General features: G+C 49.7%; 16 protein-coding genes, 3 long non-coding RNA genes and 3 other non-coding genes across 28 annotated transcripts; 14 read left to right on the top strand and 8 right to left on the bottom strand.

Annotated features, from left to right (window-relative positions):
* Positions 1–50,417: 50,417 nt before the first annotated feature.
* Positions 50,418–74,432, bottom strand: TMEM132E (transmembrane protein 132E). Of its 2 annotated transcripts, none has more exons than XM_033078424.2 (9): positions 73,331–74,432; positions 62,202–63,093; positions 61,289–61,429; positions 58,223–58,415; positions 57,814–57,957; positions 53,963–54,168; positions 53,286–53,565; positions 53,017–53,208; positions 50,418–52,610 (listed from the first exon to the last, which is right to left on the bottom strand). In XM_033078424.2, the coding sequence occupies exons 1-9, from the start codon at positions 73,401–73,403 to the stop codon at positions 51,582–51,584; spliced, it is 3,150 nt and encodes a 1,049-aa protein (XP_032934315.1). In that variant the 5' UTR covers positions 73,404–74,432; the 3' UTR covers positions 50,418–51,581. The 2 variants fall into 2 exon arrangements, with proteins under 2 accessions (XP_032934315.1, XP_032934316.1); XM_033078425.1 differs by having other exon boundaries at positions 51,851–52,578.
* A 17,977-nt stretch (positions 74,433–92,409) lies between these two features.
* On the top strand, positions 92,410–93,582 carry LOC117006157 (C-C motif chemokine 4-like). The gene is made up of 3 exons (XM_033078493.1): positions 92,410–92,482; positions 93,049–93,163; positions 93,303–93,582. Exons 1-3 carry the CDS (start codon positions 92,410–92,412, stop codon positions 93,406–93,408), a joined length of 294 nt encoding a protein of 97 aa, XP_032934384.1. The 3' UTR covers positions 93,409–93,582.
* An 8,502-nt stretch (positions 93,583–102,084) lies between these two features.
* On the top strand, positions 102,085–102,991 carry LOC117006116 (C-C motif chemokine 5-like). The gene is made up of 3 exons (XM_033078423.1): positions 102,085–102,212; positions 102,421–102,529; positions 102,661–102,991. Exons 1-3 carry the CDS (start codon positions 102,140–102,142, stop codon positions 102,752–102,754), a joined length of 276 nt encoding a protein of 91 aa, XP_032934314.1. The 5' UTR covers positions 102,085–102,139; the 3' UTR covers positions 102,755–102,991.
* Positions 102,992–108,539: 5,548 nt separating this feature from the next.
* Positions 108,540–129,240, bottom strand: LOC117005862 (merlin-like). The gene is made up of 19 exons (XM_033077923.1): positions 129,058–129,240; positions 126,307–126,531; positions 125,050–125,167; positions 123,356–123,481; positions 122,881–123,003; positions 120,427–120,510; positions 118,663–118,731; positions 118,383–118,465; positions 117,664–117,739; positions 117,100–117,237; positions 115,438–115,512; positions 114,997–115,110; positions 114,492–114,614; positions 113,774–113,991; positions 112,852–112,954; positions 112,095–112,222; positions 111,429–111,579; positions 110,530–110,739; positions 108,540–109,606 (listed from the first exon to the last, which is right to left on the bottom strand). The coding sequence occupies exons 2-19, from the start codon at positions 126,312–126,314 to the stop codon at positions 109,571–109,573; spliced, it is 1,983 nt and encodes a 660-aa protein (XP_032933814.1). The 5' UTR covers positions 126,315–126,531; positions 129,058–129,240; the 3' UTR covers positions 108,540–109,570.
* Positions 129,241–130,929: 1,689 nt separating this feature from the next.
* On the top strand, positions 130,930–133,968 carry MRPS17 (mitochondrial ribosomal protein S17). Of its 2 annotated transcripts, none has more exons than XM_033078028.1 (3): positions 130,930–131,018; positions 132,109–132,255; positions 133,232–133,968. In XM_033078028.1, exons 2-3 carry the CDS (start codon positions 132,133–132,135, stop codon positions 133,520–133,522), a joined length of 414 nt encoding a protein of 137 aa, XP_032933919.1. In that variant the 5' UTR covers positions 130,930–131,018; positions 132,109–132,132; the 3' UTR covers positions 133,523–133,968. The 2 variants fall into 2 exon arrangements, with proteins under 2 accessions (XP_032933919.1, XP_032933920.1); XM_033078029.2 differs by lacking the exon at positions 130,930–131,018 and adding an exon at positions 131,588–131,808.
* A 2,600-nt stretch (positions 133,969–136,568) lies between these two features.
* On the top strand, positions 136,569–150,756 carry NIPSNAP2 (nipsnap homolog 2). The gene is made up of 10 exons (XM_033078027.1): positions 136,569–136,717; positions 140,993–141,132; positions 141,210–141,255; positions 144,111–144,205; positions 145,965–146,035; positions 146,324–146,464; positions 146,865–146,896; positions 147,972–148,066; positions 148,868–148,951; positions 149,647–150,756. The coding sequence occupies exons 1-10, from the start codon at positions 136,632–136,634 to the stop codon at positions 149,709–149,711; spliced, it is 855 nt and encodes a 284-aa protein (XP_032933918.1). The 5' UTR covers positions 136,569–136,631; the 3' UTR covers positions 149,712–150,756.
* LOC117005917 lies at positions 141,262–143,732 on the top strand. The gene is made up of 2 exons (XR_004419923.1): positions 141,262–143,401; positions 143,607–143,732. It is a non-coding gene; the product is annotated as an uncharacterized LOC117005917 (long non-coding RNA).
* A 3,612-nt stretch (positions 150,757–154,368) lies between the features above and the next one.
* Positions 154,369–168,117, bottom strand: PSPH (phosphoserine phosphatase). Of its 3 annotated transcripts, none has more exons than XM_033078537.2 (6): positions 168,039–168,117; positions 158,733–158,891; positions 157,704–157,838; positions 156,034–156,179; positions 155,257–155,405; positions 154,369–154,555 (listed from the first exon to the last, which is right to left on the bottom strand). In XM_033078537.2, exons 2-6 carry the CDS (start codon positions 158,870–158,872, stop codon positions 154,445–154,447), a joined length of 681 nt encoding a protein of 226 aa, XP_032934428.1. In that variant the 5' UTR covers positions 158,873–158,891; positions 168,039–168,117; the 3' UTR covers positions 154,369–154,444. The 3 variants fall into 3 exon arrangements, with proteins under 3 accessions (XP_032934428.1, XP_032934426.1, XP_032934427.1); XM_033078535.2 differs by lacking the exon at positions 168,039–168,117 and adding an exon at positions 163,086–163,394; XM_033078536.2 differs by lacking the exon at positions 168,039–168,117 and adding an exon at positions 163,161–163,394.
* On the top strand, positions 167,576–173,242 carry LOC117006177 (T-complex protein 1 subunit zeta). Its single transcript, XM_033078530.2, has 14 exons — positions 167,576–167,775; positions 168,058–168,121; positions 168,476–168,610; positions 169,152–169,325; positions 169,471–169,574; positions 170,136–170,246; positions 170,702–170,861; positions 171,070–171,152; positions 171,447–171,543; positions 171,748–171,895; positions 172,116–172,249; positions 172,352–172,454; positions 172,712–172,784; positions 172,933–173,242. Exons 1-14 carry the CDS (start codon positions 167,642–167,644, stop codon positions 173,003–173,005), a joined length of 1,593 nt encoding a protein of 530 aa, XP_032934421.1. The 5' UTR covers positions 167,576–167,641; the 3' UTR covers positions 173,006–173,242.
* On the top strand, positions 168,917–169,048 carry LOC117006231. Its single transcript, XR_004419969.1, has one exon. It is a non-coding gene; the product is annotated as a small nucleolar RNA SNORA22 (small nucleolar RNA).
* Positions 169,887–170,024, top strand: LOC117006230. Its single transcript, XR_004419968.1, has one exon. It is a non-coding gene; the product is annotated as a small nucleolar RNA SNORA15 (small nucleolar RNA).
* An 83-nt stretch (positions 173,243–173,325) lies between the features above and the next one.
* On the top strand, positions 173,326–177,878 carry SUMF2 (sulfatase modifying factor 2). 2 transcript variants are annotated; one of them, XM_033078533.1, is made up of 9 exons: positions 173,733–173,839; positions 174,004–174,160; positions 174,797–174,911; positions 175,364–175,408; positions 175,834–175,984; positions 176,256–176,311; positions 176,660–176,744; positions 177,161–177,320; positions 177,662–177,878. In XM_033078533.1, the coding sequence occupies exons 1-9, from the start codon at positions 173,794–173,796 to the stop codon at positions 177,765–177,767; spliced, it is 921 nt and encodes a 306-aa protein (XP_032934424.1). In that variant the 5' UTR covers positions 173,733–173,793; the 3' UTR covers positions 177,768–177,878. The 2 variants fall into 2 exon arrangements, with proteins under 2 accessions (XP_032934423.1, XP_032934424.1); XM_033078532.1 differs by lacking the exon at positions 174,797–174,911 and having other exon boundaries at positions 173,326–173,839.
* A 730-nt stretch (positions 177,879–178,608) lies between these two features.
* On the bottom strand, positions 178,609–185,883 carry PHKG1 (phosphorylase kinase catalytic subunit gamma 1). The gene is made up of 10 exons (XM_033078531.2): positions 185,682–185,883; positions 183,891–184,024; positions 183,433–183,608; positions 182,610–182,664; positions 181,862–181,927; positions 181,519–181,682; positions 180,997–181,087; positions 180,127–180,280; positions 179,918–180,043; positions 178,609–178,920 (listed from the first exon to the last, which is right to left on the bottom strand). The coding sequence occupies exons 2-10, from the start codon at positions 183,971–183,973 to the stop codon at positions 178,669–178,671; spliced, it is 1,167 nt and encodes a 388-aa protein (XP_032934422.1). The 5' UTR covers positions 183,974–184,024; positions 185,682–185,883; the 3' UTR covers positions 178,609–178,668.
* A 1,054-nt stretch (positions 185,884–186,937) lies between these two features.
* CHCHD2 (coiled-coil-helix-coiled-coil-helix domain containing 2) lies at positions 186,938–189,408 on the bottom strand. The gene is made up of 4 exons (XM_033078538.1): positions 189,209–189,408; positions 188,401–188,647; positions 187,751–187,904; positions 186,938–187,260 (listed from the first exon to the last, which is right to left on the bottom strand). The coding sequence occupies exons 1-4, from the start codon at positions 189,256–189,258 to the stop codon at positions 187,250–187,252; spliced, it is 462 nt and encodes a 153-aa protein (XP_032934429.1). The 5' UTR covers positions 189,259–189,408; the 3' UTR covers positions 186,938–187,249.
* A 74-nt stretch (positions 189,409–189,482) lies between these two features.
* LOC117006082 lies at positions 189,483–191,341 on the top strand. The gene is made up of 2 exons (XR_004419949.1): positions 189,483–189,577; positions 190,944–191,341. It is a non-coding gene; the product is annotated as an uncharacterized LOC117006082 (long non-coding RNA).
* An 809-nt stretch (positions 191,342–192,150) lies between these two features.
* Positions 192,151–204,813, top strand: VKORC1L1 (vitamin K epoxide reductase complex subunit 1 like 1). Its single transcript, XM_033077948.1, has 3 exons — positions 192,151–192,362; positions 201,827–201,936; positions 202,591–204,813. The coding sequence occupies exons 1-3, from the start codon at positions 192,169–192,171 to the stop codon at positions 202,815–202,817; spliced, it is 531 nt and encodes a 176-aa protein (XP_032933839.1). The 5' UTR covers positions 192,151–192,168; the 3' UTR covers positions 202,818–204,813.
* Positions 204,814–208,509: 3,696 nt separating this feature from the next.
* On the bottom strand, positions 208,510–219,832 carry GUSB (glucuronidase beta). Of its 2 annotated transcripts, none has more exons than XM_033077944.2 (12): positions 219,812–219,832; positions 216,737–216,925; positions 216,146–216,327; positions 215,548–215,690; positions 215,196–215,383; positions 214,414–214,566; positions 213,507–213,685; positions 213,019–213,165; positions 211,963–212,047; positions 210,337–210,513; positions 209,738–209,873; positions 208,510–208,731 (listed from the first exon to the last, which is right to left on the bottom strand). In XM_033077944.2, the coding sequence occupies exons 2-12, from the start codon at positions 216,905–216,907 to the stop codon at positions 208,574–208,576; spliced, it is 1,719 nt and encodes a 572-aa protein (XP_032933835.1). In that variant the 5' UTR covers positions 216,908–216,925; positions 219,812–219,832; the 3' UTR covers positions 208,510–208,573. The 2 variants fall into 2 exon arrangements, with proteins under 2 accessions (XP_032933835.1, XP_032933834.1); XM_033077943.2 differs by lacking the exon at positions 219,812–219,832 and adding an exon at positions 218,429–218,673.
* On the bottom strand, positions 219,411–226,590 carry LOC117005879 (argininosuccinate lyase). Its single transcript, XM_033077946.1, has 16 exons — positions 226,039–226,590; positions 224,203–224,397; positions 224,009–224,092; positions 223,659–223,715; positions 223,024–223,121; positions 222,790–222,867; positions 222,467–222,544; positions 222,030–222,082; positions 221,746–221,808; positions 221,470–221,584; positions 220,775–220,859; positions 220,562–220,621; positions 220,345–220,428; positions 220,011–220,091; positions 219,812–219,918; positions 219,411–219,631 (listed from the first exon to the last, which is right to left on the bottom strand). Exons 1-16 carry the CDS (start codon positions 226,051–226,053, stop codon positions 219,481–219,483), a joined length of 1,404 nt encoding a protein of 467 aa, XP_032933837.1. The 5' UTR covers positions 226,054–226,590; the 3' UTR covers positions 219,411–219,480.
* A 410-nt stretch (positions 226,591–227,000) lies between these two features.
* LOC117005882 lies at positions 227,001–233,354 on the top strand. The gene is made up of 3 exons (XR_004419899.1): positions 227,001–227,181; positions 227,759–227,884; positions 233,286–233,354. It is a non-coding gene; the product is annotated as an uncharacterized LOC117005882 (long non-coding RNA).
* LOC117005880 (argininosuccinate lyase) lies at positions 228,400–236,776 on the bottom strand. Its single transcript, XM_033077947.2, has 17 exons — positions 236,756–236,776; positions 235,799–235,861; positions 234,386–234,580; positions 233,733–233,816; positions 233,375–233,431; positions 233,035–233,132; positions 232,360–232,437; positions 232,032–232,109; positions 231,836–231,888; positions 231,442–231,504; positions 231,159–231,273; positions 230,449–230,533; positions 230,238–230,297; positions 229,929–230,012; positions 229,651–229,731; positions 229,198–229,304; positions 228,400–228,640 (listed from the first exon to the last, which is right to left on the bottom strand). The coding sequence occupies exons 2-17, from the start codon at positions 235,808–235,810 to the stop codon at positions 228,490–228,492; spliced, it is 1,401 nt and encodes a 466-aa protein (XP_032933838.1). The 5' UTR covers positions 235,811–235,861; positions 236,756–236,776; the 3' UTR covers positions 228,400–228,489.
* A 4,348-nt stretch (positions 236,777–241,124) lies between these two features.
* TRNAG-GCC lies at positions 241,125–241,195 on the top strand. Its single transcript has one exon. It is a non-coding gene; the product is annotated as a tRNA-Gly (tRNA).
* Positions 241,196–241,329: 134 nt separating this feature from the next.
* Positions 241,330–265,392, top strand: LOC117006081 (CGRP receptor component). The gene is made up of 6 exons (XM_033078356.2): positions 241,330–241,422; positions 245,360–245,396; positions 246,634–246,732; positions 248,814–248,908; positions 256,796–256,853; positions 264,350–265,392. The coding sequence occupies exons 1-6, from the start codon at positions 241,415–241,417 to the stop codon at positions 264,491–264,493; spliced, it is 441 nt and encodes a 146-aa protein (XP_032934247.1). The 5' UTR covers positions 241,330–241,414; the 3' UTR covers positions 264,494–265,392.
* The last annotated feature ends 8,931 nt before the right edge of the window (positions 265,393–274,323 follow it).

Below are 274,323 nucleotides of genomic sequence, written 5' to 3'. Positions count from 1 at the left end.
GATGCAAACAGAGAAGCAGCAGCAGGGTCACTTAAAAGGGGCTGTGGAGTCATTGTTGGTGCAGCCACATCCTCAGTGCCTGGGCAGGGAGCAGGGCTGCTCCAGGGTGGATGGGGCATCCCTGGAGAGATGGCACTGCAGCACCAGTGCAAGTGCATTATCCCATCCCAACATCCCATCCCAACATCCCATCCCATCCCAACATCCCATCCCAACATCCCATCCCAACATCCCATCCCATCCCATCCCATCCTATCCCATGCCATCCCATCCCATCCCATCCCATCCCAACATCCCATCCCATCCCATCCCATTATCCCAATCCCATCCCATCCCAACATCCCATCCCATCCCATCCCAATCCCATCCCAACATCCCATCCCATCCCATTCCATTATCCCAATCCCATCCCATCCCATCCCAACATCCCATCCCATCCCAACATCCCATCCCAACATCCCATCCCATCCCATCCCATCCCAACATCCCATCCCATCCCATCCCATCATCCCATCATCCCATTATCCCATTATCCCATTATCCCATCCCCTTCCCAGGACTGCAAACACCAAGCCCCTTCAGGGTGTCCTTGCCAGGGTGTCCTGTTTTCACTTCCAAGGACCATCCCTGACTTTTCTCCTCCCAGCTGGCTGGAATTCCCATGGCACCACGGAATTCAAAGCCCTAAACTGGTCTGGCCCTGTGCCTGAGGAAGATCAAGGTAATTTTATTTGAATTATCAAATCAAAGGAGGATCCTGACGTGGGGCAGTGCTTCCCTGGTGCTGCCCATGGAGTGGTTCCCATCTGGAGATGTCCTGAGGGGATCTTTGGAAATTTTCCATTTTCCTGCCTCTCTGTCCCTCTGTCCCAGCCCTCCCTCCTCCCCAGGTGGATGGGGAGAGCTGATCCCACACACCAAAGGGGATGAGGCAAATCCATTTATTGTGGCCTGATGTCCCCTTGCTAAGCCCTGGTAATGTTGTTTGCTCACTTTCAATTAGCCCCGTGTTGGAATCTGCTGCGAGCCTCGTCCTCTACGAGATCAGATTAATGGGTTTGTGTCTCGTGTTTAAACACAGCCCCCACGTGTGCTGTGCTCCAAACCAATAATACTTTATCTTGATGTAATAAAAATAATTGCAGGCACAAATGCTCTCCCTCGTGCCTGTTCCTCACCACTCCAGGGAATTGCTGGCTCTTCTCTCCCGTTTCCCTGCTAAATTCTGGGTTGGAATCCGTGAAAAAACAGCGCTGGGATGTGCCCCAAGTTCTCCTTTCATGTTTTCCCTGCTCTCCTCACCTCCCACCCCTTGTTCTGTGAGCCACAGAGGTTCTGAGGCTCTGTTTGAGCTCTATAAACAGCTTTTTGCTCCAGTACCTTTTCTGAGAGGTTCAGCCTTGACCTGATGCAATTTGTTCAGAACTTGGTGGCCTCTGTGACCTCCCACCCCAGGGCTCCTCTCTCCCAGCCTGGGCTTCTCCCCAACACCTTCCTTCAGCTGCTGCTCATCCCATTACCTCACAAGCTCTTCTCTGGGCGCTTTTATTTTTAGTTTCTCTTCCTCCTGCTTGGGATTTCTTGCAGCTCCAACACCCTTTCACTTGATGCCATTCCAGGTATCCTGCACATTTGTGTCCTTGACCTCTCTCCAGCTGAACTCACTAAAAATTCCTTTTGTTTCTTGGTGTCCACTCTCCCTGAAACCCAGATCCACAGCTGCAGCCTAATTCTCTTTTGTTCCTTCTCTAATCACTTGTGGATTTAGGTCGAAGTCTTCCATTCAGGGCTCAATTCTGCAATCAGCCCTTCCACAATATCTCCATTTCTCACCAAAATAATCTAAATAACCATTGCCTCATGGGTTCAGGTGAAACTCATCTTGCCAAGGCTTTTTCCAGACTCCCTGCAGACCAGAGTCACTGAATTGGTTTTCACAACAACGAAAGAATTTTCCTCCCCAAGGGGAGGGAGCTTTGGTGCACAGAGAGGTCACAGCTTCATTCCCAGTGATTCCCATGAGGAGGATTTACCCAACCTGGGTGTCCAAACCCCTTTTTCCTTCCTCTCACTGCTTTGAGTTGCCCAGTGGGTGTTTGGGGAAGACCCAGAGCATCCAGCATCCAACAGGGCCCGTTCTGAGCCTTGTCCTGGGCTGAGCTTCCCCAGACTTTGGGTTTGGGTTGGAAGGGACCTCAAAGCTCATTTTGTTCCACCCCTGCCATGAGGCACCTTCCCCTCACCCCATCTCCCCATCCATCCAGGCCTGATGGTGCCAGAGCTGAGCCTGCCCTCTGGAGGGAGGAAAGATTCATTCCTCAGCTTCCAGGGCAGATCCTGGGATTTGCCAGAGCTCACTGTCCTAGGTTACAAGGCACAGATGTGCCCAAAGGTGTGTGTTCTAGCAACATCTGTTAAACCACATAGGGCAGTGATCCTTATCTCTGTGGGAGATCTCCTCTGCTAATGGGCCAGCTGTTAAAAACCAGGTGGGGCAGAGTTCTTTATCTTTTCCACAACTCATCCTTCCTCCAGGAGATCTCTCCTGTTAATGGTCGCTGAATCCCGCTGCATGGCTGATAAAATTCCATCATCCCATTGGGAGATGCTCCACCCAAGGGGAGGAGCCAAGCCTTTCCTACCCTGATAAAAACTGAGATTTGGAACACCAAAGCAGCATTTACTCACTGGTTTCCAGGGGACAAAAGCTACCAGACCCTCTAGAGGATCATCACTTCAGCAAGATCTCTTCATCTGCACTGCTACCACCACCCTGACCAGAGGGGTGTCAGGTTGTGTTCTGACTCTGTGCTATTGCATGTTTTTATTTTTCTCTCCTTTTTTCCCTATTCAATTGTATTTCTGACTCAGATTCTCTCCCTGGTTTTGCTTTCAAACCCACTGCACTCATGAATCCCACGGAGGTGGCCGGGCTGGGCTCTGCAGGTGGGGGCTCTGCTCTGCTGGCTCAGAGGACACTTGGTGATCTCCTGACATTGATTTTCTTCCCCCTCCCTGCCCCAGGAGCGCTGGGATGATGGAATCCATATCTGAGGGAGCTCATCCAGCTGCTCTCCCTCACCATTGGCTGCCTGGGTCACTTTGACCTCCTGGGTCACTGAGACACGACAGAAACGGCCAAAAGAGCAAAACCAAGCAGGGAAGGTTGTCAAGAAGACTAGGAAGGAAATCTCCTTGTGCCCAGCTTTGGGGCCCTTTGGAGATAAGGCTGAACTTCCAGCAGCTCAGGGCAACATTTAATTTACTGCTTGGCTTTCCCTGCACTCCACCTGACTGCTCCTTCCCCCCTTGCTGCTCTGTGGCCAAACCAGCCACATCCTCCCTCCAGCTGCCATCCCAAGCCCCTGGAGGGTCAGAGCTGAGCCTGACAAGCACCCCACTATCCCACTACCCCCCATTCCAGCTGGGACTGAGCCCCCAGAGCCACCAGGGCCAGGCTGGGATGTGTGGGGGTGCCAGGTGAGGAGGAGGGGTGAGGAAATCATGGCAAATAGGAGCTGACTGCCCAATAATTGTGGACAACCAGGCTTTTCAGCAGGGCCATAAATCAATGGCAGATGGAGCCACGCTGGGTGGTGCTTATTGATTTCTTTTTTTTTTGTATATATTTTTTTATTGGTTCTTCTTCCCCCTGTTTGCTGCCCACCAGAGTGGAAAGGATCTGCAGGCAGCTCTGAGGGTCTCTGCCTGGCACCTTCCCTCTCCTCTCCATCCTGCCAGGGAGGGAGGGCAGCACTCCCAGCACCCATCCCTGGAGCCAGGTGCTGGATCTGGGCCTGGCTTGGAGCCCAGCACCAGCTTTGGGGGAAATCGAGGCTGGAGACAGAGGTAGGGTGGGGTTTACAGCAGGAACATCTCAGCTCAGCCAAAACCCCTTTTTAGCATTTCCAGGACCACCCATCTCAGTGCTGCTCATCCCTGACCCAGCCCCTCCTGTCCCTGCTTCTCCTCCTCTCTTGCAGCTCCCAAAATGGGATTTTAGGGACCTGCCAGGTCCCTCTGTGAGGGGACACCGGGGGTGTGTGGGGTCTGTCCTGACCTCCACCCAAGAATAACCCTGCCAAAGAAAATCCAGCCACAGGAATGGGCAAAACCGCAGGGGTTTGGTTGGAGCAGTGCTAAAAATAGGATTTTTCTCCTTGTTGATGGCTTTTAAAAGCCCTTTCCTCCACTTGCTCTGCTCTGGGGGTCTCAGCCCTTCAAGGAGATCTCTGTGCAGGATTTTGGATCATGAGGGGCTCCATCCCCTGGTCCCTGCAGTGGCACTGGGGGTGTTGCTGTCCCCTGGCTGCTGCAGGCTCTGTTATCCATGTGGGATATTCCTTTAGGAATTCCAGCATGAAAAGCTCTGCTGTTACAGCTGGTCCAGGCTGTAGGGTTTGGAGTTTTTTTGGATTTTTTTTTTTCCCCTTCTCTTTTGTTCAGGGCTGCACAGAGCACTTATGGATTCATAAAGTGGTAATTTATTGAACAAGTCTTTGGAGAAGGGAAGTAATGAAAGCTGCCGGATAAATGACGGGAACATTCGGGATCCGATCGCTGCCAGGAGCTTGGTGGCTCCAGGGGCTCCCGTGGGGGAGCAGGAGCCTCACAAAGCCACACAGAAACGGGAGTTGGGCCAAAATCAAAGCAGGAACACGCCAAGGCACAGGTGGGGGATGTGCTGTCCCAAATCCAGCAGCCCCTGGCATGGAGAGGCTGGGAGGGCGTTTTTGGCCGCCTGGAAATTCCAGCTGTTGGAAATTCCTGTCTGCCCAAAGTGCTCTGTGAGGACCAAGGAGATCCTCAGGGAGAGTGAGCCAAAATAATTAACACAGAATCCTGGTGTTTTCCTGGTGTTGTGCAAAGGGAAAAGCCAATTTTTGGGGATTGGGAAGGAATCTGGGTGGATGAGGGTTTTTTCTGGTGTTGGAAGTGGCCAACACTGAGCCCCTTTTACATCTCCAGCTGCCTCAGGTCCTGGAAGTGAGGGAGGTTTGGTCCAGCACTCTGGAAAACTCTGCCAGGGAAATGCTCCTTCAGCTCCACGTGGGAGCTGCTGTGGGGTTAAAAACCACGTCTGGGTGAATCCTGGAGTGAGCTTCCTACCTGAGCAGCCTCAACAAATGAATTAATGCAAGGATGAAATGTAAATTGTGGCAGCTTTAAAATGAAAGTCAGAGTTTCCAAAAGTGCTTTTAACCAGCACTTATTTCTGCAGCAATATAACTGTCAGCAAGGGCTTAATTCATTAGCACCCGAACAAAATGAAGACCCTGTAAATTTGAAGTCCAATTTAATTTCTCACAGAAAGAGCCCTTTTTTCATCTTTGTTTCTCTCTGCTCTCTTTCCCTGCCCAAGGAAGGAGGATTTCCACCACTTAGAGCTGCTCTGGGCCTCCAGCAAATGGGATTTTCTCAGCCTGGTGGGAGAGGAGGTGGCCCTGAGAAAGGCCAGGATTGCTTGGAGAGTTCAGGATGCAAATCCACTGGGATCAGCGGGGTGGGGAGGGACACGAAGGGGACACACACAAACCTGGGGGAATTCCACTCAGCTGGGACCAACAGGCACTACAAACCCTTTTGGGACATCACTGCTTACCCCAGGTTGGGTTCATGGCAAGGACCTGAGTGCTCAGCTCCTCTGGCTGGCCCCAGGGGTGCTCAGGTCACAGCTGAGTTAAACTCCCAGGTTTAATTCAGTTAAAATCCCCTCAGATTTAATTCAGTTAAAATCCCCCTTGCTCCAGGATGAGGAGCCCAGGGAAGGCAGGTCCTGGCAGGGAGATGGAGGTGGCCACAGATGGAGCTCCTGGGGACCCCCAGCTCGGGGAGCTCTGCCCATGAACCAGCCCCTGAGCCCGTGCCCCAATCTCTGCCCCTCACCAGGGAGGGGGAGCAGGGGCACAGCCCAGCCCTGGGTGTGGATGGGCCTCTCCCAGAGCTACAGAAACCCAGCACAGCATCTTCCTGCCCTAAAATGTGAGACAGAGATGGGGGAAGGGACCTGATGCAGCTGGAGGAGCTGAAGCCCGTGGTCTCCATGGAGCCTTTGTTTATACTCCTCTCATTTCCCTGTCTTCATTTTTTCCCTTTTTTTTCTTTTTTTCTTTTTTGTGTGTGTTGGGTTTTTTGTTTCATGTTGGTTTTTTGTATTTTTTTAATGGGAATATTTTTAGCACGGAGGGAAGAGAGCAGTGCTGGTTCTGGGGATGCTCAGGAGCAGATGGTGCAGGAGCTTCTCACGCTGCAAATTTAAAGTCCAGTGTGGATAAACACCCCTGAGCCCTCCATCCACAGCCCAGCCCCTCCCTGGCTCTCCAGCCCCATCCTCAGCTCCTGGCTCAGCTCTCAGACCTTGTCCAGGTGGCTCAGGGAGGTGGGAGGTGTCCCCTCCCTGTGCCCAGAATTTCATGGGATATTTTACACCCCACCAAAACCTCCTTCCCCAAATTCCCGGCAGCACAGGGAATCCTTCCAGAGCAGCATTCCCAGCTCAGGGGATCCCCCACCATCCCCCCATGGAATCACAGAGCCCAAATTCCTGCCAGGAGCTCCCGGGGTTCATCTGGAACACGGAATTGCTGGCAGAGGGCTGCGGGTAATTAGCGAGTGGGTAATTAATTAATTAGCGGCCACAATTGGAGCGTTCCCCACGGAGCCTGAGCGTGGCCTTGGGGACATCGTGTGGAGGGGACAGGTGTGCAGGGCTTGGGGGTTTGGGCAGCTTGGAAATGTGGGGAAAAGGGGAAAAAAAAGGAGGAAAGGGGAGAAAGGGGGAAGAGGGGAAAAAAGGGGGGAAAAAGTGGGGGGAAAGGAGGAAAAAGGGGAGAAAGGGCGAAAAAAGGAGAAAAGGAGGGAAAAGGAGGAAAAAAGGAGGAAAAGGGGGGGAAGGGGGAAATGGGAAAAGGAGGAAATGGAGGGAAAGGGGAAAAAGGGGGGGAAAAGGAGGAAAAGGGGGGGAAAAGGGGAAAAATGAGGAAAAGGGGGGAAAAAGGGGGAAAGGGGAAAAGGAGAAAAAAGGGGGAGAAAGAGGAAAAGGAGAAAAAAGAGGGGAAAGGAGGAAAAGGGGGGAAAGGAGGAAAAGGGAAAAAAAGGGGGGAACAGAGAAAAGGGGAACAAAGGGGGAAAACGAGGAAAAAAGGGGGCTGCACTTTGTGATTGTGTTTGCTGGGATCTGCCCAGCCCAACCAAAACATTCCCTTCAACCTCCAGCTCTTCCACCCCGGCAGCCAAACATCCAGTAGAATATTTAGGTGCAATTAATTCACGTAATTTCAGCTTTTATACTCTAGTAAAATATTCATTTTCACATGGCATAAAGGTTGAGACTACATCCATCAAGAGCTGAGGGATAAAGTGTGAAATAAAGCATTCCCTCCCCTGCATGACTCTGGGTGGGGGAGAGGTGAAATGAGGGATTTGTCACAGGGAAGGAGGATCCTTGGGAGCACCTGGGTGGTCCCAGTGCCAGGAGAGGATGGGAACTCACTGGAGAATTCTTTTCCTTAAGTACAACCAGCTCGTGGGCAGGGGGAGCCAGAAACAATCCAGCTCTTACAAAAGAAAAAAAGCTTCAAACAACACTCCTTGCAAACAGCCTGGAGGAGAAATCCCTCATATTCCAGGAGCTCCAGGCTGGGAAATCCTCTGGCTGGATTTTGGGGTCCTTCTGGATGAAGCAGGGCTGCTCCAGTGGCAGAAGTTTCTCCTGTTCCCCAAAAATCTGGGTCCTGGAGGAAGGGTTTGGTCTCCTTGCCAGGCAGCAGAGCCAGGGGTGTTGGAGCCCAGATTTCCCCTTTTCCCAGGGGTGGCTGCACTCTGGGGTACAGAAAATCCAGGAAAAGGCCAAGCTGGATCTCTGCTGCCTCACCTGGAACCTGCCACTGCTGCTCTCCCCCAGCTCCCCCATCCCAGTGCTGTACTGGGGTCACTGGGAGCGCCTGGCCCGTGGGCAGTGCAGGCTCCCAGGGCTGGACTGACCCCCAGACCTGTCCTGGAGCTGCCCCAGTGACCAACCCAGCCTGGACAGTGCTGGGGTCAGCTGGGTGAGCTCTGACCCCTCTGGCAGCCAGGGGATTTTTGTTGTTCTCCAAAAATCACCGTGTGGAGAGGGAAGAGGATGATTGCAGAGATCTCTGGGCTGAGCCTGGGACAGCGAATTCCTCCAAGATGGGCTTAATGGATTGTTGGGGATCTGGGTGTGGAGTAGAATCAAAAGCTGAGTGTTTTGAGTGTTGTTCTAATTACAACCAAGCTCCTTTGAAGGAACAGAGAGGCCTCAGCCATCAATAACATCACTGGAGGAGAAAATTGAAGGGATATCTGCCCAATTAAATAACCTGCGGGGCTGGAATTGAGAATCAATGTGCCATGAACGATGAGGGATGGGCTGCTGGCACCGAGTGCTCCATCCTCATCCACAGCCTCTCCCCAAGGACAGGGGGAATTCTGCCACCCTCACTGGGTGGACATGGACAGAGAAGGGCCTGGATTTGTCCTGGGGGCTGGGACACTCTGGATCTTTGAGCCTTGGGCTGCTCAGGTGGGGGATGTGGAGCAGGGATGGATCCAGGGATGGAGCACCCAGGAGCTGCCTGTGGGGGCTGAACTCCCGGTGCTTTTCTGGATATTTTCCTTTTTGGGAGGTCTGGAGAAGTGGAAGGGGATTTGCTGAGTGTTTGAAGGGTTGGGCTTGTTGGACATGAGAGGGATGAGCAGGGGGGAGGTGAGTGGGACATGAGGACACAGGGCTGCAGCTGGAGAACATCAGATCTGCCATAAAGAGGTGGGGAGCTGGAGCAGGATTTGGGGGAAGAACTGTGGATCTGGTTTTCCCTCCTTGAGGAAAACCAAGGCTTGGTCCCTGGTGTTTGTGTGGGGTTTGCAGCACCCAAGGCAGAACAGCCCTCTGTCTCTGTGGAAGTGTTTTCCCATCACCTGGGCACTTTTCCAGGGCAAGAAACCCCTGCTCTGTGTTCCTCCTCCCTCCTCCTCCTCCCACCTTGCCCAAGGTGAGCCCAGGGGCCACAAAGCCAAGCCCAGCCCGTGCTGGGACAGCAGCAGAGGGGCACGGCCAAATCCTGCTCTGCCACTTTAATTTTTTATAAAGGAGAAATTAATTTCATCTCTGCCTAAGTACCTGTCACGTTCAATTACTGAGGCTGATAGTGGAAATGACGAAGCAGCCAGGTCATTAGGCAAATTTTAATTAGAGACTCAGCTGCCCTTTACTAATAAGATGCTACAACTCTTTCCTGGTGTTCCTGCTCTCCATCCACGGGGTTTTTCCAAGCCTGCCCAGGGATGTTGTTCCTTGGGGGTTTCCCACATTGAGGAAGAGCTTGGGATGAGATGAGGGGGCAGGTGGCCAATGGCTCAGTGTCCAGGTGGGGACTGGTGACAATCTGGGACTCTGGGACCAGTGATGTGGGATGGACTCAGCAGTGTCCCACACTGGGACAGGTTTGGAGGTGGCAGCAGGTTCCACGTGCCTCAGGGGTGGGATGCCATCCACAGGGACTGGGACAAACCCAAAACTGGGTCCTCATGAGGGCCAGCAAGGCCAAGAGAGGAGAAATCCAGGAGTCCTGGTTGTGGAGAGGGGGAAACAGGATGGAGAAGAACAGACCCAACCTCCCCACCATGTCCCCAGGGCTCTGTGCCTGCAGGGATCTGTTTTCATGTGGGATCCATCACGGGGCTGCCCATCCATCCCACCCCAAACACCACCCTGACCCTTTCCTGTTCCTGTTCCCTGCCCATGGGACGTGCCTGGGGCTGGGCAGGGGTGCAGGAGGGGATCTGTGATCCTGATTTTTGGGGGAGTTAGGAACAGCATCCTGTGGTCCAGGCTGTCAGGAAGATTAATCCACAAACACCTGAGGTTTGTGTCCAAAAAGGAGACAGAGGAGTCCTGGAACTTTATTTGAATAAAAGGAGAGGCCATGGGGCATTCCCTGGGGTCTCTCAGATTTTTGGAGGACCCAGCCTCCTTTTTATCCCAATTTCCCATCCACATTCCCCTCTCTCTTTCCCCATTGCTGAGGTACTTGAGAGGCACAGACTTCCCAAACACTGATACCTGAGATTCCCCTCTAATGTACAACCCTCCCTTTGCATTTTTAATTCTTATACAATTCATGGTTTTACCTCATTGTTTCTTTCACCTTCCAATACCCAATTTCATTTATCAGCAAACCCACAGTTTGTTTGTAAAGGCAAATATTTTTTTCCCATTCATCCATCAGTGGAATCCATCCCATTGTTTCTTTTCTCTCTCAGTGCTGGTTTGATCTACCAGCAGACCCACAGCTTGTTTGTAAAAACAAATCCAACATTCCTCTCAAGCCCAAATATTTTCCGTGGAGCCTCCACCACGCCGAATTTATCCCATTTTTCATTCCCACACTCTCCATCCCCGTGGATCCCCACCCAGCAGGAGCAGCTTTATTGACAGGAAAGGCGTTTTGCTCATCATGAAAACTTCCTGCAGAACGTGGTGCTTTCAATCAAATCCCGCTCGGGAGGGGCAGGGAAGGGATGAATTCTGTCAGGGAGCTTTTTGGCAGAGTGGAAACCTCCCTGTTTCCACACATCTGCAAGGGAAAGCTTCAATTTCGCACCTTGAAGTGATTTTCACGCTGACATTTCTTTTATTCCATATAATCAGGCAGCTCTAAATATTGGAGTTTCTCTGCCAGGAGGAAACATTTTGAGCGGCATTTCCCCACCTTTCCCACCTTCCCTTCCCGTGCTTTTCCTCCCTTCAGCTCTTTGGGAAAAGTGGAATTTTTTTTCTCAGGCACTACAAATTTCCCTGCCTCTTTGCCCCCTAAAAAAGCCACAAAAATCTCGTATTTTGCCTTTTTCATCCCAGCTTTCTGCCCTCCACAGCTGGAATTTCTCCAGCCTTTCCCTCTTTGGATGTTCAACCCAACACTCGGTGGTTTTGACCAGCAACCAGGAGAGAGGAGATTTAGGAAGAAGATTATGCAAAGAAGTAGTAGCCCTTTTTTCTCCCCCCTTTCTCCTCATCTTGTGCAAATTACCCTATTATTCTGCTCCCTTAGGATGCCTGAGTGTCCTTATTTCTTCTTTTGAGCTAAAGTCATCCATGCATTAAATTAGTTCTCTGCCTAGAAATAGCTTGATTACTTTCTCCAAGCCGCACTTAATGGGAGGCTCCCGGAGAGTTTTAAAAATAAAAACTGGGCAAAAAAAAAAAAAAAAATGGGGAAAGGGGAGGGGAAAAGGAGGAGCAGGGGTAGGAGGAGGGATTTGCCTGGTTTGGGAGGTGTCCTGGGGCTGGATTTGGAGCTCTGTGAAGTCCTGGCCATCATCCCTCCTGCAGCTCTGGGTCAATAATGTGATTTTTGCTCATGGTTTGGTTGCATTTTGCTGCAGATTTCTGATTTTTCCATGTGGTTGCTGTGATGGGAGACCTTGGTGGGACAGCTGCAGACACTGGCAGAGCTTGGGAAGAACCAGGATCCCTCAGAATTCCTGGTTTTTCTTCCCCACAATCAGTGCAAGGCTCCCGGGGTGCAGAGAGGAGCAGATTTGGATAACAAACCTCAATTCTCCCACGGTTTTGCTGTAATAACACAACAGCAGCCGGCACAAATCCCATTCTGGGAAGGCTGTGGGAGCACAGAACTCCCTACCAGCTTCCCAAATTCCTCCCCTCTTCCTGCAGCACCTTTGAGCCCATTCCCTCCTTTCTGGGGCAGCCAAAACCCTCATCCCTGCTCCACCCACCAACCTCATTATTTCCCTCACATCCCTCATTATTTCCCCCACTTTTCTCATTCTCTCCCTCATACCCATCATTATCTATTTCATGCCCCTCCTTTTCTCCCTCCCATCCCTCCTTTCAGTCCAGGACCAGCAGGAAGGTGAAGCTCAGCATCCCTGGAGCCTCCAGCACAATTCCAGCTGTTCCAGGCTCCCAGCTGGGCATTGGGATTGTTAGAAGTGCATGATATATTGTTATATTGTTGGCTTTTCACAACCATTGGGATAAATGCTATATGTGTAATGTTAAAATAGCTTTTCTGTATGAATATAGGTTCTTTTTTTCTAATAGCAAAAGTTAGACATAAGTTTTTTAGAAATAGAATATTTAAACTACCCACCTAGTTAAAATAACAGCCTGTGAATATATAATAAAAACCCTGCAGCTGACACAACAATTATCAACACTCACCAACTACAAAAAACCAAAACCACCACCCAAATTAAAAAATAATGCTAAAAAAAATTAAAACCACAAGCCAAAAAACACACATGCTCTAATATAACAAAACCAAAAATAACTATGCTAAACAGTTCCCAAAAATTTTTACTGTACAAAAAAACCTATAAATATAAAACAAGTTAATGTATTATAAAGTGTATTTTATGTGCTCTTGGCAGCTTGCCAAGCACCTGACTGTTTTAACCCTTTGCTTTATGTGTGTCTCCTATTGTCTTTTTATTAAACCTTTTAAATTTTACCAAAACAGTAAAACATGTTTCACAGGATTGTCCCTGCTGGAACTCTCTGTTCTCCCATGAACCGTGCTTTTTCTCCTCACCCTTCCTCTCTGGGAATCTTTTCTGAGCAGAAAGATGAGGCTGAGCCCTGAGAGGGGCAGTGAATGTCAGATAACGGCTCAGAAAATGTCCTGAGCAGTTCTGCCCCCGTCCCCATGTGCAGCCTTGACATTTGGGCTGCTTTGGGGAGTGTTTGGTTATTTCCCCTGTCCTGGTTTGGAGGACAGCTGTCTGCTGAGAAAGGCAGGAGCTTCTCTTTGAAATGGAGAATGTAAACCCCCTCCCTCCAAATTATTGTAATTTTGAAATCAAGGGGCTCTCAGGCAAAGATATGGGAATTAGGAATAACAGTTCTTTACTAGGGAAATTAAAATAGAAATACAGCACTACAAAGAACAAACCCCAAACCCTGACACAGTCAGAGTACAACCTGACACCCGTCAGGCAGGGTGTTGGCAGCAGTCCCATCCCATGGTGGCTGCATCCTCCTGCAGTGACAGATGTGGCTCAGTTGGAGCAGTGCTCCTGTACAAGGTGCAGTTTCCCTCCGGAGCTCCAGTGGGGATGTGGAGAAATCCGGTTTTCCTCTGGAGTCCAGTGGAGAAAGGGGCTCCCTTAGTGTCCCAAACCCTCTGTTTTTATCTTGGTAAGGAATGTTGGGCTCTTCCCCCTGGCTGGAGCAACTCCCAATGGGATGCAGTAATTTTATCAGTGCCACAGTGGGACTCAATGGCCATGAGCAGAAAATGACTGGCTGGAGGAAGGATGGGTTGTGAAAAGATAAAGAACAATGCCCTGCCTGGTTTCAGTGGATGGCCCATTAGCAGAATATCTCCCAGGAAGATCAGGATCACTGCCCCCACCCTGTGATGGTGATAGAACAGATACCTTTTATCACACTCTGGATTGTAACCCCAGACAACCCCCCTTATTTCCCTGCCTGTCAGGCAGGGCTATTCCCTGTTTGCAGGGGCACCAGGAGCTGTTCCCTGCTAATTCAGGGCCAATTATGCCTCCTTCCCCACTGAGTTTTGCTCTATCCTCCCCAGAATTGCATCTTTCCCCTCCTTCCCAGCTTTTCCCCTCACTGGCTCCTCCAAAATCCCTCTCACCGAGTGCTGGAAGCAATTTGAGTAGCACCAGCAGATCTGCAGGGATGGTGTGAGGCTGCTGCCCTGTCCCAGGACATTCCCTGTACCCATTCCCTGCACCCAGTGATGCTCCTCCTCCTCCTCTCTGGGACCAAACCAGATCTCCCAGCAGCTGGAGCCATCCCTCCTGCCCCAGTGCAGCTGCTGAAGGAATCATTTGTGACTGGGATCATCCAGCAATGAGTTCCTGTTCTGGGGAGTCCCTTCCCTGCTCCCCCAGACGGAGCAGGGGCTGCACCTGGAGGAGATGGAGCAGCAAGGGATGCTCTGGCTGTGCCCAAACAGCACTGGGGACAAGTCTTGCTCTGCCTCCACTTCCAGGCTCTCCCTGCCTTTTCCTGGGCAGGGGGAAATTTCATTTCCCCCTCTGTGAAACTTTTGGAGGGACCAGCTGAGCCTGAGGCCTTTTCCATCCCCTCCACATCTGGAGGGGGTTTGCACCTCCCAGGCTGCTTCTCCATGGAATTCCCACTCTGAGCATCCCTCCTGGAGCTGAAGTTGCCCAGCTCACTTTTCCCAAGGCACAGAGGAGCTCCTGGCCGTGGGTGGGGAGGTGGGAGGGTGAGATCCCCAAACTGGGGGACACCAGCACACAAAACATCCCCAGGCCTTTCCCAGCCCCTGCCCTGACTGCTGGAGGAGAGAGAAAAACACTCCAGGAAAATCCTGTCTGTGCTGAGAGGCCTTTTCTTCCTTTAATTAAACAGAAAATGTCTCCCTCCAAAGTCATTAATTACTAATGACACAATTAGAGCCAGTGGAGAGGGGAAGGAGGGGTGCCATGGAAAAGAAAAGAGAGACAAAACAAACACAACTCCCCCCAAAAATCCCACTGGCAACTGGAGATGTTTGAGGCTTGAGAGGAATTAAGGAAATAATTGCTTGATTTGAGGTTAATTCTCATTCCTGCAGGGCCCACACAGGATGGGATGGGATGGGATGGGATGGGATGGGATGGGATGGGATGGGATGGGATGGGATGGGATGGGATGGGATGGGATGGGATGGGATGGGATGGGATGGGATGGGATGGGAACCACCTTCCCAGTGCCTCCCAGAGCAAGGGGAGGGGTCTCTGCCTCCTGGAATCTGATTTTCCTGCTTGGAGCATACCCTGGCGCGTGTCAGGGTCCTGAAAACCTGGATGTGGCTCCATAATCCCAATATTCACCCTTCCCACACCTCCCTTTCCATCTCTCACCCCTGCTTTTCTCTCCACATTCCCAGAGAAGGAATGAACTCTTCCCAACGAGCTCTGCTGCTGCCAGGGATGGAGCAGAGCCGAGGACAAGCAGGGACAGAAAATCCATTCCTGAGTCTGAAGCTCCTTGGCTTGCAAAGGCCAGCTGGAATTGTTTGGGGACTCTCTGGAATATAAATGAAGGGTGTGGGAAGGGGGAGCCCAGCAGAGCTTCTTATTCCTCTGGAATCTCCCCCTGGAATGGCTTTGGGAGAGGAGGGAGGAGAGGCTGCATTAGGCAGAAAGAACAAACTCCAGCCTCTGTTTGGGGTGAAAACCTCTGAGCTGGAGGTGGGGTGGGCACGGGGATGGGTGAAGGTCACCTCGTGGGGGATCTCCAGGATTTCTACCTTCATTCCCATACAGGGCATCCCTTGGGAAGTGAAGGTGCCAAAGCTGGGCTGGAGGGGGTGAGGCTGTGCCTGAGCTCGGGGTCACAGGGGACAGCAGGGTTCTGGGTCCTGTTTAAACCCCCAAAAACTGACAGGAATGAGGGATTTGTCTTTACAAACAGGAGATCTGCTGGTAGATCAAACCAGCACTGAGAGAGAAAAGAAACAATGGGATGGATTCCACTGATTGATAAATCGGGGAAAAAAATATTTGCCTTTACAAACTGTGGGTTTGCTGATAAATGAAATTGGGTATTGGAAGGTGAAAGAAACAATGGGGGAAAACCATGAATTCTGTAAGAATTAAAAATGAAAAGGGAGGGTTGTACATTAGAGGGGAATCTCAGGTATCAGTGTTTGGGAAGTCTGTGCCTCTCAAGTACCTCAGCAATGGGGAAAGAGAGAGGGGAATGTGGATGGGAAATTGGGATAAAAAGGAGGCTGGGTCCTCCAAAAATCTGAGAGACCCCAGGGAATGCCCCATGGCCTCTCCCTTTATTGGAATAAAGTCACAGGACTCCTCTGTCTCCTTTTTGGACACAAACCTCAGGTGTTTGTGGATTCATTTTCCTGACACACTGATGATTTCACACAGGGAAATCTCTGTGCCCTGTCCTCTACTGGGACATCCTCTCACATCACTTCCCACCAACTTCTTATGCTGGATGTGCAAAAAATAAAAGCAAGGAAAGGCAAAAAAATGGGAAGAAAAATCCTTTTTTTTTTTTTTTTTTTGGACTGTTCAGTCCCCCCAGAGGTGGGGAGGGAGAAAATCTCCTAATCCATGGTTTTGCCGTGCAGCAATTATGTGCAAATGAGTTAATCACAGGGTCACAGGAGCCAGAAGCGTTAATTAATCCCCAGCATGAGCAGGAAAAATGAATTCTTTGCTGCAGTAAACAAATGTGAGGAAGGTGGTGAGGAGCCAGCTCCCTCTGGGTGATCCCAGAGCTCCATGGAATGTTTGATTTGTCCCCCCTCACCCCAGAGCTGCCCTTGGCATCCCTGCCAAAGCTCAGGAGCAGCTGTCCTGGGAAATCCCTGAGTTTGAGCAAGGGGAGCAGGGAATGAACACAAATCCAGATGTTTGGTCACCCCTGGAAAAGCTCAGAGGGAAAGGGGGCTGCTCCCTCCTGGTGTTCCCAGAGTTTGGAGCAGGGATAGGATATTAAATCCCAGATGGATCCAGCACATCTCCAATAAAAGGGCTCTGAACCCAGCCCACAACAAAGCAAACTTTATTGTAAATCCTAGAAAAAGATCCTATTTTCTCTTTTTTCATCTTTTTTTCCCATTTTATTGGTACTTCCCCTCATTTCCCCACGTGAACCAGTTGGAAAGGGAGAAACCTGCTGAAATTCTCGTGGCAAATTCTTCCTCTAAACCCAAACCACCCCAATTCCAACACAAATCCTGGTTTGCTTTAGGTTGTGTGAGCTGACTGCACTCAAGGAAATGAGTTTAAACCCTCTATTTATTCAGCTAAATGGAATAGGAATAATGGAAATTATCCCAAATTCCTCCTGGATTGGGCAGGGCAGGATGAAACTCCCGTGGCTGGGTCTCAGCACCTCCCTGTCTGCATCCCTTTGTCATTCCTTTGTCATCCCTTTGTCATTCCCCTGCTCCCCCTGATCTGTGTGCTCATCCCGAGGGTGAAATCCCCAAATCCCGATGGGGATGCTCAGCATGGAGACTGCAATCCCAAAAAAAACCAACTGAGGGAAGCTGGGAAGGACATTCCCTTCCAGATTAGTGGGAAGGGTGAGGGGTGTTACACACTTTCCCCAAAACCCCATAATTTTAGGGCTCTCCACCCTTTTTTTTTTGAATCTCAGACAATTAAAACTCATAAATCCATTTAAAAGGAAGTCAAAATTTCTCACTTCGAAGTGAAACTCCTTGGTTTGAAAGCAATGAAGCATCCCAGCTCCTCCCAGACACATTCCTGGCTGTCCTTTGCTGGGTGTCACCAGTGATGGGTTTGATATTGGAACAGGGGCAGTGAAACGCTGGCACTGCTGAATTCCACAATTCCACATCGCTGCTGCTGCTGCATCCAGGATAAACCACACAGGGAGCCCAAAAATCCACCCTGGGTGCTCAAGGGGTGACACTGAAATCCCGTCCACGTGTTCATCCTCAACCCAAATAAATTCCTGGGAGCAGCAGAAATCTTTCTTAGGGATAGGGAGCAAAGATTAACTCCAGACACCCACCAGTGACAGACCATCAGTGCTCAACCCATTCCCAGGAGATCCCAGGGGTTTTCCTGCCATTTCTGCTCTCATTTATGGCATCTCTGACCTTTACAGAATTGGCCAAGTCTGTTTGTTCTCCCTCTCCTGCCTCCCTGTCCCTACTGATCCCTCTCTTCCCAGCCCTGATAACTTTTGGGAAGAGCATTTTGGGAGCCTTGCCAGCCCCAGGGAGAGGTGTCCCATGGCCCTGGAGGTGAAGGGAGGGATCAGGATGAGGAGTGCCTGTGAAATGGGATGTTTTACCTGCGGGATCAGATGGGAACAGCTGGGAAATGTGGGCTGGGTGACATTTTTGGGGACAAGTGAATCATGGCCCCAACCCCAGAGGTCAGAGAGCAAAAACTGCTGGGGAACAAAATTCCTGCTTAGCTTAGGTGAGGATGGGAATGCTGAAATACACTCTGGGGATATCTCTTCCCCAGGAATCCTGGAATCCAGCCCTGATCCACCCCAGCAAAATCCTAAAAACCCCACAGAGGCTCAGGAATGGTTCTGGGGCTGCAGCAGCCAGGAACAGCAGAATGGAAAAATCCTTGGACCATGGGGAGACTGTGGGGCTGTGAGGAAATCACCCTGCACTGAGCCATAATCCTCTACTGGAAAAGAGGGGAAAAGGTTGGGATGTCTAAACCCTGCCAGCAGCAGAGCAGGAGGGAGGCCAGGCAGCTCCCTGTGTTGGAGGAGAGAGAAAATGAGTCCTTTTTGGTCTCCTCACCCATTTACACACATCAAACTTCCCAAATGCTAAGCCAAATAAAGTCGTCTTATCGGTGTATTACCACTTAAGGCTCTTTCAGGCAGATTTAGGATGAATTAGTGCTTTTTTTAACCACAAAAAAAGAGCAAAGTGACATTTCTCACTGCATCAGCCCATGCAGCCTCTGCCTTAACCCTTGCAGGGGAGAAGGGTTCAAGGCTGGGCCAAGGTCCTGGTGCCAGGCTTTGGTGGGGAAGGATCCTGGAGATTCTGGGAGAGGTTTGGGGCTGGCTCCAGAGCACACTGGTATTCCTTTGGTGAGTGATGCAGCTTTTGGGAGTGCTCCAAAGTGCCAGCTCAGCTCCAGCCATGGGAAAATGCCATTGTGGCTGGTGAGGAAGGTAAAGTGGCCACTGTGATGGGGATGGTGCTGGGGGTTGTGCCTATCCTGAGAGCCCCAGTCCCTGCCCAGGGACCTCTGGCTGTGTCTGGAAGGACAAATTTGGGATCCACAGCAGATCCAGGCCTTGTCCTCCTTCCCACCCTGCTGGATTTGGGAACAGCAGCACGAGTGCTGTTGTGCAGGGAGGCAAAATCCAGGAGGAGCTCGAGCACAGAGCCTCTCTGAGCTGGGAAAACAGGAATGGGGAGCCTGGAAGTGCTGGGGGATGCACCCCTGTCCCAGTGCCATGGCCAGGAGCACAAAGATCCACTTGATGTGAGTTCACACGGGTGGAATTGTCCCCCCAGAGGAGCCACCAAGCTACTTCACCCATCAGAGAACCACCACTCGTTAGCAATTAACTGCTTGACTTAATTGCTCTCCATCCCTCCCACTGTTTGCTGTTTCAGGAATGCTGATGCTTTCCAAAGCTTTTTTTTTTTTTTTTCCCCTGTGTGTGTTTAGCAGGGAGCAGCCGTTGGAGGCTTTGTGGCTAAAATTATTCCTGGGGATGAATGGCTGTGGTTTTTGGAGCCTCCAGGAATGGAGTCACCATCTGCTGGTGAGACACCTCTTCACCACACACCCCCACACAGCTCTGCTCCTCCTGGGCAGCCACAGAGGGCCCAGCCTGGCTGGAAATGATTCCAGGGGGGAAAAAGCAGCTCCAGAGGGGAGCACAGCACTTGGGAAGCTGCCAGGAGGATGAGGGCTCTCCAAAGGATGCTCCAGCTGCTCTGGGTCCAGCCTGACCGAGGCTGGTGGTGCAGGGGGTTTGAGAGGGGTGGTTGAGTCCCTGGGGTTGGTGTAGCCACCATCCCTTCTCCTCTAGCCACCATCCCTTCTTCTCCAGCCACCTTCACTCCTCCATCCTTTCTCCAGCCACCATCCCTTCTTTTCCAGCCACCATCCCTTCTTCTCCAGCCACCTTCACTCCTCCATCCTTTCTCCTCCATCCCCCATCCCCTCTCCAGCCACTATCCCTTCTCCTCCAGCCATCATCCCTTCTTCTCCAGCCACCTTCACTCCTCCATCACTTCTTCTGCCACCATGCCTTCTCCTCCATCCACCATTCCTTCTCCATCCACCATTCCTTCTCCTCTAGCCACCATCCCTTCTTCTCCAGCCACCATCCCTCCTCCATCCCTTCTCTTCTAGCCACCATCCCCTCTCCTCCAGCCACCATCCCCTGTCCAGCCACCATCCCTCCTCCATCCTTTCTCCGCTAGCCACCATCCCTTCTCCATCCATTATCCCTTCTCCATCCATTATCCCTTCTCCAGCCACCATCCCTTCCCCAAGCCACCATCCCTTCTCACCAGGCAGTCCTGTGAGCCTCAGGAATGTGCCCCTATCCATGTTCCAGAAAAACTTCCTCTGTGTCCCCAAAATTCCAGGCTGAACTGCCAGTGCTGGAGATGCTGCACAAACCATCCCTTGGCAGTAAAGCTGGGCTTTTTTAGGACTTGGCAATGTTCTTCCCTATCCTCAGCTGCTCCAGGGCTGAGCCAGGATGGGAACAGGTCACTCCAGGCTGGCTTCCAGCACCTCCTTCCCAATATTCACAGGGCTGCTGTGGGCACAGCGCTTTGGGCTTTTCACTTGGGATCTTCCAGGGTCAGCCACGATCCACAGCTTTGGGATTGGGGCTTTTGGCCACTCTGTGGTGGTTCCTCTCTGCCCTGTCCTGGACACTGCTCCCGTTGGGATGCACCATCAAGAACAGCAATTCCCCATCTCCCAGAAGAAGAAGCTGCTGAGATGCTGCTCCTCTTGGACACCAGCCTTCAGCAGGCTCTGTGGGGAGTTGGCACCCAGGGTATGGAGACCCAAAAAACCTTGGGAGTGACCCAGCCAGTGGCCACCAACCCCCACAAAGCCTCCCAGGGGTGTGGAGCTGAGCTGGGCCCTTCGGGGAGGTGAAGATCCAAACCTTGGCAGGTTCATATTTGTCCTGGTTTGGAGGACAGGTGTCTGCTGAGAAAGGCAGGAGCCTCTCTTTGAAATGGAGAATGTAAACCCCCTCCCTCCAAATTATTATAATTTTGAAATCAAGGGGCTCTCAGGCAAAGATATGGGAATTAGGAATAACAGTTCTTTACTAGGGAAATTAAAATAGAAATACAGCACTACAAAGAACAAACCCCAAACCCTGACACAGTCAGAGTACAACCTGACACCCGTCAGGCAGGGTGTTGGTAGCAGTCCCATTCCATGGTGGCTGCATCCTCCTGCAGTGACAGATGTGGCTCAGTTGGAGCAGTGCTCCTGTACAAGGTGCAGTTTCCCTCTGAAGATCCAGTGATGATGTAGAAAGGTCTGACTTTCCTCTGGAATCCAGGGGAAAACGCTGCATTGGTGTCCAAAATCTCAGATTTTACCTAGGTGGGGAATGTTTGGCTCCTCCCCCTGGGTGGAGCATCTCCCCATGGGATGATGGAATTTTATCAGTCAATGGCCATGAACAGGAGATATTTCCCTGGAGGAAAGATAAAGAACTCTGCCCCACCTGGTTTTTAACAGCTGGCCCATTAACAGGAGATATCTCCTACAAAATCAGGATCCCTGCCCCACCAGGTTTAACAGATACCGACAGAACACACACTGCTTCACATCCTGCACTGCAACCCAAGACAACCTCCAAGAGGGGCAGCCCTGGTGCCCTTCCCAAGCCCTGCCATGGAAAAGGAGCCACCAGGAGCCAGGGTGTGCAGGAGGGATGGTGGAGGAGCAGTGCTGGCATCTCCCAGCGTGGGAGGCACCTCCTGCCCCATGCCAGGGGCTGGGTGGTGCCAGGAGCAGCTCCAGGGGCTCCTGTTCCCAGTGTCACTCCTGGAGATCTCCGTGCCCACGAGGTTCTGCCACACGTGGCCGCTCTGGTGGCTCGTGGGAAGTTGGCTGGGAAACCATCCAGGGTTTTCTGGTGGCTCCTCAGCACTTTGTGACATCCCCCACTCCTCCAGCAGACTCCAGTTCCCAGCTCTGGATGGAAAGAGAGTTTTCCCCCTCAGCTCCTTTCTGATTCCTTTTCAGGGCCCGCCAGGATGAGAGGAAAAATGAAAATATGCTAAAGCTCCAGCTGGGTCTGAGAGACCCTCCTCGACCCCTCTCTGCAGTCTGTTAGCACCAACTCCACTCTCTTATTCTCATTGATTTTCGAGAGCTCCTGGGCCATCCTACTGAATTCTGAAGCTGTCCTGGCCTCTTTTTTTTTTATTTTAATTTTTTTTAAAAAAAGAACACTTTCTTCCCAAAGCAAAAGCCGACTCTTTGTTTCCTTTTCACACGAGGCAAGTGGAGCTCACTTTGAAAAAAACACCACAAAGGCAGGAGTGATCCCACATCCCCCCATCCCAGCTTTCCTCCATGCACCAAAGCAAATTAAAAGTGAATTTTCGAGTCCTCAGCCACAATGGGGAAAGTGCAAGGGCTGAGTTTGGATCCAGGTGGGAGGAAGTGATCCTTGATCCTTTCCCAGCATCCCCACCCTAATATTAGGTTAGATGTGGTTGGGGAAAACTGCCCCAAAAAGCTCCATTTTCTCCCAGGAAAAACAAACTCCAAAAAAAAATATTCAAAAAACGATCCTTTTCTCCCCTCCCAGCTGCAGCCACAAACTTATCATTTATTGGTGAATTTAGAGAGGCTTTTTTGGGGGAAAGATGTGCTGGGAGACCTTTGCTTACCTCCCACTTCCAGCCCTGTTTTTCTGATTTTGGAAAAGAAAAAAAATCTGATCTCCATGCAAACCTCACATGGCAGCTGTGGGAGAATCCAGGGATTTTTTGTTGTTTTGCCGTGGGATGGCTTCATGGGCTCAATGTCCTGAGAAATGAGGGGTGGAGGATGGAAAATTAACAAATATCCAACCCCACTGAGTCCCTCCACTGAGGCTTGGGGGCACAGTGGGGCTGGAGCTGCCTCCCCAGGAGCTGGAAATGCCCGGGTTGTGCAAATTAAGATCGTAATTAGGTGCATCAGTCATTAATGCAACCCAGAGAGACTCGGGCTGCTCTGTCCATGGATGTGGCTTTGTCCATTATCCCCCAAATCCTGGGATGGTGATGCCTGGGGATGGATCCAGCTCGCAGATCGCAGTGCCCAGCAGTGTCCCAGATCCCAGATCCCTTTGGGAACTCTCCCAGCAGAGCTCTCAGCTGCTCCCAGCCCAGCCTGGGCACACTGGGAGCTGCAGGGGACAATTCCCACCCCGCAGTGACACTTTCTCCATGGATCACCGCTGTGAGAGCCAAGCTGGACTCCAGACGGGCTCTTTCAATGCTGTTTATTGTATCCAGACACACAGCAATTCACGGGTCGTGGGTGACAAAAGCTCAGCCCAAAGCTTGTCAGCCACAGCTGCGGGTTCTGAAACCACTCTAGCTCCATTTTCAGTGCATTATGTGCTTTTCTTTGCAGAACATTGTCATACATGACAACCAATCAATACCTTTACTATCACCTAGAGCCTGTCCTAACTACTGACATTACCATATTCATGTGACTATTTTCCAGTCACTAAAAGTTTATGTTTAAGCTAGAAGTTTTTTTTTCAGTTTTCTTGCAGCGGAAAATTCTGAGATCTTTTTTTTCTACTTGCAACGTGGCATTTTTGTTTGCCTATGAAAATCTTTTTGCTTGGTAAAAACACATCTTTTGTTTGAGGTGGATTTATCCTTTGCTCAGAGCCATAAAACCCCTTCCAACTCTCCTTCCAACCCTTAGCTGGAAGTAAAACTGTAAGACTGGCTCAGCAATTCTTTTCTTCTTTATCAAAACTTGCTCTCATTTCTATTCCTTCTTCACATTCTGCATTCAAAGATCTTTCTGCTGTACACACATCTGTGAGACCTTGCTGTCAAACCCCTCTCCATCCCAACACACCATTTCTCTGCGTTCCCTTTGCACATCTGGAAGGCAAAAGGGATGAGGAGCCAGGGCTGTGCATCCAAAATGTTGCAGGGAAAAGCTGGAACTGTGAGAGATGAGAAGCAGGGAAGGAGCAGGGTTAATTAACAGGAGCAAAATGAGGATCTGAGGGAGCTGATGGATCAAGGGCTGCTCACAAACTCACCAACACCTCCTGTGTGCCACAGCACTGCAGGAAATGTGGCTTTGTTGCCCAAACTTCTGGCAGAGCCAGCTTTTCTTGGGGGAAAAAAATGCCTTTTTCACAGCTCAGAGAAAACAGGAGGTTCACATCACTCTGACCTCTGCTTTATTCCCATCCCCACTGCATTATTCCTCCTGAAAAGTCATCATTTTCCACTTGATCCCCCCCAAGCTCTTTGTACAGGGAGATGGAACATCCAAGGGCCATTTACAGCATCGCTCTGACCCCAGGGCTCTGTGTCTGGGAGGTTTTGGGAGGCTCTGGGGAGCTTTCCTGAGCTAAAAGCCTGCTCCACTCCTGTCCACAGACACCTCTTCCTTTGGTCTCTCCCTCTCCATGGCACTTCCAGCAAATAAATGCCCCAAGTTTTTCCCTGGGATGAGGCTGGGCAGCTTTTTCCTTGAACAAAACCCACACCAGGAGTTGGCTGAGCCCCTCTGGATCTCTGGAGGGGCAGCACAGAGCTGAGCTCTCCAAGGGCACACAGGGGGTTGGACAGGCAGAATGTTGATAATTGTGATTTTTGGCTCTGTTAACCTGGGGAGTTTTCCCTCAGAGCTGCTCCCAGCATCCACATCCCCAGGATCCAGCCCTCTCTCAGGCCCAGGTTTAAGCAGGAAGCATTTTTGGCTCCTTTGGATGTCAAACCTCCAGCTCAGCATCTCCAAGTGATGCTAAAACAGGACAAGGACCCTCCCAGGCCAATCCTGTTGTTGTGCCCTCTCAATTCCAACACTTTACTTGCAGAATCCTTTCATTTTTGCTTTTTTTAGCCAAATTTGGTCCTGTTCAACTTGAAGAGAAAGTTTTTACTTCCTGGAGCAATGGCATTTGGTGCCAGGCACCCATCTGACTGCATGGCTGGGGGCCAGCAGCTCCCTGCCTCGCCAAGGATCCCAGGAATTTCACCCCCAGATGCCAGCTCCAGATCCTGTTTGCTTCCCATGGACTGGTGCTGGCAGCGAGCTGGAACAGGAACAGCACCCCCAGAAGTTGTTCTGGGAGATGAAAAGGGTTTTTTTTATCTCTTTGCTGCAGATGGGCTCGGCTCAGAGAAGGGATGGACTCAGCTCAGTGCCAGGACTAACATGAGCCCAGACATTCCAGAAAATTTCCCTCTCCAAATTTTTCCCTTTCTGGAGGTGCCACAGCCCAGACTGTCCTTCCTGGGTCACCCCTCACACCTTCCATGTCCCAAACCTGCACCCTCACATGATGCACAGGGGCAGATCCCTGAATCCCTGGGAGCTGGATCCCGTGGGAAATCAGCACTTTCCTGGCCCAAACCCCACCAACCTCACAAATCTTTTCAGAAATTAGCCCACATTCACCTTCCTGATGGATTTTCAGGCCTGCCCAGCAGCAGCCTGGAGGCTGAGCTCAGAGTCCTCCTCTGCTTCCCTCCATGCCCATCCCTGGGGAGTGACTTTGCTTTTCTGGCAGGAATGGGATGCTCCAGCCTGGAGCCTGGAGCAAGGGAATGAGGGGATGAGGTCCCAGGGTGCACTTTTTCTCAATTTTCTTTCCCTAAAACCCAGGCTGGAGCATCCCAGGGTTTATCAGTGAGCTTCTCTGGCTTTTTGGGGCTGAGCAGGAGGGACTGGAGCAGCTGCTCTGGAGCTGGGGATATTCCTGTCTCATCCTGGAAAGCCCTGCAGGATCTCTTTCCCTGCTTTATTGTCCTGTTGTCACCTCCTGTCCTCACTCCTCAGGGAGCAAATCAAAGCCTGGAGCTGGAGATCACCAGCTCCTCTCTGAGCAGGGATTCACTTTCCCCAAACAAAGGAGTTTCTCCTCTCCCAAACCCAGGAAATCCAGGAATATACCATAATTTAGAGCAAAACACAAAACTTCCTGTTTAAATCACTGAATTAAAATGAAAAATCGATCCTTTAGGTGTGGGGCTGGGCTGAGCCTCACCCAGGGATGGGCTGGGATCAGAGGTCTTGGGGATTTTGGGGGGAATTTTGGGTGGCTGTGACTCCATTTGGCAGTGCAGCAGCAGGGATCTATTTCTGTCATCCTTCTGGCTTTTTTAGGGGCTGTGGGTGCTGCTTGGCTCCCGTTTCCCACGGAGGGGGAGCTGCCAATTCCATGACTCAGGGTGCTTTAAGGAAAAGCAGGATGAAAACACCAGGGCTCCTGGCTCCCACCTCCTGCCTGAGTTCATACAGCTGTTTCCTCCTGCTCCAAACTCGCTGCTAAAAATACTTTGGAAAACTCGAGGATGCTGGCATTCCAAATCGCCTCATTCCGAGGTTTTTCTATGCTTTTTTCCCCCTCTTTAGTTGCTTTTCCCTGTACAGAGGAGCTGCCCAGGTGCTTCCTGTGCTGTCCCAGGGTTTGGGATGGGTCATGAGCAGGAGGAGGAGGGACAGCGATGAGCTGAGCCCAGCTGAGTCAGAGCTGCGAATGTGACCCCTGGGAACGGCCAGATTTACACCAGCCCCAGGCTGTTCTCAGTCCAGCAGGGAAATATTCCCGCTCTCCCACTCCCCACCTCCTCCCCGCTGCCTGTGGCACAGGAGCCATCCTGCTCTCCAGCCTGGAGCTGCCCACAAGGCGAGGTTTGGGCAGCTGGAGCATCCCACACCATCCCTAAAATCCCGATCCCGGGAGCTGGGCAGGGCAGCAGGATGCTCCCGTGCTTCATTTTTCCTTTTTGCTGCTGGGCACAGTCAGATTTTGGGGGGAAAACTGGATTTGGGGCAGTTTTGCTTTGCCAGCCTCTGCACAGCACCAGGGAAGAGAGGCAGGAATGTGGTGGCTTTTTGTCCACATCATCCCTGGGGGGTTGGATTCAGCAGCTCCTGTCCATCAATTCTCCCAGGATCCCCAATTATCTCCTGCTCCCAGCCTGAAAGGAGAGAGTCCAGGAGCTGTAATTCCGAGAAAAAACAGGAAAAATCACTCTGCCGGGAAATCCACTCACACCAGGAAAATCCAAGCGTTTTGATCTCTTTTTTCCCCTCCTCTGCTGTTCCTCATCCCTGAACCATCCTTGGACAGGGTGCAGCCCCAATCCCTGTCCCTTGGAGCAGCCCCAAAATTGGAATTGAGATTGGAATTGGGATTGGGATTGGAAGTGGAATTGGGGTTGGGGTTGGGATTGGGATTGGAATTGGAATTGGGATTGGAATTCTCCCTGAATTCCACTGGAATTCTCCCTGGGTGCCCCTGGAATTCTCCATGGATTCCTTTGGAATTCTCCCTGGATGCCCCTGGAATTCTCCCTGGATTCCTTTGGAATTCTCCCTGGGTGCCACTGGAATTCTCCCTGAATTCCTTTGAAATTCTCCCTGAGTGCCACTGGAATTCTCCCTGAATTCCTTTGAAATTCTCCCTGGGTGCCACTGGAATTCTCCCTAAATTCCACTGGGATTCTCCCTGGATGCTCTTGGAATTCTCCCTAAATTCCATTGGAATTCTCCCTGGGTGCCACTGGAATTCTCCCTGAATTCCACTGGGATTCTCCCTGGATGCCAAGGTCCAGATGCTCTCGGACTTTTCTGTGCCCTCGGGGCTGCCGATCCCCAGCCGAGCAGGGAATTCCTGCGAGGAGCAGTTTCCCTTCAGATATTCCATCCGAACTCCCTTAATTTAATCGCACCACTCCCTCCCACCCCCGGGGGAAGCGAGAGCACATCCTGACACCCGGGGAGAATTCGCCTCGCTTGTCTTTAATTCGGTTCCCCTGTCTAAAGGAGGAGGAAAAGAAGAAATCACGATTTTTCTGATGGGATCTTTATTTCCCTCTCATCCCGTGCTCCCCAAAGCTGGGTCCGTGCTGGGCTCCGGCCCAGTCCCTCCCAGTTGCTCCCACCACTCCACCAGTTAATCCCTTAATGCTCTCCATCCCCCGAGTGTTTCTCTCCTCCCCGGAGCTATTTTTACGAGGCTTTTTGTCACTTCCTAATTGTCCAAACCACTTTTCCGCATTTCTCTCGATAAAGGCAGATTTCTAAAAGCAGTTCGGCATCTCAGCCATTTTAGCCTCATCATCTGTCTCATCCTTTTTATTGTTTAGCAAATGCCCTACTTTTGTGGAGCGTTTTTATTCCCCCCCAAGAGAGGGTTTATTTCCCCCCTCCTCCTTTTTTTTTAACAGCTTTTTTCTACCTCTTAAATAATTCCTCTTACACTGATTCCTCCTGCCTTTATTTCCCTATTTTATTCCCACCCACTCCTCTGCTGGGCCAGCCTCCATGGGCTCTCCCAGTGCTGAGACTTGGGTTTATTTCTTTTATTCCCTTTTCTTCACAAACATTTTGGGGTTTTTTGGGGGGAGTTCAATGCATTTATCAAAGTGCTGGTGCCGGGTTCCACCCACCCACAGTGATGTGCTGGGGGTTGGTTGGCATCTCAGTGGGCAAACAGAGCAAGTTATTGAGATTTTGGAATTTTCCAGACTTTTCTTGGCCAAAAAAAAAAATCACATTTCAACATTTCTCTGGTGCTTCCAGTTGTTAGAGGAAAATCCCAACAGACCCTTGCTCCCTCACCCCAGTAAAGAGGAATTTGGTCCCTAAATGGAGTTTTTGGAGCTGCCTGGGGACCACTTGAGCAAATTATTTCCTCTCAGGGGGAAGGAAATGGAGAGGAGACAAAACTTTGCTGCAGGAGGATGTTGTTTTCAAATATTGGATTAGGAAATCTTGGAGGCAAACAAAGCTTTTCCCTCCAGCTGAGGGAGGGGAGGAGAAAATCCTTCAGGGAGAGGATCCTGAATCCCACCCTGGATGGTTTGTACCGGGCTCACTTTGCTCTGAGCTCGACAGAATCAGCTTTTTGCTGTTTAAGACATTTTTCTTACGAGGGAAACAAAAGATGTCAAGAAGATTCAAGCCTAGGTTTGGAACAAACCTTTCTGTGAAACCTCCTGAGGATCCAAACTGGTGTTTCCTCAGCTCAGAGCAGACATTCTGTGGGATTCTGGGGGGAACAAGGGACATTTTAAGATGAAAGGGATGTTCAGCACATCCCTGTGGCTGCCCAGAGCTGAGTGGGAATGGCAGGACAAGCACAGGGAGATGGTGCCTGGGCCTGGGAAAATTAGGGCAGCACATCCTGAGCGCCTTGGTGGAGGCTGAGGGTGGAGGAAGGATCCAGACTGGGAGGATTGGGGTGTCCTGGGTCTGGGGAAGCTCCTAATTCCTCCCATGAGTTTGGGACAGGGAGGGTGAGGATGGAGGAAGGATCCAGACAGGAAGGATCCATGAATTCCTCAGGTCAGGCTGCAGCTCCTGCTTTCTTCTATGAGTGTGGGACAGGGAGGGTGAGGATGGAGGGAAGGATCCAGACTGGAAGGATTGGGGTGTCCTGGGTCTGGTGAAGTTCCTGCTTCCTCCCATGAGTTTGGGACAAGGAGGGTGAGGATGGAGGGAAGGATCCAGCCAGGGAGGATCCATGAATTCCCCATATCTGGCTGCAGCTCCTGCTTCCTCCTATGAGTGTGGGACAGGGAGGATGAGGATGGAGGGAAGGATTTAGCCATGGAGGATCCATGAATTCCCCATATCTGGCTGCAGCTCCTGCTTCATTTCCTGCCACAGGAAGGGACAGGAAAGATGAGGGTGGAGGAAGGATCCAGACTGGGAGGATTGGGGTGTCCTGGGTCTGGGGAAGCTTCTGCTTCTTCCCATGAGTGTGGGACAGGGAGGGTGAAGATGGAAGGAGGGATCCAGACAGGGAGGATCCATGAATTTCGTGGGTCTGGCTGCAGCTCCTTGTTCCACTTGTGCCACAGGAGGGGACAGGGAAGGTGAGGATGGAGGGAAGGATCCAGACAGGAAGGATCCATTAATTCCTCAGGTCAGGCTGCAGCTCCTGCTTCTTCCCATGAGTGTGGGACAGGGAGGGTGAGGATGGAGGGAAGGATCCAGACTGGAAGGATTGGGGTGTCCTGGGTTTGGGGAAGCTCCTGCTTCCTGCCATGAGTTTGGGACAGGGAAGGTGAGGATGGAGGAGGGATCCAGACTGGGAGGATCCATGAATTCCCCATATCTGGCTGCAGCTCCTGCTTCCTTTCCTGCCACAGGAAGGGACAGGAAAGATGAGGGTGGAGGAAGGATCCAGACTGAGAGGATTGGGGTGTCCATGAGTTCCTGGGTCTGGTGAATCTCCTGCTTCCTGCCATGAGTTTGGGACAGGGAGGGTGAGGATAAAAGGAGGGACCCAGCCATGGAGGATCCATGAATTCCCCATATCTGGCTGCAGCTCCTGCTTCCTCCCATGAGTTTGGGACAGTGAGGGTGAGGATGGAGGGAGGGATCCAGCCAGGGAGGATCCATGAGTCCCTCAGGTGCATCTCCTTGTTCCTCTCGTGCCACAGGAGGGGACAGGGAGGGTGGAGTGAAGGGAAAGGGAACTTTCCATCCTGGAGGCAAACAAAACCTTTCCAAACACATGGAGCAGACACCAGGGAATCCACACAGGAATCAAACAGGAAACACTTCCCTGAGGCAGGATTGCCCCAAAACCAGCCCAAAGTACCCACAGCCAGCCGTGGTTTTCTTGCTGGTGCTGGATAATGCTCCAGGAATTTCCCCAGGGACTGCTCCTAATTGCCTGGAGAGTCCCTGATGTCTGGTGGAAAAAAGGATGACATTCCCAGCAGGCCCTTTCCTCAGCAGGGCCATTAATTATGTCCTTCACTCCTCTGGCAGGCAGGGGATCCTCACCAAGCTGTCAGAACATAATTCTCCTCAGATTCCCATTATTGCTGTCAAATCCTGTTCCAATTGCTTCCTGAAGTCGAAAATGAGGAGGGCAGACACTCGGCTGTCTCGGGCACAGGAGGGACACCCCATAAACCTCTTTTCCTCAGGAAATCAGGCTTGCAGAAACCAAAACACTCAATTTCTCTGTTTCTCTGGAGCTCAGCACATCCATCCTGGCACTGCTGTGCAGCCCTCAGCAGAATCCAGAGATCCCTCCCTCCTTGGAGCACCCCTGGAAAGCAGAGCCCACAAGGAATGACCTGGAAAAGCTCCTGGAGCAAATCCAGCCCTGGGAGCAGCTGCCTTGGGGTCTCACCCTGGGAATTCCCATGGGCTTTAGCTATAGGATAATTCCTTCTTTTTCTTCCCTCTGTGGGGTGCAGAGCTCAGTGCTCTCAGGGATTGGGAGCAGCTCTATTTTGAGGGTTCCAAAACCAGTTAATCCCTTCCCTGGGATGCACCAATGTCCCTGCTCATGGACAGCTGGGCACTTGCCATGTGCAGGATAAAAATAAAATAGAAATGTCTTTTCAAGGTGGAATATTGTCCATCCTTTATCACCCTTCTGTGTGTGAGTGCCAGGGAAAGCAGGAGCCAGCTGGGGCTGGAGGAGGGATCCTGAGATCCGGATCCATCTCAGCTCTGGAACAAACCAGAACAGAAATTAAATATTTTCTCTCCCTTTTTAGTGTGCCTGATGCCTTTTTTAGGATTCTCATGGGAGGCTGGGAGAGTGCAGGGATGTGGGCAGAATAAAGCACTGGCTAAAGGTGGGGGAAAGCAATTCCAGGTGGGAATAACTCCTTGGGGAGTGACACAGGGACAGGGACAGGGACAGGGACAGGGACAGGGACCTATGCTGGGTGGGGACATCCGGGCAGGGAGCAAAACACAGCTCAGGAGCTGGAATATAAAAGGTGAGAAGAGAAAATGGACCCAGCAGGGGATGAGGGTTGGGAACAGGACAGGGCAGGACCCCAGGGGCAGCTGAGCCAATGTCACCTCGGCCAGGCTGTGCTGGGGACAAGGATTTGGGCTGGGGCAGGTACAGGGCACTCAGTGGAAGGTGAAGCATCAGGATTGATCCTTCCTGTCTGGCAGGAGAATTTTTAGGGGCTGCTCTGCCCCTGTGACAAAGAAACTGTGAGGAAAACTGTCCCTGAGTGCTCGGGGACTTTGTTCCCTCAGCTGCAGGGTGGGGTTGGAGCGATTGGAGCAGGGATCTGCTCGGGATGAAGGTGCTGAGCTCCCCCCTGCTGCCCCAGGATCCAGCCCTGAGCACAGCCTGCAACTCCCAGAGCTCCAGAATGGGAAACCAGGAGAGTCTCTTCTTTCCTAGAACTCCAGAAAGAGAAACCAGGACAATCTCTCCTTTTCCCAGAACTCCAGAAGGAAAACCAGGAGAGTCTCTCCCTTTCCCAGCACTTCACAGCTCCCAGAAGTTGGTGCTGGGAGCCTTTGGATTCCTGGTGGGAAGGAACCAGGGAAGGAAGGAAATGAAACCATCCCCCTGCACAAGGCACAGGATGCCAAACTCAGCCAGGATCCAGCTCAAAGCACCCCAGAGTGTTTGGGGCTCAGTACCAGGGTGTGACACAGAGAGGGGCTCCGTGTGCCAGGGCTGGATGTGGCAACGCTGGTGAGCGCTGGGAAGGGGAGGATGGAACATCCCAAGGAGCTGGAAATGAATACTGGGAATACTGGGAATGCTGGGAATGATGGGAATGATGGGAATGATGGGAATGCTGGGAATGCTGGGAGTGCTGGAAGTGCTGGAAATGCTGGGAATACTGGGAATGATGGAAATGATGGAGATGGTGGGAATGCTGGAAATGCTGGAAGTGCTGGAAATGCTGGAAGTGCTGGAAATGCTGGGAGTGCTGGGAATGCTGGGAGTGCTGGGAATGATGGAAATGCTGGGAATACTGGGAATGATGGAGATGATGGAAACATTGGGAATGATGGAAATGATGGAGATGCTGGAAGTGCTGGGAATGCTGAAATTCTGGAAATCCTGGAGATGCTGGGAATACTGGAAATACTGGCAATGCTGGAAATGCTGGGAATGCTCAAAATGTTGGAAATGCTGAGAATGCTGGAAATGTTGGAGATGTTGGGAATGCTGGAAATGCTGAAAATAGTGGGAATACTGGAAATGCTGGGATGCTGGGAATACTGGGAACGCTGGAAATGCTGAGAATGCTGGAAATGCTGGGAAAACTGGAAATGCTGGAAATGCTGGGAATGCTGGAAATATTTGGAATGCTGGGGATGCTGGAAATATTGGGAATGCTGGGAATAGTGGGAATTCTGAAAATACTGGGAGTGCTGGGTGTGCTGGAAATGCTGAGAATGCTGGAAATGTTGGGAATGCTGGAAATGCTGGAAGTGCTGGAAATATTGGAAATGCTGGGAATGCTGGAAATGCTGGAAGTGCTGGAAATGCTGGGAATGCTGGGAATGCTGGAAATGCCGGGAATGCAGGAAATGTTGGCAATGCTGGAAATGCTGGAAATACTGGGAATGTGGTTGCCAAGGCGCAGCAGCCCCGCTGCAGCCCCGTGCCCCCAGCAGATGCTGCTCCTCCCGCTCCACCAGCACTCCCTGCTACCCAGATGTCCCTGACTAATGAGCAGCTACTTCGTGCTCCTTCCCTTGTTCCAGGGGTCATCCCAGGTCTGAGGCATTTAAAAATATCCATTTTTTATGGATCAAAAATGCAGCTCAGCACAGCCAAAGTGTTTTGCTGCGCATTGGGAAGTGCCGGTCCAGTGACTGACCAGGGTTTGGGGAGCATTTAAAACTCCTTTTTAAACCTGGAATGAAGCAGAAGTGTTGATGCATGATGCATCCCTCACTTTTCCTCCAGCAAACTCCAAGGATGCTGCAGCCACGAGATTCACCCTGGTGGAGGTGGGCTGAGTTTCCAAATCATCTCAGGCAGGAGGTGGAGAGAGAGACCCCAAATCATCCCATGAAGGAGATGATGGAGAGACCCCAAATCATCCCATGCAGGAGGTGGAATTTGAGCCCCAAATCATCCCATGCAGGAGGTGGATGGAGAATCCCCAATGCAGGATGTGGTTGGAGAGACTCCAAATCATCCCATAAATGAGGTGAAGGAGAATTCCCAAATCATCCCATGCAGGAAGTGATGGAGAGACTCCAAGTCATCCCATAAAGGAGATGGAATCAGAGCCCCAAATCATCCCATGTAGGAGGTGATGGAAAATCCCCAATGCAGGAGGTGGATGGAGAGACTCCAAATCATCCCATAAAGGAAGTGATGGAGAGATCCCAAATCATCCCATAAAGGAGGTGATGGAGAGATCCCAAATCATCCCATAAAAGAGATGGAGTCAGAGCCCCCCAAATCTTCCCATGTAGGAGATGATGGAGAATCCCCAAAGCAGGAGGTGGATGGAGAGACCCCAAATCATTCCCTGCAGGAAGTGAGCTCAAAGTCCCCCCAAATTATCAGAAGGTGGAATTTGAGCCCCAGATCTCCCCATGCAGGATGCCCCATCTTTTTCCAAGGGATTTTGGAAGGGGATGAGTGTCCTGCCCCTGCCATCTCCAGAGCCATATTTTTGGGTTGGGATTAAACAGAAACCCCTTTGCAGGTGGCAAATCTGTAAAAATAAATCCTGGTCCTGGAGCCAGCGTGGTGAGAAGGAGGCAGGAGCCCTCAGCTCCAGCAGCACTCGTAATCCATGGGGAAATGAGTGTGTGAATAAAGAATGGGCACTGGGAAAATCAAAGCCATTATTGTGGGGGAGATAAGTCTGTTAAAGCCTTGCTGCAGAGCCTGCCTGATGGATCAGAGAGCTCTCTGCCTCCGGCTGCAGCTCTTCCCCACGCTGGGAGGGTGAGCTCCCACCCAGAGCAGGCTCTCTGTGCATCCAGCTCACCTCACCGACATCCCTGGCCTCTTTTCCTGCTCCAAAAGTGCCCTGCAGTGGCTTTTAGTGAGCTCAGGGGTTACCTAAGAACAGGGGGCAGAATTAAAGGAATAAAAATCAGTTTATTTGTATTTATTGAATATTCAGGTACATTTTGGGCAGATGAACCCCAAAAATGCACCACAGGTCATGGGGGTTTCACACTTTGATAAGTTTGGTCCATTTGCATTTTGGGGTTAATTTTCCAATTAAAGCTCCAGGTGATGAAGTCATTCACCCCAAGTTTGCTCCCCCCAATTAATTTTTTTTCCATCTCTCAGGGCTGAGGCAGTGAGGGGTCCTTGATTGCCAGGCCCAGACAGGAATTGTTGTGTGTGCCCAAAATGGGAACAGCAGCTCACACTGGGTGTGGAGCTCAGAGTTATCCACTGAAGAACTGCAGGGTTACAAATGTATGGAAAATATAAAAGCTAAAATCCTAAGGGATCAGTGGGAGCTGGGTGAATTGGGGTGCACAGCATCTCCATCCCCCAGTCCTGGTGGGGTTTGTCCCCACCCCTGCATGGGGACAGCATTGCACCAGGGTTATCCTGGAGGGAAAATCTGCTTGCCAAACCCTGAGTTTCCATGCTCAGCTGCAGGAGGGGATGGGCTGCCAAAGCCTGGCTTCATCCCAGCACCTCTGGGTGCTGACACTCTCTTTTTCCATTTTTTGCACTACCTGAAGCAGCCTGAGATGAGTGGAACCCAGCAAGAGTGGGTGATGAGGGGCTCATCAGGCAGGGAATCCCCCACTCCAGGTCCTGTGTCCTGCTGTCATTTTGACATCTCTGTCCCTGCCCCATCACCCTGGGAGTGCTGGCAAGGAGGGAAAACAGCCCTGGCCATCCCTCCTGGGTGCTGCTCCAGAGGATGAAGGCAGCTCCTGCACAGCCCCACCTGAGCACAGCAAAAGCTGCTTCTCCACTCCCTCAACCCCAAAGCAGCAGCACCAAGGTCCCCATGGCCAGGAGCTGGTGGGACAGGGGTGTGGGCACGGCTGGGGTCACACCGAGCTCAGCCCCACAGCTCTGAGCTGTGCTGCCCTAATTAGAAACAGCCCAATTAACCAGTGCACTGCAGCTCTGAGAAGAGCCTGTGTTGTTCTGCACTGACCTGAAAGGATTTGTCAGCTGGGGCAGGGGATGGTGTCTGCTCCCATTCCAGCTTTCCCTTCTGATCTGGTGATCTGGGCTTGGCTTCCCTGGCTTTTTTCTCAAAGAAAAAGGGGTTTTGTTTGTGTTTCCAAAGGAACAGTCACTCCCAGCCCAAGTCTGTCCTTTCTGAATGGGCTGGTGAGGTTTTTTCCTGTTTCTGTTTGAACCTCTCTGGGATGAGACCCAGGCAAGGTGGAAATGGGGTGTGGGGTCACACCCTCAGCTCCGTGCAGGGACAGGTGGGAGGGACAAGCTGCAGTGTGAGAAGTGCCCCAGAGCCCAGTGACAGATCCAGGGCAGTGGTTTGGGGTGTCCCTGCCTCCCCTTCACTCTGGAGCTGTGACAGCTCAGGCTGTGCTGAGTTTGTCACCCCAAACAGGGCAGGGGGTTCTTGTTTCCAGCTGAGTGCTGGGCTTTGATGGGGACACAGGGAGGACAGGTGAGGATTGGTTTTTCTCCCAGCTGACAAGAGGAAATGGCCTCAGGGTTTAGGTTGGGAATTAGGGGAAATGTCTCCATGAAAGGGAGTCACCACCCCTGCAGGGATCTCAAAGCAGCGTGGATGTGGCACCTGGGGACATGTCAGTGCTGGCCTTGGCAGTGCTGACATTGAACTCGATGACCTGGGAGGGCTTTTCCAGCCTAAATAACCCTGCAATTCCATTCCCACAGCGCCAATGCTCCCATGGGAAAAAACCCATCTCCATTTCTGCTTCCTGCACTTCTCCAGACACACACCAACCCCCAGCCCATCTGTCACTGCCCGGGAATGGTGAGCAGGTACAGACCCTGAGCAGAGGTGGGACCTCAGCTGGGTTGTCCCATCCTGCAGTGGGAAATTGCCCCACTGTCACTGTTGAAAAGCAATAAAGAAGGAAGGATTTACTTTGGGATGGTCGTGGAACCTTCAGCCACCAAATGGGTTCTCCAAAAATGTGAGAGACCCCAGGGGATGCCCCATGGCCTCTCCCTTTATTGGAATGAAGCAAAAAGGACTCCTCTGCTTCCTTTTTGGACACAAACCTCTGGTGTTTGTGGATTAATTTTCCTGACACTTCAAAGCTGTTCCCAGAGGGATGTGCCAGGTGGCATTTTGGGGTGTGTGGGAGCTGCTGGGCATCATTTCCTCACTCAGATCTGCCCCAAAGGAGCTCGGGGGGGGCTCATTTAAAGCAGTCTGAGGTGTCACAGCCGAGCCCAGAGTGATGCTCACGGACCCGAGGGCAAAGCTGCAGCTTCTGCTTCTCCTCCCTGGGCTTCCATCCTGGGGGAATGGGCTTCTTGAGCTTCCATCCTGGGGCAATGGGCTCCCTGGGCTTCCTGAGCTTCCATTCCTGCAGTTCCAGCCCGGGACTGGTGTTTGAAGAAGGAGCTGGATGAGCCTTGTGCGATTTGGGGAATTGCAGAGCGGGGAGGCAGCTGGGAATATTGGGGGTAAAATAACATCAATAAGGGATGGAGCACGAAGGGAGCCAGCCGGGGCTGGCCGGCTGTGGCTGATTTAGGATTCACTTTGAAAGCAGATTCCCCTTCAGGGGAAACACGTGCGGCAGGAGGAGCTCGGGAAGGGGAGGATTGAGGGAGAAAAGCGGAGTTTTGTGGGGCCAAACCCCTTCGGGCCGGTAATTCCCACTCGATAACTGGAATGTGAGTGGGGAGTGTGAGCGGCCAGGATTCAGCTCGGGGTGGGCACTGGGGAGGGGAGAGGCTGGTCCTGAGCGCAGGAATCCAGCACATCCCTCTGGGAACAGCTTCAAAGTGTCAGGAAAATTAATTAATCCACAAACACCAGAGGTTTGTGTCCAAAAAGGAGACAGAGGAGTCCTGGAACTTTATTCCAATAAAGGGAGAGGCCATGGGGCATTCCCTGGGGTCTCTCAGATTTTTGGAGGACCCAGCCTCCTTTTTATCCCAATTTCCCATCCACATTCCCCTCTCTCTTTCCCCATTGCTGAGGTACTTGAGAGGCACAGACTTCCCAAACACTGATACCTGAGATTCCCCTCTAATGTACAACCCTCCCTTTTCATTTTTAATTTTTATAGAATTCATGGTTTTCCCCATTGTTTCTTTCACCTTCCAATACCCAATTTCATTATCAGTTTGTTTGTAAAGACAAATATCTTTTCCATCCATCAATCAGTGGAATCCATCCCATTGTTTCTTTTCTCTCTACCAGCAGACCCACAGCTTGTTTGTAAAAACAAATCCAACATTCCTCTCAAAAGGCTCTCTCACCTCAAACACCTTTCCTGCTTGTAGACTCTGCTCTGCTTTCTCTTTTTTTTTTTCAAACACTGCCTAATCACACTAATTAATACATTCTGGTCTAATTCTTCCCGGCTTCCATCAAGTTGAAATCAGCTTTTATCAGCGTTTTGCCGTGGCTGTGGTGGTTGGACAGGTCCGAGTGCTCCTTCCCCAGCTGCTTTCTCCTCCCCTAAGGATGATTGGAGTTGCCCTTTAGAGCCAAAATTGATCATTTTGCCCTTTGATCCTGCTCTCTTCTTGCTCCCCCCTTGCCTTGTGCCAGCAGGAGCGATGAGGGGCACTGGGGATGGGTCAGGACAGACACACAGGTGGTTTTTTCTGCCCAGAAAAAGCTTTTTTTTTCTCTTGGAGCACACAGGAGCGATGAGGGGCACTGGGGATGGGTCAGGACAAGCACACGTGGTTTTTTTCTGCCTATAAATTTTTTTTTCTCTCTTGGAGCACACAGGAGCTCATCCCTGTGGAGCCTGGGGGAGAAGGAGGGTCTCAGGTCCATCAGATATGGGGTGGGAGCTGCATCCCTTCCCCTTATCTCTCCAGAGGGAAGGGGATATTTAATCCCAGATATTTAATCTCAGACTGGGGAGCTGAGAAGGTTTGGGGGATCCTACACGAATCACCCCAGCTTGTGGCCCCCAAAAATGCCCCATCCCTGCCCCCAGCACACACGGACAAAGCAGGGGCAGTAATGGAAGAGGCTTCAGGATGCTTTGGGCACATTTGCTGATATTTCCCGGGGGAAATCCCTGCTGTAGAGCCGAGCCACCCCTCCCTCGCTGCTGTCCCCGCTGTCCCTTGGCTGCTGATCGATCCCCGGTGTCACCCGGGGCCAGGTCAGAGCCGGGCTGGGGGCAGGAGTCACCCCCATCAGCTCACGGTCATTAATCCCAATTATCACACGTGCCAGGGCGGCTCGGAGCGCATCAGCCCCGGCTCGGCTCGGCTCGGCTGCCAAACCCAGGTCCCGCCGGGCTGAGCCCTCCGTGGGCAGTAAAAAGGGAAAAGGGTGGAAATTTAGGAATAGGAGGAGCACAGACCCCTAGTTTTTAAAGAGCACAGACATCAGAGTGTGCCCTTGCTGTCCCCTCTCCCTTCCCATCCAATCTCCCCAAAAGGACCAGAGGCAGCAGCACCACACCAGGACTCACACTATAATTTTTTGGTTTTTTTCCCCAGCAATTATTTGCATTGTAAATCTCAAGAAAATTTTGCCTCTGGCTAACACTCCCCTCCATCTCTGCGCTTCTGAAAGCATTCCCAAAATATTCGGGGTGGTTTCCCAGCTGTCCGACCATTTAGAAGGACCAAAAAATGATCAAATTCCAGCGGCTGCTCAGTGCAGGGGACTTTGCTGCTGCATTAGCTGGATCGGCTCGGAAAATGTATCCTTCAATCAGTTTGAGCCCCTAGGCTTGATGTAATTTTACTGCTGCCTTCTCTCTGAGGTGCTTTTAGGGCTGCTATCTCTGAGTATTTACAGCAAAGCGAGGAGAGGCTGGGCTCAGGGTGGCAGCCCCTGCTTGGCACAGGGAGTTTTTCCAGGGTTTCATCCTGCTCTGACACGATCGAGGAGCATTTTTCAGCACCAGCAAAACCCCCAGCCTGGGCAGGAGCTGCTCCTTAAATCCTCCCATCCCAGGTTTTTTCCCCTCCGGGGGTTGAATTTGCTGTGGGTGCAGCTCCTCCTGGATTTGCGAGGGAGATCTCTGATTTTTGGCAGCTCTTCCATCCAGGTTTTCAGGAGGAAAAGCGTCCCTGGAGGTGAGGAAAGCTGCGAGTGATGCTGCACCGAGAGCTCCAGGCTTTTCCTCAGCCTAGAACCGAGCTCAGCGTTAAGCCGGGCTCAGAACAAGCACCGGGGTTGGGCGTGCGTTTAATCCCAGCTCAACCGGACAAAAGGACAAAGCTTAAAGTTCAGCACGAGTTTAAACCGCTCTGCGAGGTGGAGCCAAAATCGCTGAATCCAGCCCCGCAGGAGCGCTTCAAACGGAGCTAATTGCGCATTGTGTGCAGCCCTCGCCTCCAAAATCACCGCGATTAATTCTTGGGAAGGTTCTGCAGCAGCTGCACCATCCACACCAGCGCTGCTCCAGCTGGGCTTGCTGGAATTTTGCTAGAAAAAGGGATTTATTAGAGCGGCCTGTGGTTGTGTTTTAGGTAGTTGTGGTGAATCTGAGTAAATGCACTGCCCAAAAAACCCACAGGGGAGCAGAGCAGGGAGAGGAGAAATGATGGGAGCCTTCAGTGTGGCCTGCAGCGCTCCCTGCTTGTCCTGCACCCTGAAATTTGGGAGATTTCTGCATCATTTCTGCTTCCCTGGATTCTCCCAGGGGATCCCTGCTGTCCTGATCCTACAGGAGGATCCTCACTGCCTCCTCCATCACCTCTGGGGCTCCTGGGCTTGCTTGTGTCCCAGTGCTGTGGGATGTGACAGAGCCAGTGTCCCCAGCAGGGGCTGCAGTGACAGCCCGAGTTGTGGCTGCTGGGAATTCATCCCCACTGAACCCCACAAAACAGCTGATCCCACACCAAGGGCCTTCAACCTCATCCTGCTTCTCTTTCCTCAGGTGAAACCCATCCTAAACCCACCCTGTGCCCATGCAAAACCCATCCTAAACCCACCCTATGCCCATGCAAGACCCTGTAAATGATTTTTATCCCCTATTTTTTATCCCACCCTGCAGATAATCCAAGTTAATTCACCCTTGGCCTTTGACATGTCCCCTTCCAATCATTTTGAAACATCCTGGATGGATGGAAATGCTCCAGATTTTGGTGACAGGGACAAAAAACTTGTCCTGGGATTTTGTAGCTGCCCTTAGGTCTCATCCATGCAAGGCACCACAAGGGATGCACCCCAAACTGATTTTGTTTTCTGCCCATCCCTCTGTCCATCCCTCTGTCCATCCCTCTGCCCATCCCTCTGTCACATCTCAATCCAGCCAAGGCTGAGCCAGGGCCGTTTGCTGCCCTGGCCATGCAGATGAGGGTGAAGTTGTTAGTGTGGTAAATGGAATTCATTCATCAAGGGGAAGAGAAGATCCCGAAGGGAAGGGCTCTCATCCATCCACTCCCTGCCACCTCCAATGGGCATTTTGTTGCCTGCATCTTCATCTCACAGATGCAGAAATTCCAGCACTGAGCCGAGTTGGCAATTCCAGCAGGAGGAAGCCCAGAATCGCCCTGCCCAGCTCCCTTTGCATGCTCCAGGCTGGGGAGGTTGCTAAGTGACAGCGTTTGTGCTCTCACCAACTCAGGGCGAGAACCTGAGCGCTTAAAAGCAAGAAAAAGGCGATTTAAGGACCTGATAACCCTGAGCTTGGGGGGCTCTTTGTTCTGGGAGGAACGGGGGAATTTCGCTCAGGGAATGGCTGGGAATTCCACCTTGCCTGCAGAGCTGGAGGTGCCCAGGAGAAAACCCCTGAGTGGTTTCAGCCCAGATTGAGCCCTAGGGATGCCGTGCCTCAGTTTCCCTGCTGTGTGCAAGGCAGCTCAGGTGTGCGGGGACAGCCAGGTGCCACACAGACACGCAGGCTGTGACAAAGGCTCAGTCTCATCTCTCTTCCCCCAGGCAAATTCCCGAATGGGTTGGGTGGACCCCTAGAGCCCAGAGCAGCAGCAGAGCTGGGTGCAGCCAGCCCAGCCCTTCCCCTCTTGGGCTGCCAGGCGGCTCCATTTACAGTAATTTCACAATTATGAGCCACGCCTTACAACACAGAGTGTGATAAAAGGGATCTGTTCTATCACCATCTGTTCAGGGTGGGGGCAGTGATCCTGATCTCCACGGCAGATATTCTGCTAATGGGCCATCCACTGAAACCAGGCAGGGCATTGTTCTTTATCTTTTCACAACCCATCCTTCCTCCAGCCAGTCATTTTCTGCTCATGGCCATTGAGTCCCACTGTGGCACTGATAAAATTACTGCATCCCATTGGGAGTTGCTCCAGCCAGGGGGAAGAGCCCAACATTTCTTACCAAGATAAAACCAGAGGTTTTGGGACACTAAGGGAGCCCCTTTCTCCACTGGACTCCAGAGGAAAACCGGATTTCTCCACATCACCACTGGAGCTCCGGAGGGAAACTGCACCTTGTACAGGAGCACTGCTCCAACTGAGCCACATCTGTCACTGCAGGAGGATGCAGCCACCATGGAATGGGACTGCTGCCAACACCCTGCCTGACGGGTGTCAGGTTGTACTCTGACTGTGTCAGGGTTTGGGGTTTGTTTCTTTGTAGTACTGTATTTCTATTTTAATTTCCCTAGTAAAGAACTGTTATTCCTAATTCCCATATCTTTGCCTGAGAGCCCCTTGACTTCAAAATTATAATAATTTGGAGGGAGGGGGTTTACATTCTCCATTTCAAAGAGAAGCTCCTGCCTTTCTCAGCAGACACCTGTCCTCCAAACTAAAACAGCAACTTTTCATTCTTTGTCCATATATGAGCCACACCTGATTATAAGCTGCACTTCGGGTTCCCACCAAAATTTTAGTCAAAATGGTGCAGCTTATAATGGTGAAATTACTGTATTTTTTTTTTATCCCGCTGTTGTTGGGATTGCTGTTCTGTGATCCCATTTACAATCATTGATTTACCACCGAGGCCTCGATAACCAATTTGGAGCAATTGGAGCTGTTACCTCGCTGCAGATCACTTGCTGCTGGTAGAGAGAGGAGGAAAAGGGGGAAAAGAGAGGGAAAAGAAGGAAGAGAAATGGCTGGAGCTCCCCACAGCCAGCCTGGATCCATCCCTCTCTCCATTGCACATCCCTGCGAGGCTGGGAGGGTGTGTGAGTCCTGTGGTAGGAGCAGGGAGATGGTCCTGGCTCCCTTTATTGGGATTTATCTTGGATTTGCCAGCACAAAGGGCCTGCAGGGGAGGGAAGATCCCAAGGAGGGTCCTGAGGGTCAGAACTTGGGAATAAACTGGATTTTTCCACCACTGACTGGACAGCTATGGGCACTCGTGGGCAGTGCACCCAGCTCCAGCAGCAGTGCTGGGAGCTCTTTTTCACCTTGGATTCAAAAGTTTCTCCTCTCTCTGCTCAGCTTTGAGGCCCTGGATGATCCTTCCCTCCAGGCTGGTTTTGCCTCTTCTTCTGTACCTTTGGGAAACACCTTTTTGGAGAAGGGGGGTGAAGGAAAAGGAAATCCCAACCCCTAGAGGGAAATCAATGAGCTCAGAAACAAAAGCTTCCCCAGCTCCATCGGGCAAAACACAATTTACAGGATGGAGGGGCAGGATAAAACATTCCAGCACTGTCATTTTTAGCAATAAATTTCCAGTTCCTTCACAGCCCATCTGGAAAAGAGTTCAGGTGTTCAGAGTGCCTCGAAAAGCACGGCTGGGGTGGGTTTGGGGTGTCTGTGTTTTCAGTCAGAATGAGCTCAGAGGTGGGAGGGTGTCCCAGAGAGGCTTTGCCTCCCTGCTGATGGATGGAGAACTCTCTGCTGGCCATAGCCTCCAAGATAAACCCAAAATCCAAAATCTCGTGGAGAGAGTGAGAGGATCTGGTGAGTGTGAGCACTGCAGGGATTGAAAACATTGTGAGAGTTCTTAGAGTGGAGAGAAGATAAATCAGCAGTGAAGCAGCTACCTGAGAGCTGTGCTAATGGCAGCTTAAAAAACACCCTCATGAAGTGATCCAGATGTGTGGGAATTGCTTTTGGGGACAGGGGTGTGCCCTGCTTGCGTTCCCAGTGTGCCAAGGATGCTGTTTGGTGGCAGGGAATCACCCCAGGAAGGAGCTGTTGTGGTGAAATGAGCTGAGTTTGCTGCTGCTGCTCCCAGAGATCCCTGGTTTGTGTTTGTCCCCCCTCCAGTGCTCCCTGCTGGAGTGGAGATCACCCTCAGAGCTTTCCATGTGCTCCCATGCTCACCAGGACACCCAGTTTGGGAACCACACCCAGCACCCAGGGTGACCCCAGCCACTGGAACCAGCAAAAACCACCCAAGGAAACACCTCAGAAAAACAAACAAATAAACAAAAAACCTTCCAAGTTGCAAAGGTCCCCAAATTCCCAGTTTTTCTGTGGGGAAGAGGAAGATTTTTACACAATGTGTGGAGCAGGAGGCTCTCCCACAGAGCAGGACCCAGTCAGCATCTCCTTCCCAGCTGTGCCAGCCACAGATTTATTTGGGCTGTCTGGGCTTTCTTCTTCTTTCTGGTTCTGGAGTAATTCAGAAAAGAAAAAATAAATCACTTTCCAGAGGCATCATCTGTGCTCTGTCTCGGTTCCAGTCAAAATCAAAAGGGCTGGGTTTGATTTCCAGCTTTTTAAGGTAAAAAATAAATAAATGCAATCAAAGGATGTGTCAGGGGGGAAGAAACTCCAGATCAAAAGATTGAGGCGGCTCATTGTGAGCCAAGGAAACATGTCAAGAGGAAATATTTTTATTTCTGATTGTGGGGGATTTTTTTTTCCCTGTCCTTTTTCTCCATCAGGTGCAGCAGGGATAAATCCAAGGGGCTTAGCCCAGCAGGGATGAATCCAACCTGGGATAGTGAGAGGGGTTTAAGATGTCCAGGAGGGCTGGAATGAGATGATTTTTAAGGTTCCTTCCAACCTAAACCATTCCATGATGCTGTGGGAATCTGGGGTGGGGAGAGGGCAGGGATTCCCCATGGAGCTGCCTCCAGAGGGACTGGGGTGAATGCAGAGGGTTGGGATCACCAGGATGGGGGTCAGTGGGTGGGCACAGCCCTTTGCAGGCACTAGAGATCAAAGGTGGGACTCAGAGATGCTCATGGATCTCTCCCAGTGCTTCTCCAGCTCGTGTCCCCTCTCTCCAGCTCCAGAAATCCCTGAGTGGGTTACACCAACCCCAGAAATCCCTGAGTGGGTTACACCAACCCCAGAAATCCCTGAGTGGATTACACCAACCCCAGAAATCCCTGTCTGGGTTACACCAGCCCCAGAAATCCCTGAGTGGATTACACCAACCCCAGAAATCTCTGGGTTACACCAACCCCAGAAATCCCTGTCTGGGTTACACCAGCCCCAAAACTGCAGATTTTTCCACTTCCACTGTGGATACAACTCAGAGAATCCTCTCCTTTCTCTAAGTAATCCCAGAACCATCTGAGCAGCAATTTTTCCTCATTTTTTTCCAGTGGTAAAAGCAGGAACTGAGCCCCCTCCATGTCCCCCCCAGCCCCAAAGCTGTTTATTAACCTGCTCAGCGGGGTCCTGCCAGCTGAAATGGATTTCAGTGCTGGGACAGACAGGGATGGGCTCCCAGGAAGCAGCAGGATCATTTCCATGGCATTGATCGGGGCAGGGCTGCTGCTGCCTCAGCACTTTGGACCCCTGGATTTCATCAGTGGAGTGCTCAACCCCTGCTAATTGGATTTGCCATCGTTAGGGTGATCTATGCCTCCTCCAAGTGCTCTGGGCACGGGGCTGGCTGGGATTTTAGCAAGGACAGGGAGCCAAAAAGGCCTGAACCTGCAAGGTCAGGCAGGCAAAGCACCCTGGGCTGTTGGGACATCAAATGTTGGACAGCAAACACTGGGACATCAAACACTGGGACATCACTCCCTGGTGGAGGCAGGGACAGAGCTGGAGCTGGACTTTGGGCTGAAGGAGGATTTCATTTCTAAGGGCAGAATCAGACCCTGCAAATCCAGGGTCAGAGAGGGTGTGAAAACAGGCTGGGATTAATTCCTGAGCAGTGAATTAATGCAGCATGAATTAGGCTGCACCCCAAACTGCAGCCCTGAGCCTGTCATGGATTGAGGCTGTGCCAGTGCAGGGTAAACTGAGGCATGGCTGGGTGAAGCTTTGTCACAGGGGGCGTTGGGGGACTCTGCTCCTTGTCCCTGTCATACTGGACCATGACAAAGATGCTGTTTCCATCCCCAGTTTGGTTTTTTCCCCAGATGTGTCTTAGTTTAAGCCACTTTTTCCTCAATCTGGTTTCTCCTCATCCTGTAGAGCAGCTCTTTAGATTTCCAAAGAAGGCAGAGAGCTAAGACCAAAACCAGCTGTAAACACACTAATTTGCAGGGAATTAAAATCCTTTTTTTTTTCCTCCTGGCCAAAAGGCTTTGTTTTAACCAGACTGGAAAAAAGAAATAAAATAAAAGTTTTGGCTGCAAGCATGAGGAGAGCCCAGGAGCCTCAAAAATCAGGTATTTGGGGGGTGTTTGCCCTCAGAGGCTGGTTTTCAATCATGTCCAAGAGGAGCCCTTTGCAGGAGGGAGCAGAGCTGGCAGACGGATAATTGGGAGCCGTGTCACGGCGGGTCAGACAAGCGGCTCTGCCCTGACCTTTAAATCCAGCAACTCCCAACTCCTGGCTTTTCTGCAGCCAGGCTGCTGGGACAGCATCTGCTGCCTGCCCTGCCTGCCTGGGCCGTGGAGCCAGGAATAACTGGATTGATTTATCCCAATTGGCCCTCTGGACTGATCCCAGCCATGCCTGTGGATTTACCACAATGATCCCTCTGGATTGATCCCAATTGTCTCTCTGGATTTACCCCAACCATCCCTCTAGATTGATCCAAATTGTCCCTCTAGATTGATCCCAATTGTCCCTCTGGATTTACCCTAGACATCCCTGTGGATTGATCCCAGCCATCCCTCTGGATTTACCCCAGACATCCCTCTGGATTGATCCCAATTGTCTCTCTGGATTTACCCCAACCATCCCTGTGAATTTATCCCAAACATCCCTCTGGATTTATCCCAACAATCTCTCTGGATTTGTCACAACCACCCCCTGGATTTATCTCAATTGTCCCTCTGGATTTACCCCAACCATCCCTCTAGATTGATCCAAATTGTCCCTCTGGATTGATCCCAATTGTCCCTCTGGACTGATCCCAGCCATCCCTCTGTATTTACCCCAGACATCCCTCTGGACTGATCCCAACCACTCCTCTGGATTTATCCCAATTGTCCCTCTGGATTTACCCCAACCATCCCTCTGGAATTACCCCAGATATCCCTCTGGATTTACCCCAACCATCCCTCTGGATTGATCCCAGTTGTCTCTCTGGATTGACCCCAACCATCCCTGTGGAATTACCCCAACCATCCCTGTGAGTTTACCCCAACCATCCCTCTGGACTGATCTCAACAATCCCTGTGGATTTATCCCAATTGTCCCTCTGGAGTGGTCCCAACCATCCCTCTGGATTTACTCTAACCATCCCTCTGGATTTACCCCAACCATCCCTCTGGATTTACCCCAGCCACCCCTCGGTGTGTGAGTGCTCCCCAGAGCAGAGCTGGACAGGGACAGGGACAGGGAATGCTGGCATGGGACCCCAGGGACAGCTGGGTCAGCCCCAGCAGTGCCAGGATGATCCCGGCAGGGGCAGGAGCGAGCTCCGGGAAATGATTCCCGGCGGTGCTGAGTCGGGGGAATGGAAACGAGTCCGGGGAATAAAAACGAGTCCGCTCCTTTACGGGAAGCTGGAGGGGGGAGCTCAATGAAAATGCAGCCGTGGTTAAAGGATCTCCTCTCCCAAAGCCATCCTCATCCTTTGCTGAAACGCTGCAGTGAAAGCCCAGGGGTCTGGAGGAGCAGCCTCTGTCCCAAATCAGAGAATTCCTGAATGATTCGGGTTGGAAAGGACCTTAAAGCCATTCTAATCCCAATGATACGAGCATAGACACCTTGCCCCACACCAAAGAAACCCAGAAAGGCCCCAAAATTCCTGGCAAGCCCTGGAGAGCAGCAAAACTTCCTGAAAAGCATTTCAGAGGGGTGCAGTCCTGCCGTCCTTGGGAAGTGCTGGGGGATTCCTGAAAAAAGGGGAGAATTCCCAGCAGGATCCTTGAGGGGTTTGGGAACCTGCAGCCAGGAAATTCGGGCAGCACAGAACCATCCTGAGCTGGGAGGAAGGGAACGACATCCTCATGCAGCGGGGAGCCCCAAAATTTGGTATTTGGTGGATTTTCCTATTGCCGGTCCCTGGAGCCTCTCAGGAGCCGGTGCTGAGCTCCAGCTGGTGCGGAGACAGGAGCATCCATCCCTCCTCCCTCCCTGGGGAGGGATCTGCGCCGAGCCAGGCAGGAAAAACAGCCGCGAGCCCCCAGAAATGATGGCACAATTACCAAAGTAATTAAATCGCGGCTGCCGCGCAAATCCTGCCCCGCTAATGTCAACAGAGCCGGGTCCTGATGGATTCAACTTCCCCCGGACACTCAGGGATGTTCTTATCCCGGGAATATCCCTCCATCCGCTGGGATGTGGGGCAGGTTTTTGGGGGTACCCTATTCCTGGATAAATCCCACCCTGGGGACACGGCTGGATGTGGCTGGAGGCATCTCCAGGAGAGCACAGGGGGGTGGGATTGGGGGAAAAGAGCCTACAAGGTGAGGAAATGATGGAGGGGATGAAGGAAAAGGGAAGGGGTGACCTCAGCACGGGATAATCCCGATTTTTCACCCCTCTTTGATCCCTCCTCTCTCTGAGCATCGATGCTCTGGGGAATTTGTGGGGTTTTGTAGGAGTTTAAAGGATTTTAAAGCCCGGCTTGGGGAGGTTGGGGACATCAGGGTGCAGGTCCCCAGCTCTGCCTCCTCCTCACAGGTGGCTCCTGCAGCCTCACAAGGCCAAATTAAAATGCAAATATGTCCCTGCCTGCTGGGAGCAGATAGTGAGCACTAAACAGGGAAAGGCAGCAGGAATAAACACAGGGAGCTGAGGGGAGCTGGGAGCAAGCTGCTCTTTCATTATTTTACCCGTTTTTTTTTTCTTTCTGTGACACTCTGCTGTTTGTTTGGGGATTGTTGAATGGGACCTGAGGCAATCAGGGGGAAGGTGCTGGGTTTGGGGTAGCACAGGTGGGTTTGGGGTTTGTCCCCATGGGTGCCACCAGCCCCCAGCTGCAACCTCCATCTCCACATCTCCAACCACTCTGGGGTCTTTTTTTTTAATTATTTTTATGTCCCAATTGGGTCATTCCTATGGGAAAAAATTAAACTGACAGTGGCAGAAGTGAAGAGGACCAGACACCATCAGAGCCTTCAGAGAGTTCACATTTTCTTAGGGTTTGTCCCTGGGTGTTTTGCATTTGCTGAAGGACTTTCAGGGCATCAGCACCCTGCAAAAATTGGTGGGGAGCTGCCTTCCTGGTATTCTGAATTCCCAGAGGGACTGGGGCACTCAGGGGACTGTCTGTGAGTGCACCCTTGTACCTGAGTAAAGTCTTTACATGTATATATATATATATGTATATATATATAAAGCCTTTTTATATATATATATTTTAATTCTTTATCTATCTATCTATATATATAAATAGCAATATATAAATAAATATATATGCACCCTCCCATTAGAGATGCATATATATGTATGAAGCCTAAATACATCCATATGTATGAAGTATAAATACCCACATCTAAAGGCACCAGTGGATAGATGGAGCCTCACAGAAGGGTTTGCTCTCCTCACCCTGAGCAGGGCTCTGCTCCCTCACCCAGGGGTGACTGGAATCAGGATCCTGATGCTGGGAACTGCCTGGAGGGGATGCTGGGGGTGCAGGACACGAACTGGGGGATCCTGCAAACGCTGTGGGGCTGTGGGTGCTGCTCCCCAGGGGTTCTGGGTCTGAGCTCCATCCATCAGCTGCAATGGGAGGTGATGGGCTGGAAAACCGCTGCTGATGCTCAGTGTCAGACCTTGGCCTTGGATACAGCTGGGAGAGCAGCCAGGAGAAGTGGGAAAACCTGGCAGTGGGGACACCCCGTGCCAGGGCTGGCCAAGCTCCCTGATTCCCGTGGATCTGTGCCTGTTGTCTCCATCTTCCACCTGCACAGCCCCAGGATGCGCTCATGGACCGGAGTCAGGCGCTGCTAGATCTTATTACAACTATAAAATTTTATTCCATCTTTTCTGACTTTCCCTACTCTTTTTTCTTCCCTTTTAAATTTTATTTTTCATTTATGTTAATTGAGTGAAGAGGTTGGGCAGTTGCAGGCAGGGGAGGCAGCTGTGTCCATTTTCCTGCTCAGAGCCACAATCAGCTCCGTGGCTGGTTCAGATAAGGGGGCAGAGTCAAACCAACTCCCTGCACGTCCTGCCTGCCCTCTGAGCACATCTCAGCCCCTGTGTTCATATTGGTATGGATATATATGGATATAGAAAACCAGCATAGAGCTCTCAGGTAAATTTTAAGGCCACCCAAGAGAGAAACTTTCACAGACCCCAAACTGATAAACTCCTTAAAGAGGCTTTAGAAGCACCACACACCAACCCAGACCACAGCTCACCTGCTAGGGAAACTGAGGCACAGGTGGGACTGCTCTCTGCCCACCCAGGCTGCCCAACAGGGGAGGATTTTGGAGGGGGAACCCTCTCAGTCAAAGCTGAGCCATCCCCCAGCAGACCCCTCAGCCACCAGGGCTCACCCCCAAAGGCACTGGGAACCCCCACCCCAGGCACCAGAGCAGAAACAGGGCCCATGACAGTGCTGCCACTTGCTTTTTGTTTCATTTTTTTCCTTTTCTGATCTTTTATTTAAGAAAAAAAAAAAAAAAGAAAAGAAAAAAAAAAAAAGAAAAAAAAAAAAAAGAGACACAGTGGTGGGTAACTCTCGATCCAGAAATAATCTGCTGCCAGCCTCCACTGGGTGATGCTGGGGTGGTCCCTGTCCCCTCCTGCTCGGTGCCCATGGGGACAATGGCACAGCCCAGCGTCCCCAGCCTGCCCTGGTACCCTGTGTCCCCCCCAGGCTGGGGGTGCTGCACACTGGGCTGGGAGATGGGGTGGCCCTGGGCTGGGGGAGCCCCTCGGGTGAGCCAGAGGGGCTGGAGGTGCCACCAGCATGGGGGGACCGGGAGGCATCGGGTTATGGCAGTCAGAAGGCACCACACAGGCTGAGCCTGGCCCCGGGCGTCCCTGCTGGGCTGGCACTGGGACACGCAGGCCAGGTGCCACTGAAGGTGTCCCCACAGCACATTCCCATCCCAGAGCCACATCCCAGCACTGGGAGGGGGCACAAAGCGGTGGCTGGCCCTGGAGGCCCCCACAGGGCTGTGGGGCAGGGGGGAGCCCAGCAGTGACCCCATGGCTGGGACAGAGGGACAGCAAATGTCCCCAGTGGGCAGCCCCAAACTGCCTGAGCAGCCAGGGAGGGGGCACACCGGGAATTTGGGACACAGCAGGTGATGGGGACAGGGATGCCCCGTGGCCACTGTGCCCCCACTGCATCACCCAGTGTGGGCCAGCACCCCAAAAACCACGGGGTGACCCAGCACTCACCTCCAAAATTGTGCAACTGAGCGCAGCAAAGGCTGGGGGAGGCCCTTGGGAAGCTCTCACCCACCACCTCCCTGCTGGGGTCGGGGGGAAATGGGATCTCTGCCCTCTCCTACCCCTTCCCAGCAGGACCCAGAGCCCCTCCTGCCAGCAGGGCCACACGCACGCCCTGAGCTGTGACCCCGTCCCCTCTGCCAGCGGCTGGGGCCACGCCAGTGCTGCTGCCTCCCCTGGGAGAACCAGTGGGGAAAGGGCGAGAACTGAAAAGAGGCGCCCCCGGAGGAGCCTCTGGCCGGGGTGAGGACGTGAGATGTGCGGAAGAAGGAGCCGAGCGCGGGTGCCCGGCCCCGGGGAAGCGTGGTGGCGCGGCGTGGCACGGCGTGGCACGGCGTGGCACAGCGTGGCAGCCCCTCCCTCCCGCCCCGTCCCCGCTGCCCCTGCGTTAAGCGATCTCCTTGATCCTGCGGATGTAGTTGTGGAGCTCCTCGGGGTCCTGCAGCCCCATGTCCTGGCACACCCACTCCAAGTCCTCCTCATCGGCGATGGGGATGGAGTTGTAGGCCAGCTCGTCCGAGGGCATGGTGGCGAAGGTGGTGAACTTCACCCGCTTCCGTTTGGAGGTGGGCGAGTTGAGCGGGTCCTCGCTCTGGTCCCGCGTGGAGCCCCCCGAGGAGCCGTCCCCGCGCCCGTGCACCTGGCTCTGCACGCTGGTCTGCGAGCTCCCGCTGCTGTGGTGGTCCCCGTGGCAGCAGGTCTGCACGTTTTCCAGCGGGTTCCCCGGGCTCTCGGGCTGCGGGGAGAGGTCATTGTGAGCCCTCAGGGGCTGCCCGTTGCCCAGGAAGACCCAGTGGTGGGAATGGTCCATGTTGGTCTGGCCTTCGGGCGGGATGCGCTTGTGCCGGTACTTCAGCACAAAGACGATGCAGTTGATGAGGAAGACCAAGATGGCCAGGCAGAAGACGCCCAGCAGGGCGTACATGCCGATCTCCAGGTCCGTCAGCCCCCGCGTCACCTGCACGAAGCCGGTGGGGATGGTGGGGAAGTCCTCGGTGGGGTGAGACGCGCTGGACATCCGGCTGTCCTCGCTCGGCTCCGCTTTCCTGTCCACCTCTGCCCGCAGGGTGGTGCTGGCCCCGGCCTCGCCCAGCCCCGGCCTGCTGGACACGTGGTCGTAGTCGTAGGTGGGGTCCTCCTCGGAGCCGAAGTGGACGCGCACGGTGGCCAGGGCGGTGAAGAGGACGCTCTTGCGCTTGGTTTTCTGGCAGCTCTCGCAGATGACCAGCTCCGCCCGCAGCAGCTCCCCCGCGCCCTCGCTCTCCGCCACCACCAAGGGGAACGCCCGGTCCTGGGTCACCGTCACCACCTTCTCGTCCAGGCTGCTCACCACCAGGTTGTAGTCCTTGGGGTCGTACAGGGACAGGGGGGCCGTGGTGCCGTCGCTGTAGGAAATCCACAGGCTCAGCAGCGCTTCCTGCGGGACCAACACAGGCACCGGTTGCCCAGCAGGAGGCCAGTCCCACCTTTGTCCATCCCCCATGCACCTCTCCATGCAATTCACCCTTTATCCCTCCAGAATCCATCTTGTTCCAGCCATTCCCTGGTCTTTCTCCTCCGCCTATTCTCTCCACATTCCCTGTGCTTGCCCAGGCTCAACTCAAATCCCAGCAGTGCCAGATGTGGCTACCAGAGCTGGCCAGTATAGAATTCCATCCTTCCCCCTTTGTCCCCACAGTGTGTCCTGTCCCCAGGCCCCTGTGAAGGTTTCTGGGGTGTCATGAGGACAGTGGGTGCTGTGAGGGCTGGAGTGTGGGCAGGATTTGGGAGGAGGGGGTTGCACCCCAAATTCCCCCCAAGCCTGGATGCCCCCCTGGCCTCACCTGCTTGAAGAAGCTCAGGGTTTGCTGCACGGACGTGCGGGCGATGATGGTGTGGCTGTTGCCAGGGCTGGGGTGGAGGGACAGCGAGAGGCTGGAGACCACCTGGGCCTTCAGGTCCGTGATGCTGACCTTCTCCTCCGCCACCGTCACCAGCGTCTCGCCCAGCACCGCCTCCACCAGCGGGGACACCACCTGCAGGGGACGAGGTTCCTGTCACCTCCTGCCACCCCAGCCAGGCTGGCACAGCGGGGAAAGGTGGCCAGGGGTACCTTGAAGAGGGTGGTGCCCGGTTCCCGCCCGGCCAGCGTGGAGCTGTCCACCAAGTGGGCCACCCGCGGGTCGTCCACGCGCATGAAGTCGCTGACCAGGTCGGTGACCTCCACCAGCCAGTCCGGCCCCAGCATGGTGACCACCTGGCCCGTGCCCTCGGCCGCTGTGGTGTGGAACTGGGTGAAGACCTGCAGCGTGGAGTGCTGGTACTGCAGGGCACAGCCCCGGCTCTGCTTCCGCTCCTCCTCATCCTCCTCGTGCTCGCTGTCCCGCACCGACCTGCGGGATTCGAGGGATTTAGGATGTGGTAAGAGCAGGACACAGCATCTCTGCCACTAAACAAATGAGAGGACAAGGTGTCTCTGCTTGGGATGGACACCTGGAGGTCTCTAGACCTCAAAAAAGGGGCTGGGAATCTTGGCAGTTCCCACTTCATCCAGGGAGCTTTTGACCACCGCCAAGGAGGGATGTTCTCCACCAAGACACTGTGAAATTTTTTTTTTCCCTGTAATTGTGTCCATGACCTCTCCCCTTTCCACCAAAGACCCTTTAGAAGCCTCTGTCTCCACCACCTTTAAAACCTCCTCATGAAGTAGCTGAGCAAGACAATAAACCCATGACCACCACCCCCACCTCGCCCTCTCCAGCCCAGCCAGTGCAGCTCCTCAGCACCCACCTCCTGTCCGGCAGGATGGGCACCCTCCAGCCCTTGACCTGGCTCAGGCGGGCATCCGAGAGCTCGATGTGCAGGGGCAGCTTGGGCACCCACACCGTCATCTCCAGCGGGGCCGACAGGTGCTCGTAGGTGAAGGTGACGCGCGCGCTCATGGAGCCCCGCGACTCCTTCCCGCTGACGAACACGTAGTCACAGCTGCTGGAAACCTGTGGGACAGGAGAGGAGGGGAATGGTTCTGTAGGCACAGCAGAGATCCTGGCAGGAGGATGGAAGAGCAGAATGTCACCTGGCATGAAAACAGTACATGCCAGCCCTTGGGGCAGGGATGCTCCACTCTCCTGGAGATCTTGCTCAGAGGGAGTCCATACCCCGTGTCCATCTTGCAAAGTCCATTCTGCAAAGTGTCCATCCTGCAAAGTGTCCATCCTACAAAGTGTCCATCCTGGAGAGTCCATCCTGCAAAGTGTCCCCTGACCCACGTCCTCCTGAGGCAGACATCCACACCCCATGTCCATCCTGCAAAGTCCATCTTGCAAAGTGTCAATTCTGCAAAGTGTCCACCCTGCAAAGTGTCCCCTCACCCAGATCCTCCTGAGGCAGACATCCACACCCCATGTCCATCCTACAAAATATCCATCCTGCAAAGTGTCCATCCTGCCAAGTGTCCATCCTACAAAGTAACCATCTTACAAAGAGTCCATCCCGCAAAGATTCCGTCCTGCAAAGTGTCCCCTGACCCACATCCTCCTGAGGTACACATCCACACCCTGTGTCCATCCAGCAAAGTGTCCATCCTGCAAAGTGTCCCCTGACCCATGTCCTCCTGAGGCACACATCCACACCCTGTGTCCATCCTGCAAAGCGTCCCCTGACCCAGCCAGCCCTCACTCCCTCTCACCTCACCAAGAACCTCCCCTTGGTGCCTCAGTTTCTCTTTTGCCCCCACACTGAATTGTCCCTGCGCTAGAGGCACCCATGAGTGCTTCACAAAGGTTGCAAATTGCTCAACCTGGAAATTTGCCCCAAAATCTCCTCCAGACCCCTCTCGTGCCTGTCCCCACCGGTGCCTTGTCCTTGTCCCTCCTGCTCACCCCAGAGCAGGATTCCTGTGATCTGAATGGATCCTCCTGTTCCTCTTCTCACTTGTTTTTTAATTCCCACTTATAGAAATGCCATTAGTGAAATTTGCTATAAAACAAACCCATCCTGTGGGGGTCACTCATCACCACCCACCTGAGCCAATCAAGGAGCTCAGGGGACACCAGGGCAGCATGTCCCAGGGTGTGAGCTCAGGTCACCAGTCACACAACCAGAAAGGGACTCCAGCCTCTCACCTGCAGCGACCCCATGGCCCAACCCCGATCGCCTGGGATTGCATCCCATTTGTTGGGTGCTGGAGAAGAGCAGAACTCGTTTGCTCAGCAGCACTGAGCATCTCAACAGCACACAGGAGCTGATTTCCAGCAGTGGAGATTCTCTGATAAAGGATTGAGGCCAGGCTGCAGGTGGCTGACTGCCGAGGTGACAGCATCCCTGTCTGTCTCCCAGCCTATTCCTTGAGCACCTGTGGGCAACCACAAGCAGCAATTTTGCATTTCTGAGCCCACAGCAGGGTCTGACTTCTACAACAGTTCCAGGAGCCCGATGCAGTGTCCGTGGTCCCCTGGGGCTGGTGGAGGAGGCAGAGCCCTGCTCTGGGCTCCTGGGGACATCCCTGAGCACAGGAGGGGAGGGCCATGCAGGAGGATTTGTTCCTTGTCTTCCTATCAGAGGTACCAGCTCAGCAAGTCTGACAAGACAATCTCATCTGTGCCGAGGCAGCGCCTGAATAAAGATGAGCTCCCAGGTGAATCCTGCAGCAGAGGATCTCTGGATATTGTGCCATTTATCACAATAAACACGATGGGCTCTGCTTGCATTACCTTGGCTAATAAACCCCCCGGCACCTCCTTCTGGGCACCACTTGCTTTGCAGCCGGGAGCGCGTTGAAACTGTGACAACAAAAAAATCCCTGCACACCAGGCCTGTCCCGAAGATGGAGTGACTGCAGATTAGCTCGGAAATGAAGCTTGTTCGGGGAAACTTCCCGGATTTACGGCGAGGTGTCAGCAGCACAGAGGCTGAGGGCTGCCTGGGCTCCCAGCCAAGGCACCGCTGCCTCCGCTGCTGTGGCCAGGAGTTCCCAGCCTGGCACGGGGACAGGAGTGGGACCAAGGGGACACGTGTTCTGCAAGGCCCCCGTGGTCCTGGTGGTGGCTGTGGGTGAGCAGGGTCCCTGAGGATCAGTCCCTTTGAGGTTCTCCAGGTGAGGCTGAACATCTCCCACTCCCTGTGTGTCCCCCCACACACCCCAAGGTCACCAAAAAAGAGGGGGTGGTTTCTGCACTGCCCTGAGTGCTGATGTCCTCCTGCACACCTTGGTGTCACCACAGAAGGGATGAGCATGACAACTCCCACTCGTGCTCTCCCACCACATCCACACATTCCCAGGACAAATTCCACGTTAGACAGCAGAGCAACCGCCAGGGAGCCACACCAGAGCGGGGAGAGGCAGCTCCCCAGCCCGCCCTCACGTTAAATTATTTACAGTAACAGATAGCACATCCCACTCCGTAAGCTGTGATTTATGGAGCAGGTTTAGAGCCCTGACACCGCAATCATACTCCCCGATCTCAGCAGGTAACTGAGAGCTCCCTCGGAAATGAAGCTCCAACAAAAACACCAAATAACTCAGGAAGAAATTGCGCAGGGCTCCAGGCGGGATGGGAGCCGGGGCTGGAGGGCTGCTCCCTGCATTATTCATCCCTGCTCCTGGGCATGTGCCTGCTCCCCCCAGGTCTGGGGACAGAGTGTCAAAAGATTTATGAGCAGAAAGGCAGCACATTAAACAGTTTAAGTGTCTTGGAGTCCATCCTGAAGTGTATTATTGCTCCAGTGTTTTATCACGCTGGGGAGGATTGGGCTCCATAAATTAGAGCCGGTCCTGTAAATCCCACAGATCTGAGTTTTAGTCAAGAATTTGGGTAAGGACTTTGTGGCAGTGGATGTCCCCCATGGTGGGTGACACAGCCCCATGGACAGCAAATCCCAGCAGGGACAGGGATCTGCCATCACCCCAAAGGGGAGAAGGGGCTCCAAGAGAATCCAGCCCCCTTCCCTGCCTCTGCCCAGCCAGGAACATGGAAAGGGAGAGCTGGGTGCATGCAGGGAGAGGGGTGGGAGGCGTTCAGGAGAAGGGAATGATGTCTGGGGGCGGATGGACGGATGGAAATGGTGGCAGAGTGACATGGGCAGGTGGGCAGATGGATTTATTCAGGGATGGAAAAATGTATATGGATGAACGGGGCTGGTGATGGAAAACTGGAGGGTTCGAGGATTGGGGCTGTATCAGTGGCTGGGGCAGGAGCCTTTGGCCTCATCAACACCTCTCCCACCTGGATCTTCCCCCTCAGCTCCTCTTTGCTCTGCATCATTCCTGTCTCACCGGTCCCCAATCAGGACACCAGTGTCACTCCAGGCACCGATGGGAGCGAGCAGCTCAGCCCACAGTGATGATATTTCCCCTTCTCAGCACTGAGTGTAGTGATAACCCACAGTTACTGCTGCTGCCAGTGTGGGAGCACTGGGGCCTTTCTGGGGACAGTGACAAAGTGTCTTGTCCTTCTCCCAGCTGACCCCACAGAGAAGCTTGTATAGACTGGAGCCACAGAGGGGATGATGCTTGGTTTGGGTGAGGTTGTGAGTCGCATCAGCTCAGTCACAGCCCCAGCCCAGGGCACTGTTGGGGTCAGCACTCCTGGAAGAACGCCAGCCACTCATGAGGGTCACAGGATCCCCCTCCCCACACCCACCTTGATGATGTCCTCGTTGTTGGACTTGCACTCCACCGTGGCCGAGACATCCACGATGGCGCCGCTCAGCTCGATGGCAATGACCTTGACGGGAATGGCCACGGTGCGCCCTGTCAGGATGGCGGTGTTGATGATCTCCGTGTCCTGGGGGGGCATGGAAAGGACACCATCGTGTTAGAGAGCAGCCTGTCCCTGGGTGGGATGGATGGATGGATGGATGGATGGATGGATGGATGGATGGATGGATGGATGATGGATGGATGGATGATGGATGGATGGATGGATGGATGATGGATGGATGATGGATGGATGGATGGATGGATGATGGAGAGGTGCTATAGGGCAGGTGGCCAATCCCTCAGGGGATCCCCCTCAAAACAGGTAACAACTGGGGGCAGAACCTGCTCACCATGGCCAGGGGCACGATGGCCCTGATGTCCCTCTGGATGACCGTCAGCTCGGTCACCACCTTCTCCAGGTCGGGCGGGGGGTTGCGGCCCCGGTAGTCGATGTGCCACATGATGCGGCGCGTCACCGACTGGCTCGTGAAGTTCTCCATCTCGAAATCCAGCTGCATGATCTCAGATGAGGAGTCCCCATCCCTGGGCAGGGGCACAGGAGGAGGGGACACGGTGAGGGGGCTGTCCCAGGTCCCATAGACACCCTGGGATGAGCACCAGGCCATCAGAGTCCCCAGCAGGTCTCCTTGGTGTCCCCAGGGGGGCTGTGCAGGGGGTGCCACCCAAACCCAGCAGCCTGACCCCACCTCTGCAGAGGCTGCTCCCACAGGATCCTGCAGATTCCCATGGGAATCTCCCCAGTGGGAGAAAGAAATGTTTTTCGCAGTAGGACAAAAAACCCTCCCCAGCTCTGCCAGGGCTGTTGGGTGACATCACAGGGTGGGCATGTGACCATGGCTTCAGGGGACACTGGGTGGCTGCAGGTGCTGGCCTTGTCTCCCTGAATCCATCTTCCCAGCAGGGTGGATGGATTTACTGCTCCTGCCTGGACACCATGTTCCACAGGTCAGATCCCGAGTGTCCCACACCCAGAGCACTCAGGAATGACCAAGAAGTGTCAGCACAGGAGCTCAGCCCACGCTGGTGACTTTACAGCCCCTTCCAAGGGGATCCCATGGGGAAACTGAGTCATGGGAGGAAGAGTCTCATCCCAGGCAGCAGGTGGGACAGCACTGAGCTGGGACAGGGGACAGGGCTGTCCCCATCCTGTGAGGGAGGATGGCAGGGGACAGGGAGGTGGACAGGACCAGCAGGGGAGAACAGCCCTGGAGCATCAGCTCAGCACACACACAAACGAATGGCAGGGCTGAGGACAGCAGGACACGGAGCTGAAGGACAGGGAGTGACCTCTGGGGTGTCCCTGAGGCAGGACAGGGTGGAGAGGATGCCACACCCAGCCAGACTAAGGGGACAGGTTGGTGTCCACCTGTGGCATGGCTTGGACACAACCTCACAGCAGCAGCATAAATTACCCCCACACCCCATCCCTACAACCAAACCAGACCTGATCCTGCCCTCAGCTCTGCAAATCCTTGGAGTGACTCAAGGTTCAACCCTGCCCTGAGTCAAACTTCACTTCTGCCCAAAAACTGAACAACCCTGCTGAGCCCCCACAAAACACAGCACTGGTAAAAGCTCCCCAGAGCCAGCGAGGAGGGGAGGAAAAGTGAAATTCCAGTGGAAGGGAAGCCAGGACTGCCTCCTGTTTCATCTCAGTGCAGCAACTGAGAAGATCCCATCGACCTGGGGATGCAGGGCACAGCCCATTTCTCTCTAATCAATATCTGATGAGTGACAGGGAGCAGGGAGAGGGGAGAGCAAGAAACTGGAGCTGCTCCAGGCCATGGCAAGCCCTGATCCCTGCTCCCACAGCAGCCATGGTGGAGCTGACCCACAGGGACTGGTGGATCTTGCTCTGCTCCAAGGCAGCTCTGGGGCTCAAGGGGAATCACTGAAGGCCACAGGGTCTGAAAAGCAGATTTGGCTGCTCTCCCAATGCCAGGAGTATCAAACCCAGCAGGGAAGAGGCAAGAGCAGAGCCACAGGTGGTGTGCCAATGGGACTCCTTGCCATGGGATGCCCAAGGTGTCCCAGGAGCGCTGCCAGCCCCAGCCACCACCCCCTGCCCTCCCCCAGCTCTGAGCAGAGACAAGAGCCAGGCTGCCCACACTGGGGGAACAATTCAGGATGCAGCTGCTGGGGTGCCAAACACCCCAAATTGGCCATTCTGACCCCAAAGCTCAGGGCTCTCAGCCCCTCCCTGCACAGCCAGAGCTGCCAAAAGCCCCCAGAGCCCCAGCACAGCAACTCCTCTGTTTGCACAGCCCGGAGGGCAACACGGCTTGGAGTCATTCATCCTCTCCATTCCGTTAATATTTGATGGAGTTGTTTGTCTAAAAGGTGATTGTAATCACTTTAAATTCCTCCCCCGTCTCTAACCTTTGCAGGCTGATTGGAAGCGGTGCTGGCAGCGGGAGAGGGGGAAGGGGGAGAGGATCCTGCTGCTGGCAGCTCTGCTCTGTGTGCTGCGGTGTGGGTGTGCAGGGGACAGGGGCTGGTGGCCCTGGGGACACTCCTGGACCAGCCATAGGGCCGTGGGTTTGGGTGCTGTGGGTGTATTTTGGAAGCAGTGAGGTGGGGTGAAGGAAAACCTGCTCTCCTGGACGGAAATTGGTTCTGCAGAGCTTTGGAGCTCACACCAGAGTGGCAGAGCTGAGGATTGCTTTTTTCCAAGAGTGTGAGCTCTGCTCAGTTTTGGGGTGGGGACAGAGATGTGAGGAGATTCCACCACAGAGGACAGGAACAGCTTGAGCACATCAAGGTGCTTTAGGGCAGCTCCTGGTGACACTTGTGTCCCTTTTCCCAAGGCACAGTGACAGATATCACTGTTGTTTTCCAGCACTTCAGGATCTTCCCTGCTGCTGTTTCTGACCCCATGCCCATCCCCTGCCCTCACCTGCCATGTCCTGCCAGTCTCACATCTCCCCTTCTCCAGGCTGAGAACCCTCTGAGGTCTCAACTTGGCTTTGTGGGTCCTTTCTCCTTCAGAACATTCCCAATTCCATGTCTAGGGCTCTCCTCAACTGACCTGAGCCTTTCCCAGAGTCCCAGGGATGTGTGAGCTGCCTGTCTCAGGTGCTGACTCAGATTCTGCTCCCCATCCAACACTCATCCATCACTTTAGGGTTCAGGTGGGACCTTGCCTTGCTCCCCTTCCTTCCCAGAGGAGACCCCCAGGACAGACAGCAAAGAGCTGCTGCTTCTCACACCATCAAAACTTAATAAAAAATTAAAATCCTTCCACCCCACACTAAGGAATCCTCCATGGCTTCACAACTCAGCCCTAAACTCCTCAGTTTCCCCTGCCAGCACCCATGTGGCCCTGCAGCCCCCCAGACCCTGCTCCAGGCCAAATCCCAGCAGTTCCCTGGCATTCCCAGAGCTGCAGCCCTTACCTGGGCCCGGCCCCGTCCACCCTGGACACATCAACAGTGGCAGTGGAGTGTTTGCCACCCGTCAGCAGCTCCGAGCTCACCAGCCACTGCCCGCTCCTGGACTTGGTGCTGAGCAGGTTCACACCTTTCTTGGCCTTCACCCTGCAGAGAGTGACAGTCAGGGCTGGATCCTCGCCCTCCTGGATCCCCTGCCATGGCACAGGAGGAGCTTTTCCCTTGATCCCTTCAGGCTGTGGGAAGCATCATCCAGGCTGGCAGCAGCCCACTCCAGGTACCCCTTTTGTGGAATTTTGTCCCTTCAATCTCTGCTCCAGCAGGATTTTGGACCCTCAGCCCCAGTGCTGACCCCAGGGCAGTGACACCCCTGTGGCATTGGGCATCCCTGGGGTGAAGGACAGGAGAGCCTGGAGCTCCACATCCCCCATTCCAGGGCTCCCAGCTGGTCCAGAGGCCGCAGGGACACTGGCAAGCGCCCTTTGAAGAGGTGTGGCCAGGTCTGGTGTCCCCATCTTTAGGGACACACAGCAATGGGGTCCCCACAGCCCTCACTGGGGTTCTCAGCACCTCCAGCCCATCACCCCACTCTGCTCCCACCTGGTTCTGGGTCAGCAGGAGGGGATATGGGGGTCCCCCTCTGTCCACAGCAGCCCCAAGGCTGTACCACACCTTGTCCCCAAAGCTGTCCCCACAGCTGCTGGCAGAATCCCAGTGCAACTGGGAGCACTGGGAGAGCAAACACAGCAGTGCTAGGACAGAGATGTCCTTTTCTGCAGGAAGTTCCCACTGCTAAACCACTCTAGCCCTGCTTCCAGACCTGCTCCAACCTCCAGCACATCCTACAACACCCTCCCAACCCACTCCCTCTGCCCACAGCCGCTTGGCAAAGGCAGCGGGAGCAGCCCCAGCGCCTCACCTGAGGGTGAAATGCTCCACCGTGGAGTTGGACATCAGGTAGAGAAGGATGCTCAGCACCTCCCCCGGTTTCAGGGGCTTGTCGGGCAGGCGGATGAAGACGTTTCCGTCCAGGTGATGCTCCTGCAGGGCGGGCCCGGCCGGGGGCTGCAGGAGGCTGACGCTGCCGATGCGCAGCAGCGGGTGCTGCGTGGGACCCTCGGTGCGAGCCCCGCCAGCCCCGCGGCGAGCGCCCGCGTCCCCAAGGCACTGCCCGGCCCCGTCGGGGGCGTGCAGGGTGTAATAGAGCTCAGCCTGCTGGCTCTCCAGCTCCAGGCTCTCGGGGCTCTTCCTCCTGCCCAGCGGCACCGCCGAGGGGCCGAACCAGGCGTGGGGCAGCTCGGCCTGCACCAGGCACATGGCCAGGCTGCCCCGCAGCCGGCACGAACTCTTGAGCTCTCGGGCGTCGCGGAACGCGTGGAGCCGCACGCAGGGCAGCCTGTCCGTCACGTCAAAGTCATCCCAGTCCCGGCCGGCCACGTAGAAGAGCACTTGGACCACGGGCTGGCTGGCCACCAGCCGCGGCTGCACGATGAAGGCGCGCACCTTCCAGTTGACGGTGAGGCGGTCGGGCACCTCCAGCGTGCTGGAGGGCTGCAGGTGCTCCTTGGGCAGCACCAGCCCCGTGCTGAAGGGCCCCAGGGTGACGTTGAGGACGGGCAGCTCCTTGGTCTGGAACACCACGAAGGGCTCGGAGCGCTGCAGAGGGGCGCTGCCGTTGCCCGCCGGGCTGGCTCGCAGCTCCTTGAGGAAGAAGGCCAGGCGGGTGTTGGACAGGCGGTAGCTCACGGGCAGCAGGATGGCACCGGGGGGCTCGGCGGGGTCGGGGCTGGGGGCTGGGCCCTTGGCGTGGGCTGTAGGGGATGGAGAGTGCAGGTTAGCATGGACATCCCACTCTGCAGCAGCTCCTGAGCAGGGAATGCTGATCCAGCATCTGGAAAAAATTGGTCTGGGCCAGCTCTGTCACATGTGTGGGTGACACTCCTGGGTGTGTGGGGACACAGCAGGTCTGGGCCTGGCTTAGCCACCTTCCCTCGGAGCTGGAAGCAGAAGGAAAGCCCTGATGATAACAAATACATGGTGGGGTCTGCCAGCCAAAAATTAACCTGGATGGAACTATTGGTGGTGAGCCTCTGGAGAAGCTCAGCAGGGATGAAGCCAGCCCTATTTCTGTTAAAGTGGAGTTGGAGATTCAGGCCCCAAACCTCTGAGAAGGGCAGCAAGGACCTGGCTGTCTGTCCCACAAACAGGACCTCAAGCAAGATTTTTCCTCCTGACGGGTGGCAGCAGCCTCACCAAAGCCATCCTGAGCGTGGGATGGGGCGTCCAGGGTGTGCTAAAGCCACATCCAGCCTCGTGTTGTCCCTGGGTCACCCACCCCAGCACTGCCAGAACCAGCACAAACCCTTCTATAGAAACAGGGCTGGCTTCATCCCTGCTGAGCTTCTCCAGAGGCTCATCACCAAAAGTTCCATCCAGGTTAATTTTTGGCTGGCAGATCCCACCATGTATTTATTATCATCAGGGCTTTCCTTCTGCTTCCAGCTCCCAGGAAAGGTGGCTAAACCCGGCCCAGACCTGCTCTGTCCTCACACCTGGCTTAAGGGTGGTGTCACAGCCCCTCTGTCACCTGTCACCCACCCAGGAGTGTCACCCACACTGTGCTGTCCCCAGTTTTTCCCAGACCTGGTGGAAAGGTGACACAGATGGTGTCGGTGCCACCTTGTGCAAACCCAGCAGCGCCCAGCGCTTCAGAATTCCCCTTTCACCTTTCATTTTGATCATTTTTCCCTTAAAAAAATCACTCCAGGACTGGCAGAGAGGGAACCCCTGCCAGCCGAGGGTCAGAGCTGTCTGATCCCCTGGGAAGGACCCGGTTACCCCACTGCAAACAGAGGGAAAACCCATGGAAATCTTCCTGGGAGCCGGCGCCCGGCCGGGTTGTGCCGGCAGCTGCGGGAGCCTGGAAGACATCTCAAGGTCTTTGCCTTCTCCAGCGGCTGCCAGGAATTCCCAGGAGGGGCTGGATCCCCCTCGCTCCCCGCATCCCCGGCTCGCAGTGCTGATTGCAGCCGCTCCAAGCGGCAGAGCCCAAATTATCGGTGTCAAAGCCGAGGTGTGGATGTGACGGCTCCGCTCCCGGCAATGACTCAGTCCCCTACTCCCGCTGGATTTTTCCAGCCCTAAAAGTCACCCCGGTCACTTTTCTGGGGGCTGAAGGGATGCAGGAAGCCCGGGCCGGCCGGGGAGCTCTGTGCTGCGGGCACGGGGCATTAAGCAGCTTAGAGGGCTCATAAAAGGATTAGCGCTGCATACGGGACAGAATTCCTTCCATCCTTCCTTCCACCCCGGGATGGGACTGTCCCGGAGCCGGGCAGAGAATTCCCCAGGGATGTGGCACAGCTCCAGCCCCTGCCCCATCATCTCATTTTTCCCACCTCCCAGGGAGCCAGGAGCTGCAGGAGAGGTGCTAAACCCTGGGCAGCACCCATGGGTGCCTCTCTGCTCAGCAGCACCAGCACTGAGGGGCTTCCTGCTCTTGGAAATTGTGTTCTGCTAAGAAAAGTGAAGGTTTGCATCCTCCTGCCATCCCCAACAAGTGGAAAAGGAGATTTTTTTTTCCAAGATATGAGATTATTTGAGGAGAAGGATCCAGCAGCTGGAGCAGTGTGAGCTGGACCCACCTGGGTGAGGTCCAGGGAAAGGAACTTTGCTCAACCTGGTCAATGGAACAGCATCAGACCTAATCCCCTCAAAACCTCCAGGATCTGGAGCAGCATCAGGAACAGGGAAAACCCACCCAAAACTCACCCAAAACTCACCCAAAACTCACCCAAAACACACCCAAAATCCACCCAAAACACACCCTAAACCCACCCAGCTCAGTGCCCAGCACAGCCCCAAGTAAAATCCATCCTCGAGGTGCTGCAAAGTCTCTGTGTCCCCTTGAGTGGGTGACAGAAGCTCTGTGCCACCCTGGCGAGCACCCAGTGCCTGTGGTGAGGGACACCCGCTGTCACCCGCTGGGAGGGGTGACACCAGCAGGGTTGGGGACAATTGGGCCCCTCCAGCACCCAGCTCCTTCCTCCTTGGAAGGATTCTCTGATGGATAACGAGGGTTGGGTGTAGCAGGGCGAGGAAAGCCCTTCCCAAACTCGGCTTGTCGCTGCCATGGGGACACCAGGGTGGCCCTGTCCCCGAGCCGGCCACCCCGGCCGTGCCAGCTGGGGCGGGGACAGCGCCAGCCTGGGCTGGGGATTAATGCCATGGCCATGATTAGTTGAGCCCCGGCGGATTGGCGGCACCCAGGGAAGTGATTTCCTTCCCAGAGCAAATGCATTTAAATGATGCTCTAATCTGGGGACGGGAGCGGCGCCTCCCTTCCCCAGCCATGGACTGACGGTGCCAGGAGAGGATCTGACCCAGCCACATCCAGCCTGGGGACAGCCACGGGGACAGCACGGGAGGAGGAGGGAGGCTGGAGGGGTGTGGAGCTGTGGGTGAAGCTGCTGGGTGGGGAAAAGGGGGAATGAAGCAGGAGGGGGAGTGGATGGGGGTCAAAAATGGCTGGACAGCAAGAGAACAGCTCCAGGATGAGGGGGGAGGAAAGAGGAAAAGGAGAAGGAAAGGAGAAGGAAAGGAGAAGGAAAGGAGAAGGAAAGGCCCAACAGCTCAAGAGATGGAAGAGAGGTGCCTGGAAGGAGACTGGAAGGACGGACAGACACAGCCCAGGACACTGCTGTCCCCACAGCACTGTCCCCAGCCCCTTCCTTGTCACCCCCAGGAGGGGAGGTGCCCCATGTCTGGCTCTGGGGGGACAGAAGGGTTAAGCCCTGCCTGCTGGCTGTGCTCTGCAGCCCTGCTGCCGCTGTGGCCAGCGGGATTTGCAGCACCTGACCTGCATTCCGGGTTTATCAGGCCAGCACACAGGGGCCCATATGGCCCTTCCACCCCGGCAGCCCAAACACAGCTCCCCGTGCCTGGACAGACCCCAGCGGCCTGGGGGAGCCCCCCAGCCCCCCAGTGGGACAGGGCAGCACTCCTGTGTCTCCTGGGGTGACCTGCAGCCAGGGCAGGGAGAGGAGATGTAAACACACAACTGGTGACCCCTTTGTGCAGCCCCACATCTGCCCCGCCAGATGTGCCCCGTGCCAGCCACAGCCACGGGGCCAGATGGGCCAGAGCTGCTCTGCCCGCCCAGGAGGGCACCTGGGGACAGGGACAGCGCCCTCCAGCCTGCCTGACATCACACACCTAGGCCAGGGGGTCTCACTGCTGGAGAAAACAGCACCACAACACCCCAGCATTGGGTTTGGGTCATCACCACCATCAACATCATCACTCCCAGTCTCAAGGCAGGGGTTGCTGGGCTTGGACAGCCTGGGCACTGGGAGAGGAGGCTGATGGACAGCCTGGGCTGAGCCAGCAGCTCAACCATCCTCCCCTTTCCTGCCCTGAACACCCAGATAACAGGGCCCAGGCAGAGCCTCTCCACCATCCCCACTCCCACTGCAATCCCGAGGCTGGACACCCTCCTTGTCCTGCTCCCCTGCTCCAGAACCCACGGCAGAGCTGAGCCCCAGCTTAGCCCAGCCCAGCCCAGCCCAGCTGTCAGCCCCAGGATCACTGCTCCAGGGGGAGCTTTATCCTGGCTTATCCCGAGGGGCACAGCAGGGGCTCCGGGGCTATAGCCCCACTTATGGGGGAAGCACACAGGGAGAGGGGGAGGTGAGGTTTGAGATCAGCCCAGCAGGGCTCAAAGCTCTCTGGATGTTAATGGGTGGCACTGGGGGCTCGGTGGATCCATCCCAGCTCCAAGGAATGTGGGACACCAGCCTCAGCTCTCCCAGCTCCTGCCAGGCTGCTGTGGCAGTCCTTGTCCCCAAAGCAGTGACCTGAGCTGATAAACCCAGCCCAAACACCCAGGGAGGGATGGAGGGGGTGTCACTGTCCCTCCCAGCTCCCAGCCTGGCTCAGGGCTCCTGTGCAGGGGTTTTGGTGCCCCCCAGGACCACCAGAGCTCCCTGATCCCCAGACCCAGTGCCATTCCAGGTGATGATTTCAGGGTGATGATGACAGGACATGACCAGAGCAGTCAGTGGAGGGATGGATCCCCCCTCAAAACCCCAAGGGGACCCCAAAGAGAACATCCAGCCTGGCTATTCCACTTCTGGGGATCTCACTTCTCTTTGCTTCCACCCCACTCCTCTGAGCATCCTGTGGATCCCAGGCCAAGCCCCAAAATCTGCTGGTTCAGCCTTTGTCACCTCATCCCTCAGGGGGAACAGGGGTGGCAGCAGCCCCAAACACCTGGGATGTGCCACATCTGGAGCTCCTAGAGATGCCCACAGCTGGAGCTCCCACAGCTGGATGTTCCCACAGCTGGAGGTGGTGCCAGGGAAGGGTCAGGCTCAGACATGTCCCTGCCTCTCCTGGGAATCCCTTCCCTCCTCATCCTGCACCGACCCTGCCACCCAACACTCCCACCCCAGTGGGGTCAGCAGCTCCAAACACCCTAAAACCCAACAAAAAGGGAGCAAAGAAGCCTCCAGGCCACCACCCAAAACTCAGCCAGCCCCTCTCTGCTCCACACTCCCAGAGTAAAAAAAAAAAAAAAATTTAAAAAAATTTAAAAGCCAGGAATTAAATTAAAAAAAAAATACAAGGAGACCCCTCATGGAAACCTCCAAAATGTTCCCTGTAGGCAGAGCCTTGGAAATTGGTTTTGGTGCCATAAATGCCAACAAGCTCCCCCTTCCCTCTGATGCATCCAGAGCCTCCATCTCCAGTCCCAGCTAATTGGAACTCAATTAAGTGAATAATTGTTACAAATGTGGAATCACCTTCCCCTGTGTGCGGAGGGGAGAGCGTGGGAAGAGCAGGAGGCTCCTGGATCTGTCCAGGATGGGCTGGGAATTCCCACAGCACTGAGGTTCAACTGCTCCCAGCTTCCCCAAATCAGCCTGGGCAGGGATTGAGGGGGAGATTTGGAGTCCTGGGAGCAGCAAGAAGGGATTCTCTAACACAGGGTTGTGCCTGGTGGATCCTTTTGTGTACATCCCTGAGTTTTCCCAAAAGTCCAGCCTGACTTTTCCATCATCAGGAGCAATAAAATCCAGTAACACTGGTGGGATTTTTTTGTGGGGGAGAAGCAGCACCAAGCAAAGAGGAACCATCCCAGCAGTGCTGAGGGCTGTGCTTCCCCCAGGAAATTAATAAGAGGGAATAAACAAAACAGGGAGGGGAAAAAAAAATAACCAGGGAGCTAAAGGAATAAATAAATATGGCCTAAATGGGATGTGCCGTGCAGAGGCACAGCCTGCCATAAATTCCTGGAGCCAGCCAGGCTTTTACACAGCAGCTACTTTAGAGCAATTTCCACAAATCACAGCAAGGGACAGGCTGGGGGACAGGGAGGAGAAGGCCTTTCCAGAGGAGGGAGAGAAATGAAGAAATTAATTAAAAAGGGGGGATAAAAAAAGGACAGGGAAGCGGCTGATTATGGGTGTCCAAAAAGAGATGGGAGGGGAGATACCCTGAGGTAAACAGGGCAGCCCCAGAACGTTCTGGCTCCTCCAAAAACCACCTTGGGGAGCCAGAAATGGGAATTAAGGACAGGGACAGCAGCTCCTGAGGGACAAACCCCCAGCAGCCCAGGGTGGGGACAGAGGCAACGCAGGGACACCCCCATAGTGTCACCCCATCCCCTCCCAGCATGGGCAGGAGCAGGAACACCCTCCCAGCACCCCCTGAACGCTGAATTTGCCCCCAGGTTCCCCTCCCCAACACCTCCAGGCTGTGCCCAGCAACACCTTCCAAAATGATTCGATGCCAACGAATTCCTTTCCCTCTGGTGGGGCTGGATTCCATTCTGGATGCACCCGAGGGAAATCCAGCCCCAGATCTCAGGTTTGGGGTCCAACATCAGCCCCAGACCCCCAGAAGCAGGGCTGGGAACTGGCAGCAGCTCAAACACAGCTGGAATTCCTCCCCTTCCCCTGCTCCTGGAGCTGATCCTGCAGCCACACCGAGCTGGCAGCAGCAGGGATTGCATTTGCAACCTGATTTATCCTCCAGAGCGAAAACACAGCTTTACCTTAAAGGAAAATAAATGAAAAATGAATTCACTCTCAAGTTTTGCCAGTGCTGGGGAAGAGCTCAGGGCAAACCCGAACTCCTGCAGGTGACAGGAGGTGACAGCACCACGTGAGGTGGCAAAGCCACCCCAGCAGCACCTGCTTGGGCTTTTAGGGGACAAAAATTATCCAGGGGGTGGGAAAATGCTCACCAGAAGGTGACAGTGGCTTCATCAGAAGATTGAACTGGCCTTGGTGGTGGTGTTCAACAAGGGCACCAAGGGGGAATGAGGGACATGAGACAGGCCAGGAGCAGCAACAGGTCAGGGACAGCTCAAGGAAAAGGAAGGGAGAGGCACATCCTGAGGATCAAGCTCTGCATCCCAGCCCTGCAGTGCTGGTGGCACAGGTGACAGCCCAGAAATCCTCCAGGGTGGGGATGGGGCTCCCAATTTCCAGCTAGGTGAGCTCCAGCCTCCTCTTCCCTTTTCCCTCACTCTGAACCACTTCTCCTCCTGCCACCACAACTCCCAGGGGACATCTCACCCCCACAGCCACCACTGGGGTCCCAGCCCAGGAGCAGCCACCTCCCTCCCTGCCTGCCTGCAGCCTGGGGAGCTGCTCGTTAGCAGGGACACACATTTAATAATAAAAGATGGTGATTAGATTAGAAGAGTGACCTTTTCCAGACGGATGGGACGCTCCTGCCGCGGCAGTGACAGGCGCCACGCGGGAGGGGACACCCAGCAGCTCCCACACACCCAAAGCTATTTTGGCCAAAATGCAGGAGCCAAATCAATCAGGTGGTGCTGTCTGAGCAGCCCTTCCCTCACTCCCCTCCCACCCATCCCCCTGACTCCCTCCACAGGAGGGACTGGAGCTGGGATGTGCTGATGGAACATTGGGGATGCTCTGCTGGGATCCTCAGTTTCGCCTTTTTTTGTCTTTTATAGGATGCAGAGGAGATGGGAGAGGGATCTCAGCAGCTGGAGGGATTTAAATAGTAGCACTTCAAACAAAAAATTCTCAAGGAAATAGCCAGGTTTCCAAAAATTCCTGAGCAATCCCCAGCCAGGGGGTGCTGCCACCCCCATCCTCTGCCTCAGTTTCCCCTAAAAGGACAAACCCTGTGGCTTGTGCTCCCCAAAATCATCATTTAGAGGATCTTCCTCGGCCTTTTCCCTTCCCTCAAAAACACCAAGAGGGCAAAAAGTGGTAGAAGAAAAGACAATTTCCCAACTTCACACCCACACACAGCACTGGGCTGGGATTTAAGGTTTTGGGGTTTGGGGCAGGTGGAGCAGGCCTTGGTGACACACTCCAGAGCCCAAATCCAAAAGGAATATCCCTGCACATCCCATTTCCTGTGGCACCAAAGGTAAAAGCTGTGCCAGGTTTAACCCAGCTCAGAGGCTGGGTCCTGTCCCCTCACCTGCTGCCAAAAATCCTCCAGTCCCTTCCCTGCTCCCGGGAGTGCTCAGCCGTCCCCATCCCGATAAAAACGGGGCTGGAAACTCGGCACACACCGGCAGCGATCCAGGGGCTGCAGGTTCCCATTCCCGGCAAGTTATGGCACATCTCCACCTGCTGGTGCGAACAGCCCGGAGCTGGGAATCGCTGAGGGGACGGGCAGGGGGCTGGGGTGTGTCCCCTCTGCTTTTGGGGTGTCCAGGATGGAAATCCCAGCAGGGATGGAGCCCTGGAGCACCATCCTCACCCCCAGCCCCGTTTGCTGGGGTGTGGTGGGAGGGTGGGATACACGGGGAGATGGGATCCAGCAGGGGGATGGGGATCCAGCACAGGAGCCCAAACCTGTCTGGAATGCTGGGACAGGATAATCTGGAGGGCTGCAGAGCCTCTTTGCAGGGAAACTGAGGCACGCTGCAGGGAGCTGTGGAGGATGCAGAGTGCAGGTTCAACCCTACAGACAGCTCCACACATCCCATAAACCCATAAATCCATAAATCCACCCCGTGCTGCATCCCAACAGGTCCCAACACAACTGCACCGAGCAGACACCACCAGCATCCCCACCCTCCACCTGTCCATCTGTCCATCTGTCCATCCTCGAGCCCTCGGGGCCACCCTGGGGCCATCCCACCCCGGAGATACCAAAATACCAAAATAAAAAATCCCCATTTGTGGAAGCAGCTGATCTGGGGCCTCGGCCAAGCGGCTCCCGGGGAGCGCAGCAGGAGCAGGGCTGGCACGGAGAGCTGCTCCTCAATAAAAAACAAACAAGGGGAAAGGGAATGAGATGTGAAATCCTGCGAGCAGGAGAGCAGGGCACTGCTTCACCACGGGCTGACCCCGCCGTTCGTGCGGGGCGCTGGGATCCGGGAGCTCTCGGCCGCTTTTTGCGGCTCGCTCCGAGACCTTTATTTGTCCACGAAAGGCCAGCGAGGGCAGCTGAGCGTCCTGAAAGGAGCCTGGAAACTCCTGGCAGAGGTTTTCCCTTCCCCTGGGCACAGGGAGCACGGCCAGATCTGGCTCACCAACCTCACGGTGTCACCGGGACCCCCCCCCAGTCACGGTGACATCGCATCCCCCGGCCCAGGGCACAGATCCTGCCCTGGCCTAAAGCCCGGGCCTGGCCCACCGGGTTTTTGGGGGGGTCAGAAAGCCCTTGGGAAGCAGGGAGCCACATCCAGCCCTGCAGTAGAGGCCGATCCCGATGGATCCTCATTCCCACAGGGATGCTCCCCTCCGCCGCCAGCCGCCCCCGGCAGCACAGCCCAGCCAGACAGCTGGAACTGATCCAGGGAAAGCGGGCAGGGGGACAGCCTGCTGCCCTCCAGGCTGCCAGACCCCCGAGCTGCTGCTCCCAAAGAGCTCTGCCAGCAATCCCTGCCCGGGGAGCACCCCAGGAAACATCTGGGGGTGGAACGGGGGCACCCCTGAGGGTGACACACAAAGTTGTGGCTCCACAGCCTGGAGCATCCCTGCTCCTCCACTGGGGTCTGAATTTCCAGGGTGGAAAACCCCTTCCAATGCTCCCAAAATGCCCCCTCCTCTTTATGTCACCCCTCCTCGAGCTCCTCCGAGCCCCTGGGGTGCTGCAGATGCTGAGAGAGCCCTGCTGGACCCCCGAAGTGCCTTGGCTGTGGCTGCTGGTGTGACACAGAGCCAGGCACGGTCCAGGGATCCCTCCAGCTCCTGGAGGGACCATTTGAGCCAGGCAATGTCCCCAGGACACCCCGAGCCCAAGGCCAGAGGTGGGTGCCCCCCCCAGACCACAAACAGCCCCCACTTTGTGCTTGGCCAGGCCAGGAACAGCAGCTTCGGCCGGGGCTTGATTTCAAATGGAAAACATCCACAAAAATCATTACTGGGCACCACCCCGTGTCCCTCGGGCTGTGTGACCCCTCTGTGGCCTCGCTGGCCAGGAACAGCCCCCAGCAGCAGGTGCTGGTGGCCCCAGGGCTGTCCCCAGGCCAGGCCAGGATGTCACCACAGCGACTGGGATGAGATCAGGGCAAGGGGGTGCAGCCCCCCAGAGCCCAGGGCGTGACAAACAGGGGAGAGGCACGGCAGGGGCTGCACCCCCAGCCCAAAATGCTGCCTGCCACCTGGGCACAGCTTGCCCAGCAACTCGGGAAAGTGTCTGGGTGCGGGTCTGGGGGATCAGCGAGTGGATAATAGCGGATCAAGCCCTGATCCTGCCGCTAAAGCAGCTCTGCATTAAGGAGACAAGAGTCGGGGGGGCCGGGGGACACCCCCTGGTGCCGTGTGTCCCCCTGCCACCCTGCCACAGCCCAGGCTCAGCCCAGCCCGCTGCCAGCGCTCGCAAGCACAAGCTGTCATTTTATTAAGCCAGGAATAAACTCTAATCTTCACCCATTTCGCTTTGGGGGGGGCACGGAGAGAGCCAGGGAGGGGATGCCCGTGGGAGGGGGGTCCCAGGCGGTGCCCCCGGGGGTGCAGGTGGTGCAGAGCCCCGTATTGCAGGTGTATATAATACAGAGATATATTTATAAATATTGCCCCCTCCATCTCCCCCGGTGGCTGCACTTACCGGGGAGCAGCAGGGAGCAGAGGCAGCAGAGCAGCGCGGCCGGTCCGGGCAGCATCTTCTCCAGAGAGGCCATTGCGAGGTGGGGGACAGCCAGAAAAATCGAAGGGGGGGTGGGGGAGTGAAAATCGAGGCACCCCCGAGGCGGAAAAAAAATTAATTAAAAAATTAAAAAATAATAAATAATAATAATAAAAGGAATCCAAACAAGCACCAAAAAAAAATAAACCCGCAGAAATCCCCCTAAATCCAACCACGTGCGAGCCGGGAGCGGCAGCCAACGGCGGAATTTGGGGAGGGGGGGGAACCGGGTCAGGTTAAGGGGGGGCTCGGCTTTGCCCCCCCCAGCTCAGCGAGCAGAGCTCCCCATCTCCGGTCCCCCACCCCTCCCCAAAGCTGCCGCAACCCCCCCCAGTGCCTGCAGGGCGGCCGGGGGAGCGCCCAGCCGGCGGGGGAGGGTCCCCCTCCTCTTCCTCCTCCTCCTCTTCCTCCTCAGGAGCGGCGAGCGGGGGGAGCAGAGCACGTGGAACCCCCTCCCGGAGGCAGGAGCAGCCCCGATGTGCCGATGGAGGATGATGATGCTGCAGGGTGCGGGTCGCCAGCCCCCCCCCCCCCCACCACGTACGAGAAGAAAAATCAGAATTCCAAGCGCTGTTCTTCCAAGGGGGAAAGAAAAAATGGGGGGGTGGGCGAGAAGCAAAAAAAAAATTTTAAAAATGGGGAAAAACGGAATTAACGCGCTCCCCCGAGGAAAAGGATAAACAGGCGGAAAAAAAAAAAAAAGGAAACAACAAGAACGTAACAAAAAAACCACAAGCCAGAGCCGGGTGAATAATTAATCCCAAGCAGATGCGATTAATCGGCGGCAGGAGCAGCTCGGCGGCGGAGTCCCCGCATCCGAAGGCAAAGTTTGGGGGGGGGACACCCCGGGCTCAGCGCTGGCAGCGCGGGGACCCCGCCAGGAGCGCTCCGAGAGGGGGTCCCCGCCTCCTCCGCGTTCCAGATGGATGGGCACAGGGGGTGCCGGAGGATCGGGCATTTGAGGGGGGCTCTGCCGCTGCCCCCCCCGCCGGTGCCGGGCCGGGCTGGGCGCTCCGGTGCCCGCTCGCCCGGCCCGAGCCGCATCGGGCTCCGCTGGGTGCCAGCGAGGGGAGGGCGGCAGGGGGAGGCGCCTTCCTCCTCCTCCTCCTCCTCCTCTTCTTCCTCCTCCTCCTTCCCCTCGCAGCCCCCACCTCCCGCTTCCCGAGCCCCCCGGAGAATTCCCGGCCGCCCCCCACCCCAACACCCCCGGCTGCGGAGGGGCTGCCCTGGGGAAAAGCAAAGCGGGGGAAGTTGGGGGGTTCCGAGCACCCTGCTGGGCAAGGGTGGGTGCGGAGAGGAGCAGGGTTTGGTCACTGCTGGACACCCTGGGGATGTCCCCTGTGTCCCCTCTGTGCCACCCGCGGGGATCAGCCTTGTCACCCCCTCTCTGCAGGCTGTGCACACTGTTGGGATACTGGGGACTCCCTGGTATGGGGTTTCAGCCTTGTCACCCCCTCTCTGCAGGCTGTGCATTCAGGGTGGGGATATTGGGGACCCTCTGGAATGGGGGATCAGCCTTGTCACCCCCTCTCTGCGGGCTGTGCACACTGTTGGGATATTGGGGACCTCCTGGAATGGGGGATCAGCCTTGTCATCCCTCTCTGAGGGCTGTGCACTCAGGATGGGGGTATTGGGGACCCCTTGGAATGGGGGATCAGCCTTGTCATCCCTCTCTGAGGGCTGTGCCCTCAGGATGGGGGTATTGGGGACCCCCTGTTCCCCCCTGAGGTGGGGGATCAGTCACCCCTTCCCTCTCTGATCCCCTGCACCCCTCAACAGATCCCGAAATTTCTACTACAGGGCCTGGAGATGCTTCCAGCACGGCTGGGGAGGGATTCCCTTATCCCAGAGCCATGGGAGAGTTGGATTTTGGGGCAGCAGCGCTCCTGGGAATGCCACACTCCCCTCAAGTACCCAATGTGAGATCATTTTGGGGGGCTGAGACCCCATTCCCAGCCATTCCCAGCCCGGCTGGCTGGGTTTTCCTGCCCACACCAAGCGCGGGTGCCTCCCCTCGCCCTGCTCTGCTTCCATCCGTTCCCCCGTGCGCCTTTCCCAGGAAAGCTCGGCCAGCACGTTCCTCCTGGCAGCCTCATTCGCAGTGGAAGCGAACAAGACATCTCCATTAACGCCAAAATAATTCACGGCAATTAATGGATTGACCTTGAGCGGTGACAGGAGCTGAAGATGTCCCCAGGAAAAGGCGGCCCCGCAGTGTGGGGGGGAGGATGGATCCCCCCGAGGGTCCCCAGCACCTCGGGGTGCGGCAGCTTTGGGAACAACGCAGGAGCAGGGTGGGGAAGAGGAAGGAGAGGGGATGTGCCCCAAACCCCTGCACCTGGAATTCTGCAGGAATGGCTGAGCATCGCTTTGGAGCGGCCCCGCCACCTCCCAGGCGCTCGCTGCTCGTTTCCATAAAAACCCCCATGATTTATCTCCCATCTCCCAACTGCTCCAGGAGGGGAGGGCTGACTCCCGGCCTCATCCCCAGGGCTGGCACCGCGATCCACAGAACCCAGCCCTCGATTTCCTCCTCCCCAGCCTGCCCAGGTGGGACCAAGGCTCAGTTTCCCCACCCCAGAAGGGCCCTGGCACTGGGGATGCTGGCAGGACCACGCCCGTCCTTCCCCTCCTTGGGATCCTTTCCCACTGATGGATGAGGGCTTTTAAAGAGGGATGTTTGGGTGCAATCCCTCCTGCGGTCCCGCGGCGCTTCTGGCAGGTTCTTGGCAGCACCGCTGGGAGATTTTTCAGCCCTTCCAGAAAGGAGTATTTTTACCCCAGCTGGATTTTATTGATGACTCCGGCGCTGGCGGGCGGAGGGGGCTGGAGCGGGCAGGAGCTGGGCTGGGATCTCTTTCCCGAGCGAGGAGCAAATCCAGGGGAGATGTGGAGATAAATCCCGTTATTCCAGCAGGAGCTGAGGCAGAAAAGGGCAAAATTTCACCCCAGAACAAGACCCCACGTGTGTTTGTGGGGACCCAGCTGAGCGGCTGCTGGATGGATTTCCCAAGGATTTATCCCAAACAGCACTGAGGGATGTCCAGGCAGGATTGGGGGCTGTCCCAAATGGGTGACAGCAGCTCCATCCCACTCACCCCATTGGTTCAGTGCCCAAAAAACCACCAGGAGCAGCCCGCGGGGTGGATTTATCCCCGGGGATAAACGCCGCAGAGTCGGTGCCAGGTCGGGCAGGGAGCAGCGCCCGGCGCTCCCGGTAATCCCCGGCGCCGTTTCACCTGCCCTAATCCCGGGCAGCACTAATCGCCGGGATTACAGGGCGCTAATCGCCCTAATCCCTGTGGGAGCCGCTCCGGAGCTGTCGCTGCTGCCAGGGGACCCCCGGAGGTGGCACCGGGACGGAGCCACTTTGGCTTTTCCTGGGGAAACTGAGGCACGCAGCCACACCCATCTCCGGCTCTGCCGTCCCAAGGCTTCGCTGGGATGATCAGGTGGATCCATGACGAGCAGAGGGAGCTCCTGGTGTGCAAACCCCATCCCAAACCCCATCCCAAATCCTAACCCAAACCCCATCCCAAACCCCATCCCAAACCCCATCCCAAACCCCAACCCAAACCCCATCCCAAACCCCATTTTTGGGAGGTTTCACCAACAGCTTTGCACCTGGAGTTGTTTTCACCCCCAAAGAAGATAAATCCCCTATAAATCAGAAAGAATTAATCCAAACCAGCCCTGAGATCCTCACTCCAAGGCTCTGGTTTTCCCATTATTCCCATTATTATTTGTTCCCTGGAGCAGCCCAGCTCAGCCCCACAGTTAATCCTGGGTGGGAGCTGAGTGGCTGATCCTGAAATGTGAATAAAAATACATCTCAGAGCACTGCCCCAAATCCATTTGTATCCTCAGCCCTTCCTTCTAGAGTTCTGATAACGACAGAAATAGAGAAATCCCGTAATTGCCATAAATTCATTTTATGTGATTATTTCTAAGGAGATGGGGAGGGTAAAAAAAGCTTTTATTGGAATTAATTGTCCAGCTGGATTAATGTTTTTTCAGTGGATCCATGGCTCTATCACTGGCCCCAGAGGCCATCCCAAGGTTCTCCATCCTCCCAGGAAAACGGGTGGGGAAAACAAAGAAAAAAAGGCAGAAATATTTCAGTCCTGAGCTGCTGCAGGTCCTGAGCACACCCCAGTAAATTGGTCTGACTTCTGGGTGCCCCAAAGAGTGCAAAAAGGCACATTAGGCGTAGAATGCAATATTTATAATATTAAAATGAATATTTTACTAGCCCCATAAAAGGAGCGGAAGGAAGAAGCAAAGCAGTGGCGCCAAAGCCGCTCCTTCCTGCGAGATAAAAATGTTTCATTTCAGTTTTACTGCTTGGATTCGTCCCTGCCTCGACTTTTACGTTCTATTAAAATATTCATTTCGGCGTAGAACGTAGGAATTTAACATTTTAGCTGATTTAACAAGTCAATATTATCAAAGTTGGGGGGTTGGGGAGGTCTCAGAGAACATCTCCATAGACCAGCAGTGACATTATTTCCAAAAATCTTTATTTCTCCATTTCTGCTTTTACCTCTACTTTTGAGAGGAAAAAAAAACCACCAAGGATGGGTTCCCCAATGTTGAAATTGCTGTGTTTTGTGTGCATCCAGAACCCCCTGATGGAAACAGAGCATCCCAACATCCTCAGAATCCAGGGAATTGATGAGCACCCCCTTCCTCCAGCACCAGGGAATCAAAAAACCTAATTACAACAGCTCGTTAGGAGGGGTGGTTATCTTGGCAGCCAGAGAGGCCAACAAGAGAGTTTCTTTTCTTGGCTTGCTGTTTGTTTTGGGTTTTTCCAAAAAAATGAATTTTAAAAAAAATTGTGGAGGTTTGGAGCTGGACTTAAGCACTGGATGAGTTCCAAACCAGCTCCTCTGAAATCAGGGCTGGGCTGGACCAGGACATTATTTATCCTCGTTTTGAAAGGGTTGGGAGAGTTTGCAGCACGGTGAGGACCAGCCCCTCATTTTGTTCTCATTTTTGAGGTGTTGAGGGAGAATTTGCAGCACAGTGAGGACCAGCCCCTCATTTTATCCTCATTTTGGAGGGGCTGAGGGGATTTGCAGCACAGTGAGGACCAGCCCATCATTTTATCCTCGTTTTGGAGGGGCTGAGGGGATTTGCAGCACCTAAATCAGCTCTTGAATTCAGCAAGACCTCAGCAGATGCTGACAGAACCCAAAGCAGCAGGTCCTGCCTTGAACAAAGCCCATTTTGCCTCCTGAGTTTTCCTGAGGGCAGGATCCCAAATATACAAACAGATTAAATGGAAGCATCTCTTGTTTTCCAGCCCTGCCAGGCTGGGAGCAGGAGGTGTCCCCAGCAGCTCAAGGGACACCCTGACTGTCCCCACTCCCCTTCCCCACCCCTTCCCTGCCCCTCTGGGAGCACACAGAGGGAAAAGCACTTCAGAGCTGCCTCCTTTTCCTTTGTTTTCCCAGTTTCCCCCTCCCTTGGCTTTTCCAGGCAGATTTTCCAGAGGTTTTTAGGATGGAGGGTCCCTAATGGTGCTTTGGGGCTGAGGTCACCAGGGAGCACAGCCCTGGTGGCCCCTCAGGACACCAAAGAGCTCCTGGCCAGTCCCTCCCTGTGAGAGCTCCAAGCCACTTTCTCCACCTCTCTCCAGCTCCCTGGGACTGAGCAGATTCCCGGGAATTCTGAGCAGGGGAGAGGTGGAGCTGGACATTTGCAGGGAGAGGGGAAGGACACAGGAATGTCCTGGCAGGGAATGCTCAGGGGTTTGCACCAAGCTCAGCATCCTGGAGCTCCTTCCCAGGGAAGGGCTGGGCATCTCCAGGTGGATTCACCTGGGAATTGCATCAAAATTTTGGTTTGGCTGCTGGGTGTGCTCACTGCATCCCAATCCATCCATCCATCCATCCATCCATCCATCCATCCATCCATCCATCATCCATCCATCCATCATCCATCCCAATCCATCCCAATCCATCCCAATCCATCCATCCATCCATCCATCCATCCATCCATCCATCCATCCATCCCAATCCATTCCTGTCCCCCTCTCCCAAAGTCACAGTCACCTTTCCAGCTGGGGACCCCCATTCCAGGGGTTCCAGAGCCCCTTTTCCCCTGCCCTGGCACCTCCTGGCTGGGGCTGAGTCCATCCCCAAGAGCCTCCTCTTCCCCTCCCTGAACCTGTCCCAGCAGGAGTTTTCCATCTGGGACAGACACAGCTGAGCATCCCACAGCCTGATTTGGTTTTGGGCTGCCTTGGGATCAGTTTGTTCTATCCCAAAGCCTGATTTGGTTTTGGGCTGCTTTGGGATCAGTTTGTTCTATCCCACAGCCTGATTTGGTTTTGGGGTGCCTTGGGATTGGTTTGTTCCATCCCACAGCCTGATTTGGTTTTGGGGGGGGTGCCTTGGGATCAGTTTGTTCCATCCCACAGCCTGATTTGGTTTGGGGGGGGTGCCTTGGGATCAGTTTGTTCCATCCCACAGCCTGATTTGGTTTTGGGGAGCTCTGGAATCAGTTTGTTCTATCCCACAGCTTGATTTGGTTTTGGGGAGCCTTGGGATCAGTTTGCTCCATCCCACAGCCTGATTTGGTTTTGGTGAGCTTTGGGATCAGTTTGTTCCATCCCACAGCCTGATTTGGTTTTGCAGAGCTCTGGGATCAGTTTGCTCCTGGCCATGGGGTGGTGGCAGCTCTCATCCCTACAGGATGTCACCCACAGGACACACACTGTGCACTCTGCTGCACCCCAAACCCCACCCCAGCACCCCAAAACCCCAAACACAGCAGGAGGGGAGCTCCATTCTCCCTCGGTGCCTCCTCCCAGTGGATTTTCCCGAGGGAATCTCTGCCCCCAGGGCTGGCAGAGCGGGCAAGGAGGGATCAAACCCACCCCAAACCCCCCCCGGATCTCTGCTGTGGGCACTGGGGGCACAAACAGAGCCTGGCTTTGATCCCGGAGCTCCAGCCCAGCGGGATAACAATGGAGCAGCTGCCAGACCAGCTGGGGCAGCCTAATGGGCATCCTATAACGGCCATCCCATAATGCCCATCCCATAACGGCCATCCCATAATGGCCAGGGGGTCCTGGGATCCCAGCTGGAGCAGGATCCTGTAAAATCCTTCCCCTCCTGCCATTAGCAATCCCGCTGGGACTCGGGCTGCCCCGTCCCTCCTGCAGGGCAGGACCCCTCTGCCAGGACCATTCAGGAACATGAATTTTTCAGGAGCTCGTTTAGCAGCGAGCATCTCCCCAGCTGGCTCCGGACAGAGCGGATTAACCCCTTGGGGTGGGGATGGAGGGGGAACATCCCCGGTGTGAGCGGGGCTGCTGGGATTTAGGGGGTGGGAAAAGCAGAATTAGGAGCGAGGGATGGGTTTGGCTCCTTGTTTTCCTCTCCAAGGAATAGCAGTAGGAACTGAGTCTCACCCAAAATATCCCTGAAACGAGCAGGAAAACCCCTCACGGTGCACCTGGGAGGCAAAACCTGCCGGGAAATGAGTGCAGAGAGCTTTGCCTGCATCCCCCATCACTTCTGGGCGAGCCGGGATCCGACGGGAAGGAGCCACCAGCAGGACTGGGAGGCGTCGGGGAAAATTGCATTTGAAGCACAGCCAGCGCTGGAGTCTGGAATAATTATAGCAGCGGGTCAAAAGAGACTGCAACATCGTTTCCCTGCTCAATAGGCAGCAGATGTTTAAAATAAAATTTAAAAGCCCCCAGAAAGTCCATGCAAGGGAAGGGTGGAGAAAGGCCAGGAGAGAGGGAGGATTCTTCAGTGGGATGATGGCTGGGGTGTCTTGGGGAAAAAATCAGGATTTTCTGGCCAGCTCTGCTGTTTGAGCGTCCTAGCAATGATTTCTCTCAGAGTTCAGAGGTTTTTCAACAGAACTGCCCTGCCCTTGGTGGTGTCTGGCCAAAAATGACCCAGGGTTGGCTACAGGTGGGCACAGCTCAATTAAAGGCCCCAGTGCCCCGTGAGTGTCTGATTGATCCTTTACATCGACCTGCTAATGGCTATGGGGAGGGAATTCCTGATGTCTGCAGCCCTTTTAGACCCTCTGGGAGCAGGGGGAGCATCTGCTGGGTTATCCCATCCTTCCTCAGCCTCATCTTCCTCCCCCAGAGCTGGGAGAGCAGAGTCCCCATAGCTGCATTTCTGGGATTAGGATTTGTAAAATCCAACAGCCTTGGAGGGCTCTGCCTCTGGGACTGGGGTGGGTGCATCCTACAGGGGCAGGGATTATGCTGAGAACAATCCCTGAATTCCCTTTCCTCTGCACAGAATTCCTGGTTCTGTGCCTCACAGGAGATGTTTGTCCCTCTTTTCAGGAGTAAACTGTGGGAAATTCCCGAGGGATCCTCAGTCCTTCCTCATCCTGGAGATGGAGAGGGGAACAGGAGTGGGGAAATGGCCAAAATTCCAGGAAAAAGGGTCAGGAAATCCAGGAGAGGGCTGAGGCAGAGCTGTGGGAGGCAGGGAGGGGTGGCAGCTCCTGGTGACTGCAGCTGGATTCTGACCCCAGCTTTGGGCAGAGGCAGGAAAGAAAATTCCCCCTCTGGGACTGCTCTGAACCACCCAAATGGGGTCATTTTCCTGCTTTTTGGCCAAAGCTGCTGGAGCTCGACCTTGAACCAGTGTCTGGTTCCCTCCTGCCAGCCCTGAACTGCAAAGCAAACCCAGAGCTGGGCGAGCTCTGCTCGTGTCTCACATCCAGGGAGCTTGGCTGGCACCCCAAACATCCTGAATCACACCAGGGTGACACCCAGGATGGGGGGATTGCAGGGGAATTTGGGACACCCAGGTTTGGGGGGATTGCAGGGGAATTTGGGACACCCAGGATGGGGGGATTACAGGTGAATTTGGGACACCCAGGTTTGAGGGGATTGCAGGTGAATTTTGGGGACACCCAGCAGCAGTGAAAGAGAAGCCTGGAGAAGAAAGAGGAGCAAACACCCCCTTCCCATCCCCACTGCCCTCCCAAACCTCCCCATTTTTATTTTTTTTCCCATTTTGCAGGCTGGTCCTGGTGCTGATGGAATCAAGGATCCCTCTGGAGGCTCCCTGCCCCACGGTCCGAGGCTGACTCCGGCACGGCGGCACGGCAGGGAGGATATTGAATTATTTCCCTGCCTTTTGCTGGGAATTGCCAGTTAAGGCTCTTAGGCAGGGCTCACTCCCAGCCCCTAATCTCATTCACCTGCCATTTACCCCGGAGCAGAGCCTTGCCTTCCCAGGATGCACAGATATGGGGGATCACGTTGCTAATTGGAGAAAATCAGCAATATTTAGCGATGGGATCACATTGCTTGTGAGAGGGAATAATCAATATTTACCAAATTGCACAGCAGTAATTCCAGGTGAATGGAGTTGGGGTGCAGCAAAGGGAATAATGGGTCCTGGTGCTCCGAAATCCCTCAAGAAGGGAAATGGAAAAGCAGAATTTGGGGATTATTGTGTGTGTGTGGGTTAATCAGATTAATAAAAATTAAAATCATTCCCCACTTACCCAGCTAAGCACCCAAAGCACCAGCCTGGCACCTGAGAGTCTCCAGTTCTCCCAATCCCCAGGATTTCTGGGCCTTAAAACCAGATTTGGGGACACCAAAACCACCTCCAATCCCCATGGAGTTGCTCATGAAATAAGGAGAGAGGAAAGCTGACAGTTTGGGTTTCACAGGGGCAGAGGGAGAGGCTTTGTCCTGAAATCCCTTCTCCACTTCCAGGTTCCCTTCAGGGATGCTGGAAACACCCGAAACCCAAGCAGCCCCCTCAAACCCCTTCCTTTCAGCCCTTAAAGTTATAATTTCATTAAATACAACCCAAAATGCTTTCATTAGAGCCCGAGACAGAAATGTCTCTCTTTTCAAACCCAATAACAAAATCTAAAATCCCCAAAAGCCGTGGGGTGGAAGTTCCCATCGGTTTTGAGGCAGAGCAGCCTCAGGAATGGATGTGGTGCCACAGAGGCAGATGGAGGAGAGCTCTGTATGAGAAATCCTCTTCACCCCATTTATATTTTGCTAAATTTTGATTATTTTTTGCTGGAAAGTTTTTTTAAAAACCCATTTTTTTAACACCTTCCCGGAGGGCTGCAGCTCCCTGCCGAAAATAGGGAGGGTGCTGACACCCACTCCACGACTCCTCCCGTCCTCAGTTCCATTTTTTTTTTTTTGTGCTATTGATATGATTTTTTTTTTTCTTCTCCTGGCTCATTTCAAGCCTGAGCTCCCCAGACTCTCTCTGACATCTGTTAATATCCCTGAAACCCGAGCCTGAAGGGTTTCAAACCTCCACTGATTCTATTTTCAGGATCAGGAGTGGTTTTCCCTTTTCCCCACCTTGGGCTCGCTGGTAGCCCCGGGCGATCCAGGACTTCAACCCACTGGATTTATTCTTCAGGGACAGCACAGGTTGCAGAGAAGCTGCTGGAAGAGGGTGAAACCCGAATTGTCCCCAATAGTGGGGACAGAAAAAATAAAAGATCCTTCACATCCCTCCGTGCCCAGCCCACCTCGTCCTGCTAATTCCAATCAAGGAAAACTCCACTTGGGAAAAAGAGAAAAATTAATAATTTTTTAGTAATTTAATAATTTTTTAAATATTTTTTTTAATTTTTTTTTTGGGTGCATATTGAGTGTGCTGCTCTCACTGCCTGAGCCCAGCCTCTGTTTTACTGTACTAATGACTTTTTACACTCCAGGTAAAATCAGAACAAGACAAGAAGGCTTTCGAAAGCTCGTTCTGACAAATTCCTCACTGTAATTACTGGAGCAGAAAGAACTCATCAGCAGAACACGCCGTTGCTCGGGGCGCTAAAAGTCTCGAGTGGTGGGGAATGGCCCAGATCTGGGAGAGCCGGGCAGGGCTCGGCAGGTCCCAGCCCCGCTCCCCTCCCCAGCCAGGATTTTATACCCCAGTGACCCCAGAAATGCCCGTCCCCGGGGGGCTGGGTGATGCTTGCAGGAGGTTTGGGGTTGGTTTGATTCTCAGGGTGCCCCTGTGAAGGGTGGCAGAAAAAAAATTAAAATTCCATTTTCATCAAAATCCTGGAAAGCAAGAGGGGGAAATAAAGCCCAGCGGTTTTTGCAGGGTTGGGAGGCCCCTTTTGGCTGCACCCACAGCTCGGGGGATGCTGGAGGAGCAGGGGATGGTGTCCCCGGGATGTCAGAGGAGCAGGACAGCAGGGGATGGTGTCCCCGGGATGTCAGAGGAGCAGGACAGCAGGGGATGGTGTCCCTGGGATGTCGGAGGAGCAGGACAGCAGGGGATGGTGTCCCAGGGATGTTGGAGGAGCAGGACAGCAGGGGATGGTGTCCCCGGGATGTCAGAGGAGCAGGACAGCAGGGGATGGTGTCCCAGGGAGGCTGGAGGAGCAGGACAGCAGGGGATGGTGTCCCCGGGATGTCCCACTGCCGGGAGGTGGCACCGTGGCTCAGCAGGGCTGGAGGGAGGGGACAGCACAGGGGGTCCCCAGGACCATCCCAACCCCAAATCCACATCTCCAAACCCTCATGAAGTGTTTCTCTTCCACCAGCAGCGGCTTGGCTGGGGAGGGGTTGGGGAAGAGCCTTTGAGGCATTTTGAGGGAACTGTAGATGTGACATTGCTGTCCCTCATCCCTCATGTCCTGGCCCCAGAACAGGGAAAATCCATCCCAGCTCGGCTCTCAGTGCCCTCTCCAGTCCCAATCCAGCTCTCAAAGAGGGAAATCCCCTAAAATATGGGAGAGAGGGGCTCGAAATCCGGGCTGAGCGGGTGAGAGATACGGGAGAGGAGAAATCCCTCCATCCCTGATGCTGCTGTGGGGGCTGCAGGGATGTCCCCCGGCCCAGGGGACAACGAGGACACAGCCCAGGAGGGCCCACAGCGGCACACGGAGTGTCTGTCCCCGCCCCTGCCACCACCCCGCAGCCGCCGCTGCCACCTAAAAGGATTAGTCATTAGGGATTAATGGTGGATTAGACACTCAGCCCCATATGGCTCAAACACCGCGGGCGAAGCATTAGCGGGAAGCTCCCCGGGGAGGGACGGGCTGGGGGCAGCTGGGGGACACTTGGGGACAGGCTGGCACCTCCCTGTCCCGCTGGAGACAGCTGGGGGACACTTGGGGACAGGCTGGCACCTCCCTGTCCCACTGGAGACAGCTGGGGGACACTTGGGGACAGGCTGGCACCTCCCTGTCCCACTGATTGTGCCAAGAGCTGGAGGGGTTCCCAGGCACTGGGGTAGGAAGGGGATTTGTAGCCCAAAAAGGGACAAACATGGATTTGGATAGACCCAGGATGGAGCTGGATGGATCCAGAGCAGGATGGATCCATGAGACTGGATGGATCCAGAGGATGATGAGTCCAGGATGGGCCTGGATCCAGGATGGACCTGGATGGATCCAGAACTTGGATGGATCCTGGATGGACCTGGATGGATCCAGAGCAGGATGAACCCAGGATGGACCTGGATGGATCCACAATGGATCTGGATGGATCCAGAATTTGGATGTATCCTGGATGGACCTGGATGGATCCAGAGCAGGATGGATCCATGGATCTGAATGGATCCAGAGGGTGATGAGTCCAGGATGGGCCTGGATGGATCCATGATGGACCTGGATGGATCCAGAGCATGGATGGACCCAGGATGGGCCTGGATGGATCCAGAGCAGGATGAGTCCAGGATAGACCTGGATGGATCCATGAGACTGGATGGATCCAGAGGGTGATGAGTCCAGGATGGACCTGGATCCAGGATGGACCTGGATGGATCCACAATGGATCTGGATGGATCCAGAATTTGGATGGATCCATGATGGACCTGGATGGGTCCAGAGCAGGATGGATCCATGAACCTTGAGGGATCCAGAGGGTGATAAATGCAGGATGGGCCTGGATGGATCCAGAGCAGGATGAGTCCAGGATGGACCTGGATGGATCCTGGATGGACCTGGATGGATCCAGAGTAGGATGAATCCAGGATGATCTGGATGGATCCATGGACCTGGATGGACCCTGAGCAAGAGGAGAAGTCACCTCCAGCTCACCCCCACTGAGGTCAGCCCCAAGCTGAGCACTTCCAGCAGTGCCTCGATCCCACAAAGCTTTCCCTGCCCCTGGAAAAGTTGGCGCTTGGATCCTGAGCCACCCCCTGCATTCTCCAGCTCTGCTGCTCTCAGCAGCCAAATCATTGAAATGTGGGGGATCCCGTGGTGCTGATGGGCACAGCTGCCTTTTTGGAGCATCCTGAATCTCCAAAAAGACTTTGAGTCGTTTCCTGGGATGGCTGGTTTGGATTTGCAACACCCAGGTCATGCAAGAGTTCTCTGTCCTCTCCCAGAGTGGGGCTTGGAAAACAAAACCTTCCCTTTTGGGGGCTTCTTCCCTTCCTTGGGGTCCCTGCACCCCGATTTTGGCTCTGAGTGTGGCTCCACCAGCACCAAGAGCCCCCCAGCACCCCAAGAGCAGGGCTGGAGCAAACACAGAGAACAGATCCCTCTGCTCTTAATCTCCCTCTATCTGCTAATTAAATATTGATGGTGGTTAAATATTCATAGAACATTTGGCTCAGAGTTTTTATCTGTCTTCAGGCGGCCGTGGGGTCTTTGATGTGTTATTTTCCTGGTCACCCAAGGTCCCAGAAGCCTCCAGACTTGTCAACACTCTTTTGAGGGTTGTTTTTTCCCCTCTTTCGCCACGTGTTGCCGGAGAGGGTTTGGGTTCTTTCACGCTCAGCTTCTTTTCCCTCTGTATCCCCTTTCCTCGAGGGTCTCTCCCCAGATGATTCCCGTGGATTTGGAGGAGTCTGGGAGCCTCGTGGTGCCTCCGAAGGGGAGCTCGAGCATCACCCGCTGCTCTGGGTGCGTCTCCATCAGCGCCGGGGGGTCCCCGCGGGTTCGGGGGGCACGTCCGGACCCCGGGGTGCTGCCCCCGCTTTGGGGACCCCCGAGGAGCTCCGGGGACCGGCCGGGCCGTGCGAGAGCAGCACCGAGAGCCGTTCGTGGGGCAGCACTGACACCTTGTGCCAAACGCAGGGAAAACAGCATCCAGGGGTTGCTGGGATGCAGGAATTCCTGCAGTGCTGCTGCGCCCCAAAGCCCGCCCGTGCCAGTCTGGGGCACCTCATCCAGCCCAGGGTTTGGCCCCACCACGAACCCCGAGATCATAAAAATGAGGGAGGAATATCGGCCTTACCGCAGCGCTGTATGGATGGTGCTCATCCCCTTTATCATCCCCACCTTCATCCCCTTCATCATCCCCACCTTCATCCCCATCTTCTTCCCCATCACCCCATCATCATTCTCTTCTTCATCCTCACCTTCATCCCCTTCATCATCCCCATCTTCACCCCCATCATTCCCACCATCCCCACCTTCATCCCCTTCATCTTCTCCATCCTCATCCCCATCTTCATCCCCATCACCTTCATCCTCATCTTCATCCCCACCTTCATCCTCTTCATTATCCCCTTCATTATCCCCTTCATCATCCCCTTCATCATCCCCATCATCCTCATTTTCATCCCATCTTCTTCACCCTATCATCATTCTCTTCATTATTACCACCTTCATCCCCTTCGTCATCCTCACCTTCATCCCCTTCATCATCCTCATCTTCATCCTCATCTTCATTCCATCTTCATCCCCAGTCTCATCCTCCTCATTATCCCCTTCACCATTCCTTTAATCATCTCCATCTTCATCCCCTTCATCATCCCCATCATCCCCATCTTCATCCCCATCATTCCCATCTTCATCCCCACCTTCATCCCAATCATCACCCCCATCATCTCCCTGATCTCCTTTGAGCTGTCCCATTCCTACACTTCCCACCTGGAATTTCCCCTGAAGCAAACTCCTGGGGACATCAGGAATCTTCTTCCCACAGCCAGCCCAGGAAATATTTGTGAGAGGATTTTGGGGAATTTCCTAAATTCCTAAACGGGGGAAGGAGAGTCCACATGGGACTCTGCACAGCTCCACCTGCTCTCAGAGTGACAGGGGGAAAGATTCTCAAGGAAAACTCCCCGGGGTGGGTCTGGAGGAAATGAATTCATCTCCCCTGGGTGTCTTTTCCTCCCCGGTCAGGCGGTGGCAGAAAATACGTGTGAAAAAGGAAAAAGGTCACCGAGGCCACAAAGGGAGATCTGCGCTGCTGATAGCTGGGAAAACACCCAGAGAACCCAGGGCCAGCTCGGGGAGGGGGGTTCAGGTGGGGGGAAACAGAATTCCCCAAATCCTGGTGACCCCTGTTACCCATCAGCACATCCCTGCATCCCATGGGCACTGTGCAGCCTTGGGGCTGGAGCCTGGAGAAAATCCAGAGAGCCCAGCAAGTCCCCAGTGTGGATTTTTTGGAATAATTTTGATCCCAGCACCTGGGTGCTGAGGACTTTATGAGCATCTTCCTTGCTGGTTTTGGGATTTATCCTTTTTTTTTTCTTCTTTTGTGCCTTTCAGGGAAATCATGAGGAAAGTGGGAACTGCAGGAATGGGGGTGCAGGTCAGGAGCCAGAGGAGGCTTTGGGTTTATCTGAGTTCTAAACTGGGGGTTTTCAAAGGCCAGGGCTGGGAAGGGCTGGCTCAGCTCGAGCAGCCCAGCCCCGATCGCGATCTCAGGCGGAGGAGCTGGCTGTGAAATCAGCGCGGGAGCCGGGGCCGTCCCCGTGCGGGGGCAGCCGAGATGGCCAAAGGACACGGGAAATGAGTCAGTGAGCACCCGGGGACGGGGAGGAAGGGGAGAGTTCAGATCGGGACAGCCGAGAGAGGATGGGATGGCCGGGGACAACGGGACAACCATTCCTTGTGCCCAGAGACAAGGGGACATCCACAACCCCCATTCCCTGTGCCCAAGCACAATGGGACAACCACAAACCCCATTCCTTGTGCCCAGAGACAAGGGGACAACCACAAACCCCATTCCTTGTGCCCAAGCACAATGGGACAACCACAAAACCCATTCCTTGTGCCCAGGAGCAATGGGACCACCACAGAATCCCTGCCCTCAGGAGATGGGGACAGGGATTGTCATCCCAAATGGGAACTTTTCACCTCTCTGAGCTCCCCACTTTGGGCTCAAACCCCTTCCCTTTGGGGCTGCTCTCCCTCTGGGCCAGCAGGATGTGAGGACCCAGCTCCAAAATCAAGAGAGGAGCCCAAACCCCAGAGATTTACACCAAAGCCACACAGTGCCGTGTTTTTTACGGTGTTTCCACTTCCCCAGGTGGGTGCATCACTCCCAACCTTCCCCTGAGCCTGAATTAGGAAGGTGAGGGCAACATGGGCTGGTCCAAGCCTGGACCAGCTTCTTCCAGCAACACCTGTGGCATGCTCAGCATTCCTCCCACAGGTCTGAAATTGGATTTAGCCGTGATTTTCCTGGTGAAATCTCCCCTGGAAAAGGATGGCAGCACTCAATCCATCTTAATTCCATAGGAGGAAGGAGTCTCAGGGCAGCTAGGTGCCAGGCAATGTCCTGGACAAAAAAAAACCCCAAAACATCTCCACTGGTTTTTGGGAGCAGAACTCAGCTGGGCTTGCAGGGGTGTGGATGGCAAAGCGGACTCTATGAGCCACCTTTTTTTGGGGACCTTTTTTTGGTGACCCACCCTGACAGAAATCATCTCTGCCGCAGCTGGGGAAGTCCTGCGTGGCTGGGGCCGGACACGGACTTTAAAAAAAGGAAGCGGTACGAACGAGGTGTGAATTCTGTGAATTCAGTGGTTGCTTCAGCGTCAGCCCCGGCGAGGACGGAAAAGCTGACCCGGCCATGCTAGAAAGGGGAGGAAAAGAAATCAAAGGGAGAAGAATAAATCAAACAAAAGGAGAAAAAGGAATCAAACAAATCCTTGTTAGAAAGAGCCCTGAGCTGGCAGAGCAGCTCCGCTCCCGGGTGTGATTTTGGGGGGAGCTGCCACCCCCGGGGGATTTATTGATGGGCTGGGAGGGAAATGCCGCAGCATCGATAGAGCATCGGCTGGAAAAACAGCTGTGCCCCGGGGCTGGGCGGCATTCCCGGGCTGTCCCGGGCTGTCCCGGGCTGTCCCGGTGTGTCCCGGGCTGTGTCCCAGTTTGTCCCTCTTTGTCGCTGTTTGTCCCGGGCCATCCCGAGCTGGCTCAGATCACGGACTCGGATCCAGCAGCACCACTCCCGGTCGGGATTCCCCCGGGAATTCTCCGTTTCCTCTCAGGAATGGCTGTGTGGGGCTGCAGCATCCACCAGGACACCCCAATCCCACCAGGGCACCCCAATCCCACCAGCAGGGCGAGGTTCGGGAGCTTTGAGAGGTTCAGGAGGTTTGGAAGGTTCGGGGCTCCTGTAAATATTTTGGATATTTGTAATATTTTGGATATTTGTAATATTTTGGGTCGGGCACACAAAGCTGAGCCCCGGGGTGGCCCCGGTGGCCTCTGCAGTGCCCAGGTTTGTCACTTCCCCCTGTGCAGGAGCAGGATCTGCCCCATTTGTCCCAGCCTGGGAGTGCAGGCACAGAACCCCCCTTGAAAATGGAGAAAAAAGGGAGGATAAAGGTGTTTTCCAGCCCAGATAACCAGTGGGATCAGAGGGGTTGTGGGGACACCCCAGACTCTGCCCATGTTCCCTTCTCTGTATCCACCGCTGGCTTGGTGAGCTGGGAATGTCATTCCAGGCCTTCCTTCCCTGCTGCATCCCACTATTTCACCTCAAGTCTTTAAAAGGGTTTTTTCCCAGACCTGTTTTGGTTTTGTTCCTTTTTGTTTTCCGGGAAATATTTTCCACCCTCAGAGGGCCGTGTTTGCCCCAGCTGCAGCAGTGTGCGTGGGGACAGGAAAAGGGAGAAGATGGATCCAGACAGGGACTGAGCCAGAGCAGAGGCAGAGCAGAGGCAGAGCAGAGGCAGAGCAGAGGCAGAGCAGAGGCAGAGCCATCTCTGCTGCCGGGAGGGATAAATCGGGAATTCGGTGATGACACAAGGTGCTCGGCTCTGCCAGACAAACACAAACCCTTTAAGCGCTCCCGCCACCCCTGGGGCAGTTCAGCGTCATCCCAAACAAACCCAGGCTGATTTCTGGGAAACGCCTTTGGAGAAGAGCAAAGGAGGCGCCCCCCATTCCCCCCAGGGCAGGTCCGTCCCAGGAGCAGCTCCCCGAGGCAGGGCTGTGTCCCAAATGTCGCAGGGTGCCCTTGGTGGCTCCAGCCCTGCAGTGGTTCCAGCCCAGCCCAGCCTCTGCTTCCCACCATCCACAGCTGCCTGCAGCTGGAGAGCCCCTGGGGTTTGCAGGGGCTGGGGGGAGAAGGGGTTTTTTCAACAGCTGCAGCCAGGCAAAACCCGGAGGGAAGCCCCTCGCTGGCCCCTGCCTTTCCCAGCCCAGCACGGCCAAGAACATGAGCTGCAGCTTTGGCACTGAGTGCAGGGAAGTGGAGCCACCTGCCCAGCCCCCGCTGGCCCCCCGGGCCCCAAACACCCCCAAAAGCTGCCCAGAGGGGTTTATGGGCCTGATGCAACCGAGCAGGAGCTGTTCTCTGTGTTTGGGGTTTTTCTCTATGGCTGGTTTTTTGGGGGTGGGGTAAAGGGGTTTTTGGCTGATGGTCCCCAGGGCCAGGATGCAAAACTGCAGGAGGACATGGGAGACCCTGCAGGATGCTGTGCCTGTCCCTTGGGCCACCCAAAGGACATCCCAAACCCTCTCACCTCCCCTGGGGGTCCTTCCAGGAGGGCTGGACACAGCCTGCCCAGGGAATGAGGGTGCAGAGCCAAGCTTTGGGAACAGCCTGTCCATCAGCCCTAATGCTGGAGGCTCAGGAAAAACCCCAAGCCTGTCAGTGCCAGAAGCACGGCCTGGGAGCACATTTTTTCTTTCCCAGGGCTGGGGAGGGGATGAGGGGATGAGTATCACTTACCCTCTGTGCTTTGGGACGTGGCAGGGGACCAGGCCCTCCCCCTGCCCTGGGGGAAGCTCCCCCATAAAAGCAGCCGGGGCAGCCTGGCCCCAGCACAGACAGCTCTGCCACTGCCACTGCCACTGCCACAGCCAGCATGGGGACAGCAGCCAGGGTGGCCTGTGCCCTCCTCATCCTCTCCACGCTGTGCTGGCACAGCCTGGCTCAGAGTGAGCATTGCCCCGACCCCAGGGGCTGGGGATGGGGACAGAAACCAGGGATGGAGATAGAAACCAGGGATGGGGATGGGGACAGAACCCTGGGATGGGTTTGGGGACAGAAAACAGGGCTGGGGATGGGGGGGGACAGAACCCAGGGATGGGTTTGGGGACAGAGACAGAACTCAAGGCTGGGGAATGGGGGGAGGGACAGAACCCAGGGCTGGGGACAGAAACCAGGGATGGGGACAGAATCCAGGGGTGGGGACAGAGATAAAACCCAGGGCTGGGGAATGGAGACAGAACCCAGGGATGAGGATTGGGACAGAACCCAGGGATGGGGACAGAACCTAGGAATGGGGACAGGGACAGAACCCAGGGATGGGGACAGAACCCAGGGATGGGACAGGGACAGAACCCAGGGATGGGACAGGGACAGAACCCAGGGTTGTGGGCTCGGGTTTGCTTCATGCACAGGGTGCAGGGGGATCCCCCCAAAGAGCTGCCATTGCCATGGTAGGAGGGCTGGGGAGGCACTGGGGGTGTCCAGGCTCAGCCAGGCTCGTGCTGTCCCCCAGGAGCTCCAGCCATGCCAGACAAGTGCTGCTTCAACTTCCAGACCAGAAGGATCAAGAGGGACAACGTGGTGGCCTGTTACCCCACCAGCCCCGAGTGCCCACACCAGGCTGTGATGTGAGTACCCAAAATCCCTCCCTGGATCCTGCCACACCCCCTGCCTTTCTCTGCTGGGTCCAATCCCCATCCCCTGTGCCCCTGAACCCCCAGAAGCTCAGTGTTGGGGTCCCCACTGACCCCACTTCTCTGTGCCCAGCTTCAGGGTGAGGAATGGGAAGGAGATCTGCACCCAGGCCAGCAGGCCCTGGGTCAAGAGGTACCAGCAGAGCTTCCAAGTCAGCTCCTTCTCCATCCCCAGCTAGCCAGGGGCTAGCTCCATCTCCACCCCTGGGGACAGCAGGGACACCAGAGGGGACACTTCTGGATGGAGCAGCTCACCAGGGACACCCTCCCCACCGTGGTGACCCTCCCTGAAGGCAAAGGGAGCCCAGCAGGATGGAGTGACCAGACCCTGTGGTCCATGGAGAGGCTGCACAGGCAGGGGTGAGGGGGGAGCAGCTCCACGGTTGTTTTCTGTACAGAATTAAATGTGATTAAATGCAAACATCTGTCTGTGTGAGTCTCTTGGGGCTGGGCAGATCCTGCTGCCGGCTTTCCTGCCCAGGTGTTGGGATCAGCAAGGAGCCAGGAAGAGCTGGAGCCTCAGCCAGGTCTGTGAGCATGTCCAGGGGTGAATGGGGCCAAAGCAACCCCATGAGGGCTGTGGGGAAGCACCAGAGGGACAAGAATGCTGGGAGGAGAGGCTTCCATCCTAACTAACAGCCCACACTTTGTCAGAAGGGGACCTCAGGGATGCCTGACAAAATCCCAGGATGCCACCAGGGCGCTGTGACAGTGGCACAGCCACCACGGGGAGCAGCAATGCGTGGTGGAGAAACACCCAGGGACAAACCTGGCCACCAGCAAGGCACCCACCCCAGAGCAAGGCGAGGCCTCAGCCAGTGTGAGCCCCAATCAAGGGCTGATCTTTGCACAGGAACTGGCAAGTGTGAGCATCATCCTGTTCTGTCTGCTAGTGGCCACAACCCAGCCCAAAATAGACTCCCAGCCCCAGCATCACTGCTGCTCCCACACTTTCCAGCAGCCCTGAGGTGTCACGGTGGCCCAGGGGGTACCAGAAGGAATTTCCCTTCACCTCTCACCCTCAGGGGGAGATCCAAGCGGTTCTTTCCACGGGGAAGGCGTGGAGCTGTCATGGAAAGGCTGGCAGGGGTTGTTATAAATCACACGGGGCTGCAGGCAGGAGGGCACACAGGTCTTGGTGGCCTCGGTGGAATCAGAGCTGCTGGTGCTGGCAGAGCCTCAGATGGACATGAAGGTCTCAGTCCTGCTCCTCCTGCTGCTGGCAGCTGCCTGGACGGGAAGCCAGGGGATGTCCTGTAAGTACCAACAGGGAGATTTCCCCTCTGAGCTCTCCCAGCTCCTCCTCTGATGGGATTTGGGATTGGGGAAGGGGAGGAGAGTGCAGCTCCTGATGGGGTTGTGGGGCATCACCAGCTGCCTGAGCATGGGGCTGTCCTGGATTGTTCAAAATGAGTAAAAACAGGGCTGGTTCAGCCCCAGAGTCACAGCTGGGCAGCTCTAGGCGCTCCTACCCTGGGGCAGAACACCACCCCTGGGCTGCAGGTGTTCCCTGTGTGGGATGAGGGAGCAGGAGCAGAGCTCCTACCCTGGGGTAGAACATCACCCCTGGGCTGCAGGTGTTCCTTTTGTGGGATGAGGGAGCAGGAGCAGAGCCCACACCCCCGTGCTCAGCACTGAACTCCCTCCTGCTCTCAGTACGCTCTGGGTCCCAGTGCTGCTCCAAGGAAATGTTCAAATACCGGAGAATCCCGGAGAAAAAGATCCAGGGCTACGAGGAAACAGACCCCAGCTGCAACCTCAAGGCTGTTCTGTGAGTAACCCCAGCCTTCCTCCCCCAGCCCATCCTCACCTCGCTCATCCTCCTTCCCCACCAGCTGCTCTGCTTGTGGGGAGCCCCCAAACACGAGTCCCCCTGCCCAGGGTGCTGTGGGTGGGGCTGTCCCCAGCTGGTTCCTCACCCTCCCCTCCCTCCCCAAACCCCGTTCTGCTGCCAGCAGCCCCCCTGCAGGAATCCCTGTGGGATCCTCACTCCCAGGCTCACTCGGGATATCCTTTCCTCCTAAGTGTGAAGATTCCAAAAGGGAAGGTCTGTGTGGACCCAGAGGAGAAATGGTTCCAGGACCACCTGAGGACGCAGAAGAAGCCAAACAGCACCTCCACATGAAGCTGCCTTCCCCAAACTCTATTTATTTATGTCTCAGAATTCTCTGTGTGCTTTCCTGTCACTCAATGTACGGAGCTGGCTCCGTCCCCTGCCCTGCCCTGCACATGGACTCAATAAACCCTCCTGTGATCACCTGGAGTGAGCTGTTCATCCTGGGGAGCCCATCCAGCCCCTTCCCAGTGAGAGGAATGATGGATTTGAGGGTCTGCTGGTAGATAAATCCAGCACTGAGAGAGAAAAGAAACAATGGGAAGGGTTCCACTGATTGATGAATGGGAAAAGATATTTGTCTTTACAAACAAGCTGATAATGAAATTGAGTATTGGAAGGTGAAAGAAACAATGGGGTAAAACCATGAATTCTATAAGAATTAAAAATGAAAAGGGAGGGTTGTACATTAGAGGGGAATCTCAGGTATCAGTGTTTGGGAAGTCTGTGCCTCTCAAGTACCTCAGCAATGGGGAAAGAGAGAGGGGAATGTGGATGGGAAATTGGGATAAAAAGGAGGCTGGGTCCTCCAAAAATCTGAGAGACCCCAGGGAATGCCCCATGGCCTCTCCCTTTATTGGAATAAAGTTACAGGGACTCCTCTGTCTCCTTTTAGGACACAAACCTCTGGTGTTTGTGGATTCATTTTTCTGACACCAGGAACAGTCCAGGAGCCCCTGGGAGCACAGGGAAAGCCAAAGGGCCCAGGGACCCCCAGGGTGAAGCAGCCCCTGCCCAGCTGTGGGGTTAAGGATGCCCTGGGATGGGGGTGAGGCAATGGGACAAAGATTCCTTTGGGGGTTTGAGGGGATTTAGGGGCTGGGTTGGCTCTGGGGGACACCACTGGTGACAGCCCCAGCTGGGTGTCACCCCCTCCCCACCACTCCCTGGTCCATCAGCCAGTTTGTCACCCAAACTGGGCACCCATCCAAGCCATGGGCAGCCAGTTTCTGCAGAAAACACTGCATTGTCCACTTCTCTGTTAGTTTGTGACTCATCTGAATCATCTTTTTGATGAGCTAGGACATGCCTCGCTCTTAAAGACAATTTTATTTTATTTTATTTTATTTTATTTTATTTTATTTTATTTTAACTTTATTTTGTATTTAATTGTCAGATTTGTTGCCATTTATCTGCCCCCATTTAGGGCATTTTTTGTACAAATCAATCACCTTGGGCTAATGAATCTGCCACAATGCCCACAGGACTGCATCACCTGGAACTGGAAGGAATAGTCTTGCCTAGGACTGTGTAAGTGCAATTCTCCATCAGAGCATTTTTGCAGAGAAAATGAGACTTAACAAGACTTTTTAGTGCTGGAAATCCCAGGGTCCAGCAGAATATTGGGATGTGTGAAGGAATTGGTTCTCTAAATGACAGAATCACTCAGGAAAAGCCCTTGAAGGTCAAATCCAACAGCAGCAAACCACATCCCCAGGTGACACATTTTTGGAACTCCTCCAGGGTGGGGATCCCACTCCAAAGGCCACGCTCACCCCCAGAATTGTGACTCAGAGATGGAGCCCACACAGAGCTGCCAGATGATGAAAGCATTGAATGACTGGGAGGTGAAAGATTGCCAAGGGTGGGCTGAGGCCAGCTCAGTGTCCCTGTGGCTCTGGGTGGCAGCAGGGTGGCAGCAGGGCCAAATCACCCCCCTGCTGCTGGACATCATCCCCCACTGATCCCTTTGGGATTGTCTGGGTTGCTGCAGCCTCCTGCCTGGGAGAGGTTGTTATTCTCCTTCCCATCCTTCCTCTCAGTCTGGTGCAAAAGCCACTCTGGTGCAGAACCACAGAAAAGCCTGAGCTGGGTTGGGGGGTTTTACCACAGGATCCTCAGGGAGGGAAGCAATACTGGGAAATCTGAATTACAAATCCATCAGCAGGGCCTGGTGTAGGAACTCTGCTCTGAATTACTCCCCAAAAAACCACACACACAGGGTCAGGGACAGCTCACGAGCTGCCCTGTGCTCTCCTCAGAACCTCATTCATCATTTTTATCAATGAGTGTCACTTCCCAGAGGGGTGTTGCATAACCCCAGCAGCTTCCTCTGCACTTGCAGGGTCGAGGTGCTGGCAGTGGCTTTCATTTCTTCCTGCTCTGGGTTCCTGTTTGATCCCTTTGGTGCTGCAAAGTGTGGGGTCCCTCTCCTGAGAGGGGTGCCCAGAGCATCCCTGTGCCTCAGGGTCAGGATTATCCTTGTGGATCCCCTCCAGCTCAAGAATATTCTGTGATTCTCCTTCTACCCATTATTTTTGGGATAAGAGCCCTAAGGGAGAGGTTCCTCACCCTGGGACTGAGCAAATTTGGGGTCTGCTCTGGCCCCACACTGCTCCTGGCTGCTGCTCCTTGTCCTGCCCTCAGTCAGGGATGGTTCCTCTGCTCAGCCCCAGGGGTGAGGGGGTTTTAGATTTAATTCCCTCCTTTTCTTTGGCATACTTGTGCCAAAGTCACCAGATTCTGTGAGGCCAGTGCCACCTTGGCTCTCCCACTCCTTGTGAGTTTGTCCTGTCGCCACAGCCTGGCTCAGGAGGAATTTCTGGGAATCTTTGTAGCCTTTTTGTTTTGGCTGCACCTGCCTCAAATGTCTCTTCCTTCTGTATTCATTCTCTTTTCCTTTTTCTCTCCTGGGTGCACAAAATTTTGGTGGTATTCAGCACTCCACCATAACCAGATAAGCCAAAAAGAAGCATCTTTACTCCCCTCTCTATCTAAGAGGTTTTTCTTTCTTTAGATTTTCAAATTTACTTTTGTAAAGCCGGTTTCTCTTTCCCTGTGTTTCCTCCCCGCCAAATTCGTGTTCCTCTGCTGGACTCAAATGTCACTTGCTCACAGAGACCTTCCATGGCAGGAGAAATAAAACCACAAGTCATTGCTTCACTCTCCCTTTATATCAGTTCCTTCTATCGAATTCTTTAAACAGAATTAAACACAAACTCCCAGCTTTTGCTGAGCTGCACTTTGTGCAATTCGCCGTAATATCCTCGATTCCAGTCACAATGGAAAGTGTTTCATCAGCATCCAGTAAGAAGTCCCATCCGGCCCTCAGCTGAATGGAGAACTGAAAGCTTGCCCAGTCACCTCTGCAGCAAAGAGGAAATCTTTTTGCCTTTTCTCTCAGAAATCAGCTATTAATGACAAGTCATCCTCTTGCAGAGCCCCTGGTCTCCAGGTTTTTCTGGCTCTGGGATATTCCTCACTGTGTTCCTGGTGTTTGTTGTCCCCCAGTGCTGCTCTCTTGCCCATCCTGCCCCTTTTCCCTCTGTTTGGGCACCCACAGAGCCAAGCTCAGCTCACCATAAAAAATGCCAGCCCAGGGTTTGGACAGCTCAGGGTCTCATTCCTGTGGGGGAGCCAGACAGTAATTCCTGGTGTCCTTCATCCTGTCCTGCCCACTGCCACTTCTCCCCCATGCACAAACAAAGCTGGCCCTGGTGAGGGCAGGGGAGGTGCCAGAATTCCAGGGGTGTGGGGAAATCTCTGTGGGATTTACAGGCAGAGAGGGTCAGGAAAACACAAAAAAACTTCCACTGGCTGGCCCTGAACTTGGGATTCCTCTGCACACAGAGGCTGCTTTGAGCTCTAGAGAAACCTCTGCAATCAGCAGGGCAGAAAAACAGAATAAACTCATGCATATCTGCATTGCTCTGGGGAATTGAGTCCCTTTGTGTAGGCAGGGACATGTGACAAGCAGCAGCATTTACAGCAGGTGAATTTTCCAAGCCTTCCTGAACCACCACAGATGGGGACCCTGGCTATTGTTAAATCCAAAGGATTTATTTATTCCTTTGTAGCTCCATGCACAGAGTGGCTGAAACACAAAGAGCTGGAAATTGGGAGTTGGAGAAAGAGCTGGAACAGCTGGAGCTGTTCTTCCACCACCCCAAGGGCAGATCAGCACTGCCCAGCTCCTCCTGACCAAGTGCAGGAGATGATTTCCCATTCCCAGCTCTGTCCCACAGCTGCTCACACCAGACAGGACCTGGTGGCTGGGGAAGCTTTGCTGAATAGGAGATGGGGCTGCCACAGGCTGTGCCATGGCTCAGCGTTTTGGGCAGTTGGACTTTTCTTTGAATCAGCCAGGAATTAGTCACAGCCGAGGCAGGGTCAGCAGCAAGGCCAGGGGAAGCTGGGGTTTGCATGGTAACTGCAAACTGTCTGTGGCAGCATCAGGAAAAGGCTGGAAAAAGCAAAAAAAAATTGGAGGAAAGAGTGATTTTGGCAACTCATCTGTCTGGGTGTGCAGCAGAGTGGGGGAGTTGGGGAATTACCCTCTGGCATTGCAAATGCTGCCCTTTTTCAGTCACTCTGCAGTTTACTGGAGATTCTCTCTGCAATGAGCTGATCCCAGTGGGCACCAGCAGGATCCTCTCCTCCCACTGCATCCAACCCTTAACACAGTGTCCTGACATGGGAGTCTCTGCTTTTGGGGCTAAATCGGGAGGGATTACAGTAGTTTCACGAATACAAGCCGCACGGATTATAAGCCGCACCCCCGGTGCCTCGACAATGTTGCTGTCTTTGTCAATAGATAAGCCGCACCCCGAATATTAGCCGCACTTTCGTTCGTCGCGAGAATCCGTGCGCAGCTTTCACAAATTGGCCAATTAGTAAGAGGATCGCGGCATAGCGGGCTTTACTGGCTCGGGGCGGGGCCAGGCAGGCTCGGCCCGCTCATGGTTGCCGACGGGGCCGGGTGGCCCAGCTCAGCGCCACGGCTCGGCGGGGCTGGCCGGGTGGTGCTGCCGCCGCCGCCGGGCTCGCTGGCCCCCCTCTCCCGTCAGCACCGCCCCGCTGCCGCGTTCGCTCGCCCGGCTGGCAGGGCTGCCGCCGCCGGGCTCGCCGTCCGCCCCGCTGCCGCTTTCGCTCGCCCCGCGCCGCGCCTCGCGAGCGCCGCGCCCGCCCCGCGCCGCGCCCGCCCCGCGGCGCTTTCGCGGCTCGCGGCTCGCGGTTCGCGGCTCGCGGTTCGCGGCTCGCGGCTCGCGGTTCGCGGCGGCGCTTTCGCGGCTCGCGGTTCGCGGCGGCGCTTTCGCGGCTCGCGGTTCGCGGCTCGCGGTTCGCGGCTCGCGGTTCGCGGCTCGCGGCTCGCGGCTCGCGGTTCGCGGCTCGCGGTTCGCGGCTCGCGGCTCGCGGCTCGCGGCTCGCGGTTCGCGGCGGCGCTTTCGCGGCTCGCGGCTCGCGGCTCGCGGCTCGCGGCTCGCGGCTCGCGGCTCGCGGCGGCACTTTCGCGGCTCGCGGTTCGCGGCTCGCGGCGGCGCTTTCGCGGCTCGCGGTTCGCGGCTCGCGGTTCGCGGCTCGCGGTTCGCGGCTCGCGGCTCGCGGCTCGCGGTTCGCGGCTCGCGGCTCGCGGCTCGCGGCTCGCGGCTCGCGGTTCGCGGCTCGCGGTTCGCGGCTCGCGGCGGCGCTTTCGCGAGCGCCGCTTTCGCGAGCGCCGCTTTCGCTCGCCCCGCCGGCAGGGCTGCCGCCGCCGCCACCAGGCTCGCCGGCCGCCCCCTCCCGTCTGCACCGCCGCCGCGTTTCCTCGCCCTGGCCGGCACTGCAGGCCCCCGCACCGCCGGGCTCCCCCACGCTGCTGGCCCCGATTATGCTGGGCTTCCCCCGCTGCCAGGCAGCCCCACCCGCCGGCCTTCCTGCTTCTGCCATGCTCCCCTGCACTGCTAGCCCCAGTTCTCCCGGGCTCCCCCGCCCTGCTGGCTCAGGCTCTGCCGCCCGCCCCCGACACTGCTGGCCCCGCCTCTGCCAGGCTTTCCCACCTCTGCCGGGGCCGGCCGGGCTCCAGCTTGGCTTGGGGCTGCCGCGGGCTCTCACTTCCGTGTTGGCAGCTTTTAGAATTTTGTTAATAGATTAGCCACCCCGGAATATTAGCCGCACTTCCGGGTTTTCACCAAAATTTTGGTCAAATTGGTGCGGCTTGTATTCGTGAAATTACTGTAAATTGGATTAAATTGTCCTGCTTGGGAAGAAGTGGGCAAGCAGTTATTGCAACAACTGGAGCGTTGAGAGGCTGCAAAACTGAAACTCTTGGGTGTGAATTCAGCCAGGGGTGAGAGAAGGAAGCAGGGCTGGCTGCAGCCAAAAAGTAAATCCTTAGAGAGATGTAAATTCAGCCAGGGGACAGGGAGGGTGGCAGGGCAGGATCAGGGCACCAGAGTCCAGGCCCTGCACCTGCACTCCTCTCCAGTAAGGAAATCAATCTTTTGACCCATCACCAGCAAAAATGTGAGACCTACAGTGACTTCCAGCTCAACACAACCTCATTCCTTCATGATTTGCTCTATCCAAGCAGGGTTGGTGTTATCAGTGGAGATGAACATGTGTGCAGTAGCTGTGGATGTCACTCTGGCTCCTGGTGCTGGAGCAGGGGGAGAAGTGGCGTTTGTGGTAAACCCAGGGAGAAGTTGCCATCTGTCCCTGGCAGTGATTTTCTGCCAGCAGCAGTGGCTGGGGGTGCCCTTGCCAGGGCAGCTGAGCTGGGTTATTCCATCCCCAGAGCTCCAGAGCCCTGACAGAGTTTGGGAGCTCCAGCACCCAGAGAGCCTCTGGCAAACCGCAGCCTCGTGTCCGGCGCTTCCCCTTCTGCGGTTTCCTCGCCTTTTCCAGCTCAGCGGAAACTGGGCGATCCTGACATAATTTCCATGCTATGATGCCCTCACTTTCTTTCTTTGAAACCCTGCACCCACCCCTCGGGGTGGGGGATAAAAGGGGAGCACAGCCCCAAGCACCACAGAGAATCCTCCAGCTCCAGCTCCAGCTCCAGCTCCTGCTCCTGCTCCTCTCCCAGAGCTCACAGCACCATGAAGGTCCTGGCAGCCACCCTGGTCACTCTGCTCCTCCTGGCCACCTGCTCCCCATCTGAAGGTCACCTCGGTGAGTCCAGCATGGCTGTGTCCCTCCTGGAGAGCCCCAGGCCTGGCAGGGGGTGGCTGGGGGGAGGGTTAGGGCTGTGTCACACTGCGGGATGCAGGCTTGGCTTCTGCCAGGGGATGTGGCATGAGAAGACAAATCCCCGGAGGGGGCAGAGGCTGTGCTGCAGCTGGGGTCTCACCAGGGCTGTGTCTGTCCCCTGCCCTCACAGATGGTGTCCCCAACACCTGCTGCTTCAGCTACCACAAGCAGCCCATCCCTCGGCACCGTGTCAGCTCCGTCTTCGTCACCAGCAGCTCCTGCAGCCTGCCGGCCGTGATGTGAGTACCCAGCACTGCCAGCAGTGCCAGGGGAGCTGGGGACACACTGGGACACACTTGGGGTGCTACTGGTGGCACTCACATCCCACTGCCCCAGCCCAGCAGCTCAAGGCAGGTTTTTTTCCCTGCAGTGTGATCACCAAGAAGGAGAACAAGGCGTGTGCAGATCCAAAGGCACCGTGGGTGAAGGAGCTCCTGAAGCACTTCCAGAACCAGGAAAACTGAGCCTGCCCTGCTGACAGCCACAATGCCACCCTGCACTTCCAGAGCCTGGAAAACTGAGCCTGCCCTGCTGACAGCCACCATGCCACCCTGCACTTCCAGAGCCTGGAAAACTGAGCCTTCCCTGCTGACAGCCACAGTGCCACCCCTGCACAGCTTCCAGCTCTGGGCACAACAGAGAGGATTTGACCCCCAGCCTCCTTCAACAGAGAAAATTATTTTATTTAACTTATTTAAGTTAAACTATATATTCTTTTTCTAAGCAAAATTATTTAAACTGTGTCAGAATAATACACTAAATAAAGATAATTTCTATTGTATCCATGTGTCTGTTAATGATGGGTCAGTTTTGGTGCCTCCTTGCACCAAGGTGGGAGAAGGGACCCCTGGGTTTGCTGTTCCCCAGCCTGGGTCCAGCTCTGGTGCCACCCAGTTTGTCCCCCAGGTGCCACCAGTGTCTCACCTGTGGCTGCCAGTGGTGGCTCTTGTTTGGGGAATGTCCTGGGAGTTCCTGTGGTGCCACAGCAGAGTTGGAGTGTGATGTTCTGTGGGATGGAACATCCTTTGGTCAGCTTGGATCACCTGTCCTGACTCTGCCCCCTCACAGCAGCCCCTGAGTCCCTGATGAAGGAAAACATCATTTAAAACTTCAGTGTGTTATCAGCATTATTCTCATGCTGAATCCATCAGTAAATATAAAAAAAAAATAATAAAATTGAGCTGCAGATCCTTCCCCACCTCTGTTGTCCCACAGCACTGGTGCCACCAGCAGCCAGTTTGTCACCCAGGGCACAGAACATGAGGACAGCAGACCCAAATTTCTGTGTCACCCAACTCTTCCTGAACAGCCACGTTGATATAATTGAAACTATTTTTTGTTTGAACTTATTATCCTGACATATTTGAAATACCACACCTAATAGCTGCCTTTTGTAAGTTCAGAGATATTTTTGGTGAAGGAAATGCAGTAGATTGCACTCATCTGGGCTTCAGGAAGACACTTGAATTAAGGCCAGATAGTAAATTAAGAGCAAAGGCAGAGAAGATGTGACTGGCATATGAAAAGTAAATTTGGTCAAGAGCTGCCTGAAAGGGGCATGGTAATTGCTTCAGCTGAAAGGGGCTGTGTCACACTGAGAGGGGCTTACCCACACAGTTCCTTGAGTTTCTGCCTCAAAAAATATCCTGCTTGACATTTGCATTAATGACCTTGGCACACAAAGCAGGAGAAGGCAGAGGAAATGTGCTGATGAGGCAAAACGAGATGGGATCATCAATCTAGAGCAGGCCAGGACATCACACAAAAGGATTCCAACGACCTTGAGGGGTGGAGGAGGATCCAAGGCAGCAGAGTGGGATCCTGCTGGTGGGGACAGGGATAACAGGAACAGCCACTCCAGTTTGGGAGCTGGGAATGTCTGGGGCAGGGAAAATCCTATCAGAGACTGATGGTAAACAGCAGGAAAAGGGTTAAATGCAAAAGGTTTGGGGTGAAAAATGAGGGACTGAGCCATGTGAAGGCACCAGAGGTTGGAAGGGGGTGCAGGGTGTGAGGACAGGCTGGAAACTGCCTGGGAATTCCAACAGAGGGGAAATCAGCTTTGCATGGGGATGTTGTAAGGTTCTTCTGACCCAAGATAAAAACCAAGCACTGCTCCCAGGGACACCAGTGCCACCTTCCACTGGTGCTGAGCCATCCAGACTGGAGCTGAGATTCCTTCCCAGTGTGGATTCCCATTGCTGTGGAATCCATCACTCTCCAAGGCTGCCCAAACACCACCAAACTGCTTTTCTTCCCAGGGAAAGCCCCAGATTCATTCCCCTCCAGGCCTGGGTTTGGTATGAGCTGCCTCACCCTGGAACTGGCTCAGTTCAGGCTCAGCCCTGCAGTCTGGAACCACAGAATAACAGCAGATTTCCTCCAGAATATAATTTTTCCACCTCTAGCACCTCTCTTTCTGTGCCCTGAAGCAGCAGAGCTGAGGCAGCCTCTGGTGGTGCACTCACCCCCATTTCCTAAGCTGACCCCTTGCTGTTTCAGCTCCCCAGGACTGATTTAATTTTGTGGTTCCAACCTTTTTCTCTCCACATTCCCTGTGAGTGCCCATCCCAGCTCTCTGGCCTTGCTGCCACATCCCCAGGGACGTGTCACCATCACTGCAGCCCTTCAGCACACCAAATCTCCTTTGGGATCACCAGGGGTTTCTATTTCTTTCTCTCCTTTCAGTTTCCTCCACATCCTCATCTCTGATCAAGTCCCTCAGAGCTTCCTGAGCCACCTCACTGCTGAACTGAAATATTTTTACAGCACTATTTTAAATTTTCAGGCTTTTTCTATCGACTTCCTCTTTCTCTGGAATTTCTCTTTCGAATTTAGTGGGACAAGACTAATCCTGGGGTCTGCTTGGATCCCTTTCCTTTGCAACCACAGGATGTGGGTCTGACTCACATTTTAGGGAGAATTACTTCTATCCCCCCTGCTCTGTGCATCCCCCCACTCCCAAATCCCACTCAAAGCTGTCTCTCTGGACACTCTCTGCTGCTTTTCTCCTGAATTTTCCTTCTGTGAATTCCCCAGCAGGACACACTGTCAAACCTTTGCTTTGCTTTTAGGACCAAGCCAGGAGTAATGGCACCCATCAGCCCTTTCCATCCTTTTCAGAGCCACTTTTTCCCTGCAGCCTCCATGCCCAGACCCTGCTGGGTGTAATTCAGCATGACAAAGCCTTCTCCTCCCAGGAGAGGCATCACTCCTGATTCCAAGTGCTTTTTGGTGTGAAAACTGCTTTTTACCCTGGGCTAAATGCCTCAGTGCAGTGCCAGGGTGGGCTCCCCTGTGTGCCCACAGCCCCTCCAAAGAGCTGACCCTGCTACCCCCAAAAATGCCTTGCAGGAAAAGGTGGGAAAGAGTCCACACAGTGCAGAGAACCAGAAATAACAAAGCACAGCCATGCTGTGCATCTGGGCCTGCCTTCTGCCCATAGATCTGAGTGAAAAATCTGATTTTGCAGCATGACAGCTGTCCCCACACCAGGATTGTGTCCCCATCAGCAAGAGCTGGGAGCTCAGGTGACAATGACAAGTTACAGGTGCCAGCCTGGAGCTCCATGCACACTCCTGCCAGGGATGCTCTGGGAAGAACACAGCCTCCAGCAAATACCTTGGGCACCAGAGGCAGCAGATCTTGGTGGCTCAGAGGGCACAAGGCTGGGGAGAAGCAGAGGAGCACCCCAGACCCAGGGATGTGTGCAAGGAGAAAGAGGAAGGAGTTTGCTCTGGTGTGATTCTGCAACAGGGGAGATGTGAGCTCACCCTGCTGCTGGGAAATGGGCCCAGAGCAGCAGCATGGGCAGGGAAGGGTCAGCATGACTCAGGCACAGGTGTGGGGTGCCCAAAATGCAGGGTCAGGTCACTCCTGGATCCTCCAGGAGGTGAAAATAATCTGGGTTTTGAGAGATAGGTGTCAGCAGAGGATGTGCTGTCTGCAAGGACTGAACAGCATTGGCTGCTTCCCATGGCTCAGGAGCGGCCTGAGGAGTTTCTCATCTGCACAGTTCCCATCTCAGGGGCTGGGAGGGAAGGGAGAGGCCCTTGGGGTTAGAGCACGTGGTTTCCCACAGAAACTGAGAAAGCAGGGCTGAGGAAACTCAACTTCCACTCTGTCACTCTAGGAACAGACTTCCCCTCTCTCCAGGTGATCTCCCACCATCTCCTCATTGCTGCAGGAGTTTTTTTCTCCCATTTTTTGCTGTTTTAGATCAGAACACGGTGTCCCTTCCAGCAGGAAAACAAAGGATGAAATTGTTCAGTGGCCCCTGTGACCTGTTCTCAGGGCTCCCTCACCCTCTTTGCACTGCACACCACAATTCCTCCATGCTCTGCAAATTTAACAAATCCGTGCTTGTTTCAAGCAGCATTAATAAAAATATCACATAGCACCAGAGCTGTGGGGTCCCACATGCTCCTGGCAGTCAGGGGTGAAATCCACCCAGGCCATGACAGTGACAATGAGGTGTCAGAAGCATTAGGGGATTTTTTTTTTTGCAATTTGGGGAGCTGGCTCATCCCCACGGGACCGAGCTGCTCATGCAATAATCCCTTCCCAGAGCACATTGCTCAGAGATTTTGAATCCCTGTCAAAAATGATGTCAGGTTAAACTCCAGGAGAAGAACAGGAGCGAGTGCCTGTTAGTGTGGGAACTCAGGACTTGGCAGAGATTCCCAAGGATTTCCCAGCCAGGTCTTCCCGAGCTGGTGCAGAGCAGCACTGCAGCACCATCTGCTGCCTGCTGCTCCCCAGCTCCTCCCCAGGCAGCTGAGCAATCCTCAGGGTGACAAATCCTGCAGCCACCCATTAGAAAGTGGATCTGTCTTCTCTTCCTGGGGGAAATCAGGGCTCAGGCTCCTCTCACTTCCCTCAGCTGAAGCACAGTCTCATCCTGTGGCCAATACTGTGAGCAGCAGAAGCACCAACCTACAAAATTTAATTGCTGCAAATATTTACTCAGGGTTTAAGCAAATTAACACCCTGCTGCCACTTCTCTTTGCAGTGGCCTCCCTGCAAGGGCACAGCACATCTGACTCCATGTGGGTTTCTCAAGCTGATTGATCCCAGCTCCTCCTGCCCCATCTGAAAGGTTCACAGGAGATTTCAGCTCATCCTGACCCTTCTGAAAGGTTCACAGGAGATTTTAGCTCATCCTGATCCTTCTGAAAGGTTCACAGGAGTTCCCAGCTCCTCCTTCTCCATCTAAAAGGTTCACAGCAGATCCCAGTTCTTTTTTCTCCATCTGAAAGGTTCACAGCAGATCCCAGCTCCTCCTGCCCTATCTCAAAGATTCCCAGCAGATCTCAGCTCCTTTATCCATGTGAAATGCTCCCAGCAGATCCCAGCTCTTTTTTCTCCATTTAAAAGGCTCCCAGCAGATCTCAGCTCCTCCTGCCCCATCTCAGAGCCTCCCACACCCACCCCAGCCTGCAGGAGTGTGGTGCTGCACAGGAGCAATGCCCAGCAAGGACACAGCAGGCTGAGAACAGCTTGTAAAAGCAGGTTTTGCATTTGAGCTGGCAGGAGTGTGACCCTGTCCTTTTCTTCACTGGGATTTACAGGACTAAGTCCAAAGAAATAAATCAAAGGTGCACATGGAGCTGGGCTTCTCTGGGCCCTGCTCCTGGTGCAGCTCAGACCCAGGAGCAGGAGGAAGGCTCAGCACGTGTGAAGGATGAGGGCACAAGCTCAGCTGGATGTGGTAAACACATGCCAGAAGAAAAGAGGGAACAGGAAAAGAAGAACCAGGGGAATTCCAGTATTTCTCCTCACCCCCAAATCCGAGAATGCCACATTCAAAGCTGCTGCAGCATTTCCTGGCTAATACAGGAGATGGTTCAATGTCCCAAATCCTGGCCAGTGCCCCCTCCCCAGCCTTGGGACCATGACAAAACCTGCCTCATCATTCTGGCATCTCTGACAGCTTCTCACACACCTGCTTCTGCAGACAGCTCAGAAATTGTGTGTAACAGCCAATACTCTGCAAACATCTTGTGCCAGATTGAGCTGGGAGAGAACCAACACAGCCCAAGCCACCCAGGCAGGGCAGCAAGGGCTCCCAGGGCTGGGAGCAGGCAGGGCAGCCCTGCAGAGCACTCCTGTCCTCCCCACAGGCAGCTGCCATCCCCTCTGTGCTCAGCCTGCACAGATGTGTACAGAGGAGATTTGGGTGTTTGTTCTCCAAGCCTGCCTTGATAATGCTGGAGGAATATTGACACAATATTCCCTTCAAAGCAAATGGAAACTGAAGCTTTTTATTGAACCTGTTTTTTTCTTTAATCTCAGCTTTTAGAACAAGACATTCAACGTTACCATTCATTTTTTCACCACATGTCACAAGTTCAGCTGGGCTCCTGCAGCTTTAGCTGCAGCTGAATGTTGTCTGCTTCCCTAGAAGTCCTCAAAGTGAAGATTTCTGGAGAAGCAGACACTTAAACACACACAAAACCAGAAAATGCAATTGGGTTTTACTAATGAGGCAGGCTCTTTGCTGCATGCACCTCTCCACCAGAAACAAGTCCCACTTTAGCAGACACCAACAGCAGCTTTTGTCTTTGTCTAACTTGAGAGCTGTGCTGCACAGAAGTGGGAAGGCAGTTAATGTATGCAAAGTTTGCTCGAGCAGAAAATGCTTGATCTGGTCAGGGACTGGAAGAACAGAAGCTTTGCATTCCAAACAAAAGATTCCCCCAGGAATGGGAGGTACTTGAAGATGTCCACTTCTGCATCTGGAATTAAAAGCTGAGATTTCTCACAGAGAAATGCAAATCAATTAAGTGAACCAAGAAATGTTTGGGGAGGAGAAGAAAAATATTTGGCAGGCAAACACTAAAACGTCGAGCAGCTCTGTGGGAGTCGTGTCCCAGGGACTGGACCAAAAACATAATTAGTCTGTTGTGGAGATAAACACCAAGCTTGTGTTCTGTTTTCTCATCCCAAACACCTCCTGGGCACTTGCTGCCTCACATCCTCCCTCCAGCAGCAGTGCTCCAGGTGTGTGAAACACCGGGGGGAGGAAGGGCTTTAGCAAAGTGTGAAATGTTCCTTCCAAAGTGCACAAGTAGTAAACAACATTTCCTCTGGGTTTGCACTGCTCCCAGCCACACTGGGGGCATGTGTGGTATTCCCAGCTGCTGTCACCTGCCTGGGAGCTGGATAGCAGCTCTGGATCCACAGTCTCTCACACCTGGCAGCAGCCAGAGCTGCCCAAGTGTCCCCACAGAGGTAAAGAGGCCACCAGTCCCACCAGGCTGGCAAGGAAACGAGGGGCTTCAAATGTAGATCACATCTGAGTCATGCTGCTGAACCTGCAGGCAAATCAAAGAGGGGAATCAGTGCTGCCTTAAAGTAACTCCCTTTGTCTGGGTCTTTCCTCCAACTCTGGAGCCTTTTGCAAGATGTTCTGCAACAGCTGTTTCTTGCTTCTTTAAACAAATGTATTTGCCTCACCCCTGAGTTTAGTCTTAAAAGTTGCTCTGTTGCCTCAGAAAGAGCTGCTCAGCTGTGTCCTTTAGCTCTAAGCACACCAGCCCTGAAGGAGGCATTGAATGTTATATTCAGGAGCTTTTAATTGATGCTCAACCCCTCCAGTTGTGTTCAGATAAACCACAGCAAATCCATCAGGCTTTGCCCCATTCCCAATGCCTTGCCCAATTAGCATTGCCCACAGAGAGCTGATTTCCTCCCCACTGCTCCAGACCACATTTCCTCTCAGCTCCTCTTCACTCTCCAGCCCAGTGACATTTCAAAGCAGGTGTTTTTCTCCTGACACCCAGCTCATTGCTCTTCAAGCCTCTTTGACAGGGAGCACATGGAAGAGAATCTGTTGGGAGCCTGGGTATTTTATTGGTCTCTTCCTCTCTGCCTTTTAAAAGCAGAAGACAGGCACAGTATGTTTTAAGCTCTCTATACCTGGGAGCACATTTCTCATTTCCAAGTCTGGCTGGTACAAATAAAATTTAACACAGATCCTCCTACTGTGTACAGACATCTCTGCTTCATTTACCAAGGCTTACAGCTTTGCACTCCAGCTTAGATCAGAAGTGAGAAAAAACAGGCAGCCTCTAGTTATAAACATTCCCAAATGATGTGCCAGCACCAGGGGCTCCAAAATCCTGCAAAAGCCTTCTCAGCTGTGAGGCAGGGACAGAGCAGGACAAACCAGGCACCACCCTCTCTGAACTCTCAACTTTTAGGCAACATTTAGGAATTTACTTAAGAATCTGATCACCTTTAGAATCTGTTTTCTGGTTCCTGTGCCCACACTGTTGGCAGCCAAGGAATTGGCTTGGGAAGATGACTTTTCCACTGGCACTGTGTGCTGAATTTTGTTGGTGCAGGGCCAGCTGCTTGCAGTGTTTAACAAGTAAGCAGGGAAAGGTCTTTGGAGATTTACATCCAATGAATCCCCACTTTCAGAGGTTTTCATCCATGATGGGGCCTTTAAAAGAAAAGAGCACATGGAAATTTAATGTCCTTTCTATATCAACACTTATTAAGCCAAAAAGAACATCAGATGAGCAGTCAGAAAATAAAGGCCATCTTTCCTCATCATTTTTCAAGCCTCCCTTGAAAAAACCATTGACTCAGAGCCATTTTTGCTACATGAGGGACAACCTGCAGCCAAAGCCAGCCCTATTCCTGCCCTGCTTCAGGAAGAAGCTGAAGAATTTATTTAAATAACAAATAACTTATGACAAAAATCTGGGTCTAGTTCCTCATTGCCTTCAAAAAAAAAAATACACCAAGGATTTTATGACTTTCAGCAACCACAGAGCACATGAATGCAAATGTGATGCAAACTGTAAGAAACCACATTTAAATGTGTTAGTCACAACAATTTCATTTGCTCCAAGACCTTAAACCCTGACTGTGATTTCATAATCATAAAATGATTATTTTTTGCTGATGGTCCTGGTATTCAGCACATGAAAAAGGCCTTCAGATTTTGTTTTTGCCATGAATTTTCCTCTAAAAATGTTCATGCTTTTAATAATTCATCAGGGGTGCTAAAGGCTTGGGCTGGAAAACAGCAGCTCCTTTTGGCACACCCACACAGTTCCATTTTAGGGTTCATGCTGGAGAAAGGAGCAGGGATTTTGGAAAGGAGCAGGGATTTTGGGTTCTTACACTTCCTAAGGAGCGATGCAAGGAGCCCAGGACTTCATTCCAATGACTGCAAAGCCCAGCCTGTTTTTCCTCCAGTTTCAGAGCATGAATTTCAGACTTCAGTTCTTTCAGTCGATCTTCGAATTTCCTGCTCTTTTCTAAGTAGTCCAGCCTGGATATATTGGAGACAAAAAGTTTAGAGTGGCACAGTTTAACTCAAGACCAGGGGTTTGTAGAAGGAGGAGAGTTGGTTTTTGTTTCATTTCATGTTTTACAAGTAAAATGAACTCTGGCAATGCCAGCCTGGTTCCCCTGACCTTGTGACAAGAGATTTCATTTCTTTCCTTTTTGCTTCCTTTTTACCAAGCATTTCCTTCCAGACTAAGGGAAGTCTGATGGATCAGCCCCCAGCAATTTCACACTTTAGCACTAGAGGGAAACTTCTGTCCTCTCACGTGCTGTTAGTTCAGCAAAGTGCTTTGTCCCTCCCCAAGACAGAAGGTTCTGGATTTATCATGGCTTGATGCCACCAAAAAACCCTTCCCCTGTGTGAAAAGCCAGTCTGACACAGACATCACCCACATCAGTAAAAGCCATATGGACATCCCAAATGATTAGAAGATGAACTGTGATTCCCAAAGATTTCAGTGCCTTTCTCACACATCTGCAGCACAAGCAAGCTGCTACCTCTCTCTCTCGATCTCAAAGGAGAGTCTCTTGAGGTCGATGTCCTTCAAATCCAGCTTGATGGAGCCCTTGTCAAAGGTGGCATCTCTGCTGTCACCTGGGGAGTACTGGGGGTACTTGGCCATGTGCTGCAAGAGGAAACACGAGCACTGTCAGTCAGATCTGATGGACTGATTTGGGATTTATCTCCTCAGCTCTGCAAGAATGCCATGTTGAGCTATTTCCTGAGACACACAGATGCTCCTGCAGCCCTTCCCCTGCACCCAGCTGAAGTCCACAGCCCACAGATCCAAGAGCAGGGATTTATCCTGGCTGCAGTGTTTCTATTTCAGTAGAGAATGGAAGTCCAGCCTCAGCAGGGCTGGGGCAGAAGAGGGAGTTGGGGCACAGAACTTGAGCAGTGCTTTCTTGCTGGGGACAGCTTCACCTGCTTTGCCTAAATTCAAATGGATGTGCCAGGATGACACAGCTGGCTCAGCACAACCACATCCACAAAAACTGCCTGGCTGAAATGGTACCAGGAGTTAGGCATGAAGGCAAGACAGCCTCTGCTCCCCAAGTCCATCACCAGTTCTGGTTTTAACTTTTGCCTTGCCTTTCCTGAACAAACCCAACTTCCATCCTCGCTACACTGCCATTCCACACCAGTTTGTTCCCCAGTTGGATGCCACTACTCAGCTTGATGGGGGCTATAAAAATGTCATCAACACCTGAATATCCCTGAAGATGAAGTGGTGCCCAGTGGAGCAGAACTTACAGGGTAATTAAGCCTGGTTATGTCTAAGAGCTTCTGCTTGGCTTTGCGTTCGGCCTCGCGGGCTTCGTGCAGGTCTTGTTTCAGGTGCTCTGCTTCCTTGGCTCTGCAAGAAAAACATCCTGAGGGGAATGGCTGATGCTTTCCAGCCACACATGGACTTCAGAGCTCACCAACTTCCAGAGAACAAGGCCAGTACTGTGCTGTCTTTACACCAAGGCACTTGTGGGAGGATGCTCACATGGAGAGTTGAATAGGCACAGCAGGACAGACACTCCTGCACAAAGTGGCTGAATTAACATGATTTCCCTACTCCTCATTTCCATGGGCTCACTTACAGCCTGCTGATAAAGATTCTCTCCAGGCCATCAGAGATCTTCCCTGAGGTGGGGAGAGGTTGCCCTTTATTTTGGCAAGCTTCTTGGCAGTGTCCTAAAACAAGCAGAAGGATTTCTTAACAAGTTAAAAATCCTCTGTCAACACTGGCCTGCTCTGCATGCTCAGGGAATATGCAAACACTCAGAGTGGTTTATGTTCCACATGAGTTTACCTGGTTTTACACTTCTTAAAGATCTGAAAGGGAAACAAGAGACCATTCCCTCGGTACTGATGAGTGAAAACAGCCTCATATCACACAGAGTATAAAGAGTAAATTTAGACAGGTAGTCAGCACTCAAATAATAACACTAAACAGAAGATGTTCCTGCATTCTGGATCCTTCTGTTAAAGATCTCTACAGCTTTGCAGCTGATCCTCTGTAAACCTGACCTGCAATACAACAGCAGCATCCATGAGGAACAAGCAGGCACAAGGAGGTTCAGTCCCTCTGAAGTGTCACTTTAGGAGTAATTCCCCCCTCCTGAGCTTGGCTCTGAGGACAGCAGCACTCCCTGAGAGCACAGGGTGCCAGGGAAGGAGCCCCCACCTCCTGTCAGACTCCTTCACCAGCTTCACCGCGATCAGCTCCGCCTCCCGCATCTTCTGCTCCATCAGCCGCTTCTCCTCCTTGCTTTTCAGGGCTGTGATCTCCAGCCTCTGGCGTTCCTGCTCAGCCTCTGCAGCATTCTGGGCCAGCAGCTTGGCCTCTTCTTCTGCAATCTGGGCTTTCTCAGCCAGCAGCTCTGCTGCTTCCTGGGATCGGAGCTGGGGACAAAGAATATTTTTTAGTTCCTTGTCTAGAACCTACAAAATCACCCCTGCTGGCAGGCAGGCAGGAGACAACTTCTACCAAGAGACCAAGTGATAAAATATTATTTCTTAAATAAAAACCAGACACAATTTCAGGGTCTAATGTTCCTCCTCTGCTCCAGAATTTCCTGTGTTTCACCTCTACAAAGCAAGGAGAAAAATCTTAGAGCTGGACAAAGCTGAAGTCAGCCCCTTCAGTTGCCTCTTTCTCCCAATTTCAGCTCCAAGATCGTTTCCTTTCCATCCCTCTCAGCCTGAAGAGAGCACTGGGAGCCAAATCCAGGGAGGGAATGGCTCACAGATCATGGCAGATCAGGGTTTTCCCAGTGATTCCTGCATGCCCTTCCTACCAGGGATCAGAAACCCTTCCAGCCTTGTCTGAGCTACAATTCCTGGTGTCAAAAAAAAATCCTGCTTCCAAACCAAGAAAGCCCATCAAGCACAAGAATATTCACCAGGGCCTCATTGGCCTGCCTGGCCTCATCTTCCAGCTGGAAAAGGCGCCTCTCAAGGTCTTCTTTGGCTCTCTCAGCTTCTTCTCGGAGCTGCTTCTCCCTGGCCAGCCTCTGGTTCTCCATCTGGAAGAAGGATGAGCAAGAGTTGGTGGGATTGCAGTAGAATCTCACCTGGGCCTGAGTGAAATGTTTCAAATGGAGAAGGGGATGCTCTCCAGCTGGGATGCTCACAGAGATCTGACTGAACTTTGCAGCACTGAACTGCTCAGGCTGGTTATGTCAGACTGCTGGGAGAGCCCTTGGATTGATCTGGTTTGTGCCCCAAATCTTTGGGATCTCCTCTCAAACACCTCTGACCTCCTCAGATGGCACAGAGCTGCTCCCACATTCAGTCCTGCTGCACTCCCTCACCTCCCACACACCCTGCTGGAATACAGGAGCAGCAAGGGCACCAGCTGCAATAATGATCACTGTCTTCTACAACACAGGAGCAGGAAGAATTTACCTTTTTTCTGGCTTTTTCCTCCCTGGCTTGTGCTTTCATTTGCTGGATCTCTATGGAGTCCACTTTTCTCCTCCTCATAAATAGGTCATGGTTTCCAATGCACAACTGGAAAATCTGGGTAGGAAAGGCAAAGCAAATGGGATTTTGATGGATTTGTGCCCCTGCCAGAGGGACAAAGAGGCCCACCCTGGCCTCACAGGACAATTCTGACTTCAGCACAAGTGCTGGCAGCTCCAGGAAAATCAGCACCCAGGACAGGCTCACAGCCAGGCACACAACAGTTGAGGTAAATTTGTAACATGATCAGAGATTGCTCCTGTCCTTCATCTCCCTCTGATCCCATTGCCCTGAATTACACAGGCTGAGATCCCAAGATCCCAATTTTACAAACAATATTTCTCAGTCAGGCTCAGCTTTAAAGCAGGAAAGCAGTTCACTCACCAGTTTGTTCACTTTGAGCTGAGAGGAAAAGAACTTGAAGACTTCTGCTTTTTTGTCAAGGGGTTTAATAGTTAACTACACAGGCAAAAAGGAAAAAAAAAACAAAAGAAGCACAGTGAGGAGGAAAGTCAAGTTGAAACTATTAAAATCAACTCAAACTTGAGCACATCTCCACTTCTCTCTGGGGAAGCAGTGATTTATGGCACAAACAGAGGCAGAGTGTCGGAAAACTTTTTCTCCATAGAATCAGGATGTGGTGGAGGATAAACCCCCAGGTCCAACCCTGTGCCAGTGTGAAGGTTTTTTCCTGATGCCACCTGAGCACTGCCCCCTGTCCCCAGAGCTCTGCAACAAGCCCTGGTTTTCAGAACAGGACACAGCAGCAATCCTGCCTTAGAGCCAAGGAAATGTCCAACATCTCTCAGAACAGCAACAACTGAAGGGATAAACAAATGTGTCAAGGACCCAAGGACTTGTTCTTCAGAGCAGCAGGTGAAAGTCCTGCAGAATTCCTCATTTTTCAGTCCCAAGCTGTTCCCAGAGGCCAGGCAGGGTTTTCCTGCTTCACTCCATACCTTGTGCTCTCTTTAGCTGCAGAACAAAATAAGGCCCCTCTTTTTTTGTTTAAGGCCCTATTTTTTGTGTCTCAGAGGTTCCCTGGCACTCTATTCCTCTAATTTATTTGCAGGGTAATTCCTCTATAATTCCAGGGCATCTGAGTCACCAGGATCATAAAATCCTGGAGCTCCTTTCACCCTCCAGGTAATGACTGGCTGCCTTTTGAGGAGCAAGGCTGTGATGTGGCACTGAATCAAGTGAAGCTGAAACACAGGGCTGCTCAATTTCCCCCAAACAGGGAGTTAAAGCAGTTTATTCACAGATTTCACGGAAAGTTTGATTATAGCAAAACTGTTTTGGAGGCAGCAAACCTGTAGTCTCCTCTGGTTTAATGGACATGAATCTAAAATCTCATCTCAATTTTAGATCTCAGTTTTCTGTGGGCTGTTTTCCAAAAAACCCACAGGAAATGGAATAGGCTGTGCTGCACTTTGGCTGACAAATTCCAGGTATTCCAGTACCACTGTAGTTTTCCTGGATTTTTTTTTTTCTGATTACAGCCTTCCATGCAGCCCATGATTTGGACTGAGAATAAATTTTCCCCACTCCTTCACTTTCTAGAAGCAAAAGCTGGGCTTCACAGTGAAATCATGTCCCAACAAAGTGAGAAGTGAGGCAGAAAACCATTAACATCTCCCTGCATGTCTCCTCTTGCCACTGGGCTCCAAGCCTCAGCTTCTGCATGTGCAAACAGCATTAAGGTTTTATGGATCATGGAATTCCTGCTGGGATAACTGAGGAAGCCAGCCATGGTGGCATTCATAATATCTGTCTTTTTCAGAGATCAACACATTTGTTTTGCAAAGGCCAAGCAGCAGGGAAGGAGCCAGAACAGAGTCAGAGCTCAGAGCAGCCTCAGGGAACTGAGGTTTGGAGCTCATCTGCAAGGCAGGGATGTTATTTTTAGTTTTGTAACAAAGCTCCCCAGGATTTTCCCCTTCTCCCCCAAAATTATTTCAACAGAGGAAGCTTTCAGCCTGTTCCAAGAATCCCAGTCCACACCCATGCCCATGGAAAAAGAATAATACATCAAAGCCATCATACCTCTTTCTCACTACAGGAAATGTTTCTGATAGAGCTCCACTCAAAGGATTTATTGGGGGAGAACCTGTTATTAATGCTGTAGATATGAATACCTTTGGCATCAACTCCAAGCAGGAGATCTGTGTGGTTTTTATTTTGCTAAAAAACAAGAGAGATCAGTAAATGACATTTTTGGTGACATTAAACAACCATAGACAAGAAGCATGTATGTTAATATATTGACATTTATTTGTATTTTAGTAAAATGGTGTTTATATAAAATATTATGAATGCTGGCACTGGTAATAATAAATTCAGTCCTCTAGGCTGGTTATAGCAGCTCAAATTATTTCTCCTTCCTATTCCACACCTGGAGTTACTCAAAACTTTTGTGAGGCTTTAAAATATTAATCTTAACTGTTTTATTCACCTGTTCATTTTGCAGGCAAAAAAACCAAGTCAGAAGAAAACCAACAGCAGGAAAAAGCAGAAGTCAGGAGTCCCAATTCCAACCTCCCTGGAGGATTTTAAAAGAACAGCACCATTATCTGCAGCAAGTAAAAAGTGCTAAAATAAGGCACTTACAGCAATTGGGAAATAATTGACACCGTACATTTCCAAGTCTTGGGCAATTTTCAGGTAGTTCATCTCAGCTTCATCCCTGGAGAATAAAGCCATGATTATGAAATTCCTTTCCAGCCTTTCTCTCCTGGCTGACTCTCCATTTCCCACTTAAAAAAAACCAGGCAATCTGGCCCTTTGTACAAACTTACTTCAGGTTTGCCATCTTCCTCTTAATAATAGGAAAAAAAGATAATAGAAACAGCATCTGGACAGAATAAAGGCAGTAAAGTTGCACTTATTTCAAAAGGTGACTCATGCACAGTGTAATCTTCATTAAAATTCATTAAAAGTCTTATCCTTGTGTTAGTTTTGCCACTCCATGTCTTGGAAAACCACCCTTCCATTGTTTTCCATGAATATATTTCCTTCAGGAAATAGAGTTCATTGAGAAATCAGTCTTGGACAGAGCTCTTGGCCAAGGCCAAAGAAGAGTGAGAATCTCTCCACCCACTTTTCTCCTCCCTTCAAGGTAAATCAATAAGTCTTGAGGAAAATATTCAATTAAAATAATGCTAAAAAGCCTCCAGAACAGAGAGAAACAGAACCCAAATATTAGGAAAAGCTGCCTCTGGGTGTTAACAGATCCTATTCATTGTTTAATTGGATTTCCAGATGGGCTGAAAAAAAAAAATCCCATAAATAAATGTATGGGGTTTGCAAGAAATGCAAAAGTTTCCCACCTGGCAATGCCCCTGTGCTCAGCATACCAAGCAGTGATCTTCTCTTCCCACATCTCTGCTGTCAGCTGGTACTGCCTGAGCACCTGCAGGGCAAGGAAGGAGGTTGGACCCCTGGGAAAACCCAAATCCAACTTCTGCCTCTCCCAAGCAAAGAGAACACAGAGGTGCAGTTCACAGCTGGGTCATTCTGCACAGTTTTTAATGCTCTGGTTAATCCCCAGCAATATCTGCATTGCAAAGAGGAGGTTCAAAGATTTGGTTTTGTATAAAATTCACTCACCCTTTTAGGTAACAGCTCATCATGGGCTAGAAAGCCTGGCTCGTGGAAATTTGGGTCATAGTCACCATACTGTCCCAAAAAAGAAAAGTTATTTCAGTTTGTTAGAGGCAGAATGTTGAGGGAGTTTGAAGTGAAAGCTTGAGGCAGATTTTATTTTGGTTCCCCTGCACACATCCCCTGATGGGAGCAGTCCATGGAGGATCCTTCCAGCCCCTGTGCCATGCAGATGGTTCCAACACAGCCCCTGAGCCACTCACACATCAACTCCAGCCTGGAAACCTCCAATCCCAGCCTGGAAACCTCCAATCCCAGCCTGGAAACCTCCAATCCCAGCCTGGAAACCTCCAATCCCAGCCTGGAAACCTCCAATCCCAGCCTGGAAACCTCCAATCCCAGCCTGGAAACCTCCAATCCCAGCCTGGAAACCTCCAATCCCAGCCTGGAAACCTCCAATCCCAGCCTGGAAACCTCCAATCCCAGCCTGGAAACCTCCAATCCCAGCCTGGAAACCTCCAATCCCAGCCTGGAAACCTCCAATCCCAGCCTGGAAACCTCCAATCAATCCCCACCTGGAAAAATGTCAATCCCAGCCTGGAAATCTCAGCCCTATCCTGGAAACCTCCAATCCCAGCCTGGAAACCTCCAATCCCAGCCTGGAAAACCTTCAATCCCCACCTGGAAAAATGTCAATCTCAGTCTGGAAAACCTTCAACCCCATCCTGGAAACCTCCAATCCTAACCTGGAAACCTTCAATACCAACCTGGAAAATCTCCAATCCAATCCTGGAAACCTTCAATCCCATCCTTGAAACCTCCAATCAATCCCAACCTAGAAAATCTTCCATCCCCATCCTAGAAAACTTCAATGCCAACCTGAAAACCCCAATCCCAGCCTGGAAAATCTCCAATCCCCAGCCTGGAAACCTCCAATCCCAGCCTGCAAAACTTCAATCAATCCCAGCCTAGAAAACCTTCAATCCCCACCTGGAAAAATGTCAATCCCAGTCTGGAAAATCCCCAATCCTATCCTGGAAAACCTTCAATCAATCCCAACCTAGAAAATCTTCAATCCCCATCCTAGAAAACGTCAATTCCAACCTGGAAACCTCCAATCCCATCCTGGAAACCTCCAATCAATCCCAACCTAGAAAACCTTCAATGCCAGCCTGGGAAATTTCAATGCCAACCTGAAAACCTCAATCTAATCCTAAAAAATCTTCAATCTCCACCTGGAAAACCTTCAATGCCAACCTGGAAACCTCCAATCCCATCCTGGAAACTGCAGCTCTGGAGGAATCTCCCACGAATTCACCCTCTGAAGCAGAGGAATGGGAGCTGCACACAAGGACAGCCCTGCTAAATAAATTGTGTGCAGCTCCTGCCACAGTGCAAGTCAGGTTCTTGGTGGCAAGAAAGGGAACAGAGCTCTGAGAAACACAAAAAATCTTTGTGACCTCCCATTGTGGGCTCTGTTTTGAGCACATTCTGAATCCATGATGATTTCTAAAACAACAGGCAATCATTCTAGTCTGGAGAAAGATTACACTAAAATGTTAGGTCCAAATAAATCACCTAAATTGCAGAAGCATAGTAAAAAAAAAATCCTTGTAGTGGCATTTAGTATTTTTTTTTTCCCTAGTTGTGCTTGTACCTCTCAACTTAACCAGCAAATTTTAACCCTGCTGTGTTTTACACACCACCATGTAGATATGTTGGTTAAACCAGAAAAAAAATCAACAAAAAAGAGATTTTCTATGCACAAACCTTGGCCTGAACAGCATAAGAAGCCAGTAAAACTGTAGCTTCTGGTGAGCAATAGATTTCCTCATCCAGGATCTGCTTCTTAACCTAAACCAACAGAGAAAGGGAGCAAGAACAAGAAGCTTCAAGTCAGGACTTAAGTCAGGCTTGAAATGGAAGCAGGCATGCCCAGACTTGGCAGCAAATATCACCTTTAGGAGTTAATAACAGCAACAAGAAATTGGCATTCAGGAGCACAGGAAGCCTTTAGTTAGCATTGCATTTAATGAGACCAAAAATGCCAGTCAGCTCTCTGCACAACTTACATAAGGAGTCCCATAAAAGAATATCCTATAAAACATCAATTTTATTGTCTGTGCTTCATTTCTTTTAACAATCCTTTTTTTTTTTTCCTGCCTGCTTTGGAAAAGTCAGCCTTGCATCATGTCAGACATCACATTTTAGGTTGGGAGGGATCTCTGGAGGTCAGGTCCAAGCAGAGCAGACTCAGGGCTGTGCAGCTGCCATATAAAAACCATAAGAAATGTTCTCCAGCTTTCCAGAATGAGAGAATAAAGGAGATCCTCAAAAGAGAAGCTGAATAATAAAGCACTTAATTTATTCATTTGCAATGGTCTAAGCACAATCAGACAAAGCTAAAGAGTCTTTCAACATTCTTTTCAGTTTAATAACCTGTGGTGCCACCAAGAGCAGAGGTGCAATAGTTTGTAAGGTGGTGCTTGATTTTAAATCAGTTGTGCAATTTCTGTTTGAAAACCTAAAGAGGGAAGGGGAAATTAATCTTCCCAAATCCTCCTCTCAGGTGTATTTAGCTTAGGAACAAGCACAAGGCAACAAAATTTTGCTTTGTTCACAGTCTTAAACATTTCCAAATAGAAAAATTACTTCAGGTAGCACGAGTTCTGTTTACAAACACACCTCTCTGGTGCTGGGGACTGAAATGAAGCACCAAGAAACTTTTTGCTTTTAAATTTAGTCCCTGCTGAGCACAATCTGTGAAGCTGAGTTACAGTGCAGGGAACATTCTTTCTAAGCTGTTAAAATGGAAAGAATGAAAAGATTTTTTTCTTCCAATTTGGAAAGCTCCAGCTTTCATTCTCCACAGTGCAAATCATGCTCCAGAATTTAAACATTGTGGATAAATGCCCCACAAGTGTCTGGGTTGTTTTGGTTTTTTGGGTTTTTTTCCTGATCAGTTTTTACAAGGACTTTTTGTTAAACTTCATGAAGAAGCAATAAATTACCTTATCTTTAAGCAAACAAAATTTAGCTTTAGTCATTGACATTTATGCAGGCATTTATGCCACATTAATTTGCAAAGGTCTGAAGAGTCAGGAGAGCTGAAATCTTCAGGCATCCAGATGTCTGTACATGTTTTTCCTATTAGCATCCAGGTGTGAGCTGAAGTTCTTACAGTCAGGAAACTTTGCAAGTTCCAATTTGTTTCAGCCTTGTTTTCCTACTTTGGAATGAGAAGAATTTGCTAATTGCATATCTGCTAGTTAAGGCAGGTTCAAGGAGAAAAGGAAAAAAAAAAAGTGGAAAAATTAGGATTAAAAGAGTAGGAAGAGTTTTGCTGTTCTCATCCCTTTCCAAAATTAGCTGAAGAAATAAATTAAAGGTTCTGGATGAAGTTCTGGTGGGTTTCTGCACCTCAGAGCTGCAGCATTTCCCCATTATTTCATTAGCACATCCTCCTCAGGGCACAGGGGAATTGACTGGTTTTATTTCCTGCTGCAGACTGAATTTACCCCAGCTACCTGCACAGACACATCCTGCTGGAATAAAGCAACAGAGGCTGAAACTTCCAGAGGGACCCCAGAGCAGCTCAGAGAGAAGCTGGATGTCCCAGACATGGGAAGTGACCATCCCAAACTCAGCTGAGGAGCTTTTCCTGCTTGATCCTTTTTGATAAAGCTCCAAGAATTTGCTCCTTCATCTGCTTTTTGATGGAGCTCAAATGGTGTTTGCTCTGCTGCTCTTAAACCTTGCCAGGTGAACAAACCTGAATTTCAGAATGCCTGTGAAATTCCATGATTTTTTATCCCTACAATCCAAAATTAAGTTAGGGAGTCCTTGTTTTCTAGAGGCTTTGCCCTCCACCACAAGATCTTCCTCACACTTCTTCCAGCAGTTCCAGCTTTGCATGAATTTTTATTTTTTTTTAAACACATATTAAGGAGCAAAACAAGCCTGGAGTATTCAGGTTTGGAATTATCCCCCAAATTGCTGGGTGTTGTCACAAAAACCTGCAGAAGATGAAAACATTCAGCTTACCTGGATACAAACCCACAGCAGGCAGCAGAGATGTTTGTATTTCATAAAAATAATGTCTACAAAGTTCTTGATAGAGCTGAAGCAAGCAAAATTATCCTGAGCTGCCAACAAGATCAAAGACAATGCAAAAGGACTGGGGGGAAATACAGAAGGAATTCATGGTTCAAAACCATTCCTGACCTGAAGGAAGAATAAATGCTGGGTAATTTCCTGTAAGAGTTCCTCTTCTACCTTCTCTGGGTAGAATTTGGCCAAAAAATGAAAGCTAATGGGATCTTCTTTAGGGATTTCTTGATCTAAAACCTGTTTGGAGATAAAATAAAATCAAATCAGCACCAGAAAGGATACATCAAGGTAATATTCCAGAGGAAAATCAGAAAGCAGCCAATAATCCACTTACAGCAGCCTTGCCATGTTTTAGAGGGAAGGGTAAATCTGAGCTTTAATCTAACAGCAATCAGTGGTGATTAGTGTGGGATGCTCCAGGTCAAATGGGATAGAAGCAATCAGAGCAAATAATCCAATTTTTGCCTTAAAAAAAGCTACCATGTCAAATCCTGAGCTGTCATGGAGCACATCCCTTAATCTCCCGTGCTCCAGAAAGTCAATATTTGTAGAAGTAAATAATGAATTGCACCCATTCAGCCTCCTGTACCTTTTTGTCCATCTTTAACCATGTGCACATCCCTTTAATTGTGTACTGCAAGCCAAAGAACCAAGTCTCCCTCAAACCAAGGGCTCGGCACACCAGGTCAAACAAATCCTTTCCCTTCCACTTCATCTGAAAGAGAAAAAAAAAAATCAAGAAAAAAAATAGTATATTCTAAATGAATTTGCTTCATTTTAGCCCTTTCTCCTATGAATCTTATTTCACCTTTAGGTTTTTAATGAAATATTCTTGCTGCTGTGTCAGAGTTGCTGGGTTCCACCTCCTCTCCTTCTCCAGACACATCCAGAGCAGCTGGAGCCGTTTAAGCACCAAGCACTTGAGGGAATGAGGATTGTACCACTGATTTCCTGGCATGTGGCAAATCCTTACTAATATTTGCCCAAATTTTTGATTCAATGGCTTATCCAAATTGCAGAGACAGGGGAAATCAGCTCAGGACACGGGGTAGGAATGCTGAACAATGAGAGCACATCCACCTTTCACACCCCTCAGGTATTTCAGTGGCACCAGGCCAAGCCTTTATCCTGCTCTGATTTAAATGAGTCTTCTTAAATGGTTTCATTTCAATTTAGCAGCCACAGAGGGCAAGCTTTGATTCAAGGTCCCAAATTCACACTCATCTGATTCCTTGTTTCTCCCACCAAAGAGGCTGCTCATCTGTTCCTTCTGTTTGACCACATTTCAGAAAGATGATTTTATCTAATTGCTAAAACTCAAAACTGAATGGCAAAAAAAAAAATAAAATGAACTTTTAGGCAGTATCTGAGTGAAAAGCTGGAAATAATCTCAGCAAAAAGAGCTGTGCTGCCTGGGGAGAAAGGAGAGGCAGCAAAGGAAGGAATACACAATTTGTTAACAAGGACTCTGATCTCTAAATCAAATTTTCCAAATCCTTTATTGTCACAACTCTGCCTGCAAGTACTCCAGAGCAGCAGTCATACAAGATTAATCTATTCTGTTTCTGAAGGACCTAATAAATTACATTAAATGGCTCACAGAACAGTCAGCTCTCACTAAAACTGCCAGTCCCACTGGAACTGAGTTTTCTAACTCCCCAAAATACCTGTGTGTCTTGTTTTGCTTTTGCTGGATGATTAGGAATTAATTAATCAGAGACAATTCTGTCCCTTCAACAGCACAGCCCAATTTATTTAGCAATTGATCATTTATTTTTTTCCAGCCATGATTTGCCTAATCAATTATCAGATAGCCATAATTAATAGAACTGCCAGCTTTTTCATCAATCTTTTTTTCTCCTCTGCCCAGACCAAACACCCAATGCAGGTAAAGAACTGGAGTTTGTAAATGGCAAATTGGAAAAGAATGTCCCAGCTCAACAAAAGTACCAATTTATAAATTAGCACCAGCTCTGGCCAGTTTATCTAAACTGTCTTAAAGAGTTGTGTCAGTAAAAACAAAAATAATGGAGAAGTGGGAATCCTTACAAACAACTGGAGTGCTTATGAAGGAAGCAGGTTTAGTTTTAATTTAGCTGTGTCAGTCAAATGGATTTCATGCAAACAGCTTTAAGTTCTGAACAGAGTTAAGAGAAGAACACACCTGAGATTATTTATAAAAATAACAGATCAGTTTTAACACCATCCAAGAGCTGATAATCTGAATTTTTTCAAATTTCTTGCTACTACAAAGGGCACTGCCCAACTGCCCAACACTCTCACCTCACAGCTGAACTCCATCTCAGCATCCACTGTTATAATCCTGACTTTGAAAGTCTTTGGTTGTTTCTTCTTCAGGCCTCTGATGGACATATTTTTCAGCTGATGAGGGCAGCCACACCTGAAATCAAACATGGAATGACGGAAATTCAGCAGCATTTCCTTGGTTAGATTCCAAAGAAGGATGAGTCCAAACATGCAGAATAAAGTCACCTTTAGAGATGTATTTTTTTGTGTTTAATGAGGTTATTGAAAGAAAAACTTTTAAAATTAGCTGGCTCCTTAAAGGAAGTTGCTCAGAAAATGTTATTGGTGTCTTCTCTCAGATTTTGGTTATCACAAATAAAATTCTCTTTCCCAAGGCTCTGTGCAGCATTTCCACTCAATAGAACACCAGAAAATTCAGCTAAATAAACTTTATGCTGTCAAATCCATCCTTTCCCATCAGTTATGGCTCCTTCAGCAACTCAACTGTTGAATTTCTTTATAACATGAGATTTTAACTCCCTGAAATTATACAAATGCCAAGAACACATGCATTGAAATTCAGCTGAATTTACCACATTCTCTTGTGCAACTAACTCATGATGATAAAAGTTATTTAGAACAGGAACTTTCCCTGTGAAGTTCCTGTGAAATTAATTTAATTTTGCAGAAGCTGATAGGAAATTCCATCAGAAATCTTCTATTTTAAATGCAATCACCTCCATGCCACCCAAAAAATGCTGCTTCCACTGGTACAAGGGTTTTGTGGAAGGCAAATATTGAAAAGTGGAGTTAAATGATGGTGTGGATCTGCTCCAGGCACTTCTCAGGCATTTCCTTCTGAGCATAGGAAATCAGCCTGTAAAGGCTTCTGTTTCTTTTTGCTTTATAAAATTAACAGGTCAAACTTGTGAAATGTAGTGAGAACCTGTGAACTGCACAGGGCAAGAGACTGAGGCATTCCTGGTTTCCTGCAATGTAAGACCATCACAGTGTGGCAGAATCCCAATCTCTCCTTGAGGAATTCCAAAATAAAGCCTTAGTTTCCACTGAAAATTTCCATTTGCCTGCACCTTCCAGGATTTTATAAAACATTTTGCTCTTTTTTTTTTTCTGCTGAGCTCTAAATTGGCTTGCAAATGTATTGATTTTCCACTTATTTCATTTGTGCCACTCACCCACAAATTCTGAGTGGTTTAGGAGGTGAAACAGATATGGAAGTTTTTCTTTACAGATTCTGGGGAAGTTGAGGCAGGGAAGAGATAAAATAGTTACCAAATCATAGGGATAGCAGAGGCAGAGCTGAGAACAAGTGATTGAGGAAACTCAGAGAGGGGAAGATGAGTTCAGGAGGAAATTCATCCTTCTGACACCATTGGGTGAATCCTCTCCCTCCAGCTGGCTCTGGTGGAGCTTCTGCTGAAGTCTTGTTTGGGTTTGGGGCACCACTGCTGGAGCTGGGAAGAGTCCAAAGGAGAGGTCCAAGGGCTACAGAATCACCTGTGGTGAGAGGACAGCACTGGTTAGAGCAGAAAGGACAAGGGCTGAGACATTGCAATGGCTGCTCTTCAGGACAAGGAATAATGGGCTTCATGATGTGGAAAATTTCCACACTGAGGAAAATTCCAGAATAATTTGCCCAGTACCTGCCCATGAGAGGCCACACCACCAAAAAAAAAAAGGGAAAGTCAAGGAACAGCACACCCAGAGCCCCAATCCCATCCCCTGCTCCTCAGGGATTGTATTTTACACTGAAAAGCAGATCCTGCCACAGACTTTCCTCTCTAATTTAGGCAGCTCAGTGCACCCAGCTGAGCAGAGCTCAGGTCCTCTGTACTCAGCACAGCAAAGAGTTTTTAATTAAAGAAAAAAGGAATATTGAAAATCCCAAAATGACCACAGCAATACTGACAGGGAGAGCATCATGTGAGGGCATCCTAACCAGCAGTAAATTACCACAGGCATTTTCTGATCTCTAATCTGCAAAATTAAATTTTAACCTGTTGCATTCCAAAACCCTTTTCCATCAGTTTTCTTCAAAACTGTAAATAATTTTACCATTGGATATAGCATTTCTAGCCTGATAACTACTGAGACTTCTACACAAAACTAGAAATAATTTTATTAGTTTTTAGAAGAAACATCAATGGCTGAAAACTAAGGAGAAAAAAAGCTTCATAATTCATTTTTAATATGTAACCTGAAGCAGCCAGCTGAGTTAAATGGGAACTTGGAGTTAGGGCCAGTACAGAACATTCTCAGAGTTTCATATGGAAAATTCTGAACAGATAAAATTGAGCAGCTGGAGAAAAATGTACTAATTTTCTCAAAATATGAGAAAAATACCAGAGCTTCTTATTTGGACTTTGAAGTTATTTCTTTTTTCTTATATAACCAGGTTGAAACGACAATATAATTTGTTCAACATTTCCAATGGCATTTTTTTTTTGTTCTTTCCAGAAATTTTATTCCATGGAAAAGTACATTCTGACTCACAGCAAAAAGACATTTTTGAATATCAAATTTTCCCCAGAAAAGTAAACTGCATTTTAATCAATAGCACTGGTAAAGAAATTGGAAAAGGGTTTTCACACTGAATAGCTGAAATGAATGTCAGATCCTGACAACAGAAACAAGAGCACTTAGACAAGATTTTAGAAAAAGAACTTTTTCAAATAAAGAGAAATCTTGCTGGAAAAAAAAAAAAAAGACAATCTGGGTTTGCAATTTTTTGTAAATCCCTTCCCTAGATCCTTGCTACCAACAGTCTTTAAGTGGGAATCGATGCTCCAAGGCAGAGTTCCTGCTCCAGCTCCTGTGATTTATTCCTGCAGGTGCCACAGGGATCCAGAAGGAGCAAAACGTGATGATCAGAGCACGGATGTAAAATAGGGCAGGGTGATAAAAGATTCCTGCCCAGGCAGAACCTGGAACAGAGAGTTCAGGAGCTGGGAGGTGATAAAAGCTTGGTGTGGGGAGGGGAACAGAAAGGCAGCGATGGGAATAAAATGGGAAGGATAAAAGATGAAAGGAGGAACATCCAGCAGCTCTGGATTTGAGTGTGGTCCCTCCTGGACAATGGGAAGCAGAGCAGGAAGAACTGGCCAGGTGAGTGTTGCTGATCTGGGTCAGCTCTGTGCTTTGATCCACGTGGGGAGGAACCACACAGCAGAAACCACTCAGGGAGAGAGAGAAAAGCGCAATCAGCACCACCACACGCTCAGCGAGCTCGATAAATCCACCTTGCAGACAAATATCTCAAGCTGCCACAGAGCGAGAGTGCAATCTGTGAATGGATGGGGCTCTGCAGGGCTGTAAAAACTTCCCTTCACGTGGCACGGGCTCTCAGTGACAGCTCCCACCATCCATCACACTTGGGGCAGCCTCACTCGAGAGAAAAATCATCTGTTTTTACACACACATACACAAAATCCAGCAGCACTTTCTGAGGTGAGAACCCAGGTGCAGACAGGCAAAGAATTAATGGCAATTGAGAGCCCTCTCTTACACCCCTAAAATGAATCTGGTCACAAAGATCATCCTTACAGGATGCTGAAAATTCCTTACTGGAGCTGGAAATATAAAACCTTTGGGAAAGCAATGAGGATTCAAGAGACGATGCTTGGGAATTATTTTAAGAGCCACCAGCAGAAGATGCTTGAAGCAAACACTACAAAAGCACACTAACACAGCCACTACTACAGTTTGAAAGAGTGTCATCGCTGAAATATTTACTGCAGCTCCGAGTGGCAAATTCCCCTGACTCATTATGTTTCTCCCAGTTGCTGAATTTCCATACTCCAGCTCAGGAATTAATGCGAGCGATTTGAATGCAGACAGCCCAGGCGAGCGTCGTGGGCTTTGTGCAGTTGTTGACTCACGCTCCTGCCTGTGCTCCCTGCCCGAGGAACAACAATTTAAGCAAAGAATTCACTGCTTTAAAATGGGGCAGCGAGATAAAGGCTTTTCTTACCCCTCACTCTAAAAAGAAGTTATCTAAAGTCACCAGTTGGAATCAAGACTTACCTCACAGATCCTTTTTGGAATGATGATAAGAAGGGGGGAAAAAATTCTCTTTTAATTCAAAAACTCCGTATTTTCCCCGCAGACAGCAATATCCAGCCCTCACAAGTTCTGCCAGTGAGAATAAAATCCAAGAACAACTTTTCTACTTGATCCCCTTTCCCTTTGTTTCCATGAAGTGCAGCATGTTAGCGCCCTCTGAAAAATCAAAGGATTGCTTTCCCAGGTGATAGGAACGGCTCTTAACCATTTCCTGCCTGCACCAGGGCTCCTCCCAACTCCCCTGCTCTGAAATTCAAGTAACCAAGCACTAAAATATGAGAAACCCACGAGTTTTGCCTTGGATAGCTGTAAAAAATTGATAATGAACTTCCAAATAACTGCTGGGGTGGTATCTGATCAAATTATTTCAGGAGTGTCTCCTGTTCTCCCCATATCAGCCACCTTAAGAAGGGAAACTGCCTGGAGTTGTGCTGGTAATTAAAAATGATTCCCTACCTGTCCTCTTCCTGTTGTGACAGATTGTGGGACACCCACACCAAAAAGAGAACAAGGCTGAAAATTGGGCAGCAGCCAAAATACCAGCAGAAAGTGGTGAGCACATTTAAATAAAACAGGGATGGCCTCAGCCTGAAGTCACAGGGAGCACATTACCTCAAAGTCCAATAATTTGGCCATTATTAAGTTTTTAAGTGGTTTGAGTTTGGTTTTTTGGGGTTTTTTTTTGGGTTTTTTGTTTACCCTTCATTTTATACATAGATTTAGAGAAACTGAGTATCTGCCAGTTTATGGATAGCAAGGACAGGCCAGCTCTCACTCCATATCTACTACAATTATTTATACATGGAAAAACCTTCAAGATTTGATCACTTAACAGCAGGGGGAAAAGCACAACACTTGTTGACGTGCAGAAACCTCCAAGAGGCTGCACTGAGAGCAGCTCCATCCCCAAAATTCCGTGCAAAGGGGTCCCTCAGCACCCACAGCCTGGGTTTGTTTGGAAGAGGAGGCTCAGGGAGGAATCTCATCACTCCCACAGTTACCTGAGAGCAGTTTGTGGTCAGGTAGGGGCACTCTTTTACCATGCTTGCAGTGAGAAGACAAGAAAAAACAGCTTTAAATTGAGATGGGAGATCCAGATTAGATATTTGAATGAAATGTTTTCACTGTTTGGGTGGTCAGGTACAGGATAGGTGGTGGGGTTTCCATCCCTGGAAATGTCTGGATTGGTGCTGGTGATGTGGTTTGGGGTTATAGCAGCAGTGCTGGATACACAGTTGGACTCGACAAGAATCACAGAATATCCTGGGTTAGAAGGGACCCCTGAGGAACATGGAGCCCAGCTCCTGACAGCGCACAGGACATCCCAGGAATCCCAATTGTTATCTGAGTTCGTGAGCTCTGCCAGGTTTGGTGCCATAACCACCACCCCAAAGAGCCTGTTCCACCATGCTCTGGGTGAAAAACCTTCCCCTGATACCCAACACAAACCTCCCCTGACTCAGCTCCAGCCATTTCCTCAAGCTTTGTCACACAGGAGACAGAAGAGATCGCTACCAGCTCCACCTCTTCCCCTCATGAGAATACTGAAGACCACAACGTGTCCTAACTTCAATCGCATCTTCTCTGAACTAAACAAACCAAGTGACCTCAGCCACTCCTCTTAAGGCTTCCTTACACATCCTCCACCACCATTAAAGGATCTTTTAAGGACTCTTAGCGAGCTCTTCCAACTTTAGCTAAACATTTTAACATCTCCCCAAGCCCACAAGCCACCCGCGTTTCTCCCTCAGCGCCTCTGAGGGGGCAGCCCCCGGCGGCCCCCTTAAATAGGGCCGGGAAGCCCCGCCCCCTGGCCCCGCCCAGGCCCCGCCCCTTCCCGCCGCGCGGCGCTTCCGTGCTGGGCGCCGCCCGTTCCGGGCCCGTCCCTTTAAGGCCCCCGAGGCGCGGCGGCGGCAGCGGCGGTGAGAGGGGCCGGGGCTCCCGGGGCTGGCTGTGGGGGTTCCCCGTACTGGAGCTGTGCTCTGGCTGCTGCATGAACCGCCCGCCTGAGCCCTGTTGTCTGTGCGGCCCTGCTGGCGCGGCGGCTCCGGGCAGGGCCTGGTGCGGAGCGCTGTGGGGGGGGCTGAGGGCTCCGTCTCTGCTTTCATTTCTGCTTTTATCCCTTTCTGCTTGTGCTGTACACGCCTGTCTGCCCCAGGGTACAGGAATGCTCCCCACACTGAGTCCTTCCAGCCCTGAGCACCCCAAGTCAGGAGAGGGAAAAGCACCCCCGAGTATTTGCTGCAGTGTTTCATCCCATTGCTGTGTCCCTAAACTCTAATTCTCATGTGCTGCGATATTAAACCAAGTGTCTTACAAATCGTGGGGTGTGGAGGATTCACAGGTGTTGGTTATGTCTGAATGGGAGAGAAAATGGTCATTAATCTCCATGAGTTTTAATATTGATTTTTCTGTTGGCTTTTCCCCTGACTCTTGCGAGAGTGGTACAGAAAACTCTCCTTAACTAAACCGAAGAAGGTAATGGAATATAATTTACTTGCAGGAAAGAACTGAAGAGCAAATACACGTGCTATAGATCAGACAGCTCTTTGATGTGTCATTTATGGCTTGAGAAGCTCATTACCTTCCTTGGGTTTCATCAGCTCAGCTGATAATGAGAGGCACAGAAGCAGAAGACTTTGAACAAAAGCTGTGGGCTGCTGCCTTGTTTGTTCTGCTGAACAGGTTTCCAGCCAAAACAGCTGCTGGAGTGTGAGTCAAATGAATAATTTCCACAGCCACGCTTTTTCTCTGTTTGTGACAATTTTAAGGTCTCATCCTCATACTGTTCTGTGCGCTTTTACTGACAGCAAGGACATGGTGCCATCCCTTCTATGTTGTCAAAAAGGCTGAGCTAGTGAATAAACTTTTTTTAAGAGTTCTGAACTGTTCTTCCAACAAAATGGCCCAATGAAGCTGTTAGTGTAAAATAAGGAAAATTTTGGTGTTGATCAGAAAACAATTATGTTTTTTACTTTGTTACAATAACACATCTGCTCTTCTTGCTGCCAGGCACTGCATGACCATAACTGAACAATGTCTGTCCCACGTGGAGCTATCCATGCAAAATGGATAGTGGGGAAGGTGATTGGGACCAAAATGCAGAAAACTGCCAAAGTGAGAGTGACAAGGCTGGTGCTGGATCCCTACTTGCTAAAGGTAACACCAGTGAACAACTCTTGCCTGCTGGGTTTTGTGTTTTGTGCAGAAATGTTCTGCTGATTTGACTCTGAGAAGTTTTGTTGAGTCTTTACAAATCAAACTCCTTAAGGATCTGGCTGTGGGGATGAAAAGCAGTGAGTGCTGAGGACTTACAAATTACCTGCTAAATGTATTTCTTTGAAGTGCCTTGTTAATGCACTTCATTTGATCTTTTTGGGAAGGTAAGCTTTTGTTGTTGCACGCTTAGATTTGGTTTTTCATGTCGATGTGGAGCATGCTTTGGGGATTTGACAGTTTATTAGTCACTTGTACAATAAATTTTATAGCTGGTTTTTTCTGTGTGCATAATTGTAACATTTCTGTGATCTTGAATTTATCCCTTGTTAATGCACTTCAAACAGGAATGTTAAAAATTGTATTTTCTCTATTTTAAGAAGGGAAACAGTGGTATGGTACATGGAGGTAGAATAAGTTGCTTTTGCTGACCAGGTTAAGGATGGAGTCAGGATTGAAAAATGGGGCTTGTGGAGTCCATTTCAATATTTTATCCAGTAGAAGAACTTCTATTTCTTAACCTAACTTATTTCTTAAAGGATTCTCAATTCTGCTGTACCAATAAGAAAAAATAGGCTTTTTATATTAAAAAATTATTTCAGCAAGCAAACTCACATGAAAAACTTCCAAATGCAGATTTCAGAGCTTTTTCTTCCCTTTCCTCCTTTCCTCCAGGCTCAGTTGGCAACACTACCCTGGCAAGAGATTGGGAAGGGTAGTGCTGTGCTTTCTGTGGAGAACCTGTAGAGTGCACAGTTGCATTTCTCTTCATGATCCAAACTGAATCTCACCTTAGAAGATACATAAAACTTCAGTGAAACTTATTTATTTGTTGTTAATTATATATTTACCCATCGCGTAATTTTGAAATATAATGCCAAGATTTCTTTTTTTATTATTCTTTTTGTTCCTTTTGCAGTTCTTTAACAAAAGAAAAACCTATTTTGCCCATGACCCACTGCAGCAGTGTGTTGTTGGAGACATTGTTCTTCTGAAAGCTCTGCCCGAGCGAAGGAGCAAACACGTGAAACACGAACTGGCTGAAATTGTGTTCAAGGTTGGCAATGTCATAGATCCCATCACAGGAAAGCCCTGTGCAGGAACCAGATTCCTGGAAAACCTGCCAGATTCTGAGAACCTCACCGAGGCAGATACTACTTATCTAAGTGAGAAACTTCAGGAACTTAAAGTTTGTTCCACAGATAAATAGTGGGGGGGAAATACTTTAAGCAGAGGGCTTCCAGTTTTTGTCTCTCTCTGTCAGGGATGTTTGAGGCCCTGCTGTGATATGTTAAATGTTTCAGTGAAATCTGTAGTTCAAATAAATAGTAAATGTAGTTGCTTATGCAAAGAGATGTTGCAGATTGATGGGTTACCTGGAGCTTTGAATGAAAATACAGAGAAAAATGCAAGTTTAGTGTTCACACTTCATTTTGTTGTCTGTAGTTTTGCCCCAGTGACAGTTCCCAAAGGCAGCTGCCCTCCTGGAATGACCTCTCTGTGTTAAGAGAAGACTACAACTGTGTGATGTTTAATTTTGGTGGGAGGGTCATTATATTTTTTGATCTGTATTTCAGGCAGTCTTTTGTGGTTTTTAGGGTTACTGGAGATGATGCTATTAAAGCTTTTGGAAGGAAGTGTAGAATTTTAAAACCAGCTGCATGCTTGTGTCCTTATTTCCTCTTATAGTGCCTTTTGACTTCCAAACTCTAACAAAAACACAGCCCTTTACCTTTATAGTGGCAGAGAGGTGAGAATCAAGGCTTTGGGCAGCTTAGTGTGGTTGGCTCTGTCACCTGTCCAAAGGCAGGATTTCCTCCTGGGAGAGCTGGATCTCTTTGAGCTGACAGCAGGACAGCTGGTGAGAATACAAAGCTCAAAAGTAAAGGTGATTAGATTTAGTCTTATCAGAAAAGCTAATTAAAATAACACATTTTGGGGAGATAGAGGAGCTGGTTTGCTGCATGATTTAACGTGGAGCTGAAGGGCAGAGCAGTTAATGATGAGAGATGACTTTATCCTGGTGCAGCTCTGGGGATCTCATGTCCTCTCCTCCAGGGCAAGCTGAGAGCCTGCAGCTGTTGCAGCAGCCTCATGTTCCTCACTTTGGATCTAAAAGGGCATCTGCCTCAAAATGTGGCAGTGTGGGAGGGGAGAGTGGGATATGAGAGCTGTGAGAAATCCTTTCCAAAGTGTCTGTTGGTCTTTAGGGTCAGAAGCAAAACGAGGTGCATCAGACCTAAAATCTTATCCTCTGATCTAAAATATCTCACTTTAAACAACTGAGTAGCTTGCAGTTTCGTTCTCTGCTGTTGACAGGTTATTAAAGATCATTTACCCTTTAACTTCCTGCACAAAATCAGTTCTGGCTGCCTAAAAAGCCTGGCTGAACCCAGCAAAGGATTTGGGACAGCAGGAATGAGGAAATTAAAGTTTCTCTGGTGCTTCAAAGCAAAAAATGCTCCTCTTTAAATGCCAGTGTTCATGTGGGATGTCAAGGAATCTTCACTGAAATGTCTCTGTGTAAAATACTGTGGGCACAGGTTGTGGAAGTGCCTTGAGCATGTGGCTGTAGGGTTTTTCTTGTTCTTAGGTTTATGTAAATTCCTCAGGAACTGGAGCTGGATGATTAAAGCAGAGGAGAGGAGAAACCTGAGCTCTGACTTGTGCCCAGGTGAATGTAAAATGTGAAACTTCATCCAAGCAGAGATTGGGAGAACTTGGATATGGGGTAGAATTTCTCCCTGGGCTGTAGGAAATGCCCTGAAGTTGTACCCAAGCAGAACTTGACCCTTAATATATGGGGATATGAGTGTTCTAATAACTAGATAATTATAAAAAAAAACAGAAAAGGTTTCCTGTTTGCTTAACAGGTTGCATCTCCATCTAATTAGGGGAGTGAATATTTTCTTGTCTTTCTTGTGTTTTCCCTTGAGTAGTTGTGAAAATGCCATTTTTTTTTTCTGTAAGATTGATGCATCACAGAAGGTTATAATTTTTCCAGTGTAGGCTCTGAGAGGGTTGCTCAAGAACTTGCCACACTGTCAGATCAAAATGTGACTAAAACCAAATTATATATCAGACTGTGTTATTTAATAGAGTAATGGCAATTGTAGGTTAAATTGTTTTAAAGTACAAAGATGGTATTTTTGTGATAAAGCACATCATTTGTGTTATCTTCTGGATTAGTCTCAGAGAGTGCTGATAGAAAAATCATCAGATGGAAAGGGAAAGTTTATAGGGCCAAGATAGAATCATTATAGGTGTTATGTGGAATGATAAGGATTAGTCACTGACTGCTTTATGTGTTTATTGGCTGCTTGCTTTTAGAACTGACCTTTAATTATAACCCTAATTATCACTTTATCCTTAATTTGAAGTAGTTTAAGGATTCGATGCCAGCACACACCTCGCTCTCAGCCAAAATACCTCTGAGTACAGAGGAGCAGTGTGAGGGAAACCCTTCAGCTGCCAAGGAGTGAAAAATGTACCAGGAGAACAACAAACTGGGGCTGGGGATCCTCTAAATCCAACTGGGTCCCCTAAAACCAGGGCTGGGATTCCCAAAATTGGGACTGCAGTTCCCCATTTGAACCCTGATGGCTCCAAACTGGGCCCAGGGTCCCCCCCCAAACTGGGACTGGAGGTTCTCAAAAATGGGGTTTGGGCATCTTGGCTAAATCCAAATGGGTCTTTCCCCAACTTGGGTACCCCCCAAACTGGGGCTGGGTCCCCCTAAATCCAACTCTCGGTGTCCCCGAACTGGGGCTGGGGATTTCAAAAAGTAGAGTTGGGGTTCCCTATGTCTGAATAGGTGCCCCCAAACCAGAGCTGGGGTCGCTCTAATATCTGAGTACGTGTCCCCAAACTGGGGCTGGGTCCCTCTAAATCCTCCAGACCGGGGCTGGGTTCCCCTAAATCCCCCTCAGTGTCCCCAGACCGGGGCTGGGGTCCCCTAAATTCCCCTCAGTGTGCCCAAACCGGGGATGGATCCCCCTAAATCCCCCTCGGTGTCCCCAAACCGGGGATGGATCCCTCTAAATCCCCTCAGTGTCCCCAAACCGGGGCTGGGTTCCCCTAAATCACCTCAGTGTCCCCAGACCGGGGCTGGGTTCCCCTAAATCCCCTCAGTGTCCCCAGCCCCGGTCTGGGTTCCCCTAAATCCCCATCAGTGTCCCCAGCCCCGGTCTGGGTTCCCCCTCAGCCGAGGGCCCCTCAGGGGGTCCCGCTGCCGCCGAGGCCGCGCATGCGCAGGCGGCGCTGCCCGCCAGGGGGCGTGGCCGCAGCCCCCGGCCCAGGAGGGAGGCGGCGGGAGCAAGATGGCGGCGCGAGTGCTGCTGCGGGGGAGCCTGGCGGGAGCGCCCGCCGTGCCGCGCCTGCAGCCCGGCGCCGGGCTGGCCCTCAGGTGAGCCCTGAGGGGGCGAGGCGGGCGGGACGGGGCCGCCGTGGGAGGCTGCAGGCGGAGCCGGCACCGCCCGAGCCACCCGGCGCCCCGCCGCGTAGAGCGTCCCCTTCCCAGGCTGGAAATGGCCGCCCCGCCGGCGGGGCAGCGGCCGGGCCTGGGGCGGGGAGTGCGAGGCGGCGGGGTGGCCCTCAAGGTCACGGGCCGCAGGGCCGGCCCCTTCCGTGCCGAGTCCGCCCCTGGGTGGGAGCATGGCCGGGAGCCGGGCCGAGGCGGCCGCCGGTGCCCGGGCTGAGGGGGCACCGAGAGCGGTTCCTGCACCGCCCCTCATCCCTCACGGCCCGGCCCTGCATGGCAGCGCCGCACGGAGCGGGGCTCCCCCCGGAACGCGGCTGTCGGGCTGCCCCGCCGCCCTGCACACTGTGTTCCTGGGCTTTAAACACCTCGATGCTCCCTCCAGGATCAGGGCGTGCAGCTGCTCCTGATCCCAACTCCTCCGAGCAACAGCGTGCCCAGCCCCAAATCCGTGTTCCTCAGGGCTGGGCTGCACATCCCCGCACATCCCCACGGCTCTGCCTTCACCATCCAGTGTAGAATCCCCTTGGCAATCAGAGCTGGTGTGTCCGTGGATCTGCACCCCTCTCCCGATACACAGGCACATCCCTCAAGTTTTGGAGTGCAGGGATTTATATTTCTTGTGTGCAGGGGTGCCCGAGGTGTGGACACACACACACAGCTCCTGGGGCACCTGCCAGGTTTAGGAAGCAGGCACAGGGTGATGGAAACACAGGAATTCCCAAGCTGGGCTGGATCTCCACAGTTTTTCCTCCCTTTCTTTGAAACGGGGAAAGCTGCTGCCTCAAGAGAAGGCAAGAATAAAAGCGTCCCTGCAAGTAGCTGTTCAGGGAATGTGCTGTGAGGTTTTACTGCATGTTTTGGGGTTTAGTTTCAAATAAACTTTGTTTAGACCACACATCAAAATCTGTTAAACTATAGACGAGTTGTTTTTCTTGCTCTTCCAGGCAGATTTGGGTTACTACAAAATCTAAATACTTGACCTGGTCTGTCCCACCCAGGTTATATTTTGTGCTAAAGCAGGAGCTAAGTGTGAAGAAGTGTTTTCCCTGGTATTTTTAATCTAATCTAAGGAAGCTGTTCAGTGTTAGCCTTTGGTGTTCAGAGCCCAACCTTTGCAGCAAGAAAGTGAAGCCTGCAGTTAATATTTGCAGGCTGAGAGTTTGTTACCAAAAACAAGTTGTTGGTCACAGCTGTTTAAAGACCTGAATTCAGTCCCTGCTCCTCCAGAGTTAATTTTGGGTACAGATTGCCCAAAAAATTGAACCAGTGATCACTTCAGGGCTTCTTGGTTCATGGGGGTCTGGGATGACAGTGGTATTTTAGGATATTGATTAAAAATCAGGCCCTTGAATCTCAGTTTGGGTGCAGTGAACATCTGCTTTAATAAACTTAGCCTTTTACCTTTATTCTGTGTGAGGTGGTTTGTTAGTCAGTGCTCATGAGGAGCTTTGCAGCTGCTGGGGAAAAGATTTTCCATAAATGTAAAGTATTACTCATGTCATTGTTTTGAAAATTAACCATACCTCCAGTTTTAGGTGCACTTTAACATTCAAGTCATGAGATTCTCCTAATAGCACAGAAATTTGCTTTTCAGAGTTGTCCCTGTAGCTCCAGCTTACTCCTGCTGCTGCTGAAGCTCAGAAAAAGCATCATGATTATTTCTCTCTTCTTCAAAGTTTGCTGCAAACAATGATCCTTGTAGATGAGTTTTCTAATTATTACTTTGCTATCTTAGTTTAATAAAGATGAGGGAGTGGTGAGAGTTTAGAGGTCTGGGAATGGGCTTGACTTCTGCTTCCTAGAGCCAGGGAGGGCTTAATTTGAGGGAGCTTTTTAGAACAAAACTTAAATTTTTGGGGTGGGGTTCACCCCTGTGCTCCAAGCTCAGAGAAAGCTCCAGCAGCAGCCTTATCATGGAATGCCCTTCAAATGCCTGCCCTCAGGAATAGCTGCTTGGCTTCCAGCACAGCCACATGTCTGTGTGTGTGTGCCCAGGGTGAGGAAGGCACCATTTCAATAAACACACCGAGATTTGTACGTTATTTCTTCATGCTGAAGGTCATCTCGTCGTTTCTCTGCTGTGAAATATTTTCCCTCTCCTCCATCCTGCTCCCATGGGCAGATCCAGGTCATTATGTTCTTTTCTGACACTGGGATTGAAAGGTGGATTGTTGTAAAAAACTGCTTTTGTGTAATACAGGTGTGTCCAGGGGGATGTTTTCCCAAAGGAAATTGAGATTTTCTTTCCCTTTTTTTTTTTTGTCCTGGAAGAAAGCTTTGGGCTGGAGACCCAGCTGTGTTCTCAGGTCAGTAATAAGGGTGAAAAGTTGACATCTGAGGCAGGAAAAGGCTGAAATTTCCAGCTGAGAAGTAAATATACGTGCTATAAATACCACATTTAATATTTTAGTATTTCAGGACAAGCTTGTGACTGAATTAATTTTCTTCATTGTGGCTACTATGAGACTGTCAAAAAAAGGCAAATTGAAGGAAGAGAAAACAGCAAAAACATTTGAGCTTGTCAGACATTGTGGAGGATCAGTTAAATGCATCAGATTCCTTGTCCTGGTCATCTGGAAAAGAGGAAGAATTCCTTTAACACATCACTTTAAAAACCCCAGTTATCACCTGGTCTGTGTGCTCTGATGTAAAGGGAGGTGACACTATTTTGAAAGTGCACTTGGAGAAGCTGGATAAAGATGAGATGAGAAAGGACAGTGCAAAGCTTGTGTTTGGAGGCAAGGGAAAGGTGGATGTTGAACAGAGAGCCTGGCTCTGTGTCCCTGCATGATGCACTTGCCAGAATCTGCAATTGGAATATTTCCTGCCTGGTTGTTTCCTACCACTCATCTCTTTTTTCCCAAATTAGTCTTTCAGGCTATTTTTCCTATTGAAAGACATTTCCCTTTCCCTTTTGTAGAGCTGTCTTTAAGCAGTACAGGAGCAGTTCCTTTTCCTTTTACACTGGGCACACTTTTCCTGCTTTTAATCACTCCTGACTGTTTGCTCCAATCCAGACCCAGCTCTGGGCCGAGACAATGGGTTAAAAAGAGAATGAAGAGGCAGCAGAGGCTGGGAATAACCATGGATAGTGTGGATAACTGTATCTAGTGAAATGATCAATCTCAGTGGGGCTGGGCCTGCTGGGACAGCCTGGCTGGGAAGTTGCAGCCATGTATAAGTTGTGATACTGTAATTTATTTTACAGTGATTTCACCATTATAAGCTGCACCATTGTGACTGAAATTTTGGTCCGAACCCAAAGTGCAGCTTATAATCAGGTGTGGCTTATATATGGACAAAGAATGAAAAGTTGCTGTTTTAGTTTGGAGGACAGGTGTCTGCTGAGAAAGGCAGGAGCTTCTCTTTGAAATGGAGAATGTAAACCCCCTCCCTCCAAATTATTATAATTTTGAAATCAAGGGTTTTTCAGGAAAAAATATGGGAATTAGGAATAACAGTTCTTTACTAGGGAAATTAAAATAGAAATACAGCACTACAAAGGAACAAACCCCAAACCCTGACACAGTCAGAGTACAACCTGACACCCGTCAGGCAGGGTGTTGGCAGCAGTCCCATTCCATGGTGGCTGCATCCTCCTGCAGTGACAGATGTGGCTCAGTTGGAGCAGTGCTCCTGTACAAGGTGCAGTTTCCCTCCGGAGCTCCAGTGGGGATGTGGAGAAATCCGGTTTTCCTCTGGAGTCCAGTGGAGAAAGGGGCTCCCTTAGTGTCCCAAAACCTCTGTTTTTATCTTGGTAAGAAATGTTGGGCTCTTCCCCCTGGCTGGAGCAACTCCCAATGGGATGCAGTAATTTTATCAGTGCCACAGTGGGACTCAATGGCCATGAGCAGAAAATGACTGGCTGGAGGAAGGATGGGCTGTGAAAAGATAAAGAACAATGCCCTGCCTGGTTTCAATGGATGCCTATTAGCAGAATATCTCTCGTGGAGATCAGGATCACTGCCCCACCCTCAACAGATGGTGATAGAACAGATACCTTTTATCACACCCTGGATTGTAACCCCAGACAGTTGCCGACACCCGGACATGCGGCTTATAATGGTGAAATGACTGTGAATTTGCAGTTTATAATGGTGAAATGACTGTGAATTTCCAGTTTATAATGGTGAAATGACTGAATTTCCCGGTGGGAATTGCAGAGCTCAGGGTTGTTGTGTCCTGTCCCTGTCCCTGCAGGGGGCTGGGCTCCTCAGCCCGCAGTGCCCGTGAGGACAGCTGGCTGAAGTCGCTGTTTGTGCGCAAAGTGGATCCCAGGAAAGACGCCCACTCCAACCTCCTGGCCAAAAGAGAGACCAGCAGCCTGTACAAACTCCAGTGTGAGTGATGGCTTTGTGGCAGCAGCACTTCCCTCCCCTCTGTCCCTGCCCACCTCACCCTGTTGTTGTTGTTGCAGTTCACAATGTCAAACCTGAATGTCTAGAGGCCTACAACAAGCTCTGGTAAGTGTGTGAGTTCTCTTTTCACCTTTTAGACACATTGATTGGATCTGAAAATTGGCAGATATAATTATGTAGGGGGGAGGTGACAAAATTCTGCTTTTTTAGGGTTTGGTATTAAATAGATCCTGTGAAAGAGTCCTGTAATCAGTTCACCCCACTTCCCTTTTGGCATTGCCATTTCCTAAGCTGCAGTTGAGGCTGATTCCTGTCCTGAGAACTTTGGTGACATTTGCTGGAGCAGCTCTCCCCTTTCCCTCAGTGTAATTAAAGTTCCTGATCCCTGCAGGGAAAGGTGGAATATTGGCATTCCCACTGCATTGCAGGTTGAGGTGGGTTTTGTCTGCACACTGGAAAGAAAGAGAGATCACTGGTAAATAAAAGCACACCAGGGTTCACCTCAGGTAGAGCTTAGAGATGTTCAAAACCCAGGGGTTGATTCCTCTCAGCTCATTGATCTCCCTCTGCACAAGTCCTGGTGCTGGGCTGCTCCCAAGAGTTACACAGACCCTTGATGGGGTCTGTGCATGGGGATGATTCCCCCAAAGGGAGCAGTACTGGGACAGCTTTCCCAAAAAGTCCCAGCTTTAGAGCCCACAGGGATTCCTCCCTGCTTCAAGGGTAAAACTGCAGAAATGTTCCTCCTTTTCTGCCTCCACCATCCCCTCTCTGCAGCCCTGAAAGAACTGTGTGTTTAAATGTGGGGATGGAGTGAGCCTCACACCCAGCAGTGCTTTTCTCACTGACAATACAAAACATTCTCAGCATAATGACACTTTCTGCAGCCAGCTTGGAAGTGTGAGCACAGCAGCTGGGCTGGAGGGAGGGGAGGAAGTCCCAGCTCCCAGTTCATGTCCTCAGCTCTTACTGGGCTGCACAGCTCATCTGTCACCTCTGTGCTGGGCTGGATAACCCAGAACTGTTTCCTCTGCTATAGAAGCATTAAAATCCACTAAAATAACATCCAATTGAGGTATTTTTAGCTTTTTTTTTTGTTTAAAAAATAGATACACACTAAAGGACAATTAGCATTCAGCCAGCTTGCTGTTTCAAAGTTGAATATAAACATGTCCAATTATGCAAGGCAGGGAATCACTTCTCTGCAGCATTTCATGAGCTGCCTGAATGTTGAGTGAGAGCAGAGATTTCTGTTTTCAAGGAAGGAGACAAACAGCAAAGAAAGAAACTGCTGACAGCAGTCAGATGAAATATCTGTGGTTAGATTGATTCTTTCCAAAGCAAATTGTAGTATTTCAGGCAAGGAGACAACTTGAATAAAGTAATAAATAAAATTAAGCCTCTCTCAACTTCCCTCCTACCTCTCCCTTAAGAAGAGAAAAAAAAGAGAACAGGTTAATTCTGTATCAAATCAAAATGAGGATTAGTCATCAGGTATTAATAAATAATGTAATGAAGACAATTACAAGGGTATTTCTTGAATCACTGTGGTTAAGGAGTCCTTCTGAAGAATTAGGGACAGGTTTTTTTTTAAATGGTGTTCTGTGGGCATTTTTTCTCTAATTTGCAACAATATATGGTAGAATTATGCAATAATTTCCCATTCCTCTTCAAAGCTGCCTTTCCAGGATCTCATTCTGCTTTGCACAAATGAACTGGTGGTGAAACATCCTTGGGAATGTCCTTGGAGAGTCATTTTATCATATTATTTACTCTGGCTAGTGAGAAAATGTCGAGGTACAAATTGGTAATGAGATTTGCTCAAGGTTGTCTGGAAAGTCAGTGGCAGAATCCAGAGGAAAACTCATCTCTAATGACTCCCAGCCCCAGCCCAGCCTCCTTTTTATTCCTTGATACTGTGCAGAGACTCATTGCCTGTGAGCCAAACTGAGGAGGAAGGGTAATTATTGAGGGAAAAATAGAAAAGGCAGAGTTCAACCAGACTAATTGACTTATTCATCAAGGAACAGTGCAGGGAGAGCTGTCTTGGCCAAATCAGCAATCAGCAAAACTTAATTTCCTCCTGCTAATATGGGCCACTTCTAAAGTTGGAAAGAGTGTTAGAAATCCTGGGAAGAGTCAGACAGAAATTTTGTGTTGGAGGTATTTTTAAGGCAGTCCCACTGTTCATTAATGGGTGAGTTGCCTCAAAGTAAGAGCACTTTCTGAAACCAAAAAGCAATATTCTGAGGTACAGCCATTATTTTATTTACCAAATTATTTTTATTCATTCAGCTCAGCAATTGTAACTGGTTTAGAAGAGTGTGCTTTCATATTTCTATACACTGTCCCTTTCTTGAGGAGAGCTTTTCCTCAAGCAAAAAAACCAACTTTTCCTCAAGGAAAGAAAAGCTTTTCCTCAAGCAAAAAAAACTTTTCCAAAGCAATACTCTGAGGTACAGCCATTATTTCATTTATCAAATTATTTTTATTCATTCACCTCAGCAATTGTAACTGGTTTAGAAGAGTGTGCTTTCATATTTCTGTACACTCTGCCTTCCTTGAGGGGAGCTTTTCCTCAAACAAAAAAAAAACTTTTCCTCAAGCAAAGAAAAGCTTTTCCTCAAGTAAATCACCCATGAATTTTCAGTGAGATACCCTGATATTTGTCTTCCTGATATGTTGATAACATTTTAGATAGAATTATTTAGATCAACCTAATTTACTGCATCCAAAGAATCCTTTGTTGCAGATTACTAAAAAAAAATGGTAACACTCACCTTAATTCTCCATGGGGGTGTAGCCACCTTCTCCCTGCATAGCAGAATTTGATATTTCAGCTTTCTCCTCTGCAGAATAAAGCTTGTGAATGTGTGAATGTTCCTAGCATGATGCTGTGTTATACATTTATCAACTGAAGGCAAATGCAACCCAGTGTCTGTGTGTTCCTTGTTTTCAAGTCAAGAGGTGCTGCCAAAGATTCATGAAGAAAAACACTACCCTTGTGCTCTGGTGGGGACTTGGAACACGTGGTACGGAGAGCAAGATCAGGCTGGTAGGAGATAGAAGTACAAACCCATGTGCTTGGCAGGTTTCTTCTTTTGAAATCATTTCTGTTGAAAGCCAAACCCCCCTGGGGGAGTGTGTCCAGTGAGGGGGTGTGTGCATCACTCCTCAGCTAAATGTGCACTGCTTGCTTTTGTTGTGCTGGGTTGGACAGCTGAGCCTTCATCCCTTCGGTTTTGTCTCGTTGTTGGTGTATTTTCATGTTTTTCAGGTTGTTAAAATTCACAGGTTTTGGGGATATGTTTATAAAATACAGTCCTGTGGGTGCAGCTCCTGAATAATTATGGGTAATTCTTGCAAAGGTCCCTCTTTGGGCAGTATAAAAGCTTTGCTCAGCCTTTCAGACTCTAATTGCTGTATGATAATTAATTGTAAATCATTCCAGTCCATCTGCATTGTAAACTTAACATTCAACTTTACTGGGGGAAAGTAAAAATCTTTCTGTTCATGTTCATACAAGGATACTGCCTAACTATGAAAACAAACTGGAGCTAGACATGACTGAAGAGCTGCTACAGAGGTAACTCCAAAGAGCCCAGTGCAGAGCCAAAACCTGAAAAATGCTCTGGGAATTGGAAGGAATGGGAAGCCACAGGTCCAAATCCATGGAGGCTCTGGGAGAGCTGTGCCAGGATCAGTGCTGTTGCTTCCTAATTAAAAAATAAATTCCTGCACACATCCAGCATATTGCAATATTGACACTGAACAAATCAGAATTAACAGCAGATGAACCAAACAATGTCTGAGAGCCAACCCTGCAAGTTGAAGGGGAATTGGGGAATGAGGACAATTGAAATGAGAATTCCTCAGGCAAGTCCCAGTGGCAGCTTTTGGAACAGATCAACACAGGCTGGATCTGCCACTGCATCCCCAGCCTGCCTTGGAAGTGTTCTTGCAACACTGGAACAAAGCAGATTGTGGGGTTTGACTTGTTCATATCAGGTGGATCCATCCAATCTGCCCTGGGGGTGAGGCAGCAGAAATCTGTGAATCTGAAGCAGAATCTGAAGTGCCTCCCATCAGCCTTGTTTGCTCTTGGAAAAGGCACAGAGCTGCTCAAGAGGGGAGAAAATAGCTTTTAATTTTCTGTTAGGTGAAATTATTGCCTTGCTGTACTAAATGCTTGTAAATACATCTTTCTGTGGTTGATTCTTCTGATTTATTAAAGAGGGAATGCTTTGAAAAAAAATTAGATACAAACATAGATGGTGGAATTGTTTTTATGGGGGAAATCCCAGCAAATGTTCAGTTTTCTTGTGCTTTTATGAATGTTGAGCTCAGAAATAACATTTGCATCATTTTTCCTGTCCTACAGAAAGTTGTCTTGCTTTTGTGCTGGAGTAATTACTGAAAATCTGCCCCTCTACTGCTCTTAGATGAAATTGGTACAAAGCACAATTTTGAAATTAAGTCATCCTGTTCTGAATCTTAATTTCAATATCAGTCATGACAAGTTATCACATCTCACTAGCATGGCACAAAAAGTCCTTCCAGAAATTCCCCTGTTACCCTCAGAGAAAATTACAAAATTTTCCAAGAGAATCCTTTTCAAAAAGCAGATGATTCCATAATCCCTAAAATATTCCAATGTGCTTTCATTAATGAAAATCCATTCTCAAACCTGCTGCCTGATTTCTATTTCTTGTGTAATTTGTAGTGTGAAGAGCATTTTATAGTGTGATTTTTCCATAAGATTTACCACTAGTTTGGGACATCCCTGAAAAAATGGAAATTTTCTCTTGTTTCAGTTCATTTGTGGAGATATGAGGGAGGTTACCCAGCTCTCAATGAGGTCATGAGCAAACTTCGTCAAAATAAGGTAAAAAATACTGATTTTGTTAAAAAGAACAGGCAGAACAAATTTTTTAAAAAGCAGATTTAAATACCAAAGTGTCCCATCCCTTCCTGCACAAGCCCAGAACCTCTTTGAGAGGATTTATTGTCACATTCAGATTTAATTCCCGAATACTCGCAATTCTCAGAGAATTCCAACTCCATTCAGGATTTCACTATCCAACAACCCTGACAGCATTAAAAAACCCCAACCTGAGTCACCCTGCTGTTTGTTGGTGCAGAGTTTGACCCTTTTCCCACATGGTTTTTGTAGGAATTCACAGAATTCCGTAAGGAGAGGGGTAACATGCTCCTGTCCCGTAAGAACCAGCTCCTGCTGGAGTTCAGCTTCTGGAATGAACCTGTTCCCAGAGATGGCCCTAATATTTATGAACTGAGATCCTACCAACTCAGAGTAAGTCAACATTTTATTTCTTTCTGATTTTTGAAGCTTTGTGCTGTCCTAAAGATCTTTTGAGGGTTTTAAGGCGAGCAGAGGTTGTCTGAAAAAAAAAAAAAAATCTGTTTTTTATCTAAGGTGGTTTCTGAGTCAGGGCTGCTCTCAGATGTGGGGTCTGAGGTGAAGGCAGGCTCCAACAAGATCCTGATGTCTGAAACCCTGTGGTTGTTTTGAGGGATGCTTCAGAGATGACTAAGAGGTGGAAAACAGAGCAATTAGAGATTATTTTAATATTCCTCTCACTCAGGGGAAGGGATTGTGTTCATACAGGGTGGTTTCCAGACAGAACAGTGTGAAAATTGTATCATTTAATTTGTTAAAACTGCAGCTTTAACGGTGTGTTTTGTTTCTGCAGCCTGGAACAATGATTGAATGGGGCAATTATTGGTGAGTGTTGCCTTCAGCCCTGGGGTGCTCCTGGTTCAGAGGTGCAGGTTTAGAAAAAGAAGAACAGGAGGTGCCAGGGTGGCACCAAAGCCACCAAAACCCAGTTAAGAGGGAGCTGCTGCACTTGCACCCCTGCTCAGACAGTCCTGTGACCCTCTGAGCTTAAAAAAAAAAGAATTTTGTGCACAAACAACCCCATGTGGTTTAGTTTTGCTTCCCAGAACCTCTTTAATTTGCTGCAAAAACCTGGATTTTCAGCAGCAGGCTGCTTGGGAAGAGTGGCACTTGTGGGAGATCTGGTTCATCTTGCCCTGAACCATTTGTAGTTTAAATCTTGGCTCTGAGCTTTCAAAGTCAAGATGCTTCTTGAAAAGCTGCTGAGAGGCACATTTGTGTTTTAATCTATAGGTTAGAAGTATTTCAGACAGTTTTCTATTGATTATATGCTGCTGCTTTTGTCTTTTTTTTAACCAGTGTAAGCTTATTTCAATTTACACTCACTGTCCTTGCAATTCTGGTGATTGATAGTTAAACAATTTGGAATATTTTCAATTATTTGGACAAAGGTGAGGACTTAGATTTTCACACTTGTCATTAATATAATTTTTTCAATTAGAGTAATTTGAACAAATTAATTTAGAAAATTTTTTAATAACATAGACACATCTCTGCTGGTAGAAAATCTGTTTATAAGATTCAACAAGATAAATATTTCTGTGGAAGTTGTATTCCACTCCCACAAAATTAATGTGGCAAAGCTGACATGATTAAACCTTCGGGATTTCCTTATAAAACCTGCTATCAAAAGCACTTTACACTGTCCCAGCAATTATCTTTCTCCTGAATTTGCTTAAAAAATCATTAATGCAAAGTTTAGTGAAAATGCAGCCTCAAGACAAGACACAGAGGTAAATCTTAATTCCTTAGTGCTAAAAACAAGATTTTTGTCTCACTTTTAATTGCTGAAGTGCACAGTAAATGCAGTTTAACATTCCAGCTCCCCTCCCAGTGTGTTTTTCCCCATTTCCCTGATTTCCTGATTTGCTGGCTCTGATGTCTCTGTGCTCCTCTGCAGGGCTCGTGCAATTCGCTTCCGCCAGGACAGCAATGAAGCAGTTGGGGGATTTTTCTCCCAGATTGGACAGCTCTACATGGTCCATCACCTTTGGGGTAAAGAAATTCCTCTTCTCTGCTTTCTTTCTCCCAGTCACTTTGCCCAGGAGGAAATATTTTTTACAAAAAGGCAAAGCAAGTGTCTTAAAAGTTGGGGTTTCAAGTTTGTTTATTTTCCTATTTTTTTCTTTCTTTATTGATTATTTTAATTTTTGTGTAGCCACATTTATTCTTCACTGAACAAGAAATTAATATTTCCTGTTTTGTGCTGTTTCTCCCCCAGTTTCTGCCCCTTTGTTGTTAGGAGCTCTCAGTCCCACAACACAACCTGCTGTCCCAGCTCCTGCTGGAATCAGTTTTTTACAATTTCATTTCCAGCCTCACATTCACCACACCTGCAGAAAGGAAAGTCAGGCATTTATTTCCATTCCTGCATGGAGGTGTTCTGGCTTTCTCTGTGCATTCATATTCATAAACACCTTAGGAATGTTTCAACTTGAAAAACAATAATTTGTTAGAAACGACTCAGTTTTTTTCTTCACATCCCAACAATAATTTGTTAGAAGTGACTCAGATTTTTCCTCACATCCCAACAATCCAGAATTTTACATTTCAGCAATCTGGCAGCCCTCATGTGGAGCTGTGCCCCTGCATTCTCTTACCTGTGCCCAGGCATTCTCTGTCTTCCCCAGCTCCTTCTGCTTGTGCTGCTCTGGGAGCTTTTCCTTCTGGCACAGAACTCCTGATTTTTTCTTTCCTTCCCGCTGTTCCCACCTTCCTAATTCCTCCTTGGAATTCTTTCAAGGGATCTCTTCCTGTGCAGAAGGGAAAGGAGTCACTCTGTGCTTGTTTTCCCAGCTTACAAAGACCTGCAGACCAGGGAAGATATAAGGAATGCAGCGTGGCATAAACCTGGCTGGGATGAGCTGGTTTATTACACAGGTAACCCATTAACTTCTCTGGAATGCTGGGGGCAGACTTTGGGCTGTGCCACCCTCTCTGCTCCCTCAGCACATCCCACTGGCAGAAAAATGTTTGGATCTCAGGGGAAATGGTGTCTGTGTGGCAGTTTTTATGCTGTAAAGGAGCAGAGGGACAATGCAATGAGCTGTAAAGTGAATTTTGTACGTGGAAAAGTTGCCAAAGTGCTGAAAAAATTGCTGCATTAATGGTGAATTTTTATAGCAGCACTTCTGTGGAAGAACAGATTTATGTAAATGCTTGTCCAAAGATTTAGGGAGCCAGGAGTGAAATTTACCTTTCTATTAAATGATTACTTGGAATATTTAATGAAACACAGGAGCCTTGTTAAATGCATTGCTGGGAAAAGGGAATTTAGACTTTGGAACAAAAAGCCAGGAGATCTTTGAGATCAAAGAAAGCTGTCACAACAAAACTCCCAGAAGTGTGCCAAGCATGTCAGGGTTGGGTTCCATAGGGCACATTTCAAAGGAAGTTACACCAGAAAAATGCAGGATCACTTCCATTTTGGTGCAAAGAATGAAAATATTTGTCTTCAAACGAGCAGAGAGATGATATTAAAATCATTTTTTCCCAAAACCACCATGCTGGAGGGATGATTACTGAATGTGCTGAGCTCTGTCAGTGAAATTAAAACCTCTCTCCATTTCTTTCAGTGCCCCTTATTCAGGAGATGGAGTCCAGAATCATGATACCCTTGAAGATTTCTCCACTTCAGTAAAGTCACTGATTTTCTTGTGCCTACATAGATGAAGTGACAAGTATTTGTCTTAATTTATGGTATACACTGTATATCATAGTCTGAAATATAAAAGTACTGTATTGAGCTTATAAAAGAGACCTCTTTTCTTCAGAACCCACGACCTTCTGCTCTTAGGGGGGGGAAAAACAAAACTACAGGACTGTGGTTAAAAGGTTGGTGAATGGAAAACAATCCAAATCTGTGGGCCAGGTCCCCAGGTAATTTGTGACCTCCAGGATTTGAGATCTCCTGCTCCACAGGCACTGCCCAGAGCTCAGTACCACCCTTGCTGGGAGCATTTCATGGCTGCAGCTTCCCAAAACAAACGTGGGAGTGAAGTGAGAAGCTCTGGAGAAACGAGAATTTCGTGTCAGATTGTGAAACCAGAAGCTCTGGGGTTGCTGTGAAATCACCCCTGGTTGGTGGAGCAGGCCTGAAATCAGGAAATCTCCATTTCCAAGCAGGCAGTGATTATTTGGGACAATGCTGTGTGGCAGGGAATGGATTGGGACAGCAAGGGGCATTGCAGGGTCTCTGAGCACAGCTCTGTGTGCAGCCTCCCCTGGAATGAATCCCAGGCAGGGTGAGCCAAGCTTCCCCCACAGACACTGCCTGAACACCCTGCAGGGAATCAATCCACTCCAAAGCATTTCCCTCCCCAAACAGCTCCAAAATCTGGGAAAAGGGGTTGAATTTCATAAGCAGTGCTGGTTCACACTCAAGGGGGGCTGCAGTCCCTGTGGCTGGGGTGGTGAGTGAGCCTGGGGTTGCCATCTCTGTGTACCATGGTGTCCAGTTCTGTTTTTGGTTTCACTTTTAGACTAGAATGTATCCACACTTTTTGGTGTCTGCAACGATGTGAACATCCTGTGAGTGACAATAATATTCTCTCTCTCTCTCTCAAGTGGCTCCAAGAATCAGTGTAACATACTGAATGTACAAAGCAGTTCTGAATGTCCAGTTTGTACATTTCAAGAAGTTTTCAGGAAGAACATATCAGTCAATAAAATCCTTTTAATTTTCACTTCTTGCTGCCATCTCCTATGTATTGCACCACTTGGGTTTTCTCTCCTCTTGCAGTGTTTAGTATGGAAAATTCAGAATATTTCAGCTTAATTAACCAGTATCACTTCTCTGGGTCGGGGACAGCATTTCCCATTTTCTGCTCTCCTTCTCCAAAGTGAATTTATCATCTCTCCATCACATCCCATTTTGCTGAGTGTTCTAGAGGTTCTGATTGCTGTGCTGATAAAGGCAAAGCACTTTTCCTTTTGATTTTTCTCCACAAATTATGCTTCATTTTTCAGGTGTGGCTTCTGCTTTCATGAAATCCACTGCACTCGTTCCTCCCCTCGAATTTCCTCTTGAACAAAGTCAATATTTAATCTGGTTCTTGTCTGCTTTTGTATTTTCCTCCTGTTGTCGAGTGATGATGGGATTTTACTGATGAAATTCTGTGCTGTATCAGCTTTAAATTGCTCAGTGGGCCAAGGAAATCATTTGAGCTGATCCTCCTTGTAGATCAGCCCTGAGCACTGATATCACCTGGGGCTGCCGTTTTTCCAGACTTTTGGGGCTGCTCTTCAGCTGCAGAAGGAAAAAAGGGATGCCACTATCACCTTCCAGTCCTTTTGATCTCTCCCAGCATCTCCCAGATTTCTTTTCCCTGGAGAATTGTCCTTGTAACTCTTACCCAGCAATCTCAGCAAAAAGCATTTTTGGATCTACAGGATTTTTTATGTTCTGATGCAATCCATGTTTTACCTTCACCAGGAATTAAATCCTGCCTGGCACAGCTCTTTTTGTTCAAAGGCCACCAACTTTAGCCTGATTAGCAATCAGAGGAGTGCCTGGGTGTCCTGTGGGGTGACATCACAGAGTGCAGGTCCCTTTCCCACTGCCAGGATCTGAATCCCCCCTGGAATTCTGAATTTCCTTGCCCTGATGAGTTATGGATGTGCCTCCCCTCATTCTGTGCTGTGCCTGCCCTCAGGGACAGGTTCATTGCTGGTTTTTTACTGCAGATAAAACAGTTCCTGTTGTTCTCCTTACAGATAACAATGGGATCTCCAATCTGAATGGTAATGCCAATCTTTCCTGGCTTCCCTTTGCCTCAGCTTGGTTTTCCCTGGTTCTGTGAACACAGTTGGGATTTTCCCTCTTCATTCCATGGCTGAGTTCAAGTTTTCCTTAGAGGAGCAATCCCTGAGCCTTTCTTACAGCAGAGCTGCTGGAGTTCAGAACTGAAGTCACTCCCAAAGGCTGAAAAGTGAGGGACAGTGCCTGGAAGGGCCTCTCTCCACTCTTGTCCCACACAGGTAAAACTCAGTTTAATTGTCCTGGAGAAGGCTGCAAACTGTCCCTCATGCAAACACAGAATTTAAAGCACTTCTGCCTCTGTGAATAATCACATTAAAAGGCTTTAAGACCCTCCTGGAGCCCAGGTGCTCCCTGTGTGACCTGTGCTGCTCCCCAGACTTTGCCCCAAAGCTGTGACACTGAAACTTTCCTCAGCCTGCCCTATTCCCTGCTGGGAATTTTCCACTCTTTCCACAGACAAAACAGCTGAGCCTCTCCCTGAGCTCAGCAATCCTCCTGCTGCCTCCTGGGCTAGAGGTCAGCCTCCATATTTGCCCAGTGGAAGGGGAGGGGGAGCTTTTTTTTTTTTTCCAAGCCAATCTGACCTAAAGAGCTGTTGTGAAATCCCTGGCACGGCCCCACAGTTTCCATAGAGCCCCGACTGGCAGAAGCTCCTGCTGTGAATGTTAACATCCCTTCCAGGGCTCCTGGCAGGGCCACTGGGGGAATTGCAGAGCCCTGAGCCATGTCCCAGTGCCTGCAGCTCCAGCTGATCAGATTTATTTATTTCGTGGCCTTTTAATTCCATAAAAAACTGCAAACAAACTGCTCAGCTTCCTAACTGTGGAACCGGTGGGAACAGAGCACTTCAGACCTGCCCTGCTCCTGCAGCCTTGCCTGAACAAAAGCAGGATTGTCCAGGAGCTGCCCCGGGGGCTGCCTGGCACTTTCCTCGGGAAGAATTTCAAAGAGCCCATCTTTAACACTCCCAGAATTTGTGGGGAGCACTGCCAGCCATTGTCTGCTGGCCTTTTGTGGGGTTTGCTGAAGGCTCTGCAGATCCTCTATGTGTGCCTTGCTCCAAAAGGCACCACAAGTTTAATCCTGGATTTGTTTTCTTTTAGCCCTTCTACTTCTCTACTATTTAAATGCCAAAAACATTTGACAGCATCACTGAGCTGCACCCTCACTCTGAGCTGTGTTAACTCTGTCCCCATCTCCTCAGTGATGTCACACAATGAACAGAACCAGCATTTGCTTTAATTGTTGCTGATGCTCCAACAATTGGACAGCAGCTGGCTCCTGGCACCTCGGTTTAATATCATAAAGGAAGGAAATCCAGTGCTAATTGTGAAAAGCAGTGATTGTTATGAGGCAATGTGAATTTTGGAGGGTAGGGACATCACTTGTTTCTGTTCCACCCTGAAATCCGTGGTGGGGTGAAAGAGAATTGCCACATCTCAGTTTCTGGAAAAGTACTGGGGCTCTTTGTGAGCACTTAGAAGATAAAAAGCTCTGCAGATATTAATTTTTTTATACTAAATCATGTAATATTTACCCATCTTTCTCCTGTGCATCGTGGGAGCTTTTCACATCCTCACAGGTGAGATTCTAACAAGACAGGGAAATAAAAGTCCCACAATGTGAAAAACACACCCAGGAGAGTTCTCAGCATTTACCAGGTGTGTTCCCTTGGATCAGACACCAAAGAAACTCCTTAAAACACCAGGATCCATCAGTGCAGCTCACAGGAGTTCTCAGGTCAGGCTTAACTCTGGCAGAGTTTAGGGGAGGTTAATCCACAGAGGCAGAGGAAGGCACTGAAGGGTCCCAGAATTTCCTTTCAAGGTTGATGAATTCACTCCCATCCCAGCACAGCTGATGGGGGTGGGTTGGTAAATGAACAAAACAGTTCCACAAACACTGGGACCACTCTCCAAAATCAGCACTCTGCAGTTTGATTGGAGTATTTTGATGAAGGATGGGAACCACTCTATCTGTCCCTCACCTGAAAATGTTTCTTGCCAGGGATGAACATTGGATCTGTCTCAGATTTCCGTGCAGCTCCTGCCCCAGACAGGCTGGGAAACTGATGCTGAGTAAAAGATGACACTTCAAGTTCTGTAGCCATAATTTTAATGAAATCAGAGATATTTAGTGATGTTTTCCACTTGTGCACTGATTCCCTGCTGCTGAGATTCTGTGCAGTGAAAGGTACTTGCCAAACTGTAGCCTGAATTACATTATTATTATTATTATTATTTCTTGTTTGCTGCCTTATTCTTTTTTTGTCACCCAAAATATGTAGAGGCATTACTGGTGAAACAACAGATGTGCAATATTGACCAGGAGATAATCCCTTAAGGATTTTTAACTTATTCTTTTCTATGTTTGGTCTTCACTTGGAAGGAAATAATTAATTTATTTCTTCCACCATAGGAAAGCTTTATAAAACTCTGACCCATTTTCATTACAACCTGTTTGAGTAGGATTTGCCACAAGAGCCAGAGTGGAAGGTCCCCAACCCCCAGAACCATTAAAAACTCCAGGCCACAAGTTTGCAAACAAATAAATGTTTAATGGCATTGTATAATGGATTTACAGGTGTTAAATAGATTATTTTACACGAGGGTTTATCGCTCTTCCAGCTCCTTTAGCAACTCATCAAAGTGGCTGATGTACCATTTTGCTTTCTCCTTTACTTGCTTTCTGACTACATTGCCTCCAAATCCAATGAAGCAATCCTGGAGAAACACAAGGAATGGGCACATGGATTATTGCACGGAAGGAATGGAGCTCTCAGTAATGGAGTTTGCTTTTAAGATTGGATTTTAAAATCACAGCATCCTTCCCTGCCCTGTTTTCCTTAGCAGGTTCATTTTTCAGATTTATTAACAATTAATTCTGCAGCATTGTGGTTACTGGGATTTTTCTCAGTGCCTTGTAGCTTCCAGTTTGTTGAGATGTGAGATTTTACTGAGAATCTGATGTAAATGTGATGCAATTCCATTCAAGAGCAAGTAAACATTGGCTCATGAGCATCCCACAATTACCCCTCTCCTGTTTACCTTACCTCTGCTTACCTCACCTGAGAGATACCAAAAGCAAACATTAACCCTGTCCTCAATCATTAACCAGAGCAATCATCATTTCTACATCTCACAAAACCCCCTGCAGTGAAAGTGCAGGGTTTAAAATTTCCACTGCAGCTTTTTTTCTTTTTTTTTTTTTCTTGAGGTGGGAAGCATTAAACAAATCCTGAGCTGCTTTGGGGAACTCTTGTGGGGGAAAAGGAGCTGAAGGGGAGATGGAATTAAAATCTCTTCCTGGGACATGACCATTTATAAAATTTGTCTTTCTGGTAATTTTTAAATTAAAGAATCCAAACCTCACTCTTCTTTTTCCCCCCAAGGATTTGCTCAGAAGGAATTTCTGCAATACTCACTCCAGGGGGGCAGGCTTCCATGTCTGTAGCTCCATCTCCAATCATAACCACTTTCTTGAAATGGAACTGTTCTTTCAGATGACTGATAACTTTTCCTTTCCCCCCTGATTCAGCTGTTGGTTGTGTTTCATCAAATCCTGCATATTCTCCTAGAAAACAATGGAAGGACAAGTTGGAAATACAGATATTTTCTGGTAAATGAAGGAAGATCTCTGCCTGTGGTCTTGACTTCATCACATAAAACTCACAGCATCCCAAATAAATCATTCCAAGGTGAGTTTAGGACTGGGATTTAAAAAATAATTTTTTAAAAAATAGAGATATTTTCAGAGAAAAACAGAAACTTGTGTGGGCAGTGCTGCCAACCCATTCCCAACCACTGTGGTGTGAAGATCCCAAAAGCAGCACCCAGGGAACCCTGAGTGAGGAACAGCCCCAGCACCTACAGCTCTGCTGGGCACTCCAGCTGAAAATGCAGAGCAGCCCCTGATTGGGAGGCTTGTGGAGCAGCTCAGGTCATGAGCTCTGCTTTGAAGGAGCAGGAGAAAATGAAACTCTGCTCTCAGCAGCTCTAACAAGTTTTACCTTTGGCACAGCTTGCAATTAAAAAGTAACCACAGCTCTATTTCTTACACTGGTTTTTGGTAAGGTTTTGTGATTTTCCTCTGTGCAGTTGGCTGGACTGGCAGCAGGACAGTGCCTGCAGCCCCATATCTGCCAGCTGGAACCAGAAAATGCCACAAATGAGCAGAGAAAGGAGGTGGGAGGGGCTCTCACCGTTGAAGTAAAACTTGAGCCTGTTGGCGAAGACGTTTGCTGTGGGAATGTTCAGCTGCAGGGCCACGTGTTCCACAATGCTCTGAAACCCCCCAGAGACCAAGAACACCTGAACCCCTCGTTGGTGGAGTCTGCTCACCAGCTCCCTGGGAAGAGACAGCACAAAGGTCAGAAATCCTTCCCAAAGCTGTGCTGTTTTTGGGTGGGTGCTGCTTTCCAGCCCCATCCATCCCTGCTGCCCAAAGCTTTTCCCTCTTTCCCTTTGTTTGGGCACACAGCTGGCTGGAAAGAGCTGCACAAAACCATCATTTCACTCCTCAAAAACAAACACTCCCTAAAAATTTTTTCTTTCCACTTTCATATTAGTTCCCTTGAACAAGTCAGAGCAGATCCAGTTCAGATTTTTTTTCTGAAGTGAAACAGTGGCAAGAAAATGAATCTGGAATGCAGCAAAAGCAGGGAATGAGATGAAACCACTGCCCCAAAATGCTCAGTGGGCTGAAAAGTGCAAAGTGCAAATGTTTTCTAGCTCAGATTTGGTTCACCAGAAGCTGGACATCGATGCCATCATTAGAAGAGGGCACCAGCTACAGCAAAGGAATCAAAAAATTTGGGAGCTCAGTTCATGTCAGCAGGACTTGAAGGCAATGAAAAGTTTCAGGGATTTGGCTCTGGAGCAGGAAGATCAGCCTGCAGCAAGGGGAGCAGGGGAAGGGGGAGCCGGAGCAGCAGAAACACTAAAGACTGAAAAGCAAAGCAGAGGCTTAAAGCAGGACCCAGAAAAGGAGGAAGAAAGGGAAGGAATGAAAAGGAGGAAGAAAAGAAAGGAATGAAAAGGAAGGAATAAAAGGAGGAAGAAAAGAAAGGAATGAAAAGGAGGAAGAAAAGAAAGGAATGAAAAGAAAAATCATGGGATCCTGAATAAGGAAACAATGCTCTCTTTGTAGTTACCTCTAGCTATCTTCTACAGAAAAAAAAAAAAGATAAAATACAAGCACAGGATCATCTAAAACTCCTTTTACTCCTTTTATATACTAAAAATATTTTAGTCTTGAAGCTATGGTCAGATTTTGTAGTAAAGAAATTCTTTGCAATTGTTAGAAACAATTTGAATAGGGAAAAAAAAAATCCCCAGAGCTTTTCAGTTTAAATAGTTAATGTTCATTCCAAACCTCAGGATGAATGAATACACATATTAATGTTTGTTTGCTTAATGAGTATTTTAATGTTTTTAGGGACTTCAGAATGGGTAGCTCTGAGCAATGCATACCCAAAACTGAGCCAGGGCTGTGACTGTGCTCAGCAGTCACAGAGAGGTAACAGAGGTGAATAAAGAACACACCAAATTTAAGGAGGTATTAAATCTCCTCCAGTCCCATCACCCCTGTGGTTGAACAGATTCTTTTCCTTGCACATTTAATCCTCAGGCCAGGCTTTGAGCTTGACAGCCAAGGTACCAGTTAATATCTAAGAATCTTTTCTTTTTCCATGGATGTTTAACTACTTGCCATGGAGTCTGATCCAAGCTTTGCACACAGCTAGCATGGACATGGAGTGGGAAGGCAACACAAACCAGCTCTGTGACCTTACAGCATCACTGATGACTCAGGATTGGGTTTATTTATTCCATCTGCTCCCTGAATACTTCAGTAAAAAGCAGTTTTTCTTACCTTATTCCTGGAGTTAGCTGAGGTGGGTTGTCAGATATTAATTTCTGCACTTGTTCGTAGGAGGGCCGGATGAGCCCTAACCGCGCTGTGAGAGCTGCCTTGAACGTCACAGTGCCCCCCATGGCTCTGCGGGTCCTGGCGAAGCCAAAAACCACATCAGGGACCCTGCAGCACTGAGGTGCTCCCAGCAGCACAGCATAACCAGGCAGGACAAGAGCCAGGTGAGAGAGGTTCTGCTGAGCCCGGAGAGTGGGGGTGTGCAGTGCTGGGAGATCCACTCCAGGAAAAGGGCTCCATTCCCTCTGTGCTGCCCTACTGGCACCACACTCCTGAGCTGAGCCTAACAAAGCTTTGGTAAAACTCTCAGCTTGTGCTGTTCCCCAGCCTCAGCAATGGGTTGGGAGCACTCTCCTCCACCTCATGGTAAGGTTTCCTCATTCAGAACAGGCCTTGGTACTGCTTAGCCAAGTTTAATGATGAGGGTTGCTCTTAATCTATCAAAACTTTTCTCATTCAGAACAGGGTTTGGCAATGCTTAGCCAAGTTTGAGGGCTGCTCTTAATTTATCAAAATCTTCCTCATTCAGAACAGGGTTTGGTACTGCTTAGCCAAGTTTAATGATGAGGCCTGCTCTTAATCTATTCTAATTTTCCTTGTTCAGAACAGGGTTTGGTACTGCTTAGTCAAATTTAATGATGAGGACTGCTCTTAGTCTATCCAAATTTTCCTCATTCACAACAGAGTTTGGTAGTGCTTATCTAAGTTTAATCATGAGGGTTGCTCTGCTCTTAGTCTATCCAAATTACCATTAGAGAATTCACACCAGGACAGTTTTGTTGGGTGGCCTCACAATTCCCAAACCAAATTACTTCATCCCGCCTTAATTCCCCTTATTACCCCAACCCCCAAATAAACTGCAACACCCTCCAGCAGAGCCAGCTAACTGCAAAGGCCAAATCCCTGCCCACAGATCGCTGCCATGCATGGCTGATCCCTGCTGGCACTGGGGGCTGTCCCAGCCATACGTACATCTCTGCCACAGCGTCCCCAACCCCGCAGAACTTGGCCAGCTCGTCGATGCCCTCCTCCCTGATGACCGTGCTGTCCACGTCGAAGCACACGGCGTCGGCGCTGCGGAAGATCTCCTTCAGCTCCATCAGGGATGCCATCCTTTTGGGAGCCTTCTTACTGTGAGGGGACAAGATGAAGTCTTTGTCTGAGTGGGAGTAGTGCAGTGTTTCCTGAGCCATGAGTGCTGCTGCTCTGGTGCGTGTGAGAAGGGCCGAGCAGAGCCTGCTCACGGCTTTTATCGCAGCCAGGGTGGTGGTGGAGGGCTGCCTCAGCTGCTGATTTGCTCCTGCCTGTTGCTGCCTACTGATGGTCACCTCGAGCTCCAGGTGGGCCGTGGAGCCCTGGGCTGCTGCTGATTTGCTCCCTGCTGCCTCAGCCCATCGATGTTCGTGGGTTCAAGGTTGTAATCCTTGGCATTGGCTGAGGCACCAGGCTGCCAAGGGCTGGGTGGGATTGCAGGGCTCTGTTTCATCTCTGGGGGATCTGGATTTCTCATCTCTGGGGGATCTGGATTTCTCATCTCTGCCAGGGATTGCAGGGCTCTGTTCATCTCTGGGGGATCTGGATTTCTCATCTCTGCCAGGCTGTGGTGTCACAGTTGTCACAGGATTGATTGCAAACTATCCTAAAACTATCAGTGACTGGTTGTCCCTAAATCAGGAAGGTTTAGATCCTTTTCTACATCCTCACTAATAAAAGATGGACCATTAACATTGGGGATTAGCCTTTCATAAATCTATCAGTCTTGGCCTTTGAGGACTTTGCTCAACCCATCAAGACATCACATTTTCCATAACAGCCCCTGACAAAAGTATATTTTCTACCTTTTTAGATCTGCCCACTTCATTATGTTGAGCTCTTCTACAGATCAGAAGCTTAAGGTGTTAAATATCTTCTTACTCATCCCTATCCACCTCGTGCTTCATCCTTTCACAGGGGAATTAATTCAGTGTGGATTTCACTATTTACTAATCTATAATTAACACACAAAACACCTTCCTATTTATCTTACTTCTCAGACTTTTGTAGAAGTTTTTGTTTCTTCTAATCTCTCAGACATCTCTCAGGACATGTCTTGTATGATTGATCTGGGTTGCAGGTTCTTTTCCTGGGATGGGGGAAAAACACCATCAAACAGAAAGTTCTTAAGAATTATGGATGTCTTTATAACCTTTCATCTTCTGTTTTCCTCTCACTAATGGTCAAAGCAGGAACAAGAACCTTTGGGTTTATTCCCAGGACGTGGTGAATATTGGGATACAAAAGGCTTTCTGAAAAATTCCCATCATCAGTACAAATGTAGAACACACACCTCTCTTATCTGGGATAAAAGAGAATGCTCCAATCTGTTACTGAAAGGTGGAAATCTGTCTGAAGGAAAGCAGCCAGGCTGAGTGTGAAACCTGGTGTGAACAGCCAGGAGCTGTGCCTGGCAAGCAGGAGGTGTCAGTGAGCAGGGGACACACAAGAAGTGACAGGGGAGCACAGGCAGCCCTCAGACAGACTTTTTGTGGGGTTTATTCTGCTGCCTTTGAGGGGAGTGGGTGGCTCTAGAGGAGATCTCCCAGAAAAGGGCTGCTCTGAACTGCAGCTTGGCAGAGCTGCCCTTGGTGCATGGGCACACCACAGAACTCCAGTCTAGCCTTAGGATCATGACTAAAGGATCATTTGCTGCAGGCCATGTGGGGCTTTATCTCTTTCTACAAAGACTTCACTGGACATTTAAGAAAAGCCATATAAGCCATCAGCAGAGCATATAAATGAAAAGTGGCCATGGACATCAAAAGTTCCCTGTGTCAGAGCCCAGCTCTGAGGTAAGGCTGGGTGGCCAGGGGCCAGTTCTGAGGTCAGCCTTGGCACTGCTGGGCAGGTGACACCTGAATCCCACATTGACTTTGCCTCAGCCTTGACTTGCCCTGCACTGCAGGAGCTGGGCTGTGTTTGCAGTGACCCACACCAGCTTTACAGGACAGGTGTGACACTGGCGTCACCGTTGTGCAAAGGCACCATTGCCTCACCCGGGGCTGCGCTGCGACCCTGCCCCAGCCTGAGGCTATGGCACTGTGGGGACACTGTGACGTGACTGCCAGGTGACAAACTGCAGTGCCAGGCTTTCATCTGTCCCACACAAACGTTATCTCTGTGAGCTGGGACAGGCAGTGACGAAATATTCACATTTTCTTCTCCCTCGTGTTCGCATTTCCCAGGCTGCTCTCCCTGCTGGATGGTTCTTACAGTGATGCCATGAAAGCTGTGCTGGATTTTGGCACTTTGATGGACAAATAAAGAAGAATTATTGTGGAGTCATAGTTGGAATTAACCCTGTCCTCTCTTTATAAACTATTGCTTGGAACTATTCTTCAAAAATAGTTTCAAACTGTTGTTTATGTTGTCTAAAAATTACAAATTGGAAGGAAAAAAATTTCAAAAATCATCAGCAGCACATCAGAGCAAAAAGAATTGAAGCTGTGTAAAACCCATGGACAAATCTCAGCTACAGTCAGGGAAAAGCAATTTTGTATTCCAGAGTGGTCCAGGCCTGTGGAAGTGGCAGAGATTAATTATTCCAAAATACAGAGCATGTGATTGCTTGAAAGTGTAAATGTTTTAATGAGATGGGAAGAAAAATTAAATTCTCACAAATAATGGGTTCTGCTTCCATATGAAAAACACTGCTATGGAATCTCTGGTCTTCCTACCACTGAATTTCAGGTAGGTAATCAATTCCTAGCCTGAAAATCATCCAAGCAGCAAACATTTCAACAGGTCTGATATAAAATATCAGGGGAAAAAGCTGGAAAGAAGAATATGGGGAAGAGAACAACAATGAGCAAAGAAGTGGATAAAGAAGACAAATGAGTGACAGAGAGAGAGAGATAGGGTGAAACTTGAGATAAAGATGGAGAAAAAAGGAAATCCCAAGGGAAAAGTGGAATTCCTGTGAGATCTCCTTGCCTCCAGACTATGAAGTGTTTCATTAGGCTATTAAAAAAATAAAAATAAATAAATAAGACATTTTCACAAGAAATAATTCTCTTTCATAATAGCCAGGGTGGAGTCACAAACAGAGGAATTATGTAAGAGCACATGGGAAGGGAAAACAACTGAAATCCTCTCTGTTTGCTGTCCCTTCAAAGGGCACTTGCCTCACAGGGAAAACCTGCACTACCCTCTGCATCCACATGTGATGCAAATGGAAGCAGCAGGAGCTGCTCAGAGCTGCAGGTGCTCTGGGGCTGCAAGGTTTGATGAGATCTCAGAGCCCTCCGTGGGACTAGACCTCCCTTGTTGTCACATCTCAGCTTTCAGAAGTGCTGCCACGCTGCTACTTTACATGATGATCACATTTATTGCTGTTAAAAACGAAGATTAAGTGATTCTCAATGAGATATTACCCAGCACTCAGCAATATCCTTGTTTGCAAACAATTTCTGACTCACTTCCCCTTTAACATTGTATTGAACATTTACAGAAGCTCAACCACATTAAACTGTTTCTTTTGCCTTGAAGGGAAATTGCTGCTCGGAGCAAAGGATTTGTAGAAAATAGTTCCTGAAACTTTTTTCAGGACCTTTTCCTCCTACAGCTTCTAAGAACATTCCCAGGAGTGTTTCCATGGTATGAGTTTAAACAAACCACTTAATCCTCATTGTTTCCAGTCCTGTGTCTGTAAAATGGGAATAATACAGTGACACTGCTTTTCAGTGCTGAGCTTTCATCCTCTGAATTAGCAACGTTTTAGAGCTTCAGAGGAAAGCTGATACATTTAAGCAGATTAGTTATATTTAAGCAAATTGTGTTTGTGTTTTATGTAAGTTGTAGAAGTTCAACTCATCCACCCACAACTTTTGCAGGGTGACAATAGGAAGATTCAGTCCTTAATCTGGGTTTTCTTCTCTTTTTTCAAGTTTGTGCTAAACCTCCTGGATTGTCTCTTTCCTGTTAGGTTTTTCTTTAGCCTCCTGCTCGGTTTGTAAAGGCAGTGGCACAAATCTGTCTGCAAGTCGAGAGATGAACTGCCTGCAGCCCCACACCATTATCTGCACAGCAGTGCCTCACAGCGAACTCATTCCAGCACCTCGTGAAAAGCAGGTGAAAAAAGGGCACAAGGAACCTGTTGCATGTTGACATCCACCTCCCAACTCTCCAATCCCCTCTCGCCTGTCCTGCCAAAATGCTGCTGCTCCCCCCGTGCCCTATTGCATCATTCATTCACGCTGCTGTTATAAAACACTGCCGGGCAGCACAGGCACAAGATCCTCCTTATTTTCCCTGCTGGAAAAAAACAAACAAACAACAAAACAAACCAACCCCGGTGTTGTGGATCTGCGAGCCAAACACCAAGCCGTTCGGAGCTGTTAGAAGAGCACGGTGCCGGTGACTTACAGCAGTGAGCTGGCCGTGCTGCCGCTGGAAGCGCTGGGATCAGCCGAGCCCTTCAGGGACACAAACCCCACGCACGGGCTGCGCTGGACCAGAGCCGCATCTTGCCGCTCAGCCCCTGATAAAGCGCTGAGTCAGGCAGCCCGGGGGGTTTGTTTGAGGTGCTTGCACACATGGGAGCAGAGCAGGGCAGCTGTTCGCTGCCAGCGCAGGCAGCGGAGCTGCGACCGCCCCGCGCCAGGGGAGGAGCTGGGGACGGGCAGGGAGCGGCGGGCCCGGGACAGCGGGGCCAGACCCGGTATGGGGAGAGATCGGGGACAGACCCGGTATGGGGAGATCGGGGCCAGCCCTGGGGTACAGGGAGATCGGGGCCAGCCCTGGGTATGGGGAGATCGGGGCCAGCCTGGGTATGGGGAGAGATCGGGGCCAGCCCTGGGCATGGAGAGATCGGGGCCAGCCCTGGGCATGGAGAGATCGGGGCCAGCCCTGGGCATGGAGAGATCGGGGCCAGCCCTGGGCATGGAGAGATCGGGGCCAGACCTGGGTATGGAGAGATCGGGGCCAGACCTGGGTATGGAGAGATCGGGGCCAGTGCTGGGTATGGAGAGATCGGGGCCAGACCCGGGCATGGAGAGATCGAGGATGAGCAAGGAGATATCGGGGCCAGCCCTGGGGAAGGGGAGCTCGGGGATGAGCACGGGGAAGGCTCCGAGGAGCAGCAATGGGGATTTCTCCTGGCAGAAATCAGAGGCGAGGCAGGGACGCTGTTTTAGGGAGAGAGGAGAGGATTTGTGAGCTGAGATCACAGAATGACACAATCCCACAATCCCCAGGTTGAAATACACCTTTAAGATCGAGTCCACCCCCTGCCCCAACATCTCAACTAAACCCTGGCACTGAGTACCACATCCAATCTCTTTTTTTAAACACATGGTGACTCCACCACCTCACTAGGCAGGTAATTCCAGCTCTCGATCACTCTTTCAGTAAAAACTTTTTCCTGATATCCAGCCTAGATTTCACAGCTTAAGGCTGTGTCCTCTGGTTCTGTCAGCGCTGCCTGGAGAAGGATCTGAGCCCAGTGACCACAGCCACCTTTCAGGTATTTCAGGATGCAATATCTGCTCTTGGCTTGAGCTGTCAGTGCATCCCTGAGTGAAGCTACACAAATCACATCCCTCGGCAGCAAAGGGAACAGGCCCTGTGTTGTCTCCCCAAATGCAGTGTTGTCAAAAGCTGTGGAAAAATCACCAAAGCTGCCCGTGCTTGTGTCCCGTGGAGGAGCTCCCCTCACACACTGCTTGGGTTGGAAAATGGGAGAGTGCCAGCCCAGGAGCTGTGTGGTTCAAGGTCAGGAAAAGCTGATTTAGCTGATTTAGCTGCTTTTGCTCACTGGTGCCAGGAGTCCTGTGACTGCTGCCCGTGTGTTCTGCACCGCTGGCTGCTCCAGACACACTTTGTGCATGACCTCTTCTGCCATCCTGGCACTGCCACCCAACATTCCATGGATTCATCAAAACCCAGCACCTTCTGTGCCTCTCCTCCCTTTATGTTTTGTCAGAATTTCTCAGGATCTCGGTAAGTTTTTGAGTCAGGAAAAGATGGGAGCAAACCCCTGTGCAGCCAGACTGGGATCAGCAGCCTGCTGCTGTTTGTCAGCTTTATCGTGGCAGGACAGGATGTTGTTTAAAGCAGATTTAGAAATCATTTCTGTGAATAAAGTTAAAGGAAAACCCATCTTGATAAAGATGAAAGAAAATGGCTTTTACTGAGAATCTCAGAGGGGTTTTTGCCAAGATAAGCAGTGCCTGGCTTGACTAAGAGAATTGCTGCTGAATATTTAATGAAGGATATTGCCTTTATTTGGCTTAGCTTAATGGACATGTTGGCTTTAATTTAGTTAAATAATTTGATTCTAACCTGGTGTAATCCATTGAATTCATAGGGCAATTTAAGTGTGGTGGGCATTTATCCTTTATTTTTATTACACATAAAAAACAAATGCACAGAACAAGTCTACAGCTAAGACTGAAAAAAAAAAGGAAGAAAAGCTTGTCTTGATGGCTGAAAAATGCTGCAAAATGGGAATTTAATGTGAAGATGCTTGTGAGAAATGTTCCTATAACCCAAAATAACTATCCTGAGGAATGTGAGCCAGCATAGAAACACAGAGAGCTGTGCCTGGGAGCTGTGGGAGGATGCTCAGGAGTGAAAATACAAACCTGATACAAACACAGCACCCAACTCCTGTACATCACTACAGAACCTCTCCATTTGTACAAAAGAACAGCAGAAACCACCTGCATGGAGGATTAGGATGTCTTTGAAAACAGCTTTTCCTTTTTATCCCCTCTTCTCCTAAAAAAAAATCTCAAAGCTAAATTTTCCCTTTATTTTCCTGCAGAAATAATTCCTCTCACAAACCTGATCCACATCACTCCCAGCCCCAAACAACACAGGTGTTTTAGGATGGGCAATTCCTGCCCTTCCATAGGCATCAGCAAAGAAAACATCAAATTGTTACAAGCCAGCAGGGATGGGTTTGACAAGGCTGCCCTCTGCTGAGAACAAAAAAACAACAAACCAGAGAAGCAGGAGAAACAAAATATTTAACCTGGGAATTCCAGAATCCAGGCCAGAGCTGGGGATCCAGGTGTTTGCACAGCAGCCTCTTGGGCCAGGTTGGGTGTTTTGTTTTGTTATGGTTTCAGCATCCCAACAAAGTGCAGACAACATTTTAACAGAGTTCCAGAGCCAATATTGAAATGGCAGGTGTGATTCCCTGCATTTTGCAATGTCTAATGTTTATTCCTAACGATTGCAATCACAGAGGAGAAAGCCCAGCCACTCCATTGGAGTCAGCACCAAAATATTTCACAAGACACTGCTCAGCTAAACAAAAGGGCTCCAAACTAGTAGGATGTCCAAACACCACCTAAAACATTACAAAACCAGAATCCCAAAGATATCAGCAGGGAGACAGACAGGCCACATGTGGGAGTTCTCCTCTCATGCACAGTGTGGCATTTTGCCCAGAAACCTGAGATCCTCACCCAAAGCAGGTGCCACAGCCTGCAGCCAAACCCTGCCAGGCTGCCCTGACACTTGACACTGACTTTGCCCACAAAACTCCTGTGCAGCAAATTTGGGACCAACAGCAGGCTCAGACTTTACTCCTGGAGGTGGTGTGGAAATATCTCCAGTTTGTTGCACTGCTGAAGCAATGCAGGGCTGCATCCAGAGCTCCCTGCTGCAAAAAGTGGGATGGAGAGGGAGAGATTTCATGGAATTCACAGGTTTGGTTGGAAGGGAATTCAAAGAGCATTTTGTTCCAGCAGGAACACTTGCCACTATTCCAGGGTGCTCCAAGCCCCATCCAACCTGGCCTTGGACACTTCCAGCTTCTCTGGGCATCGTCATGCCTGGTGGGTTTGTTCTGGGGAAGGGTCTCTGCCTTGCCTGGACCAAATACTGACAAAATCCTGGCCTCAGGGCCGGCTGTCCCTGTGGGGATTATTCTGGGGCTGGGCACCTTTTCATGGAACACCTGAAATAAGAAGAGGGCTGTGTCACAGCTGGTGCTGCCAGGAGCTGCAGGGGGTGTTTGAGGGGACAAGGCCAGCTGGAATTTGGGATTCAAGCCTGGTGCAATCGGTGCCTGCAGGGATGTGAGGGACCATGGCAGCAGCTTCTCCTCAAGCTCCTCTCCAGGGAAAATCACTCGTCCCTCCTTTTCAGAGTCCAAAGTTACAAATATTTCAGTGTGTACAGGAATGAGCCCTGGCAGGTCACGTAGGGCAAACGTTTCAGCACCCATCGAGGTTGTCTTGACAACAATATTTCTGGTTTTATTCTCCACAGAAACCTCTGGGTGGCCTTGGGAGGGACCATCCCCATCCTTAGAACCCCTGGGAGGGATTCACGGCAGGAAAGCCCCGGGTAGAGGGTGTGCACTGGGGGCGATGGAGGCCCCGGTGCCCCATACATCAGACGAGTTTTAATTAAGAACCATTGATTATTAATCCAATCCACTTAACTATTAATTCTATCGATCTAATGTGAAATCATCGGGTTTAGTTATTTATTCGCACGGTTGTGCGGAGCTGCTGGGGGTGTCTATGACATGAGGGCGGATTAAGCACAGACCGCCCCTGCCCGTTCACAGACACCCGCCCCGCGCTCCCCTCACAGCCTGGTCTGAGGGCGGCGCCGCGCCCGCGCCTCAGCGGGGCGGAGGGGGCGGGGCGGAGCGGAGCGACAGGAGTCTCAGCCAATAGGAGCGCGGCTGGCGCGCCAATGAACCAATGAGAAGCCTGGACGCCTCAGCGGCGGGAGCTCTTGGTATGAGTGACAGGCATGCTAGCCAATAGAAGTGCGGCATCGTGCCGGAGCGCCAATGGGCGAGCCCGGAGAGTTCTAGAAGGGGCGGGCGGGAGGCGGGGCCGCGGTGCCCCGCCCGGCGCGGCCCAGAGCGGAGCGCAGTCATGGCGGTGAAGGCGCTCAACCCCAAGGCCGAGGTGGCCCGTGCCCAGGCGGCGCTGGCCGTCAACATCAGCGCGGCCCGCGGGCTGCAGGACGTGCTGAGGACCAACCTGGGGCCCAAGGGCACCATGAAGATGTGAGGGACCCCCCGCGCGTCTCACCGCGGGCGGGGTTGGGGGAGAGCGCGGCCTGAGGGGCGGCGTGAGGGGGAGCGGCGAGGGGCCGGGTGTGCGGAGGGGAGCAGGGCGGAGGCGGGAGGGGTGAGCGGCTGAGGAATGGAGGGATGGGGAGGGAGCGGCGCGGCCCCGCACGTGTTCTGGGGCTGGGGCTGAGCGGATGAATGGATGGGGAAGGAGCGCGGCGGGCCCGCGGCCTCACACGTGTGTCGGCGCTGCTCACCCGGCCCTGCCGCCCGCAGGCTCGTGTCGGGGTCCGGAGACATCAAGCTGACCAAAGATGGCAACGTGCTGCTGCAGGAAATGGTGAGTGGGGCTGCTCCTCGCACGGGGATTTAGGGAGGGATTTACGAGCGCCTTTGGGTGAGGGGGAATCGCGTCCCCCGCTGCCCCACCCATCCTTATCCATTGAAAGGAAAATGTCCCATGGGAGCATGGAAAAGAAGTAAGTGCAGGTTAAGGCAATACTGTAAAGAAAATAACGTTCAAAATACAAATGGCACCATAACAATGAGTAAAATAACCTATTATCTATAACAAAACCAATTAGGGTAACCCATTAGAACATCACCTTCAGTTCTTTCTTAGCTGCTCTCAGATGTTTGTTTGCTGTACCACTGCAGTGAAACTTAACTGCTTACCTTCTTATTTTTTGTCTAGCAAATCCAACACCCCACGGCCTCCTTGATAGCAAAAGTAGCGACAGCACAAGATGACATCACTGGAGATGGCACCACCTCGAACGTCCTCATCATTGGAGAGCTCCTAAAGCAGGCAGATCTTTATATTTCTGAGGTGTGTATGCAATGTTTCATCTGCAGGTGGGCAGTTAAAACCTTCACTGAGACCCCTCAGTGGTTTGTTTTTGTTAAATGTTTAATAGGAGTGGAACACAAATACATTGTTCTGCTTAAAATGAGAAGTTGTGAAGGGGAGAAAAGCTAGAGGAGAGGACTTAAAACTTGTTGAAAATCAAACTCTCTTATTGTGGATACTGTAGCTTTTAAGGTTTTGTGTGATACCTGCTGTTACTTTGTTTTTGTGAATCCAAACACTTGTTGAGTGTTAAAAAGGAGCCCTGAGGGCAGGTAAACGTGGATATTGCACAGCGAACACCCAAGTGTGCTTTGTAGTTCCCTTGGTTTCAGTTCTGTGCTAGATTAATCTGTACTTTTCCTCTGCATTGGAAGGATTTGCATTCCTTTTACATGTATTCAGAAGGACAGAACACTTGGCCTGTGGAATCCCATGGAATGTTGAAACCACAGGTTCTGTTTGTGGAAAAAAGAACCATTTTGTCTTCCACTGTGCAATGATTTCTCTTCCCTTGCCTCAGGGTTTGCACCCTAGAATAGTAGCAGAAGGATTTGAGATTGCCAAGGAAAAAGCACTTGAGATTTTGGAGCAGGTCAAAGTGTCCAAGGAGATGGACAGGGAGACTCTGATCGATGTGGCCAGGACATCCCTCCGGACTAAAGTCCACGCTGAGCTTGCTGACATCCTGACAGAGGTGAGTGTCCCTGTCACCTCTGCCTCTTGGTGTGAAGAGATCCAGCTTTGAGCCTGCTGGGATTGTAATTTGAAGTGTGAAAGATGTGAAGTTGCACTTTGGAAAACTGATGGTCATTTTGGGATGTTTCCCTCCCCTGTTGCAGGCTGTGGTAGATTCTGTGCTGACAGTCAGAAAACCAGGTGAGCCCATTGACCTGTACATGGTGGAAATCATGGAGATGAAGCACAAATCAGAAACAGACACAACGTAAGTCAGGAGGATCCCTGAGCTTTGAGGAGTTTGGGGTTCTCTTTAGGGTGTCCTAAAGCTACCACTGGAAGAGCTGAAATACAGATTTCAGCCATAAATACCTTGGCAGAAGTTTCTGTCACTGACCTTGATTTCTTGATGAAATTATCAAATTGCAAAGAGCAGCACTGGTTTAACAATGTTGGATAAATGCTCTTTTTACCTTGGTGTCTGTGGCTTGATGATGCTTTAGGTTGGCATCTCTTAAATACAAAACAGCATTTGATACATGAGGATTGGATATTCCATAGGATTTCCATTTCCCTCAGTGCATGGATGAATTCTGCACCAGCTTTCCCCAGTAGCTGATGCAGTCAGACACCATGCCAGAGCAAATTCCCTTTTTTCCCCACTGTGCCTGGTGTGCTTTTTGATGGGATTGGGCATGCCCTTGGAAGGGGAATACATCACCCTTATTCACTGCCAACACAATTTGGGTTGGACCAGTTCCGTTCTCTGCACTCCATGAAATCCCAGTTTTGTGTCCCCTGACACCCAGAATGGTTTTTGATCTTGCAGGCTGATCAGGGGGCTGGTTCTGGACCATGGAGCTCGCCACCCTGACATGAAGAAAAGAGTGGAAGATGCTTTTGTTCTTACCTGCAATGTGTCTCTGGAGTATGAGAAAACGTGAGTGCACAGCAAATGCTCATGTCCTAAGGACTTTTAATTAAAACTGTGCTTAAATACCAACCAAGACTGTGAAGGTGAAAGGTGGTGCCCCTTCTGCAGCCCTTTTGGGGAAAAAAATCTGAGAGAGGCAGAGCTTCACAGTGCTTTTTATTTTGTTGTGTGATCACAGAAAGGTTGAAAGTCCTTCCTTTCTTGGGTATAAATTGATATTCTGGAGCAAACACATGAATACACTTCAGAGTTCTCTCAGCTTCAAGTGTCTGCCTTATTTTTGAAGTGGAAAAGCTCTGAACTAAAGAGCAGGAACAGCAGTGTGGGTTGGGAGAACTGGTTTGGTTTGGGTTGGTTTCTTTAGAGTGTTGCTGAAAGGCTCATTCCTTATGCTCAAGTTTATTTCTACAGCAGAGAAGAAGTTTTCTCACTGCTTTTTTGTGGGTTTCTTTCCCCTTCAGAGAGGTGAGCTCTGGATTCTTCTACAAAAGTGCTGAGGAGAGGGAGAAGTTGGTGAAAGCAGAAAGAAAGTTCATTGAAGACAGAGTCAACAAAATCATAGAGTTGAAAAGAAAAGTCTGTGGTGACTCAGACAAAGGATTTGTTGTGATCAACCAGAAGGTGAGATGAAGAGAATAACTAAAAATTATTCGAAATGCTGACTCACCTGGTAGTTATTGAGCCAGAATTAGCTAAATTTAGGCTGATACTTCTGAATATCGTGTACAGTTCCTGCCAGAGATGTTCTTTGAGCCTTGAGGAAGAGCTCATTAGTGTCAGAGGTGTTTTTAGCTTTATGCTTGTGCTGATGGTCACTTTCTGTTTGCAGGGAATTGACCCCTTTTCCTTGGATGCCCTTGCCAAAGAAGGAATAGTTGCTTTGAGGAGAGCTAAAAGGAGGAACATGGAAAGGTCAGTTTTAGGGAGAGGATGCAGTAACCTGCTTTTCCAAACTGAGACACTGAGTCAAATGTGGCTTAAATCCATCTTTAAAGACTTGACTAAAAATTGCACTTCAATCTGTGCAGCTCTTCTGCATTCTTTAAATGCAGACACCTACAGAGGAGCCTTAATTCTACAAGTTAATTTTTTAAAGAGCTCTTCCATGAATAAAACCAAAGTGTTCCAGTTCTAGGATCTGCACTTATTGTCAGTGGCTTTGGGTTTTATTGAACATAAAGCTGAGCTGTTCCTGTTCTCTGCCAGACTCACCCTGGCCTGTGGTGGCACTGCCATGAACTCTGTGGAGGATCTCACTCCTGACTGCCTGGGACATGCAGGGCTGGTCTATGAGTACACCCTGGTGAGTGTTTGAGTGTTGGAACAGTAAAGCTGGAGTGTTGAAATAAAATACTTCAAATCCCCTTGGCTGTGAACATCACAGCCTGAGAAAACAGAAATAAAGCTCTGCTGCCTCTCACCAAAGTGCTGTCAGTGCTGGAGCGAGCCTGAAAGCATCCAGTGAATTCATTTGTGCTGAGAGGCAAATCTGGCTCTGTTTTCACAGGGAGAGGAGAAGTACACGTTCATTGAGAAGTGTGAGAACCCCCGCTCGGTGACGCTGCTCATCAGGGGCCCCAACAAGCACACGCTCACCCAGATCAAGGATGCAGTGAGGGATGGGCTGAGGGCTGTCAAAAACGCCATTGAGGATGGTGAGTCCCTGTTCATCATCATAAGGACCTGTAAAAACTCATCCCAAAATTGGGGAATGTGTCAGCTGCTTTGGTTCCTGCTACAGTGCAAGGCTGAGCTCAGTGTGAGGTGATTTTATAGTTCTGTGGTTGATACCTGTGTGAGTACTCAGGTGCAGGGTGTGCAGGGAACCACTAAAAATGAGCTGTTGAAACTGAAGCAGGTGCTTTTCCCTTGCAGGATGTGTGGTGCCAGGAGCAGGGGCACTGGAGGTGGCAGTAGCCAATGCTCTTGTGAAACACAAACCCAACGTGAAGGGAAGAGCCCAGCTCGGAGTTCAGGCTTTTGCTGATGCTCTGCTCATCATTCCTAAGGTAAAAGGAGTTGCTGGGTGCTAAAGTGGCTTTAAAGCACTCCCAACCTCACTGCTTTTTCTGTGATCAGAAAGTGAAGCCAGTCCCTGTGTTGTGTGCCAGGTGCTTGCTCAGAACTCGGGCTATGATCCCCAGGAGACGCTGGTGAAGGTGCAGGCAGAGCACGTGGAGTCGGGGCAGCTCACTGGGGTTGATCTCAACACTGGTAAGGACTCCCTCAGCCACAGGCTCATGCTCCAGAAAGAACCTGCCTCAGCTCTGAAGAACAAAGTGCTCTGAATGCAGCAAGTTTTACCTTTATTGATAAAAAGCTGCACAGAAGCCTTGGCAGTCAGGCTGCTGGAGTTCTGATTGGAGGGGTTAGAGGATAAAGCTGCTGGATGCTGTGAGTGGTATCAGATGGCAGCCAGCACAAAGTCTGTGTGAGCTGGTTCTTTAAAGGCTGCCTCACTTCTCTTGCAGGGGAGCCAATGGTGGCTGCAGCAGCTGGAATCTGGGATAATTACAATGTCAAAAAGCAGCTGCTTCATTCATGGTAAGGCTGGCACTGTTCCACTTCTGCCCTTCCTCTGTGTGTGTCCAAGTGATGTAAAACTGGGGATCCCACCTACAGGGAGATGTCTTGGAACACAAAAGTGAAGCAGGATTTGGCAATTGTAACAAGATTTCTTTCCTGTTTCCAGCACGGTGATTGCCAGCAACATTCTCCTGGTGGATGAAATCATGAGAGCTGGGATGTCCTCCCTGAAAGGCTGAGCTGGAGCTGCTCCCTGTGGAATTGCTCCAAGGCCCCACCCCAGGGCCCTGTCCTTGGCAGGGTGAATGTCCCACTCTGCCATGAGGGGCAGCCCCTTTGGTAACACGGCCACTCAAAACCTCAGCAACTTAATCAAAGATTTGGCTCTAAAAAAGGAGTTATTTATTTTTGATTTCACTGAACTGTGTGGCTGCAGTTGCTTTCCATTTTTACCCAATAAACTGTTCTGTTCTGTGCTTTGGGTGTCTGTTCTTGACCCTTCACTCCCTCCAGAACATTCTGCACTGGGGGGGCTGCATTCCTGAGTCCTGCTCTTGGGAATTTTGTGAAATTAGTGCTTTGGGAACAGGGTGGGATCAGGCCTGGAATCTGAATTTATGCAATCGCTTTAGTTTTGCTTGTGAATAAAACTGAGTTCACTGACTGCACAATGGTTTGAAGGGGGGTGAAGGAGCTGTCTTAGGGAGCAGTGGGTTTAACACTGAAGTGTTTATGGACAGGGAGTGCCAGAGCAGCTCCAGGCAGAGCTTTCGGTGCGTTTGTGGCAGGGCCCAGGCTCCTGCCCTCTGGAATGATTCCCTGCACACCCCGCTGCTTTGTATTGAGAGCAATCTCCTCCCTGTGTTACCGCGCTGCTGAATGAGCATAAAGGAAACCTTAAAAAACCCCAAACACCTCCCAGTTTTGAGGCGGGCACTGACACCACTCCCCTTTCCTCAGCCCGGCTGCCCCGGAAGCGCTCCCGGCTCCCGCAGCGCCTCCGGGTCGGTCCCGCGGCTGCTCCGGGATGGGCAGGGCGGCGGGGCTGGCGCTGCTGTGCTGCGGGGTGCTGGGTGAGAGCCCCAAAATACCCCCAAAAACTCCTCCAGGCGGGGATCGCTCCCTTCCCCATGATGGAGCTTTGGGCTGTCTCACCCCGGCTCTGCCAGCCCTCCCGGCGCGCTCGGACATCGCTCGTGTCTAACCATGAGCCTTGTGCTGGGTCTGTCCCTTGCAGCGCTCGCAGACGATGGCAGCATGGTGCAGCTGCCCGGCGGCACCTTCCGGATGGGATCCGCCTCCCTGCACAGGAGGGGCGAGGAGGAGCCGCCCAGGGACGTGACACTGAAGCCGTTTGCTCTGGACAAACACCCGGTGACAAACAGGGACTTCAGGTGAGCCCCTCCGTGAGGAGCGCAGGGCAGGGCAGGGCGGGTGTGGGGCCGGCTGTTCCGAAAGGCCAATGCTTGGGTTCTCATTGGGGAAAAATGTGTCTGTCAATAGGAAATCACCCCTGCAGCTGCAGGCTGAACCATCCTTGCAAACGTATTTTTGTTTCCTTTTTTGTCCTTTTCCACCTCTCTTTCTTTGTCCTTTTCCACCTCTCTTTCTTTCCTCTTTTTTCTTCTCTTTTTCATCTCCTCCCCCTTTTCTTCCTTCTCCTTTTCTTCTCCTCCTCTCTTCTTCCTCTCTTTTTCTTCTCCCCGTTTCTCCTTCCTCTCCCTATTCTTTCCCTCTCTTTTTCCACTTTTCTTCCTCCCTTCTTCTCCTCTTCCACTAACAGCAGCCACAGGTTTTATTGGCTTTTTTCTCTGTAATTATGAAAACCTGAGTGCAGGCTGAGTTTACCTGCACAGGTAACATAAAATCTGTGCAAAGATGCACACTGGGCTGTTTTATGTGTTAAATCTAAATCAAACCATCTGGAGCTGGGGGGTCTGTAAGTTTTGTACCTTTTGCCTTGCTCTGAACTCGTTGCATGAACAGATTTGTGAAGAACTCTTACCCAGAGCGTGTTGTATTTGTGCCAGGGAGTTTGTTAGAGAAAAGAAATACAAAACAGAAGCAGAAGCATTTGGCTGGAGCTTCGTCTTTGAGGATTTCGTATCTGAAGAGCTGAAAAAAAAAGTCACCCAAAAACTGGAGGTAAATCTGAACCCTGTGATGAGTTTGGTGTTGCTTTTCCACTGAGGAGCAGCTGCCTCTTTGCTGTTCTCTGAGGTTTTTCTTTAGTCTGGGGTTGTTCTGCTTTTGAACCTCAGCAGCATTGAGCTGGGGTTGATTCGTGTGCTCCTCTGTTTCCATGCTCTGTGAGCTGTCAGTCTGCACTCCAGAGAGCTGGGAGGAAGTAAAATGTGTTCCAAAGTACTTCACTAATCCAACTTTAAAGTAGAAAAACTGAACAGCATGAGCCTCTTGATCTATTTTCACTTTTAAAAGCAGATGCCTCTGCTCTGTGGGAAAGCAACATCCAAATGTGTGTGATAACCCAGCTCCAACTGCAGCATTTCCCAGACTAACACACCCTGCTGTGGGACGGTGTCACCAGGCCAGGTGTCACCAGTTCACCTTCAAACTGCTGTCATTTCTTTCCCCAGTCAGCCCCGTGGTGGCTGCCCATCGAGAAGGCATTTTGGAGACAGGTGAGTAAAATCCTGCTGTAATAAAATCCTGGTGTGGTAAAATCCTGGTGTAATAACATGCTAGTGTGGTAAAATCCTGGTGTGGTAAAATCCTGGTGTAATAACATGCTAGTGTGGTAAAATCCTGGTGTAATAATATCCTGGTGGGGTAAAATCCTGGTGTAATCACATCCTAGTGTGGTAAAATCCTGGTGTAATATCCTGGTGTGGTAAAATTCTGGTGGAATTAAATCTTGGTGTAATAACATCCTGGTGTTGTGACTCCTCCCCACGCTGATATCTCATGTGTATTGTGTGTGCTGAACCTTATTGACCAAAAATAACTGAAAAAATACATTTTTCATCCTTTCATTTCTTCCACCCCTTGTTTCCTTTGTAATAAAAACTGTATAAAATGAATTCAAATCTGCTTCAATCCCTGCCAGCCCTCAGGCCCTGGCTCCAGCATCAAGGACAGGCTGGATTACCCAGTGCTGCACGTGAGCTGGAATGATGCTCAGGCCTTCTGTGCCTGGAAGGGGAAGCGGCTCCCGTCGGAGGAGGAGTGGGAATTTGCTGCCAGGGGAGGACTGGAGCGTATGTAGCACAAACTCTGAGCTTTTCCCAAACCAGCCATGGAGTGGTTTTAGTTCCAGCAGATCCAAACCTCCCTCCAGGGATGTTTTCAGATGTTAATCTGGGGGGCTTTGAACCACCTCTTTTGGCCTGATAGTGTAGTAATATTAATAATTAATTTTAAAAATGAATAAAATAAATGAATAAAACTTCAGTATCCCAAGCTGAGCAGAAAAGGACAATCCTAAAAGCCTGGCTGGAGAGCTAACAAGTGTCTTTTCCTCCCTGGCAGAAAGGATGTATCCCTGGGGAAACAAGTTCCAGCCAAACCGTACAAACCTGTGGCAGGTAAGGTCCTAAAAATCATCCTGTGCACACTGGGCTCTCCTCAGGGTGGGTTTCACTCAGCCACTCAGTGAGGGTGTCCTGGAAAATATTGTGGGTGCTGAAACTGAGCTCCTGGGGGTTCTAAAATACCCTCAGAGGGAGCAGGCTCAGCCCATCCTCCCTGGGAAACCAGGATTTTCCTGCCTCTAAAAAATTCAAGAGGCAACTTGGGACAACTTCAGGTGGTTGATCTCTCTTGACCAGCATGAACTGACACCAGAGTTATTTTCCTGTTTGAAGTGTGGCACAGCCCTGTGAGGAGCAGGGTTTGGGGTGGCTCTTTGCTGGGAGTGATCTCTGTTCCCCCAGGGTGAGTTCCCTCAGGGGGACACGGCTGAGGACGGCTACCACGGCGTCTCCCCAGTGACAGCCTTCCCTGCCCAGAACAGCTACGGTACACAGCACCCTCAGCCTGCTTCCTAAATTAATGTTAGTTATCAAATCCTGGAGCAGGGAGGAGTTCCAGGTGGGTGGGAGCTGGAGTGGAGTAAGTGAGCCCAGGAAAAGCATCGATGGTTGGTGCTGGAGTTGGCTGAGGTGCAGCTGCTGCACTTCAGGCACCAAATCACCTCCTTTTAAACGGGGTTATTTTACAACTCAGTGGGATGTAACAGAAGTTCCAAGGGTATTGTTTGGCTGCACATGGGAAATGAGGACACACTGAAGTTTGAAGTACAGTGAGGAATTTCTTCAGCCTCAGCACTGAACCACACTCTTGAGCAATGCTTTGAATGTTGTTTCCCCTCCCATACACCAAATTTACAGCTCTTGCACTCCTGCTCTCCTAATTCTGCCACAAAACCATCTCAGGGCTCTATGACCTGCTGGGAAACACCTGGGAATGGACAGCATCAGAATTCCTGGCTCCAGGAAGGGCAGCCAGGGCTCAGAACATGCAGGTGCTGAGAGGAGCCTCGTGGATTGACACTGCAGATGGCTCTGCAAACCACAGAGCTCGTGTCACCACCAGGTAGGTCTGGCCAAAGCCCAGCTGCTGCTGCACAAGGGTTTTCTCTGGGTTGGTTTTATTTTAAAAATGTTTGTTTGTTCCTACACAATTTTTTTGGCTGAGCACACTACAAATATGGCTAAAAACATCCCTGCTATAAATCCATTCCTAAATGCTTCTGAAATTATGTATTTTCCACTGGTATTAATAATTAAATGCTTTCCCTAAGTTATTCAGGGGAAGTGGAAGATGTTTCTAGGCTCTTCTAGCAGGTCACATTGGGGTTGTGAGTGCTGTAACATATTAGGGATGTGTGTTAACTAGGAAGGATCCCTGATTTTGGGTCTCTTTTTCCCTGTGAGGATGGGGAACACACCAGACTCTGCCTCTGACAACCTCAGCTTCCGCTGCGCCGCCGACATCCCGCCCGTGCCAGCCTGGAAGAGCCAGAGCAAACCTGAGCTCTGACCCTCACTGGGAACACCTGAGACATTTTCTCCTGTGGAGATGAACAGTAACCCCAGCTGTCACTTCAATTAAACCCCAATTGTTTTTCAGATTAAAAATAATTTCAGCCTTTTCAGTGCTGGGATGTCTGGGTGGGACAGCCACAGCCCCTTGTGACCAGCAGTGTGGGGCTGCCAGGGGAAAAGTGATGGGGGCACATCCTTGGAAGGGGGAGTTGTAATCAGTCCCCATTCCCTTGGGAAATCCCAGCTTTGGAGCAGTGCTGAGCCTTCCCAAAAGTAAAACAAGGCACCTTCATTGGCATTTGAGCAGTGACAAAAGGATGTGTGTGACAGATGCCCCACCTCTCCCAGGAGTTACAACCAGCACGAGCTCTGCACCAAACCTGAGGGGACCAGGAGCCTTCACCACAAGGATGGGCAAGAACACTGCTCAGGGATCCCTCATCAGCTTCAACTGTCCCAAAACAGGCACTGGGATCTTTCATCCACCTTTAACTGTCCCAAAACAGGCAGTGGGATCCCTCATCCACCTTGAACTGTCCCAAAACAGGCACTGGGATCCCTCATCCACCTTGAACTGTCCCAAAACAGGCACTGGGATCCCTCATCCACCTTTAACTGTCCCAAAACAGGCACTGGGATCCTTCATCCACCTTTAACTGTCCCAAAACTGGTACTGCAGGTGCCTGAGGGCTGAGCCTTCCCCATGGGGAGCTGCAGCTGTTAAAAGGAGGCTTCTGGGGTGTGACAAACCCTAGGAGCAAATTATTTGCTGTGTTTGTATTTGCACCAGTCCTGAGCCCAGTGAGTGAAAATTAAAAAACCCCCAGAAATCACCGTTTTGTTTTCCAAGATTTTACTCGCCTACTTGTGAGCCAAAGCAGGGGCTGGGGCAGAGATCAGAACAGCCCCTCCTCAGCTGCCAGGGTGAGCAGGATGGCCTTGCAGGTGTTCTCAAAGAGGGCAGCTCTGTTCTGGGCCTCGCCCTTCTTCACCCAGTGGCGGTAGGTGCGGAAGGCACAGGCGTCGATGAGCTTGCGGACGGGCTTGAGGGCGTAGGGGTCCCTGACCACCAGCTCCCTGGTCACTGACTTCACCATCCTGTACTGGTAATAAATCCTCACCGAGGCCAGCACGGTCAGGCAGATCACCTGGGCGACAGGGAACAGCCTGGCATGTAGGGGAGTTCTCCCACAACAGCCTGGCATGCAGGGGAGTTCTGTAACAGCCTGGCATGCAGGGGAATTCCCACAACAGCCTGGCATGGAGGGGAATTCTGTAACAGCCTGGCATGTAGGGGAGTTCTCCACAACAGCCTTGCATGCAGGGGAATTCTCCCACAACAGCCTGGCATGTAGGGGAGTTCTCCCACAATAGCCTGGCATGTAGGAGAGCTCTCCACAACAGCCTGGGATTCAGAGGAATTCTCCCACAAGAGCCTGGCATGCAGGGGAGTTCTCCCACAACAGCCTGGCATGGAGGGGAATTCCCACAATGTGGTGGTCCCAGTGCATCCCCCCATGTAGGGGAGTCAGGAGGGAGCTCAGGGCCTGGCACAGTTCATTTCCTGTGGGGCTGGCAGAAGGCAGGGGTTCATGGCAGGGAATCACAGAATCAGCATGGTTTAAGTAAAAGGGGAACTTAAAGCCCATTTTTCTCCACCCCCTGCCATGGGCAGGGACATCTTCCACTATCCCAGCTTGTTCCAAGCCCTGTCCAGCCTGGCCTTGGACACCTTCAGGAATGGGACAGCCACAGCTTCACTGTGAAACCTCTGCCAGGGCCTGGCCACCCTCACAGCCAAGAATTTCTTCCCACTATCCCGTCTAACCCTGCCCTGTGGCAGTGGGAAGCCATTCCCCCCTGCCCTGTCACTCCATCCTCTGCCCAAAGTCCCTCTCCAGCTCTCTTGGAGCCTCTTCAGGCAATGCAAGGGGCTCTAAGGTCTCCCTGGAGCCTTCTCTTTTCCAGGCTGGATTCTCCAGCTCTTTCAATGATTCTTTTTGGAGGCCAGGGGCAGTTTCTCCCTTAACTCCCACGAGGGATTGCCTGCTGTGCACCCAGGCTGCCTCAACCTCCCAAAAACCCAGCCCCAGCTGGAAAACCCATTGCAGTGCTAGTTCCTGCAGCTCCCAGCCTCATCCTCACCTTGAATTTCCGGAAGGGGCTGAAGTGCCGGACCTCCTCCACGTCGTACTGCTGGAAGAAGGGGTGTGCCAGCGCCTCGCCCGCCGTGTACCGCTGCCGCGGGTCCACCACCAGGAACCGCGAGATCTGCACAGGCCAGCTCGGTTTGGGGTGTCCCAGGGGTCTGCAACACCCCCTCCATTCCAAGTTTTCCCATCCCAAGCACCCACCAGGTCCTTGACGGTGTCGGAGCGGTCGTCCCACTCCGGGGAGCCGAACTGGTAATCGCCGTTCATGATCATGCGCAGCATCAGCATCTGCTTGCGGTGCCAGAAGGGCGGGGAGCCGGCCAGCAGGGTGTACATGATCACCCCTGTGCTCCACCTGTGGGCAGCACGGAGCCTCCAGCACCCCTGGGACACCCCCAGGGCACCCAGCTGGCTCTGCACCCCAGGGGTGGCCCAGCCTGCCTTTGGCACCATGGAAAAGCAGCAGGGAACTGCCCTGAGTGTGCCTGGGGAATGGGGCTGAGCTCGCTTTGAGCTGAGCTGATGGGGAGCTGCTCCCTGGATGCTGCAGGAAGATGCCTTGAGATGGGGTATTTGACCCTTGCAGGGTGTTCTAGGGAAGGGAATGGGGCTTGGTGATGGCAGGCAGGCTCAGGCTGTGCAGTACCAGTACTCAAACTGGAAAGGGGATGAAATGTCCTGATGTGTGCCACAACTCTGACCACCACAGCCTGAAGCCCCCAGAGGTGATGGCAAAGTCCCTGCAGAGCTCTGCTGGGCTGCCCTGAGCTGGCTGCTCCATGAGGTGAATTTAAAACTCACTCATCTTGGAGCTCAGCTCAGCTCAGCTGACTTCCACGAACAGAAAGTGCTGCTTTCCCTCCCACACTGGGGCAAAGTGGAGAGCTGGGCTTGTCCCCAGGCTGCTTCTCCCCCTGCTCTGTGCCACAGCCCCCAGACAGCCCCTCACAGCCACCACTATTGATTTTTGGTGCATCATTTCATTCTTTCCTAACACTCACACAGGTCCCCATCAGCACAATTCTGGCCTCAAACCACGTGTGTGTGTTTAGGGAACAGCTTCTCACTCACATATCCACCTCCTTCCCATAGCCTTGGTGCTCATCATCCATGGAGCACTGCAGGATCTCGGGGGCCAGGTAGCCAGGAGTGCCACAGATCTCTGTGGGGACAGGGACACAGGGCACAGCATCAACACAGGTGTCACTCCCACCTGCCCCCAGGCAGCCCATGGTGGGATCTCTGCAGGGATGGTGCTCACAGGGAGGAATTGTGACATTTTTATGAATTATTATGGTTAAAAAGTGAGCTAAGAAGATTATATGGATGCTTGTGGGAGGGGATGCCTGTTGTTGGATATGTGGCTCCTTGCATGTAGGAGTTGGGGGAAATAATGCTGGGCAGTAGGTGGGATCAACTGGAGGAAAAAAGAAGTGGAACTGATTAGGATGGTTTTCCTAAAGAGCAGAAAGTCTGGAGAGAGGTGTGGAGGCTTGTGTATGAGGACAGCAAAAGCAGCAAAAGCACCAGTTTGCACCCCGAGGTGCTGGAAAAACTCACCAGCCCAGCATCCCCCCACCACCAGCCCCCTACCTTTGAGCTTCTCATTCTCATTCAGCTGGCAGGAGAAACCAAAATCTGTGAGCTTGATGTTCATGTCATCATCCAGCAGGATGTTCTCTGGCTTCAGGTCCCGGTGGACGATGTTGATGGAGTGCAGGTACTGGATCACCTCCAGCAGCGCTCGCATGATCTTCCTGGGGATGGGGACAGCTCATTCCCCATCCCAAACATCCACTGGCACCACCATCCCAGGGATGGGGACAGGGACACTGCACAGGGAGTGCCCAGGGTGCTGTGTTGGCTGCAAGGTCTCCCCTCAAACCCATGCTCTGCTCTTACAAGGTGATTTTCACCCCTCTGCACCTGGCCTTACCTGGTTTCTTTCTCGCTCAAGGTGACTTTCTCAGTGAGGTAGTCAAAGAGCTCCCCTCTCTTCATCCTGCACGAGGGAGGGGAAACAGAGTCAGGCAGAGGCTGAGCTGCAACAGCAAACGAGCCCTGAGTCCCTGGTGAGGATCAATCAGCCCAAAATAACTTCCATAAAAAGGGGTAAAAATGCCTTTATATATTTCAGTAAAATACCAGCCCTGAGTCCCTTGGTGAGGATCAATCAGCCCAAAATAACTTCCATAAAAAGGGGTAAAGATGCCTTTATATATTTCAGTAAAACATCAGGCAGGAGGGGAAGAAGCTGTGCCTGGAGAGGGCGGGTTTTGGACAGAAACACAATTGTTAAGGTTGGAAAAGATCTTTAAGATCACCAAGTGCAACCATCAAAGATGGGGCAGGGATGGGGCTCTTCCAGTGCCATCCCACTCCTCTGACATCCACTGCACTGTCCTGGCATTGGGAATTGTGGCTTTGCAGACACCCTGGTCCCACTGAGCATATAAATAACCCTCAGGGATGCATGACAGCTCCTACCAAAGGTTACAGGGAAACCCGAGCAGCACGGAGCCGCTGACAGAGGGGAAACAGTGCTGGCAGCAGGGCTGCAATGAGCTTGCAATAATTTGGGCTTGTTTCTACCTTAAGGGCTGCTTGTCCCTCCACTCTGCCATTTTTGGGACCAATCTGCAGAGAGGGAGAGGGCCCAGGGTGCTGAGCCAGCTGGTACTTACAGGTCAAACACCAAGAAGAAGAAGGTGCTGGATTCATAGCTGTCCTTCAGCTGGACTGCAATAAAGCACAGGGGATTGTGAGCACAGTGTTCCTGTCCATCAATGCACTGAAAATCTGATTAACCTGCTAATTGAGTTAATGAGGAGCTGATCTCCACAAGTGTTGTGGTTGGGAGACAACATGGGGAGCACTGCTGGTGTGTCTGTGTGTGGAGGGAGAGCAAACAATGCTCTGAGCAGGTGCCTGGTATCATCCAGGGATTTCACCCCAAAAACCCTTCCTGGGGACACCCTGAGGGACAACCAGGGCAGGAATTCTCCTTGCCTGGATGCTCAGGGCCTGACTTACTGGGGGACAATCTGAGGGACAACCAGGGAAGAAATTTCCCTTGTCTGGATGCTCAGGGCCTCATTTACTGGGGGACAATCTGACGGACAAACAGGGCAGGAATTCCTCTTGCCTGGATGCTCCAGGTCTGACTTAGTGGGGGACATCCTGAGGGACAACCAGGGAAGAAATTTCCCTTGTCTGAATGCTCAGGGCCTCATTTACTGGGGGACAATCTGACGGACAAACAGGGCAGGAATTCCTCTTGCCTGGATGCTCCAGGTCTGACTTAGTGGGGGACATCCTGAGGGACAACCAGGGAAGAAATTTCCCTTGTCTGAATGCTCAGGGCCTAACTTACTGGGGAACATCCTGAGGGACAAGCAGGGCAGGAATTCCCTTCCCTGGATGCTCAGGGCCTGACTTAGTGGGGGACAATCTGAGGGACAAGCAGGGCAGGAATTCCCTTCCCTGGATGCTCAGGGCCTGACTTACTGACGTTGGGGTGGCCCGAGACCTTGCGCAGGATGTCGATCTCCTTGGTGGTGGCTTCCCGCAGCTCCTGCACCTCCTTGGGGGAGATGTTCCCCGCCGTGATGTCGATGATCTTCACAGCATATTCCTGCCTCGTGGTTTTGTGGATGCACCTCCGGACCACGCTGCTCACCCCCCTGCCAGGGACAACAGGGACAAAAGGGGGGGTTCCATCCCTGCCTGCCCAGCCAGCGGCACCTGGGCTGGCTGGGATTTTCATGCACCAGCGGGTCTCGCTCTGTCACCCTGTCTCGGTGGGACAGAAGGTTTTGAGCTGATGGAAAGTGCTGTTCCATGCTATTTTTAGCCCCATGCTGCTGTGGGCCCTGTTTGTATCAGATTCCCAGGGAACACTGTTCCTATCTGGTGCTGGAGGACACGAAACCAAATCAAGCCGCTTGCCAAAAAGAAAGTTTTACCTGCCCAGAATCTCCTTCGGCTCATATTTTTCATAAAACTCCTTGGATGAGTTCCAGTCTGGTAGATCTTCTTCCTTGGTCATCTCTGGCTCTTGTCAGGCAGCACTCTAGGCTTGTCTGAGGGCAGAAAGGGGCTGAAAAAAAAAAAAGAGAGAGGTTGGGCACTCACTGCCCCCAGAGCTGGGATCACCAATCCGTTATGGAAAAAGAAACATTGAGGGGGAAGGAAGAGAAGGAAGATCCTGGACCAACCAAAGGGGGTATTTTGTTGCTTGGAAAAGCCAAGCTTTGCCCTTGGGATGCTGTGGAGCTCCCACTGGGAACAGAAATCCCACTGGATTCCCTCATAGCTTGGCTGTCCCCAGGGGCAGAACCAGCCTGGCTGGGGCCAAGGCTTTGGGAAATTCTGCAGCACCCCAAAACCTCATCCCTTCCCTGAGCCCAGCTCACAGCAGCAGCCTCCAGAAACACCACCCCACCCCAAATGGAGGCTGGAAGCTGCCCCTATCGTTTTTATCTTTCTCTTCCTTACTATTTTTAAGATGAAAAAAATGTCTTTGGCTGAGAACAAGGAGGGAAAATAGCATTTAAAGGGAATAGAAAGGGACTGAGGAGGAAAAAGAGGCGGTGAGGATCAGGGAAGCAGTGAGAGGGCCTGGGTGGGACAGGGGTGCAGGTGGGGACAGGGGGACTGGGGACAGTGGGAGCTGAGCCAGCCTGAGGACAGCAGCTGAAAGAGGTCCCTGAGGCACTGCTGTGCAGCTGCCAGCAGCCTGCACAGCTCCTGAAAGCCTCTGTCCCATTTCTTCTTCCTATTTCAGGCTTGGAGGGCTTCTTACACAGCTTGTTTCTGTGCCCATACACGGAGTCCAAGCAGTTAGGATGGAAAGCAGTTCTCACAAGCCTGGGCAGCAAAATTATCCTTTTGGGATGATAGTTTGTCACTGGAGAGGGGACAGAGGTGGGAAGGAGTCCCCCAGTTCTGTTTTTTATTGAGCTTTCCTCTCAGTAATTCTGCCAGGGCACTGGCACCTCTAAGCAGATTTAAATCTCATTAGCAACGTGTATCTGTCCTGACCTGGTTTTAAGGACCAAAGTGGTGTTTTGGGTGTCTGGCTGCTGCTGCTGCCAGGGATGTCTAACACGGGCTGGAGCATTTCTAAACAGAGTTTAACTTACAAAATTGTAGCTGTTGGAAATACTCTGAGTAACGCCAAACCAAGCTGAAATCACAAAGGAGAGGTAGAACCAGGAAGTAGGGAAAATAAAATATCTCTGAGGTTGGAGGCGGGGGGGTAACCAAAAACGGATTATTTGTGAAAACCCAGGTCCTGGATTCGGTGTTGTGGGGAAGGGCTGGAGGCTGGGGAGCATCCACGGACACTGCCGGGAAAAGCCTGGAATCTGCGTGCTGCCTTCTCCTGCAGGGAAGAATTTGTTTAAAACACCCAGGAATTATATAAGCAGCCGGTGCAGGTCCCTAATGGGACACCCCGTGTTCATCAGCAGAGTGCAAGGGGGGTCGTGAGGGGATTTTCTACCCGGAGAAACACCGAGGGTGAGGCGCTGGGCGAGGCTGCCAAGCGGGGGAGATCTCTGAGGAGGACAAAGATATTCAAATATCCATCAGAATAAACCCGCAAAGCTCAAGGAAAAAAAATAAACCAAACAAGCTTTTAGGCCAGCAGGGGAATGCGGCCCCTCTCCCTCAGAGACAAAGAACGCTGAGCACGGAGTTTGGCGGGCAGGACCCCCCTCACACACCCTCCCTCAGCGCCGCCGGCTCCTCACCTCGCTGAGGGCAGCGCCGGGCCGGGCCCGGGCCTGCCAACGGGAGCCACCGGGAGCAACGGGAGCCACCGGAGCCAACGGGAGCCACCGGGAGTTAACAGGAGCCTACGGGAGCCACCGGAGCCGCCGGGAGCCACCGGGAGTCGCTGGGAGCCGCCGGGAGCCGCGCGCTCAGGGCCGGCCGCCGCCGCCCGGCCCCGGAGAAAGCGCAGCGCGAGTTGGCAGCGGCGGGAGCCGGGCGGGCATGGCCGGGCAAGGGGCAAGGGGGGGCCGGGGCCGCCCCGGAGCTGCGGCACTTCCCCGGTTTAACCCTTCCGCCGCCGAGCCCCGGCGCGGCCCCGGCTCCTCCTCCCCGGGGGTGTTGCTGTGAGGCCGCCGGGAGCTGGGGCTGGCCCCGGGGATGGGCGGCGGGCAGAGCGGGGCCGGGGAGCCGGGAAGGAAGGAGGGAGCTTTATGAACGGCTGGTCCCAGCACTGCCACCCTGATCCTGAACCGCTCCATCGGCACCAGCGCGGCCGGGGATCGTGACTCTACAGCTTCTCTGGGAAACTGTTCCAGTGCCTGACCACCCCGACAGTGACTTTTCTTTTTTTCCCTTATATCTAACCGAATTTCCCCGTTTCCTCTTATCATCACCCACTGGTTTTATTTCGGTTTCACCAGGACGGTGAAACACCCCAGCAATGAGATCTCTGCTCGATCAGCAGAGAGGAACCTGCTCCTGTCCCCAGCACAGGCAGCTCTGTCCTCACCGCCCCTCTATGAGGTGACTCCTGGCCCCTTTGAACACCGGTTTAATATTTTTTCACTTCCAGGAAGTGCTTTAGGAATAAGCAGAACATCCAACAGCATAACAGGGAAACGGGTCATGCCAGGGAAGGTATTTTAACAGGAATTGCACTTTTTTTTTCCCCCATCATACTTCCTGGTGGGAGCACAGCTTATCCAGGCCTTGCCAGTGATGTCCAGGAGGGTGTTTACTTTAAATCAGCCCCAAGGATTTGAGCAAGGCATGATGTGGCTGCTCCCTCCGATGGAAAAAGGAGGGTTTGCACTTTGCATCAGTAAGTACTTTTAAAGAATTATTTTCATGTGGCAGCAGTGGCTTTGTCACTTGTCTGAAGCAGGCAGGAGGGAAAGGCCACAGGACCATCCTCTCGTGGTTCAGCCCTACCACAGCATGAAACACCTTGCCAAAATCAATTCTCACCTCCTCACCCTTACACTCCAGCACCCAAACTCAACTAAAGCAAGGGAATTCTAGAGAGAAAAGTTTATTTATAGACCACATTACATACATTCAACACAACAATCAGCAAAACCAGTTAAACCCATGTTAGCTCATTCTGCTTTATTATTCACTCTTCCATTTTGTGCTAAATTAAATTGCGGCTGTGAGTTGGGTGACATCAGAGGCAGCTATGGCAGGAGTCAAGCCACAAGGATCAGTGAATATATGGACTAACAAGATGACAAACAGCTTAAACTTTATTACTGAAGCTTTTTTTTTGTTTTCATTCATAGGTCAGTTCTTGCAAGGTGACCTTTAGCAGCCTCTTCGTGCAGGCTTAGGCCAAACCTGAAAGGGAAGGAGTTGTGTCAGTGAGTTTTGATCCCTGAATGGAAGGGTAAGGATTTATGGCAGTGAGTTTTGATCCCTGAATGGAGGGCGTTTTCCTTGCCCTAAGGGTGTTCCCCCTTCCCTCATGCATTTGCTGGGATATGCTGAGCTGCAGATACCAGCACTGGTGCACAGCTGCCTCCCTCCTCCCAGGACAGGGTGGTTCTGCTGTCCTTAGAGCTCTGCTAATGCCCCAAATGTGCTGCTGCCACTTTTCCAGTCATCTTCAATCCATGCACATGCACAAAGCATCAGGAATTCCCCTCTCTCCACCCCAGCTACATGTACAGGACCCAAGCTTGAAGCCCAACAAAACAGCAGCTGCTTTATCCAATTTCAGAGCACCTTGATCACTCCACCAGCTGGATCAAACCCCCAGGACATCATTCCCACCACACTTTTATTGATTATCCCATTTAACAGCTGCCTGTCAGCACTGTGTACTCACCATTGGCAACCCTGCACTGCTTGAGCACCTCACTGAAGCCCTCGCACAGCTTGAGGTCAGTCTGGTTCTGGGCACACTCCAGGAATTGTTTAATCTCGTACTGGCAAGGAGCAAACTGCTGCTGCTGCTGGGCAGCCTGAGCAGCCTGGGGCTCCTGAAACACCAAATGGTTCTGTAAGGACCCTTCCAACAAAGCCAAACCATCCCCACACTGCTTGCTGAGGGTTCTTCCCTGCATTTCAGTCAAAATCTTCATTTAATGGAAAACAAGTGAAGGGCATTCCAGCAGTGGAATACCACATTCAGAGGACTTTTTAAAATTACAAACACTTGAGTGATTTTGATACATTCAGATAACTCTGGATGGCACCTGAGCAAATCAGGCCTGGAACATGAAATTCCTGCCTGAATCAGAGGAATAAGACTGTAGAAAATAACACCAACACTTTGCCACACATCACTCCTGCATCCCTCCGAACTCTTTTTAAGATGACTCATGGTGAGTTACCTTGGAGATTCAGTCTGTAGCTACAGACTATATGTGGTTTTATATAATCTAAGGACTCATGTGGTGTTCAAGGCTCCAGCAACTCCCTCAGCCCACGTGGAGCTGAGCTGCCACAGTCTCTGTCCAGCTGTGCTTCCCTCACCTGGTAAGTGATATCGGGCCTGGCAGCCTCGGAGCTGCCCCCACCACTAAATCCTCCGGTGATGGCGTGGCCGATGGTGTGTCCCACGGCCGAGCCCACGGCCACCCCGGCAGCAGTAGTGGCCATCTGGGCCATCAGGCCTGGCTGCTTCGGAGCCGGGGTCGCCACGGCAGAAGGCGGAGCCGCTGCGGGGACAGAGGCCCGAGGAGCCGCTGCGGGAGACGCGGCTCTCATCGGGGGTGCCCGGCTGTAGGGACACAAAGAGAAACATCACTTCATCATCATCATCATCATCATCATCCCAAAGCATGCCCGACAGAGGCCGCGCGGCTGCAGGCCAGGAGTGCAGCGACCCTCCTGCGAGGCACACAATGTCCCCAGCTGGGAGGGACACACGGGGACCGCCGGGTGCGACTCGTGGCGCTGCACAGGAGGCGCCAAGATCACGCTGGGATTACACACACCCCTGTTACACGCTGAAGGAATGAACTCTGTGTTCGGGTAAGCGTCTTATGCAAGACACGGTCAGGATTACAGGCTTCTTTCTGCCTGGTTATTCCCCAGCTCTGTGCTGTTTTGGGGAAAATACAATATGACTCATAAGCGGTTGACTACCACGGTGTTGGTGTTCAGGCCCTGCGCCTAAGCAGACCCATTTCCACCCCCAAAGCGCCCAAGCCCGCTCCGCTAACCCAGAGCCGGGCGCTGCCCCCACCCCGGTGCGTCACCCGCCCTCACAATGGCGGCCGGGCCACTGCGGCCTGCGCGGGGGACAGGAGAGAAGAGAGGGGGCTCCAGCGGCCCTCACCTGGCGGGAGGCGCCACACGGGACGTGCGGCTGCGGCTGCCCCTGGGCATGGCGGCGGGGAGCGGAACGAGCGGCGCCGAGAGAAGGGAAGCGAAGAGACGGGAAGCGGAGAAAGCCCCGAACGGCACGACCCGGCCTGACACCCGCTCGCCGCCTCTGAAGGTCAGCGCGTGCTGCGTCACTTCCGGAACGCCGCGCGGGGGGCGGGGCTGAGGCGGAGGCCACGCCCCCTCCGCCCGCCTGAGGCGCCGCGCGGGAGCGGCCGCGGTGGCGGCGGGAGAGGTGGGCACGGGGAATAAATAAAATACCTGAACCGCGGTTAAACCTCTGCTTGGGGGAGCGTCGGGCATAATAAAGGTTTAAACAGCGGTAAGCCTGCGACTGCGGGACCTTCAGCCGGAATAAGCGCCTAAATTGTGATAAATAAGCGCGCACAGGGTCCTCGGGTCACAATAAATATCTAAATCGAGATAAACGCACATTTGTAGGATCCTCAGCTGCAATAAACACCTAAATAGTAATAAATCCCCATCTTTGTGGGACTTTCGGCCACGATGAAAACCTAAATAGTGGTAAATCCACTCTCGTAGGATCCTCGGCCACAATGAACACCTAAATAATGATAAACTGGTCTGTGTGGGACCATCGCTCACAATAAACATTTAAATCACAATAAACCTGCACCCGTGGCACCTTTGTCACAACAAACACCTAAATCGCGATGAAAAGTATCCCAGCCTTTAGGGAATTGTTTCCAGTGGAAAAGGAGCCTCCAAAAGCCTCTCCGAATTCAACCTTCCAGCAGAGTTACAGATTTTGGATTTCACTCTGGAGCAGAGAGAAATTTCTCCAAGGGGTATCAGAGGATGATCCCGGATTCTTTTTGGTGATGCCCAGCTACAGCCTGAACTAAAACACAAGAATCAGAAAGAATTTCTTTCCGTCGAGGGTGGCAGAGCTCTGAAGCTGCAGTGTCCCTCTCTGGAGACATTCCAGCCCCACCTGGATGTGTTCCTGTGTCACCTGCTGCAGGTGGCCCTGCCTTGGATGATCTCCAGCTGTCCTTTCCAGCCCCAACCATTCTGTGATTCTGTAATTTTCATCCCAAAAAAGAATCGAGGCTCCCTCCTGCCCCCTCATCCCCAGCTAGGGCTGAGTCTCTTTGCTTTAGAGACACTGTCTACTTGGAGAAATGAGTTTTTAAATGAATTTATTAACTGTTGTATTAATGAAGCTGCTTCTATACACAGCAGCAATGATAAGGGATACCACAGTCAACAGTTATGATAATTCATGCCAAAAAAAATTGCTTGTTCACAGTTTCTTCACTCATAAAGGAGGTGAAATACCAGGCATTTCAACATCTTTTCCATCAGGGGATGTAACTGTTGCCTGATGAAAGAACTGCTAACGCTGTGAGTTTATAGAGCAGAAGTACAGTTCAGAAAAGCAGTTGCTGGTGAGAGAATTATCAGGAGATAAATATAAATGATAAAACACGTTCAGAACAGACATCTGCAGAAGCTCAGACCACACTGATGTTTTTGCAGGAACTCCTCCCTGACAGCTTCTTCTCCCTAGCTCTTGGCTTCTCTCCATCTCTGAGAGCAAATCACAGCATAGAAAGCAGGAGTTATAATTTTGCTTTTCTAGACTTCAAGCAATTAGTTTCTTAACAAGCGGTTTTCTCAGTGCTTTTTAATTAACAGTTCTCAATTTATTTTTTTTCTGGCAGAGGGATTCTTGACGCTTGAAGTCACTTTGCAGCCGCGTCCCTCTTGGATTTGTTTTGTTTTGCAGAACAATGAGGGCAGGATGGCGGGATGAATGCTGCCATTGTGCTTTGTCCTGCTGCTTTCCTTGGGAAAACTCCAAGCTCCCTTTTGTTCCGCCTCACCCTCGCATCTGCTGATCCCCACAGCGAGCAAGGATTTGGGGAAGGACACCAGAACGAGTGGTGGCCATCCCAAAAATCAGCAATAATGGTGTTTGTGGGTGAGCAAAGATTGTTTCTTTTCAGCTGCCATGACTTTTGTGTGGCTACACCTCACGGCTTAAAGTGGTTCTTTAAACACCAGACAGGTGTTGATGCTGCTTTTGAGAGAAATGTGTGAAATAAAGATCCAACCCTGATTTTGGGTTGTGTCCGTGTGATTATGAGGCACTCTGGCACAATGCGACCCCAGTTTTGGGAAATAAGTGATGAAATCCCATTGCTCAAGTGCAAACCCCGGGGAATCCATCAGCAGCTCCTGAGCCAAGTGAGCACAAGGCTCTGCTGGGCACTTGGAAAATCCAACTTTTAACACATTTCTTCTATTGTCTGTCCAAATTACACATCCCACACAACCTCATGGTGAACTTTGGGAGTGTAACAGACCCTCTGCACACCAGATGTGCTCTGTGCATCTACAGGATGCGGGAAATTAGCACATTCTGCCCCAAAAACAAGGAAAAACACCTGGAGAACAGGGCTGAGGCTCACACCACCTTCGCTCCGGCGAGGTGAAACATCATCGATGAGGGTCAGATCAGCCGCGAATCATTTTTTCGCGTTTTTCAGAACTGCCCAGCTTCTGTCGCGTCTCAGACCTGAGAGGAAAACCGCGAGGAAAAGCCGATTTTCCTGCTGCCATCAGCCGGGCCGGGGCCGTGAGGAGACGCTGCCCTCACGGACTCCCGGCGGCCGCCAGGGGGCGCTGCGCCACGCCCCCCCCCCCCCCCCCCCCCTCCCCGCCCAGCCCTGACGTGACGTCGTCGCGAGGCGCCACGTCCGGCGCGAGCGGCGGGGGGCGGGGCCAGCGCGCGGGGTGGAGGGGAGGGGGCAGTGGCGCGCCCGCCCGCCCGGCCAATGAGCGGCGCGCGTGCGTGCGCGGCGAGCCAATGAGGAGCGCGCGCGTGCGCGGGGCGGGGCGGCGCCGGGCGCGCGTCGCGGGCTGAGGCGGAGGGACGGGGCCAAGATGGCGGCGCCCGTCCTGCTGCGGGTGTCGGTGCCGCGCTGGGAGCGGGTGGCGCGGTCCGCCGTGTGCGCCGCCGGCATCCTGCTGTCCTTGTACGCCTGCCACTTGGAGCGCGAGAAGGGCCGCGACAGCCACTACCAGGCCCTGTGCGACCTCAGCGAGAGGGTGCGCTGCTCCGCCGCCATCACCTCCAGGTGAGGCGCGGGTGGGACCCGCCGCCGCCCCCGCGGGGGGAAGGGGCTGAGGGCTGCGGGAGCGCTGGGGACGGGTCCCGGAGCGCTGCCTGCGGTGCTCCGGGGGGTGCTGGGGGGCCGGGGCGGTGCTCGGAGGGGCTGCGGGCCGGGCGGGGCGCGGAGGGGCCGGGGCAGCCCGAGGAGGGGGCAGCGCTGGCGGTGCGGGGCAGCCCCGGCCTGCAGGGCCGCTGGGCGAGCGGCGATTTTTGGCATCGCTACGGGCTGCAGGGTGAGGCACCCGCAGTGGCTGTGTTGTAATCAATGTAATTAGGTGGAGTGCCAGGCGTTTTAGTGGTAAAAGCTCGGCGGAGTGATGTGTTGGAGCTGTGAGTAGTGGTTAAGGAGAACATAAACAAGTGCAATTGCAGGTGGTTTGCTTTGTTAGTTTTAATTGTAGTATCTGTATTGTGTTTTCATTGGGACGTCTCCTGGCAGCACAGGAGATGCTTTGGTGATACAGAGGAAAGGCTTCATTCAAAGGAGGCTTGGATGCCTCTGCAGCACAAGCCCAGTCCAAATCCAGACTGATTGTCAGACCTGCAGCCAGTCCAGGAGTTGTTTTCTAAAGGCTGAGTGATCCTATTTCTGTTAGGAGTGTCATTGTATAAATCTGGTTCTTGAGCAAATCTGTGTATTAAATCCTTACTCTTTATTTTAATAAGAATTTTGTTATTATTCTGTTAGTGCCTTCAGCTGAATGAGTACTTGATTTACTTTTTCCCCTCCCAGTGTAACCCATGCAAAAGCTGTCACAATTTTTATAGAGGTACTTGCTGTATCATCATAACAAGCCGGTGTGAGGGAATATTCCCATCCTTTGTCAAGCTGGGGGCTGGGAAATTATCGAGTCAAAACATCCAGGGAGCTCTTTTTCCTAAAATCTCTTCTGTGGTGACAGAAGTGAGATTGTGTGACAGAGATCTGTATCTCTGGCCACCTGATATAGTCATTGAGTGAAGGCTTTAACTCTGCTTTTCTGCCTGCCTCAGATCATCTTTAGTTTGTGAAGGTGCTTGTTCATGTCTCTGCCTGGAAAGTGTCCTGAAATGAGAAGTTTGGATCTAACTAGGGAGGAGACTTCAATAAACTCACCAGATAAATTCAAATAGTATCAATTAAATTATGCTCAGGCTAGTGAGATTAAACCACCTGAGTCTCATCAGTAATTTAACTTTGATCACAGATACAGGGGTAAAAAGAGAATAACAGAGATTTGAGCATTAAGAAGCCTGCTCTTTTATAGAGTTGCTTTTTGTTGTTGCAGCAAATGCTGCTGTTGTGACAGAGAATGTCACAGTTTTGATGTGTGTTTACTGAAGGAAATTACCTGAAGATATAATCAGAATTATTTCTAATTATGGAATCAAGCTCGGTAATGACAGCGTTCATTAGCAATGCTGCAGCTGACACGTTGAGTAAGACCTGGAAATCCTTTGCTGTAGGAATTCTATATGATAATGTGAGAGTTGGGGATAAAATGCACTCAGATCTCCCAGCAGTTGCTATGGAGTGAAGCACTGCAAATGCCAGGAGAGCTCGTGATCGTTGGAGCAGGTGGTAAAAGGAGTTTGTGCAAAAGGAACGTGCAAGTTCTGTTCACTCCAACCATATTTGGAGAAGAATTTGCTTTCCAGCCTGTGCAGGACACAGAGGGGGAGTGCTGCTTTAAAAGTAAAGGAGGGCAAGGCATAAAAGTTGGAAAGAAATTAATCTTGTTTTCCATGTTGCCACAGCTCCCCATCCATCATTCTCTCTCACTTTCCCCAGCTGAGTGTTCCTTGTTCCTGCAGCACCAAAGTTTCTCAGGAACTTCATTGCTGAGAGGAGCTTTTAACCACAGTTCACATTTCACTGGGGTTGTAGTTTCAATTTTGTATTCCAGTTTTTTCACAGGTAATTCAGATTTAACTGTCACATTTCTTTTCTCATGAAGCTGACAGTCAGAAATTAATTGATTAGCTAATTATTAGAGTTAACTCTGCAGAGAGGAACTTCTGTTCCTGCTTTGGCTTTAGATGGTTCACTGGGTTATGGGACTTTTTATTTAAGCTGGATTTGCTGATGGAACTTGGAATGTTACAATCTTCACATCTTGAGTTTTGACTCCAAAAGTGGGCTGAACTTTAACAAGCACTTAATACTGTTAAGATTAATTTTAAATGCATAGAATAATTAGAATAAATTAGTTTATTCCTTGCTGAGCTTTCTGGTATTTTGGGCGGAGTTTTTTTCACCAGCTGTTGGTATTTCCAAGTCTTGCTTTTAAGCCAGATCTGGCATTGGCACAACAACAAGAACAGAAATGTAAAGACTGCCAGCATGCAGAGGGAGGAGCACAGAAAATCTCCTATCAGAGCCTGACTCACGCAGAAGATTATGTTGGAGAGATCCCTTCCCAGTATCCCTTACCCAAAACATCAATGGTCAGCATATTTCAAGATTTTATCAAGGGGAAAGTTCATGAAATAGTTTAAAAATAAAAACTGCTAAGGAGTGGCTAATAAGGGCACATATTAGGGCAGTACCTCACATCTCCATTGGTAATTGCTGTGTTTATTTTAAATTAATTGCTATTTTATAGTTGAGAACAATTAAGTGTCAAGAATGGCTTTATTTATAATGAAACTGGCTAATAGCAGTTCCTGAAAAATATTTTTGATCTTGCTGTAGCTTCACAGAGAGAATTCAAGTAATAAAATCCATTTCAAGTCATACAGGTCATGCTCCAGCTTGAAATAAAATGTGACCTTTAAGTGGTAATGCAGAGACCCAGAGCTTTGGCTTTTGTCTTTTCCACTCCCTGAGACATTTTGGGATCTTCTAATACAATTTCTGTTTTGAGTCTTGATGAACTGGAGATTCCTGCAGCGTGAATTAGTGGTTTTGAATGATTTTTGTAGCCTGGCATGCATGAATGAATGCTGTAGCCACTGTAGGAGAGGCTCAAGACAGCAGCCATGAGCAAAGGGCACATGTCATGTATATCTTTAGCAATATTTGCAGCTGCGTCAGTGAAGAGCTTTGGCAATAGTCAATATTGATCTTTGCCTGATTGCTGAAGGAGTTCTAGAGTCAGAACAGCATTGGGAGAATCTGGATGTCATTGCTATTTTAGGAATTCCCTAATCTGTTCATGGGCAGAGTCTTGGATTGGTGTGTTTGTGTTTTAAGCACTCTGATGTGGCAGAATGGTTTGGGTTGGAAGAAACCTTTGTGTTCCTCCTGTTCCAGCCCTGTACCATGGGCAGGGACACCTTCCTTCACACCACACACATCCACCTTGTGTTTTCTGCTGGATGCACCAGAATACCCTCCTGGTAGTTCCTGAAAATGCCTGTTGGGTTTGGGGTGTGGAAGGGTGGCCTGTGACAGCTCTGGTGTTACTGTGTGACATTCATAAACCCCTTTAAACACTGAATTTCCACCCCCTGCGTTCTGTTGGGTTGCTCCTGCTGGTGTAGAGCTGTTCCTCTGCAGAGTGGGTGTGAATTGCTCTGAGGACTGCAGGTAAAACTGCTTTCTCAGCAGAGCACACCTTGCTAGAACTGTTCCCGTGCATCTTTACAGGGATCAAAGTGACAACAAAACCCCATTGTCCAAGGAAATGGGACATGCAGGAAACTTCCAAACCTCCCTGAGCTGGTGTTTAAACAGGCTCTGCTGTGAGGCAGTTCCTGCAAACTTGTCTGTCAAGTTTCCTTCATTCTAAGTAAAAAACATTATCATTCATATTTATAATAATAAATTAATGATACCCCAGGAATTTTTTTTCATTGCTGTACCTGCAAGCACGTATCCAGGTATGTTTGATGTTTCCAACTGTTAGTGAGTGGTGTAACAGAGCTTCTTCAGGGATTCTGGTTCACTGGGTTTGCTGTCTGAGGGAATGTTGGAAGATCTGTGGTTTGGAATTGGGCAGGGAGGAGTTGGAGGAGCCGAATTCAGTGCCACAGGGGGAGGGAGGGAAAGGCACAGTCACTGCTCTGCTGAAGCCCTGGGAGCCAAGGTTCTTGTCCTTTGGGCAGCAGGGCTGGGGTGTCAGCTGGGGGGATCCAGAGTTTATTCCATGTGCTGGACAGGAGAGGTGTTCAGGAGTGCTGGTAGAAACCAGCTTGGAGTTTTAAAGTTGCTCTTAAAACTGCAGAAACTGATAACTCAAGTGTTCTGGGTTTGTTTTTTTTTTTTCCATCTTTCTAGTATAAAATTGATGATTTAATACTGGTACAACACTTATTGACTGAGGCACATCTTTTATAAAACACAGCTGTGCCCTTGCTGTGGGAATCTTTTATTTTCCATCTTTACAGTGCTCACACAAACACGTTAATTTTTGCTTTTCATAAATATATCATCTCCAGCTTGACTAGAATTTGTAATAGGGCTAAGAATTATTTTGCCTGGTGCAAAATAAATGTAACAAAGTGCTTATAATTCAGGCTTGGGCTTCATTTGTGGTAGCTTAATAGAAGAGATTATGTAGAAGGAATCAGTGCTGTTGGCTTGGATCTTGAATAGCCAGTGCTTCTGTAAAGGCTGCTATAAAATAATTATCCACTGTCTGCTTGATATATTTTGCTGATCTAGACACTGAGAGTTTTTACAGACTCTTTCTGAAGTAGAGCTGGAGGATATAAAGAAGAAAGCCTCATTTGGTTATGCTAAATGCTGCTAATAGATTTATACATGAAATTAGGTGTATTGACATTTTTGAGCACTCCTGGCAAGTTTACAAATGGAAATTTTTAATCTCCTTTTTTGTGGCTTCTAATTGAAGGCTTTTACTTAATTTGTTAAAACTGTTAGAGTGGCCTTGAAACCATGAATTAGGTTTAATCCAAAATCCTCTGGTGAAGCTGGAAAGAAGTTGCAACCAAAGTTTCTTAACATGCTCCAGATCCTTTGACCTTTATATGAGCTTTTCCCTGAAGGCAGAGGGTGAGCTCTGCTCCCCTCTGAGAACTTTCACTCTGGACAAGAAATTCCCTCAGAATTCCAGTGGTGCTTAAGGACATGTGCACATTACTTATCAAGTGTAGCCTTTTTTAATTTCTTTTTTTGTTTTTTTAGAAAATCAGGTTTATTGTTTCCTCAGGGTTACAAAGTGGAAAGGGGTGCTTGCTGTTGGTAACAGAATAATGCTCATGGGATGGGAAATAATCCTGACATGAGAGGCTTTGAGTAAACTCCTACTACCCAAAAACCACCCAAACTTGAGTTCTTTTCCTGCAGTCTGACAACAGAATCTTTTTTATTGTTTGCCCTTTTCATTGCACCAAACCCAACAACTGAGGGAGGATGGTGTTGGCAGAGCTGCTGCTGCACAAATGCAGAGGTTTGGGATGAAGCCTTTGAATAATGTGGATTTGATTGCATTTCCTAGCAATCCTTGAGGACACTGGGATGTGAGCTGGAATTGTGTGCTTTGTTCCAGGCTTCTGCTGCTGGACCTGCCCTGCCCCACTGTGGCTCTTTCCACCTTAAAATGAAAATATTTGGGTTAGTTCAGTTCTGGGTGTAAAAACCAAGGGGTGAGATGGAGGAGATGTGACTCTGCTCATCACCAGGGGTGGTTGTTGAGCTCAGAAGTGCTCAGAAAGCATCTGGGACATCCAGGAAGGCTCCAGGGGAGGCTGCCAGGTGTTGGTGCAGGTAAAACCCCAGTTCAGAAGTTCCAGCTGATCCTGAGGGCAAGGAAAGCTCCTTGGGGAATGACCTGAGACAAAACTGCAGGAACTGTCAGAGCTGGGGCTTGGCCACAAACACACTCCAGCTTTTCTTCCAGGGGCTGCAGGGGACACAAATCCAACTCCTGGCTAAACAAACACTTTTTGGTTGGGTTGTTTGACTTGGTGTGTTTGGCAGGCTTGGAATTCTGCTGCTTTTGGAGGCAGTGCTGATAACTCAGAGCTCCTAACTTGTTAAACTGGAAGATTGTTTGCTTGTCCTCTAAAATACTTGAGATACTGATGGACTAAATGAGATTTTTGTGTTCTCTTTTAGCATTTTCTGTGCTAAATGATGCTAAACAGTTTCAAGTGTGTCCCCTAATACACTGTTCTGGAACACAGAGGATGTTGATAATTGTGCAAAAGAGATTTAAATGATTTTAGTGATTTAAAAGTGTAAGATTTTATTGGAGGTACATCACTTGTGGAGCACAGTGACCTCAGTTCCTTTTGTCTTCTTGTTAAGAAGTAACAATTGCATACAAATAGTGCCTTAAACTTCTGAAAATGCAACATTTGTGAAGTACCTCAAACCAAAAGGGACATTGTTTAGAGGGTGAATAATAACTTTCAAAACCTCCTTTAGATAAAAGACAGTGCACATTGGACTGAAAATCACTGCAGTGTTCAGTTGTAGATGTTGGGAAAGTGGCTGAATCACTTTAATTTCGATTTCTTGAATCACTATCTAACTTTGTAAAGCACATTCAGAGTGGTACATGCAGATAGGGAGGGAAACAGAGTTCCAAAGAGTTAGATCAGATTGCTTTTTATTTTTTCATGGCAGTGAAACTGGGGTGTGGTGAAAGTGGGTTTGGCTCTTGTGTTTGTCACAGTGCTCTGAGTCACCTGGGGTGGCTGCGACCTGGATCCCAGCACGGAGCTCCTGATCCCCAGGGATGGGAGCCACCAGTCACAACCAGGAAAAACTTGGTGAAATCAGCCTCTGCTTTCATCTCCTTGTGCAAGCAGCTCTGTGGTTACTGCAGGTCATTTTGCTTAGCACTCTGGAGCCAAAAAAATCGATGCAAATGAATAACAATTCTAAGTTATGTTTTATTTTGTAAAATGCAGGTTACATGAAAGATTTCTGAGTTTATTTTTTGCAGTTTATCTTGCTGTTAGGATTTTCTTCTTGCTATTTGTTTGCCATATTTTTTGGACTTTCAAAGTTATCATCAATCTGGCAATTCACACCTGAGTTTGGTGTGAAAAGGAACATTATCTACTCAGTTTTTATCCTTCCAGGAGCAGAAGCTCCTGGTTCACTGTGAGTTTTACAACCTTAATACAATGAGGAGATAATTTAGACTTTTCAGTAGGGAAATGAGATGGGAAAGGGAGTATACAAAGTAAATATATAAATCTAAATACTTTGCTTTTCAGTTTGATGCAGAACACTTGCTCCCACTCCAAACCTTATAAGGTTGAGAAAAGTGTTGTGTGTTAAACCCCAGGCTGCTGAGCTGGAATAAGATGTGAGATTAGACCTGGACTCCATGGGCTGAAATGTAATACTTGATGTCCTCAAAGCTGCTACAAGGCCAAAAGACACTTAATGAACTCCTGCATGTGGAAAAAGCTTTCCCTGTGCTCTGACCTTGCAGCTCTGCACAGATCTCTCCAGGACTGACTCCCAGGAAGGGCTGGAACTCATTATCCTTCCACTGGCAACATTTTATTCTCTTGCAGAACAACTGCAGGGTCAGGTTCTGTAAAATGACATTTCTGATGTTTTAAACTCGAGTTTGCTCTCAGGATCTGCTGAGCATGAGAAGTGAGAGCACTCAGGTGGGGATGGGTTCAGCATCCTGCAGTTATTTGGAGTATTTGATGCTGAACCTTTGCCCACTTTGGGTTGTGCAGGAAAACCTGAGTGTGTTCAAATCCTTTTCATGTCACCCTGCAAAGAATTCTCACTTGGAGACCAGAACAATAAACTGAACCTGTGGATGGCAGGCTGAAGCATCTATAAATGTGGTAATACAGAAAAATAAGTATAAATTATTAAATATAAAAATAATATTTCCCTTAATATATTTGTGTGGCTCTTTAATCCAGCCTTTGGAATTTGGACAGCACAAGACAATTGTTGCATGTGCTGTGACCATCTTATCAAAGGAAGGCTAAAAAATTAACAATTCTCACTTAAAATCCAGATAACATTTGAGGTGTGGGAGGAAATCTCACCCTAACTGAGATTCTTTGTAATTCTTTGTAATTTCCACAGCCTCAGAGTGGCCTGGGATGAGAGCAACAGCCAGGCACTGCTTTTCCTTCTGACTCCATGTCTGGCACCTCTGGGATGCTAAGGCTCTGTCCCTTGTTTGTGCTGCCTTGAAACTTAATATTGGCACTAAAATTTCACTTTTAAAAGATTTGAGACCAAAGTAACTGAAAATATGTTTAGTTTTTAACTGTTTATACAGTAGATCTGCTTTCTAAGAATTGGGACCTGCTGTTTTCTTGGGGAGAAGAGCACAAGAGTATTAATAGTGAGTTCAAACTTAGTCTGCAATTAAAATGATGAGTTTAAATGAGTTTTGCACAGATGACTGTGAGACTAGAAAGTGTTTTGGAGATGGTATTAAATTATCTTTATTGTGGTGCTTCTTCCTTGTGCTGTGGTGATGGCAGGGCCCAGGTGAGTGACAGCAGCAGCATTCCTGCTTTGTGCAGGGACAGAGCTGAGCTGTCCTGCTTCAGCAGGGCATTGCCTCCAGGACAAGGAACTTCCTCAAAACTGCATTTTCCTTGGAGCTTCCTGCTGCAGCAGGATGAGGAGTGGCACTCTTGGTAATGTGAAGCAAACCTTACATTTGTGTAGTGCTTGGCTTGATTTTTTAAAAAATCTGCTGGCAGATATCTCAGTGTGCTCTTGTGAGTTAAATTACCTTGGAGCAGCAAAATATCTTCATATTTTCAAGTGACATTAATAAATAGGGTCCTCACTTTGCTCTTACAAATAATGGTGTGATCTGCCTTAGGGCATGGAATTAATGGTTTCTGGCACAAACACATTTGCTAATTTAATCTTTGCTGCTGCAGGAAGGAGGAGGAGTTTTGTAGGGCTTGTGCTGCTTTCTTTCTGCTTTATCACTGGGAAGTTGAAAGTCACTTTGTGGGGATTTCAGGTGTTGGTTCAAAGTTTCACACTGTGCAAGAGCTCCACCCAGGGAGGGCTGAGGATCTTGTGCTGGTGCCATCCTCAGCTCGTGTGCTTGACAGATTTGGGTTCCTCCTGAGCTGAGGAGCAGCTGAGGTGCAGATCCATGCCCTGATTCTCCTGCTCTGCTGCACAGAAGTGAGTGGAACAAATCCTTGCCTCAGCTTTGTGGTGACCTTGTGTCCAATTTACCGTCCTTAGTCCAATTTACTAAAGCTGTCACTGAGGGAAGGAAGTGTTGATGTGACACAACAGCTCCAAAGTGCAGCCCTGGGAAGCAGAGGTGGTGTTCAGGGAAGTTCCAGCTGGGTGAACTCAGCAGCTCCTGCTGTGTCAAACAACTTTCATCAGCAAGGTGTGGGATAAAGCTGTGCCCAGTGCTCCCCCTGTTGCTGCTTGCTTTTCCAGGAGAGCTGCACATCAATCATGGCAGAATCTGTGTCCTTTTCTTTCCCCAACAGCCCTGAACTGAAAATGCTGCTGGAAAGCACTGGGTGGCCAAGTAAGAGTTAATTAGTTTCCCTGTTTTACAGATGGGGTCGAGGATTCGGTCTCTTGGGTTCCATCTTTGGAAAGGACAGTGCAATAAATCAGTCAAACAGTGTTTTTGGCCTGGTGTTTTATATACTACAAATGCTGCTTGGTAAGTATTCCTTCCCTTCAGAGCCTCCAGTACAAAGCAGGGCTGTGGGAATATGCAGGAGAGCAATATCCATTGCACTATCTGCAGGAAACCAGATAAATGCTTCTAATTTTCATATCTTGGGGTTTTTTTAGCACCACTCTAATGATGCATCTGTCCAAAGGGCTTAAAAACCCAACTGATAACAAGAGTAATTGCATCTTCTCCTGATATGCTATTAATAATCCAAGTGTGAAGACAGTTTCTGTGCTGGTATTTACACTCCAGTATATTTGGCATTGGATTGCATGGTGGAAAAGAGAGGGAATAAAAATGGAATGGGCAAGTTTTGCAGGTTGTAATGAAGAGAGCATGCAAAAAAGTGCATGAAATGTAATTATATCTATTTCTTGGTAACTCTGTGGTTTGCTATAAAGCTGTTAATCGTGACAGAAATAACTTGACCACTAATTTTCCTCTAACTCAGAAATATGAGGATGGTTAATCCTACACACACTCCTTGTCACAGAGCTGTCAGACACTCCCTCCAAATACCCCCTTCTCCAGGGAGGTGTGTGAGCCAGAATTGTGTGTAACTGCTGCTGAGTGGCTGAGTCTGAGTTCAGTTCTGCTCTGTGTGGAGAGGGCTGAGTAACTTTGTCTCTCTTGTTGCAGGTATGACAGCAAGTGCAGTAGCAGCTCTAATCCTCATGACATCCTCCATAGTGTCTGTAGTAGGGTCCCTGTACTTGGCATACATTCTGTACTTCGTGCTGAAGGAGTTTTGCATTGTCTGCGTGCTCACATATTTGCTGAACTTCATTCTCTTTATCATCAACTACAAACGACTAGTTTATTTGAACGAGGCCTGGAAGAGGCAACTCCAACCCAAACAGGAATAACCCCTGCTGGAACTTTTGACTGACAGTCTGAAGACCCAACTTCCATTAAGTTTATTTTGCAGTAATTTTTTTATTCTCCATATCAGACACTTTTTTTCTCCCCTTTCCCCACCCCCCTGAGAATCATAATGGAAAATTTGAATTATAAATTTCAAGGGGCCCCCAGATAATTTCTCTGTGCTAATCTTCAGTTTCAATGCGGTTATGAAAGAAAGCTCTATAACAATCAAAGACAAGCTTTAACTTTACTTTGAAGGAGTTTTAGCCACAGCAAAACCTAGACTCTCTCTCTTCCCCCTCCACTTGTGAAGTGGGTAACACTTGCTATGAAATATCCTGTATATAAATTCAGGTATAACAAGATGTGATCATGACATGAAATATTCTAGACTAGCATCACCATATTTAATGTTGCCATGTTTACAGTATGTGTATTTTTTCTTTTTTTTTTTCTTTTTTTTTTTCTTTTTTTTTTTTTAGCTGATGGACTTAGATTTGACTAGGACTTATACTGTAAATAAAATTAGAACTGTTGGTTTCATCCCTGAAGAACTCACTGTCCCATGGGGTTGGTTAGGAGCTGTCAGAGGGTTCAGCTCAGAGTCGACTGACACGATGGAAGAAGTGACCTCTAAAGAACATGGAGTTGCTGCTCTCACTGTTGTGCTTTCACAAGAATGCTTGGGGTTGGTTCCATTTTTTTTTTTTTTAAATCCACTAACAAAAATGGAATTAAAGCTGAAACCTGAAGTATGTTGATTAAACGACAACCTCATTAATTTCTGTACAGAACAAAAATAGCTTCATGTGGTCAATGAAAAGCTGATTTGCAGATTGGGGGCTGGATGAAGTGTTCTTTGAAAGGACTCCATTTCCAAGCAGAGCTGTTTCATTTGAAGCTGTGCTCAGCCAGCCAGTGTTACTAATGTTTGATGTTCTATGAATGCTGCAGTATAGGATTGCAATTTGCAGTGGAAACCACTGAGTGAGCAGGATAACCAAGCAGTGCACTGAAAAAGCAGTTCCTTAATTGATCTTGGTCAGGATCTTTGGTTTGTGCTATATTGGGAAATGAACTTTAGGCCTGACAAACACACACAGAGAAGATCTCTTGGAAGGGCAGCCTGTTTAATGGGATAAGTAAGTCAATGTGCTCCTGAAAATGAAATGTGATATAGTGCTATCATTGCTCTTTCTAAGAACTAATTGGGGAAAAAAAAATATTAAACTGCAGATTTAAACAAAGGAACAAAATTGTACACGTTGTTTCTGCACTCAGTATTCTAAGGCTGAATGTTAAAAGTGCCTTCTGTCTTCAAATCTTAAACCAAATACTTTGTGTTGAACTTGGCAGGCAGAAGTGTCCTTGCTTTAAAAATGAACAAAATTCCCAGCAAACTTGCTGGGGATAGAAGAGTATTATTAAGAGATCTGTTTTTAGTTTTTAGACTGAGAAGTGGTAGCAGTATTGTTTTCAGTTTAATTTCAAAGGTTGATGTGATATTTGGAAAAGTGAAATACTTGTGTTTCAGACTGTGAGACACCAAAATGTGTGGGTTCAGCTACTTTCTGTAATTGGTGCTGTGCTGCTTTTTGCCCTTGTCAGTTCGAAATGTGAAGAATTCCAACTGCATGCCCATTTATTTAAAGAACTAATTTAACTCCTTTTAGCATTTTCATTCTCAAACATGAATGTCAGAGAGACACTTCCATTGTAAGTGGATTTTAAACACTAAGGATAAGCTACTGTGAAACGAGCAGTGTTTCCATAGAGCAAAACAAGTCTGGAGATTGAATTCACAAAACTAATATTTAAATTACTACTGAAGTAATTCTGATTTGTACCAAGGGTGGAGGTGGAAACTGCTTTTCTGTACAGAGTTCTGTGGTGTGAGTAACATCTGTTGCATGTAACACTAAATGACTTGTCCCTCGTCTGACAGTTTTAGCCAACAATTCATTAAATGAGTTTTGTATTGACCAGAGTATAGTTAAAGCTTGTCTTGATGTTTAGTTCTGTCTCTCAAATGCCTTCCACTTTGATATTAAGGGGAATGAATGATGTTGAATTGGTCCCTCAAGGCTTGGCTTTGTTCTCTGCCAAGCCTTGAGGCAGTAGCAGTGTTTAATGTGTTGTATAGATTTTATTTCGATGCATTCCTGTGGTCTACACTAAAGGCAACTTTTTTTTCACCCAAGGAAGAGGTGAACATGTGCTGCCAGAGCAAGCAGCCATGGAGACAAATCTAATCCATGGGTACTTGGTCCAATTTCTGGGAAAAAGAGGAAAAAAAAAAATCCCCATCAGCTGAAAGTATTGGTGTTAATTCACTGTGTCTTGTGCTTGTTTGTGTGGGCATAGTCTGTTGATTCAGTTTGTTTAGTAAAAATGTTTAGGGCCAGATTTTCAGCAGTGGTGTCTGCAGTCCCTGTTTGTGTGCACATAGGAGCTGGAGTTTGGGCTCTGGGAGAATTTGCAGCCACACTTTGTGCACGACCTTTGCAAATCTGATCCTTAATTGTGAACTCTTGTCTCGTGTGCTTCCCTTGCAGTTACTTTTTACTGGAAGTGATTTGCTAGAAAGGGCCCAGATTTCTTCTCTTTCTCTCTTGTGCTTTAGAAATGCAGTTGGCCCGAATAAAAGGCAGAATAATCTTAGCAGGAGAAATTTGGACCTTTCTGCTTCCAGTTCTTTTGACTCTTTCCTTGCTGCTCCCAGTGATAGAAACAGCATCTTCCTTCCAGTAAAATGGGTTGTGATGGAAATCAGTGCAGCTCTGCCCCCCTGCCTGCCCCAGCCAAACTGGTTTTACCCTTACAGATCCAAAGGCAAATCCTAAAAATAGGAAGGAGCCTAAAAATCAAGGATGCAGGAGTCTGGGCAAGGCAGGTAAATGGTATTTGGGCTGGCAAGGGACAGGGGGATGTTACAGAGATCCCTCAGGAGAATGGAAGGGATAAAATTCACAGCATCCAAACAGAGCTTCTGAATTTGGGCTCTTCCTGCCCCTCTTTGGCTCTCTCAGAATCCCAGAATTCCTTTGGGATCATGGAATATTCTGAGTTGGAAGTTCCACAGCAAGGGGAGGATTGGAAAGGCAAAAAAAAAAAAAAAACCTCATCCCAAAACCTGCTTAGGAATTAACCATTCCTGAAATCCTCTTAGTGCAAGGTACTTGCTGCTCTTTAAGGCCAACAAAGCATTCAAGTCTGGTGGAGGAAATGAATATTCTTGGAAGTTTCTTCCTGTAAAACATTTGTGACACTGAAGCAAATGAAACATTCCTGAGCACCTCTGAGATCTGGAGTGAACACAAATCTCTGCTGAGGAGGTTTCTGAATGCTGGAGTTTAATTTTTGTGCTGCTGTAGGCTCTCATTTGTTCCAGGAGCTTGGTGAGGACCTTCAGGCACTTCTGCTCCTAATTTCTGTGGGCTGGAGTCAGAGATTGGCTTTGGTTCTGCCAATGTTGTTTAAACTGGTCCAGAAAAGAGATGAAGTATTCTGTTACCACAAAACTGTGTTAAGCATGGCCTAAATATTAGGTGTTTGTTCTGTATAGTATGTTCCATCTATTTATTCCCAGTGCTTTCAACTCCAAATCCAACACCCATTTAAAATTGAGTCTTTTCTCAATATAGGCTGAGAGATTCTCTACTGGAGGTTTAGGATACAATTTTGCTAACAGGTAAAAAACCATGTAAATATGTACGAATTCTATTTGTTGCACATAACTTTTTTTGGTATAAAAAAAAGAAAGAAAAAAACCCAACAAAAATAAATGTAGAAATTACCTGTGGATGTCTTGCTGCAATCATTCTTATGCTGCATTCATGCAGTCCAAACATAAGAGCTTGAATGAACCCAAGCAGAGGCCTTTTTGGACTCAGTCTGAGCCTTAGAAACTGTTTTTAATGTCAGTACTGTAATTCTGTTTCTAGAAATTGTACCAAGTCGTGTGGTTTTTGTTGGTTTTTTTTTTTTTTTTCCAAGACCTTGTGTGTGTTTAGCAGTTAGAAGGGTTAAAGCACTTGATTCCTCCCCAGATCCCAGTTTTCCCAGTAGAATTCCTGCAGCTTTGTGTCTGGCTGAGCATTGTGTGTAAAGGCTGAGCAGCATTGACTTGAGGCTTTCAGTGTTTACAGTTCTTTAAGCAAAAAAAAAAAAAAAAACAAAACCCAACATTGTGATTTTTTTATCACTTTCTGCTTTAATTGGGCTGCTCAAAGCTGGTCCCACAGCCCCAAAATCCCTGGAAACTGCTGGATGTGTCCCTGGATTTGGGGAGACAAGCAGGAATGACCCCTCAAATGAGTGCTCAGATTTTGGGGGGCTGAGCTGAGCCCTGGTTTGTAAGGAGTGACCAATGTCAAATCCTCATCTGTGCTTTGGTCAGGTCTGTTGAAATTGGGGAAGAAAATGAGTTTTTAAAGGATGATGGCTAGGGATGGAGAAGTTGAAATGATTTTCAAACACTGCTAGTGGTCTTAAATATGGGAATTGCTCATACCATGGTGTGTTTGAGCAACTTTTTATTGTGCATAGAGTTTTATATTCTGGGGGTTTAGTTCTAGAGAAAATCTAGGCCTAGCAGGGTGTGAGGAATGCTGTAGTGTTGTTTCTTTTCCCTTACAACCACAAAAAAGATTGTTGTGGAGTATGCAGTGAACGTGTGTGTCCTTATTCTGCTGGGGCAGGGTGGAAGGTGCTCTTGGTACCTCCTCTGAAGGAATAGAAAAACAAATAATTTCTTTACATGGTCAGATTTGATCACTGAGCCCCTCACAGAACAGGGAGTCATGGCACCAGTTTCACCCAGACTGTGAATTCCAGTAATTAAATCCAGATTTGTGACTTCCCAAAGGCATTGGGCAGCCTCTGCTTTTGTTGTTCTGCCCCCTGTGATGCTGGGAAGTTTGCAGGTTAAATATTGGGAGTTTTTTCTGTGATCCTAAAGTGCAGCCCTGAAAGGACAGCACTGAAGCAGCCCAGGGATTTACACCTGGCCCTGCCCCAGAGGGCTTCAGGCCACTCTCAGAAAGGTTTGGAACAGAATTTCCCTCTGGGCTGCTCTTCCTGTGGTGACATTGAATATGAAGGAATATTGTTAGGCACACTTCATGTCTAAGAGTGGCAGTTTTGGTACTGTAAAATAAATAGATTTAAAGTTAATGTAGTCCCTCCCTCTCTACCATTCCACCTTGCTGCTGGAACAGGAATTCCAAACTCTCTGCTGGAGTATGCTGGGTGGTTCCCACCCTCCCTGACTGCTGGGAATGCTCAGGATTTCTCACACATCCATCCTGGCAGGCCAGAGCAGCTGCACAAACTCTGCAATCCTGTGGGCAGTGTGCTGTGTTAACTCTTAGGGGAGTTGAACTGGAAAACCTCATTTGCTTTAGAGGGATGTGATGTTCATTTAGAGTAACTTAGGTTTTGGTTTTAAGTTCAGCATTGAGCTGTATCATGTAATATTTGTTGGTTTTTTTTGTTTTGCCATAAACAGATACCTCAGTCAGGATTTCTTAATTCAGCTCCTTGAAAGTGAATATTTGTTTTCCTGCCTGGAAACAGGGAGCCTCCAGACATGGCTGAGCAGAGGAAACAAAAGTTTCTGATCTGCTTTGCATCACAGTAACGACTTCAGGTGGCCTAGAAATCGCATTGGACTTGCAAGACTTGAATCAGGCATAAAACTTAAACAGAAATTTAATAACAAGCTCAACATAACCTCCAGCCACCAAACCCTTTATTTTCATTTTAGGTAGAAGGAATGTGATGTGATTACAGGAGGAAGACAGCTTGATTCATTTGCAATCCTCCAGTACCTGTCTCTGAGAACAAAGGCAGCTGCTTTGGGCTGGCGCTGGCGGGTGAAGATTCCTTTCTTGTTCCCCAAAACTCGAGTGGTCCCTGCAGAGAAGTTATAAAATAAATAGAGAAACCAAGCTCTTCCAGGCCCTGCTGTGAGCTGTTATAATGTAGGTACTAAATCAGGCCAGGTGGAAGAGACCTCTGCACTTTCTTCTGCACAGTCAGGTACAACAGGGAAGCGTGGCAGAGAATCCAGCTGCAATTCCTTGTTTTTACAGCTCTGTGCCCACTGATTAGTGTTCTATCTACAACAGATTGGCTCCACCTTCAGATTAGATGGAGGAAATGGTGCTGACTATTTACTGTCCTGTGTGCTGTCTGGATCCTTTCTGCCTGGTTGAATTTTCATAGGAAATCAGAAGGATTGCAACACGTGGAGAGACTGGAACTGCATCTGTGTGTGACCTTGTCTACATTTTCTCAGTCATTTTGATGCTGCTTTTCTGACCACTGCCATCACTGAGCTTTTCCTGGTGCTCTGCAGGGTATTTTAGTGCTGTTCCTCTCACTGCTCACCACCCCAACCCACTGCAGGTGGCAGAAGCAGAACGGGTTCATTGTTAGATCTGACTTGTGATTGTTTAATTATTCTGTGGGACTGCACTGTAAATTAAGGAATTTCCCTTCCTTTGTGACTGCACTTATCTGTTAATAATGGCTGGAGTGTCATGGTGAGACAGCTGTGTGCCAGGGTGGCATCTGCTCCTCTACCCAGTTCATAATGATTATTAAAGGTGCTCTGCTCCCAGGGCAGCTGTAGGTGACACTGGAAGCAAGTGAGATGTCCCTGAAGCTCTGAATTGAGGGTGGCCAAGAGCCAGGAGCAGTCTGGGTCCCTCACAAGCTCCCCCTGTGCATTGTCTCATGTTTCTGGGAGCATCTGTGCAGGAGAAAGGACAGGCAGGACCTTCCCTCTTGGCTCTGCTCATGCTGGATTTTGTGACAAAACCAGCTGTGCTCTGTCCTGGTGAGGAGGGCCTTCAAGCACTGAACTCCCAGGGAGGATGGAGGGGTGTTTAGAGTATAAAGTAAAATAAAAGCTCACCTTGATTGGTCATGAAATCAGCAAAGTTCCAGATGAGCTCCCCGATCACATACTCCTTCCTCTTCTTGTCCAGGACAGAGTGGTACTCCCTGAGCAGGGCCTGCTGGTACTCCTCAGTGAACATCATGGGGGGGTCCTGCAGCCAGGGGGACAGGGACAGGGGACAAATGATCCAAGCAAAGCCATTCCCACTGCCTGAGCAACAATTCCTCAGCACAAACTCTGGGGCTGCCTGCTCTGCATTAACGTGGCTGTTGTGACCATTAGCAAACACCAAATTCCAGCTCTTCCCAGGGGGAGTTCCCCTGGTGGCCTTTGTCATGACAGGGACAGGAGTGTCACCCCCTGCATGGGACAGCACCACAAATCTCCATTCTGAAAGCAGGGTTTGCTTTCATTTCAGCATTTTCTACCACTGCCAAGGACAGGTTTTGGAGTCCTCTTCAGGCAGACAAAGCTCAGTGCTTTGGGTGGAGCAGGATCCCAATCCTGGAGCTTTTTGGACACTCCAAAGCCAGACCCATGGTGCCACCCTCCCCCAGTTCCATTTTGCTGCCCTGGAAGAGCTTTTTGCACCTGGCAAACAGCACAACACTCACACTGTGCAGCCCAGGCACTGAGTCTGCTCCATATTCACTCTGGATAATGGGTTTGTGGTAGGTTTTATACCAGTTCTCAAACTGGGCTGTGAGTTGGAGTGGGATCACTTCCAGGTGGCCTGGGTCATGGTACCAGGAGAAGTAGCTGTTCACACAAATCACATCCACATAGGGAGCCTGCAAAAAACAAGGTCAGAGTGTTTTGGCACAGACTTCAACCTTCTCTTGTAAACTTAATCCTCCTTTGGGTTCATTTAATGGAATCCAGGTTTATTACACATAGAATGAAGTGTTTCCCCCATCACTCAGGCCCTCCAAACATCATCTCTTTCCCAGGAAAAGAAAAAGAAAAAAAAAAAAGGATAAATTTAATAAGCTAACAGCATTAATCTGGCATTTTTCTTACAGATTAGGAAGTCACAGCAAAGAGTTAGACAAGATCAACACGTTTCATTCTCAGGTTTGTTAGAAGTTTTTTTGTTTCCAAGATGTCTCTGGCTTGCTGGTACATTTAGATGTACTTTTTCTTTTTGAGTATTGGAATGTGATTATCAAGTGAGTGGTCAAATATTTTGACTAGCAACTAAATTTTGTGCATCCATGGTGCAATACTAAGACTAAAGCATTCTGCAAGTTATTTGCCATTTCTACCACATGGACAGTGTGATACAAGGGCACAAAGCCCCCTCAAGATAAAGTGATGTTGTATGTAACTTGTTCAATGTTCTCTTAACATGTTTTGTAATAAAAGAAAAAAAAAAAAGTTCTAATATCACATCAGTGTATGAGAGATCTGTTCTTTGGGTTTGTTTGCCTGAGCTCCTCCAGTTGGGCAGGGTGGGAATGGGATATCCAAAAGCAGGTTCCTTCAAATTTAAACCTATCTAAGGTTTTTTCTTTCTGGGGTGGGGAGGAAAACCCTCAGAGTGCAGCTATTCCTGCTAATTAGAGGCCATTTTAGAAGAAATCCAAAGTGTAACCTGGAGCAGGGATGTGGCAGCACCAACTCACCTGCTAGAAGTGATTATTGTACAAGGAACTAGCCTGGAAACAAATACAGGTGTTAAAAATATGCTATGAAAAGGCCAAAAATCCAAGGAAAATGCCTTTTGGTTATTTATCCAGCTCTAGGGCTTTAATTGTGGAGCTGGAGGAGCTTTTAGATTATTCAACACAAACAGACATCTGCCAAAGAAGATCTAGAGCAGTTTAAAGCAGGAATTAAAGCAAAGCTTCCTTCCTTTAGACTTCCACAAGGGTTGTGAGCATTTTAAAGAGGTTTAAGCTTTGGCTTAATTGCAAGTGAAAATCCTGAGTATTAGTAAACACAATCAATGGCACAGCAAAGCATGACACTATTAATGGAATCCAGAGGCATAATCCTGCACACAAAGAATTGTTCTCTCTTACAGATCCCTTTTTTTTTTCCCCTGCTGGACTACAACTACAGGATAAGGTAATTTCTACTAGAAATAAAAATGTAATTTTTCTTTAGCCTTTCCTTGCTAAATACCTCCAGTAAATTTAGGGAGAAGGAGGGGAAAGGACTATAAACAGTGACAAGAGGAGGAAATTTAATGTATAAATTAACAAAAAGGAAAAAGCTAGAAAATAAAGCAAACTTACACCATGATCAAGAGCGTAATTAGCATCTGTCACAAAGGTGACTGGTCTGGAGGGGTCGAGAGCTTTAGTGTGAGCTATCACTGTCCTGTTTGCAAACAGTAAAGCAAGAGTTCAACAACAGCATGGAGAAGCACAGCCCCTTCTCCCCAGGCTCTCTGTCCTTCCACCCCCCACACTGAGCTGCTTTTCATTTAGCAGCCAGTGTTTTAATGAAATCAAGAGAATATCTGTCACCAAGTGCTTGCTGTGCCTGAAAAAGAGCAGAGTCCAAGCACACCAAGCACAGGCACGTGGGGTGGTGCCAGCAGCTCAGAAGTTGAAGGGACAGTTGAGTTTGAGGACAAGGGGCAGTTTCTGAACAAGTCCTGGGATGTGTTCTTGAGGCCCTGTGGCACAGCAGGCTGAGGGTGGATGCTTTTGAGGAGCCCTGAGTGAGGGAGATGGGGCAGAATGGGACAGTCAAGCTCTGCTGCTGCCCTGGCATTGCAGGAGGGTGGTGGAACAGTCCTGGAGAATGAAACTTCACAGCTCTCTGAATGCACCTACAGCTCCCAGGGACAGTCTGCTGCCCATTACAGAGCTGCCTCTGGGCTACCCAAAGCTTAAATCTCTTTAGAATAAAACCAAGGGGGCTGCAGGAACTCAAAGCAGTGGCTTTGAAATGAGGAGTCATAGCACTAACTGCAGAACCTTGTGTTCAGAATGAAAGTTACTTTACAGCTCTGCTATAATTCTCAAAGGATTCAGACTCATCTTCCAGTGCTAACAAGGAATATTCCATTCTCACCAGGTCTGATTTTACTTAACCCTCAGCTCAAGAAGAGATGCTCAAACCAAATGGACTCCTGGTAATTTTGTGGGATCTTGGTGGTTCAGAACCAACACACTGGGACAGTTCTGAGCATCAGCTCAACAGCAGTTCCATTTTAGTTTGCATCTGCAGGTTCAGTTCCAGTGTTCCCAAAAAATGCCTGCCCTCCCTTTGCTACCTCTCTGTGCCATCCCAAAGGAAAAAGAGACATCATGTGCCAGGAGATGAAGAGCAGAGGCACTTACTTGAAGTAGTGAGCAGCTGGGGGCAGCTGTGACGCTGGCTCGTTGGCCACTGACCACATGACCACGGAGGGTCTGTTCTTATCCCTGCGGACCAGCTCCTCCATCACAGCCAGGTGGTGCTGCAGGGACTTGTTCCCAAAGCTCTCACTGCAAGACAGGAGGAGGTGAGGGTGAAAAATCCATCTCCTCTGCCTCCCCCTGTGAAAACTGGGGGCACAGCAGAGCCTTGATGCTGAGGATGGTTGAGGATGGCTTCTGCCCCATTTCCCCAAGGTTTGCTGCACAGTTCAGGGCCGTGGTTTGGGTTTGTTAATGGAGCCATGTGGCAAAATGTGGCAGCACGCCCTCTGGTTGCCCAACATCGTGAGGCAGCGGTTTTGCAATGGGAGATTTCCACACAGAGCAAAGTACTCCCATTATCAGCACAAGTGTCAAAAGGGTAATGGGACACTTGGAAAGAGCTCAGAGAGGGGCAGGGCAGCTCTTACGGCAGTTTGATGCCCACCCCCGGGCTCTCGTCGATGACCACGATGCCGTAGGCGTCGCACAGGTCCATGATCTCCTCGGCGTAGGGGTAGTGGCTGGTCCGGAACGAGTTGGCCCCCAGCCAGCGCAGCAGGTTGAAATCCTTCACTATCAGGGGCCAGTCCAGGCCTTTGCCACGGATCTGAGGGCAGAGAGGAATCAGCACTTGTGAACACAGCTCCTCTGCTTGATCCAGCCCCAGATCTGCCTGCAGGGGAACCTGACAGCCACTGTCACAGTCAGAGGGGTTTGGGTTGGAGGGGACCTTAAAGCTCCAATCATTCCACCATGCATGGGCAGGGACACCTCCCACTAGCCCAGGGTACTCCAAGCCCTATCCAACTGGCCTGGAACAGGGATGGGACAGCTACAGCTTCTCTGGACAACCTGAAGGGCCTCCCCACCCTCACAGCATGTCTGACTGAAAGCTGGGGCTGGGAGATGCTGCAGTGTCTCCACCAGCACATCCATGTGCCCTGAGGGACAGCAGGACTGGGCATGGTGTCCCCTTGGTGCTTAGCCTGGGAGGAGAAGAAGGAGAAGAAGGAGAAGGAGAAGGAGAAGGAGAAGGAGAAGGAGAAGGAGAAGGAGAAGGAGAAGGAGAAGGAGAAGGAGAAGGAGAAGGAGAAGGAGAAGGAGAAGGAGAAGGAGAAGGAGAAGGAGAAGGAGAAGGAGAAGGAGAAGGAGAAGGAGAAGGAGAAGGAGAAGGAGAAGGAGAAGGAGAAGAAGAAGGAGAAGAAGAAGGAGAAGAAGAAGGAGAAGAAGAAGGAGAAGAAGAAGGAGAAGAAGAAGGAGGAAAAAGCACAGGTACCACCTCAGCAGGGTGAGCTGAGGTGCCTCAGGTGTCCCTGCCATGGGTGCCACACTTACATCTGCATCCTCGTGCTTGTTGACCCCGTGGAAGTAGAAGGGCTTGCCATTGATGAGGAACTGGGTGCTGGTGACGTGCACGGTGCGGATGCCCACCGGGAGCGTGTACACATCTTCCAGCAGCACCTCGCCCACCTGGGCCTGCATCTTCACCTGCACTCAGAGAGGAAAGGCAGGGATCCTCACAGCCATGCCCAGTGCTCCCTCCCTGTCTGTCAGGGAGATTTTGGCCCCACATCCCTCCCCTGCCTCAGCACACAGCCTGTTCCTCACTGCTGCTTGTGGGGAGCCAGGTGTGGAAGATGAAGGATGAAGAATGAGCCCCTGGATGACTCTTTTGGGAATTCTCATCCCAAAAAATCAGTGTCTTTTCCCCCCTGGCATCCCCCAGGCCATTTCTGTGCCCTGCAGCTTGGTGCCAGGCAATGACTGACACACTGCTGCACACCCAGAGCAGCTCATCCTCCCTGACTTCTGCACCTGAACATCACCACTGATCCTGAACTCCCACAGAGCCTGAGCCACTGAACTCATCATCTCCCCAGAAGGGATGGACTGGACCCTCAGTGTGAAGGGCCAGCACCTCAGAGCACACTCCAGGAACACCCTTCTCCATGCCAGACCCTGCAGAAGCTGCCAAAGCTTGATTTGATCACTCCTAATTAGCAGAGCCACTCTGGTCACACGCACAGGGCCCGTGAGAGGAGAGCACAGAGGATGGGCCATATGGCAGTGCCTTAACCCTGTTAAACACACACACTGAGGAGGAAATGCCACTTTACCTCCAAGGAGTACAGGTATCCAGGGTTCTCGTGCATCAGGTAAGGCCACCAGAGGTTTGGGTTGAGGACTTTGAGCTCTCCCACTGAGCCATCACCTGTAGCAACCACCTTCCCCTCCTGGTCACGTAAACTCAGGGACAAGGAATTGGCTGTGCTGCCAACCACTGACACCTGGTACTGCACCATGGCTGGCTCAGAGGAAACAAAAAACAATCACAGACTGCAAAAGGACAGCTCAGCCTCAGGAAAAAGCCACTAGGAAACAAATTCAATCAGACTTGTGCAGGATATTTTCCCTGCTGCACTTGTCACCTCCATCTGGAGGGAGTTGCTCTGATTGCTCTGGACCTACCAACACTGTCTGATGAAGTGGTTGTCACAGTGATGTCGTCGATGTAGGCAGCAGGGGTGGTGTAAAGCACAACTGGGCGGTGGATTCCAGCATAGTTAAAGAAATCAAACCTGGTCTCCTGCACAAAATAGTTCCTGGGGTACCTGAGTGAGCAAGACAGGAGAAGTGGCTGCATTACACTTCATTGCACAGCTGGAGGCAGCATGTGGATGCTGGCAGTGCAAAATAATCATTAAAATATCTTTATGACAGGCTGGATCTGTCTCTCAGCTGCTACACTGGAGGATTTTGCAGTTAACAAAGAAGGTAACGAAGATCTTGATCCTTCAGGAGAGCTGGTACTTGCAGCTTCCAGCTGAATCCAAGCTTCTCAAACCTTCCCTTGATTCAGCTTGACAAATCACCCCATCTGAGCCCCCTGTGCACAGAACAGATGCAATAACTCACTGTGATTCCTCACAACACCCCAGCTTAAACTCCTCACTGCTCCACCGACAAATTCACCATAAAGACAACCCCATGGAGGAGTTTATGAACCAGCAGCTGAATAAACTCCCCCTCTCCCACACCCCTGCAGTAAAACACGCCAGGAACTCACCTTGATTTGTCAGCCATGTACTGGATGGAACCTGGGGGCAGCGTGTGGGGGGTCAGGGTGTTGTTGAGGGCGACGGTGATGCGGCACAGGGTGTCTGGGCTGCCCTGCAGCACGCTGCTGATGTCAGCCTCAAAGGGCAGGTGCCCCCCTTCGTGTTCCACCACCTGCACCCCGTTCACCCACTGCAAAAAAAGACCCCAAAAAATGGGTTATTGGGATTTTGAGGTAAGCAGAGCGTGGAGAAGGGAAGCCCAGTTACAAGGGACACCCAGGCTCTCGATCCTCAAAGGATCTTTGAGGGATCATTCTTGATCTTTGAGGGATCTCCCTTTGCTGGGAGCTAGGTCTGGGTCACATCAAGTGTCACTGAGGGACACAGTTTGGGGAACATCCATTAATTAGGAAATGTTTAGTTACCAACCCCAAAACTGCAAGATTATAGAAACTGGAATTCATTCTTGCTGGGGAAAAACAGGCACGAGTCCAGAAGGGGATGCAAAATCAAGGCAGGGACGCATTTGCTGAACAAACCACAAACCTTTGGTCCAGCCCGATTTGGGAAGCACAGGGCCGAGCCCCCGAGGCACTCACCACGATGGAGTAGTAATGGGCACTGCCAAAGCGCAGCACCACCCTGGGGGCGGGATCGCCCTGCAGCCAGCGCAGGGGGAGCAGCACCTCCTTCTCGTACCACACCCAGCCGATGTAATTCTCCAGGCTGGGGTCCTGCGTGATGTCGTTGAAGCTGGCAGGCACTGGCATGTCAATCACAGGGCCGGTCTGGCAGGAATTGCATGGAAAAGGAAGGAACAGAGCGTTTAAAAAGAGGAATTTTACTGCTGGAGGTGTCCCCCTTCCAATGCCTGTGCCAAGGGGAAATACTTGGGAAAAGCTGTTTAAAAACTGCTGAGATATCTCACAGCTCCTGTACAAACCCCAGTTAGCACCAGGCACAGGAACCTGCCTGTTCCTACAGGAAGCAGCTGCTCCTTTCTCTTCCCCTCCTGCTGCACAATGACATGTTTTCATTAATGGCTCTGGCATCCTGCAATCAGAGAAGTGAGGGGGAAAAAACCCCAAGTTGTTGTTTCAGTGGGAATTTTCTCCTGCACAGCTCCAGAGCAATGTGGGAGTTGTGGTGCTGTTTGTCAGCTAAGAGCTGTAGTAAAAGGATAACAAAAATAGGTATTTTGGGCAGTAATGGATATTTTGGGATACTTTTCTCCCTGTGTTTGGGATGAATTCAGCCTTTCTCACAGAGATTCCTTGGGATTACAACAGAATCCACTCAGTTGCTTATTCCAATATGAAAATTAGAGGGACTCAGTATCACAGTACATCGAATATTGAGGAATCCAGATGCTGTTGCCAAACAGAGCTGCTCATTTTCAGCACTTTCTGCACTCAGCATGGTGCACAAAGGAGTTCTGCAGCTTCTCCTTTCCTGGGGAAGCCTCAGGAAATGGAAAGAGGAAGGTCTGGGCACCCAGGGTGGGCATCATGTGCACAGCTGACTCAGCACTGGCACTGCAGAGAGCCCAGTGCCCTCTTCAAAAAATCCTAGTGGGAAAATCCTTGGATGGAAAAGAGGATTTTTTGGTATCTGCTACAGAAAAACCCTTGCCTGTGCTGGCCAGAACCTGTGTGTCCTTCAGGGAGGTTCTCTGAGGTCTAAAACAGGTTGAGTGCTCTCATCTAAGCCTCCCTTGCAGGGGACATATTTCAGGATTCCTCTCCTCTGGCAAAACTTCCAGCAGCACACTGCCTTGAACTCTTCTCTCCTTCCACAGCTAAAAACAGAAATAATGAACCGCTTATCCATTTTATGCATCAAATCCATAACTTTTTTCTTTCAGGTAATGCAGTTAATTTTCAAACAGATCTCAAAACGTGTCCACCAGCACTGTGAAATTTTAGAATAACCAATTCCCAGTGCCCTTTCCAGGCAGGGTTCTGCTGATCCTGTGCTGCTGGAAGCTGAGCGCTGTGCAAGGGACACGTGGAGGGAAAAGGGGAACGGGGCCGATCCGAGCGGTGCTGCCTCGGGAGCAGCACCAGGGCCATCATTAGGGGCTGCTAATTAGGAACTGCCTCAAGAAAAACCCGGGGGAAAAATAAAAATAAAAAACCGCGGGGCGAGCCGCAGCGGCTGGGATGGGGAAGAAGGCAGGGAAAGAGGAAGAGGGGAAGAAAGAAGTGAAAGAAAGAAGGGAAGGAGGAAAGTAAAGAAGGGAAGGAGCTCAGCCCGTGTCCGGGGATGGCAGCGCTCCCGCTCCCCGATACCTGCCGGAGCGGCCGCCGGTACCAGCGCTGCGCGAACCCGGCGTCCCTGCCCGGAGACAGATCGGCGCGGAAGCTCCAGAGGCCGCTGAGCTCCTTGCGCTCGCGGGAAGGGGTGTCCCGGGGCTGCAGCATCCCGGCGGGACCGGCCGCCAGCCCCGGGACGAGCAGCAGCAGCAGCGGCAGCACCAGCATGGGGCTCAGCCCAGCGCCGGCACCGCCTGAGGCCGGCAGCGCCATCTTGGCTGTGGGCGGGGCCCGCTGAGGGAGGGGCGGGGCTGAGGGGCGGGACCGAGGCTGATGGGCGGGGCATGCGGAGGGGGCGGGGCCTCGCTGAGGGGCGGGGGCGGGGCCTGAGCTCGGTCCCGATCTCTGTCGCGATCCCGGTCCTGGTCCCGGTCTCTGTCACGATCTCGGTGCTGGTCCCAGTCCCTGTCACGATCCCGATCTTGGTCCCGGTCCTGATCCTCGTTCTAGTCACGATCTCTGTCACTGCCCCGAACCTGATCCTGGTCACGATCACGGTCGTGATTCCGACCCAGCGGGAACCGGGCCCTGTCCCGCGGTCGCCTCAGGACGAAGCCATGAGTGTCCCGGAGCCTGCAGGAACCTCCAGGTTCGTCCTTTTACTTATTTCTTCATTTGCTTACTTATTTACACAATTATTTATTCATTTGCTTATCACAGAATCATTTAGGTTGGAAAAGACCTCCGAGGTCACCGAGTCCAACCCACCCTGTCACCCTGAGCCACATCCACCCTTCCCTTAAACACCTCAGGGATGGCGATTCCACCTCCCATTCCGATGTCTGATCACACTTTCTGTGAAGGAATTGCTCCTGATGTCCAGCCTGAACCTCCCCTTAGGCCTAGCTGAGGTACTTTTGGTTATTTCTTCATTACCCGCTTGCTTACTTCTATTTCTTTTCAGAGTCGCTTGTGGAAGTACGAAGGTTAAAAGGCAAAAATTTCAGCAGAATTTCAGTGAACTACAGACACCTGAGTGTTTATTAACTCCAGGTCAGTGGCACAGGCACGGGATCTCTCCCCACACTCTAAGCCTGCTCCTTGAGCCTCTTGAGCAGCTCCCGCAGCTGCTCGATCTGGGCGGACACGCTGCTCTTGGCGGTGCCGCCCGCGGCCGTGTACTGCTCCACACTGCTCACCACGCTGAACACCTGCGCCACATCGCTGCCAAACAGGGGGCTGGGGGCACAGGGGGCTGTCAGGGGGCTGCCAAACAGGGCTGGGGGCACAGGGGGCTGTCAGGGGGCTGCCAAACAGGGGCTGAGGGCACAGGGGGCTGTCAGGGGGCTGGGGGCACAGGGGGGCTGTCAAACAGGCCTTTTGGGCACCTTGGGGAGTTGAAATAACAGAGGTACAAACCTGATGTTCTGCAGGTCCTCCAGGCTGAGCTGGTTGATGGTGATGCCTTTGGTCTCGGCCAGCTGGACGGCCTTGCCAGAGGCCACGTGGGCTTGTCTGAAGGGCATCTGCAGGGGGAAGGGGACAGAGCAGAGGGGACTCAGCTCAGTTCCTCTGCATCCAGAGAAATCCCAGCTCCAGCTCGCCCTCTGGCACTTACTCCCTTCCGAACCAGGTAGAGAGCCAGGTCAGTAGCCAACATCTCCGGGCTCAGTGCCCTCTCCATGCTCTCCTTGTTGATCTGCAGGAGGAGGATCCCAGGAGCAGGTTACCATCAGCTCCTCCTTGGGGCATGTTAGTGCTCAGGGTGAGGGGAATTCATCTGGAGCTCTAAAGGAATCCCTTGAGCCCCTGAGCAGAGGGGACCAAAATGAGCGGTGTGTGTGAGGCACTGAAGAGTTTTTATTTGGGAACAATCTGGAGCTCTGCTTTTTGTGTTACAGAATATGAGCCATTATGATGTTAAATAGTGAGAGGATGAGAAGAATCCTTACCTGGAGGGTGGAAATCACTCCAGTGGCAACCTGGAGCACAGCATTCAGGGTGTCTACGACATCAAAGACAGCCTCCTTGTCCTCCTGTGTGGGAACAGTGATGGAAATGGCTCTGAGCCAGCCTGGTGCAGCCCTAAATCCCCCAGGCTGAGCAGCCCAGCTCTCCTGATTCCTCCAGCCAGCAGGAGAAATGTGTAGGGAGGAACAAGAGCTGTACCTGCAGGTCCTTGTTGTAGGTGCTCGGGAGTCCTTTGAGCACCATGAGAATTGCAGCCAACTGCAGAGGGAAACAGGAGAGGCAGGGAGTGAGGTACAGAGCAGAGCCCACAGAACCCACAGATCTTTACAAAATAAAGGCAAGAAAAAGGAGATTGTCCAGCCCCAGTAGGAGCAGTTTCCTCTCTCCCTCTTGTTCCTTTTTGGGGCTCACCCGTCCGAACACTCGCCCGGCTTTGCTGCGGATCAGCTCCAGACTGTCGGGATTCTTCTTCTGAGGCATCAGGCTGCTGCCAGTGCTGGGTGGGAGATGAATGGAGTGCACTGTGAGCAAAACCTTCATCCATACACACACATCAGCACTGACCCAGCCCTCCAAAAGCAAAGTGTAGGACCCTCTTCACTGTACTCCTGTTTAGGGTGTAGGGAATCAGTGAACTGACTGAGCTCCTCTTTGATTTTGCACCTTGTCTGGAGCTACTACATAGTCTCACCTCTCACTGAGAAACTTAAAAGGGGGCTCAGGGTGGTATCAGCAGGTCAGACTGAGTGTTAGTGTGACTTCCTGGAGGGAGGGCTGTGGTTGTGCCACCCTGCAGACAAGGAGTCTGTTGGGATTGCAAACCCAGCCAGGAAGGGCTCTGGCAGCATTCCCAGCACAGCAGGAAGTTCTCTCTGCCAGCAGCTCCTGGACAGGAGTTATTGGTGAATGTAAACTTGGTTAAGTTACCAGAATGACAAATAAGTGACCATTGCTAAGGAATATTCCCCCTGAGGGTGCCTTTGTGCCAAGCCCTTGATGCTGAGTCAGCCTCATGCACAGACAGACCCCAACCACTGCCTCACCCTGCAGGGTGGGAGAGCTGAGCAGGAGAGGCTGAGGGAGGAGCTCTGAGAGCTCACACTTACCTGTAGGCATCAGAGAGGGTGAGGAAGCCAAACTCGCTGGTGCTGTAGATGATGAGATCCTCAGCCATCTTGCTGAGGTGGATCATCAGCAGGGTGGCAGCAGAGAGAAATTCCACTGCAGGAAGGGAAGAAATCAGGATAAAGGTGCTTGGACAACCCAGGGAACCCAGACTGAGGCTTTATTTCCTAGTGCTGGGTTTGAGCCCCTTTACTGAGTGAACTGGAAAGGTGTCAGGAGCTGTTCCCACAGGGCTGGGGAGGTTTGGCTGTGCTCACCCACAAAGTCCCTCTCGCTGACGGCATCCATGCTGTTCAGGCTGATGGAAGCAAAGTCCAGCTCTGCAAGGAAGGGGATGGACACAGAGGGTTACACTGGCCCTGACAGGAGCCTGAATGCACAGGCTGCCCCTGAGGAGGTGACTTTTTATCTATTCATTACCCTCCACCCCCGTGTTAAGTGTTGCAACTCGTCCAAAATAACATCAGGACACTCTGCTGATGCTTCCCCAAACCCCAGATATTATGAGTAGTCTCATTCCTCAGTCCCAGGGAACATTTACCACTGCACAGCAGCTCTCGGTCGATTCCCAGGGGGTTTCCAGCCAGAGCTCCACTGCCAGAGGAGAAAGAACCAGAAGTCACACATGGTATCCAAACTGATATCTAACCAAAGCTGAGCTCTAGTGATGACACCTCTCTGAAGATTTCCCTCCCCCAGTTCACAGTTCACAGTGTGGTCTGAGGCTCATCAAACTATGAACTCTGGACTAAACCAGAATTTCTCTCCCAAACAAGAAGAGTTGCTTAATGAAAGCCTTGTAATCCTTGGTTTTCAAGAAGGAATAGAAAAATGTTTCTATGGTGAGAGTTTTGGAGAGGGAAGCTGGGCTGCAGTGACTGTGGAATAGAAACCCCAGTGGCTCAGGGGATGGACAGATTTGCTACTTGTCTTTGATCAAAGAGAGGGCTGAGGATCACAATAAAAAATAAACTTTACCTTCCCAAAGGCAAGACATTGATCCTCCTCTTCACCTCTCCCAGGCGCTCAGAATCGCGGGTCAGAGCAACAGCATGGCTGGGGAAGGACAGGAGAGATGGAACAGGGAGATAAAGCTGGAAAAAATCCCACTCCAGGAGGTGAGAATGGCCAAAGGATGGAGAACAGGGAGTTGCCCAGTCCATGCCTGGATTCCCAGCTGGTCAGAGCCACACAGGGAATTCCTGTTCCAGTTTGCAGGGCTCCCTGTGCTTTGTCCCCACCCCTGGCTGTCCCCTCAGCAAAGCAGGGCCCTGAGGGTGGGGAGGGGGGCAGGTTCTCACCTGAGCAAGAACTGGCTCCATCGGATGGGCTGAGCTTTCTGCAGGTGGGTGTAGCCAGGCAGGATCACATCGATTTCTCTGGGAGGGAAAGGACAGAGAGGTGAGGGCAGGGACAGGTCTGTAACTCCCTGCACAGGAGATCCTGCAGCTGCATAGCCACACAACAAGCCTAGGAGTGTCCTGCCCTAAAAATGCCAAAATTATGTTAAACAGGGAATGTGGGAAGGGACTCACATGGCAGCACGTTCCACCAGGGTCTCAGTGAGCCGCAGGAGGTGTGTGGAGATGATGGAGAGGGAATTCTTCATGAACAGCTTCAGGTCAGTCACAACCTGGGGGAGATTGGCCACAGCCAGGCCAAGCACAGCAAGATTTAGTGACCAAATATTGCTCAGGAGAACCCCCTGGAACTGTTATCCTCTCCTGGCTCTGTGTGATGTGAAGGGAAATCTTCCTCATGAGATGCATCCCTGGCCACTGATGTGTGAAAGCTGCTGTTGCTTTCCATGGACAGAACCAAAATCCATTATTTTCAGATATTGTCAAATTTGAAGCAGAAAATTCCTAACCAACACATCCTGGAGAAGGACTGATCCTGAAGGATTTGTGCACCCAGCCAGCACAGTCAGGGTTTCTGGAGGTTTTCAGAGACACCAGTGGAATTTTGTGGCCTTTTAGCACCAGGATGCAGCCCTGCAGATCCCACTCCCCTGGGTGGATGAGTCACTGCAGCATCATTAGTTTAAAGCCATCATTAAATTAAAGGCAATACAGGCTATGTCAGGGCATAAGAGAGATGGCATAAAAATATTCAATTAAAGAACTGAGGTGGAGGAATACAGAAGGAGAAAAAAAGATTCTGTCCATACCTGATCATTCCTGCTTCTGCCAGTGTGCAACTTCCCAGCTACATCTCCAATCAGCTCCTGAGGACAAGAGCAGCATTTTTGTCAGGATCTCTGTGCTCTAAAAGCACAATCCACACGAGCAGATCTCCCTGCCTGGAAGGGACTCAGCTCCAGGATGCTGTGAGTAACCATGGGATGTGCTCTGGGGAAGGGCAGGTTTGGGTTCTGTGCCCCAAAAGGGAGCGGGAGACCCTTGGCTGTGCCCCAGGGGTTCAGTGCCAGCAGCTCTAAAGGGATTTCACAGAGGGACAGAGGGATAAGCTCTTAATGTCAGGCAGAGCATCAGGAACAGGAGTCTGGAGGAGCCAAACCTTGAGCCTGCGCTCGTTGGCAGTGTGGATATCCTCATCAGTTTGTTTCAGCACAAACACCCCCTTGGACCATTCCTCAGAGATCTGCAAACAGCAGAAACACCAGTCAGCCACAGGAGTTATTAAATCCAGGGAGGCTGCTCTCAGGTCAGGAGCCATTCCTTCACCTGACAATCTTTGAAAGGAAGAAATACCTTGTCCAGTCCACCCAGGATCTTCTCCAGCTCCGTTTTAGACAGGATCCCAGACTTCTCCAAGGCTTTGGCATAAGCCATGCTCCCCTGGATGTCCACCTCAGCCAGCCTCTGGTCATAGCTAATGGAGGCATTGAGCATCTCCATGATGGGATCTGTGCTTCCACTGAACCTTCCACCCCAAAGTTTATTCCCCTGAGAGAGAAAATAGCTAATTAAAGAGGCTAATGACTTCAGATAAATCCTGTGCAGTAAATAACATCCAGTGATCCATTTATCTGATACAGAGGCCATGCTCAGCTCCCTTCAGTGTGACAGCACTGACCAGAAAGTCCCCTGGACTCCAGGAGCTCTGGCAAGTGGTTAAAGAGCTGGAGAACACATCACTGTCAGAGTTATTTAGCCCTGAGCTCCCAGGTCTGGCCCAGGAACCCTCCAAGATATTTTGCCTCTGCAGGACTCTGCTGGGAGTCCTTGAAATTAAAAACTGGCACAGATTTCTGTTTTGAGGCCTTGTAAAGGGAGGAAAAACAAAGCACTCAGTAGGAGTAGAGTGAAATTAATATCCTCCAAATCCCTTTTGTGCTGTTTAACTAACAGATTCTTCCCTGAGTGACAAAGAGCTGTGGGCCAGCACAGAAACAAAGTGGGGTTTTCCCATCCAAAGCAGGATTCCTGTGGTGACCTCAGCCCCTGGAATTTGTCACCCACTTCAGGCAGTGACCAAAGGGCTTGTGCAGGGTTCCAGCTGTGCCCCACAGCAGGGTGTGTGTTGTGTGGGAGCTTCTCCAGCAGTGATTCAGCTGAGCTGTGTCACCTGCCTCAGGAGCTTTTTGCTTGCCCAGGTAAGACAAGCCAAGAAGTTTTAGTTCTGTCAGGCTTGCACTGAAGTGGGTAAGAATTTTACTTTGGGCAGAGACAATCTTATCCAAGATTTCAAAAGTAATTCTCCAGTGCTACCAGGCACAAAAAGGAAATGGAGGTCACCTGAAAGAAGGGACTAAATACTGCATTGCACAGTGGATAATTATTATTCTACTTGATTTTTGAAACACCACTGGCAAGTTTCTTCTCATGCTGGTCACTGTTACTACCATGGACATGGAGCTGGCAGGACAGCTGGAAGCTGATCTGTGCCAGGGCTTTACCAGCCACACAAAACACTGTTGAGTAACCTTAAAAATGTTTTCCCTGGTGACTGTTCCCATGTGCCTGTGCCTGAAAGGACAACAGGAGAGAGCCTGCAGAGGTGAGGGTGTAGCCATGTGTAAAAGGCAGCTGAGGGAAGGCAGAGAGGAGAATCAGAATTGAAGTGTTAGAGCTCTTCAGCACTCATTTGGTGCCCCCAGGAGCAGAATTAATGCTAAATTAAAGGCCATTCCAGAGGCTCAGCACTTGACTGGGGACCAGGAATATCCAGGTATAACTTCAGTATTTAAAGCTTCCCATCAAAGCAAGAAGTGTGTCAGCAGCAACATTGCAACGTACACATCTACAATGGGGAAATCAAAGCTGAAAGGTTCATTTTAGGCATCTCCAGACTCTTTGGAGCAGTGGCTGTGCAGCCTGGCAGTGCCTGGAAAGGGGAGCAGCGATTTGGAGAGCAGAAAATGAACTCTCCAGGATGCCTGGCCGCGTCTGGGCAGGGAAGGAAACTGAAAATGCAGCTTTTGTGCCGAGCAGTGTTTACACAAGCTGCTGGGAAGTGCCTGAGCACGAGTGGCACGCACGAGTCGGCCTTTCCCAGGGAGACAGAGGCAACAGCGCGGAGGCTCCGGGCCGGCTTCGCTCGGCTGAGCACCCCCGGACACCCCCGGGAAACAAAGTTCGGCTCACCTCGGCTGCTGCCATCGCTCCGGGTGCGGGTGGGGACGCTGCGGGCTGGACACTGCGGGTGGGGACACTGCGGGCCGGACACTGCGGGCCGGACACCGCGGGGCGGCTCCGGACAAGGTCCGAGTCCCGATCCCAGCTCCACTCCCGGTTCCGATCCCAGCTCCACTCCCAGCTCCTGTCCCTATGCCGGTCCTGGTCCCAGTCCCGGCTCTGGTCCCAATCCCAGACCCAATTCCAGTGCCGATCTCAGCTCCGGTGGCGATTCCAGCTCCAAACCCTGTTCCGAGCCCAGCTCCACTCCCGGTCCCGATCCCAATTCCAGGTCTGGTTCCGATCCCAGTTCTGTCCCGATCCTGATCCCAGCTCCAATCCCTATCTCAGCTCCACTCCCGGTTCCGGTTCCAGTCTCGGTGCCGGTCCCAGCCCAGTCCCGGTCCTGGATCACTCCCGGTGCCGGTCCCAGCCAGTCCCGGTCCTGGATCACTCCCGGTGCCGGTCCCAGCCCAGTCCCGGTCCCAGCTCCGCTCCCGGCGCTCCCGCAGCTCGTCCCGCCCGCCGGGGCGGGGAGTCCCCGGGCCAGCCCCGCTCCTGCTCCTGCTCCTGCTCCTGCTCCTGCTCCTGCTGGGCAGTGCCGCGGTTTGTCCCTGTGCCTTACAGGAACCGTATCTCCGTTTGCTTGTCCCCTTTCGGAGTTTGCTGTCCTTAACCAGCCCCGGTGCCATAATCCAGCCGGGAAGGACCCCAGTCCAGGTCCGTGTGTCCTTGTCTGGAGCAGCAGGACACTGCCAATGACATCCAGCTGCCTCTGGCGGCCCCAAGGTCCCTTCACAGCTGGATTTCAGTGTCGTGCCCTCAGTACCCATCCAGAACAAGGCTCAGGCTCTGTATGTAGCTACCAATTAATTCACTGCTTCTCAAACATTTCCACTCATGGTTATTTCTTTTTCTCTTTCAGACTTCCAGGCTTGAGGGTGCACAGACCATCACACTGTCTACACTGAGAAAAACTCTTTGAGCCATTTATTGCCAGATTCCTTCTTCTTCTGGAGTCCCTGACTTTTAATGTTGCTTTTTTTAATGTTCACCTTTTATGGATGGATACTCCAGGCCTTGACAGGAGGTTGCTGAGGGCTCAGAAGAATGGTGAGCACAAGATTTACATCCAGAATGACCCAGCTGATAATTACCCTAAGTGATTCCTGCTTCAAGTGCTTTCCTGTTCCTGTGGCCTGTAATGAGCAGGGGTTTGAGACCAAATCCCAAATCCCAATGAGTCAGAGCAGGGTGATGGTGAAAATCTGAAGACACCATGGACCACACTCTGTAATGTCTGTGGAGCTCCACAGGCCCTTCCAATCTAAAATATTTCACAATTTTAAGAAAAGGGTGGAGGAGTGGGAAGTACCAGTGACTGTAAACTACTTATTTAAGTAAGAGACTAAAATGGGGTAATCTGCTGCTTCCCTTTTCCTTTCATGCTGGCCCTGTGGCACCCAGCACTGGCCATGAGGGACAATGCCAGACTTCTGCTGCTGGGAGCAAGAGAAAATCCCTTCAGCTGAGGAGCTGAAGAGAAGATACAAATAGGAAAAATAAGGGGAGTGGCACGGATCAAGAAAATTTATGTGAGGAAAAAGAACTGTGAAGGAGAGATGAAGAGGGTTCTGTTCTTCTGGCTCTGAAGGTATTGGTGTAACCTGTGGCTTTCTTGCTCCTTTAGCCTGGCAGCTGAGAGTGCAAAAGTGATTTCCTGGCCACAGGTGACCAGTCTGGAGAGTGAGACATGAGCCAAAATAGGAACACAGCAGGAAGGAAAGGAGCAAAGACAAAGGAGGTTTGTGGAAAGGTAATTGAAATGTACTGTTTACATAGCAGGAGAATGGATTTGTTTTAAGGCCAGAATAAGGAGAGATTGAGAGTGGTGAGAAGTTGGAAAAAGGAAATTTTGCTGTTGCTGATCCTTCTTCCACATGTTAAAAGCACAAATGCTCCAAAGGTGCAAGCACTCTGTGTCTCCTGGGGTTGGAGATTGAGCTGCTGGTAGTTTGTCCTGCCTGTGCTGCAGCCCTTGGTGAGGCAACACCTTTGTTAATTCTGTTCCCTGTGTGTGTCCCAGACCTGCAGTCTGAGTCAACAACACGCTGCTGCCTCAGCACGGGGAGAAGGGGCTGAGCAAAACTCCAGCTCTGCAAGGCTGGGCTGAGACAGGAATCTTGCTGAGTAAAAAAGGACAACCCCAATCTGCCAGCCTCCCCTGCAAGACTCACACCCCCAGCTGCAAGGGAGGAACAGCCCAACCCCTTCCAACCTGGGCTGAGCCCAGCCCATCCTCACCCCAAAAATCACGACACAAGAGCAGAATTTCAGTGAACTACAGACACCCCAGTGTTTATTAACTCCAGATCAGCGGCACAGGCACAACGCTGCAGGCACGGGATCTCTCCCCACACTCTAAGCCTGCTCCTTGAGCCTCTTGAGCAGCTCCCGCAGCTGCTCGATCTGGGCGGACACGCTGCTCTTGGCGGTGCCGCCCGCGGCCGTGTACTGCTCCACACTGCTCACCACGCTGAACACCTGCGCCACATCGCTGCCAAACAGGGGGCTGGGGGCACAGGGGGCTGTCAGGGGGCTGGGGGCACAGGGGGGCTGCCAAACAGGGGCTGAGGGCACAGGGGGGCTGCCAAACATCGGGCTGGGGGCACAGGGGGCTGTCAGGGGGCTGCCAAACATCGGGCTGGGGGCACAGGGGGGCTGCCAAACATCGGGCTGGGGGCACAGGGGGCTGTCATGTGCCCAAGGTCCGTGGAGAGGCTGAGGGAATAACGATGGAGCCTCTTCCCCAGGAAAAATCAATTCTGCTGTCTGACATCAGCTCCACTGAGAAACTTCAGAGCTAAACCCTTCTGGGGGGCTTCCTGCTTAGGGCAGAAGTGTCTCCCAGCCCCTCCCAACAGCTCTGCCCATGCCCTGCTGGAGCTGGAGTGGAATGGAGGTGATTTTGTCCCCTCCAGTGTTTTGAGCCCCAGCAGCAGCAGCCTGGAGATGCTGCTCCTGAGATGCTGCTCCTGAGATGCTGCCTGGCCCAGGCACTTTGGGGAAGGCTGAGCAGGGAGGCTCAGCCCTGCCTGTGCAGGGAAGTGAAATAAGAGAGACACAAACCTGATGCTCTTCAGGTCCTCCAGGCTGAGATTGTTGATGGTGATGCCTTTGGTCTCGGCGAGGTGGACGGCCTTGCCAGCAGCAATGTGGGCTTGTCTGAAGGGCATCTGCAGGGGGAAGCAGAGGTGACACTCAGTGACCAGGCAGCTGGGCTGCTTTGCCAGGAGGAAAATGGATGTGCTACTTGTTTTGGCTGGTCTGTTTTCCTTAGGGCAATGCAAACTGAATCTGGCAGTGCTTAGGTGGAAGAAGGGAGGATTTGGGAATAAATTGTGATCAAGTAATTTGGGTGTTAATTACTATGAAGTCCCCAGGCAGCACTGCTTGAGATGCATGTAAAGGATGTGTTCTCAGCTTTCATGGCTGTTGACTGAGACAGAACAGAGGGGCCTCATCCCAGCTCCTCTCTGCATCCACAGAAATCCCAGCTCCAGCTCTCCCTCTGGCACTTACTCCTTTATGAACCAAGTAGAGAGCCAGGTCAGATGACAGGATCTCAGGGCTCAGTGCCTTCTCCATGCTCTCCTTGTTGATCTGCAGAAAGGAGGGGCAGAGGGAAATGTAAGCTATCATCAGCTCTTCCTCAGGGCACATTAGCTCTGAGAGGGAGCAAAATGAGCACTGTGGGTGGGGCACCAAAGAGTTCTCACTTTAGGACCAGTCTGGAGCCCTGTCCCCTGAGTTACTCACAGCATGTGCTCCATGTTCCATAGTGAGAGGATGAATCTTACCTGGAGGGTGGAAATCACTCCAGTGGCAACCTGGAGCACAGCATTCAGGGTGTCTACAACATCAAAGACAGCCTCCTTGTCCTCCTGTGTGGGAACAGTGATGGAAATGGCTCTGAGCCAGCCTGATACAGCACAACAGGCTGAGCAGCCTGGGCAGCAGAGCAGGGCTGTGATCCCAGAGCTCCTGCCATGGCACTCAGAGTGTCACCTGCAGCATCCTCTCCCTCAGCACACAGCCAGGGGCAGAGAAATGGAGTGCTGGGACAGGTCAAGAGTAGGAGATGGTGCGGGGAGGAACAAGAGCTTTACCTGCAGGTCCTTGTTGTAGGTGCTCGGGAGTCCTTTGAGCACCATGAGAATTGCAGCCAACTGCAGAGGGAAACAGGAGAGGCAGGGAGTGAGGTACAGAGCAGAGCCCACAGAACCCACAGATCTTTACAAACTAAGGGCAAGAAAAAGGAGATTGTCCAGCCCCAGTAGGAGCAGTTTCCTCTCCCCCTTGCTCCTTTTTGGGGCTCACCCGTCCGAACACTCGCCCGGCTTTGCTGCGGATCAGCTCCAGACTGTCGGGATTCTTCTTCTGAGGCATCAGGCTGCTGCCAGAGCTGCAGGGAAGGTGTGTGAGTGCACTGGTGAGCAAAACCCTCTGGCTCAAATCCCTAATCCAGCCCTCTGAAAGAAACCTCTAAATCCCCTTTCCTTGTACTCCTGTTTAGGGTGTAGGAAGGCAGTGAACTGAGTGTGCCGAGATTCTCATGTTGCTCACAGCAAAGGCTTTGGTTTTGCACCTTGCCTGGAGCTCCTACAGTCCCACCTCTCCCAGAGAAACTTAAAAGGGGGCTCCTCCTGCAGGCTCCCCCAGGGTGGAATCAGCAGGTCAGACTAAGTGATCTCAGGGAGGGAGGGCTGTGGTTGTGCCACCCTGCAGACAAGGAGTCTGTTGGGATTGCATACCCAGCCAGGAAGGGCTCTGGCAGCATTCCCAGCACAGCAGGAAGTTCTCTCTGCCAGCAGCTCCTGGACAGGAGTTGCTGGGCTGAACACAGACTTGGTTGAGTGAAGGGAATCAGAAATAAGTGACCATTGCTGAGGAATATTCCCCCTGAGGGTGCCTTTGTGCCAAGCCCTTGATGCTGGGCCAGCCTCGTGCACAGACAGACCCCAACCACTGCCTCACCCTGCAGGGTGGGAGAGCTGAGGAGAATTCCTCACCAGAGACCAAAAACCTACCAGTAGGTATCAGAAAGGGTGAGGAAGCCAAACTCGCTGGTGCTGTAGATGATGAGATCCTCAGCCATCTTGCTGAGGTGGATCATCAGCAGGGTGGCAACTGAGAGGAGTTCCACTGCAGGGAAGGCAGGAAATCAGGAGGGGGGAAAAAGTGCTTGGACAACCCAGGGAACCCTGACTGGGGCTTTATTTCCTAGTGCTGGGTTTGAGCCCCTTGACTGAGTGAACTGGAAAGGTGTCAGGAGCTGTTCCCACAGGGCTGGGGAGGTTTGGCTGTGCTCACCCACAAAGTCCCTCTCGCTGACGGCATCCATGCTGTTCAGGCTGATGGAAGCAAAGTCCAGCTCTGCAAGGAAGGGGATGGACACAGAGGGTTACACTGGCCCTGACAGGAGCCTGAATGCACCAGGCTGCCCCAGAGGAGGTGACTGTGAGCCCTTGAGCAGTCCCAGGCACACAAACACGTTTAGTGGGGGTTTTGTTATGATCCCAGACAGGTGGAGTGCAGCAGGGGTGGCTCTTCTTCCTCCCACCTCACTGGCACTGCCTGTCCCTCTGCAGCAAAAATCCTGGAAAATGAAAGGCTCTGGCTCCAGGATGGGGCATTATGGTGCCATTCCCTCCCTCCCAGGTGTCATAGGTGCTCCCCTGCCCCTCAGGCCCAGGAAGACATTTACCACTGCGCAGCAGCTCTCTATCGATTTCCAGCGGGTTTCCAGCCAGAGCACCGCTGCAAGGGAAGAAAGAAACAGAAATCATGCAATCCTCCTTTCATATCCATCCAAAGCTGAGCTCTGGAAAGCAGGGAAGGAGCCCCTGAACACCTTGCAGAGCAAAACAAGGCCCAGTGATCACACAAACAGCAGATCTTACCTTCCCAAAGGCAAGACATTGATCCTCTTTTTTATCTCTCCCAGGCGCTCAGAATCGCGGGTCAGAGCAACAGCATGGCTGGGGAGGGACAAGGAGGAGGAAAGGACATGAAGCCAGGGAATGGCTCTTTCCTTTCCAGTAATTATCCTGCCATGCCTGGAGCCTGGGACCCCCCTTAAATATGAGCTTGGAGGGGAGCCTGGACAGAGCCCAGGGACACAGGGAATTCTTGTTCCAGTTTGCAGGGCTCCCTGTGCTTTGTCCCCACCCCTGGCTGTCCCCTCAGCAGAGCAGGGCCCTGAGGGTGGGGAGGGGGGCAGGTTCTCACCTCAGCAAGAACTGGCTCCATCGGATGGGCTGAGCTTTCTGCAGGTGGGTGTAGCCAGGCAGGATCACATCGATTTCTCTGGGAGGGAAAGGACAGAGAGGTGAGGGCAGGGACAGGAGGGCAGGGACAGGGACACAGCAGGGCTCCTGGCAAGGGCACAAACTGAGCATCTTTAGCCTGTGTTGTGCTGGTCCATCTCCTTCAAGACAAGCACTCTGGATTTAGCTGTTCCAGAGTGGTGGATCTGCCCTGGGACTCCCTGGAAAGCTGCCTAGAGCAGCAACCCCTCTGTGGCAGGCAAGGATTCCCCAACCCAGCCCAGGTCTGCAGTGTGAGGAGCAGAGCTAGACAGAGAGGTAACACAGAAAAACCTGAAACTTTTCCCCATTCCTTCAGATGGGTTTGATACCTTCTAAAATCTTGTGTGGACCTCCAACCTCAACTCCTTTCCCAGGCATGAAGGGAGGGATGCTCTGAGGGATGAGCAAAGTTTCTGTGAAGTGGACTCTAGAGAAAAAGGGGCTGTTGTGTCCCCTGGGCTACCCCAAGCTGCCTGGCTGTAACTCCCTGCACAGGAGACCCTACTGCTGACCCCAGATAAAGGACAAACCAAGGAATCTCCTGCTCCAAAAATGCCAAAGTTATGTTGAACAGGGACTGTGGGGCAGGACTCACATGGCAGCACGTTCCACCAGGGTCTTAATGAGCTGCAGGAGGTGTGTGGAGATGATGGAGAGAGAATTCTTCATGAACAGCTTCAGGTCAGTCACAACCTGGGGGAGATTGGCCAAGCCAGGCCACAAAGAATGTCACAAAAACAGTCTCAGCAAGGGAAACCCCTCCTTGTCCTATTGATGCGAAGGTGCATCTGCTTCTCATCATCTGGTCATATTTATGTGGTAGTGTCACCATTTCTTGCTCTCCAGGAGGAATTCCAGAGGCCTCTCTGGACTGAGGTCTCCTGAAGTGAGGTAGAGGAGGAATACAGAAGCAGAAAAAACAATTCTGTCCATACCTGATCATTCCTGCTTCTGCCAGTGTGCAACTTCCCAGCTACATCTCCAATCAGCTCCTGAGGACAAGAGCAGCATTTTTGTCAGGATCTCTGTGCTCTAAAAGCACAATCCACACGAGCAGATCTCCCTGCCTGGAAGGGACTGAGCTCCAGGATGCTGTGAGTAACCATGGGATGTGCTCTGGGGAAGGGCAGGTTTGGGTTCTGTGCCCCAAAAGAGAGTGTGGAGACCCTTGGCTGTGCCCCAGGGGGTTCAGTGCCAGCAGCTCTAAAGGGATTTCACAGAGGGACAGAGGGACACAACCTCAGGATCAAATAGATGTGGAGGAACAGGAACAAGAGGTTAGAGGAGCCAAACCTTCAGTCTGCGCTCGTTGGCAGTGTGGATATCCTCATCAGTTGGGATCACACCAAAGACTCCTTTGGACCATTCCTCAGAGATCTGCAAACAGCAGAAACACCACAGTTATCCTGCTGTGTGTGGGGCTGGGAGTGTCCCCAGCAGATCCCAGCTCCTGCCATTCCCTGATGTCTCATGCAAACTCTGGCATTCATTTGCTCACTACATCCTGATATTCCATCCTCTTGGTGGGATTCACCTCTTTACCCATGATTATCCTGCAGTGTTATGGAGGATTTAAGCATTGAAAGGAAAAATTAGGTTTTTAAATGTCAGTGATTCTTGAGCTTTTCCTACAAAACATTGCACAGACTCACTGTTGTCCAGGGTGAGGAGTAATAACAATGGATATTTTATAAAAGCATTTCTCTGCTGCCTCCTCTTCCCCCCTACACCTGCTGTGCATTGCCTCCTGCCAAGTCCAGCCAGACTCAAAATTCCACATGCCAGCAGGAAAAGGATGTTCTTACTTCACACAGAAATGATTGCTAGTGACTGCTCAGTCTGAAGACGACGAGGACATTTAAAGACATTCTTTAAAACACAAGATGCTGTCAGGTAAGGAAAGATTCATTCCAGCACACATGAGAGGTTATGAAGGGAAGAAATACCTTTTCCAGGCCACTCAGGATCTTCTCCAGCTCAGTTTTGGACAGGATTCCAGCCTTCTCCAAGGCTTTGGCATAGGCCATGCTCCCCTGGATGTCCACCTCAGACAGTCTCTGATCGACGGTAATGGAAGCGCTGAGCATCTCCATGATGGGATCTGTGCTCCCCACAAACCTTCCTGCCATCATTTTGTCTCCCTGCAAGCAATGAAGAGAAGAGACACAGGTTTATGGATATATCCCCTAAAATCAGTTCATGTCCATCTCAGTCCTTATCAAAGTGAAATTGAGGACCAGCTCAGGAATGGTTTTATTCAGTCTATACCAGCAAAACCCTGGACTTAGAGCGTGTCACTGTCACTAGAATTTAGCCCTTGAGGCTACAAGTCTGGCTTGGGGATCCTCCTAGATCCTTGACTTCTGCAGGACTCAAAATAATCATCAGGCCATGTGGTGCAAGACCAGCATGGAACTGTCTTTTAAGGGAGCTGCTGATCTCTGACCCTTTTATGGACTCCTGACAATAAAAAGAAAATAATAATTTAAAAGGTGAAGAGATATAGTGAAAGACGTTCTCTGATCCTTGAAATATTAAAAAATCCCACTCTTTTAGAGAGACTAGAAGAAAATATTCAGCTGACAAGGAGCTGGGGGCCAGCACAAGCTACACGCTCTGAAACACTCCTGTAACTATAAAGAGTCTGAAGCTGCTGCTTGAAGCATTTCCAGAGGATAGGATAAGGATCTAGGATAAAACCGGCAAAGGTGCAGGATGCAGAAAGGGAGGCCTGGGTCCTTTCAGCGTTACAAATGTTGGGATGAGATGAAAAGGGAAGAGAAAAGCCCAGAGCAGCCCCAGAAGGGCTCGGCAGGTGCTCGGTACCATGGACAGCGGGCAGGGACCGCGACAGCAGCGGCGCTTTGCCAAAGGATCGGGACAGGAGGGAGAGGGCAGGAGGGAGAGGGCAGGGCAGGACGAGGGCTCAGAGTGCGGGAACTCTGCGTTTCAAGCGGGTTTGTCCTCGGGGTGGGGGAACTGAGAGAAAAAAATAAGTTTTGCAGCTCCTCGTTGGACACCCCGGGATGGGCAGAGGGGACAGCAGTGAATGGTGCTGCTGGGAGGGAAGGGCTGGGATGGGAAGAGGTGTCTAGGTACATTTTCGCTGCCAGGAACAGAGATGCGACTGTGGATTATTGCAGCAGAGATTTTCGCTGTCCCCTTGTCAGTTGAAAACCCCGGAAAACCACTCAGAGAATCATTAAGGTTCGAAAAGACTCCCAAGATCAGCGAGTCCAACACTGCCGGGACCACCCCTAACCCACGTCCCTCAGGAGCACACGGACACCTTTCCTGAACCCTCCCGGGGATGCTGATCCCACCCGCTCCAACCGGAGCAAAGCCAAGCTCCCCCTCACCTCGGCTGCCATTTCGGACGACGTTTTGTTCGTTTGTGCAGCGATCCTGGCACCTGGTGCAACCTGCGGGACAGCGCGGAGATGCTCACTCAGCTGCTGCGGTGCCGTTCCTCGGGCATCACTCCCGGTGCGTTCCCAATTCCCCGGGATTCACTCCCTGCTCGCTCCCAATTCCCCAGGCATCAGTCCCTTCCCCACTCCCGGTGCGCTCCCGGGACATCGCTCCCGGTACGCTCCCGGGACATCACTCCCGGTACGCTCCCGGGACATCACTCCCGGGGCATCACTCCCGGTGCGCTCCTGCTGCGCTCCCGGTGCGCTCCTGCTGCGCTCCCGGTGCGCTCCTGCTGCGCTCCCGGTGCGCTCCTGCTGAGCTCCCGGTGCGCTCCTGCTGAGCTCCCGGTGCGCTCCTGCTGAGCTCCCGGTGCGCTCCTGCTGCGCTCCCGGTGCGCTCCTGCTGAGCTCCCGGTGCGCTCCTGCTGAGCTCCCGGTGCGCTCCTGCTGAGCTCCCGGTGCGCTCCTGCTGAGCTCCCAGGGAATCACTCCCGGTGCGCTCCCAGGACATCACTCCCGGTGCGCTCCTGCTGCCCTCCCGGTTCCTCGAGCATCTCTCCCTGTCCTCCCGGTGCGCTCCTGGTTCCTGGGGCATCACTGACTGCTCCCCGTGCGCTCCCAGGGCATGGCTCCCTGCCCCGTTCCCGATGCGCTCCCAGTTCCCCGGGCACCGCTCCCAGTGCGCTCCCAGTTCCTCGAGCATCACTCCCTGCCCCGCTCCCGATTCCTCGAGCATCACTCCCTGCCCCGCTCCTAATTCCCCGGGCACCGCTCCCTGTGCTCTCCCGGCTCCCCGGGCACCGCTCCCGGTTCCTCGGGCATCTCTCCCTGCCCCGTGCGCTCCCGGTTCCTCGGGCATCTCTCCCTGCCCCGTGCGCTCCCGGCTCCCCGGGCACCGCTCACCTGCTCCTCACGCAGCCCCGGCCGCTCTGTGGCTCGCTGCTCCCCGGCCCCGCTGCCCCGCTTTTACAGCCCTCGGCTCGGGGCTGGCGGCTCGGCCCGCCCCGCCGGGGCGGGGTGTGCCCGGGGCCGGCCCCGCTCGGGTCCCCCCCGTGTCCCCCGTGTCCCTTCCCACCCCTGCGCTGCGGCGAGGGACAGGGGGTGCTTTGGAGAGGGATGCTCGGGTGATGCTTCTCACCCGGCGTAGCTCCTGCGCTGTGGACAGGTCAGGAATGTCCTTGGGATGCTTTGCTGGGAATGTCCCATCCCTGTGTGTGTGTGTCACACCCCTCTCACGAGTAATCTTTAATATAAATATACAACGAGCAATCTTTAATATAAATCCAGTGCTCTGTCCCCATTGCCACCCCAGCAAACACAGACGATAGATGGGAGCCTCTTGTTCTTCCCCATCTCTGCATGGATGAAACTGCTCACCCCTGGAATGATGCTGCAGCCCCAGATCTGGGGCTCCCCTGCTGTCCCCAGGCTGTGGGGTCACCTGAGAGCCTCAGGCAGTGGCTGTGGGGCTTAACCTCTATCTTAAACTCATCACACCCTAGATTTCATGGAATTGAGTGACTGATGTAAAGCACAAGAGACCTTTTAGAGCAGCAAAGCTGTGGCTCAGCCTGAATTTCTCATTAACTCCTCAGACAGCATTTTCTGCAGCCCCTCCACAGAAAGTTGAATATTTGCTGCTCCCTCCAAGTGAGCTCCTGCAGTGTATTATTTTTCCATGTGCATTGTCCAAACTTCTCACAGAGCTCAGGAAACATATTGCAGCTTTCTCATCCACATTTTTGTTGGATTTCCCTCCCTTAAACTGAGTTTAAACAGTTTTTTTCCCTCCCTCATAGTTCTTTTTCTACTGTTCTCTTAGTTCTTTTTCTACTGTTCTCTTAGTTCTATAGCTTATCCCCCTTTCCTTTCTCCACTGGGAAACTGAAACAGTTCCTGATCCTTTTGCTTCCTATTCCTTCCTCTTATGAAATCCCTCATTTTTACCACATTTCTTGTCTTCTTCACACTTTTCAAAGTCCTTGCTCTGGGCTTTGACAGGAGATTGTTGTGAAAACATTAAGCACTGGGTTTCTAATACAGTGAACAAGATTTTGCTAACCCATGTCTGATATTACATGTGACAGGGGATATTCCATCCACATGGGATCTGTCAGCAATGCCACTGTGGGTTTAGCAAACTTCCCAGGGATTAGTTGGCTTGGAGTGCTCAGCTCAGCTCCTGCCCCAGTGTGTATCTAGGAAATGATGAATTCTCTCTTTATTTTTAGATCAAATAGTCAATAATTACATTTTCTATGTAATAAACAATGTAGATTAATATTTTTATAATGAGAGTGGAAGTAAAACAAAATACAAGCAGAATTTCTCAGCTTAAAGATGAACACTGAAGAAATAGGATTTCTTAAAAATGCTTGGAGTTGGAGAGTTGAACTTTCTTGAGGAGAAAAAATAGTAAATAGTAGTAAATAGTAAAATAGCAATGCAAAATGTATTTTCTAATGCAAACTGAAGTGCATTCTCATTACTACCTTCTCCATTTCTTCTGGTTTGGATTATCTCCACATCCCATCATCATCTTTCAGTGTTTTATTTGAAACAGAAAGATTAACTTTAAAATCCTGATCCCACAGCTCATACCAAGGAAGTTCTGAAGGAAAAGTCTCCCACTTATTTTCCTCTCTGGCACAGGGGATGACAAATCATTCTTCCATCAATATTCCCAGCTCCTCCCTTTTTGAGGGTAAATTGCCAATTCTGCAGCACAGAGAAGTTTAATTAAATCTACTTGAATGTCCTCAAAGATCTGAACTTTATTTGCACTTTTACAATCAGAATCTTTCTCTATTATTTCATGTTTTTTGCTGGAAGAGTGCAATGCTGAGGGAGTGCATCTCCAAAGGAGCTTTGGTGCCTCTGGAAATCCACTTTTCACAACAGAACTGTGAAGGAAAAGCATGGCACAAACAGCTCCAGTTCACCTTCTTTTTTAAAACCATCCTTTTTTAGCTGTTTTTCACTTTGGAGAAAGAAAACAGCTCCATGGGCTGAACGTGCCGTGCAAACGCTCTGTCAGCTCGTCTGCATGGAGCACTGCTGACATTTTTTTGTTCAAAAACCCCCCAACTTTGTTTTTAACAAATTTTTCAACCTAAAAGGCAAAAAAAAAAAAAAATCGACACCATAGGGTGCTGAGCAAAATGCTGAACACAGTAAACATCTTTCATGACAAAGAACACAAATACCCTGCAGATCTGCTGTCAATAGCAAGTCCTGGGCCCCCTGCTTTCAATAGTTAATACTGAGGCCCCTCTCTCCCCAAGCCTTGCTGGCAACAATCACAATGTTAAAATGTTGACATGCTAAGCACATTTGGAAAAACCCATGTCTGCATTCCCTATGGATGGTGTAGCATCACTGTCTATCACCTAAAGAGCAGCAGTTAAAGGCAAAGTGAACTTCTCACCTCATTCCCTTTCGTGGTGGCTGGGAGTCATATTTGTGTTTACAGCCTGCCAGGTTTCCTGTCTGCACTGGGAAAGGGTTAGGGGGATCTTTATTAGGGGAAAAAAGCTGATGGGAGAGGGGTTTGTGTCCTTCAGACCCAGCTGCGTCTTCGTGGTGGGTTGTAAAAGCAGCACTGATTGGAAAATTGTGTCAGGAAAATGAAATTTTGAGGAAAAGGTGGGGAAAATGTGTCAGGGAAGGGAAATTTTGAGGAAAAGGTGGGGAAAATGTGTCAGGGAAGGGAAATTTTGGGGAAAGAGTGGAAAAAAACACACCAGGAAAGTGCATTTTGGGGAAATGGTGAAAAATGTGTCAGGAAAGAGAAATTTTGAGGAAAGGGTGGAAAAACATATCAGGCAAGTGAAATTTTGGGGGAAGATGGAAAAACATGTCAGGAAAATGAAATTTTGGGGAAATGGTGGGGAAAAACATATCAGGCAAGTAAAATTTTGGGGGAGTGTAGAAAAATGTGTCAGGGAAGTGAAATTTTGGGGAAAGGATGGAAAAACGTGTCAGGAAAGTGAAATTTGGGGAAAATGGTGGGGAAAATGTGTCAGGAAAGTGAAATTTTGGGGAAAGGGTGGAAATGAATATAATAATTTGCTGCTGGGGTAGAGATATAAAGAGATGTAAAGGAGAATTCAGATTGTGCTGAAGGTTTGGGACCTTTACCCAGAGAGTTGTGAGAGGCAGACAAGGATTAGCAGGTTTCTGGAATGAAAACCTGAAATTTGTTTGTTTGGAAACAGGCTATTTTCACAAGAAACCTGCCATCCTTTCCCTTCTTTCAGGCAGCTGCACGTGGAGATTTTGGGACATGGCAGAGCAGTCACAGAGCTTTTGCTGTGCCAGTTTTGGCCAATTTACAAGGCCAGTTAATCCTGACATGAAAAAGGGCAGCATCCATCACATCCTGTGCCCTGAGCCACACCAGCAGCTCTCAGTCTGCCTTTGGACACCTCTCTCCTGGTTTTTTTTATTTCTTTTTTTTTTTTTTTTTTTTTTTTTTTTTTTTTTTTTTTTTTTTTGTTATTCCACAAGTTTCTGGAAAACTGTGAGCTGCTCCTTGCCTGTCCTGGCACTGGAGACTATTCCTTGTAGTTTTCTCGTGTTACTCTGAATTTATTTAAGATTTGAAACACCCCAAGGAGAAGAAAAAACTTAATTTTGTCTGTTTTGGTTGTGGAGAAAAAAGTGGTTGGTGGGTTTTGTGCTGGAATTGCAAGGCAGAGGTTGGACAACACTGACCCTAAATTCAGTTCCCTAAATCCCTAAAAGGCTCCTAAATCCCAGCTGGAAACAAGCAAATATATCTGTATGACATAGAGTTTGAGGTGCTGTATCTGCATATAAAATTTTCCCTGAGACATAATGTCAAAATGAAGGAATTAATATTCCCTGGCCAGGTAATTTGGACTTTCATTGAAGTGTCACTGGTTTTATTGAGGATGAAAAGGGCTCTTGGAAAATTTAACAGCACATGGTTTAGATGGGAAGGAGTCCCTGTGAGGGCTGGAAAGACGCGATGCTGGTGAATTTGCTGGATATGTGTGCTTTAAAACACAATAGAGCATTGCCCAGCTCCTCCAGCCTCGCAGCACTGCGCGCAGGGTTAAAGATTTGATTTCAAAGGACTTTCGCCGTGCTGTTTTACCTTTGTCACAGCTAACAGCGGCTAATTGCCAATCTGGGCAATTAGCCAGTGACGAAGCAGCGTGATCTTAGCTAATTTAGGACAAAAATGAGACTTTCTTTGTTTGCTACACACTCAAAAGGTGTGACGGGGAAAACGTTCTTATCACTGGCATTGGTGGTTCAGTGGTAGAATTCTCGCCTGCCACGCGGGAGGCCCGGGTTCGATTCCCGGCCAATGCAGTTGATCTTTTCCCGTCCCTCTCTTTGTTTTTTTTTTCGAGTTCCTTATTTCTCCTTCCCTTTCCGCTTCCGTCGCGGCCGCCAAATCCTCCTTGAGCCGCACGGGCCCTGGCCCCGCTGTTGTTTCTCGGCCCCGCTGTTGTTTCTCTCCCCCGCCGTGTCCCGCGGTGCCCGGGGGAGCGGGAGGATCCTCGGGGAGGCCGCGCCGGGCAGGACAAGATGGAGGTGTAAGGAAAGGCCTGAGGGGGGAGCACAGGGCACGGGCGGGCCTGGAGCCGCAGGGCACTGCAGTGCGACTTTTTGGGGTTTAACTCTGTGGGGTGTGTGGGTAATCTATGTGTGGGGTGTGAGGGTACATCAATGTGTGGGATTGTGTGTGGGGTGTGAGGGTAATCGGTGTGTGGGGTGTATGTGGGGGGGGGTTCATCATGGCGGCCTGTGCGTGAGGGGTGTGAGGGTACAATAAATCCCTGTTATAAATGAGAAACAAAATTTTCCATTTGTAGCAAAATTTAGATTGCCTTTTTTATATACTGTGAAAAACACATTTTATTTTGGTAAAATTTAGAAGGTGTAATAAAAAGACAATAGGCAACACACATAAAGCAAAGGGTTAAAACAGCTGGGTGCTTGGTAAGCTGCTAAGTTGCTTTGGGAATGTTTTTTAAAATACACTTTATAATATATTAACTTGTTGCATATTTATAGTTTTTTATGTATAGTAAAAATTTTTTGAGAACTGTTTAGCATGGTTACTTTTTGGGTTTGTTTTTTTAGAGCATGTGTGGTTTGTGTTTTTAGTATTTTTTTAATATTATTTTTTAATTTGAGTGGTGGTTTTGCCTTTTTGCAGCTGGTGAGTGTTGATAATTGTTGTGTCAGCTGCAGGTTTTTTATTACACATTTACAGCTTGTTATTTTAACTAGGCAGGTAGTTTCAGCATACTATTTTTAAAAAACTTATGTCTAACTTTTGCTATTAGAAGAAAAGAACCTATATTCATACAGAAAATCTATTTTAACATTATACATATAACATTTATCCCAATAGTTGTGAAAAACCAACAATAAATCATGTACTTCTAACATACAGACAGAGCAAAGCAGCGCTGGGGACACCTGATGGGTCACTGCTTGCTCCACGCTCCACCAAATCTCAGTTTGCAGCTTCTTTTTAAATTGTGGTCCCTTGTTGTAATCAATAATTTTTGTTTTCTTGCTGTCATAATTTTGCCAGGGAAGCAGTGGTGGAAATAAAACATCTGTGTGAAATCTTTAGGAGTTGGTCCCATAGATACCATCAGGTCTTGGTAAAACTGCCAGAAATGGGGAAGTTCTGGTTTTGTACATAAGCAGTTATTGATAAAACAAAGGCAGGAAATCTGATTTTGCAAAATCAATCAGACTATTGGAAAGTCTGATTTTACAAAACTGATAGTAGATACAAATTATTTAGAAACATAATATTCATAGCAGGGGATTTAAAACAGAATGATTTAATAATATTTTTCTTCTATCAAGTGACACTTCAGACCTTTGTATTTTGGTTTATACAAACCTCAGTACTTTAATGATTAACACAAATCTTTTATCAATGATCACATCCCCGAGGGGTTTCTTCTGCTCAGTGTCTGAGGGGTTTATTTTATTTATAACTCCTGCTGGACAAGCTTTGGGGGGAAAGGTGCTGAGAATCCCACTGCTGTCCCCTCCTGCTCCCACCGCCCTGGGAGAGGCAAAATGTGAATTTTTCTTTATTCCCCTGAGCTTTGTGTAGGAGCTGGGAGTGCTGGAGAAGGAAAAAAACCTGAGGGGTGTGTGCCAGCGATTGCAAACAATAATAAAATTGGAATTTTGGCTATTTGAGGCCTTCTTACCATGTGTTTCAGGCTGTAGGATTTGACCTATGTAAGCTTAAAAATTTCACAAGTTCTGTGGAGTTGGTTAAATTTCTAGTTCACATTTAATTTTAATTTCTCTAATGGGTGGGGCACTTGTGGGATGTATCCCCCAAAGTCACTGAGCTCCTGCAGCAATCCAGGGATGCTTTATTATCATTAAATCTCTGCTATGAGCATGAAAATCAAAAGTTGATAAAAAATATGAAACATCTGCTGAAGTACAGGTTTGTGTGACAGTGTTAATATGAGTAACAGCCTGCAGAGAAATGAGCTGTACTGAGAAAGATGCTTTTTATAATAATAATAAAAAACCTGTGATGCTTCTTATACATCCACTGAGTTTTTATTAATCTCCTGTTGCCTCCTGCCTGATTTGGAAGGGAAGCTTTGCAACTCTCCAAGTTCTAAATATGGATTTTTCTTACCAGAATTATCTGTTATTAGAGAAAAGAACTCTCAGAAAAGTGTGTGGTTTAAATATACAGCACATGTGAAGCAGCAGGCTTAAAAATACAAACTGTCAGTGATACTTGTAAAGGTGTGATGCCCTGTACTCAGATTTTTTAATATATGCAGCCCTACTCAGGAGTATTTTGTTTTAGATTAAAATATGGGAAATACTAGCCATTTAAAGACTCTAAAAAGTGTTTATCTTTTTGGTGTTATCCTGACAATTTTTACCTTTCTTGTTAGGTCTTAATCACATAAAAATTGAGCTGACTGCTTAAAAAGATACATTAGAAAATCCATCATTCAGAATTCCTCATTTCCTGACTGTGAGTCAGGACTGAAGGAAATTTTATTTCTCTTGCAAACGTTGATCAGTTGATAATTTTGATATTTCAGCACGACAGAGCTGTTTGAAGATTTGAGACAGACCCGAAGTGAGGGGAAAAAAATTAATTTTTCTGAATGGCAAATCGGATTAGAATGAAAAAGGAAAGCAGTTGTCTTAAATAATTTCATTCTTAACCTGATTTGCATGGCCGTGTGTTTATTCCACGCTCTTTCAGCCGAAGAATTCCATACGTAATTCTCCCTATAGAATGTCTTTGATCCGCGGGGATTTCTGTAGGGCCCGGCTGAATGCAAACATTCTGAAGACTTGCATTTACCTCCCAACAAAAGCTATATATGGTTTGTAAAACATGAATGAAAAACTAATGCGTGCCTGAGCTCACTTGCTGAAGTTTCACTCGGGTCAGCGAAATGGAAGTTGAAGTTCATCTCAGCGTATTTTAGAAGGTCCTTTTCATTTAAAAACAATGCTAGAACCTGTGGAAGTTTGTGGATGCATTTACCATTTGAAAGTGATGAACGTGACAGTTCTATTCAGGCCGTTGGATGTGCTTAACAACACATTGTACCTTTTTTGTTGTTTTTTCTCTTTTTCCTAAGCTGCTGCACAGACCTGAGAAAAGCCTTTTTTTCCTTTTGTATGGAAACTTTCTGTTGTTGTGGCTACTGACTGCTCAGCAGAATGTGGTGTTCAGGGAATAGAGGATGTTCTGGGGCAGTTTTTCTCCCTCTTTTTTTACTTTAAATGTATAAATTTACAATATCCAGGAGGAATAAAGGCACGGTGTGCTTGGCTCTGCAGTCACCCTGCCAGCCCTGGATAAGGATTTTTGTTTAATGGGGACTGAGGAAATGGGAAATGGGAAACTAAGCCTTGCCCTTCTAATATAGGAACAGGCACAGAAAGTTGGGAAGAGTAAATAAAGAGGAAATGCAATAAATTGGTGGTTTTTTTCACTCAGTACAACACATAAAAATTCAAGACCTGTTTGTCTCTCTACACACACACACACACGTGTCCATGGTACTAAAATACTCAGGGTGATCTTGACTGACACAGAAAATAGTGTTGTAATCTGAATTATTTTTCCCATCAGTCTTTCTTTGAATAAAATCAGGCATTTTTTCTAAGGAGGAAGCAAAGCAATTTGGTTTGAGTGTGTAAAATTGGCTGAGTAAAATAGAGTGACTGAGTGAAAGAAGTGTGTTGTACAAGTGTGTTATATTTTATGGGTGATTTATGGGGCAAATTCTGCAAAATATACTCAATATTTATGTTATCATTTTACTGATAGCATAGAAAATATTTTCCAGAGATGGCAATTGTAGAATCACCAAAATAAGATATCTTGTTTTTTGGTATTTTTTTAAACTTTATGTTCTTTTACTGTCTGTGACTGGGCAAAGAAAAGCTTCAGACAGTTTCATTTGGAATATAATTAATTGTTTTCATTTTTCCTTTTAGAAAAGATGCAAATGCTGCATTGCTGAGTAACTTTGAGGTAAGTTTGTCTTCATTCTGCTTTTAAAGCAGCAATTTCAAGCTGTCATCAGTCCCAGGCATAATCTTTGGAAGCTGAAACTTGGCAGTGGCAATCAGCAGAACCTGCAGGGGATTTACTTTTCCTTGCCTTTAGTTTGTTTTCAATTAAAAAAAAAGCTTTTAAAAGAAGATTTAGAAATGGTTTTGCTAGTGATAGGTAATGTAATATTGTTTGTTTGGTCTTGAGATTATTTCATAGTGGGTATTTTTGTCATTTTAAGGAGAGTTAGAAAGAAATATTATGTCCTTGTTGGTTTAATTTTATCTAGGTAATGGAAATATTTTTCTTTGCTGATTAATATAAATTTTGGAACGGTTTTAATAACCCAAGTAGTATTGTCTGAAGCTGCTTTTTATTGCAGCAGTTTCATTCTATCCTGAAATTAATCTTGAAGTGGTTTTGTCCTGCAAACAGCAGAGCAGGCATCTGGAAAGAACTCTGAAATTTCCTCTGAGAAATAGATGATATCTAGATAATATCATGTCAGCCAAACTGGTGTTAAAAAAGTGAAAAAAATAACAAATATGGCTTTTCAAAGCAGTGATTTCCCTCCAGCTGCTGCCACCTTCCCACTGCTGCACTTGCAGGTGCAGTTCCTGGCAAGGCCAGTTCTGTGAATCCAGGTGATGCTTTGCACACAGAGTTCCATCCCTGCACTTCTGGGAGATTCCTGGACTTCTGTGTTTGCTGTCAAAGTTCCCAGGCTGAGTTTGAGATTTCAGCACTGCCAGGAGTTCCTTTTCCATGGAAGTGTGGAATGATGGAGGGTTTGTAGCTGATCATGTTCATATTTCTCACTGCCTAGAAATGTTTGGTTTCTGGTTTCTCTGCTCCTGTCAGTTTACAATTCCCTGGGCTGGATCTTGAGTGAAGCCAGGTAAAAATGAGGGGATGAGCAGTGAGAAGTGCTCTGTTGCTTTGCTCTGGGTATTGACTCTGGATTTCTGCAAAGCCTGAAGCAAAATTAATAAAGTCCCATTCATGTGTTTAAAATAGTCGCAGCTTTTAAAAAACAATTTACATCCTTACATTTAAAACATTTCTCAGTTCAGTTGCTGGTCCTTCCACCAAAACAGCCACACATTGATTGGTTTTTATCTGATAGGAATTTCCTGTTCATTCATGCTTTCCTGCTGTAACATTTTTAGGTTCAGTGCTCTCAGATGCTCTGAAGAACTTTATTTTTTATTTTCAGGTTTATCAGTTACTTACTGACCTCAAGCAGCAGCGTAAAGAGAGTGGCAAAACCAAGCAGAGCTCTGGGCAGCAGAACCTGAACACAATCATGTATGAGGTGAGCAGCACTGGGAAATTCCATTTACCAATTAGCTCAAGCTGCAAGAATTCACATCCTTAGGGTCGTGTATTAATCCTTTGGTATCAAATTTCCCCTAATTCAAGCCATAATGAAATGTTTCATCTGCCTCTTTTCTGTGGTCAGGTTGTAGAGTAACTGTGCTGTTAGGGCAGATTTTGGCAGCTGCTGTTCTTGAAATCTGTGAAAGAATTTCAAAATTTCCAACCCCCTGGTTTTCCACTCTTTAGGTTAATCAGGAATTTTTAAAATTCCAAGTGTTCCATCCTTTTAAGACACAGGGCAGAACTGATGAATTTATGTTATCACCTAATGTGATAATGAAGATGATGATTTCAAAGCTGAGGCACACATTACATTGCATTTTTTAATTAACAGAATTAAATTAATAATTCCCAGCCAAAACAGATGACTTACATTGGTTTTTGATCCAAAGAAAAGCCAAAACCACACATACAGATAACATCACTTGGATGCCAGGTGGGGAATAAACATTTCATCCCTTGCTGGGAAGGAATTCTAAAATATTCTAATATAAATACCAACATTTAAAATAAATTAGCAACTTCCCAGAGCCTTGCAGTGAGAGCCATTGTGTGTGTGCTGGAGAATTGCATGAGCAGCACCATGACTTTGCCTTTGCTTGCATGAGTAATTCTGTTGAGCCCTCATGTGGATAAGATCTGGCCTAGGCTTTGGTTTTGTTTTAGTTCTGCCTTTGTTTGAAAAAGGTACAGAGGTTGGAATTCCTAAGCCTTGCATTCAACAAAATAGGGGCTTACCAAAAATGGGAATTAAATCTTCATGGAGACTGACAGTCTCTTCCTGCACCTCTGGGAAACAGCTGAGGAAGATCCTGTAAGTCACTTTTATCAGGATGCACCTGAAATCTTGAATTGCTTTGTTGTTTCATGTGTTAAATACCTATGGGATGCTTGGGGGTCTCAATTCTGGGGGTATTTTCTATGTTTGATTGAAAGAAAAGCGGAGTTTGGTTTTTAGAGGATTATCTTTGATTTTTTCATGGGCTCCCTGCAGACTTGGGTCCATTGGCACTGAAGTCACTCCATGAAAGGAGCTTTGTTTTTCTGTATGTTTGGCTTTTTCATTGATTTGAAATTGCCAAAAATGTATGAATCTGGAAGAGAAATTACTCCAGTGACACAATTACATGACATGACAATATAATAATTTCATTTCAATCGTTGGTGATCACAGCTTCACTTTATCTGGAAAGGTCAGGCAGGGCTTAAATAAATTACAATTATTTCCAACTCTTCATTTTGGGGTTTAATTCAAGCAACAATGAAATATTTAGGAAGATTTTGAAGTCATTTCCAGTGAAAAGTCTGCTGTGAACTGGAATTTTTCTGGGTTATTTTATCAACAAATTGATTTTTTACTCAGGTCAGATTACTTTCTGTAATGTAATTCCATTATCCACCTGCTCAGTGTTGTTATTTTAAATAAAGCAAATAAATGAATCATCTGCTGTCAGAGTCAGTTGAGGTTGGTGGGTGTTACATGAAAAAAATTGATCAAAGTTTAATTGTCTCAATTAGTTTTTAATAACAAAACGTCCTTGTAGACTTCATAACAAATGATTTAATCTGCTTCTATCAACTTGGAATTGCCAAAAATGCAGGTGAAGGATAAAAGCAAAGATAGATTAGAGATCTTAAAGAGGGATTTCTGGGCTGGCAGTGAGAATATTCCTGGCACTGAGCACATGAAAACTTGGCTTTAAGGATGAATTCAACTTTCTGGTGTGCTTTTAAAAGACAAAAACCAAACAAGGAGCAAACCAAGGCAGGAAATGTTTGTCACAAACAGCAAGAGGGGATTTTTAGCCAGCAGAGCTAAAACTCAGTCCTTTCCTGTATTCTTCAACTTGCACTTTTAGGCTTTGAACAGCTCAGATAAAATTGATTTCCAAACCTGAATTGATTTTCCAGTTTTTCTCAGGACTGAGGAGACTTTGCAGAGTACTTGTTCCATACAGAACTGGTAAAACAAGTAATAATTGTGAAATAAAGCTATTTTCTTTCTGTCCCTTGCAGACACTGAAGTACATCTCAAAAACACCCTGCAGGTACCAGAGTCCTGAGATTGTCAGGGAGTTCCTGGCAGCAATGAAAGACCATAAATTAACCAAGTAAGTGCATTGGAACAGGAGTAAAAACTCAATTAATGCTAAAAAACTGATCAGTGGACAGTGTGCTGAACTGATTCATGGGTTTTAAATATTTTCTGCCATTATTTAAATGCTCAGCCAAATACTCATGGGTATTTCCATCTTCTCTCCATGTGCTGATTGTCCAGGATCTCTGAGATTACATTTCAGTTATTTAAATATTGCATCCACCAACCCTCCCTCCTCCCCCAGCAGTTCCCAGTGAAGCTGAACATCCAGTTGTTACTTTGGGAAGTTCTGCCTGGCAAAGAAAAGATTTCCTTTGCAGTTCCAAGACTCCAAGGGCTTTTTCCCTCTTTGGCAGTGCTGTGAGTGCCTGGTCTTGAGGCACAAAATCCTCTTGGAGCTCTGCAGAGAGGGAGAGAAGCCTGATGTAAACAGAAATGGAATCAGCTGGCCTCTTATTTGGCTAGCTCTGATCACTCCTCTGACTTCTAAAACAGAAAAAACCAATATTTAGCTGCTTCTAAATGGCTCCTCCTTCATTTCAGAGGAGTTGATGCTGGCTAGACACTGAGTGTGTTTTTATTCCTTTGGGAAAAGAGGCTTTTCATTCATTTGGCTGTGCCACAAAACGCTCAGTGAGAGCTCTGGAGTGCTGCAGGACAAGTTTTCAGCCTGTCCAGAGCAGGGACAGCAGATTGTCAGCTTTTTGTTAGAGTTTCAGTGCCCCCTCTCTACAGGCAGGCACATCCAGCACTGCTCTGCACACGGGGCTGCTGCTCCTTGGGAGCTCTGTCCTGGAATTGTGCTTGGAATGCTTTCTTTGGCAGCTCAGTAAATCAGTGTTTAACCCTCCTGTAGCTCATTTGTACAGCAGGATACTCATTTATGTATCCTAATTATTTTCTGGAGGTATTGAAGCGTGGAGAAGAGAAAATACTCTGCCATAAAAATACTGGAGGTGTAAAGAGGTGGTAATGTGGCTCTGAGAGGGTCTGAAAATTGGCAGCAAACATTTCTTGAGTAGTAGTGAGCATCCTTCCCTTCTGGTGATGGAAACCAGCCCTTTTTGAAGAGAAACAAGCTCTGCTGGCTGCAGGGCAGCAGTTTGGGAAAAACCAGCAGAAAGATTTAGCACAGAAAAAGGCAGAGTAGGATTTTTCAGACTAAAAGGAACTGAACAATGTTGGTAAAACTCCCATTTAAAAAAATAAAAGTGTTTATTTTTAGTTAAAGCTCATTTCTAAACTTCTTTCAGGTAGAATTTGACCAGGACCTGAGGGTTAACTCTTGGTGTTATCACTTTGGGTACCTTGACTGCAACTGCTCCCCTGGATGGGATCTCCAAGAGTGAAATACTAAACAACTGAATTTATAACAGAGAAACTTCCAGCTACAGATTCTCTGTCTGAGCACTTTTCACCTTCCCACACCTGCTTGTTCAGTGAGCTGGAAAGGCTGGAATAGTTACAAGCTTTAAATGAGATTTTGGACTGTGGCATTTTTTATGGATGCTCCAAGGTGCCTTTGGGGTCAGGCATCATCCTGTGTGTCCTTTTCCTGAGGCAGTGAAGCAAGGGAATTATTCCCAAATCATTTCTTATGCACAGTGGCAGCAGGATGAGAGTGCAGAGCCAGCCAGGGGTGTAGCTGACAAATTTACTCTGTCAGAATCCAGATTTGTTCTGTGAGCATCCTATACAACTTTTACATTTTTATCTGGTAAAGAACTTCCCAACTCTGCCAGGTGTTTTACAGAATAAAGCCCAGAATTGTTTTGTGTGATGTTGGCACTTCTTTCTGATCTTTTCCATGCAGCCACCTGAAACCAGAAGTGGCAGGGCCCATCTGGCAGCCCCTTCACCCCAGACACAGAGAGCACAAGGGGTACAATTACTCTTGAAATCACTTTGTGTTAAACTTAAACCTGCCATGCCTCCAAGGGAATTTGGAGTTGCCCTTTGGTTCCTAACCAAGGTCATTTCAGCACTGCTTCTCTTGTTAAACAAAAAGGCTTTGATGGTTTCCATTCTGTGGGATGGAGGTGGTGTTCAGGGATTTCATCCCAGCTGTCTGCCAGAGAGCTTCCTTCCCTTGGAGAGGAGAGACCTGCAGTGTTTGCTCTGCCAGGACCTTGCCTGTGTGATCCCTGTAATGACCTTTCCTCCCACCAGGAGTAACGAGCTCCAGACTCTCTTTGCTGCTTCCTGGCTGGGTAGGGCACCCCAAAATGTGCTGTGGTAGCTGGTCAGACTCTGGCTGTGCTGGCAGCAGCTCTCTGCAGTGCCTGATTAGATTTATTTGTGTTAATTGGGGCCTGTCCTCAGACAATTCAATCTGGTTAAAGGGTCAGCATCACCCCATCACCCCAGACTGCTTCCCTGCCCTTTTAATTCCTGTCCTGACTCCACCTCTGCTCAGAGGGGAAACAATTAAGCAGTGTGTTCCTGCCCTTAATTAGGCTCAGCTTATTTCCTAGTGCAAGGACTTTGCAGATCAGGATTTGCAGCCCTGCCTTGGCTGTGCCATTCCCTGCTCAGCTGTGATTGCTGCCTTGAGCACTAGGCTGTGCTCGTGGATGGGAGAATCCCCAGCTGGGAGCAGAGAGCAGCCAGGGAAGCACCAGGAACTGAGGCACAGCAGAGCCTTGAATCAAGGGAATTCTCATTTTTCCTTCCACAGCCCTGCAGGATTTCAGGCTGCACATGATGTCTCTGATAACTGATAACATAATTCTGGCAGTTCCTGGAAAATCACCTCAAATCCTTCTGTTATCGCTGATTTTTGCCACTCAAAATACCAGGTTAACAGGACAACATCCATTTTGTGATGGATTTGTCTCATTAGTGTTACAAACACACAAAAAAAGCTTCCTAAAAGGCAGATTTTAGAAATCAACACCAAAGTATGCAAACAAATATTCCAGAATCACTTCAGAAAGCTGCCTTGCTAAATAGAGCAAATTCTGATATTTCAATGATGTGATTAAGCTGTGATCAAACAGTTTTTCTCATAGTTTTTAATCATTACTTTTGTAAAATTCAGACTGGAGAGCTGAGGGTTTTTTTAAAACTAGAACTCTGAACCCACATAATGAATTTTATTATTACCTTGTTGAGGCCTCAAGCTTTGGCTGAAGCTCCAGTTCAGTGAGCCATGTTGTACTTGGAAATAGAGTTTGCCACTAGCAGCTAATTTTCCAGTTTTAGTGCTGGAATGGCTTCATATTTGTAAGGTATAGAGAATTGCATTGCATGAAAAGAACATTTATTAAACTGGAGCTCTGTAATTATGGTTCCATGAAAACTGGCTCTGCTTGTGCTCCTTCCTGTTACTGATAGCCTTAGATCTAATGTTGGGATAACTAAATTTCCAATCACTGCATATTATTATAATTTAAAAAAAACCTGCTCAGGAACATTGCCCTTTTTGTCTTTAAATCAACACAGTTGAGGAAGTGCTGAGCTGAAAATCTTCTGTACTTTTAGAAAGTATTTTCCCTCCTGACTGCCAAAAGCTACACCAGATACAAACCTCTGCAATATTAAAGGCTGAAGGATTTGCTTTGTGATTTTTGTCTCTTCCAGGGCTTTCAAAATGAATATTCAACAGCAAGTCAGGATTGTGCTCATTGAACAACAGCATCATTTAGGAGATTTTTAAAAGATTATTCTCAGCTTTTGCAGTGGGAATCCCTGGAGGATCACAGCACCCATTGAGCTGCGATTTCCCACTTTGGGAAAATCCTCCCTCAGCCAGACCCTGTGCTCAGGATTCAGGCATTAAAAGTTGCCATGAACCATGGGATTTTATATTTCCGGCAGGAATGAAACCCCTGGTTGTGTGTCCAGCTGTTACTTCATGGTTTTCCTAGCAACTCTCAAACATCCATTCCTGAGGATAAATGTGCTTCAGCTCAGGCACAGATGTTTGAAGGGTTTTTTTAGCTCTCTGTGCTGGATCTTGGCACTGTTCTCTCCTTACCCAGACCTCTTGCTGGAAAAACACTCTGGGAGTTCAGCAGATTAAAAAAAAGGTAATACCAACACACACAGGAGATTTTGGTTCAAATACAAACTGCAAAAGTTTGCTTAGTGCTGACAGAAAATGGTGCATTTTGTCTGAATTTCCACAAGAGCATGAAAGTATTTGTATTATTTTTTAGAAGGGATATATCAGTGTAGACATATGCTGTCTGTTCTGTGATCTTGAACATGACCCAGAGATGATTTTTGTCTTGTAGAAATGTTTTTTTAGGATTTTTAGGATGGAGCTTCACATCTTCACCTCCTCCAGCACTCTCCCCTGGTACACACCTCAGACCCATTTTCCTCCCTATAACTGCACAGGTTTTTCTGTGTGTTTTTGAGCTTTGTGTGTGTCCCCAAAGCCACTCCAGAGCATTTTTCCATCCTGGAAAAGCTACTCCTGGCTGCAGCTGAGTCCCAGAGCTGCAGGATGTGGCTCAGCCCCTCAGCAGGAATTGCCATTTTGGGATTTCTCCTGTACAAGTCTGCAGCACAGCCCATTAACTCTGATTAGTGGAATCTTGCTTTTATGTGAGAAAATTGCTTTCAACTGTCACTCATCTTTTGTATGGATTCTCCTCTTGAATGAGCAGCTTTCATGTTCCAAACTGTTACTAAAATCCAGGCAGAGCAGGGAAAATGCAGATGCTGAAGTTTGGGGGCAGTGAAGCTGAAAATGTTCTTCACCTTCTGTTTGGTTGAATGGGACAGTTCCCCTTTTTATTTAATGAGCATCAGTGTGCCATCCATGCTGTAGGAAGTGTAAAGATGAATTCATGGGAGCTGGAAAAAGTTAATTTTACTTTTTAGATTTAATGGAGCATGAACTAAATTCAGGCTTAGGTCTGTGCCCAAGCCAAGCACTGCAATCAGGGCTGATCCTAATGCATGGTTGCCTTGCTTAAAGCTAATCTCTGATGAAATTGTGGTTATTCAGGTTTTAATTTGTGTGTGTGCTGACAGGAAATTCCAGGTACACAGAGAGCCTGATCCCAGCAGTGAATTTTTAGGATCAGACAGAGAGAGCCTGATCCGAGCAGTGAATTTTTGGGATCACACACACACAGAGAGCCTGATCCTAGCAGTGAATTTTTGGGATCAGAGACAGAGAACCTGATCCTAGCAGTGAATTTTTGGATATCACACACACAGAGCCTTGTCCCAGCAGTGAATTTTTGGGATCACACACACAGAGCCTGATCCTAGCAGTGAATTTTTGGGATCACACACACAGGGCCTGATCCCAGCAGTGAATTTTTGGGATCAGAGACAGAGAACCTGATCCTAGCAGTGAATTTTTGGGATCACACACACAGAGCCTGATCCCAGCAGTGAATATTTAGGATGAAACATAGAGAGCCTGGTCCTAGCAGTGAATTTTTGGGATCACACACACACACAGAGCCTTGTCCCAGCAGTGAATTTTTGGGATCAGTGTTAAAAAGGTGCAGTGGGTACTGAGCTCCAACTCAAACCTCTGCCTTCTCTTGCTGAGGGCTGAGCCATCCAGTTTCCTAATAAATGAAATTTGGAGACATTTTGGGAGTGTTTAGTTCATTGCTTACCTCATAATTACATATTGCCATGTCTGAAGATAATGTCAGGGTGTAAATTCCTGCTCACACTGCACAAGCTGCTCTAGATGAAATATTGCATTTATGCAGCTTTTGGGGTTTTTTTTTTTGTACCCTGCTGCTCATTCCTTTGTGTTGCTCTGCATCATTTTCCAGTAGGGAGCTTTGCTGATCAAAACCAGCCATGAAATCCTTCAGATTACACATCTGAATGTGTTAATAATTTGTAAGTTCTCTGTCATTCTTCTGTTCACATTTTTAAAAGCTGCAAATACCCTGAAATGATGCTTTTAGGATCTGTTTGGCCTGACTGAAAAATTTCTCTCTAATGAGTTGGAGTGACGTTCATGGCTTATAAGCAAAATGTCTTGGAGAGGTGACCTTTTTTTGTTGTGCCCTCTATTTCTTCAGGAAACATGAGCAGTTGCACTAATTGATTGTTTTAGTCATGATGTGTAATTGATGTTAATTTATTTCTGCTTGCTGCTGTGCCAGTAATCTTCCTGTGATAAACACAGCTCTACCTGCTTGAAAATAGCTCTGAATAAATCAGGTTTGTATTCTTCAGCTCAGGCAGAAAATGGCTTTTGCTGTTTGATGCTCTTTATTTGGCTCTGGAGTTTTGCTGGCAAGGAATTTCAAGGATATTACTTTGAAAAGAAGAAGATGAGGAAATTTATTGAATAAAAGGCAGATGATGTGCTTTGTGTGGAGAGTGGTGGAGCTGGAGGATTGGGATGTGCCTTGTGCAAAAGAGAAGAAAGAGTTGTTTGAGAAGGCTCTGATCTCAGAAATGACATGTGAGAGAAGCTTGGGGAAAATATGAATTCAGCTCAGTCTCCCTGTAAGTAGGGCTGGGGGAGGAGGAGGAGGGAGGTTTTTACAAGGAGGATCCTCAGAGCTGTTGGAGAGCTCTGGAAACTGAGGCACCAACACTTTTTTGGCCAGGGAGCAGAGCAGAGAGCAGCTCTGTGCCTCCATCAGGCACCAAAGCAGGGATTTCCCAGCTCTGGAGGAAAAATCTTTCCAAAATCCAGCTGAATTGGTCAGATTTTTATACAATAAAGATATTATTTAATATTCTATCCAGCTCTGCATGGCAGTGCTGCCTTTAGCTTGGCTTTTGCACCAGTGACCTTTAGCTCTCATTGATTCCTCAAATCACACCTTTCCATGTAAAGGATTTGAGTGCTCATCTCCTGTCATTATTGGGGTTTTAGTCCTGGTTTTTATGACAGCAATCATGAATACCTCATCTTTTCTGCCCGGAAAGTGCTCTGAGTTCAGAGCAAAATCCAGCCAGGCTCTCCACAGCCTCCTGTTGGAAACACCAAATAATTGGAGTGATTAACAAGGGGAAACAAGGGAGGTGTGTTCCCTGCTTCCCATCACCAGTGGAAACTTATTGTGCCTCTCCAAAAGCAAAGCAAACTAATAATAAATAAATATATAAATAAATAAATAAAATTAGTTCCTGGAGCTTTCTGTTAGGAATTGTTAATATCTCACAAATACTGTATTGAAAATGTACAAGCTTTTCCTCTGAAGCTCAAAGCAGTGATTAAAATGGACATTTTAGCCTGATCAGCCAGCAGCCAGTGACAGAGGCCATTTGAAATGAAATTAAATCTTGAGGTATCTCCAGACACACAGAAATTGTTGGTTGTAAACATGGAGAGATTGTTCTCTTAAAAGCTGTGACTTTTCCTTTCTAAAAAATCCCCAGAGGAAAACCCTCCAGAATCAGTTAAAGTGTGCTTTAAACCCTCCAGAATCCATTTAGAGATGCTCTATAAATAGTAATAAATGCCAAGATTTGCTTTTTTCCAAATTGCAGTTCCCTGCTGGAACTTTGTATTTGCAATGAGCTCAAAGGATAAATAAATTGCTGCAGTTTGATGGGATTGTAACTCCTTAGGTATGAAAATTGTTCTTGTGGTTGTGTGTGGATGATACAAAAAGAAAGCTTACAGCTGTGTGTTCAGAGCTGTGTGTTTGATCTCTGGTGAGCTGTTTAACATTTCTGCACAGTTCTAACAATGCAGCAGTTAATTAATGCTTGCAGTAATGATCTAAGGGTCTCTGTTGGCTGGAGGTGCCACCAACTGAACACAGGAAAGTCCCCAAATTGTTCAAACACCCAGATGATGGCCCTTCAGCCACACTGCCAATCCAGCCAGGACTATTCCTGGCAGTGCCATTTCATCCCTTAGTGCTCAGGAGTGTGTTTGCATCACTGCGGGCATTGGGGGATGCTCAGACCACGCAGTAATGTGCATTTTCTTCCACTGTGCTTTTACCAGGGCAGAAAAGCTGCAGCTGCTGAACCACAGGCCTGTGACTGCAGTGGAAATCCAGCTGGTGAGTACCAGTGCCTGGGCCTGTCAGACTGAGCTGGGAGCAGCTTTAACCTTGGACAGAGCTGAATAATTGCTGATTGAATGTGTCCCTTTATGCACATTTTGAATGCACTCAGAGCCCCCTCAGACAGATTCTCCACCTCTGTTTGTCTCAGTGGCACACATGAAAATGCCCAGTGCAGTCATTAAAGGTGATTTATGGAAGTATTGCAAATAAGGATGTATTTAATCTTTTGGCTGTGCAGCTCTGTGGTGGAGTGCTTCAGTCCTTGACATCTTCCCTGGTTGTTTTTAGTTGTTTTTACACTAAAATCAAAAATTTTTAAAAGAAATGAGCAGTAATGCAGGATAAGGAATGAGTATAAACTTTCTGATGGAAAGTAGCCGTTGTCAGTCTCAGAATAATTCAGCTGTCAAGAGGGATTGTCACTAAACAGAAGTAGATGCTTTTATTCTCTCAAGCATCTCCTCAGGAATACAAACCCCTGTGGCAATAAAGAGATTGTTATAATCAGGATATTATTTCAATAAAAATCTCTTGCATTAAGAACATCTGTTTGCAATCTTCCCCTGGACCCAAGCTGAGGAGGAACAGGATCATATTTTGCTGCAAAAAAAGGGAAGGATTCAAGAGGGACCAGTTAGGACAATTTTTCTGCTGTCACCAAGGAGCAGAGATGAGAATGCTGAAGGCATCTCTGCAGAATGATTCCAGCTGAGGAATTGCTGCTGTGCTCTGTGCCTGAGGACATCAGTGTCCAGCAGCAGCCCAAGCTGCAGTTTTAGGCTTTAAGTTAGTCAGAAACCACAATTTGGAGCTTGGTTAGCTCCATATGCTTAGACAGATTTATTTTATTGGCTTTTCTTCCCTTCTTTAAGTGCAATCATCTTTTGGGGCTCTCAGGTGACTGCATGGCTTTGTCTGTCTCTTCCCTCCTGTCCCACCTGCTTCATTGTTATCCTCCCTACCCATAAAATATTGAAAATATTGCTCCTGTGTCATGTTTGAAGAAAATAAGAATTTCTCTTAGAAGTCAGCTTTCTGTAGAGTGCCATGTTTTAGATATTGCAAGTTTTGCAGTGTTAGAGTTAAATAACACTCTTTGTTGAAACTCAGAGAACACAGACACAAGATTTGAGTTCAGTGTCAGCTCATTATTGATCCAAACCCTTCTCCAGTGATCAGAATCAGCTTGTGAAAAGTTGAATATCTGTATATTTGGGTGAATTTGGATCTTCATGGAAGTATTTGGGATGCAGTTCCTTCTATTCCATTGTGATCCCCTGTCATTCCCAGGCCACATTTCCCCAGAAATCAGTGCAGCAGTGCTGTGAGAGCCCTGGGTTGTTATCCCTGTGCCAGCTGAGCCTTCCCCAGAGCTGCAGCAGCTGGGCTGTGCTTCACTCAGACCCTTGGGGCTCAGGGATGCTGGGCAGCTGCAGGCTGGTGTCACTGAAATGCTCAGCTGGGAGAGGCAAGGAGATGATTTTGCAGTTCAGGTGCTGGCTTGGATTCTGTATGATGAGGGCAGAGGTTGCAGCAGTCACTGAATGTACAAAATCTGCTTTTTCTGGGTATAAATAACCCAGAGTCCATTCCCTGCACTGATGGATGAGACACAACCTGCTGAGCAGGGAATTTGGCTCTGCAATGGCCTTGATTCTCTCCTCACTGCACTGAAAACGTGGCCCTGAATCAGAAATAAATGCTGGGAGAACTTCTGAGTTCCTGGAATGGGGACACATCAATTTAAACAAAATGCCAGCCCAGTCCAAGCTGGCTCTCATTGCTCAGTTTTGATGTCTCAAACTTTTCCTCAGTGCAGCCTGGCCATGGAATGGAGTCTGATTGACCTGGCAGGTTCAGGGGAGAGGATAATTATAATTATTGTGCTTTTTGCCTTTCCAACTTTTTAATTTTTTCCTTCTTTTTAGCTGTATGCAAACAATAAATCCATTTTGATAAAATTCTTCTGCAGCTAAAAAGCAAATTTCTGTCATGATCTTTTGATGTTTTGTAAACCTTAATGCAGGAATTGCTGCCATTGTCCATCTTTGCCTTTTCCAGCCTCTGTGCCAGGATTTATTTTCTCACAACAACAACAACAAAAGGAGCGTGAAATTCAAATTCTTACCTCACAGAGTAAGACACTGTACACACTGCAGCTCTCCTGACCTCCTGTTTTAATCTTTAACATGTGTTGGGTCTGGCTCAGTGATTCCCAAAGGAGGAAATCAAAAGTCAGGGTTGTTCAGCTCACCATGAGTGTGGTTCAGCTTTATTTAATGCTGAACATGAAACATCATCTTTTTTAAAGAACAAACTGCTCCATGTTTTTATCTCTGAGTGGAAAAAGCAGATTTGAATTTTGTGCTTTTTAAAAATGTATTTCTGCTTTGGAGAATTTCATTCTTATGTGCATCACCAGGCTGGCACATTGTCTTTTCTACTGGAAAATAATAATGAAAAATATTTTGGAAAAAATCTTAAGAGGGTTTGAGCATTTTATTGTCTCAACACTGTATTTTGCCTTGCCCTTGGTTAATTATGTCTGAAGGACATTAATTCAATCATTCAGTCTTTTACTTTATTTCTTTTTTTGAATGTCCTTTTTTCCTATTAATGTGGTGGTGCTGAGCAATTTCAAATCCCTGCTCAAAGGAGGAAATAACAGTGATTTTCTCATCAAACATCTCCCTCCTCCCCTGGAGTTAAATTATGTGCTTGATTGCTTTGGAAATGATCAGAGCCCCTATTTCCTTTATTACTGTACTTTAATGATTATTTAAAAATCTAATTCTTAGCTTATTATTCCAGCAAACAAAAGCTTTTAACCCACAGGTTGTTCTGTGATGCTGAGGTTTGTTCACCAAATCCTGAGAGGATTTCTCAGTTCTTTCAGGACTCCTTGGGGTTCTTCAGTGTGGCTTTATTTATTCTTCATTCTTGATTTATTGTTATGTCTCAGGAGACAACCAAATAAACAAAAGCAGCACAGGGAGAAGGATGAAGTCTCTTAAATTCTGCTTTTATTTGGGTAAGCACAAGATAGGTATGGTTTGAATTAAGGATGTTTGTCCTTGTTTCACTAAGTAAAAAAAGAAATTTAGACAGTCCTGAGTGATTTTGTGCTTCCATTTGTCCATGGCACTCTGAACACAGATTTGCACCTTAATTTATGAATAAACACTTTAATCCCTGGGATTATCTTCATGGACTGGCTGTGAATTGCTGAGAATTAAATTTGAGCTGCAGGGGGAATGTGCTGCTCTGAGTTTGAGCTGGGAGAATTTTATGCCAATTAATTTATAAAGTTTCCCTGATTCCCTCTTTGATTAGATGTAGAGCACTGTGGAAACTAAATGGGAGCTTGGCTGACTTTAGGAATGTATTGCAGTGGAAATTGAATAACAAACTGCTCAAATTTGGGTGAAACACAAATTATTAGTGAGGCCTGATCTGAGTGAGTCACATTTCACAGGTAACACACTTGGGTGTGTTTATGAATGACATTGATTGCAGCAATTTTTCCTAAACCCTTGGAGTTATTTTGTGGCAGCACAGCAAAGCAGCAGTGAGAATTATTTATGACATCAGGGCGCTTTTTATGTATAAATTGTGTTTCTGTCACACTGCCCACTTCCCCTCCTCACCCAAATCTCCAGATATTGAGGCCCAGCAGCACTTTGGTCAGAAACACCCCAAACTTTTCACATGGCATCATCTGAGAGGGGAGGCTGTTCCCATTTGGGCTGAGTGGCACTGCCAACATCAACATCTGAGCTCATCCCCTCCCTCCAAACGTTTGCATTTTTGTTTTCTTTGCTATAAACTTTGCATTCCTGCCTGCTTATGGGCTCAGTCTGGCTCTGCAGCACTTTCAGCCAGTGCAGGGCTTTTTGCTGGACATTTTTAATTTTTTTTTCTGCTGGAAAAGGAGGTACCTGAATCCAGTTGGGGTTTTTTGCCTCTTAGGCTTCTTGCACCTCATTTCTCTTCTCAGCACCAGATTTCTTAGAGCTCTCAGCATCAGAGGTGTTTTGTCTTGCAGTTGTAAATCAGGAGGCTGAGAGAACATCTGCTGAGCTTGGAATGAGTGACCTCCTGTTCCCCTGAGATCTGTTTTCTTTTAGGACACTTGCATTTACCCCTTTATCTGTGTGCTGTCTGTGTTTAATTTTTGAATTTTTCCTTTTGGCTTGTTGCTTTGCTGCTTCCTCACTGCTTATGTTTTCATAAATCAGGCTCAGGCTGTTTTTTCACTTCCTGAAAGAGTGAAAAAATTGATTCTTACAGTTTGTGCTTTTGATCCTTTGAAATCTCAAACAGTATCACAACAAAATAAGGCTGAAGCATCAACTTGGCTAAGAAGCTGTCAGTCCATCCTGCTAAATGTTGATTTGTGTCTCTTGGTGATTCCTGGGAGCTGCTGGAGAGGCACCAAGAGGTGAATTTGCTGCAGCAGTTGAAAGAATTCCTACTTCCCTCCCTGTGTCAGCAGAAGGGAATTTGGGAGCTCCATCCTCTCCTCAGTGCAGGGTCTGGCATCTCTAAAAATGCTTTTCACAACATTTCAATGAGCCATCGCTTAGAGCACCAGAGCATCTGAACCACCAGAGATGATTTTCTTTCATTTCTGGGATTTCTGGGGCTGCCAGAGCTGCTGTGTCTGTCCCTGCAGTTTGTGCTTGTGCTGTGCCAGTAAAAATGACATCAGTGGGGTTGTTCATGCTGGGAGTTGGGGCATTACTCATCTGGAGTCACTGGGGAGCAGGGAAGAAAACAGGGATTAGAATTCACGTTTGCCTTAAAATCAGGAGTTGCAAAGAGCTGGTGCTGCTCAGAAATTTTTGGATTTTATTTGATTTTCATCAGAGCAAGCACCTAAAGGAGAAAGTAGAGGGGGAAAAAAGGGAGAGGAGATACAGATGTAGAGAAAATTAAAATGGGAAGAGGGTTGGACTTTATGCCATGCAATAAATCAAATCTAACCAAGGCCAAGTGCTGCTTTTCTGAGGGATGGTGACAAATCTGGGAGACATTGGTTCAGTCATCCTACCTGGAGTGAGGCAGGTATCCAAAGCACCTGGGCTGGTTCTTTGTACATCTCCTGCTCCTTCCTACAGCACCTACTGAAAATGCAGTGTGAAAGTAATGAAAAACCCCATAATCCAGCCTGAAAGCCAGGCTCATAATCCTCTGTGAAATTTAATAGCAAAGATCATGTGCAGGGAGTGATTTAGCAGCAGCAGTGGCACTAAGGAGTGGGTGGAGCAGATTTGATCATGGAATCACAATCCCAGAATAGTTTGGGCTGGGAGAGACCTAAAGGAACATTTACAGTAATTTCATGATTATAAACCGCACTTGATTATAAACCACACATTACAATCCAGGGTGTGATAAAGGGTGTCTGTTCTATCTCCATCTCTTGAGGGTGGGGGCAGTGATCCTGATCTCCATGGGAGATATTCTGCTAATGGGCCATCCATTGAAACCAGGCAGGGCATTGTTCTTTATCTTTTCACAACCCATCCTTCCTCCAGCCAGTCATTTTCTGCTCATGGCCATTGAGTCCCACTGTGGCACTGATAAAATTACTGCATCCCATTGGGAGTTGCTCCAGCCAGGGGGAAGAGCCCAACATTTCTTACCAAGATAAAAACAGAGGGTTTGGGACACTAAGGGAGCCCCTTTCTCCACTGGACTCCAGAGGAAAACCGGATTTCTCCACATCCCCACTGGAGCTCCGGAGGGAAACTGCACCTTGTACAGGAGCACTGCTCCAACTGAGCCACATCTGTCACTGCAGGAGGATGCAGCCACCATGGGATGGGACTGCTGCCAACACCCTGCCTGACGGGTGTCAGGCTGTACTCTGACTGTGTCAGGGTTTGGGGTTTGTTCCTTTGTAGTGCTGTATTTCTATTTTAATTTCCCTAGTAAAGAACTGTTATTCCTAATTCCCATATCTTTGCCTGAGAGCCCCTTGATTTCAAAATTATAATAATTTGGAGGGAGGGGGTTTACATTCTCCATTTCAAAGAGAAGCTCCTGCCTTTCTCAGCAGACACCTGTCCTCCAAACTAAAACAGCAACTTTTCATTCTCTGTCCATATATCAGCCACACCTGATTATAAGCCGCACTTCGGGTTTGGGACCAAAATTTTAGTCAAAATGGTGCGGCTTATAATGGTGAAATGACTGTAGTTCTAGGGACATCTTCCACACTTCATGCTTCAAGGTGTGCTGAGATGAATCCCTGTGGAATTGCCTGGCAGGAATCAGCTCCAGGGCTTCCCCCAGGCAGGGAAGGATCTGGAGTGTTTGAGCACTGGGTGTGCAGTGGAGCAGAGCCAGGGCTGCTGTTCAGGGCAGGCTCCTACAGCAGTTGTGGAGCTAACAGCCACTCCCCAGGGATTTCCAGCCTTTGATGGGAGTCCCCAGCAAGTCATTCACAAATGGATTCACTGCCTGGCTTCTGTGAGGAGTGGATTGTGTGTGTGTGTGCAGATCTGTGCATGATGCTGATGAAAGATGAGCAGATTGTGCAAAGAGGGCTCGGAGCACTCTGAAGAAAAACAAAAATGAATTGAGCTTCCCCCTCTGCTTTTCAGAAGCATCTGAAGAGCTGCAATTTGCAGCTAGAGCTGATTAAACCTGCCTGGACTTGGAACCATCATTACTATAAATCACTCCTCTTCAAAGGCCATTTTCAAGGACTTGGTGTAAAAAAAGAAAACTCAAAGCCCACAATCCTAATTGGTTTCATTTGTGTTTGAAGAGTTCTTCTGACTTGATTTTCCAGTCCTCTGACAAGCTTTTTTTCCTTTTAACAGCTGCCTATAAATTAGGGCAGTTGTTTTACTGGTAGCAATGGTATAAAAGCTGCCACAGCTCCACAGTGGGAGTAGGTCCCTAATTAATGTGATGGAATCATGGAGTTGATTCATGACAGTGTTTTTGATGTTGTGCTCAGAGCTTTTAAATGTCTTTATATCCAAGAATCTCCCAATCCAAGCAAATCCCAATGGAGTCCAGCTGCTGTGGGATGAGGTGGTTTCTTTTATGGGCTGATGATTTTGTGTAGGTACTGCACAAAATGCCAAGGTCCAGGGAATCCCTCTCAGGATATCCCATACAAGGGCAGAAATTTGGGATAAAGGTGTGGCTGCATGTGAGCTAAAGGAAAAGCCTGGCTCAGGACATGGATGTGGAGGTTCAGAGAGGCTTTAGGATGAAGCAGGCTGTTCCCAGGCTGGTGTTTTCCTTGCTGTGAGGAAAGCAGGATCTCATTACACAGTGCCAATTGTTGTGGTGAACAATGGACTTCTTTCTTGTTTTTTCCAAATATTCCAAGAGTTCTGCTTTGTAAAATGCTTCTGTGATGAGCTCAGGCTATGTCTTGACAAAGTCTTCCCTGCTGAGCTGAGTCCTTCTCTCTGAGGGAGGAAGTGTGGATTTAATGATGCCAGTGGGGTTTTTCTGACCTGCAGATGGTGGAAGAAAGCGAGGAGAGGCTGACAGAGGAGCAGATCGAGTCCCTGCTCCAGACAGTGACCACCATCCTGCCAGGGGACCCAGAGGAGCAGCACAGAGACTCAGCAATGGCAACAGAAGACAAAGGTGACCAGGCATAGGAGGCAGCACTTCCAGAAGAGAGCCAGCTGCTGTTAGTCTGGGTTTGATACCAGTTCAATCCTGTGTTGGACATAACTGTAAAATATATTCCAGTTTTTATGATTTGGAGGTGATGAGGGAAGCAATTGTTCACAAGCAAGCAGGGAAATGGACACTATTGTTTGGGTGTTTTGTCATAAACAGGGGTGGCAGTGCCAGAGTGCAGCAGCCAGAGGAGGGCTGGGGCTCAGCATCTTTTGGGGTTTTTCCATTCCCCACGGAATCAGCACAGTGAGAATTCCTCTCAGAAGCTTTGGAGTTGCCCAGGTGCCTTCCAGAGCAGTGCAAAGCCAATTTTGGGGTTTTTTTGCAGAGCAGGGATGTGCAGGAGCCCCTTGGGGTCTGGCCAGGCACTCCCAAACCTTGGCAGGGTGGAATTGAGAGGATGTGTGGAAGGACAGCTCAAGGATGTCTGATAGTCCCTGCTAAATAAAAGAGATCCAGATGGAGCAAATGGCACTGAAAGCAGGGAGCTGGGGGGTGAAGCTGTGAAATCAAAGCTGGAAGAGCCCAAAGAGCAGAATATTGAGGTGTCTCTTTGCCCTCTGAACATCTATTCCAGTATTTACACACAGACAAGGCACTCCTGTGATGGAGGAATAAATGAGGCAACACTGAGCTCTTGATCTGGTTTGGAAAAATGAGACTCAGGCTTGGATGAAGCAGAATTTCCTGAGCTTTATTGTCTAATGAAGGATTTCAGGATCAAGTATTTCATGTTGAAAGCCTCTGTGATTATAATAAATCATTTGTGTGTGAATATCCACACAAAGTCAGCCCCTGGTTTAAATTGTGGCTGCAGACCATTCTTTGATAATTATTATGTTGTATTGGAAATAGAAATAAAATTTTAAGTACATCCTGAGAATTTTGTGACTTACAGCTGAGATCAAATCACAATATCTGACTTTTCCCCCCCCCTCAGCTCTGTGTGTTTATTTTGTGCTTTTATGCAGAGAATTTCTGCATTCTGAGCTCCAGTTGTGCAGTGTATGAAAGGGACTGATCAATTCCAGTGTCTGGGGGATTTGTCATACTTGTTTCCATGGTGTTTAAGCTTCTTTGATGTCTGGAGAGGAAAGAAAATTATTGGAAAAGTGTATTTGTTGCCTCTTAAAGATAATTTATCATACATTAAATGCTTTCCAAGGCTGGAGACTAAAGGTACATTTAGACTGGGTTTGGTTAATGGTGGAGGGGGGAAGTCCTTGATGGGTTTGTGATACATCAATTTATATTTTTCTCTCCAAAAGGGAAAGAAAATGAGAGATAAGTGGATCATAGCATGGAAAGACACGTAAATAATTTTAAAATTTCCATTCTGATTCACAGCAGCCACTGATGCTGTTTGACAGGCTGCAGCCTTGGGCTGGAGTGTTTACAGTTTGATCTGCTCTCTCCTAAAATGAAGTTATTGAAATTTGTTCTGAACATATCAAAAGCAGCTGCCAGCAGACTGTAAATATCTTCAGCCAACAAGAACAACTCAACAGATCCCTGAAGCTGGATGTTCCATCTTGGGAATTGATTTGTTGCTGGGCTGGGTTTGTGCCAGCAGCTGTGTGGTTGTGGGGTCCTGTGCAGGATGCAGGAACTCCCTCACTTGCTGCTGGAGTGAACCTTTTTATCAGGATCAGTTCCAGATGTTAACAGCTGTTAGCCCTCTGCAAATGCATGGATGGCTTGTAAACAAGAATTCCCCTAAAAATCCAGTGCTGAACAAGGCTCTGGGTTTGTGGCATGTGCACAACATCAAGAAATGAGTTTTAAACCTGTAAATTCAGGTGAGGGTTTACTCTGAGTTGAGAGCCCCCAGATGAGAAATGATTTATGCACCTTGCTGATGTGACACCATTTCCCAATGTCTTGAATATCACACAGAAGATCTGCCAGTCTTCAACATTTCTTTTTATTCCCATAATTAACCATTCCCTACCATCCTCCTAATTCTTGGGACAGAGAAGGTGGCACTGAGTGCCTCTGGGGGTGCAAGAAAGGTGAATGTGTGTTCTGAGAAGAAACTGAATATTCAAGAAGTGGATATTACTTTTAATTTTCTCATTTCTTACTTCCCCCTCTCTTTTTTTCTCTGTTGTGTGTTTGGCTGCCAGAATTCCTGCTCTGATACTTCAAAACATTTTCTCTTCCCATAAATTCAGATTTCTTGAGGATTCTTTGGCAGTTCCTGCTGGAGAAGTTTTGTTAGAAGAAGCTTTGTTTTCCAGGAGGAGAAGGAGCTGCTGCTCCTACCTGGCTGTGCTCTGGTGCTGGGCAAGGGGAATGGATCTGCTGGAAGATGTGCACAGGGAATCTGGAGGAAAATCCAGGAAATCCCTCCTGCTGAGCTGAGCAGCTCTGGTGGAGCTCAGGGCTGTGTGTGAGGCTGTGCCCAGCACTGAGTGCAGAGAGGGACAAGCAGAGAGCAAAATTAATTTGTGTTTGTGTTTGTGTGGGTGTTCATTGGCTGAAGGTGAGCAGCCTGAGGCAGGAAAAGCAAACCCACAGAATTTGGAGCTCTGGGGTTTTTTGGAAGCAGATTGACTTCAAACAGCACTGAAATGGCTCACACCTGATTAATTCATACTTTGCTCTCCACCCCATTGGGAATTTGTTTTTCCCAGTTGATTGTTGGAGAGGGAAGATCTGCCTGACCCTACTGGAGCTGGGGGCTGGACTCTGTGATCTCCAGAACTCTCATCCTTTCTGTCAGTGCTTTCCCTTCCTCCAGCCATGGATTCAGAGTTTCCATCCCATTCTGGCTGCTCTCATGAAGGGCTAGCTAGGTGAGATTTGGGGGACTGTGCAGGACACTGGATGCTCTGTAAGCATCATCCCAGTGCCCATCTGGTGTCCCTGATCCTGTGGGGAAAGTGGGATAGGACTCACCTACCTGGGACTTGGCTGAGCCCAGGCAGCTCAGCAGCTGCAGTGCTAAATCTCAATCCCCTGTATCATCTGCTGCCTTTTTAATACTCTTCAAATTCATCTGCATTTTCCCTTTTCTGTGCTTCCTGGATTTCCTGACACCAAGCCCTGGCTCAGGGGTGCAGCAGCAATGAGGGAGGGAGGGAAAAGGAAGGACTGGAAACACCCCCACAAAACCTGCTGGGATCCAGCTCTTCCTCCCTGCAGGTTTGCTGTTCATCAGCCACTCCAAATGGGATCCAGCTCTTCCTGCAGGTTTGTTCTTCCTCACCCACTCCAAATGGGATCCAGCTCTTCCCCCCTGCAGGTTTGCTGTCCATCACTCAGAAATTCCCCCCAAAATCTGCTGTTTCCCACTGCCCACGCTGGGTGAGCAGGCTGGGGATGGAAATGGGCTAATCCAGGCCAATTCAAACATTGTCCCTTTCCCTCTGCAGCATCCTGCCTCCAGGCATGGGCTCAGCAGGAAATTGCCTCTTTCCCATCCCCATGGGCTGCTCCAAGTGGGACAGGAGCCCCTGTCCTGTGTCACCACCTCAGGTGAGACTCAGCAGGTGAAACCACAGGGAGAAGAGGCTCAAAGCACTGGAAATGGCCCTAAATCCTCCTCAAGCTCCCAAAAGCTGCTGGAGGGTTTCCATGGGTTTCCATCCCTGTGCTCACCCTTGGAGCCCTCCAGGTTTAGTGGGATGAGATGGGATGTGCAGGTTTTCACCCCAAACCTGGGACTGACTCTCCAAACACTGCTTCTTCCTCTTTGGGTTTTGAGTTTTTCCCAGCCTTTTCCCCTGCTCTGGAGCTGAAATCTTCCTTCTAGTGCCAGCTGAGCTGGTTGGAGCAGGCCAGGAGCAGAGGCTCCAAGGAAAACCACAATATTTTGGGAGCAGTGGTGAGGCAGAGAGAGTTGGGGGGAGCTTTTGGATTCAGCATTTTCTGCTGGGGGCCTCAGCAGAGCCCAGGAGTTAATCATTCAAATATGCTTAAGTGTAACTAATCTGTGCAGGACAATGAGCTGAGGAATTATTGAATGCAATAGAAATGGGGCAGAGTGGTTGCCATAAAATGGGTGTCCTGAGCCAATGGGAGCCAGCAGGCTCCTATAAAAGTGGGTGGGGAAGGAAAAGCAGCTGGTGGGAAGAGATCCCCAAAATCCCAGAGTGTGTCCTGAGCTGCCTGTGCTTGGGCAGAGATCCTCCTGAGCTGTGGAAATCAGGCTGAGCCCTTCTCCCAGCACCTCTGGGGTCAGTGGATGTGGTGGGAAGGGCAGGACCTGCCCAGAATCACCTGGTGGAGCCTGAAAAGATGAAATCCAGCAGTGCCGTGAGTTGGGGTTGGATTTTTGGGGGGAGCAGGATGCTCTTCCAGGAGCTGGGTGGGATCTGTGGAAGGAAAAGCAGCAGGTGGGAAGAGATCCCCAAAATGCATGTCCTGAGCTGCCTGTGCTTGGGCAGAGATGCTCCTGAGCTGTGGAAATCAGGCTGAGCCCTTCTCCCAGCACTGCTGATCCTGTGGGGTCAGTGGGTCTGCCCAGAATCTCCTGGAGCCTAAAGAGATGAAATCCAGCAGTGCCTTGAGTTTGGTCAGATTTTGGGAGGGACTGGGATGCTGTTCCAGGAGCTGGGTGGGATCCATGGAAGTCCAAGTGAGGCTGGATTTTGGGAGCTGTGAGGGTGTCCAGCAGTGTTTTCCTGTGGGATTTCCATGGAGCAGGCACTGCTGCTGGGGCTCTACAGCAGGAACAGGGAGGTGGGGAAGGGATGGGAATGGATTTTAGGGGATTTAGGGATTAGATCAGCTGGGCTGACCCCGATGACCATCTCAGGGCCTGCCCTGCACACTCATCCCTTGGCTCCCAGCAGCTTTTGGCTTTATCCCTGATGTTGTTTGCAGCTCCGGGTGCCACTGGTGAGCTCAGCACTGGCCAGGGCTGGCAGGAGAAAATTCCTAAATTCCTCCTGGAGCTTTCTGCCAGCCTTCAAATCCCCCAAAGAGGTGTTAAGTGCAGCTATTTCCAGCTCCAGGGCACAGACATTTATTCCTCCCGTGCCAGTCCTTCGAGAAGCAGGAAATCCCAACATCTCCAGGCATCACATTCCTCCTGCTGCTCTTTTTTCTCTCCAGGCTTTTGGTTTAATAATATTTTATCTCTCTTTTTGTGACTGTTCTGCCTTTTGTCCCATTTGAAGCCACAAACAGATGATTACACCAACTCCCCCATGAAATCAGCCTTCAGCCCCCTTTTTTCTCCTTGCAAATCAGCACATGGGTGTGAGGAGTTTTGGATGGGATCACCCCTGCCCCAGCCAGCTGCTCTCCCATCCAGAAAACGAAGAGCACAGCCTGTTTCCTGTTAAATCTTGCTGCTTGCCTTGGTTTACATTGTTTGTCTGATGTTTTACAGCTTCCAAGCTGATGTTGCATTAAAGCTGCCTGGAGCTGAGGCAAGAAATCAGATGCAGGCACTGGCAGGGTTCCCCAAGTGCATTCAGGAGAGCTGATCCCACAGTCACATTTCCTCAGTCCCTGCAGGAGCTGTGTCCTGGCTGAGGCTCCAGAAGATGCTTTTGGGACAATTTGGGAGTTTTAATTGCAGGGCAGGTGGTGGAGTGGCACTGAACCACCAGGTTTGGTGGCTCTGGGGTGGCTGCTGAGTTTCTCTTGAGCCCTGAGCTTTGTTTTCAGATTCTCTCCCTTGCTGTCCTGTTGTGGAGGGGAGTGAGGGAGGCTGGGTGGGCACCAAACATAGGCTGGGGCAGAATTTTTCATTATCTTTACATTTAATTGATTTATTTATGTGTGTGGATGTCTACAGGATAGGATATAGAATCATAGAATAGATGGAGTTTCAGGGGATCCCTAAGGAACATCAAGTCAAATTCCCTGCTCTTCACCCCTACCTAAAGTTAACCATGTGAGTTGGAGAATCCCTTCCCTGGGAACCTCTTCCAGACCATTTAATGTGGATGTTGTGGATATAAAAATGTATTTTAGGCAAGGCAGGATGATCTCTGCTGTCCTTGCACACATGAACAGGGCTGGGCTGATTTGGGGTGGCAGGCCCAGATCCCCATGCTTTGGTTGTGTGTTCCTTGCTGGATGCATGCACAAAAAATCCCCAAAACACAAATCCAGCTGCTTTCCATCCATCCCAGGTTAGCCAGAGGCTGCCTGAAGGGCAAGGCAAGGATTTCTGCCTAAAGTTTTTGGAATCCAAAGCCCTGATCTAAGGACAAAAGCTTCTTGCTGGCTGCAGGAGTGCAGAAAGTTTTTAGTGTGGCTTTACAGGGCTGGCTGGGGAGTTCTGCCTCTTGTGGGCCAATTCTGGCAGGGAAAGTCTGGTTTTCTTCCTCAGGAAAACAAGAAAGAGAATATTCCTGTAAGGACTGAATGCAAGAGAATGGGCAGAATTTAATAATAGGGGGTACATCAACCAAATCCAGCAGGATCCCATGGGAATGGGTCAAACTGTAAAAATCTGTTTGGGTGGGGATGTTTGGGAATGATGGAGGAAGTGTTAGAACCAGGATGAGCTGAGCAATTCCTGATTTTGCCATTTCTGTGCTTTTTCTCTTCCCTGGAAAATTGCTGTATTGATGCTGCTCTCTTTTCTTGATTTAAAAGTATTATTTGAGGTGGGTAAATTCATTATGTACCTCTGCTGTAGCAATTTGGGGGTTCTTAAGGGAAAAAAAAATATTTCTTTCTTTGTATAAAGGGGCAAAGCTTCCACAGATTAGTTTTTGATCTTGATCTTGCCAGGCATTGGGAATTTTCAGCAATGTAAACCTCATGGGACAAGAAATAAGGAATAAGAAATAAGAAATCCATTTTCTGTTAAGAGTCAGCTGAGAGCATTGCACATCACCCAAAGCCTTCAGTAGAGACTTCATAAAAACTCCAGCTTAGCCAGTCTCTGTGATACTGATTTGGGAGTTTTTTGGAGGTTTTTTTTTCCAGGAAAACCTAAAGAAGGGGAAGGAATTAGGCAATGGGTTATTCTGGGATGTCCTCGTGCCGGAGATGAGCTCTCCTCCCGCACACATCCTCGTGCCACATCAGCAGCTGTCTGCAAGCCAAGGACATGGGGAGATGCCTATGGCTGCAAAAACAGCTCCTTCTGTATTTATTGGATTTCCTAGCAGCTGGAAAATCCCAAAGATCTGCACCTCCAGGGGCTCCTGCAGCTGGGGGAAAAAGTCTTCCTGTGAATTAAATCCGTGTGATGCCTGAAATGCCTCGGTGTGGAGAGGTTCCTACCCCCATAATTGATTCTCCAAACATGTGGCAAGGTCAGTTCATAACTGTCCAATCTAGAAACCAGCAGGGATCAGGCAGAGGTGGGGAATATGGAGCTATTTATCAGAAAATTCTTCTTTTGGGGGCGGGAGCAAAAATCACCTCGATCCTCTCTGAGCCGCAAGCAGGTGAAGATCAGGTTGTAAAAATGAAGTTGGAGAACCTCAGTTGAAATCCTCCTGAAATGAGGATTGCAGCAGGAAAACCCTGCTCAGTGATGGAGCAGGATGAACCCAAACCCTGCAGGAGCCAGGGATCCCTGCCAGGGGATCCAGGGAGAAGCTGCAGGTGGGTGAGGATGCTGCCAGGTTTGCACGAGGGTGAAGCTGTGCCTGCACTTCTGGGGGATCCCCGTGCTGGCAGCTGAGGGATTTTGCTGGCAAACATTGGGAATGGCATTTCTGCTCCCACAGGGATTCCCACCCAGCTTTGGGTGGCTTTGGACAAACCTTGCCCTGCCAAGGGCAGACTCTGCCCGGGCACTGCCGTGGCTGCACGAGGGCCAGAAAAATCTCAGTAGCAGGGAAAAGCAATAAAAATGAGTGTGAGTGTTCCTCTGGGAGCAGCTGAGCCAGACATGGACATCCTTCCAAGTTAACCAATGTCCTGGCTGGCTGTGTGGCTGACAGGTTTGCTCTGCTCCTAAAATCATCTGTGTGAGGCTCAAGGGGAGATCTGGGTGCAGGAACATCTGATTCTCCTGGGTGCAACAAAATGTCATCAGATTCCTCTTGTCGGTCTGTTTTCCCTAAACTCAGAGGCTTGTGGGCACAATCCTTGCATTTTATACTCTTCTGGGAATTTTAATTCTTCCCTGAATGTCCAGATTGGTTTTTTTTCAGCTCAGGCTGCCCTTGCAGACGCTGCTGGGGTCTGTGTGTGGTGCTGCCCCATCCTGCAGCCAGCAGTGGGTTATTCCCATTCCCTGTCCCTGCCTCAGGGCTGGGATCACCCTGGGCTCAAAGGGCATCTCAGAGCTGGGATGTGGAGAGGAATCCTGTCCAAGGTACACTGAGCCCTTGAGGGCTGTGCTGGTGGAATCATTGGCAGTTTCCTTTGGCATTTTTCTCGTGGTTTTGTTCCCATCTATAAATGCCCAGATACCAGGATTGACTCAGCACGTCCCTGACAGAGCCAAGGAAGCTCTTGGGGCTGCAGGGACAGGGAAGGATGCACAGGGCACACAGCCTTTGGGATTTTGGAATTCTACCCAAAAGACAAATTAATTTCCACAGGACAAGCTGAAATCCAACCCTGCTGTGTGTGCTTTATCATATTCCCCAAATCCCTCCCTTCAGTTCCTTCTCTGAAGGCTCCAAACTTCTACAACAGAGGTAACAGATATTTTTTTTTTGAGCCCTTCACCCCTCTCTGTCTTTCCAAACTCCCTGTAGTGACTTCAGATCTGAAAACCACAAGCACTGAACCTCCTCCAGCTGCTTCTGCATGGAGAGATCAGAGATCCTTCTCATGTGAGACAGAAAATGGGGTTGTGCCATTGCTGCTGAGGTATTAGAGGGAAAAAAATTATATTTAACAGTTCTGACAAGAACAGCTCACCCTGCTCTGGGCTGCTGGAATGAGCTGGACAGAGCCAGGGGGAAATTCTTTGCATTCTTGAGATTGGGAGGTGGAATTAAGGTAAAATGCTCCTGGATGAGGGCCAGGCTATCTGGAGTAGCAAGATTTAAAATATCACACTGGACTTGAATTCAGGAATACTTTTGGAGTGGAGCTGGTGGTGGGAAAAGCTTTGGCTTGGGAGTCCAGGGAGGAAGAAAAAAACCTCATTTTGGCCTGTGAATGTGCCAGACTCCAGCTAGCAGAGGTCAGGGCAGCAGTGCTGGGGCCTTTGCTGGCTCAGCAGCTCGGGTGATGTGGCAGCAGCGATGCTGCTCCCCAGGAGGGCCCTGGGGTGGTGCCAGGCAGCAAAATCTGTCCCTGCTGCTGGGGCTGGCACAGCCTGAGCTGCCCGAGGCTGTGCCTGGCTCCTGCCAGGGGATGTCCCCCTGGGCTCTGCCATCTGGGGCAGCTCTGCTTGCTGCTGTGGCTCACATCTGGAAATGAGATGGAGAACCAAGTGGAACTGAAGCTCCTGAATAGCACCAGAGCTCAGAGATGCTGCTCTCTCCTCCCACCAGCAATCCCAGACACAGCTGGAACTGAGAGCATGGCAACAATCACAAGCCATGACAGTGATGAGGAAAACCAGGGAAAAATAAGGAAAAGCAGCCACCAACAGCCACTTCTGCTCCTCTCAGAGCCCAGCAAACCCCACACTGTGACCCTGCAGCACCATCCTGCTCTCCCTGAGCTGCACCTTTCCCCTGGGCTCATCCTTCATCCCAGTGAGGGGAATCCCTCCCAATTCCTGGAAGCAAACAGGGCCAGGCCAACGCAGCTGTCCCAGCTGAGCCATTCTCGGGGTGTTTATGTGCACCCAGCCATCCCTTGGTGCAATATTTGTGCAGTATTTGCTGATCTGTGGCTGCAGGCTGAGCATTGATTAAAGCAGAGCCCAGCGTGGGGCACCCTGTGCATCCCGGATTTCCATCTGCTCCATCCAGCA

Source organism: Catharus ustulatus, chromosome 22 (genome assembly GCF_009819885.2).
Source record: "Catharus ustulatus isolate bCatUst1 chromosome 22, bCatUst1.pri.v2, whole genome shotgun sequence".
In the NCBI taxonomy this organism is placed as follows: Eukaryota; Metazoa; Chordata; class Aves; order Passeriformes; family Turdidae; genus Catharus; species Catharus ustulatus.
Note: the sequence above shows the minus strand (reverse complement) of the source record. Positions and strands in the feature narration are given on the sequence as shown.

Coding starts and splice junctions, on each gene's coding strand:
- TMEM132E (XM_033078424.2), bottom strand. CDS start 73,403: ATGGCCTCTCTGGAGAAGATGCTGCCCGGACCGGCCGCGCTGCTCTGC. Junction 58,416..61,288: donor GTGGACGGGGCCGGGCCCAG/GTAAGGGCTGCA, acceptor GCCCCTGCCCAG/GGATGGGGACTCCTCATCTG. Junction 53,209..53,285: donor CGGGCACCACCCTCTTCAAG/GTACCCCTGGCC, acceptor CGTCCCCTGCAG/GTGGTGTCCCCGCTGGTGGA.
- LOC117006157 (XM_033078493.1), top strand. CDS start 92,410: ATGGGGACAGCAGCCAGGGTGGCCTGTGCCCTCCTCATCCTCTCCACG. Junction 92,483..93,048: donor CTGGCACAGCCTGGCTCAGA/GTGAGCATTGCC, acceptor GCTGTCCCCCAG/GAGCTCCAGCCATGCCAGAC. Junction 93,164..93,302: donor TGCCCACACCAGGCTGTGAT/GTGAGTACCCAA, acceptor CTCTGTGCCCAG/CTTCAGGGTGAGGAATGGGA.
- LOC117006116 (XM_033078423.1), top strand. CDS start 102,140: ATGAAGGTCCTGGCAGCCACCCTGGTCACTCTGCTCCTCCTGGCCACC. Junction 102,213..102,420: donor CCCATCTGAAGGTCACCTCG/GTGAGTCCAGCA, acceptor CTGCCCTCACAG/ATGGTGTCCCCAACACCTGC. Junction 102,530..102,660: donor TGCAGCCTGCCGGCCGTGAT/GTGAGTACCCAG, acceptor TTTTCCCTGCAG/TGTGATCACCAAGAAGGAGA.
- LOC117005862 (XM_033077923.1), bottom strand. Junction 118,732..120,426: donor CTTATGCTGTTCAGGCCAAG/GTTTGTGCATAG, acceptor TTTTTGGGACAG/TATGGTGACTATGACCCAAA. Junction 117,238..117,663: donor TCAATTATTTCCCAATTGCT/GTAAGTGCCTTA, acceptor CTTGTTTTTTAG/CAAAATAAAAACCACACAGA.
- MRPS17 (XM_033078028.1), top strand. CDS start 132,133: ATGTCTGTCCCACGTGGAGCTATCCATGCAAAATGGATAGTGGGGAAG. Junction 132,256..133,231: donor TGGATCCCTACTTGCTAAAG/GTAACACCAGTG, acceptor TTCCTTTTGCAG/TTCTTTAACAAAAGAAAAAC.
- NIPSNAP2 (XM_033078027.1), top strand. CDS start 136,632: ATGGCGGCGCGAGTGCTGCTGCGGGGGAGCCTGGCGGGAGCGCCCGCC. Junction 141,133..141,209: donor CAGCCTGTACAAACTCCAGT/GTGAGTGATGGC, acceptor TTGTTGTTGCAG/TTCACAATGTCAAACCTGAA. Junction 148,952..149,646: donor TGAGCTGGTTTATTACACAG/GTAACCCATTAA, acceptor CATTTCTTTCAG/TGCCCCTTATTCAGGAGATG.
- PSPH (XM_033078537.2), bottom strand. CDS start 158,872: ATGGCATCCCTGATGGAGCTGAAGGAGATCTTCCGCAGCGCCGACGCC. Junction 156,180..157,703: donor CAGCTAACTCCAGGAATAAG/GTAAGAAAAACT, acceptor GTCTCTTCCCAG/GGAGCTGGTGAGCAGACTCC. Junction 154,556..155,256: donor TGGAAGCCTGCCCCCCTGGA/GTGAGTATTGCA, acceptor GTGTTTCTCCAG/GATTGCTTCATTGGATTTGG.
- LOC117006177 (XM_033078530.2), top strand. CDS start 167,642: ATGGCGGTGAAGGCGCTCAACCCCAAGGCCGAGGTGGCCCGTGCCCAG. Junction 169,326..169,470: donor TTGCTGACATCCTGACAGAG/GTGAGTGTCCCT, acceptor CCCCTGTTGCAG/GCTGTGGTAGATTCTGTGCT. Junction 172,785..172,932: donor AAGCAGCTGCTTCATTCATG/GTAAGGCTGGCA, acceptor TCCTGTTTCCAG/CACGGTGATTGCCAGCAACA.
- SUMF2 (XM_033078532.1), top strand. CDS start 173,646: ATGAGCATAAAGGAAACCTTAAAAAACCCCAAACACCTCCCAGTTTTG. Junction 174,161..175,363: donor GTGACAAACAGGGACTTCAG/GTGAGCCCCTCC, acceptor TTCTTTCCCCAG/TCAGCCCCGTGGTGGCTGCC. Junction 177,321..177,661: donor AGAGCTCGTGTCACCACCAG/GTAGGTCTGGCC, acceptor TTTCCCTGTGAG/GATGGGGAACACACCAGACT.
- PHKG1 (XM_033078531.2), bottom strand. CDS start 183,973: ATGACCAAGGAAGAAGATCTACCAGACTGGAACTCATCCAAGGAGTTT. Junction 181,928..182,609: donor TTCTTCTTGGTGTTTGACCT/GTAAGTACCAGC, acceptor TCCCTCGTGCAG/GATGAAGAGAGGGGAGCTCT. Junction 181,088..181,518: donor TGAGAATGAGAAGCTCAAAG/GTAGGGGGCTGG, acceptor CTGTCCCCACAG/AGATCTGTGGCACTCCTGGC.
- CHCHD2 (XM_033078538.1), bottom strand. CDS start 189,258: ATGCCCAGGGGCAGCCGCAGCCGCACGTCCCGTGTGGCGCCTCCCGCC. Junction 188,648..189,208: donor CGTGTGGCGCCTCCCGCCAG/GTGAGGGCCGCT, acceptor GTGTCCCTACAG/CCGGGCACCCCCGATGAGAG. Junction 187,905..188,400: donor GGCCCGATATCACTTACCAG/GTGAGGGAAGCA, acceptor TTGGTGTTTCAG/GAGCCCCAGGCTGCTCAGGC.
- VKORC1L1 (XM_033077948.1), top strand. CDS start 192,169: ATGGCGGCGCCCGTCCTGCTGCGGGTGTCGGTGCCGCGCTGGGAGCGG. Junction 192,363..201,826: donor TCCGCCGCCATCACCTCCAG/GTGAGGCGCGGG, acceptor CCTGTTTTACAG/ATGGGGTCGAGGATTCGGTC. Junction 201,937..202,590: donor TATACTACAAATGCTGCTTG/GTAAGTATTCCT, acceptor CTCTTGTTGCAG/GTATGACAGCAAGTGCAGTA.
- GUSB (XM_033077943.2), bottom strand. CDS start 218,665: ATGGCGCTGCCGGCCTCAGGCGGTGCCGGCGCTGGGCTGAGCCCCATG. Junction 210,514..211,962: donor ATTACGCTCTTGATCATGGT/GTAAGTTTGCTT, acceptor TGTTTTTTGCAG/GCTCCCTATGTGGATGTGAT. Junction 208,732..209,737: donor TGATTTCATGACCAATCAAG/GTGAGCTTTTAT, acceptor ACTTCTCTGCAG/GGACCACTCGAGTTTTGGGG.
- LOC117005879 (XM_033077946.1), bottom strand. Junction 224,093..224,202: donor TCCTGGGTGGACTGGACAAG/GTATTTCTTCCT, acceptor TGCTGTTTGCAG/ATCTCTGAGGAATGGTCCAA. Junction 220,860..221,469: donor ACCCTCTCTGATGCCTACAG/GTAAGTGTGAGC, acceptor TCTCCCACCCAG/CACTGGCAGCAGCCTGATGC.
- LOC117005880 (XM_033077947.2), bottom strand. Junction 233,133..233,374: donor GCAGAAGCAGGAATGATCAG/GTATGGACAGAA, acceptor AATCTCCCCCAG/GTTGTGACTGACCTGAAGCT. Junction 230,298..230,448: donor CCGGGCGAGTGTTCGGACGG/GTGAGCCCCAAA, acceptor TTCCCTCTGCAG/TTGGCTGCAATTCTCATGGT.
- LOC117006081 (XM_033078356.2), top strand. Junction 245,397..246,633: donor CATTGCTGAGTAACTTTGAG/GTAAGTTTGTCT, acceptor TTTTATTTTCAG/GTTTATCAGTTACTTACTGA. Junction 248,909..256,795: donor AAAGACCATAAATTAACCAA/GTAAGTGCATTG, acceptor TGCTTTTACCAG/GGCAGAAAAGCTGCAGCTGC.